The sequence below is a fragment of the Oncorhynchus tshawytscha genome, linkage group LG33, assembly GCF_018296145.1.
Source record: "Oncorhynchus tshawytscha isolate Ot180627B linkage group LG33, Otsh_v2.0, whole genome shotgun sequence".
Lineage (NCBI taxonomy): Eukaryota > Metazoa > Chordata > Actinopteri > Salmoniformes > Salmonidae > Oncorhynchus > Oncorhynchus tshawytscha.
The window spans coordinates 24,428,261-24,716,618 of record NC_056461.1 but is presented as its reverse complement, the minus strand read 5'-3'; the positions used below and the strand labels follow the sequence as shown (position 1 = coordinate 24,716,618).

At 42.0% G+C, this 288,358-nt stretch overlaps 1 protein-coding gene across 1 annotated transcript; it reads left to right on the top strand.

Annotated features, from left to right (window-relative positions):
• Window positions 1-81,526: 81,526 nt before the first annotated feature.
• On the top strand, window positions 81,527-197,055 carry LOC112231012 (BMP/retinoic acid-inducible neural-specific protein 1). Its single transcript, XM_024397503.2, has 8 exons — window positions 81,527-81,940; window positions 115,326-115,593; window positions 142,904-143,094; window positions 146,100-146,269; window positions 156,228-156,333; window positions 185,693-185,929; window positions 188,048-188,270; window positions 195,683-197,055. The coding sequence occupies exons 2-8, from the start codon at window positions 115,376-115,378 to the stop codon at window positions 196,821-196,823; spliced, it is 2,286 nt and encodes a 761-aa protein (XP_024253271.1). The 5' UTR covers window positions 81,527-81,940; window positions 115,326-115,375; the 3' UTR covers window positions 196,824-197,055.
• The last annotated feature ends 91,303 nt before the right edge of the window (window positions 197,056-288,358 follow it).

The following is a 288,358-nucleotide window of genomic DNA, read 5'->3' as shown; positions in this document are numbered from 1 at the left end:
TTAGGTCACTCTCTTTTCAATGGGGTGTCATTGGGAATCCAGATTTCTAAGGGACCTTCTTGCAGTTCCTATCGCTTCCACTGGATGTCAACAGTCTTTAGAAATTGGTTGAGTTTTTCCTTTGTGTAATAAAGAAGTACGGCCATCTTGAACGAGGGTCACTTGAAGTGTACTGTTAGATAGAGGCGCGTGACCAGAAAGCTAGCTACAGTTTGTTTTCCTCCTGTATTGAACACATCCCGTCTTCAATTTATCGATTATTTACGTAAAAAAATACCTAAAGTTGTATTACAAAAGTAGTTTGAAATGTTTTGGCAAAGTTTACAGGTAACTTTTGAGATGTTTTGTAGTCACGTTGCACAAGTTGGAACTGCCAAGTAAATTGAAATTTTGGATATATATCGATGGAATTAATTGAACAAAGGACCATTTGTGATGTTTATGGGACATATTGGAGTGCCAACAAAAGAAGCTCGGCAAGGGTAAGGCATGAATTAAATTTTTATTTCTGCGTTTCGTGTCGCGCCTGCAGGATTGAAACATGCTTTTCTCTCTTTGTTTACTATGGTGCTATCCTCAGATAATAGCATCGTTTGCTTTCGCCGAAAAGCCTTTTTGAAATCTGACATGTTGGCTGGATTCAGTGTAGCTTTAATTTGCTATCTTGCATATGTGATTTAATGAAAGTTGGATTTTTATAGTAATTTATTTGAATTTGGCGCTCTGCATTTTCCCTGGCTTTTGGCCAGGTGGGACGCTAGCCCACATATCCCAGGGAGGTTAATGTACTTTGACATGAAGCGGTCAAATTAGCACTCTATTACCATTTTTGACCTTTAATCCCAGAAAATGGGCCTTAACTCAAAAATCGTTGAGGCCTTGACGCCATCTTCATTCTGGGCTAAAAGCCCATTTGGCCAATCCTGTGCTCACAAGGTTTTGTCTTCAAAGTTTTTTCTGTTTAGGAGAAATGGCCATGTCACTTTGGTGATGTTTTGTCCGTTTGCAATCGCCATCTGGTGGAATTTTCCAGAAGAGCGGAAAAATGACCCAAAATTAAACATGTTATAAAACAGAAACCAAATGTCTGAGAGACTTTATTTGATGACTTCCCGGAAGATCTGGCCCAGGGGCACAACCTGAGGTTGTCGGCCTATTTTAAAAACATTTGCGGACATCTAGTAAGGGACCGTACATTTGCAATATGGAGATCCTCATCAATCAAATGGGAAATTCCATCATGTAGGAGAGGGAAAAGTTGAACTGAGTTAACAGCAGGGCCCATCTCGCCTGCCTGGAGTTAAGGCGCTTGGTGGTGCAGAGATACTCCAGGTTTTTGTGGTTGGTACACAACAATGAAAGGCTGTTCTGCCCCTTCGAGCCAGTGCCTCCACTCCACCTTCACCATAAGACATTCCCGATTCCCCACATCGTAATTCCTTTATGTGGCAGTGAGGCGGTGGGAGAAGAAGGCGCAGAGATGCAGCTTAAGGTCCACGTGGCCCTGGACCACATGAACCCCAGGAAGCATTGCAACTGCACCCTGGACGTAGGCTGAGGCCAATCCACCACCACTTTTACCTTCTCGGGATCCATCTTGACGCTCCCAGCAGAGATGATGTAACCCAGAAAGAGAATGGTGGAGCGATGGAACTTGCACTTTTCCGCCTTAATGAACAACTGGTTGTCCAGAAGGCGCCGGAGAACCTGCCGGACATGGAGCACGTGTTCTTGGGGGGAGCGGGAGAAGACGAGAATGTCATCAATGTAGACCAAGACGAACCGGTTTGGCATGTCGTGGAGAAAGTCATTCACCAGAGCCAGGGGCGTTGGTGAGGCCAAAGGGCATGACCAGATATCCATAGTTGCCGCTGACCATGTTGAAGGCGGTTTTCCACTCGTCCCCCTCTCGTATCTGCACCAGGTTTTAGGCGTTACGTGGATCCAGCTTGGAGAACACAGTGGCCCCATAGAGCAGCTCGAAGTCAGAGGAAATTAGTGGCAGTGGATAACGGTTCTTTACAGTGGTGTCATTGAGTCCCTGGTAGTCAATGCACGGGCGCAGGGTCTTCTACTTCTTCTCCGCGAAGAAGAACCCTGCGCCAGTCATAAATGTAAGACGAACGGATAAATACAGTAGCTAGGGAGTCCCCAATATAGTCCTCCATAGCCTTGGTTTCAGGTCCCGACAGCGAGTACAAACGCCCCCAGGACAGGGTGGTGCTAGGAAGAAGGTCAATCCCTGGGGGTGCAAGTAAGGTAAGCAGAAAAATCTCCATATGGCCCACCAGAGTACTCGCTCCTACCGGTGAGCCTAGTCTTTTACCGGGCATGAGGACACAAAAGGTCCAAAAGTCCCTCAATACAGACAGCTCCTTATGCTGATCTGGTGTTGCCGTTCCGCTGGCAACAGCCAAGCCCTGCCTAGTTTTATGGGCAGTGCCTCTGCCCTCCTCGGTGACTCTCGAGGAAGGTCGGGAAATCTTGGGTGCTCTCTGTCACGGGACCGTCGGGGACTTCCGGGATTACTCAGAGGCAAGGTGGAATCCTTGGACGTGCAAGTGATCAAATTTCCTCTCCATCTGTCTTTACCACAACCACCCATCGATGTGGATGGTCAAAGCGATGAGGGAGTCAAAATCTGTGGGTAACTCCTGAGCCACAAGCTCATCCTTAACCTCGTCTGAGACACCAAGCAGGAACATGTCGAACAGCGCTTCCGGGTTCCACGCACTCTCCGCTGCCAACGTACGGAAATCCACCGCATAATCGGCCACAGTGCAGGCTTTCTGTCGGAGCTGGATTAGCTTCCAGGCAGCTTCTCTCCCGGAGAACGGGGAATCAAAGACCTTCCTCACTTCACCCACGAACCCATCCGGAATCATAAGGGCACCTGCTCTTCCCATATGGCTACTGTTCCCACAGGTGAGAGCCCTTCCAGATCAGCGTGATGAGGTAAGCTATTTTGGAGCAATCCGAGGGGAAGGAGGAGGGCTGAAGCTCGAAAGTAAGGACACGCTGAGCTAGAAACCAGGGCTTCTGGGAAGGTGGAGTGGCCGTTGGGGCTGCGCTGCTAACCGCAGAGTTGCTGAGGGGCGGTGGTACCACCGTGGCAGGCTGCCCCCCAGGCGACCCGTGGAATTTCTCCAGCAGCATGTCCAATGCCCGGTCATGGCGCTCAGCCATCGTTTGGACCCCCTCCATCAGCCCACAAAGCAATTCCTTGTGGCCACCAATGGAGGAACCTGGAGGGTGAGAAAAGAGAGACTAGAAAAAGCAGGAGCTGAGACACAAAACGCTGGTTGACTTGAACAAACAAAACGAACTGGCAACAGACACACAGAGAACACAGGTATAAATACACAGGGGATAATGGAGAAGATGGGCGATGCCTGGAGGGGGGTGGAGACAATCATAAAGACAGGTGAAACAGATCAGGGTATGACAATGACTTGTAAAGTTATATTACTGTGAGTGGGAGTTCTATGTACTATGTTGTATATAATTTGATGATATTAATTCATCTGTGCAGTAAGTAAAAGCCAGTGGAAATTAATGTTAAATCATGTAATACGTTTGCCATTGCTAATTGTCCTAATTAGTGAAGGTTGCATCTGTGCAATAGGCTTATCTTCAGCAACAACTGTACACCACACAGCTGAACTGGTGACCTACAGTATAACTATTCTCTGCCTGGAATACAAACAGAAATCTATCAGCATTGTATTCAAGTACCATGCAAAATGCAGCTATCCTCTACATTCTAGACAGTCCTAAAACTGCATCCGAAAACAGTTCTTGTTCTAACCCGAGGGGGTTTAGGACAATCATCATGCCACATCCTCCGTTTCTCTGAGGTGAAACGCTCCTCTCCTCAAGTGTTGGACTGTGAATGCCACCAGAGACTCATTACGCTAATCTGGTGCGTTGATCTGGGACCAGAGGCAGCCTCAATGGGAGGAGTGTGTTGTCAGGATGAATAGTCTTGAGGCACACGGACAGTCTATCAGTAATCGACAAGTCCTGACCTCTATGCCTCCCTGACACCTCTGATTTTGTTCAACTATGCAGACAGGACTCTAAGCCCTTTTGATCCCCTCAATAAAGGCCCTGGTTAAAATAAAGGGGATGGATTAATGCTTTACTACGTACCCGCTGATCCCTCATCTGATCTGGGCTGATGCAAGGCCCCACACCACGGCTTTACAGAGAAAGCATATTAGGATTATGGTAGCTCATAGAAACTCAGATAATTAACATGTTGACCACTGGGGTAATTACAGAAGGACACTTTTCAGCCTCATCAGTTCATTCAGCAGCATGCCGTGTGTCATTAAGTCCTTGTGATCATGTTAATATTTCTTCATAGTAGATAAACAAGCCCCTTAAAAATTGAAATAGTATTTTTGAGCCGAGGGTCTTCCCCTGAAAGTATTAGACGTTGTGGTGATGTACTATTAATAAGACTAGCATATGGATCACAGAATAGCTACACAATGTGCAGTACCATTCGATTTCTGAAGGATTATTTGGCATTCATCAGTCACAATGCCAATCCGGATGTTGCTATACACATGCCCATAAATTCTCTAGGAGAACATGAGATTGTCCATTTATGTTTTGTTCCTTTAATTAATTTAAAGTCCTTCATAGGGCATGGCACTTAAGTTTGATGTTTCAAGTGAATGCAGTTATTGTGAAAATTGCAAAACACTTCACGGGAAATATACGTTTGAACATATTTACACAGTTTTCATAAATTTGAGTTAGTCCAAATGATTCATAATTTAGACATTTACTTGTGCATAGATGATTAATGGGTTTGTGGCCTGAGATCCACCAGCGTGATGTACATTTGATTGCAACGACACCAAACCGAAACGTGTAAAGAATCTCAAGATACAACGGGCTGCATATTTTACCAGATGGTCCATTATCAAATCCCAGCCAACAAATATTGAAGCATCTGCTATTACTTTTCATTTGGAATGGTGATCACAGAGAGCGATTATGGAAAGAAAAGTGCACTGTCTGATCAAACACTTCAGTCAAGCTCTTGCGAACTCTGATTGACTTCAAGAGGGCTGAACTCTTGGATTTGCTCGGTCATATTATAAGATTACTCTCTTTAATCAATTTACCAAAGGACTGGCTATGATTTTAAGCTGAATCCCAACACATTTTTGACACATATCATAGTTACGTTGATTCAGCGAGCGGTCTTCTCACCTTAAGGGTTTTAAGCACATATGTGCCTATGGGGCCATGGCAGTATTTCTATTGGAGCTGGAACTGGAGAGGGTAATGAGCTGTGCTGGAAGGTTCCTCTGGTCCAGCCTGGGCTAATTCACAGGACTATGACCTGCCCTCACAAATCACAGACTGACAGGTTTGAAATGGCCAGGCCAGATAGGTGGAACACCTCAAATGAGACCGGTTGAGTGCTCTTTCGCTTCCTGTCACAGTGTGATACTCTTGATCTGGTCACTTCCTGTCTGGCAGCTGTGTCTCTGCTCGGTCACTCACAGAGGTCTTTGGGAGACTGTCGGAGGCTGAGGAATCCGTGGTTAGCACTGTGGCAGGTAGTCATAAAAACATAACTACTGTCAGAATCTGTTAATTGATTCAGGGTCTCCCACAGTTCATAGATATGGGGTATTCACACACGATGATTCATCTAGTGACAGTTCTTTTTGGTGTCGTACTAAGGTTCGTTTCCCGTTGTGTTTGACAATGAAAGAACAGAAGAGGAGAACTGGGCTACATTTTCCCTTTCTCGACTAAACACAAGGCCTGCCACAGAAGTGAATTAAACCTGCATTCTGTGTGGAAATAAATCCACCGAATGGCTCCCATGACGTATCAGTGATTCAAAAAAACATGTCCAAATTGTCACTCTTTCAGAGAACAGCCAGATGGTGAGTAGCTAAGCTGACGGCCTGGAAGACATGCCTTCGTTTTTCCTAACCAAAGTGACTCATATTTTAAAACAAGGGCACAGTATGTGCAGCAAGCGTTTCACTGAGGCCTGAGAAGTACAGTTTCGGCTGAATTAAAAAACAACACAAATTTGTCTTGCTAAATAAATATTGGGGAGGTACATGCAAAAACTATGAAATTACAACATTGTCAACTTCAAAGAATCAAGATGAAGGGAACAACATGTGATGTGGTCTGGTTTTGGGTAGTACACCAATACCACCATTTCACAGACACAGACTAGAAGGTCATTACATTGTATCCTGAGGGAAGCAAGGGGTCCTTGAAGGGGGCAATTACAGCATTCACTCCTACTGGGCCTCTGAATTTCCTTTCTTTGAAACCTGAAAGCTGGGTCCCTTTTAGTTGTGTCCACTATACAATCATTCTCTCTTCTCCTACTGTTCTCTCTCCTTGTTAGGACTTCAGAGAGATCCATAGACGAAACATAATTGCTGTACCTCATGATATAATGGCATCAGGAACACAGGCAGCAGTGACAGTTTGACATTATATAAACCTCCCACACATTGTCTTCTTCTACATTGAGTCAGTCAGTCAGCCAGCCAGCCCAGCCCAGCCTCAGACCAGTACTGTTACTGTATAATCACTGCACTCTCATTGCTCGTCTCTGCTACCCGGTGCTCTCAAATGATGGGATACCCGGATTAGCTATGCCTGCGTCTGACATACTCTTCTCGCATGCCTGTTATTTTGGTCAATTGCATTAGGTCAGGGTTTCCCAAACTCGGTCCTGGGGCTTCCCATGGGTGAATATTTTGGTTTTGATGATGAGTTGATTATTTAAATCTGTGTAGTGCTAGGCCAAATGCCAAAACGTGCAGCCCTGGGAGGCCCCAGGACCGAGTTTGTACTAGGTGATGTAAACATGCTATCTTTGGTGAATGCTAGTTTTTCTGGCCTGCAGGCATATAATGAATCTAAATGTAATCAGAGTTACAGGACAATACAAGTCCTTGAAATTAAGATACTATGAACTGAATTGGCACACAGTAAAACATGTAGACTGAATCTTCGATTGAGATTGCCTGGAGCAATTACAATACTTGTTTAAGAAGTAAAGCTACCCACTTAACTATTACAAAACCCTTCCAAAAATGGTGGTAGGTGGAGGTGGCCTGCAATACAGTAGAGACAGGCACAGGTCCTTATACCCTTGATGTGCTCACCCCACCTGTGGGATCTTTCGATGTGGCCTGTTTCTTAATATCTAAGACAATCAATTAAAGCAAGGGCTGTGTATGATCCATGTGAGTGTCCGTGTGTGTGTGAGAACAGTGTGTGAAGAGGTATATGTGTGTGGTATGAGGGGGCGGATAGAGAAGAGACAGAGGCTCAGTTTGGAGGCCTGGGGATGAGTGACTAATGAGGGCCTGCTTATCCGGCCCGGCCCAGACTCCCCAGCATTAAGGATGAATCATATGCAGCCATTGTCTCCCTCCTAACCCATGGCAGCAGGTCCTCACAGTGGAGGGGCAGGCAGGTGGGGAGGTGGGCTGAGGTGGGTGTGGAGGGTGGGTGGGATCTCGAATCTGCTGTCCTCTGAGCACAGTGGTCCGGGGGTATCGATCCGAGGAAAACTGCTCCATCACGCCTCCTACCTCTCTGCCTTCTGCAGAGCCAGCATAAAATCCCCCTGTAGAAACTGCAGTCCTGAAGTGCAGCTCCTCCAGATTCTACACAAACACACACACAGAGGGTATGTGCGTGTGTGTTAGAGAGAGAGAGAGAGGATATGTAGCGTGTGTTTGCCTATACCATACTAGGATATATTTTCATACAGAGCATGATTGTGTGCGTGTGTGAGCACATAAATACAAGAGTGCACACGTGTGTGTGTATGACTGTGTGAGCACATGCATGCATATGTCTACTTAAAGCCAGAACAGAAATATTCAGGTAGTGGAAAGTTACTGGAACAGAGCCTGCAGTGAAAGCTTGACAAATAAATTCCTGACTTATTTCAACAGATAATGTAGGTATGTATATATTTCATGCAACCTATGGTCTCTTTTCTATACCCACAGAGGATTGGCATTTGAAACCACCATGAGAAACCTGTCTCAGTATTTATTTATTGCTAGCTCAGCAGCACATTGGGACTCAAGCCCCAGCATCAAAAGCTGAGAAATATTGTATATGACTGAGTAATGCCTACAAACCCAGCTGTGAAAGAATGCATGCAGAGAGGAAAGAAGGGGGGGGTAGATCCAGGAACAGTGTAAGAAGCCATAATCACACAAGCAAGCATACACACAGAAACACGCATGCATACTAGTGGTGCGTGAGTCAGCTGTTTGTTCACCCGCACCTGCCTGACTATATGTGATAAAGTGAAAATCTGACTCCTGCACCAGAACCTAACCCGCTAATATAAAAAATGTGCTTTAGGGTACAGTCAGAGATGGCGGAACGATTTATTGACAGGGGGTGCAGGATTTTTTTCGACCGGATTTATACATGTTCCTGCTTATAATTTCTGACATTTTGGTAGGCTATTTGTTAGTCAACTTGTCTATTATTAGATGCATCCAGCTTCTCTTCTATCATTATATTCTGCCCTAGAAAACAAACAAATAATGTTATAAATCGCTAGAATGAATGCTTCAATCTACACTGAACAAAAATATAAACGCAACATGTAAAGTGTTGGTCCCATGTTTCATGAGCTGGAATAAAAGATCATAGAAATGTTCCATACTCACAAAATGCTGATTTCTCTTTTGTGTATAATTTTGTTTATATACTTGTTAGTGAATATTTATCCTTTGCCAAGATACTCCGTCCACCTTAAGCTGATTAAACAGCATGATCATTCCACAGGTGCACCTTGTGCCGGGGACAATAAAAGGCCACTCTAAAATGTGCAGTGTTCTCACACAACACAATGCCACAGATGTCTCAAGTTTTTAAGAGTGTGCAATTGGCATGCTGACTGCAGGTATGTCCACCAGAGCTTTGGCCAGAGAATGGAATACATTTGTTTTTACCATAAGCCGCCTCCAACGTCGTTTTAGAGAATTTGGCAGTACGTCCAACAGGCTTCACAACCGCAGACCACGTGCAACCACGCCAGCCCAGGACCTCCACATCCAACTTCTTCACCTGCAGGATGGTCTGAGACCAGCCACCTGGACAGCTGATGAAACTGTGGGTTTGCACAACTGAAGAATTTCTGCACAAACTGTAAGAAAATGTCTCAGGGGAGTTCATCTGAGAGCTCGTCGTCCTCACCGGGGTCTTGACATGACTGCATTTTGGCGTTTTAACCTATTTCAGTGGGCAAATGCTCACCTTTGATGACCACTGGCACACTGGAGAAGTGTGCTCTTCACAGATGAATCCCGGTTTCAACTGTACCGGGCAGATGGCCGACAGCGTGTATGGCGTTGTGTGGGTGAGCAGTTTGCTGATGTCAACCATGTGAACAGAGTGCCCCATGGTGGTGGTGGGGTTATGGTATTGGCAGGCATAAGCTACAGACAACGAACACAATTGCATTTTCTCTCCGGTCCCTAAACATATTTTCTCCACGGAAGAAACAGAGATGACAGAGAGAACCTTAATGATGTCAACTACACAGAACAAAAATATATACACAATATGCAACAGTTTCTAAATCAGTCAATTGAAGTTTAAAAAAATTGGCCCTAAAATATGGATTTCACATTACTGGGAATACAGATGTGAAAAATTACCAAACATGTTTCTGATAAGATTTCAGTTAGGCTTGGATGCATATTTTATGTGGTTGAAATACTATCAGCTATTATGATGCTGATAAAGATAGTACCTCTACAGATGGTATGTAACCTCACATTCTCATTCTCTCAAGATGCTGAAATAAATAATATTTCCCCACTCCTGTTCCTAAGCCTACATTTGGTGTATCATTTTACTGCAAGAAATGCCTAAGTCTTCAGGCGTTATTATTAGGGCTATGTGAGAGGTTATAGACTTACAGTCAGTGTCCAGATTTCAGTTTCCATTTAACCCACCTGAACAGTGGGCTACAGATCCCTTGACGTGCCATAGGCCTATTTGAAGTCCCAACTGTTGAATTTGTATAATGCCTCACAGTCATCACACACAACATAGCCGGCACTGCTATCATCCTCATTTACCACTTCACCAAATATTTTCCAAACATTAATTTTCTGTCCCTTATTGAATTACTGTATGTCCTTTTTGCCTAGTGGAGCGACAACTTTTTCTGTACTTCCCAAAAGCATTTGGGGATTGGCTTGTAGGCTATTTGGCACGTGTACATTTAGGCCCTAAAGCGTAGGCTATTGCACTAATGCCATCCTCAAATATTGAAAGAAATACCTCAATGTAGCCTATAGATATAAATTGCACAAGATTTTTTTATGTATTATTTTCTCTTTATTCAACCCGCCCTTCATCCACATAATATTGAATGACCCTAAACACACACACACACACAGGCTCACACAGTGGAACATGTCTAGCTATGTTTGGATCTAACTGGAGAGAATAGCAACCTAGTGTCTGTCAGTAACCCCTTTTCCTTTTAATGTGTAAGGTTTCATAGCAACGAGGGTGCAAATATGTTGGATGCCAAAGAAAATATACAATAGATTCTCATTCTTGAGATATAGAGTACATCTCTAAGGTGCTACACAGGTGCTACAGAAAAAAAACTACCTCAGTGAATAAAACAGCATGGCACCAGGTGAAACAGAATTATTTTGAGTAATGACCATATAGGCTAAATGCAGGTCAAATGAGAACATTTTTACAATGTTATTAAAGTGTAACAGTATAACGACAGTATACCTGAAATCTCCCAAACCCCCCCTTGTAACGTCCGTCTTTAAATGAAGACCAAGGTGCAGCGTGGTAGGCGTATATTTTCTTTTAATTATAAATGTTCCACCAAAAACAATAAACAACTCAATGAATGTAAAGCTAGGAGTGCAACCCATGCAACAACCAAAGACAAGATCCCACAACAGAAGGTGGGAAAAAGGGCTGCCTAAGTATGATCACCAATCAGCGACAACGATAGACAGCTGCCTCTGATTGGGAACCATACTCGGCCAACAAAGAAATTTAAACATAGATTTCCCACCCTAGTCACACCCTGACCTACCAAATAGAGAATTTAATTGATCTCTAAGGTCAGGGCGTGACACCCCTATGAGTTCCTTAGCGGGGGAACACTGAGGCATGGCAACCAGGTGTCCTTTCCCTGCAAAGCAACTAATTATGACCAATATCATCTTCCCACTCTGTTTCTCAATTATGTGTGTATGTGAAATTGATGCTTGTAAGCTGTAATTATATCTATAAGGATATCCAGAAGCCTCCAATTTTAATTTTGGAACTGAAACCTCCGATAACACTTCTGAAGAGAGAAGCACAAAGAAATAATAGTGCAATGACAGTGTTTCTGAAAAGAGATATTCGAATGGTATAATCATCGCCACATGCACTTCGGCGGAAATGTGTATGTGTATCCTTATCTGTGATGAATCTGGATCAGTGTATGCTTTGAGCCTTTGGGGACGTGTATCTGAGAATAGCTTTCAAATTAGACAGATCTCTTGAGCTATAACATTAAAATGTTTTTTGAAGTACATCTTGCCACTCTTTCCAGTGATATTATTGGACTGAAATATCAAGAAGTTCTATGTAATTGTGGGTGGAATATATATATATATATATATATATATGGAAGAGAGTAAATAGGTATTTAAACGTCATAGGTTTAGCCGGTGGAAACTTGTGGAATAGACACCGGCTGGAATGCAGTTTTAACCAATCAGCATTCAGGATTAGACCCACCGGTTGTATAAATAATAGTTTTTTTACGTTACAGCCTTGTTCTGAAATGTATTAAAATCGTTCTCCCCCTCATCAATCTACACACAATACCCCATAATTTTAGACATTGTAGCAAAGTAATTAAAAATAAAAACCTGAAATATCACATTCACATAAGTATTCAGACCCTTTACTCAGTACTTTGTTGAATCACCTTTGGCATCGATTACAGCCTCGAGTTTGACGATACAAGCTTGGCACACCTGTATTTGCGGATTTGGTCCCATTCTTCTCTGCAGATTGAATTAGTAGGGATGGCGCCGACAGAGAGGGCTGCCTCGCTTCTAGTCCTTGGGAAACTTTGCAGTATTTTATTTTTTTTACGTATTATTTCTTACATTGTTAGCCCAGAAAATCTTAAGTGTTATTACATAAAGCCGGGAAGAACTATTGGATATCAGAGCAACGTCAACTTACCAGCACTACGACAAGGAATACGATTTCCTGTAGCGGATCCTATGACCGAATCACCTAGGGCATTTGAACTGATTCCAGAGGCTGACCCGAAACAACGCCACCGGAGAAGAGGAAGACAAAGCAGTCTCCTGGTCAAACTTCTGAGGCACGCACACCACCCACCGCTACCAAGTATATCACTCGCTAATGTCCAGTCTCGAGATAACAAGTTAGATGAAATCAGAAGAAGGGCGGGGGTGTATGTTTCATGATTAACGACTCATGGTGTAATTGTAACAACATACAGGAACTCAAGTATTTTTGTTCGCCTAGAATTCCTCACAATCGAATGCCGACCATATTACCTCCCAAGAGAATTGTGACTATTAAAACCTACCCTAACCAGAAACAGTGGATAGATGTCGGCATTCTCGCCAAACTGAAAGCGTGAACCACCACATTTAACCATGGAAAGGTGACTGGGAATATGGCCGAATACAAACAGTGTAGTTATTCCCTTCACAAGGTAATCAAAAAAGAACATTTCTGTATAGAGACAAAGTGGAGTCGCTTTTCAACGGCTCACACACATGACGTATGTGGCAGGGTCTACAGACAGTCATGGACTACAAAAGGAAAAACATCCACGTCACGGACACCGACGTCTTGCTTCTAGACAAACGAAATACCTTCTTTGCCCGCTTTGAGGATAATACAGTGGACTGTGGATTCTCCTTCTCTGTGGCTGACATGAGTAAGACATTTAAAAGTCTTAACCCACGCAAGGCTGCCAGCCCAGACTGCATCCCTAGCCACGTACTCAGAGCATGTGCAGACCAGCTGGCTGGTGTATTAACAGACATATTCAATCTCTCCCTATCCCTGTCTGCTGTCCCCACATGCTTCAAGATGGCCACAATTGTTCCTCTACACAAGAATACAAAGGTAACTGAACTAAATGACTATCGCCCCGTAGCACTCACTAATGTCATCATGAAGTGCTTTGAGAGATGAGTCAAGGATCATATCACCTCCACTTTACCTGTCACACTAGACAAACTTTAAATTGCTGGACCCCAATAGGTCCACAGAAAATGCAATCACCATCACACTGCACACTGCCCTATCTCATCTGGACAAGAGGAATAACTATGTATGAATGCTGTTCATTGACTATAGCTCAGCATTCAACATCATAGTACGCTTCAAGCTTGTCATTAAGCTTGATGCGCTGGTTGGAGTTGTTAAAACTCATTTTTCAACCACTCCATACATTTCTTGTTAACAAACTATAGTTTTGGCAAGTTGGTTAGGACATCTACTTTGTGCATGACACAAGTATTTTTCTAACAATTGTTTGTAGACAGATTATTTCACTTATAATTCAATGCATCACAATTCCAGTGGGTCAGATGTTTACATATACCAAGTTGACTGTGCCTTTAAAGAGCTTGGAAAATTCCAGAAAATTATGTCATGGCTTTAGAAGATTCTGGTAAGCTAATTTACATCATTTGAGTCAATTGAAGGTGTACCTTTGGATGTATTTCAAGGCCTACCTTCAAACTCACTGCCTCTTTGCTTGACATCATGGGAAAATCAAAAGAGATCAGCCAAAACCTCAGAAAAAAAAATTGTAGACCTCCACAAGTCTGGTTCATCCTTGGGAGCAATTTCCAACTGCCTGAAGGTACCACGTTCATCTGTACAAACAATAGTACGCAAGTATAAACACCATGGGACCACGTAGCCGTAAAACTGCTCAGGAAGAAGATGAGCTCTGTCTGCTAGAGATGAACCTACTTTGGTGCGAAAAGTGCAAATCATTTCCAGAACAACAGCAAAGGACCTTGTGAAGATGCTGGAGGAAACAGGTACAAAAATATCTATATCCACAATAAAACGAGTCCTATATTAACCTCTCTGCGCACGGAACCCGGTAGCGGGATGAAATTCGACAACAAACGGTGATCGCTACATAAATAGTCATATTAAACATTAATGAAAATACAAGTGTCTCACATGATTCGAAAGCCTAGACTCTTGCTAATCCAACTGCGTCGTCAGATTTAAAAAAGGATTTACTGCGAAAGAATACGATGCCATTATCTGAGGATAGAGCCCCATAAAAAACAACTATTTCAACCAGCACAGGCATAACAAAATCACAAACTGCAATTAAATAAATAGTTTACCTTTGACGATCTTCCTCTGTTTGCAATCCCAATGCTTATTGTTACACAATGAATGCTCTTTTGTTTGATAAAATAAATTTTTATAGACTAACAAGAAACATTTTGTGAACCGCTTGTGTCATGAATTCTGTTTCCTTCCATTTTCGACGACACATTCGAGGTAAATACCCACACAAAACGTGACTTTTCCAGTCATGTTTGGTTTCATTGCAATCAACTGGTTTGTTTGTAACACACTTTGGCCATTGTTGTGGGCCTTTGGTTTGTTTGTAACACAACCAAACGTGATGGGCCATTTCGCGGGACGTATTGACTGAAAGAAACCGATTTGAAGACAACAAGTAATGACATCACTGTGCACCAATGATATGACCACTGTTTCGTTGATTGACTGTATTTTAACCCAATGACCACTGATCGTCTTGAAATCTAGCTGGGTAGATAGCCAATGAGCTGAGGTAAACAGCAATATGTAATGGTTATGTGTTGGAAGACCCACCCATGTAGTAAACTCCTGCGTAAAGACGGTCATTCACCATTGAACATTCATACTGGAAGGAGATATACAAATGTAGACAAAATTATAGAGGAAATTGATCGTGATAGTGAAACAGATCTTCTTTTGGAAGATTCAGATTCAGCTAGCGACCATAGCTATGACTCCAAAATGGAAGCATATTTTTTGAATGAAGAGGACATTGTTTTGGACTGGTAAGTTATGTGTGATTTTTAAAAAAAACATTTTATTTGCAATATATAAAAATGTAATGAAATGTGTAAAGTACACATTGGCTATGCATTGTGGGTGGGGGTATGTTTGTATTGGCTATAGCCTATGTTTGTGGGTGGGGGTATGTTTGTAGAATGAATGTGAATAACCAAAGTGAAATAGCCTATGTTTGTTTATTATACATGTGATACAGGGTGTGGTGTGTCCGAAAGGGGGTGCCAAGGTGTCCATCCCCCACTGAAGTGTATACCTCCCGGGCCATCATGAAGGCATAGAGGGGAAGTGTGCCACCTGCTAACGAAGGGACAGAAGGGCGTTGGCACACTGTCCTAGAAGATGATGTGGAGCCACCTCAACCAACATTTAGGCCGAAAAGGAAGCCAGGACCTCAGGTGAACATGACATCAACTTACTTCCCCCTTCAGCTTTTTCAGCTGTTTTTCACCCAATCCATTGTCGAGTCGCTCGTGTCTAACACAAATAAGTATGGGGAGAAGAAGCAAGCAGGCAAAAAGGTAGCATGGAAGCCCATATTCATGTCAGACCTTTTCTGCTACCTTTCACTGGTCGTCTACATGGGGCTGGTGAAGCTGAAAAGCCTGAGGGACTACTGGAAAACATAATCTCTCTACCAACTGCCTTTCCCCATGACTGTTATGTCTTGCAAAAGGTTTCTGGTTCTCACAGGCACTTCATATCAGTGACCCAAAGGATGATGAAGCGAATGACAAGAATAGAGGCACAGCAACGTTTGATAGACTGTGCAAAATAAAACCTCTCTACTACAGCATTGTTGAGGCCTGCAAAACCTACTTTCAGCCAGCCCAGAACGTGTCAATAGATGAGAGGATGGTAGCCTCAAAGGCCAGAATTGGCCTCAAACAGTACATGAGAAACAAACCAACCAACTGGGGTTGTTTGTGTTGGCTGATTCTGTGTGTGCCTACACATGCAATTTTTTTGTCTATGAGGGGAAGAACAGTTTTGCTACCGGTAAGGGACTTAGCTATGACGCTGTAATGGAGTTATTGGATTTTCAACTGCTAGGGAAGGGCTACAAACTGTTTGTGGATAACTTCTACACAAGCCCTACCCTGTTTGCAGACCTAAGGAAGCTGGATGTGTGGGCTTGTGGCACCATTCGTACCAACAGGCTGGGCTTTCCGAAGACGAAGGTGAACGACATGCCTAAGCGGGCTGAGCGGGGGACCATGCGATGGATCCGTGAAGATGGCCTGCTTTTTGTAAAGTGGATGGATACCAGAGAGGTGGTGATGTGCACAACAATCCACAAGTCCTTCAATGGGGATCATGTCGTCAGACGTGTGAAGGACGGTGCCGGGGCATGGACCACCAAAAATATCCCCATTCCAACTGCAGTAAAGGACTACAACAAGAGCATGGCAGGTGTGGACCTATCAGACGCACTGATCGTCTATTACAATGTCCTCCATAAGATGATGAAATGGTACAAGACATCCTTCTATCATTTCATCGACATTGCTGTGGTGAATGCATTCATCCTACACAAGGAAATGGCTAAGAGCTGTGGAAACCCCTTCCTCTCACAGAAAGCCTTCAGAGAGCTGCTCATCAAGGAGCTTGCTGGCAACAGCACCACTGCACCACGTTCTACCTACTCTACCTCTGTCCCTTCTGTCCCTTCTGCTCCTGCCACAAGTGTTCATCTGCCCAAATGTATTTATGCAGGCATGGATGTGCCTAAGGGCCAAAAGGGCACAGCATGGAGGCGTCGCTGTGTTGTTTGCAAGATGAAGACCCCCATCACCTGTACCATATGCTTGGTGACCCTCTGCTTTACAGCAGAAAGAGACTTCTATGGCACCTGGAATCAGCTTCACAATATTGTGTAGAGCTTTGGCAAAGTGGGTGGGGTTATATCCTTCCTGTTTGGCCCTGTCCGGGGGTCTCATCGGAAGGGCCACAGTGTCTCCTGACCCCTTCTGTCTCAGCCTCCAGTATTTATGCTGCAGTAGTTTATGTGTCGGGGGGCTAGGATCAGTTTGTTTTATCTGGAGTACTTCTTCTGTTTTATCTGGTGTCCTGTGTGAATTTAAGTATGCTCTCTCTAATTCTCTCTTTCTCTCTCTCGGAGGACCTGAGCCCTAGGACCATGCGTCAGGACTACCTGGCATGATGACTCCTTGCTGTCCCCAGTCCACCTGGCCTTGCTGCTGTTCCAGTTTCAACTGCTATGGAACCCTAAACTGTTCATATAAGTACATACTTATTTTCCACCATAATTTGCAAATAAATTCATTAAAAATCCTACAATGTGATTTTCTGGATGTTTTTTTCTCATTTTGTCTGTCAAAGTTGAAATTTTTTTCAGCTATTTTCAGGTCTTTTTTAGAGATGTTATGACGTGTGCAAGTCCGGGCTCTGTCCTTGAGTGGCCCAGCCATTCAGAGACTTGTTCTGAAGCCACTCCTGCGTTGTCTTGGCTGTGTGCTAACGGTCGGCGTCCTGTTGGAAGGTGAACCTTCGCCCAGTTTGAGGTCCTGAGCACTCTGGAGCAGGTTTTGATGAAGGATCACTCTGTATTTTCTCCATTCATCTTTGCCTTCATCCTGACTAGTCTCAAGTCCCAGTTGTTGAAAATAATCTGCACAGCATGAGTCTCTTGGGGTATGTGTTATGGACAAACAAATACAAGTTTGAGGTGTTCAGATCACAAAGAAGAACGTTCGTGAGACGCAGAAAAAATGTAAAGATGCTAGAGGAGTGCTCGTCGCCATCTGTCAAGCATGGTGGAGGCAATGTGATGGTCTGGTGTTGCTTTGGTGGTGGTAAAGTGGGAGATTTGTACAGGGTAAAAGGGACCTTGAAAAAAAGGATCACTCCATTTTGCAATGCCATGCCATACCCTATGAACGGCGCTTAATTGGAGCCAATTTTCTCCTACAACAGGACAATGACCCAAAGCACAGCTCTACACTATGCAATAACTATTTAGGGAAGAAGCAGTCAGCTGGTATTCTGTCTATAATGGAGTGGCCAGCACAGTTATTGGATCTCAACCCTACTGAGCTGTTGTGGGAGCAGCTTGACCGCATGGTACGTAAGAAATGCCCATCAAGCCAATCCAACTTGTGGGAGGTGCTTCAGGAAGCATAGGGTGAAATCTCTTCAGATTACCTCAACAAATTGACAACTTGAATGCCAAAGGTCTGCAAGGCTGTAATTGCTGTAAATTGAGGATTCCTTGACAAAAGCCAAGTTTGAACGACACAGTTATTATTTCAATTAAAAATCATTATTTTTAACCTTATCAACATCTTGACTATATTTCTGATTAATTTTGAAACTCATTTCATGTATGTTGTCATTGATAACAAGGACATTTCTAAGTGACCCCAAACTTTTGAATGGTAGAGTACACTGCACACACTGTAAAAAAAATACTGTACACACTAAGCAACATTTGCACCATTGTTGTCACTAGAACAAACATTTGGAAGTTCTTCTGCCTCATGAGAATTTTGAATCAACTCCTTTTAAAGTGAAGGCATCAATTAAATTCTCTATGGGTGTAAAATGTACACCAAGCATCATGATATTGTCACACTTATTTATCATTTTTGTCTCTATCCTATGGATAGCAAATGATATATCTGCTGAAGCTGACATTTTGAGCAAACTTCATTTATGTCCCAGGAGATAATACCATCGAAAAATAGATATTTTCAGAGAAGTGGGAGAAAATTCACCTAATTCCCTGTCTCTCTTATCAGGGAAGCCTCAGGTAATGGCATGGATTCATTCAAATGCAGAAAACAGTCTCTCAGCCTCACATATATTGAGAATACAATTTCCATGGGCATTTCAATAGAGCTGGTGAACAGAATTTGTGATTGTGGCAAAAAGGCATTGCAAAGTAAAGACAAAGCAAAGTAAACATTTAATTCAGTTGTCCTTGTGTCTTTGTAAAGAATAAACAAGCTTGAAAGCATATGAGGTAGAATTAGTGGTAGAAAATAAATGCAGGAATCAATTTACCAACCACACATCTAAAAACAATTAGATTGTATTGTATTGGGTTTGGCTCACTGCCGACATGATGCTATTTAGGTACAATGAGTGTCACGTTCTGACCTTAGTTCCTTTGTTATGTCTTTGTTTTAGTATGGTCAGGGCGTGAGTTGGGTGGGTTGTCTATGTTCGTTTTTCTATAATTTGGGATTTCTGTGTTCGGCCTAGTATGGTTCTCAATCAGAGGCAGCTGTCAATCGTTGTCCCTGATTGAGAATCATACTTAGGTAGCCTGGTTTCACTTTTGAGTTGTGTGTGGTTGTCTTCCGTGTCAGTGCTTGTTGCCACACGGGACTGTTTCGGTTATTCATGTTTATTGTTTTGTTCCAGTGTTGTGTTTTCAAATCAAATCAAATCAAATTTATTTATATAGCCCTTCGTACATCAGCTGATATCTCAAAGTGCTGTACAGAAACCCAGCCTAAAACCTCAAACAGCAAGCAATGCAGGTGTAGAAGCACGGTGGCTAGGAAAAACTCCCTAGAAAGGCCAAAACCTAGGAAGAAACCTAGAGAGGAACCAGGCTATGTGGGGTGGCCAGTCCTCTTCTGGCTGTGCCGGGTGGAGATTATAACAGAACATGGCCAAGATGTTCAAATGTTCATAAATGACCAGCATGGTCGAATAATAATAAGGCAGAACAGTTGAAACTGGAGCAGCAGCACGGTCAGGTGGACTGGGGACAGCAAGGAGTCATCATGTCAGGTAGTCCTGGGGCATGGTCCTAGGGCTCAGGTCCTCCGAGAGAGAGAAAGAAAGAGAGAAGGAGAGAATTAGAGAACGCACACTTAGATTCACACAGGACACCGAATAGGACAGGAGAAGTACTCCAGATATAACTGACCCGAGCCCCCCGACACATAAACTACTGCAGCATAAATACTGGAGGCTGATACAGGAGGGGTCAGGAGACACTGTGGCCCCATCCGATGACACCCCCGGACAGGGCCAAACAGGAAGGATATAACCCCACCCACTTTGCCAAAGCACAGCCCCCACACCACTAGAGGGATATCTTCAACCACCAACTTACCATCCTGAGACAAGGCTGAGTATAGCCCACAAAGATCTCTGCCATGGCACAACCATGATTAAAAATTTTGATTAAACATTATGGACACTTACCACGCTGCACATTGGTCCTCCGATCCTTCTCGCTACTCCTCCTCGGAAGAGGAGGACGAGATCCGTTACAATGAGAGATAATCAAAGAATGATTTACTTCAAGTTGGTGTTAAAGGCCATGCCTCACTTGAGGAGGACAAGTGTGAGTGATATGTGTGTTGAACAATTGTTTTGTTATTTGTTACATATTATTTGAGAAGTAAAACAAATTTGTTCACACTTATAGTGTACGTCTGAGGGCTTTCTAGTGAAGTGTGATTGAGTACAATTGGCAGCCACATTAAACAGTTAGCTATTTCAATAGTTGTTTTTCTAAAGTTAGACATACTGTACATGTTAGCATTGTATAATTAAACGCTTGACAGTACTGTGGGCTGATATTTTGAAGTATGATATGTTTATGGGGTAAACCTTTTTAATTATTGGAGATATTGAACAGCAAAACTCTCTTATGCTTCCTGAGCATCTCGTGATTAAAGTGGATCATTTATCATTGGTGATGGCGTTAGCAATATTAGCATTTCTAATATCGGCATCCTATATACCTGATACTTGTTTGAATCATTTTTAACAACCATTTTTATCTTGCAATTATTCATAGTTGTTAGTCCATCCAACTGTGACTGCCATCGAGAGCAAAGTTGCTCTCATACCACTTCACTCCAGTAAAGTAGACAGAGCACTGAGATGTAATGCAGAGCTGCACATTTTCCTAACCGTGTCACCACTAGAACATAGGCCGTTGCCTGACCCCAAGGACAAAAGTGCACTCAATAACTGTCCACTGTCCAGACGAGGTAAGCCTTCATCGCAATCCCTTAAGCCCCTAAAGTCTGACATGGTGCAATAGAGTACATGAAGGATTCTTCTTTTAGAGATTAAATTGAAAGTCTCTCCCACTCAACTCTTGATTAATTGGAAGGGTTTTTATCTTGCGTTAATCTGTGCCTGTTGTGTATTGTCCTCCAGCAGTGCCAAGCGATAAAATCGGGGCACAGCGACGAGACGTGATGCTGTGCTACATCAGGTATTCTATATGATAATGAATAACAGGAGGGAAAGAAAAAGATTGAATCACTGAGCGTTATGTTGAGATAACGACCATTCGTCCTGATGAGCTTTTCTTCAGATGTGTATCTCGTATGAGCTTCGGTGTATTAGTTATCACAATCACTTCCTTAGATTGTTGAGTCATAATGTATTTTTATGGTTGTTATAAATATGACTTGGAGCATTACATTATGATGGAATGTTTTTTTTGCCATTTATCTATCGAGACATTGTTTTCTTCCTAATGATATTATTTTTACTAGCCTACGTTTTGAAAGTTGTAAGCTGTTCGAAAAAGCTAGCGTTGCCTAGCATTCAGACACAGAGTTGCTGAACCCTTGACAAATGTGTCAACCTACTCTCCTAACCCACCTGAATATCCATTTACTTGTTAGATTCCACTTATCAAATACATGGTATAACCAATTCCAAAGTACACATTTTATGTGCCTTTATTTCCTTTGAACATTTTTCTGAGATGTGCCTTAAATCTTTTGTTTGGGTATAGTTTTGCCTGATCCTCTGTTTTCTCTGATCGCCTGTCTAACTTCTGTCAAGTGTTTTAGTAGTTTGCCATGGCAAGAATACAAATGATGCTGTGCTCACTTCTCAAACAGACAGACTGACTTGTTCTAGGTTAGATGGCCCTAGCCTTGGCTGTTAGGTTCATATGTCGACTTGTGCCAGAGCTATCAAATAGTCCTGAATGAAATACATTTATTAAACTTGCTGTGATAGAAGTTCCTTAAACTGTGAGTGTTAAGGCTTTGAGTGCCTTGTAATGAGTCCTTTGTCCACTGTTCTTCTCCTCTTTCCCTACTGCATTTGAAACAAACTCCTGTCATTAGCTGAATTCTCCAGACATTCTTTCTCTGGTCTGGTGGCCATTTTAATTGTTGTTTCTCTTTGTTCAGCTAGCAAAAGGGTAGAAGTACCACACATAGCCCTGTCTGTGTCAACTGTGAAGGGGAGAGGCAATTAAAATGCACCCACTGGAATCCATTCACACCTTGCTGACACTTGATTGGCCTGAGATTTTTGAGAAGTAAAACTCTATTACAGACAAGGTCACTAGCAAAAACACCTACACACACACACCACGCTCATCACTCAAATCACCTTAACCCCCTGGTTTTATGCTGGAAGAAAAGGGTTTTGACAAAAGTCTTACGACAGCTCAAGGTACTGATGTTTTCTTTGATACTTTGATACGATTCGTGAGGACTTTCTTTGGTTTAAAGCACTTTAAAAAGTAATAAGTTACACTCATTACATTTTTGTTGGAAACCCATTGCCTAGAACCATTTGAATAACCCAACTCAAAGTATTTTAGTGTCCAATACTTTATGTAATAACATGACATTACCTATTAGGTTCTTGTCAGTTGTAAGTTTTGTGTTTTATGAATATTGACACTAAATTGCATTATGTATTCTGAACGATCATTATTGAAACTTAGTACAGGAATATTTGTTGTAGTGAACATAACAATTGATTCTCCCTTCAATTTAAATATTAATGTGTTAAGTAGTTCTGATTAGTAATTTTCAGTCGTAGTGTCTTAATATTTTACATTGTTTAATATACTTGGCGATTTGTCATTTTAACCCACCTTATGTGCTCCTTCCTTTAGCAGTAACTGGGGGTAGAGATGTAAGCATTATAGGATGCTGCATTAGTCTCTGTCATTAAGAGTGGTGCACATAACCTTGCTGATGGTGGGAATTGATTGCCTCATTATTGAACGTCAATTTGCCAGACGGTTTTGATACCCGTTCATCGTGATCTATAACACCTCATAGCACAACAAACTGCTTAAACACAAAGGTCATTATTTACACAGGGCAAACATTTACATACTTGTGTACTGGACTGTATTTGACACTGATCCCTTCGGACAACCGAAAGGTTAAAAACACAATTTACTCTGAAGTCTGAGCTGGAGCTAAAAAGAAACTTAGAGCATGGGAGGGAAAAGGTGCTCTTTTATAATGTTCTCTAGAGCTAGTTCTTGCCCTTCTCAATTCTGATCACACCAATGTATTTGCACAGAGCTGTCACATGTAGCAGTTCAACTTCACAGGCTCTCTAGGAGTAATTGAATCCATGGCATAACTGAACTTTAACACATGTATTGACTTTATATCTTGCCCAAAATTGCCTCTTCACTTTTTGAAATATCTGTAATTGAACTTTCAATAATGTTCCAACCTTGTGTGTTTATGGGCACAAAAAACAAATGTCAAAATGCCATGGTTAGGTTTATTAATATTCTAAAATACGATACAAGCTTTGATACAGTTGCAATCACACACACACAGGCAGAGCAAGTATAAAATGTCACCTTACAGCTTCTGCCTGAGAGAACAGATGTGGCCAGGTACTGTACACACTGATTGTGTCATAGAGGGAAAATTACTTTTTCCACCTTCACACAAATCTAGAATGACACTGCAACAGGACAGCAGTGGGGGTGTACTCTATAAGATTTGGCCAAACATTCAAAGTTTGTTTATTTTCTTGAATATGGCTTGATTGATGCAGTTGGTGTTTGGAATGAGCATGCAAAAAGGAGAATTAATGTCTTGTTCTAAGGCATTCACTTAATAAAAATGTCTGTGTGCTTACCCCATAATAACAATTTACATTGCATAGACTCTCAAATATCGATGACCAAACATCTACTATTTAGAAATAACATCAATAAAAGCTACAGTATACCTGATGAAGTCAGCTAGAAAATGTTAAAACCTCCTTTGTCTCCTTACAGGAAGTCCATACACCTCTGGTGCCATGCCAGCCTCCCCAATACTCATCTTCAAGTATCATTTGCCGTGACTGTAAATGGAGAGCAGATCTGAGACAGATTCCCCGTAAGGCTTGGCTGGATACAGTATTAGGCCCTGGTATCTGAACTCATATCACTCAATACCTTTTGTGTGTCTCTCTGTATAAAGTAATCTCTGCTATCCCTCCTTTGCATGAAAACCCCATTAATTTCTCTAGCCCTGTTATCGCTGGATAATTCCTACAGGCATAGTTGTGAATTGGGGCGGGTTCATCATATAATAAGTGGCCTATTTGCATGATAAACCAGTTATTGGCCTATTGTGGCTGTGGCACTGCAATATGGTTGTGTATCTAGGAGAGGCGATGGCAATTCAGATGGTAGTTTAATGTGAACAAAAAAAAGGCATTGTTCCCTCTAATATTCCCTTAGATATGAATGAATTACATTGCAAACTATTTACTTTTGACAAGGTTTACTGTCGAGGAATAAACGTGCACTGTTGAATGCTATTAAATATCTTCATACCAAAACTCAAATGAAGCCGTCGTAGACAGATGCAGCACATATACTATATGTTCCTGAAGAGTATACATTGTTTACCCTATAATTTAATGGCTACTGTTCTTCCCAAAATTAATAATAACCTAACGTTTGGCGATAATTGGCTTCTTCACATTTTCAATTGATTCAAGTTGTTAATTAGAATATGATATGGGGCAATTGTAAAATGGATTTACATAACTCACATAGACATTGAACTCTAGAAACACTAAATAACATTTTAATTGTACCCTAACAAATATCAAACAAATATACCCAAACAGAAAAGTTTTAAGTGATTGACAGATCATTAATTATATGGAAGATGATTTTGTTGTAAAAAAGACAACTTTTGTTATAATAAAACAACTTTTTTTCTCAAATTACAGAACATTTTTTTCAAACTAATAGAAAGTTCACTCAGTATAATGATAGTAATATAAAAATAAATAATGCATGGACACAGTAGTTTAGAACAGCTGTTCCCTTGACATTAAGTCAGAATATGGTAGCTATAAAGAATAGTAATTGTGCTAATTGCATAGGGTTTTGTTTTATTAGAGTGGAGAGCTGTAATAAACTAAATACTGGCTTCAACTTACCAGTCTCTTCAGTGGACATTTGTACAAATAACTTTTTTAATCTAAACAGTTACCTGATGTTCTGATGGCAAAATAGCTGCTTTGAAATGTCTGCCACCTTGAATATGTAATAAAGATCATTTACATTTAATTTGTTTATGTTTTATTCATATGCCAGTCAGAGAAGAGTTACATAGTATGCTCATGGAGATGAGAAAGTCAACATATCATGATATATGAAGCTAAAAATGTTCTCATCCGAAGCCAAACTGACTGAGAAGCGCACTGTCACTTTAGCAGAGCTGAAAGATGTTTTTCCCCCCCAAGGTGTCAAAAAGCATCAAAGCCGAGAAGCCCCAAAGCAAAAAGGAAGAAATGAATATCTCAAGTACTGACTTTGTCGAATCCTTACAAATTTAGAGTATCATTTCATTTTTTTAAATGAGATTAAACATACCAACTCCACCGCCGCTGACCACAAGGCACTATAGAGGGTGATATGCTCAGTGGAATGCACCATTGGGTGCACACTGCCTGCCCTCCAAGACACCTTCAACACCAGATGTCGTAGCAAGGCCAAGAAGATCATCAGGGACAGGCACCAGAGCCACGGCCTGTTCACCCCACTAACATCACTCAGACGTGGGCAGTACAGGAGCATCATGACTAAATCTAACAGACTGGCCAATAGCTTCTACCCCCAGACCATCAGGCTGCTGAATAGCCACCCAATGGACATTTATCATGCTGAATAGCCACCACTATTCCTTAGACTTGAACCCCACCACCAGCATGTAGCTGTTTTCATACTGTATGTTATTTTTCAGGAAGTGAGCCATTTGTAGATGATTGATCATGCCATGGGCCTTGCCCTTGCTCAGTGGCTGTGAAAGGGGTGAGGGGAGGGACGGGGATCTGACACGAACATCAAGGACCCACAGTAAGGACTACATGACCGCAACCCCATTGATTCCCTCAGGAAGTCCTTGACTTGGAACTAAAGTAAAAACAATATACTTAAATGGAGGAATCAAGGTATAGCATTAGGGGGTATATATCGTTATGTAATGTAAAGATCCATCTCTCTCTCTCTACATCACACTACTGCTATTAGGCCAATAGCAAGTACTGACGTCTGTTGCGCTGCAATCTGGTACATATATATGTACAGTGTGCTGGGTGTGAATTCAACCTCATCAAGTCATCAAGTGTATCCGTCATAATGCTAATAAATTAAACTTATTTCCTCACTACTTGAAACACATCTAAAATTACCTTAATCACATACGATGTGATTAACTAACTAGAGAGTAAGAGAAAAGCTAATGAAAAAATTGAGAATTAATGTAGACAAATCTTTTCCAAATGTCAGGTACACATAAAGAGCTAAAGGTTGCTGTAGAGTCCTTACAAAATGTTTGTCTTTCTGTCCATGCGAGTTGCAACAACGGTGTGATTGGTATGCAGAAACTGTCGCTTATGAATATTTGAGAAAGCAACAATAATTGCATACTCCACTTATTCATCCTTGAATATTTCATCCCTTTGAGTTATTTTATAATTAACTAAATACTGTACTGTTAGATTGCCTGAATGCCAGTGCCTCTCTCCTTCTCTTTGCTGCCTCTCATTCTCTTTCTTCCTCAGATGCTTTTACAACAGTGCACAAAATGAGGAATGTGTATTCATTTATTTCAGAGAGACAGTGGTATCCTAAATTGCATCACAATTCGAAAACTAACACCTTTTGTCAGGCTCAGATGTGCACTGGACCCTGAAATCTACCACAGCGATGTGGGTGTAGCCGGCCTCAGTAATAAGTTATTTAAGTAGAAGAGTATGTGATTTCCCACAGATCTACAGATTCGGCTGCAAACTAGCTTATTTCTCTCAGTCAAAGGTGATTGTTATGTCTGCAGGCTGCGGGCTGTCTGCAGTTCAAAAGTACGTGTTTGCTGGGCTGGAGTTTGTGATGCTTGTAAAAAGAAGAAGCAAGGCAGGCAGACTGTACAGTACGTTGTTGCTGCCAAATGTGTACACAGTGCATTGCTCCCCTAGGGCTGCTGACCAAAGGTTTACTCTTTGAGTCTGCTAGAAAAGGTTTTCATTGTATTATTCATCCACTTGATAAATTCATAGACTAAAGCAAATCCAGTTATTAGGTTATGGTTAATTCAGCTCGTTATTTTACAATGAGCCTTTTCCTAACCTTGTGTTTCTATATGTGTTCATAAAAAAGGTGTGCTCTGTATGGCACTGTTGTTCACCCATAGAGAACGTGCTTTGGACATGTTGTTCACCCATAGAGAACGTGCTTTGGACATGTTGTTCACCCATAGAGAACGTGCTTTGGACATGTTGTTCACCCATAGAGTAGAAGACATGTTTGGACATGTTGTCCACACATAGAGAAAGTGTTCTGCATGTAATCAACCCATAGGAGACATGTTTAAGACACGTTGTCCACCCATAGAGAACAGGTTTTGGACATGTTATCCAGCCACAGAAGACATGTTTGGACCAATACTGTATCGTATATAAACACTGGATTGATGATGCTATGCATTGGTCATTGAGAGGCTTTGAAGCCACCGGTCGGCCATATTGGCACTCCCCAGTAGGAGCATTCCTCCATAGAAACTAATGGAATTCTACACTATTTTAACCCTTGTGTGTGTGGTGTTTGGGTCTGTGGGACCCATTTTCAATGTTTACTAAAGTAAAATAAAAATAATTTTTTCAACCTGAGACTCATTGGCCTTTTTCTGTGTAGACCATATAAAATAACGCATTCCATTGAGTGCACACTGTGCACCCTCTACACATTTATATTACATGTGTGGTGTTCGGGTCCACTGAACCTGAGGGTAATAAAAGTGTGGAAAAGTGTGTGTAGGTAAAAACTTAAACAAAAAGGTTTGCTTTGTGCCTTCACTCTGCCTTTCTCCTCCCTGGGCCTGCTGTTTCAACATAGCACCAAGAACCTGTCTGTCTCCCGCTTTTCTCGCACTCTTTACCATTGTTGTCACACCCTGACCATAGAGAGCCCTTGGTTCGCTATGGAGTAGTAGGTCAGGGTGTGACTAGGGGGTGTTCTAGCTCAATATTTCTATGCTGGTGTTTTGTATGGTTCCCAATTAGAGGCAGCTGGTATTCGTTGCCTCTAATTGGGGATCATATTTAGGTAGCCATTTTCCCATCTGTGTTTGTGGGACATTGTTTTGTGTTTGTGCATTTGCACCACTACTTTCACGTTTCGTTATTGGTTTATTGTTTTTGTTTTAAAGTTTCACCGTAATGAAGATGTGGAACTTCAATCACGCTGCGCCTTGGTCCGCTCATTACGACGATCGTGACATTGTAGTGTGTGAAACTACACAATGTCTTGCGGGAACCTGCACAATGTTATTACAATACACTATTTTTTGTAAATAAAAAAATAAGTATTTTCCCACGCTCTACCCCATCCAGGTGCAATTGGGTGAGTGACACAACAAATAAATAGCTTTGAATGTGTGGCTCCTTACTACAATCTATCACTATGGCAAAAATAATCACTGCTCAAAGGGCCTTAGAAAAACATTTTGCAGAGTGAAGCTAGTGTGTAAGGAGTGTCTTCCACTTTGGAAGATGAAGACATTTCTTAATATGAAGATCATGTCTCTGTCAATTCGGAGTCTGACAGTGAGTTGGAAGAAGAGGATGAGATTGACCCTCAGCCAACCCCAGGACCAGCCCGTCAGCAGCCAGCCCCAGGACCAGCCCGTCAGCAACCAGCTCATCAGCAGTCTGCAGGAGGAGAAATATGGATGTCAAAAAATTGTGAAATTGAATGGTCTTCCTGCCCAAGGAATGAGCCACCCGCATGGCTGCCAATGTGATACGGATGCAATCAGGGCCGACGCGGACAGCGGTTACTCATGTTCAGGACATAGTGTCTTCTTTTGAACTGTTCCTCCCAGACACCATACAGAAAATCATTCTGGACTGCACTAATTTGGAGGGAAGGTGTGTTTTTGGAGTGAGATGAACCAAACTCATTTACATGCATACTTTGGGGTTCTTATCCTTGCTGGTCTTTTCAGATCCAATGGGAATCCACAGAATCCCTGTGGGATGCAGAGCACTTTCCAGTGCAACAATGTCTCTGGAAAACTTCCACATTATTTCCTGTATTATCTGCTTCAAGAACCGAGGCACCAGACCAGCTCGGTGGCAGAGAGACAAGCTAGCTGCAATCAGGTCAGTGTCGGACAAGTGGGTGGACCGCCTTCCTCTGTTTATACAACCCTGGGCCCAACGTTACAGTTGATGAGCAGCTTATGCCATTTAGGGACCGCTGCCCCTTCAGGCAGTACATACCGTCTAAACCCACAAAATATGGAATCAAGATCTGGGCTGCCTGCTTCATCATATGTGTGGAACTTGCAAGTGTATACGGGAAAGACAGATGGAGGAGCCCTTGAGAAGAACCAAGGGATGCGGGTTGTCCTGGACATGACACAGGGACTCTGTGGCCACAACGTCACATGCACTAAGTTTTTTACTTTGCATAATCAGAGACAGGAACTCCTCAAGAGGAAGCTGACAATGGTAGAAACAGTACGAAGAAACAAGGCAGATCTCCCAACTCAGCTGTTGAATACACGGAACAGGCCTATCAATTCCTCTAAGTTTGTGTTCACGGCCGACACGTCCCTTGTGCCCTACATGCCAAAGAAAGGCAAAAATGTGGTACTCATGAGTACGCTGCATAGGGATGGGAGAATCTGTGGCCAGGTACATCAAAAACCATAAATAATAATGGATTACAATGCCAGAAAAGGAGGGGTGAGAATTTAGACTAGCTGGTGACTGGCTACAGCTGCAAAAGAAGAACTCTACGCTGGCAACTTGTGCTATCCTTCAACATCTTGGGCATCTTGGCGTACAACACGTTTGTAATCTGGATGGTGTTGAACCCAGATTGGAACAGAGTGAAGCTCCAGAGGAGCTGGGCAAGGCATTGGCAAGACCTCAAATCCAGAGGAGGCAACAAATCCTAAGGACCCCAGCTTCTGCAGCCATCATGAGGAGGAATCAAATCAAATCTAATTTAATTGGTCACATAGACATGGTTAGCAAATGTTATTGCGAGTGTAGCAAAATGATTGTGCTTCTAGTTCTGACAGTGCAACAATATCTAACATGTAATCTAACACTTCCACAACAAGGATGCTGGTGCCCCATCTGCCCGAATCACAGAACCAACCATTCCAATACCGGAATGAGTGTGAGTGATATTGTTGCATGTGTGTGTCTGACTCTCAGCCTGCTGTAACTATATATGTGAGTGAGATGTTAGTCAAATTCCTGAACTAAGTGTTTTCATCATTCTAGATTGCAGCCGATGGCAAAAAGAAGAAGCACTGCGATGTGTTTGGACCCAAGAAGGACAGGAAGACACAGTACACATGCAACAAGTGCAAGAAATACATTTGCAACACACACATAGTAAAACTCTGTCCCTCATGTGGTGTGTAGACCGGAAGTCATTTGTGTTCAATGGGGCTCATTTAACATTTCCATAAAATACTGTATGTGAAATTACTCCTTACAATTTGTTCAGTTTAAAGAAATACACATCAATAATGATGAAAACCTTGTTTCATTTATAATTCTTCAAGATAAACATTATTTATTCCACCATGTCTTGTTTACAAAAATCACATTTAAAAAAACAACAAATAGAGCTTTTATAGCTAAATATGATCTAGCAGAGGTAAATGGTAAATATCAACCATGTATGCTGTTTATATTGATATGTCAACATTTAAGTATTAAGTATTTTTACGTAAATTGTTATGGCTGTATTGTTTTAAAAACCCAATAATGTTGTGGGTCCATCAGACCTGCGGACATTGGGTGAATAATAAAAACATGAACACTACAAAAGAGTTAATTAAATGTTTTAAGGAAAAATTGTAATTTATTTCAGTAATTTGTTTTTGTGGTGGGGACAGTAACATTATTAATCTCCATATATTTAAAAAAAAATGTATTTGTATGTTTAGCTCACATAATATAATTTAACTTAAGTGGTCGGTAATAGAGAAAATGTGGCAAAAGTGAATATAGAACTTTATAAATACATTTCTATAGCTTCCAAAATATTTTTTGTACAATGGTTGGGGATTGCCAAAATGGAGGCAGGATGCAGTGCCCCCTATCAGTCATCTACTGTATACAGTTGAAGTCGGAAGATTACATACACCTCAGCCAAATACATTTAAACTCAGTTTTTCACAATTCCTGACAATTAATCCAAGTAAAAGTTCCGTGTCTTAGGTCAGTTAGGATCACCACTTTATTTTAAGAATGTGAAATGTCAGAAAAATAGTAGAGAGAATGATTTATTTCAGCTTTTATTTCTTTCATCACATTCCCAGTGGGTCAGAAGTTCACATACACTCAATTAGTATTTGGTAGCATTGACTTTAAATTGTTTAACTTGGGTCAAACGTTTCGGGTAGCCTTCCACAAGCTTCCCACAATAAGTTGGGTGAATTTTGGCCCATTCCATCTGACAGAGCTGGTATTACTGAGTCAGATTTGTAGGCCTGATTGCTCGCACACACTTTTTCAGTTCTGTCCACAAATGTTCTATAGGGTTGAGGTCAGGGCTTTGTGATAGCCACTCCAACACCTTGGCTTTGTTGTCCTTTAGCCATTTTGCCACAACTTTGGAAGTATGCTTGGGGTCATTGTCCATTTGGAAGACCCATTTGCGACCAAGCTTTAACTGATGTCTTGAGATGTTGCTTCAATATATCCACCTAATTTTAAATTCCTCATGATGCCATCTATTTTGTGAAGTGCACCAGTCCCTCCTGCAGCAAAGCACCCCCACAACATGACCCTGCCACCTCCATGCTTCACAGTTGGGATGGTGTTCTTCGGCTTGCAAGCTTCCCCCTTTTTCCTCCAAACATAATGATGGTCATTATGGCATAACAGTTCTATTTTTGTTTCATCATACCAGAGGATATTTCTCCAAAAAGTAAGATCTTTGTCCCCATGTGCAGTTGCAAACCGTAGTCTGGCTTTTTTATAGCGGTTTGGAGTAGTGGCTTCTTCCTTGCTGAGCGGCCATTCAGTTTATGTCGATATAGGACTCGTTTTACTGTGGATATAGATACTTTTGTACCTGTTTCCTCCAGAATCTTCACACGGTCCTTTGCTCTTGTTCTGGGATTGATTTGCACTTTTCACACCAAAGTACGTTCATCTCTAGGAAACAGAAAGCTTCTCCTTCCTGAGCAGTATGACGGCTGTGTGGTCCCATGGTGTTTATACTTGCATACTATTGTTTGTACAGATGAACGTGGTGCCTTCAGGCATTTGGAAATTGCTCCCAAGGATGATCCAGACTTGTGGAGGTCTACAATTTTTTTTTAGGTCTTGGCTGATTTCTTTTGATTTTCCCATGATGTCAAGCAAAGAGGTACTGAGTTTGAAGGTAGGGCTTGAAATACATACAAAGGTACACCTCCAATTGACTCAAATGATGTCAATTAGCCTATCAGAAGCTTCTATATCCCTGAGATAATTTTCTGTATTTTTCCAAGCTGTTTAAAGGCACAGTCAACTTAGTGTATGTAAACTTCTGACCCTCTTGAATTGCGATACTGTGAATTGTAAGTGAAATAATCTGTCTGTAAACAATTGTTTGAAAAATTACTTGTGTCATGCACAATGTAGATGTCATAACCGACTTGCCAAAACTATAATTTGTTAACAAGAAATTTGTGAAGTGGTTGAAAAACGAGTTTTAATGACTCCAACCTAAGTGTATGTAAACTTCCGACTTCAGCTGTGTATAAATCATTGGTTTGGACAGTGACACAAGCATGGACATGTTGTCCACCCAAAGAGGACATGTCCACGCATAGAGGAAAATATATTCATAGATCGTTATTATTGTCGACATGGGTCAATCATTTTGATTGTTTGACAGGCCCCTCTCCATCCCATTTTACCGTGAGACAGATGGTGATTTGTGGTCATCAATCAAACTTTGCAACCAAGTCAAAGTTTGTCCCATAACAGTATTCCCCTGCCACTCCAGTCAGATGTGTCTCAATAAAGGATATGGAATCTAAGGAGATTTAGTCAGCACTGTACAGTGCGCTATCTATCATGTAATACAGGGTATTTAAAAATGTACTACATAGCACTCATGTACTTAGTTGGATCTTAGAGAAAATATCAAATTATATGATTATATGATTTAGTAAGCTGATAACTACTCAAAAGTTTGTGTCACGGTCCTCTGATTGTCATTATACTAATAAATGCAAACAAGAACTTGAAATACAAACACAGAGAGATGATAGAGGAAAATGGTGATAGAGGAAAATGGTGATAGAGGAAAATGGTGATTGAGGAAAATGGTGATAGAGGAAAACGTCATTAAAAAGGATATCTATGTAAGACTCTAATGTCAAATACTTATGTCAAATGCTCATGTCAAATCCTTTACAACCTCTTCCATTTCAATCCAGGGACCAGGATGATTTCCTCATGGTCCACTCCATCAGCATAGGCATGGGGCATCAATACTACAGATATTCCATTTGTCAACAGTCAGTACATGGTAATCACAGGAACAGATAAGACACAGAGGGGCCAGCATCAAACTGAAGTCAATAACTGTCAGCAGTAACCATCAGTAACCTGCTGCCCTGGCCTCATCCCCTACAGCAGTGTTGCCAAAACGCCCCGGGCACCGCGTCATCTCAAAAAAGTCCATGTTACGAGTCAGTCAAGTTGATACAATACTTCAAGGCTCTTTACATGTGGCACACATAAACAGAGTTTTATAGGGAAAACATTCTCAGTGAGAAGTCACATGTTGGGGATATGTTTAGATAGTAGATGAATAATGACAATACCTTTGAGTGTTGACACAGAATAAGTATAGTATTGTGGCATATGTAGATTACAGCTGTAGTATACAGTGGTATCATTTGCTATGTACGTAAATTAACTACGTATACGTACACAGGTCTATGCGGTTTAGTTTAATTTAACTGGTGCTAATCAATGATAAAGTTGTATAGTCCCTGAGGGAAAGTTTGTTTATCCATACATTAATATGGATGGGACCGTGACAGTACAGACAGCATATGTTAATCAGAATAGTCCTGCATTACCAAACCCATCTGTCAAAATTATACAGTGTGTAATATAATGAGTTGGTTTCAACATAAATGTTTTTGTAGTTAGATTTTCATTATACTGTCCATTCAAGTACATCATCAGCCCAGTGAAGTATATAGGCTACAGTAAAATTTGCAGAATAATTGTAATTGCACAGAATGACAGCAGCAGTGCACAAAATGTCTGACATAGAAGAGTATGCTGGTTTTAATGCCTCACATTCTCTGACTGTACACACTACACTCTGAAAAATAAAGCTTTAGATTTGTTCTTAAAAGCGTACAAACTTTGTCACTGGGGTGGTGACCCTGTAAGGTCATTCTTTGTACCCTTAGTTAACAACTCAGCAAAAAAAAAAAAAAGTTCAATGAACCATTAACACTTAATGAACATGCACCTGTGGAAGGGTCGTTAAGACAATAAAAGCTTACAGACGGTAGGCAATTAAGGTCACAGTTATGAAAACTTAGAACACTTTCTACTGACCCGGATCTCAATCCATTGAGCACGTCTGGGACTTGTTGGATCGGAGGGTGAGGGTTAGGGCCATTCCTTCCAAGAAATGTCAGGGAACTTGAAGGTGCCTTGGTGGAAGAGTGGGGTAACATCTCACAGCAAGAACTGGCAAATCTGGTGCAATCCATTAGGAGGAGATGCACTGCAGTTCTTAATGCAGCTTGTGGCCACACCAGATATTGACTGTTACTTTTGATTTTGACCTCCCCCTTTGTTCAGGGACACAATATTCAATTTCTGTTAGTCACATGTCTGTGGAACTTGTTCAGTTTATGTTTGTTGTTGAAACTTGTTATGTTCATACAAATATTTACACGTGTTATGTTTGCTGAAAATAAACGCAGTTGACAGTGAGAGGACAGTGAGTTTAGGTACATAATTGCACCCCAGTTCATACCTCAGATAGTACCTTTCATAAATATAGTCCACTGGTACAAATGTGTTTTTTTTTAGAAAATGTAGATGTCTTTATAGGGTACCACCACAGTGAAAAAGATAGTTTTGCCATACATTAGTATGGATGGGACCGTGGCTGTGCAGATGGCATATGTTAATCAGAAAAGTTCTACATTACCAAACCCATCTGTCAAAATGATATGCTGTATAATATATAGAGTTGGTTTTAACAGAAATAGGTGTTTGATGTTAGATTTTCATTATACTCTCCATTCAAGTACATCCTCAGTCCATTGAAGTACAGTTCCAGTCAAAGGTTTGGACACACCTACTCATTCTAGGGTATTTCTTTATTTTTACTATTTTTTGCATTGTTTAATATTATTGAAGACATCAAACCTATAAAATAAAACATATGGAATCATGTAGTAACCAAAAATGGTTAAACAATTCAAAATATATATTTGAGCTTTGCACACTCTTGGCATTATCTCAACCAGCTTCGTGAGGTAGTCACCTGAAATGCACTTCAATTAAAAGGTGTGCCTTTTTAAAAGTTAAATAGTGGACTTTATTTCCTTCTTAATGCGTTTGAGCCAATCAGTTGCGTTATGACAAGGTAGGGATGGTATACAGAAGATAGCACTATTTGGTAAAATACCAAGTCCATATTATGGCAAGAACAGCTCAAATAAGCAAAATGAAATGACAGTCCATCATACATTTTTGAAGTGCAGTCACAAAAACCATCAAGCACTATGATGAAACTGTCTCTCGTGAGGACCGCCACAGGAAATGAAGACCCAGAGTTATCTCTGCAGCAGAAGATAAGTTCATTAGCGTTACCAGCCTCAGAAATTGCAGCCCAAATAAATGCTTCACAGAGTTCAAGTACCAGACACATCTCAACATCAACTGTTCAGAGGAGACTGCGTGAATCAGGCCTTCATGGTCGAATTGCTGCAAAGAAACCATTAATAAAGAACACTGATAAGACGAAGAGACTTGCTTGGGCCAAGAAACACGAGCAATGGACATTACACTGGTGGAAATCTGTCCTTTGGTCTGATGAGTCTAAATTTGAGATTTTTGGTTCCAACCGCCGTGTCTTGTGAGATGCAGAGTAGGTGAATGGATGATCTTCACATCTGTGGATGCCACCGTGAAGCATGGAGGACCAGGTGTGATGGTGTGGGGGTGCGTTGAAGTATATAATTAATTTAGCTCGTCTGGTAGGCTTGTGTCACTGGGAAGCTAGCGGCTGGGATTCCCTTTGTGGTCTGTAAAAATGTGCACGCCTTGCCACATCTGACGAGCGTCAGAGCCGGTGTAGTAGGATTCAATCTTAGTCCTGTTTCATGCGTTGCCTGTTTGATGATTTGACTGAGGGCATAGCATGATTTCTTATAAGAGTCCGGGTTATAGTCCCGCTCCTTGAAATTGGCAACTCTACCCCTTAGCTCAGTGCGGATGTTGCCTGTAATGTATGGCTTCTGGTTGGGTTATGTACACACAGTCAATGTGGGGACGACGTCATTGATGCACTTAGTGAAGAAGCCGGTGACTGATGTGGTATACTACTCAATGGAATCGGATAAGTCCCAGAACATATTCCAATCTGTGCTAGGAAAACAGTCATGTAGCTTAGCATCTGCGTCATCTAACCACTTTCATATTGAGTGAGTCACTGGTACTTTGTGCTTAAGTTCTGCTTTTAAGAAGGAATCAGGTGGATAGAATTATGCTCAGATTATCCAAATGGAGGGGTGTCACGCCTGCTCCCGCTCCCCCTCCCTGGCGCTCGATGGCGCCAGGCTACCCGTCATCATACACACCTGTTGCAAACATTACGTGCAGCTGCGCTCATTGGACTCACCTGGACTCCTTCACTTTGTTGATTACCCCGTGTATATCTGTCTGTTCCTTCGTTGTGTTCCCGGTGTCCGCATTGTTCGGTATTGTGTTTGCTATGTGTTCCTGACCAGACGCTGTTCCTGTTCCGTTTCATGTCCGTCAGCTAATAAACCTTCACTCCCTGTACCTGCTTCTTATCTCCTGTGTCGCTCCCTTTACAGAATGCGGACACCACTACAAGAAGCATCGCATAGTTATTTTTGTTTTGTGGGTGATGTCGGACCCGGGGGCCACCCCGGGGGCCCTGCCTAAGCCAGGGCTACCAGCCCACGTCATGTTTCAGCCGGTTTGTGGGGCTCCTATGCCTCAGCCAGCCCATGAGTTTTCTTGTTTTCTTGGTGACGTCGGGCTTGGATTCCACCGCCGATGGAACCGGTCGTGCCTAGACCAGCTCATCGGGCTTCCACGCCTTAGCTGGCTCGAGAGGTTTCCTTGCCTCGGTTTGCTCGGCAGGTTCCCATCCCAAGTCATGTTTCAGCCGGCCCATGGAGTTTCTACGCCGCAGCAGGATCTTCAGGCTTTCACGTCTCAACCGGATCTTCAGGCTCCCACGCCTCTGCTGGTCGCCAGGCTCCCACGCCTCTGCTGGTTTGTCGGCATTCTACGCCCCTACCGGCTTGTCCAGCGCCCATGCCTGTCAGGCTCGCCCAGTCGGGAAGCCGGGCGGCACCCCTAGAGGGGGGGGGTAATGTCATGCCTGCTCCCGCACCCCCTCCCTGGCGCTCGAGGGCGCCAGGCTACCCGTCATCATACACACCTGTTACCAACATTACACTCAGCTGCCCTCATTGGACTCCTTCACTTTCTTGCATTCCCCGTGTATATCTGTCTGTTCCTTGTTCCCGGTGTCCGCATTATTCCGTATTGTGTTTGTTATGTGTTCCTGTCCAGACGCTGTTCCTGTTCCGTTTCATGTCCGTTAGCTAAATAACCTTCACTCCCTGTACCTGCTTCTCATCTCCTGTGTCGCTCCCTTTACAGGGCGAGGGAGAGCTTTGTACTGTGTGTGGAGTAAAGGTGGTCTAGAGATTGTTTTCCTCTTGTTGCACATGTAACATGCTGGAAGAAATAAGGTAAAACACATTTAAGTTTCGCTGCATCAAAGCCCATGGCCTCTAGGAGCATCGCCTCTAGATGATCATTTTCTTGTTTGCTTATGGCTTTATACAGCTCGCTGAGTGCGGTCTTAGTGCCAGCATCAGTTTGTGGTGGTAAATAGACAGCTACGAAAATATAGATGAAAATTCTCTTGGAAAATAGTTGGGTCTACAGCTTATCATGAGATACTCCAGTTCAGGCGCGCAAAACCTCAAGGCTTCCTTAATGTTTGATTTTGCGCATCAGCTGTTATAGACAAATACACACAGACACCCTTGTCTTACCGGAGGCAGCTGTTCTGTCTTACCTAAGCACAGAAAAAACAGCCAACTGTATATTATCCATTTCGTCGTTCAGCCACGACTTGGTGAAACATAATATATTATATGTTTTACTGTCCCGTGGTAGGATAGTCTTGAACAGAGCTCATCCATTTTATTCTCCAATAATTGAACGTTGGCCACTTGGACGGGTGGTAGAGGTGGGTTACCCACTTGCCAATGAATAGCAGGACTCTAACCGGAAGCTTATAAGAAATCCCGCTATGCCCTCCGATGAACCATAAACAGGCAAAGCGTAAATTCAGGACTAAGATCGAATCGTACTACACCGACTCCGAAGCTCATCGGATGTGGCAGGGCATGCAAACTATTACAGACTGCAAATTGAAGCACAGCCGAGAGCTGCCCAGTGACATAAGTCTATCAGATGAGCTAAATAACTTCTATGCTTGCTTCGAGGCAAGTAACACTGAAACATGCATGAGCGCATCAACTGTTCCGGACGACCATGTGATCACGCTCTCCACAGCCGATGTCAGTAAGACCTTTAAACAGGTCAACATTCACAAGGCCGCAGGGCCAGATGGATTACCAGGACATGCACTCCGAGCATGCGCTGACCAGATGGCAAGTGTCTTCACTGACAATATCAACCTCTCCCTGTCTGAGTCTGTAATACCAACATGTTTCAAGAAGACCACCATAGTCCCTGAGCCCAAAAACACTAAGGTAACCGACCTAAATGACTACGACCCGTAGCGCTCACGTCTGTAGCCATGAAATGCTTTGAAAGGCTGGTCATCGCTCACATCAACACCATTGTCCCAGAAACCCTAGACCCACTTCAATTTTCATCAAACAGATCCACAGATGATGCAATCTCTATTGCACTCCACGCTGCCCTTTCACACCTGAACAAAAGGAACACCTATTTGAGAATGACTACAGCTCAGCGTTCAACACCGTAGTACCCTCAAAGCTCATCTCTAAGCTAAGGACCCTGGGACTAAACACCTCCCTCTGCAACTGGATCCTGGGCTTCCTGACAGGCCGCCCCAGGGGGAAAGGTTAGGTAAAAACACATCCGACACGCTGATTCTGAACACGGGGGCCCCTCAGGGGTGCATGCTCAGTCCCCCCTTGTACTCCCTGTTCACTCATGACTGCACGGCCAGGCACGACTCCAACGCCATCATTAAGTTTGCTGATGACACAACAGTGGAAGGCCTGATCACTGACAATGATGAGACAGCCTATAGGGAGGAGGTCAGAGACCTGACCGTATGGTGCAAGGACATAAACCTCTCCCTCAACGTGATCAAAACAAAGGAGATGATTGTGGACTACAGGAAAAGGAGGACGGAGCACGTCCCCATTGTCATCGACTGGGCTGTAGTGGAGCAGGTTGAGAGCTTCAAGTTCCTTGGCGTCCACATCACCAACAAACAAACATGGTCCAAGCACACCAAGATAGTCGTGAACAGGTCATGACAAAACCTATTCCCCCTCAGGAGACTGAAAAGATTTGGCATAGGTCCTCAGATCCTCAAAGTTTTACAGCTGCACCATCGAGAGTATCCTGACGGGTTGCATCACTGCCTGGTATGGCAACTGCTCGGCCTCCAACCACAAGGCACTACAGAGGGTAGTGCGAACGGCCCAGTACATCACCGGGGTCAAGCTTCCTGCCAACCAGGACCTCTATACAAGGCGGTGTCAGAGGAAGGCCCTAAACATTGTCAAAGACTCCAGCCACCCTAGTCATAGACTGTTCTCTCTGATACCGCACGGCAAGTGGTACTGGAGCACTAGTCTTGGTCCAAGAGGCTCGTAATGTATATTGTTATTTACCACTGCTCTTTAATAATTTGTTCGTTTTTTCTCTTAATTTTTTAAAGGTATTTTCTTAAAACTGCATTGTTGGTTATTAAGGGCTTGTCAGTAAGCATTTCACTGTAAGGTCTAGACCTTTTGTATTCGGCGCATGTGACAAATAAAATATGATTTGATTTGATTCTCACAAGGCACCCAGACCTGCGTCCCCTAAATCTGCGTCTTCTCTCATGCGAATGATGAAGATTTGGGCCTGGTCGAGTATCTGGAGTAAATCCTTCGCTTCCGACTCGTTAAAGAAAAAAAATCTTCATCCAGTTCGAGTTGAGTAATCGCTGTTCTGACAACCACAAGCTATTTTTGGTCATAAGAGACGGTGGCAGAAACATTAGATACAAATAACGTGAAAAAACACACAAAATAGCACAATTGGTTAGGAGCCCATTAAAGGTTAGCCATCTCCTCTGGTACCATTTTCTCATCTGCACATGTACCCTAAAAAGTATTGAACATGACAATGTGAGGTCATTATGTGTACCACTAAAGGTACATTATGTGTATTTTGAACTTTTAGCACCCGAAAGAACTATACGGTACCATATCGTACCCTTATTTATAAGTGTAGAGGTTAAAAGAGCAACTGATGATTTAGTGCCACACACTGAAGGATACACCCCTTTTTTTCAATTTTCACCTAAAATTACATACCCAAATCTAACTGCCTGTAGCTCAGGACCTGAAGCAAGGATATGCATATTCTTAATACCATTTGAAAGGAAACACTTTGACGTTTGTGGAAATGTCAAATTAATGTAGGAGAAGATAACACTATAGATCTGGTAAAAGATAATACAAAATAAAAAAACAACTGTTCTTTTGTATTTTTTTGTATCGTCATCTTAGAAATGCAAGAGAAAGGCCATAGTGTGGAGCTCACAGGTGTCTCACATACTGAAATAGATTGTCTTCATTCATTGTCTGAAGAATCTCTTTCCTCTCTCAGTACTTTAATCTGAACATTTCTCATTGCAGCATACGTGGAACTCAGAGGCTACAGCTTATTATCATACATCAATTTTAATTTTAATTGCCAAGTAGAGAGGAAAGAAACCCATCTCTTACTGATATGTAACATCTAATTTTAAAGAGCCATGAAACATGGTCAATATTCATGAAACTATAAACACACTGCATACGGTTGAGAGAAATATGGAGACTAACCTGCATAGCATTCCGTTTTGCTCATATTAGAAAAATAGGGAAAGTATAACCCAAGGCCATGGGCTTAAGCAAATTGAATATTTTTCATTTCAAGTTTGTCAGTCATTAAACCCTTCCCTTCTCTCTTTGTGGCTCTGACTATATATGTCTTCGCCTTACCTTGGCAGCCATCTTTAATTACATTGGCTCAGTAATGGATGCATTTCTCCCAAACGTTAACGTACAATGGGAACGCATGGGACAGAGGGGAAGAGAGAGAGAGAGAGAGAGATGGATAATGAAGACAGTGATTCCAACAAACAGTGATTAAAGACCTTTCAGAGATTGACAGACCCCTGCTTCAAAGGGCATAATAGAATGACTCCAGCAAGTCGTTCTCTGTCAAAGCCTGGCTCCACTTTGTTCTCAAGGCAGAGCTTCCCAAACATCTCTTCAGGGCCAGCACCAAGCATTAGCAACATAAGCGGTCTCAACTTACTGTTGATAGTTAGAATAGTAGAATACACAAGGTGTACGTTTGAAATCTGGTTGTGCCTCAGCAGTTTTTCTCTTGTTTTGTCAGTCACTGACAGTCACTCAATTAGCCAAGTCAGCTACCAATTTTTAGATTGGTAAGTTAGTCTAACCAGTTATCTAAACTTTTAGTAAACATGGCCGAATAACGACCGGGCACGAAGGGCACATGCCCAGGGGCCCTGATCTCCAGGGGATCCCCATTGAGTTTGTTAGTCACTCTCACTCAGATGTCATTAACATGGCATAAGTCATGGCAACAAAACTTGTTTTGCAGGAAATTAGCTTTAAAACTGCCATATTTATCTCCACCCCATGGCAAAATGGGTAAAATTGCAGGAAATTAGCTTTACAATTGCTAAAATGTATCTTTGCCACATCGAAAAATGAGAAGAATTGCATGAAATTTCTTAGAAAATTGCTAAATGTTCTCTCCTCCCCTGCAGAAAACTTGCTTTAAAACTGCAATATTTTCTCTACACCACATGCATCCAAATCTCACGTAGGGCCCCCAAAAGTCTGCATCCATTCATTATAGTAGGTGACAAACTTCATTATACAAGCCCAGGAGAACTTTGTCTGTGTGTGCATTTATGTGTGTGTGTGTCGTTGTATGTGTATCTGTGTGCTCGCTAAGTCCATGTACAGTACATGAAACTCACAGAGCAGCGAGCTCATCTTTAATGAGGGTGAGGGAAGCACAACAGAAACCTGTGTCCAGTCAATTTCAACGTATTCTCTTCCGCTCAACACTGGAGATGTGCCCCTCATGGTCCTTCATGGCATGTAAACAAGAAACGATTGCCTCAGATCCCCACTCTGACATACTGTAGAGTAGAGCCCTCAACCTCCACTCTGGACCTCGAAGCCAGTTCCACTTTGTTTTTTTCATTGTTCCCCTCTAATCAGGGACTTGTTCAGACCTGGGACACCAGGTGTGTGCAATTCATTATCAGGTGTAACAGAAAACCAGCAGGCTCCGGACCTCATAGGGTAAAAGTTGAATACCACTGCTGTAGAGGAACAAAAGGGAAAATCTAAACTGACTAGACAACTGGTTCTCCACACTTTATTATTTGATCATTTTTATGTTTCTGATGCTTTCAGAATGTTCTGTTGGTGCCATTTCAATTTCACAGGTGAGGGAGTTAGTGATAGTTATAGTTATGATAGTGATAGTTATTAGTGATAGTTATTGAACAATCCTAACTGTGCAGTGCGTAGTATACAGTATCTCACACCTTAGGGCCTCGTTTCCCAGTTACGTTGTAACTTAAGCATTACGATGATCGTACCAGATGCATCGTTATTTACCAGCCAACTTTTGAAGTGTTTCCCAAACAAGCACGTAGAGAGAATGTTCGCTAAGTGCGTCGTTAGACCATGTGTCTATACTGATAGGATTAAAAGAAAATCAGCGCATTATTCCACAATACTGAAGATGGATCAGCTCCTAGAGAGAAATGACCACCTATGGCTGCAAATAGGCTATTGAGGTGGCTTAATATGCTCACCAATAATAATGCACTAAATCACAACACATCATGAAACACATTGAGGCAAAGATGACAGATAGTTCTGTTTTGTACCAAGCCCCTCATATCCAATTGAGTCCACCTGAATCATAGAACCTGTAACACAGACCCAAGGCATGACCGTCAACATGGATTGAAGCTAATTCTAAAATATTGATCATCCCCTTCATTCCTGCCTTTGGACCTGGTGCTGTGTGCATTATTTAACCTGCATGCATTGTGATTCATCAATGGCAGAATGTGTTATTGATGTATTGCATTCATCCTGTACTACCAGAGTGTACTACCTGTACTACCAGAATCTCCCTATAGGAATGTTTTCAAAACGTGCTACAGAAAGTTCAGGAAATTAAAGTTCAGTTTATAAAATGCACAGTATACTGTACACTACGGCATCTCTTCTGCTTACCACATTACTCTATAGTAGCTAGCTGTTTATGATTTATTTGTTTTATTCATTTCTTAGAATTGGAGTGGTGTCTTTCATCAGTGCAGATACAGGTACGCCTACTGTATATCTGTTAATCAGATCACCCACCCAGATTATTATACTTGCACTCACCGAATTCTCATTTTTGTTCATGAATTTATTGACATTTGAGTGTCTTTGAAAACATCACAGTTTAATGCAACAACTGTGCAACTTGAAAAAATCCTTAGTAAACGGCTAATACATTTAATTAATCTAACTCGTGTTCTGTTTCACAAGTCAGGATCTATTTAATGGGTCACATTTGAATTACATCCCAAGATGTACACGTTAAGGGTTATAACACAACCCTGACTCTCAAATACAAACATTTCATGACTGGTCCATATCAAGATAGACGTAGTGCAAAATCATTAGGAACTCATCCAGGGATGAACTAATCAGGGCCTATACTGACCACCTACCTATCCTAATCACACTGAGCCCAGCGTAAACAGCCTCTGTGATGTACTCATGCCTTAAATTCTAAAGGGCACACAGACAGCTATTGATCGTCTTTGGGACGTGCTGTATCCAACAGATGGGGACTTAACATGGTTAGCTAACAGTTGTCACCCATTCTGTTACGAAAGGATGTGCTTGGTAATGTTGATGTTGTTCTTCCATTGCGGAACTGCTGTAGTGGGGTAAGATTTGATAAATGCATATTATATATACCTCACATGCAACTCGTAATAAGACTATGTAATTAGCCTGTAAAATATTTATCTGACTCTATGAAGATTAATTGCAATATGCAAGAGACTAAACTTGAGTTACAGTAATAGGCAATCAAGAAATGTCTGAGAATGGAATTCTAAATACAAGTGTGTTTAATATCTTTGTAAAAATGAATGTATTCACATACAAGGCATAAAGCTTAAATTACAAGGCAATACTGACATTAACAAAGCATAATTGTAGGCATATACACTACTTTTCAAAAGTTTGGGGCTACTTAGAAATGTCCTTCTTTTTGAAAGAAAAGCACATTTTGTGTCCATTAAAATAGCATCAAATTGATCAGAAATACAGTGTAGACATTGTTAATATTGTAAATGACTTTTGTAGCTGGAAATGGCTTGTTTTGTTATGGAATATCTACATAGGCGTACAGAATCCCATTATCAGCAACCATCACTCCTGTGTTCCAATGGCACGCTGTATTAGGTCATCCAAGTTTATAATTTTAAAAGGCTAATTGATCATCAGAAAACCGTTTTGCAATTATGTTAACACAGCTGAAAACTGTTGTCCTGATTTAAAGAAGCAATAAAACTGGACTTCTTTAGACTCGTTGAGTATCTGGAGATTACAGGCTCAAAATGGCCAGAAACAAAGCACTTTCTTCTGAAACTCGTCAGTCTATTCTTGTTCTGAGAAATGAAGGCTATTCTATGAGAGAAATTGCCAAGAATCTGAAGATCTCGTACAACGCTGTGTACTACTCCCTTCACAGAACAGCGCAAACTGGCCCTAACCAGAATAGAACGAGGCAAGTGGACATGTACATTAGAGTGTCTAGTTTGAGAAACCGATGCCTCACAGTCCTCAACTGGTAGCTTCATTAAATATTACCCACAAAACACCAGTCTCGACCTCAACAGTGAAGAGGCGACTCCGGGCTTCTGGCCTTCTAGGCAGAGTTCCTCTCTCCAGTATTTGTGTTATTTTGCCCATCTTAATATTTTCTTTTTATTGTCAGTCTGAGATAGGGCTTTCTCTTTGCAACTCTGCCTAGAAGGACTTTTGATGCGTCTGATGGATTTTAAACATCTAGGTACATACGAGTGTCTTATATCTAACTGCATTGTCCGATTTACAATAGGCTTTACAGCGAAAGCATGCCATGCTATTGTTTGAGGACGGCGCCCCCACATCAACATATTTTTTTAACCAGGACAGGCTTCATAAAATCACAAATAGCGATTAAATAATCACTTACCTTTTGAAAATCTTCATCTGATTTGCAATCCCAAGCGTCCCAGCTACAACATGCATGGTCGTTTTGTTAGATAAAATCCTTCTTTATATTAGCAATTCTTAATAATACTCTTTATATTATCCTTCTTTAAATTAGCAAGTGCGCGTCCTCTTCGTCCACAGACTGATTTCCAACTGTGACTCCCAGTACCAAAACTCAAAATTCTTCCTAGTTTTGGAAGAAACAAGCCTGAAACCTTGAACAAAGACTGTTGACATCTAGTGTAAGCCATAGGAATTGCAATCTAGGAGTTGGAATTGCATAGGACCCATAGCTTTCCATTGTAAGAGCATGGGATCTCAAAAACTATATAATTCCGGTTGGTTTTTCTTTGGATTTTTCCTACTTTATCAATTGTGTTATAGTCTCATACATTATTTCTACAAACTTAAATGTGTTTTCTATCCAATGGTAACAATTATATGCATATAGAGAGCTTCAGAGTTATCTTCAGGGGAAAAGTTTCAGATAGATACCAAACATGGATAATATAGTATTATTCTATCATTCATTCAGTAGTCAGTCCTCCACATACTGTTACAGAGATATATATTTTGGCCCCTCAGAGGGGGAAGGGCTGACTAATCCTTGGGTATTGTCCTTTGTGCTTTCTGTGTGTTCCTGGACCATTTGCTATACAGCTCCAGGTGACAGAAAGCACATACATTATAGCTCAGCCTACACTACAACCACAAACGATGGTTTAGGTGCTTGACCATTATAGTGTTTTTAATTCCTGGCCCATCCAGGTCATGTAGGCTGTTTTTCCCCAATGTGGTACCAGAATCCCTGATTCAACAAAACAACTAATGACCTATGCCCTTAGGCTTTGATTAGCTGAATCAGGTGAGTACCGGGTACCATCCAGGAGAAGGAGTCTGATCTACTTGGAATAGGTTACTCTAGTCTTCTGGATCTTAAAGATGTCCAAATCTGCAGTTTTACATTTTTGCCAATATAATTGATTTACTCTAAGGGTGAATCTGGGGAAAGTCAGGTAAAATAGCTCTCCAATAATTAGGGTCTAGAATGTGTCATGCCTCTATATTTTCCATTTCCATTTTGCGTTTATATTATTTATTATTAAATACAAAGTAATTTTTTTAATTCATTTACGATGGAGTGATATGGAGGCCAGATCATTTTATCCAGGCACAGGAAAATAGAGGCCTAACACACTGGAGACACTATTATTATTTTTGGTCATTTTACCTGACTTTGCCCAGATTCACCCTTGGAGTAAACACATGACGTTGACTTACATCTAATTTCTAGCACTATAACCAAATTGCCATGGCAATGGCTGATTCTTGGTGCAGATTGATAACGTAATCAATTGCTGGACAACAAATAAAAAAAAGAAAAGAGTGAAGAAAGCAGGAGGCAGAGCCAAGCTGCTGGCGCTGCATACTGCATCGCAAATTAATCCAAACATTTTATTGATTGGGTAAATGATTAGGATTTGGCTTGGCCGAGGCCGAGGCCGAGGCTTTTAATTAAGCTTGGCACACAGTAGGGCGATGTCTCTTTAAGACACGTTAAGTGATGTAATTACCATTGAACAAGCAATTATCTTGCTGAAGTGGAAAACACAGTAGTGCACACTCAAGATTACACCGTCTACCTAGCAAGGACAAAGGAAAGATATTATTTTGTGCTGTTATTGGCTCTATTCAATGAGTTGCTGCTTTGAGAGAAGATAGTCATCACTCTAATTGTATTTGCTCTCTGTTCATTCTGTCATAATACAACCATATTGCAGATAGAAATCAATATGTTCAAGGTCATTTGACTAATTATATTTTAGTGGACAATATCACATTGTTCAATTTCAATGAATGGCACTGTGTTTTGTGGACACAAACAAGCCACAAAATCGATCAAGTGGTTGGTCATTAGGAACATTAGGTGACCAGATGTTAATAAACTTGAGTAATGGTACTGCTCACTTTCCCCAAGATTTCTGTTCACTCTTCATCTCTTTTTTATGGCTACACCCTGAGAAATGTGAGTGACACGTGCAGAATGCAGTATGGAGTGGATTCCATTTAATAATGCAGCCAATCTCTGTCCGCACACAGCCTCTGTGACCTTGTTTGTTGACGACTGAATACATAGGGCCACTCTCTGGGTACTTTTCCATGGATACAGCATGTGACATGGGGTAGTTGGAAAAAATACCTCAGTAAACGTGAAGGACAGTTCAACAGAGACTGACACTCCAGACTCAATGCCACAGTTTCCTGTACTGTCTTACCACAGAGGAAGCATAGCTTCGCATTGAGGAAGTACACACACACACACACAAAGAAAACTGAAGCGAAAATTAACGATTGGATTTGGACTGGGTTCTAATTCTGTTTTCCCCCTTGAAACGGCTTGATAATTGTGCTGCAAAATGGCACGGAAATAGCTGAGCGATAATGCCAGCGAACCACTGACTGATACTTCATCCTGCATCATCTCAGAAGAAAAATGGGCTGAATTCCCACAAGAGAGAGGGGGAAGGGATTTGAGCCCTCCATCAAAAAGCCTGGGATGGGTGTCATGATGAGAGTTAATGAGTTTGCCCTCTTTGGCCCTGATAAGACATTAAGAGGTAAGTCCCACCAACACAGAACACCTCAGGAGAGTTACTGACCTGTTTTCTAGCCTTGGCACGGAGAGAACAGCACTTTTTTGGGACTGTATATATTTTCAAAGGAGACTAGTTGTGAGTGCTGAAAGGTAGGCCTATTTGTAGTAGATTAGCATTATGTTGTTTGAGTGCCTTGAAAGTTTTAGCTCCTAGCATGCAGTACGTCACAGTCTTCTAACTGCAAAGCTCTCTCCCTACTGTACTGTAGCAACACATCTAATGTGTGGTAACACCTACATGGGTAATGCACAGCAGCCAATTTGTTGAAGCCATCTTGAACTCACCATGCATTGTCCATTGTGGTGCAGAGGTGAGGAGTAATTGAGGAACCAATTAGAAGCTAGAAAAGATAAGAAGCCCATTATAGTAAGAGGATCCATGTTGGTAATGTAGAGTGGAAAAAAAAGGATTAACACCTTTACTCATGCTATATGTGCCACATGCTTTTTAGTGACTAAAAAGAGCCAGGACCTTGGTTTGACCTCTCTTCCAAAGGATGGCACCCTTTGCAGGACAGTGTCCCAGTCACTTCCATGGAAGAATTGTATGGAGTACAGCTTTACGAGCCACTTCCACACCACTATCTCACATCCAGGCACTAGCCAAGCCCATCCGTGCATGATAGAAGCCAGTAGAAGGATGCAAGGTGGTACTGCTGGGCAATTCAGTTTTATTAGCATAGCAGTGGTCACAGAAAATCGATCAATTCTGATTCACAAACAATAAAATCCCTACAGAAGGAGTGGAGTCATGTGATAGGGTGACAGCATACAGATGCATGCTCAGGCACATTATCCATGGGAGCTGTGAAATAAAACCATGATGAATGGCTACCCTTCACACACATACCAACACACAGATGCACACACACACACAGAGATGCACACACACCTTTTTCAACCTTATTTCTATGAATCTAAGCCTAAGCAGAGCGTGAAAAGCTCTTTCTATCTATTTAGCAGTCACTGGGAGCGTAGCTAGCTGCTGCCCAGCATTCATCCCCCAGTAAAAGACTGCTATTCTGGCTTAGCATTGATAGGAAACTGTTTCACTCTTTTCTTTTCTCCCCTGGGCTTTCACTTCATCTCCACGTCCTGTATGGTCAATGAAACAAATCGTTAATGCCATGAAATGCTGGCCATGGCTATAAATCATTGAGGGGGCTGGATGGGAGAAGGGAGTGCAGCCAGGGCACCTAACTCTGGGGCTCGCCCGGGCAACCCACTGAACTCCCCCAGTCCGTTGTCCTAACCACTGCTCCCGTGTGTACCCAACTAAAGCCACTCTGTGGCAATGATCAAAGAGGGGTGCTGGGAGAAGGAGAGGGGGAGTAGAGAGAGGTAGAGGGCAGGTTTGAGGGCAGGGAGGGTGAGGTAATTTTGGCTCTAATGAGTAGACGTGGTGGGGTGGGAGAGCACTCCTGCCCAATTGCCATGAGCTATGCAGTGTATGTGGAGAGAGAGAGAGAATCCTCCATGTATAACGTAAAACACCAAATAATGAATGCAGAGCAGAATTAGGCTGATACCCACTAATTATCAAAATCCAGAAAAGAGACGTTAAATTCTACAACCACCTAAAAGAAAGCGATTCCCAAACCTTCCATAACAAAGCCATCACCTTTACAGAGAAGAGTCCCCTAAGCAAGTTGTTCCTGGGGCTCTGTTCACTAACACAAACAGACTCCACAGAGCTCCAGGATAGCAACACAATTAGACCCAACCAAATCATGAGAAAACACATTGGAAAGAATTAACAAACAAAAAAACAGAGCAAACTAGAATGCTATTTGGCCCTAAACAGAGAGCACACAGTGGCAGAATACCTGACCACTGTGACTAACCCAAGCTTATGGAAAGCCTTGACTATGTACAGACTCAGTGAGCATAGCCTTGCTATTGAGAAAGGCTGTTGTGTGCACACTGCCCACAAAACGAGGTGGAAACTGAGCTGCACTTCCTAACCTCCTGCCAAATGTATGACCATATTAAAGACACAGATTACACAGACCCACAAAGAATTTGAAAACATACACAATTTTGATAAACTCCCATATCTGTGAAATAACAGTGTGCCATCGCAACAGCAGCATTTGTGACCTGTTGCCACAAGAAAAGGGCAACCAGTGAAGAACAAACACCATTGTAAATGCAACCCATATTTATGTTAATTTTTTTTCCCTTTTGCACTTTAACTATTTGTACGTCGTTACAACACTGTATATAGACATTTTATGACATTTGAAATGTCTTTATTCTTTTGGAACTTATGTGAGTGTAATGCTTACTGTTAATTTGTATTGTTTATTTCACTTTGTTTATTATCTACTTCACTTGCTTTGGCAATGTCAACATACGTTTCCCATGCCAATAAAGCCCTTAAATTGAAATTGAATTGAGAGAGACAGAGAGAGACAGACAGACATAGAGACAGAGATTGAGAAAAATACACTGCTCAAAAAAATAAAGGGAACACTTAAACAACACAATGTAACTCCAAGTCAATCACACTTCTGTGAAATCAAACTGTCCACTTAGGAAGCAACACTGATTGACAATACATTTCACATGCTGTTGTGCAAATGGAATAGACAACAGGTGGAAATTATAGGCAATTAGCAAGACACCCCCAATAAAGGAGTGGTTCTGCAGGTGGTGACCACAGACCACTTCTCAGTTCCTATGCTTCCTGGCTGATGTTTTGGACACTTTTGAATGCTGACGGTGCTTTCACTCTAGTGGTAGCATGAGACAGAGTCTACAACCCACATAAGTGGCTCAAGTAGTGTAGCTCATCCAGGATGGAACATCAATGCGAGCTGTGGCAAGAAGGTTTGCTGTGTCTGTCAGCGTAGTGTCCAGAGCATGGAGGCGCTACCAGGAGACAGGCCAGTACATCAGGAGATGTGGAGGAGGCTGTAGGAGGGCAACAACACAGCAGCAGGACCGCTACCTCCGCCTTTGTGCAAGGAGGAGCAGGAGGAGCACTGCCATAGCCCTGCAAAATGACCTCCAGCAGGCCACAAATGTGCATGTGTCTGCTCAAACGGTCAGAAACAGACTCCATGAGGGTGGTATGAGGGCCCGACGTCCACAGGTGGGGGTTGTGCTTACAGCCCAACACTGTGCAGGACGTTTGGCATTTGCCAGAGAACACCAAGATTGGCAAATTCGCCACTGGCGCACTGTGCTCTTCACAGATGAAAGCAGGTTCACGCTGAGCACATGTGACAGACGTGACAGAGTCTGGAGACGCCGTGGAGAACGTTCAGCTGCCTGCAACATCCTCCAGCATGACCGGTTTGGCGGTGGGTCAGTCATGGTATGGGGTGGCATTTCTTTGGGGGGCCAGAGGTAGCCTGACTGCCATTAGGTACCGAGATGAGATCCTCAGACCCCTTGTGAGACCATATGCTGGTGCGGATGGCCCTGGGTTCCTCCTAATGCAAGACAATGCTAGACCTCATGTGGCTGGAGTGTGTCAGCAGTTCCTGCAAGAGGAAGGCATTGATGCTATGGACTGGCCCGCCTGTTCCCCAGACCTGAATCCAATTGAGCACATCTGGGACATCATGTCTCGCTCCATCCACCAAAGCCACGTTGCACCACAGACTGTCCAGGAGTTGGCAGATGCTCTAGTCCAGGTCTGGGAGGAGATCCCTCAGGAGACCATCCACCACCTCATCAGGAGCATGCCCAGGCGTTGTAGGGAGGTCATACAGGCACGTGGAGGCCACACACACTACTGAGCCTCATTTTGACTTGTTTTAAGGACATTACATCAAAGTTGGATCAGCCTGTAGTGTGGTTTTCCACTTTAATTTTGAGTGTGACTCCAAATCCAGACCTCCGTGGGTTGATAAATTTGATTTCCATTGATAATTTTTGTGTGATTTTGTTGTCAGCACATTCAACTATGTAAAGAAAAAAGTATTTAATAAGAATATTTCATTCATTCAGATCTGTGTTATTTTAGTGTTCCCTTTATTTTTTGAGCAGTGTATAAAAAGAGAGAAAGAAATTGCTTTCCTGCTCAGTAATGAGGATGTTCCAACCTGTTCATTTAGAAGCTCTAGTAGTGTGTTTGCTTGTGTCTATTGTACATCTGTGTGCATGTGAACAGCACATGCATGCACATTTACACGGTGAGTATTTCTGTGTATGTGTTTGTGTATTGTGGCTGTTGCATGTTTCCCAGCTCCCATGGTGGCAGAGATCCAATACTTGACCCTTGCTCCTCCACCCACACCTGTTTGCGTGGTGGAGATTTTTGATAAACCTCGCCCACCAACCTGTCTCTAATATATTTAGGGAGAAAGTGTATGCACTGCAATGCAGACCATGGGCATCTTTTTTTAAATCCTGTAACGTGCTCGATTCATAGCGAACAAAGCCATAAAAGCTGGTAGCCATTTCTGTTGCTGGCCTTTACCAGTTTGAGAGCTGTTGCATCCCAACTGAAATTATAGGCTACATTTGGATGCAACATAGTCTGGGTACCAGTCTTTTTAGCTAAAATTCTCCTGTTACTCTCCTGTTATGGCCTTTCAGAAATCACAATGTTCTATATGCAGCCGGATTGACAGCGCAGTTGCTGATTGATAGTTGGGAAAAAAAATCTGATTTTCCTTGGCAACATTATGGAACATGGGGTGCATGCAAATTTGGAGCAATATATACATTTCCTTTGAAAAACAACAATACACAGTACAGTTACGACCTGCTGCAGTCATTCCCTTGTGAGAAGGTAATGTCAATGCAAGATCATGTTGTTCAAAGGGCCTAGAGAGGACTCTGTAATGAGAGAGAAATAATGATAAGCTACTGAAAATATTGCCTAGAAGATTCAACCCTTACAAAACAACACATGAAAAAAATCACGTGGAATAAACACATGAAAAAAAAACATGTTAAAAAAATCATGTATATATACATTTATACACCTGTCAGCAACGCGTTTGGCTGGAAGAGCCGAACCCAGTAATGTGAAGGGGTGTCCACATACTTGTGTATATATAGTGTATATATACACTACCGTTCAAAAGTTTGGGGTAACTTAGAAATGTCCTTGTTTTTGAAAGAAAAGCACATTTTTTGTCCATTAAATAACATCAAATTGATCAGAAATACAGCGTAGACATTGTTAATGTTGGAAATGACTATTGTAGCTAGAAACGGCAGATTTTTTTATGGAATATCTGCATAGGCGTACAGAGGCCAATTATCAGAAACCATCATTCCTGTGTTCCAATGGCACATTGTGTTAGCTAGTCCAAGTTTATCATTTTAAAAGGTTAATTGATTATTTGAAAACCCTTTTGCAATTATGTTAGGACAGCTGAAAACAAAAAAAAACGTGTATATACAGTGCATTTGGAAATTATTCAGACCCCTTTTTCCACATTTTGTTACGTTACCGCCTTGTTCAAAAATTATCAATCTAGACACAATACCCCATAATGATAAAGTAAAAACAGGTTTTTAGAAATATACATTTTAAAAATATACATATATAAACAACTGAAATATTACATTTGCATAAGTATTCAGACCCTTTACTCAGTAAAGGGTTTTGGCAGCGATTACAACCTAGAGGCTTCAAGGGTATGACGCTACAAGCTTGGCACACCTGTATTTCCCCCATTCTTCTATGCAGATCCTCTCAAGCTCTGTCAGGTTGGCTGGGGAGCGTCACTGCACAGCTATTTTCAGGTTTCTCCAGAGATGTTCGATCGGATTCAAGTCCGGGCTCGGGCTGGGCCACTCAAGGACATTCAGAGACTTGTCACTTGTGTGTTGTCTTGGCTGTGTGTTTAGGGTTGTTGTCCTGTTGGAAGGTGAACCTTCGCCACAGTCTGAGGCCCTGAGCATTCTAGATCTCTCTGTACTGAGGCTGTCAAAATTTTAAAAAAGGTAATCGAGTTTATGACAAGATTAGCCATTATTAATACCGATTAATCTCAAAACTCATAATTTGCTCAGATTGAGCTGTAATTTACATTTTTTTTAATACTAAAACAATATTGCTGGTTTGATGTTGCCCGAAGTAACGTGTAGGAAAATCAGGTAAATTGATAAACTCACTTTCTTTATCTTCAAATTCAACTTGTTTTAACATTGCATCGTTGTTATTGGCTGTATTGATTATGTATTTTGGATGTTTTCAGTATATTTTTAACACAATGCCATTCAAATAAATTGTGCACTATAAAAAATATTTAAAAAATACTTGAGTTAACTGATTAACTCTGACAGCATGAATTTGAACATGTTAAAAAGGATAAACTAAGCAGACAAAGAGCTCAAGTTTCTCTATTATTTTCACTGGGCTTCTCCCAACCTATAAAGAATAGAGGCGTGTACCAGCAGCAGTACTCTGAATGGATGGTACAGAAATAAGAAATCATTATTTTTAACATGCGTGAATTATTAAACTCAGGTGGACTGAGTTACCTTTTTACAGAATGGCATTACACAATTTGCAATTGCATATGTGGAAACATATGCTACATATTAACACCACCTTTTCATATGTGAGGAGAATAACACTATTTCATCATCACATGTGCACTTGCAATTCCACATGTGAAAGTAAAATTTTCACGTGGAGTTTTCTTATTTACAATGACGGCCTACACCAGACGACGCTGGGCCAATTGTGCGCCGCCCTATGAGATTCCTAATCACAGCCGGTTGTGATCACAGCCTGGATTCAAACCAGGGTGTCTGTAGTGACGCCTCAAGCACCGAGATGCAGTACCTTAGACCGGTGCGCCACTCAGGAGCAAAATTAGATATGTAGATATATCTCATTTATTAGATAACTAATAAAACTATCTAACTTATTAGATAAGTCTTTCTGGGGAAGTCTCTAAGAGCTTCACACACCTGGATTGTACAATATTTACACATTATTATTCTTAAAATTCTTCAAGCTGTGTCAAGTTGGTTGTTGATCATTGCTAGACATCCATTTTTAAGTCTTGCTATAGATTTTTAAGCTGATATAAATCAAAACTTTAATTAGGCCACTCAGGAACATTCAATGTCATCTTGGTAAGCAACTCCAGTGTATATTTGGCCTTGTTTTTTAGGTTATTGTCCTGCTGAAAGGTGAATTAATCTTTCAGTATATGGTGAAAATCTGACTGAAGAAGGATTTCCTCTAGGATTTGTCTGTGCTTAGCTCCATTCCGTTTCTTTTTTACCCTGAACACCTCCCCAGTCCTTAACGATTTCAAGCATACCCATAAATTGATGCAGCCAACACTATGCATGAAAATATGGAGAGTGGTACTCGGTAATGTGTAACTTCCCCATGCTCAAAGGGGTATTCAATGTCTACTTTTTTAAATGTATATACCTATTCTAGTAGGTGCCCTTCTTTGCGAGGCATTGGAAAACCACTGTGGTCTTTGTGGTTGAATCTATGTTTGAAATATTGCTGCTCGACTGAGGGACCTTAAAGACAATTTTATGTGTGGGGTACAGAGATGAGGTAGTCATTCAAAAGTCATGGTAAACACTATTATTGCAGACAGAGTGAGGCCACGCAACTTATTATGTGACTTATTGGGCACATTTTTACTCCTCATTTCAGCTTTAATAATTTCAAGAAAACATAATTACACTTTGACATTATGGAGTATCGTGTGTATGCCGGTGACAAAATCTAAATTTAATCCATTTTAAATTCAAGCTGTAACACAACTAAATGAGGAAAAAGGGGTATGAATACTTTCTGAAGAAAGTATATGCTGATATGCTGATCATATGCTGATCATTATCATGTTTGTCCCTTTTCTCATATTGGGAGATGGAGTTACTTGATGTGAAATAGAGAGGGACTCTATTTCACATCAAGTAACTCATGCAAGCAGTACAATCTCATTTTAAAAACATAAAAATACAACTTATGGAACAGCTGGGACTGTGAAGAGATACACACGCATACACACACATGTACACATGGATTTTGTGTTGTAGATACACTACATAACAAAAGGTACGTGGACACCTGCTCATTGAACATCTCATTCCAATATCATGGACATTAACGTGGAGTTTGTCCCCCCTTTGCTGATATAACAGCCTCCACTCTTCTGGAAAGGCTTTCCACTAGATGTTGGAACATTGCTGCCAGGACTTGCTTCCATTCTGCCACAAGAGCATTAGTGAGGTCAGGTACTGATGTTGGGCGATTAGGCCTGGCTCGCAGTTGGCATTCCAATTCACCCAGACATGCTTCTTCAGGAAATTTTCTGAATGGACATAGAGAATCGGGAATCCTCTGCTTTCCATGTGCCCAATATCAGGTTTCAGGTAAGACTCAAGTGCAGACTGTGTAGAAGTAACCATGTTTATTGTAACAACAGGGACAGGCAAATGACAAGTCAAGGCAGGCAGATGTTGATAATCCAGAGTAGGGGCAAAGGTTCAGGATGGCAGGCAGGCTCAGAGGCAGGCGGAGTGGTCAGGCAGACGGGCTGGGAGTCAGGACAGGCAGGCGTCAAAACCAGGAGGGCGAGAAAAGCAGGAGCTGAGACTCAAAACGCTGGTAGGCTTGAACAAACAAGACAAACTGGCACAGACAGACAGAAAACACAGGTGTAAATACCCAGGGGATAAGTGGGGAAGATTTTTATTTATTTATTTATTTCACCTTTATTTAACCATGTAGGCCAGTTGAGAACAAGTTCTCATTTACAACTGTGACCTGGCCAAGATAAAGCAAAGCAGTGTGACAAAAACAACAACCCAGAGTTACACATAAACAAACGTACAGTCAATAACACAATATAATTTCAAAAAAATCTATATACAGTGTGTGCAAATGTAGAAGAGTAGGGAGGTAGGCAGTAAATAGGCCGTAGAGGCAAAGTAATTACAATTTAGCATTAATACTGGAGTGATAGTGCAGATGAAGATGTGCAAGTAGAGATACTGGGGTGCAAAAGAGCAAGAGGGTGAGTAATAATATGGGGATGAGATAGTTTATTTGCTATTTACAGATTGGCTGTGTACAGGTACAGTAAGTTGCTCTGACAGCTGATGCTTAAATTTAGAGAGGGAGATATAAGACTGCAATTCGTTCCAGTCATTGGCAGCAGAGAATTGGAAGGAAAGGCGGCCAAAGGAAGTGTTGGCTTTGGGGATGACCAGATGGGCGACACCGGGAGGGGGGTGGAGACAAGCACAAGGACAGGTGAAATAGATCAGGGCGTGACAATGTCAGAATGCCCAATGTTAGAATGTTTCCAATCAAATTAATGAATTAAGTTAGAACGTTTTCCTATCAGTCTAATTTGCGTAAACGTTGTGATTGAATGATAGCTGTGAGGGTTATCAAAGCAGGATGAAATTCTCTGATCGCCTCAAGGTCATTAATGATAGATTGTTCATATTTGAAGATTGCCGAAAGGCCAGTCTCTTTGCCATTTGACAGGAGTGGCAAGGAGTTGAATGCAGTAGCTGAATAGAGATGATAACCAGGCTAGATGCAACATATTTTGTCCTGATTTACCTCTCTGTCCACCTTTCACCAACACTATTTCTATCCTCCGCAGCATCTACCATATACTGCCATTTCCTTTAGGGCTATAAAGTCGCACAAATATTGATTAACGAGTTACAGTTTAATGTACAAAAATGCCACCCAGTGCAACTGGCAATGTACAGTACAAAATAATAATACCTTTAAGATAATTACACCCATTATCCAGCCTTGTGGGATGGATCCATTTGAGCCCCTGTGTAACTACTGACTGTGTTTCCTGTTTACCTTGCTCTCTCAAAAGCTATTCATAACCACACACTTGGAAACATACAGACCGTTATGCTTCCTATTCCTTCTCTCAGAAGAAGCAGATTGACGTTTATTGTCGTGATTCTTGTCCTGGAGACAGAACTAAGTGATTTAGCCGTAGACAGGCTAGATGCAAAATCAAAATAGGCTATATTGTAATTCATGAAAACAAAAATGTGCTTTTTGGTCTTGATTTAAGGTAAGGATTAGGAATTAGGGTTAGCAGTGTGGTTAAGGTTAAGGCTAGGTTTGAAATCAGATTTGATTAATTTGTGGTTGTGCAGCTAGTGACCACTTTGCAGAGCTGCCTCCAGAACAAGATTTATGACAAAAAATGTGACCTGCTCAGTGGAAGACGTAGCTCATAGAAATGGATAGAGGACTCAACCTCTATGTCACACATTTTAGCATGGACATTGCCACATTACCATTGAGGGATTCCACCATTGTAAAGTAGTCAACTGGGGATTCCTATGGGTTGGGAGCAATCAGACAATGATCAGAACATTGTCCTCTTCTTCAAATTCCGTGCTATGTTTTGTAGATGGCCTTAACACCTCTGTTAAGTCGCCACAAATAATGTATTGGTTCATGACTCCAGCATTGCAGGTGGCAGTAAATGAACAAAATAAGATGTATGCGCTTATCAAACACAAAACAATAATAAAATGGACTACTTCAAAATGGAGGTGGCGCTCACAGACGCCATAATGGGAGCGATGTACTGATGATATTGTGGTGTAGCTACATATGCAGAGAGGGACGTTCACACTGGTAAACAAATCAATAAAACTAATTCCTTTTAGTCAATTGTTAATAATTAAACTGTAGTTTAGGCTTCCAATTAAAAGTGACTGAAGGGCACAATATGACACATAATCATATTTCCCTGCCTGTCCTCTGGGGCAGTTAAAAGAGGTAGGGATGATTAACGTTGGTGAATCATTCTGTAATTTTTATCTGCAAATTGCCATTGACCTTGACTTGAGCTATCATAAAAGCTAGGTAAGCTTTGGTGAACCCCTTACCTGTTTAATGATACCCTTGTTTATGGGTAAGACTGCAAGGCAAAAAGAGTGAGGCTGTTCAGTATGCTACAAGGTTGTCTTAGCAATTATGCAAATACAATCCGGATTTAGTGTAGTGTACATCTTTGGGTACTTTCTTAGCTACCTTATGAAAGAGCCCAAGACCAGGATAACAGCAGGGACTATGTCACTGCACACTGAGACTTCAACCCATTTTAACTCTAGTTGTTCTTCTTCAGGCAGTACACTAAGTAATGATGGATCCATACTGACTTGTACTACCTTTGGGTCTCCAATCCACAGATTATGGTGCACAGTACGACATAGAGCAATGACTACATGGAATTTTACTCCACGTCAAGTAACTCATGCAAGCAGTAAAATCTAATTTTAAAAACAGATAAAAATACAACTTATGGAACAGCGGGGATTGTGAAGAGACACACACAGGCACAGACACACGCATACACACACATGATTACATATGCACTATACACACATGCACACAGATTTTGTGTTGTAGATACATAACCAAAAGTATGTGGACACCTGCTCGTCGAACATCTCATTCCAAAATCATGGACATTAATATGGAGTTGGTCCCCCCCTTTGCTGCAATAACAGCCTCCACTCTTTTGGAAAGGCTTTCCACTAGATGTTGGAACATTGCTGCAGGGGACATGCTTCCATTCAGCCACAAGAACATTAGTGAGGTTGGGAACTGACTTTGGGCGATTAGGTCTGGCTCGCAGTTGGCATTCCAATTCATCCCAAAGGTGTTCGATGGGGTTGAGGTCAGGGCTCTGTGAAGGCCAGTCAAGTTCTTCCACACCGATCTCGACAAACCATTTATGTATGGACCTCGCTTTGTGCACAGGGGCATTGTCATACTGAAACAGGAAAGGGCCTTCTCCAAACTGTTGCCACAAAATTGGAAGCTCAGAATTGTCTAGAATGTCATTGTACACTGTAGTGTTAAGATTACCCTTCACTGGAATTACATGTGTGATCGATTTTATGCACCTGTCAGCAACGGGTGTGGCTGAAATAGCCGAATACACTCATTTGAAGGGGTGCCCATATACTTTTGTGTATATAGTCCATGTGGTAGTAGAGTAGTGGCTTGAGGGCACACACTTAATGTGTTGTGAAATGTAATGTAATGTTTTTAATTCTATTAACGGCTTTAATTTTGCTGGACCCCAGGAAGAGAAGCCGCTGCCTAGGCAGCAGCTAATGGAGATCCATAATAAATACAAATACAAATTCTTTGATGCAGAGACGCAGCAACCAAACATGGTGCCTGCTGTTCACTTTAGCAGCACAGCCCCACCAAGGTGACTCATCTTATTATTGGCTGTGGGTTCTGTACTGTAGTTCTGCCTCACAGAGTCAATATGTTACTTAAAACAGACGTCTGACCCGGAAAATCCCCTTGCCTCCGGCTCTGAGAGTGATGCCTCCCATATTGGCCATTATGAAGTCTCTACTGGCCGTTGGCTTGACTGTGATTGGGTGGGGAATGAGCGACGGAGGGAGGGGAGGTGGGGTGCAGGGGTTGCGCTGTTGTTCACCGGTTGGGGTCACAGTGAGATGTATCACTATAACAGATGTTCTTCTGGAAATGCATCACTGTGCATTGACTGGCTACTGAGCTCTGAGCCTTGGCTGGAAGGCTTCCTGCTTGGAATACCAAAACTCCCTCCTCCATCAACATACATTTTTCCGACCCTCTGCAGAGCGTGTAAGAAAGAACACAAGATAAAGAAGCAGGGATTTCTGTCTCTGTGTCTACTCGCTTTTCGACAAACTCAGCACTCTTGCAGACACACGTATGTCCGTTGCTAACTAACACATCTGTTCCTAGCTAACAAACACATCTGTTCCTAGCTAACTAACACATCTGTTCCTAGCTAACTAACACATCTGTTCCTAGCTAACTAACACATCTGTTCCTAGCTAACTAACACATCTGTTCCTAGCTAACTAACACATCTGTTCCTAGCTAACTAACACATCTGTTCCTAGCTAACTAACACATCTGTTCCTAGCTAACTAACACATCTGTTCCTAACTAACATGTCTGCTAGCTAACTAACAAGTCTGTTCCTAGCTAACTAACACATCTGTTCCTAGCTAACTAACACATCTGTTCCTAGCTAACTAACACATCTGTTCCTAGCTAACTAACACATCTGTTCCTAGCTAACTAACACATCTGTTCCTAACTAACATGTCTGTTCCTAGCTAACTAACAAGTCTGTTCCTAGCTAACTAACACATCTGTTCCTAGCTAACTAACACATCTGTTCCTAACTAACATGTCTGTTCCTAGCTAACTAACATGTCTGTTCCTAGCTAACTAACACATCTGTTCCTAGCTAACTAACAAGTCTGTTCCTAGCTAACTAACACATCTGTTCCTAGCTAACTAACACATCTGTTCCTAGCTAACTAACACATCTGTTCCTAGCTAACTAACACATCTGTTCCTAACTAACATGTCTGTTCCTAGCTAACTAACAAGTCTGTTCCTAGCTAACTAACACATCTGTTTCTACCTAACACATCTGTTCCTGGCTAACACGTCTATTCCTAATTAACACATTGGTTCCTAACTAACATGTCTATTCATAGCTGACTAACACATATGTTCCTAATTAACACGCCTGTTCCTAATTAACACGTCGGTTCCTAACTAACACGTCTGTTCCTAACTAACACATCTGTTCCTAATTAACACGTCGGTTCCTAACTAACACATCAGTTCCTAGCTAACACGTCTATTCCTTAACACGTCTATTCATAGCTAACTAACACATCTGTTCCTAATTAATACATCGGTCCCTAGCTAAATAACACGTTTGTTCCTAGCTAACTAATTCAGAGTTCCACTAGAGCTGTATTTGCCCGATGAGTTTATTGTGGATTCCCAATTCTCTGAGTTGAAGACTATTTGCCCGTTCTGCCTTTTTATTTATTCAACTCTCCAAACAGAGGCGTCTGTTTGGGCTGGATCCTAATATAACACAGAGGACAGAGGGTTCAGCTGTTTTAATTGAGCAGTTACACAAATTAATACAGCAGGCAAAACATTGTGGGTAGAACAATGCAGAGAGCTCTGCTCTATTTGTATGCCTTAGTCATTGAATTAGAAAAAAAAAAAACTATAAACAAATCATTTGATTACATAATGCCTTATGCAACACCTCACAAATAGTATCTCAATACCAGAGCAGAACCATCTCAGCATCTGTTCTTTAATATTCAAATGGACTGCAGAGGGATCTTATTTTCCTTCGCAAAGTTTATTGACAAACCAACTGCCCATTATATTATACTGTTCTGAGAATTGTTTTGAAAAAAGTTAGAATAATTGACTGCCCATAAATACCTTAGGTTGTTAATATACAGTGATATACAGTGAGCTCCAAATGTATTGGGACAGTGACACAATTTTTGTTGTTTTGGCTCTGCACTCCAGCACTTTGGATTTGAGAAATCACAATGTCTATGAGTTTAAAGTGCAGACTGTCAGCTTTAATCTGAGGGTGTACAGAGGCATAAATATCATACCCCCCAAGACATGCTAACCTCTCACCATTACAATAACAGTGGAGGTTAGTATTTTTTTTTTTTTTGGGGGGGGTATGATATCTGTTTATGCCTCTGTAACTTTCTCACTCATCATTATTCATGATTCATTCGGGATTATGGAAAATCATGGTAGCATTCACATTAATGTAGAAGTCAATGTTCTATTCTTATTTACAATACAAGTGACTCCAAAATGACACAATACATTATTTACCATTCATTTCTATTGGGCACATAATAATCAGAAACACAACTAAAACAAACAGCAAATGCATCCAACAACTTTGTAGTCACAAAACTTTCTCTACTGTAATACACATATACGTGTATTACATTTGTTTTTTTCAATTCTTGCCATAGCAAAGGGGTTGAATACTTATTGTCTCAAGACATTTCAGCTTTTCATTTTTGTATTAATTTGTAAAGAATTCTAAAAACATAATTCCACTTTGACATTGTGGGGTATTGCATGTAGGCCAGTGACAGAACATCTCAATCTAAATTCAGGCTGTAACACAACAAAATGTGGAAAAAAGTAAAGGTGTGTTGTCACGACTTCCGCCGAAGTAAGCCCTTCTCCTTGTTCGGGTGGTGTTCGGCGGTCGACGTCACCGGCTTTCTAGTCACCACCGATCCATGTTTCAGTTTCGTTTTGTTTTGTCTGTATTACACACACCTGGTTTCAATTCCCATATCATGTTCCTTATTTAACCCTCTGGCATACATTTCTGTTCTCTCCGTGATTGTTGGTGTCTTTAGTGGTTGTTGATTGTGCTAGTTTGTATGTATGTTCCTATTTGGAATTTCTGCTTGACTTTTTGAGTAAACGCCGTTGTGTTGCTCCACACCTGTGTCCTGCGCCTGACTCCGCTACATCTCTGCACCCAATCGATGACAGAATCACGGACCGTTCAAATGGAGTCAGCAGGTGAAGCCAGCCTTTCTCTCCCAGTAGAGGAGTGCTTCCAGCAGCACACAACCATGTTTCACAGTCTAGGGACAGCCATGGATCGCGTGCTGCAAACAATGGACAGATGGGAGAGAGAAGGCTTTCCTGTCAATACTACATCATCACCTCCGCCCGCACCTCAACCTGCACCGATGTCCACCCCTCCGTCGTCAGAACCCAATGGGATTCGGCTCTCGCTCCCGGGAGCGTATGACGGAACAGATGCCGGGTGCCAGAGGTTCCTACTCCAGCTGGAGTTCTACCTGGCAGCTGTTCAGCCGGCCCCTTCGGGACGCGAGAGAGAGAGAGCGCCCTCATCTCCTGCCTGATTAGAAAAGCCCTGGAGTGGGCCAACGCCATCTGGGGAAGGGAAGGCCCGACTCTGGGTGACTACGAGGACTTCTCCCGCCACTTCCGGGCAGTTTTTGATAATCTACCTGAAGGGAGAGTGGCGGGAGGGCGATTGTTCCATCTGAGACAGGGGATGAGGAGCGCTCAAGAGTTCGTACTGGACTTCAGAACTCTGGCAGCTTGTGCGGGATGGAACGAGCGGGCCCTGATCGACCACTACAGGTGTAGTTTACGAGAGGACGTTCGTAGGGAGCTAGCCTGCAGGGACACCACTCTCAACCTGGACCAGCTGGTGGACTTGTCTATCCGGCTGGATAACCTGTTGGTCTCCCGCAGACGTCTGGATAGGGGTCCGCCCATTCCATTTCCCAGCACCTTAGATCCAACATCGATGGAGTTGGGAAGGGCTGCTATGAGGGGGACCGGAGAGGGGACCATTCCCTGCACCAGCTGTGGCCGCAGAGGGCACACTGCTGGTCGGTGCAGGGGTGGTTCTCCAGGAGGTCGAGGTAGCAGGCGGAGCACTGGTGGGTCATCCCAGGTGAGTAGGCACACAACTCACCCAGAGCCCCCTGTTGCACACATGTGGTTACCTATAGAATTTCCTGAGTTTTCCCCGCATTCCCAGCATAAGGCGCTAGTAGATTCAGGTGCAGCTGGGAACTTTATTGACCGCTCCTTAGCACATAGATTAGGGATCCCTATTGTTCCTGTTGATGTTCCCTTCCCTGTACATGCCTTAGATAGACGTCCTTTGGGGTCGGGGCTCCTTTGGGGAGGTCACAGCGCCCATTGCTATGAGAACACAGAGGGGGTCACGAGGAGAGAATTAGTCTCTTCCTGATCGACTCTCCTGCGTTTCCTGTTGTGTTAGGTCTTCCTTGGTTGGCCTCTCATCATCCTATTATTTTGTGGCAACAGAGGGATCTCAAGGGATGGTCCTGTCAGTGTTCAGGGAGGTGTGTAGGTGTTTCCTTAGGTGCCACTACGGTGGAAAGTCCAAACCAGGTTTCTACCATGCACATTCCCCCCGAATATGCCGATTTGGCACTTGCCTTTTGTAAAAAGAAGGCGACTGAATTACCACCCCATCGACAGGGGGATTGTGCGATAGATCTCTTGGTAGAAGCTGCACTTCCCAGGAGTCACGTGTATCCTCTGTCACAGGAGGACCGACTCTGGAACAGGGATACATTCAGCCTTCCATCTCACCTGTCTCCTCGAGTTTCTTTTTTGTGAAGAAGAAGGATGGAGGTTTGCACCCGTGTATTGATTATTGAGGTTTAAATAAGATCACGGTAAAATACAGTTACCCGCTACCGCTCATAGCCAGTATGACCGAGTCATTACACGGGGCGCGCTTCTTCACAAAATTGGACCTCAGGAGCGCTTACAACCTGGTGCGTATCCGGGCAGGAGATGAGTGGAAGACAGCATTTAGCACCACTTCTGGGCATTATGAGTACCTCGTCATGCCTTACGGGTTAATGAATGCTCCATCAGTCTTCCAACCCTTTGTAGATGAGATTTTCAGGGACCTGCACGGGCAGGGTGTAGTGGTGTATATAGATGACATTCTAATATACTCCGCTACACGCGCCGAGCATGTATCCCTGGTACGCAGGGTGCTTGTTAGACTGTTGGAACATGACCTGTATGTCAAGGCTGAGACATGTCTGTTCTTCCAACAGTCCGTCTCCTTCCTAGGGTACCGCTTTTCAGCGTCAGGGGTAGAGATGGAGAATGACCGCATTTCAGCCGTGCGTAATTGGCCGACTCCAACCACGGTAAAGGAGGTGCAGGGGTTTTTAGGGTTTGCCAACTACTACCGGAGATTTATCCGGGGTTTTGGTCAGGTAGCCCCCATTACCTCACTGCTGAAAGTGTGACCGGTGCGACTGCAGTGGACAGCTGGGGCGGACAGGGCTTTTGGTCACCTGAAGGCTCTGTTTACCTCGGCTCCCGTGCTGGCTCATCCTGATCCCTCCTTAGCATTCATAGTTGAGTTTGACGCGTCCGAGGCAGGGATAGGTGCTGTGCTGTCTCAGCGCTCGGGTACGCCACTAAAACTCCGCCCCTGTGCTTTCTTTTCGAAGAAGCTCAGCCCGGCGGAGCGAAACTATGATGTGGGGGACCGGGAGTTGTTGGCTGTTGTCAAGGCTCTGAAAGCGTGGAGACATTGGCATGAGGGGGCTAGACACCCTTTTCTCATTTGGACTGACCACCGCAATCTGGAATACATTCGAGCAGCGAAGAGATTGAACCCTCGCCAGGCAAGGTGGGCCATGTTTTTCACCCGTTTTGTTTTCACCCTTTCCTACAAACCAGGTTCCCAGAACGTTAAGGCAGATGCACTGTCCCGGCTGTATGATACAGAGCAGCGGTCCACGGATCCCAATCCCATAATTCCAGCTTCTCGCCTGGTAGCACCGGTGGTATGGGAGGTGGACGCGGACATCGAGCAGGCGTCACATGCAGAGCCCACTCCCCCTCAGTGTCCAGCTGGGCATCTGTATGTTCCGTTTGATGTCCGTGATCGTTTGATCTGTTGGGCTCACACGTCACCCTCCTCTGGTCATCCTGGCATCGGTCGGACGGTGCGCTGCCTTGCTGGGAAGTACTGGTGGCCCACTTTAGCTAAGGACGAGAGGGTTTATGTTTCCTCCTGTTCGGTATGCGCACAGTGCAAGGCACCTAGACACCTGCCCAGAGGGAAATTACAACCCCTTCCCGTTCCACAATGACCGTGGTCACACCTATCGGTGGATTTCGTGACGGATCTTCCCCCGTCGCGGGGTAACACCACGATCCTGGTCGTTGTGGATCGGTTTTCTAAGTCCTGCCGTCTCCTTCCTTTGCCCAGTCTCCCTACGGCTCTACAAACTGCGGAGGCCCTGCTCACCCACGTATTCCGGCTCTACTGCGTGCCTGAGGATATAGTTTCTGATCAGGGTCCACAATTCACATCTAGAGTCTGGAGGGCGTTTATGGAACGCCTGGGGGTCTCGGGCAGGTGGAAAGAGTCAACCAGGATGTGGGTAGGTTTCTGCGGTCCTATTGCCAGGACCGACCGGGGGAGTGGGCGGTTTACATCCCCTGGGTGGAGATGGCCCAAAACTCCCTCCGCCACTCCTCTACCAACCTATCACCATTTCAGTGTGTGCTGGGTTATCAGCCGGTCCTGGCACCATGGCATCAGAGCCAGATCGAGGCTCCTGTGGTGGATGAATGGTTTCGGAACTCAGAGGAGACATGGAACACTGCCCATGTGCGGCTACAACGGGCCGTCAGGAGGCAAAAGGTGAGTGCCGACCGCCACCGCAGTGAGGCCCCGGTGTATGGGGGATCGGGTCTGGCTCTCGACCCGAAACCTGCCCTGCCGGAAGCTGGGTCCGCGGTTTGTGGGGCCATTTAAAGTCCTGAGGAGACTGAACGAGGTTTGTTATAGGTTACAACTCCCCCTGATTATCACATTAACCCCTCATTCCATGTGTCTCTCCTCAGGTTGGTGGTGGCTGGTCCGCTCCAGCAGTCTGAGTTGCGGGAGGTTCCTCCGCCCCCTCTGGACATCGAGGGAGTCCCGGCGTATACCGTACGAGCCATCATGGACTCAAGGCGTTGGGCGAGGGGCCTTCAGTACCTCGTGGATTGGGATGGGTACGGCCCGGAGGAGAGATGCTGGGTACCGGTGGAGGACATCCTAGATCCTTCATTGCTACAGGAGTTTCACCGTCTCCACCCAGATCGCCCTGCGTCCTGTCCTCTGGGTCGTCACCGAGGCTGGTGTCGGCGAACTGCTGGAGCCGCGCGTCAAAGTGGGGGAGTACTGTCAAGACTTGTTCAGGTGGTGTTCGGCAGTCGACGTCACCGGCTTTCTAGTCACCACCGATCCATGTTTCAGTTTCGTTTTGTTTTGTCTGTATTACACACACCTGGTTTCAATTCCCATATCATGTTCCTTATTTAACCCTCTGGCATACATTTCTGTTCTTTCCGTGATTGTTGGTGTCTTTAGTGGTTGTTGATTGTGCTAGTATGTATGTATGTTCCTATTTGGAATTTCTGCTTGACTTTTTTGAGTAAACGCCGTTGTGTTGCTCCACACCTGTGTCCTGCGCCTGACTCTGCTACATCTCTGCACCGAATCGATGACATGTGTGAATACTTTCTGAAGGCACTGTACAATATATACTCCCTGCTTGCACTGCAATATTGGGCAGCACATCCAAACTCACTAGATCATGACAGTGGGAACCCAGGGAACTGTTCTTGCAGGGAGTTAAGTATCTTGCTCAAGCAGGCAATGGAGTCTAGGATTTGATTCCAGCAACCATGTGGTTGCCAGCTCACTTCCCCCCAGATGTTGTCTGTCAGACCCAGGATTCAAACTGGCAACCCTCTGGTAACTGGCTTGCTTCTCTAGCCGCTAGGCTATCTGTCTAGCATTGGGTCCGGGACACAGGATTGCATTAGTACCCTTGGTACAGGACTAGTCAGTATACAGTATGCCAGATAGCCACAGTGTCATTGGTTGTTACCTTGCATCATGCAAAAAAGTTGAGCAATTCCATTGATTCAATCTTGCAAAGCAGTTCCTAGTCGCCAGTGTAATTTTGGGCTTGTTAGTGTTGTAAATGGTGTGCAATACCCCTTGAGGATTTCACTGGAAACGGGTGTTTACTTAAAAGTGGAAATTGGAAAATCCTGAATTGGATTTGGAAAGAAAAAGCCTATTCGTGTGGATATTGAAGAATTGAACCTATTCCAATTTCTGTCTTTGGGCGGGGAAAAATGGAGATGAAGAGGAAGCCTATCTGTTTTGACAGGTTGGTTGCTTAACCAAGTGTCCTCATCAAATTCCAAAGTGCAGCCAATGTTCTTAGCAGCTTAGTGGTCCTCTGCTTTCCCCAGCATGAAAATAGATTTAAGTCAGGTTATCCACACCCTCTAGTTCTCATCCTGTGTCTCCTTAACCTGCTGCTACTCCCTCAGTGCTCTCTCCCTTTCTTTCTGTGTGTGGGTATCTGATTGTGTGAGGGGAGACAGGTGTGCTGGAGTCAGAGCAGATCCCCACCAGCTGCAACCTGTTCCATAATCATGGCCTCTACAAATACTCAGCCCTGCCACTTCCACGCTGTCAGTTCGTAGCCACTGCTCAATCAGTCTGCATTTCAAGCCGTTTGTTCCTGCATAGATCTTGTTATCCTGTGATGTCTGTTTTTCCCTAGCCTGACACTGCTTTTCTCTCCACTACAGTTCCGTCCACTCTGACTCTGGTCCCTGTCTCCAGTCCCTTGTCTCGTCAGTCCTGCTTCCCTGCCCTGGACCCCTGCTCTACTGCTTCCTTGAATTCTGCTCCAGACCTGCTTACCCTACTCCCCTTGCCCCGGCCACAGCCTCAGTTCCTGGTTCCTTGCTACCCACCCGAGCTCCCCCTGGCCTGCACCCCCCCCCACACACACACACTTTTCAATAGATACCTTGGTTGCCTTATCCCTGTCTCCTCGTCTGAGTCTGAGTCTGCACTTGGGTTCACCTGCTCCACCCCACATAACACAAGAACAGCTCAAGGACAGAACTACATACATTTAGTCTCCATATCAACATGTACACACAAACTCTAGGTCAAATAGGGGAGAGGCGTTGTGCCGTGAGGTGTTACTTTATCTATTTTTTAAAAGCAGGTTTGTTCATTTGAGCAATATTGGATGGAAAGGAGTTCCATGCAATAATGGCTCTATATAATACAGTACGCTTTCTTGAATTTGTTCTGTATTTGGGGACTGTGAAAAGACCCTTGGTGGCTTGTCTGGTGGGGTACATGTGTGTGTCCGAGCTGTGAGTAACTTGACTACGCAAACAATCTGGAATTTTCAACACATGAATGTTTCTTATGAAAATAAATGATGCAGTCAGTCTCTCCTCAACTCTTAGCCAAGAGAGACTGGCATGCATAGTATCTATATTAGCCCTCTGATTACAACGAAGAGAAAGACGTGCGGCTCTATTCTGGGCCAGCTGCAACTTAACTAGGTCTTTCTTTGCAGCACTTAACTTTTGTCCATTCATGGGGTCAAAATGAGACAAAACTAGAGCCTGCAGGACTTGCTTTTTGGAGTGGCGTGTCAAAAAAGCACAGCATCTCTTTATTACGGACAGAAATCTCCCCATTTTTACAACCATTGAATCTATATGTTTTGACCATGACAGTTTACAATCTAAGGTAACACCAAATAATTTAGTCTTCTCAACAGCCACACCATTCATTACCAGATTCAGCTGAGGTCTAAAGCTTAGGGAATTATTTGTACCAAATACAGTTCTCTTAGTTTTAGAGATGTTCAGGACCAGTTTATTACTGGCCACCCATTCCAAAACCGACTGCAACTCCTTGTTAAGATTTTCAGTGACTTCATTAGCTGTGTTTGCTGACACAAATATGGTTGTATCATCAGCATACATGGACACACAGGCTTTGTTTAATGCCAGTGGCAGGTCATTAAGTTCAGCTTGTGTTTCCGGTTTACCCCGAAACATCGCTGGAGGCTATTTTGGAGTGAGTGAGAAGACACATTTTACCATGCAGCTGGCAAGCTGTGTGTTGCTGGAGAGTTTTAACAATCAAAGGACCACTTGATTTAACAGCTGGTCCAATGTCATCCACTGATAAATGAATCTGGATTTAGTCATGTTTGATCCCAAGAGACATTCCCATGAGTAGTTTGATTCTCTATGCCCAAATGTGAATCATAGAAGATAATGTAGGCTATACTTTTGGAAGTTGGGTTTAGTGTTAAAGATAGACCCAGCAATATTATCATCATACACAGCGGGACAGCTTCCTGCTTATCAAAAACAAGAACATTTACATCTGCCACTGTTGGCTGTTCCCAGTGTGGGCATGTCTCAAGGGAGGATGTCAATTGTGGAAGAACAAATGCTGGGAGTCAAGGCATATTTTGGGTTATGTTGGTATTGATGTCTGTAAATTACAATTGAAGTTGGAAGTTTACATATACAGTTGAAGTCAGAGGTTTACATACACCTTAGCCAAATACATCAGTTTTTCACAATTCCTGACATTTAATCCTTTAAAAATTCCCTGTCTTAGGTCAACCTAAAACTTCTTACTTGGGAATATTGAAAACTCATGTTAAAAGGAACCACCAGCTTTCATATGTTCTCATGTTCTGAGCAAGGAACTGAAATGTTAGCTTTCTTACATAGCACAAATTGCACTTTTACTTTCTTCTCCAACACTTTGTTTTTGCATTATTTAAACCAAATTGAACATGTTTCATTATTTACTCGAGGCTAAATTTATTTTATTGATGTATTATATTAAGTTGAAATAAGTGTTCATTCAGTATTGTTGTAATTGTCATTGTTACAGATAAATAAATAAAAAATTGTCTGATTAATCGGTATCGGCTTTTTTGGTCCTCCAATAAATCGGTTATCCAATAATTGGCGTTGAAAAATCATAATCGGTCGACCTCTAATGTCAATATAGGACTTGTTTTACTGTGGATATAGATACTTTTGTACCTGTTTCCTCAAGCATCTTCACAAAGTCCTTTGCTGTTGTTCTGGGATTGATTTGCATTTTTCGCACCAAAGTACCTCCACAAGTCTGGTCCATCCTTGGGAGCAATTTCCAAATGCATGAAGGTACCACGTTCATCTGTACAAACAATAGTACGCAAGTATAAACACCACAGGACCACGCAGCCGTCATACCGCTCAGGAAGGAAACGCGTTTTGACTCGTAGAGATGAACGTACTTTGTTGCGAAAAGTGCAAATCCATCCCAGAACAACAGCAAAAGACCTTGTGAAGATGCTGGAGGATACAGATACAAAAGTGTCTATATCCACACTAAAACGAGTCCTATATCAACATAACCTGAAAGGCCACTCAGCAAGGAATAAGCCAATTCTCCAAAACCGCCATAAAAAAGCCAGACTACGGTTTGCAACTGCACATGGGGACAAATATTGTACTTTTTGGAGAAATTTCCTCTGGTCTGATTTAACAAAAATAGAACTGTTTGGCCATAATGACCATTGTTATGTTTGGAGGAAAAAGGGGGATGCTTGCAAGCTGAATGAACACCATCCCAACTGTGAAGCACGGGGGTGGCAGCATCATGTTGTGGGGGTGCTTTGATGCAGGAGGGACTGGTGCACTTCACAAAATAGATGGCGTAATGAGGGAGGAAATTACGTGGATATATTGAGGCAACATCTAAACACATCAGTCAGGAAGTTAAAGCTTGGTCGCAAATTGGTCCTCTAAATGGACAAGGTATTGGAGTGGCTACACCTGCATTGCTTGCTGTTTGGGGTTTTAGGCTGGGTTTCTGTACAGCACTTTGAGATATCAGCTGATGTAAGAAGGGCTATTTGATTTGATCTCAAAGCCCTGACTTCAATCCCATAGAAAATATGTGGGCAGAACTGAAAAAGTGTGTGCGAGCAAGGAGGCCTACAAACCTGACTCAGTTACACCAGCTCTTTCAGTAGGAATGGGCCAGAATTCATTCACCCAACTTATTGTGGGAAGCTTGGGGAAGGCTACCCAAAATGTTTGACCCAAGTTAAACAATTTAAAGGCAATTCTACCAAATACTAATTGAGTGTATGTAAACTTCTGACCCACTGGGAATGTGATGAAAGAAATCAAAGCTGACGTAAATCATTCTCTCTATTATTATTCTGACATTTCACTTTCTTAAAATAACGTGGTGATCCTAACTGACTTAAAACAGGGATTTTTTTTACTAGGATTAAATGTCAGGAATTGTGAAAAACTGAGTTTAAATGTATTTGGCTAAGTTGAATGTAAACTTCCGACTTCAACTGTAGCTCTCGTTCTCTCTTGCTTCTCCTTCATTTTGGAAGAAATTAGTTCAAAGCAGTTCATATATTGTCTTTCTCTCTCTTTTAGTCAAATTTTTATGAAATTCACTGAGGATGATGGTCCTCCATCTCTCTCTGACAAAATGGATTCCAGAGTCCAATGAGTGTGTTCTCCCATAGTCAATGTCACTGTTTGCTGATGTGCTTTTACACACTTAAAACACTTCCTCTGAAAAGTTAAATGTTTCTAATGTACACTGTACCTACCAATAACTCCTCAGCTTTTACAATGTGTTTGACAATCAAAGACATTGATTGATGTGGTTTTTCCGACTTTGGGGGAAGAGAGAAACTGCAGTTTACTTTGTTGGGCAAAAATATTTATTCAAATTCACACATTCAGTGTACTGCCAACTTGAAGAAGTCCATTCTGGTTTATTGTTTACTTTGCATTAAAGCGTACGCCTATGACATTTTTTTATGCATGTTAAATCTGCCTTCAGGTTTATCATCACAGTATTGCATTACATTTTCCAAAAGGACAGATCTGCTGACAACAACAAACTGAGTGTTTATTCTCTGTTGTTATGATGTGTAACCCACACCCCAAAAAGTGTTCCCCGTCACAGTTTCAATATGGATATCAAAACAGACAGTGACCTTATGAATCACACTGTGCATATTTTACAGTTGTCCATGGAATGAGACACACTGTTGTATTAGTTGGGAGGAAATAGGGTGGGGTCAAACAGCTATGCCATTTCCTGTGTTGCTATACATCTTCAGATGCTAAGAAAATCTTTACACCAACATTAAGTGTCCCAGGTGTATGCTCTTTCTTGTGGAAAGTGATGGGTTCCTTTTTTCTCTGATACATGTATTACGGATTCCTAAAAGTATACTGTGTTACATATCTGGAATAAACCACTGTGACAGTGTGATCGCACTCATGCAGTCTCTCGTAAGTGTGGCTTAATCAAGATTTACTAGAGCAATTACACATGAAATGCACCTTCATTCATTCTCTCTGTGAGTGTGAGATAGAGCTTAGAGCACTTTCATCTGTGAAAGCATTGTGTGTGCATGCGTCTGTGAATGTGTTTATACAGTGTGTGTGTGTGTGTGTGTGTGTTCTAGCTTCACACAGCTCAAGGGGACTGACTGATCCCATTTGCAGCCACTCTCTCAATGACAGAGACTTCCACACCAGAGATCCCCGACCAGTGCGCAACTGATGCACATTTCATCTAATTACACTTAGCAACAACAAAAGGCTGGAGCAGGCAGAGGAGATCCACACTAATCACATTAGAGCAGGGGGAAGATTGGTCCGTGTGATCGAGTGATTTGGCTGCACACGTCTGGACAGCCCTTCACCAATAACATTCAGGCCTGCTGCTGGTTGTTTATGAGATTAAGCTGTCATACGGCCATCACTCACATTTAAGACCCTCTGGTCCCTATCTCCCCCATCTCCATTACAGACCCTCACTGTCAAGGGGAGAGGGGTGAGTGAGGGGGGTCAGTTGGTGTGACGTTGGGTAGGAATGCTGAGTCCACGAGATGGGCCCCGGCCGAGCTGAGAGAGAGAAAAAGCACCAATCGGAGTTGACGAAATGTTGCAGTTGGCACTTTGGTCTGTAACCGTACCTCATAGCCAGCAATTTATCCCCCAGAATGGGCCATTCCCAACCTGGCCCCCCATACTATAACGACCAACTAATCATCTAATGCAATGAAGGAACATTTCAGACCATAACACTGCTGTAAAATAAATAATACCCAGATGCATTGTGGTGTGTTTTATTGGGGTGGCAGGTAGCCTAGTGGTTAGAGCGTTGGACTTGTAACCGAAAAGTTGCAAGATTGAATCCCCGAGCTGACAAGGTAAAAATGTGTTGTTTTGCCGCCTGAACAAGGCAGTTAACCCACTGTTCCTAGGCCATCATTGAAAATAAGAATTTGTTCTTAACTGACTTACCTAGTTAAATAAAAAATTCCTTCTCCAAATATCCAGAGATATATCATAGGTCTTATTCACTCCTATGACCTCATCACCTGTGAAGACAGACCTAATGTTATTTAGAACATAAGAAAGGTACATCTCTTAGAAAAGCAATACGTCAAGGACTTCAGTGTATATATACACATACAGTACATTTTACATTACTGGCATCACAAGCTCATACATGACAAAGCTCTTGTAGTCTGTGCTCTAACTTGGTCTGTGGGAACATTCTGTACTGTAGCAGGACTATTCTTCCTCATGGGAATGGGAATGACATTCCACTTGCATTCGACACCAGCTGCGCATGCATCTCTAACAAGTCCCGTATAGTATATGTAATCTTTTTGTGCCTGTTGCATCCTTAGCGTTTCCAGAGAAAAGAGATGTTCACGTTCGCATTTACACTACCGCTTGTTGACACAAATACATTTTTGTGGTTGTTGTGTGTAGAGGAAATACAGAGGGAACTGTCACAATGAGATTTCACTTTTCAGATATGCAGCAAGCTAGCATGTGAAGCCACAGTTTCCCAGACTTCACCATACTACTTCAGATTATGATCACACACTCTTACCCTGGTAATGAGGGTCCAATATGCAGCCAGGGAAAACTATTAGTTAGTGAATATTATGAAAATGTTCCAGTACATTTCTGGGGATTAATTTAGCATTGCTAAGTAATTTATTAGTGTCTCAGATTGGACTGCAAACACATGACAAAGATGTGGACGACACACAAGGTCTTCAAAACTGGTGCTGTTTTCTTTGGATTTTGATTCAGAGGTGCAATTTCACATCTCCATATTTGTATTATGTGTACAGTACAATGCATGATTTTGGGAAACATGCTTTTAGCGTCAATAATCACAAGTTGAAACTCGAACATCGGTTTGATACACAGTGCCAAAAATAGCCAAACAGTAATGTTATCCATAACTAAAATGTATTCACACCTAAAGCATATAAACACCCATTGTTCAACAGCCTGTATACAGTGCATCCTTATCAAAACCAAAAATTAGATACCTCTCCCTTCTGCAAAATGTTGTAAGATCAACTGTTCTCGTTACTGTACCGTCACAGTTAGTTGCTAGGCTTAACTGTCGTTCAATATTGGAGGAGGCCTATGTCTATCATAGTGTGGGTCAGCTTTCGCACCATGGACAGCTCTAACATGGGAAGCTAGTTTCAGCACCATGGACAGCTCCAATGTGGCAATACAGTTTCAGCACCATGGACAGCGCTTATATGGGAAACCCTTTTCAGTCCCATGGAAAGCTCTTACAGGGGGAACAGTTTCAAAACCATGGACAGCTCTTATAGAGGGAACAGTTTCAGAACCATGGACAGCTCTTATAGGGGGAACGGTTTCAGAACCAAGGACAGCACCTACAGGGAAACCGGTTTCAGAACCATGGACAGCTCTTATAGAGGGAACAGTTTCAGAACCATGGACATCTCTTATAGGGGAAACCGGTTTCAGAAACATGGACAGCTCTTACAGTGGAAACAGTTTCAGAACCATGCACAGATCTTATAGGGGGAACCGTTTCAGAACCATGGACAGCGCTTATAGGGGAAACCAGTTTCAGAACCATGGACAGCTCTTATAGGGGGAAGCCAGTTTCAGCACAATGGACAGCTCTTATGGGGAGGCTCTAGTAATGTACACAGCCACAATGCCCAGGGAGGTGATTACAATATCATGTCCGTGCAAATAGTTCATTAGAGAAACCTGAGGATTTCACCAGGGACGGCCCAGGAAGCACATGAACAAAGACGCTCTGCGGTGCCACAGCCAACGAATGGGGTGCAGGGCACAGAAATGAAATATCAAGCAAAATGCCAACAAATCAGGTCCCTTTGTAGAGCCAGCCACTGTGCCACACAAGAATGAGCAAGGACAACCTGGAGCGTTTAGATGAAAGAAAGTGAGAGAGAGAGAGAGAGAGAGAGAGAGAGAGAGAGAGAGAGAGAGAAAGAAAGAAAGACATTGGGGAGGTGAGAGAGAAGTGATTGAGAGATACATAGCACAAGGAGAGAGGTAAAGAGACTGTCAATGACTGCAGTGGGAGTAACTGTCAAGTTACTGCACTAGCGGCTACATTACCGAGGGATGCTTCATGCAACATCCCAGCATCCCAAAGAGAGGCTCGTCAAAAATCCCTCAGCCACATCTTAATCACTGCTTAATGATTTACACAGAACAACAGCCTATCAAGGCTTGTCTTTGTTTCCCTTTCCCATTGTACTTGCATATGCTCTTCTGTTCCACTCGACAAGAGAGAAACAAACAAACCCTGCATTCTCTTTCAAATGACATAGTTTGCCGACAGCAGTGAAGGAGGAGAAAGAGAGAGTGAGTGCTGCTGTTAGATTGCCTTCTGCTTGCTGATGTTATTGAAATGTCTAGTAGGTACCTGTTCAGCTCCAGCAATGTTCCTGTTGGAGACAAGACGTGATGATGCACATTGAGGCTCATTAGTTACCTGATTGGGTACATGCAGGGGAAGGACCTGATCTTAGATCAGCACGCTCTGAGAAGCCTTATGAATACGGACCCTGTAAGGTGGTAATACCCAAGACCTTTTGTCAGCTCAGCAAACCAATGACACCCCAATGACAATATGAGAGGCCTTGCACCTCGTTAAACACATTCAGGTCACCCCATTGGAATCCTGTTAACCTCGGAGAGTGTGAACTAATTGATTTATTTTCCGCTCCCGTTTTATGGTTTCTCCTATAAACCCTGCCATTAGCGCTGATAGAATTATTGCAGTTTGTTGACTTGTATATAATATCAGGTCCTGAGTGAAACAGCTCACTCCAGTCAAGCCAAGATCAGAGTATATTACTCTAAATTCCCTGTGAAGAGCTTGTCCATTAGGGACTGTGAAGAGCTTGTCCATTAGGGGACTGTGAAGAGCTTGTCCATTAGGATACTGTGAAGAGCTTGTCCATTAGGATACTGTGAAGAGCTTGTCCATTAGGGGACTGTGAAGAGCTTGTCCATTAGGATACTGTGAAGAGCTTGTCCATTGGGGGACTGTGAAGAGCTTGTCCATTAGGATACTGTGAAGAGCTTGTCCATTAGGATACTGTGAAGAGCTTGTCCATTAGGGGACTGTGAAGAGCTTGTCCATTAGGATACTGTGAAGAGCTTGTCCATTGGGGGACTGTGAAGAGCTTGTCCATTAGGAGACTGAACTGGGGAGGCATTAGGAAAATATGTCACTTAAAAATCATCCAGGTCACATCAGGCCTGGACAAGCATATAATAGTATCATTCGCATAATCTTTTTTCTCATTCACCTTTAATCTGCCTTTTTTAGTCATCTACCTTTAAACCTAATTATAGTAAATTATTTTGTCAGCACCAACACATTTACTCAGGTACCAGTGGATTGCACCATCCTGTGCCTAAGTGTGGAACAATTAAACAGGCATTTGCTGTCAGAGGAATGGCCATGTGAGATTTGAATTGAGGCTTGATGAGGTGGACTATAGGAGGAGGAGGATGGTGTAGTATGTGGTGATGGGCTGACTACTGACTGCCCAGGTAACCTTCAGCAGATTATATTGTTTCTCATTAGAGTCAGGAGAAGGCCAGGATGGTAACACCTCATTCTCTCTCTCTCTCTCTCTCTCTCTCTCTCTCTCTCTCTCTCTCTCTCTCTCTCTCACACTCACACTCACACTCACTCAGACTGATCTGGCTCCATCCTTACGCCTTCTACATGGAGAAATTGAGAAAATCCTCATGCAAATATAATGACGGATGGAGCTGCTGGGTATTTGGACATCTGTCTTCTCTCTCACAGCTCAGCCAGAGAGCTGAGGCTGTATGACAGGCCCATGGCCAGTGTGGAATAACACGGGAGATGGAGAATTATCTCCCTGCTACCCCCAGAGAACTTCCATTAGTAGGTTGTCAGTCTAGCAAACACCCCAGCAGCCTTCTAGGCAGGACAAGTCAGCTCCTCACTTCTAATAGCATGAGATCATATAAGCCTGGCTACAGTTAGAACTATTTAGGTGATATGGGCCTGGAGTTTGGTGAATTGAAATTATGTAGATGATACACTCAAAAGTGCATAAAAAATGGTACTACAATATGTCATAGGCAATGATAGATCAAATGTTGTTTTGAGTCAAGTGAAGTGTGTCTACATGTATGTGTGTGTAAGTGTGTGTGTGTTACATCTGCTCCTGCCACGCCCTCTACTTCTCATCCTGTGTCTCCTTAACCTGCCGCTACTCCCCTAGTGCTCTCTCTCTCTGTATGTGTGCATCTGATTGTATGAGGGGAGACAGTACTCAGCCCTGCCACTTCCACGCTGCCAGTTCGTAGCCACTGCTCAGTCAGTCTGCAGTTCAAGTCGTTTGTTCCTGCATAGATCTTTTTATCCAGTTGTGCCTGTTTTTCCCTAGCATGATGCTGCTCTTCTCTCCACTACAGTTCCGTCCGCTCTGACCCTGGTCCCTGTCTCCAGTCCCTCGTCTCGTCAGTCCTGCTTCCCTGCACTGGACCCCTGCTCTACTGCTTCCTTGGTTTCCTTGGATTCCGCTCCAGACCTCCAGACCTGCTTACTCTGCCCCTACTCCCCTTGCCCCAGCCTCAGTTCCTGGTTCCCTGCTACCTGCCCGAGCTCCCCCCTGCCTGCACCCCATCTCTTTTCAATAAATACCTTAATTACCTTATCCCTGTCTCCTCGTCTGAGTCTGCACTTGGTTTCACCTGCTCCGCCCCGCTTAACAGTTTTTATGAGAGCGATAGAGTCTGTGTGTGCGTGCGTGCGTGTGTGCATGTTCCATGTACGACACCATAAGTACACTTCAGTAGATACTCATGTATGGAGCTCGTGTACCAAATCAAAGACACAGTAGAGGGGCGGTCTATATGCCATGTTAGAGGCACATGTAACACTGATCAAGGGATGCTCAGGTTGATAAAACCTAATATCAAAAGGAAAATGTGAGCTTCTAGTCCAATGGCAATATTTCCAAGACAAGTGATTTTAAACCCGAAAAAGTCACTAAGTGGAGTCATTCACCTGTGAATGATATGAAACATGCACTTGTCAAAGCTAAACTCCTGTGTGGCGCAGTGGCATAAGGCACTGCATCTCAGTGCTAGAGGCGTCATTACAGACCCTGGTTTGATCCTGGGCTGTGTCACAACCAGCTGTGATCGGCCAGCGCACAATCGTTCGGGTTAGGGGAGGGTTTGGCCGGAGTATTCCATTATTGTAAAATAAGAATTTGCCTAGTTCTAAAAAATAAACAAACTAAATGCTATTGTAAATGCATAGGTGTGGACAGCGAAATGTAAAAGTGTTTGGAAAGCCAACTGCAATGCATAGGCCTCTATAACATGGACAGTGGCCAGCAGAACGCATCGGTCTTTTTAGGGTTTTCAGGGCCATGGACAGCCAACATGCATAGCCCTCTGTTCTGGAGCACTTTCAGGACACTGGACAGCGCCTCCACATATTTTTTCTTGTTGGTGCAAACAAATCCCACACACAAACTCACTAGTTATAAATTCACTCTGGGTACGGTGTACAACCATTATTCGTCATCTGGCAAGTGTGTGCTCCCTAATCCATTAGTGTGTGTGTATGTGTCTGTGTTTTTGCGTGCGTGCGAGAGAGAGAGAGAGATACATGCGTCGTTGGTTTTATTCCTGTTTCATATTGCTAGGTTTCCATTGAAACAGTCACACAAGAAACAGTCACACAATGAAAGGAGCGGTGGTAATCCATAGACTCTAGACTCTACACTTTCCCCAGTAGTCCGATTTGGGGTTGCTTTAACGTTTGTCATGCTGTCTTCTTTTGGGGGTTTTCAAAGTTGAACCTTTATAATCGTTGTTTTATCAACACATAAAGTCACGACGCGGTATATCCTTCCTCCCCAACCCTACTTTCCCCCCTCCTCTCCCGTTCGGCTTGTGTGGTTCAGTCCCACCCCCTGCCGTCTGGTATTGCCGTCCTCTACAATACAAAGCTGTATTCTCAGTACCTCCCCCTAGTTTCGCTTCCTTTTGCCCTGGACTCGATCAGTCTCTGCCTACCTTCCTTGGCATCCTCACTACCACCTCTTCACCTGCGAACGACTTTCACGGATCCGAGCTCGCCCGAACCTCCCTAGAACACATCGGGATATTTCTTCTTAACTATCGAACTCCCGTTTCCCCACGGGTCGACTTGGTCACTCTGTTTATCTGTGTACTCATGCTTACCAACTTGCCGAACCGAAGGATTTCTCTCTCTTGAGCATGAGAAGGACCGCCAACTCATCCACAATTCAACATCTAAGATTGAGCTACCAGCATGCACACTGGATACATATGCTCCAGCAAAAGTTTTCGGACAGAAAACTAAAGCACCTTGGACCACATATTCCGAGCACAGGGGAGAATCAGTTTTAGGTAAGCCTGAATAAGTGTAGCTTAATTTGCGTTCAATTGTATTGTTTTATATACACACTATACCAGTTATTAGAGTAGCTAGAGGTTATGCTGTAGCTTATTGACAGTTATGGCGATTTTACATGGTCAACATGATAGGATATAGTGTTTTTTTCTGGACGGATGCGTTTTTCTGCTTTATCATTGTCAAATCATGCAGCGTGTTGTCTTATATGTAGCCTATGTGAGTTTTGTGTTTCCATGTGTCCAACCTATGTTGTTGTTATTTATCTCAAGTAACATTCACTAAATGTCCATTACTGTGGATATGAACAACGCTAGATCCTAATACCTTACATTTACATGCAAAGTGAGTTGGTGGTTCAGTGCAGTAGGCGATAGGCTGAATTCTCCTCGCATATGACTGGAGACGGCATGTATGTAATGCGAGGCTGCAGAGGAGGACGAAATAATGAAAGAGCGTAATAGTGAGGGGGAGAAAGCATTAAGAATCAGTTTTCAGTCCACGCATAGTTTCTTTCACACTGACCCTCGCCTCAATGAATGGACCGTCGGAATCAGACCAGGGCACATTGAAGTTCCAGGCACAGCATCATAATATGCTTGTGTATTTTGTTCTAGAAATAACGGGGTTCAGCTCAAACGTCGATTCCCATGTGGGATTATATCAACATTACTACAGTTGATTGTGCAATGTGAGTCCCTATCAGTTCATTTTACAACATACGACTTAAATACCGAAGCTTCTGAAATTCAAGATTTATGCCGCATTTCAATTGCTCACATTTCAAGGATCGTTAGTTTGTTTCTAGCTAATTGTGGAATGAAGGCTACCCGTTTCACCTGCTGTATGGAGTGTAATACAATGGTGAAATGCATTAATGTTTGATGTTAGTCTCTCAGTTGTAAATATGCAGTAATTGGTGTGTCACTTATTTGATCTTATCCGTGAATACCTTCAAACACAGTTTAGACAGAATCCATCGTGCAAGTGTATGCGTGTGTGTATGTGTGTAAAAAATATAGCAAATGCGACAATATCCGGACTGTTGCCTCATGAGTCTACCTTTTCAACACAGACCTGTATGTTGGAGAGCAGCTTGATCAATAATACAAATATGCTGATGTTAATGGATTATTCAAATTAATTCAACAGAGCAGAAATATTATGTTCAGAAAATATATGTATGTTTATGAGGTTGCACCAACGAGCCAAAGTTGCCTCTCCCTCCCTTCAAGTGAAGTTGTGTGAGTGCGCTACTGTCGACTAACTGCTGGGGGAGCTCGCGCTCTTTTGGCCCATGTGTCATATTATCATCTACAGGCAGGATAATTGACTGGTGCTGATGAATACACGATTAGAAATGCAACTCCACTTTTAGTGGGCAATTCGTTTTTTAGAACTAACGACTGGATTTTATAACTAACGACGGGGACTTCTTCTTTACTTTGTGCCTTTAGATATGTGCCAATAGGTGTTCGTCATCCTTCACGTTACAGATCAATCATGTACTCTCAGTTTTACTCTCCTGAACCCATTTTAATTCCACATCAGACAAATGTAATTTCAAACAGACATGGTACAGCAATGATTGAACTAAGATACATTTTCTCTTGACATCTTCGCATGAATCAAATCGTAATAAAGACATATACTGTAGAGTGGTCATTTCAACATGTTCATTTACCAAGATAAAAGTAGGGCACAGCAGCAGCAAGAACAGATTTACTGTCATTGTTAATATCAGTATTGACATCATATCCATACTGCCATGTGGTCTGTTTTGTGAACTAAGTTGAAAGTTGTCAATCGATATAGCTCTCTTCAAGTCCACTCTGAATGACATTCCATTTCTACTCTGCATTTTAAGTGCTCTTTACAATGGACACTTTCCAAGAACTGTTTTGTCGGGCAAGGCATTAACACATACATATTGACAGTATGCCAATATGTTATATCACATTATTCTGCGATTAACATGCATGAAAAAATGTCTACAGTCACAAAACAAAGTCTTTTTTAAAAATATTTCAAATGCCTAATTCAATCAGATGGCCTTTATATTTCATATATGATGGCAACATATAATCATTTTCAAAGAGAAATGGCTCACAATCACATATGCCAAAAAGAAAATGCCTGCAGTAGCTTGAGGCTACAGCTGTGTCCCATGCTTGGTGACACTGTGTTGACAAAGCCTGGGAGTACACACTGCAGCATGATGTTTTGTGACTCCTGCTGTGCACTTCAATGATGGATTGATTGCAACCTCATGTTGCCATGATTCACAAAGGCAAATAAAGGACTACACACTAGAGACTACACACACTTTTACACACACACACACACACACTTTTACACACACACTTTTACACACACACACATACACACACACACACACACACACACACACACACACACACACACACACACACACACACACACACACACACACACACACACACACACACACACACACACACACACACAGAGAGAGATTAGGGTGCATAGTAGCACATTCTCCTTAAATAGATAAACTGGGAGGTAGGCAGTGGCCCATTCTCCTTATGTATGGACAAGAATATCAAATACAAGCCCTCTCAGTGCTGGAGCTAGAAGAGCTAACTGTCTCACATTGCCAAGAGGCATCAGGCGTCTCCACTATTGGCCGGACTAGCAGTGTGCGCTGGTTGCAGCTGGAGTGGCCGGAAAGGATTCCTTCCAGAGGGAATAAAAAACCTGTTTTGATGGGAGGAAAAACTACAGTGGTCAAATCAAGCCATGCGTCAGAACAACACACAACGGATGGTGAACTTCATTCCAAATTGCAGTGGTAATCATTTGACCTGCAGTTGTCCTCTGGCCTGTACTTCTCCTCTGGGGCTACCACAAGACCTAAGCAGAAATGAAGTTGCTGGATGTGTTAGTTGACGTGAGGCTACTGTGGGATTGCTTGACTAGTAACTAAATACAAAAACATCTACGACCTATACGTTATGTACTCCTAGATAAAATGTTATATACACTTGCCCAGAGTGCAACTGTGAGATGTACATACTGTATCTCACCATAGACTCATATACATATATGCATTTCCTACTTACTCTATGTACTTTCCAGTACAGTAGTGAGCTAATGGGATGAGCATGCATGGCTTACCGTGCACAGCAGGGATAGTGCCCTACAGCTGAAGGAAGCCTCAAAAACCTCTCAGCGAGTCAATCAAGGCAGACATTTTTTTTATGCCTGCAAAATTAATATAGACACTTCAATCAATTATTTATCAGTCAAATACGTACCTTCAGGAGGTATTCACATCCCTTGACTTTTTCCACATTTTGTTGTTACAGCCTGAATTTAAAATAGATTACATTGAGATTGTTGGTCACTGGCCGACACACAATAAACCCATAATGTTAAAGTGGAATTATGTTTTTCGAAATGTTTACAAATGGTTCAAATGTAAAGCTGAAATGTGTTGAGTCAATAAGTATTCAACCCCTTTGTTAAGGCAAAAGCCTAAATAAGTTCAGGGGTAAAAATAGTCTTAATTAACAAGTCCCATAATAAGTTGGACGGACTTGATTTTGTTTTATGACTACCTCATATCTGTACCCCACACACAAAATTATCTGTAAGGTCCTCAGTCGAGCAGTGAATTTCAAACACAGATTCAACCACAAAGACCAGGGAGGTTTTTCCAATGTCTCTCAAAGAATAGCACATATAGGCAGATGGGTAAGAATAAAGAAAAGCACACATTGAAAGAAGAAAACTATAGAAGAAAACTGAGGATGTATCAACAACAATACTAACATAATTGACAGAGTGAAAAGAAGGAAGCCTGTATGGAATTTTAAAAAAGAAATGCAACCTGTTTGCACAAGGCACTAAAGTAATACTGGAAAATCAATCAACTTTTTGTCCTGAATACAAAATGTTATATTTGGGGCAAATCCAATACAACACATTACTGAGTACCACGTTCCATATTTTGAAGCATAGTTGCGGCTGCATCATGTTATGGGTATGCTTGTAATCGTTAAGGACTGGGGAGTTTTTCAGGATAACAAAGGAACGTAATGGAGCAGAGCACAGGCAAAATCCTAGAGGAAAACCTGGTTCAGTCTGCTTTCCACCAGACACTGGGAGATGCATTATCCTTTCAGCAGGAAAACCCGATGCCAAATCTACACTGGAGTTGCTTACCAAGAAGACTGAATGTCCCTGAGTGGCCGAGTTACAGTTTTGACTTAAATCTGCTTAAAAATCTATGGCAAGACATAAATGGTTGTCTAGCAATGATCAATCAACAATTTGACCGAGCTTGAAGAGTTGAAAAGAACAATGGGCAACTATTATACAATCCAGGTATGCAAAGCTCTTAGACACCTATCCAGAAAGTCTTACAGATGTAATTCCTGCCAACGGTGATTGTAATGGGTTTGATGTGAATACTTACGTAAATTAGATATTTCTGTATTCTATACATTTGCAAACATTTCTAAAAACATGTTTTCACTTTGTCATTATGGGGTATTGTGTGTAGATGGATGAAAATATATTTAATCCATTTTGAATTCAGGCTGTAACACAACAAAAAGTGTATTAAGTCAAGACAGATGAATACTTTCTGAAGGCAGTGTATACTGTACAGTATATGCACCTTCATCAGGGGGTGAAACCTAATTCTATGTTATACACTGGTGGTGAAGCTGAAGATTAACAGACATTATCTATCCCCACCGTAGAAGACACATCTGTGTGGTTGTGAAATACCACTATTATTTCTAACCTGTGAGTGAATGTCGGTGTATAGAAATGTGTAAAATGTTGATCTGTTGGACTATTTCTTATATCATACACAAAAAAGAGCATGTAATGATTCACCGGAAATCAAGAGCCACAACACAAACATGTTTACTTCAAGAAAGTCTCGTGTTTGGTCAGTGTAAAATAAGTGAGGATGTCCACCTAGCTACATTCTGATCATTTTATGGATAATCCATATATAGATCAATTCACAAATGTAATCCCAACCTTTACTCAAAGGCAGGACCAAGGAAAATGTGCTTTCATTTAAGGAGAGCAAAGAACATAGCCTGATGAACATTGATTGACCAGATACGTTTCTGTTGAAAGACATAGTAGTCTGTACAAACTTGTGAACATCACCTTGGCTTGAATCATCTTGATTTTAGTGCACAGCAAATTATCCAGTGTCTATATGGGTTCACATTTTCAGTGTTACATTAACACAATGCTTAAACCACGAAAGGAGACCACTGTTGAGGTCTGGGAAAAATCTAAGAATATTTTTTTGTTGATACAGTTCATTCAGTGTACACCAGCAAAATAACTTGTTTGGTTAGCGGTGTTTCTGTAGCACACGTGATTTTAGAATTTGCTAAACGAATCACCACTGGATTGATGCAAATAATCATTATCATTCTGCCAGGTAGGCATAGGCTACGTTGTTGTGAACATTTAATTGAAAAGGTTTTTGGGAAAGCCTTTCCATCTACCAGAAAACAGTTATCATTATTAGCATCATCGCTAACGGCTACACAAAGTGGTAGACAAACGCGCACACAGGCAGGGGCATTCCTGCACTGCATCTTCAGAAAGTACGAATCACTGAAGCATTTTGTTCATGTCTGATGATAATCTTGTGCAAATGAATTAATATTCTAAAAGGTTCAATACCTTTAGTTGATTTCCTACAAAGTTCAATACATTATTGCATTTTGTTGAATTCTGTTTTAATGTCTGGATTCCATGATTCCACCTACATTCTCTGCATCGCATATTTTTTTGGGCTCTACATTCAGAATGACTGCCTGCCAGGTTGGGAAGACTATGTTATGAGACTGCCTAAACCATCTAAACTGGAACAGACATTTCATTAACAGATGCAATAAGTCCAGATAGGATTAACAGGTAGGATTACTTTAGAAAATTTGAGTAGCATAAGATTAATTAATTAATCAATCAATGTACGTGCAAACACAAATATTTTAAAAAACAATTACATTTTTTAAACCTGTAATAGAGCATGCTAGGAAATATGATAATGATGGGTGTGGTAATAATGATAATGCTGGTTATTAACACCAATGACTGTTCATTTAACACTTGAATCAACACTCGAAATGTTGCACTGAAAAATTTGCACTATCCACTGGGAACAGACGTCAATTCAATGTCTATTCCATGATGGTTCAACGTAATTTCATTGAAAAACATGGAAACAACCAGAGTGTGCCGAGTGGGTAGGTAACACTGGCCAATTTGCTGTGTGCAAGATTTTGTTTGGGATCTTTTTTTTTTTACTCTTGTCTTGTATAATTTGATAGTTATCTTTTAGCTTCTAATGGATTAGATTAAATTTGAATAGGGGAGAGGCTGGTTCTTTTTGAAAGGCATTTTCATCATGCCATAATAACGCAGCCATTATTGAATCTAAACGGTATTAGCCTCAGGAGAGAGAATGCAATTAAAAGATAATAATGAAAAGTAAATCTTATTGCCTCTGGGTCTACATTGTTTATTGTTTCTGTTCTTCTCACGTTTGTATTTGTTTTGTAGGACATTCTTTTAAATCTTACAGCCTACATTTTCTGTATTTAGACAACAAATTAGACAGTAGCATACATGTTTGAAAGAATGTATGTATTACTATTTTATTGCTAAATGTTTCACTGTCAAGATTCAAATGTTACTTTGGTCAAATCTAGGACTACAGTGCAATGAGTGTTATTCTTGATATGCATTTGAATGAATCACTGATGGACAGAGACCATTTGGATAATTATAGCATATGTCATATTGTGCTGATGACCTGATTCTACAGTTGTAGTATCTTAATTCGATCACCCTGTCGACGGAGAACATTCCTGCAATGCAGGACATTTTTCAATTATGTCTATTTGCAGTTTAAAAAGACGTTTGAAGTTTAATTTCCACTTTGAACTTTCAGACTTGATTTTTCCTTGTATCAACCCCTATAAAAATGTAAATTCATTATAATCCACACAATAATTCAAATTTCCTGTTGCCGCAGGATACACGCTCAAATTAAGATGTAATGCATATGAAGCAACCTGTTTTTTTTTTTGCCACCACTCTCAAAGCTATCAGTCATGAATGAAGGCTTTATGGCTCCACAATCACAAACACATTGCCATGCCTGAGACCATGTATAGTTGACAGTGTGTCTTGGTGTGTTGATGGGTGGCCCTATTCATGCAGGTATATATTTTCTCATTAATATAAAACATTATTATCATCATAAATCTTGCCATATTCATCATGATTGGCTTCGATAATAGTGATATGGAATCCTTACAGTCAAAGCCATTAACAGTACTGTGTTTAACTATGGCTTTTCCTGGATGTTGGGTGGCCAATCAAAAATGCATGTTATGACCAATGGTCAAATAAAAAACTGGTTAATTGTGTAGATAATCCTCTAAGAAAGCCAAAGTTCCAAACCTCATGTCTCTATCATAATATGTTCAAAACATATTAGAGTTCTTACCCTTGTAGGATGGTCAAAATTAGGGTGACTAAATCAATGGAGGCCAGAGAAAAGAAGTGGTCAAAAATCAGGAAAATAAAAACACGCCAGCACACTATCTGATAGGCTTACCATTGAACTCATCATCTATTTTGTCAACTACTAATGCGAAGTTCCTGTTCTTTTTCGAAGAATTCTCACAAAAACAAGCATATCTCCGTGAAATGTCAACGGAGCACTGAGCTATTTATTTTCAAAGCCTTTTACATTTAATTCAGCTCATGTCATGGCAATTTTGCTATGTGCGGCACGCGGGAAACAACTTGGAAGACAACGACCACAAAATGTAAAATCCTATAAAGTTTCAGCGAGAAAGCTGCACTGCTCTGTCAACAAGAGTTTGGTGCTTACTATTGGATGTATTAAGTTACGAAATACCAGTTTTTGGATAGAATGATATGTTTGAGAAAGACTCTGAATCTGAAATATTCAGAACATGAAGAATCATATTTGTCTTGGTAAAATGTATTTTATAACATAAGGAAGTGCAATGTCATTGCCAAAGTGTGTTTTCACCCACTCTGGGCAGAGTGGGTGGACACCCTACTGGATGTCCTTTGAGCCACACTACACCCCCATAAATAACAAAGCCTCCACCATTTGGACAAAATTAGGACCCCCTGAATCTTGAGAAAAAGCCCAGAGGCCTCTGCAGACAGCAGAAGCCCAGTACCTTGGTTGCTTATGTGTTGGGTTGGATTCTATTCTCCAGATCACCTGATGACAGGTTAGAAGGAAGAGATGGAAGAGAAGAAACTCCCCTACGGATGATATTGGGCATCCTTACTGTAGCCTGCTGAGGCTGCTGGGATTATTAATAAACAATGGCAACCTGGTGGGGTGGAAGGGATCCTGCCAGTTGGCAACTCCTCCTCACCGTTGGTACCAGTCAGTCCCCAGTCAGTGCAGTACAGTGAGGGGGCTGGCTGCCAAGGCTGACTGGGAAATTAAAAGCTCACTAAGAAATTCCACATGTGCATCTCTCTCTCTCTCTCTCGTGCTCTCTTTCTCGCCATGCCTCGGTCGGTTGTCTTCTATCTCTGGTGAATTAGAGAATTAGCGTTGTCTTGATGCTAATCCCCCGTTTGATATGCTGCTGTCTAAACCCACGTTCTCCTCCATGTTTTTTGATAGAAAATCCCCCTCCAAAAAAGGCAAGGCCATTTGTTTTTTTCCTTGAGATCAAATAAAGATAGGGTTCAAAGATAAATGTTCTCTCTTTAATGAGATTTACTCATCCTGCACTGTTTGGTGCTCTATCAGTGGTCTCCTTGAAACTATCCTCAGGACCATCTTCTCATACGTGTATATTCTCACTACGAATTTAGTTGTGAATTGAGGATGGTGGTCTGCTTAGATGTAATTGGTGCACTATGTAGAAATAGAGGTACTTAGGCTACTCTGACTCAAGATGTTGATTCATATTTGCCATGTAGGAGCATCTCTGACATGGCTTTCCCAACAATTCTGAATGTCCTGACTTTGCCTGCTCACCCAGCAGACCAGCTGGCTGGTGTGTTTACGGTCATATTCAATCACTCCCTATCCCAGTCTGCTGTCCCCACATGCTTCAAGATGGCCACCATTGTTCCTCTACCAAAGAAGGCAAAGATAACTGAACTAAATGACTATCGCCCCTTGGCACTCACTTCGGTCATCATGAAGTGCTTTGAGAGAATAGTCAAGGATCATATCACCTCCACCTTACCTGCCACCCACTTCAGTTTGCATACCGCCCCAACAGGTCCACAGATGATACGATCGCCATCACATAGCACACTGCCCTATCCCATCTGGACAAGAGGATTACTCATGTAAGAATGCTGTTCATTGACTACAGCTCAGCATTCAACACCATAGTACCCTCAAAGCTCATAATTAAGCTTAAGGCCCTGGGTCTCAACCCCGCCCTGTGCAGTTGGGTTCCTGGACTTTCTGACGGGCTGACCCAGGTGGTGAAGGTAGGAAACAACATCTCGACTTCGCTGATCCTCAACACTGGGGCCCCACAAGGATGTGTGCTCAGCCCCCTCCTGTACTCCCTGTTCACCCATGACTGCATGGCCATGCATGCCTCCAACTTAATCATCAAATTTGGAGATGACACAACAGTAGTGGGCTTGATCACCAACTACAATGAGGCAGCTTACCTCTCACTCAACCTCAACAAAAGCAAGGAGATGATCATGGACTTCGGGAAACAGCAGAGGGAGCACCCCCCATCGATGGGACAGTAGTGGAGAAGGTGGAAAGTTTTAAGATCCTCGGTGTACACATCACAGACAAACTGAAATGGTCCACCCACACAGACAGCGTGGTGAAGAAGAAGCAACAGTGCCTCTTCAACCTCAGGAGGCTGAAAAAATGGGGCTTGTCACCTAAAACCCTCACAAACTTTTACAGATGCACAATCGAGAGCATCCTGTCGGGCTGTATCACCGCCTGGTACGGCAACTACACCCCCTCAACTGCAAGGCTCTCTAGAGGGTAGTGCGGTCTGCACAACGCATCACCGGGGGCAAACTCCCTGCACTCCAGGACACTTACATCACCCGATGTCACAGGAAGGCCAAAAAGATCAAGGACAACAAGGACAACAAACACCTGAGCCACTGCCTGTTCACACCGCTATCATCCAGAAGGCGAGGTAAGTACAGGTGCATCGAGACTGAAAAACAGCTTCTATCTCAAGGCCATCAGACTGTTAAACAGCCAGCACTAACATAGAGAGGTTGCTGCCAACATACAGACCCAAATCACTGGCCGCTTTAATACTTTTGGTTAGGGCTTGTAAGTAAGCATTTCACTGTAAGGTTGTACACCTGTTGTATTTGGCACACGTGACAAATAAACTTTGATTTGACTTGTAATGGATTTAATAAAGGTGTCACTTTCAATAATGCCACTTTAATAATGTTTACATATCCTACATTACTCATCTCAAATGTACATACTGTATTTCATACCATCTATTGCATCTTGTCTATGCCACACGGCCATTGCTCATCCATATATTCACATGCACATATTCTTATTACATCTCTTTACATTTGTGTGTACAAGGTACTTGTTGTGAATTTGTTTGATTACTTATTAGATATTACTGCACTGTCGGAACTAGAAGCACAAGCATTTCGCTACACTCGCATTAACATCTGCTAACCATGTGTATGTGACCAATAACATTTGATTTCTAATGTGTGAAAATAGTTTGTAAGGATGTCTTTGGCTCAAAGACGGATGGCTATGAGATAGATGAAAGTTACTAAGAAACAACCTCACACACTGGGCACACACAGTGGGCACATACATTGTTTCCACTTAATTTCAATGAAATTACATTGAACCAATATGGAATAGATGTTGAATTGACCACTGTGCCCAGTGGGTAGGAATCTCTGCAATGGTTTGAGACTAGATACAGTCATTTGCGTCACATCATCATCAGCGTCACATCATCATTGTCGTTGTCATCATTATCATCTTCTACTTATTTTTCATCCTCTTCCTCATCACCCCACCGTCGTCATCATCATCATCACTGACTGCATGCATAAGCTCTTGATCTGGTGCCATTGTTCAGCTCAGAGTTAAGCTGCCTTTTTTGCGCCTTGTACCGAGAGAAAGACTTTTTAAAAAGCCACCAAATCATTCAGGCAGTCCTGAATCTACCCAACTAAACTGCAATATCAGCTATGGGGGGAAAATTGCTTGGTGCAGCGGGTTTTCGACATCGCCTGCCCGGTCCCTCACAATAACATGCGGCCAGGTGTAGAGGGAGGAGGAGGAAAAACAAGAGGAGTCTGCTTGATTTAGCGGTAATTATAGAGAGTATTTCCTCCGTCTCTCCTCTCTCTGTGAGTGGAAGCGAGTTTCCAATTCTAAGTCCTGTCACCTCGTGATCACTAACGGGTAGAAAGTACCTATTAGAGATAGGGCAAATTGCAGGGGGCTTCTCCCATGGTCCTCGTTGGGGCGCTTGGGGTGATGGTGAGGGGGAGGATGGGGAGTGAGGGGAGATGGAGGTTGAGGTGTTGAGGAGACTGTGGAAACTGTTTTTTAAACTCTGGAGACTTTTCAGAGGCAATGACTTCGACATTTGAACTCAGGGAATACATCCGTACTATTTTCCCTCCCCACATATAAAATCTAGGGAAGGCCTGCTCTAGGAGTGTGATGTAATTTCCCTTTCCTAGAATAAGACCGTTTCTAGAGTTCAGAAAATAGACCCTCTTTTTAAGGGTGAGTGCTTCTGGTGATTTGGCTACCTGGGTTACCTTAGTAATGACAGTATCAGCAATGGCTGACGCCCATGATATTGCATTTGATTGATCGTTTTTAGGATAATATTAGACGATTGATAGATATGCACACTTGGTCATTTTCAAGGTCTTGTTTGATCCTAAGCCAGGGTTTCCCAAACTCGGTCCTTGGAACCCCAAGGGGAGCACCTTCTGTTTTTTGCCCTATACACAACTGATTCAAATAATCAACTTATCATCAAGCTTTAATCATTTGAATCAACTGTGTAGTGCTAGGGCAAAAAACAAAACGTGCACCCCTTGGGGTCCCAAGGACCGAGTTTGGGAAACGCTGTCTTAAGCCAATGCTACTCAGTCATCTTTCTTTATAAGCTGGGAAAGTGCTGCTTCCAACAGCCAACTGAGTATATAGACTTAAGTGAAACAACCTCATTGTCAGTGATATCTTTTGTGTCATTATAGCAGTCTGTTACTGTGGAAAGTCATGTAGTCCTTTGTTGCTGCTCGCCAAAGAGATTCATTTTCCATACTCTCCAAATCCTCAATCCCACTATCTTTGTTTGCTTGGTATTGACTCAAGCCCGAATTCTAACTTCAGTGCTTTTAACTGCACTGCATTGATGGACTTTCAGATTTGTGTGAACATGTCCATATCTGAAGTTAGAATTAAGCCCATTTCGGTCGATGCCTTTTCACTTCAATAGATGAATCAGTTTGCACCCATTTTGAGCCATAGGAGAAATTGGGAAAATGTTGATTGAGCAGACCAACTGTGATTCGTAATATGTTGTGTGCCCACCCAACTGGAGGATGATTGAATGACATAGGCTTGGGCAACCTAACTCCATCAACAGTTTTCTCCATTTGCGTGTTCCCTAATTTAAAATCACATGAAATCTCCAGCCACCAAAACTATGCCAATGCATTATACAAATCATTGTTATCGGTTGTTTCCCAGATTTGGCTTCTATTTAGGCTTACTTTGCACAACAGACAAATCCCTTCAATCATTAATTCGAGACGTTCGTCAAAACCTCAGTGCGTTTGAAATATAAATGCGATGCAGTCATTTGCGCATGGCGTGATGACTAATTCCTTCAATCATTAATTTGAGACATTCGTCAAAACCTCCGTGCAACTTGATGCATTTCCTCATGAAACCCCCCCCCAGAACCAACAAGGGTCCCAGGCACTGAGATGGAAATGAGTCGTGTTTGATGTTGTCGGGCGCTGACTGAAGACACAGAGTGTTGCAGACACACAATATCTCATGTGATTCAGTCAGTCAGCTTGGTGCTGATTTACTTCATATAGTGTAGTGCCTCATAATACGGCCCGTGCTAACTGGTGGTGTAGTAGTGGCTTAAACAGTGCAGCACCACATTTTGCTGGACACTGACTGCACACAGAGTGCTGTGTATTGAACCCTTGGTGTTAATGCTCAGTCACCCATACCACTTACATGTACAGTATGAGCTGCTGCTGTGTTTGACAGGCAGAGAGAGACGCTAAGTTGATCCTCAGAGACAAGGGGCACGTAGGGACACACACAGGCTCAAATAGGCAGGCATCCATCTACTCTTGTCAAATACCCTGTCAGACATGTACACACACACACCTGGCCCTGCTCTCCATCCATATATCCCCACAGAGTGCTGTGTTGTCCTGCTGATGGAGGTAATGCTGTTCGTTGTAATGATGAAGAGGCCTGTGTACATGAAGCTAGCTGAAGCAGGTACAGTATCCTCTCCAGGCTTTACGCAAAGTCAGCACAACAACAATGGAGGGCAGAGCAGAGGCCATGGCGTGTAGAAGTTGCTATAGTGAGCAGAAAAATGTGCAATGGAAGTTATGTTTTGATAGCTTTAGAACAGAACACATATAAAATGTGTCTGTTGTGATATTCTATTTCATTGACCACCAACATTGACTTGTTATTTAGATTTTTGGAGTAGTCGTCTTTTTTGTTTGATTCGATGCATCATTTTCATAACCACTGCTCCCTAGAGATATGAGGGGTGATCTGCATGAATACAGACTGCAACCCATTTCAATAGACAGAAACTAACACTGGCTCTGGTTATGGAAGAACCTATATTCACAGAAGGCTTGTGACATCACCCAGTTCTGTTATGGCACCTAGCAAGTTTGGAAAATCTGGTCCTTTAATTATTTAGAATAGACAACTTCTCCTTTCGGATGACATGGAACATAGATTCACCCAGCACTTGTGATGATAGATGAAGTCTCACTGTGTAGGGATTTATTACACACAGGCAGCATTACGATATGCTTACTTACAAAAATATAAACGCAACCCGTATATTGTTAGTCCCATGTTTCATGAGCTGATGTAAAAAGATTCCAAGAAATGTTCCATGCACACCAAAAGCGTATTTCTCTCAAATTTGTTTATATCTCTGTTAGTTAGCATTTCTCCTTTGCCAAGATAATCAATCCACCTGACAGGCGTTGTGTATCAAGAAGCTGATTAAATAGCATGATCATTACACAGGAGCACCTTGTGCTGGGGACAATAAAAGGCCACTCTAAAATGTGCAGTTTTGTCACACAACACAATGCCACAGATATCTCAAGTTTTGAGGAAGCGTATAATTGGCATGCTGACTGCAGAAATTTCCACCGGAGCTTTTGACAGAGAATTTAATGTTAATTTCTCAACCATAAGTCGCTTCTGGCGTCAATTTAGAGTATTTGTCAGTATGTCCAACCACTCTCACAATCAGCAGTTTGCTGATGTTGTGAATATAGTGCCTCATGGCGGAGGTGGGGTTATGGTACGGGCAGGCATAAGCTACGGACAATGAACACAATTGCATTTTATTGATGGCAATTTGAATGCACAGAGATACTTTGACGAGATCCTGAGGCCCATTGTCGTGCCATTCATTCATCCGCTGCCATCACCATGTTTCAGCATGATAATGCACAGACCAATGTTGCAAAAATCTGTACACAATTTCTGGAAGCTGAAAATGTCCCAGTTCTTCCATTGGTTGCCTAATCACCAGCTCTTGATCGAAGTGTACGACCGCGTGTTACAGTTCCCGCCAATATCCAGCAACTTTGCACAGCCATTGAAGAGGAGTGGGACAACATTCTACAGGCCACAATCAACAGCCTGATCAACCCTATGCGAAGGAGATGTGTCACGGTGCATGAGGTTAATGGTGGTCACACCAGATACTGACTGGTTTTCTGATCCACGCCAGTACCTTATTTTAAGGTCTCTGTGACCAACAGATGCATACAGTGTCTGTATTCCCAGTCATGTCAAATCCATAGATTAGGGCCTAATGAATTTATTTAAATTGACTGATTTCCTCATATGAACAGTAACTCAGTAAAATCTTTGAAATTGTTGTATGTTGCGTGTCTATTTTTGTTCAGTGTACATATTGGAGTAAGCAATATTGTTGTTGCATGGTAAATGAACACATTAGCCCTGTGGGTATGGCTTGGGAGCTATATAAAGAGGACAACTCAGGGGAAAGATGAGCAGCAGAGCAAATATTTCAAAGGCAAGAAGTCAAGAGCACTCCATTTAAAATAGGGGATGGTAGAATTTGGGTGGCAGAAACCAATATCAAGGGCATGTTTTCACCAATGATAACCTCCAGGAACTAGGGAGGTAAGGAAGAGAAAAGAAAGCTTTCCCTTCCCAAAAATGCACAATCCTTTCAGTCATATCAGCCCTTAAACGTCTGCCTTGGACACCTCTACATATGCAGTGTGTTTGAGTGTGTGTTTAAGGTGTATTGGTATGAGCACGCATAGTACCCTTTCACTACCTCTCCTCACTAAGCTATTGCCTTTGATTAAGCAAAGTGCTACCTATTTGCTCTGCTTCTGTGGCTGAACACATTCAAACCACTTTCCAACTACTTTCTATCGCTTAACGCCCTCTAAAAGCCTTAGGTGGCAGTGGCACAACCAATGAATTAAATCAAACACACAAAGTCGATCCTCTCCCCACACCCCACCTCAGTGCAAAAACACAGCGTTTAATAATCATCGGAAAACAGCGAGGCAAAGCCGTGACCTCCATTTGTTTGCCGAGGCTATTTACAGCCTCCATGGCGCTTGTGTTTACGACTGTATCATTGAAGGCCTAGACATCATCAGAACAGAGAGATCTCATAACAATCATTTTTTCAGTTTTAATTCATTGGCAGCTCCTGTTTGCATCTGCTGTGAGACAGTGCCAAGCTGTCTCGATAGTTTCCGTCCCAAATCATAATTATTTTAATCCCCATTCGAGTCAGGGATGATTATCATTACCAAGGGAGCCCTTGACACTAGGGTAATAACTGCACTGAAATGCATCCAGGTCTATCAGACAGAGGCGTCCAATTCTACTGGAGGCAGGAAGAAAGTAAACAGCTGAGACTGTGAGGGCCCTCATTAAAACAGCACACTGGCTAGTGAACAGAGCAGTGCTGCTACACTTTGAGAGACCACCCCACCTCATTTCAACTGCAGAAAGAGAAACAGAGATGTGCTGTAGTTTCAAACTGGTATTTGTGTGTGTTTTTAAGTATCTCTTTCTGCTTATGTGTTTGGTCTCTGACATGATATACATTTTCAAACATGCTCAATTTCCTATGACATACACATTCATTCAAATACAAGAATTGAAACTAGAAATGATGTAGGACCTCACTCAAAATGGATCATTCAGCGGAGGGGGGTTATAAGTGAAACAAGGACTCAGCCTTTGGAACTGAACAAAACAACTTTGCAATATTGATATTCCTACATCTGCTAGCCCTGATGCATAGCAGGCTCTGGGTGCTGCTGAGCTTTTTAGCTTCGCAAGGCTTCATGAAGGAGGAATTGAGATGGGAGCGTAAGGCTTTTTCTCTACCATCTGCTAGGTGTCTCTGCAGATTCCTTCTGATTTATGGGTAGCGTCCTCTTTGCTACGCTCCCTCTGCTTTCCCTCCGTTTCACCAATTTATGACGTTGAATTAAGAACAATGGAACCGTTGACCGTCCCCTTTAAAACCCCTATACCTCCTCTCCTCAGAGCGAGACGGCGGTCGGATAGCGTCCCGGAGTAGAGAGAGTCTCCTTCCAGGGAGCTCGCGAGGCACTGTATGTGTCAAGAAGTGAAATGGGGGATAAACATTGTACTGGGGCTGGAAATTAGGTCAGTAAATTCAGGCATGGCATTGCGTCGAGGGCAGAGAGTGGGTGGGTGGCGGAGGGGGAGAGCGGATCGTGGGCCCAGACAAAAATAACGCACTGCAGCGAGGACTGAACCTCGCTCGCATAGTGCCAGGGGTCTGGTCCCCTGAGAGGGAAGCAGCTGTTCCATATTCCTGTCAGGGAGACATGAAAACAAGAGCTGACTGCAAACATGCCCTCCTTTGAAAACGTCTCAGTGAAAGGTTAGCGTTAGCCGTGGCGTGAATGAGGAAGTGCTGGTAACAACATTTTTTGGGGGGGTTAGATTGTGATGCCATTAGGATTTGCTGAGGTAGGACGGTCGATGGCTGTCTCGCGACTCTTTGAGCATCACCTTGTAAACGGTTTCAGTGTGCAACAGAGATGAGGAGGAAAACAACTATGGTTTTTTTAGGGGGGGGGGGGCGCACTCCTGCCTCCTGATTTTGAAATAGAGCGAGGCGAGTCATCCATCTTTCCACATCTTTCCACACATATTTCTCTGAGACAAAAAGCTGTCCCCGTGGTTCAATTTGAGCCTCGCGATACGTAGCACAGCTGCCTGACAACAACATTGCGTCACCCCCTACAGCCCAACCCAGCACCGATGGGAAGATTTAAGTGTTGTTGTACAGATACACACAATTATGATGGATCTGTCACAGCAGGGGTAGCAGGAGGCGTACTCCGCCGTTTAATTCCACAGATAATTAGAGAATTAACAACAGCGCTGCGTCTCAGTCTTGCTTTTTGAGCTTGTTTTGTTGATGTACAAGCACTTTTATTTCCTTTTTTTAAACCAAGCAATGGTTTACATGAACACCCTAAAATACTTCACACACTTTGAAAGACATATACACACTCAGACACACACATACACACACTTCGAGACAAGCACACACACACACACACACACTTCCAACACACTTCCTCAGAGACACATACTCATGTTCTTTCCCATATCGGGCGCTCCCATTGTTACACTCTTTTTCAGTTGAACTGGTAGAAAGGGCCAGTCAGGATAACATCACTTGACATTTACATGTGTGAGCACAGAACAACTGCAGTGGGTAGCAATGTCATTTACCTCCTCTCCTGCTCAGGGTCTGATTCATGTCGGGGGTCCTATAGAGGTACTTGGAGTGTGACCTGCTCAGAGAAGGACAGCAGGGCTTCCGTGCTTCCGCATTTCATCTTACATCATTTCATTGGAGCATTACGACAGGCTAGCTGCATGATCAACCTATTAAGGATTTTTTTGCTCCCTTGCTTCTCAATGGAAGTTGTGAGGAAAACAAGTTGGGATGTACGGGGAAAGCTGCGAAAGGGGATTATCATCAGTGGACCACCGAGCAAATTAGCTAGAGCGTTTGGAAGCCAATTTACAGTTTGACAAATGATTCATCTTCATCTATAACACACACACCCGCGGTGGAAGGTGTATTGACAGATACGAAATCCCATAGACTGCAGTGCTAGCTTTTCAGGGATGTGGTAAAAGTGTCTAGCGCTGACCGAGAAGACAGAATGGTTTTGCTATGCATGTACTACTTGGGTTTTTTGCGACAGCTCACATCATGGGCTTCTCGCAGAATGAGAATTTGTTCTCCAAAAATCAGTCAGGTGTTCACTGCAGTCAGGGACAAACAGCAGCTAATGTGAAATTGGAAATACTGTAGCTTGCTGCAGTGGTGTGTTTTGCTGACAATTCGAGGCAGGACATGACTGTTTGTTATATGGCACCCTTGCTTGATTTGGCTTATTTTTGTTTCTTTGTTTTCTTTTTCCATCTTTTCCTCACATGCTTCCTTTGACGAGAGAAAAAGACACAGAAAACATTGAAATCCACACAGGTGTGACAGCTCATCAAACTGTGGAATAATTAATTAAACTAGTTCTCCCATTGCATGGAGAAATGGAATCGTTAAGTTGGATAGTTTGAAGTGTTTTCCAGAATTGTATTTCCAAAATAGCTTCCCGCAGAGACAGACGACGATTAACAGTGAATTATATTTTGTACATTTTTATTCCAAGTTAGGGTTTCCGCTGCGCCTAATTGATCTGCATCATATACTGCGACACCTTGACCAGCCAAGCTGTTGGTCTTCCTTCCACACGCTTCAGACCTTGTTAATTACCTGGCTTTACGACAGAGCTGGTCCCTCTTTAGAAGAACTGCATAAAACCTGTCTGACGTCATCACTATTCCACTGGCGGCTCCTAGACGAGCCTCACCACTCCACAGCGGCCTCGCCCGCCCCGGACGATGGGCGAAATGCTACTCACTCACCGCCCATTTCTGCCTCCTGCCCTCTCTTCGGCTCCCATTGATCCGTCCCCTTACAGATCGGAATACAATAATTCAGAGCCAGGTAAATTGGAGCAATAACTCAGGCCATTAGAGAATTAGTTTGTTTTAAAAATCGGCCAATGATCCTGGGCCGAGCTGATTGGTTGGGGAGCGACCCAGGCATTTAATTATTGAGCGGAGGGCCTGCTGAGCTATGTCTTCTGAAGGTCAGAGTGCCACTGCAATCTTAAGTAAAGCAACAAAAGGAGGGAAGCAAGGGAGGGAGAAATCCAGTACAAATGAACTTAGCCCGGCCGCCCGCATTCCTCTGTTACTTCCCAAGTGGCAGTCCATTACCACGCCTGTCCAGACGTCGCTGCAGGCTGGATTATAATAATTCTCATAATTCTGCAGGCTCCCTGTGTGGCAAAACTCTCCCCGTCTTTTTCTCCCTTCTGTCGCTCTCCACCATTACTCCATTCCATCCCACTATCCCTCCCTGAATGCTTTAATACATAAGGTAACAGATTCGCAGATGAGTCAAACCTGCCACGTTGAACTGACATCCATCAATAGCTTATGTTACTGCTGACATCACTGCTTGTATTACCTCGCTACCGCTGGGACCTAATGCATTCTACAACAGGACCCCTGACAGCAGTGCAGAGCCGACCACATCTGTGCCTGTCCAAAATAGGTCTTGCAACAGAGAGCTTAGCATCAAGAACTATGTCTTGATAAAGCACTGGATGGATTGAATATCCTTGGGCCCCCCCTAGAGGCTAGTCCAGTCTGCCCCATGTCTGTTAGATAAGCGGCCACAAAGCAACAGGCTTCATTCTCCACTGTCCTCCCTTCCTCATTGGGACCCAGAATACAAATGCGGGTACAAGCATCCCGTTTTTGTGAACTATGTGGAACAAAGAGGTGGCTCAGGCCCCACACACAGGGGAGGAAGGCATCGATCGATGGGCGGTGGGAGGCTACGAGATCCACATGGAGAATGAGTTCCTCAATGAGCCAGGAGGGGTGGGTGGATGTGGGGAGTTGCTATGTGAATAGGACCGTTTAAAGGGGGCTCGCACAAACAACGCTCCCTTGTTGTTTCTCTGTTATTTGCTGAGGCAGACTTCCTCCTCTCTTTACCCTGGTTATTCAGGGACTCAATTGATCTCTTTCTCTCTCTCATTCCCTCGCTCTGCCTTGGTACACAACACTTTCAAAATACATATTCATGTACATATTCAAGGCTATTGTGTGAAAATTGAGGGAGATTTCAAATAGTGTGGTTCTTCTTACGCAATGGGAGGCAACCAAATCGCGGATGGAGAGAGACGTGTAGTGAGGGATAATGCATCTGATGTTGATTTTCTCTGGGAGGTGTCCACCAGGAAGTTGCCTGTATGTGAGTACAACTGCCTACAGTAGCTAGCATGAAATCAGGCTACTGCACTGTACACTCTTTATTCTCAAAGTACAAGAGGTCTAATCTGTAAAGATATATCATTATGGTGCAAATCCTCCCCTCGGTTTTGTAGATACAGTCTGATGATATCTCACCCCCCCAAAAATTGCATTTGCGGACTGAAGTTTGTCTGGTACTATTTCCTGTCCATTTGGATGTAGATGTTAGTGTACAGCTCAGCGAGACAGTGATTTTATATACAACAGTTGGTATGAGGCTGCTCCGGGCCACAATAATAGGGGAAACAAACTGGTATCAGAAGGAATTATCCACACAACTCCTGCCTGTCAGACAACACAGATCTGAGCAATTTCAGAGGCTGTTGAGTAGACTGTATGTTTGGATACTAGCATGGCAGTTAGAGTGGAGTGCACTCAGAGAGAAAGAGAATGCTGCTGGTCTGAATGCTGTCTTGATACCCCTGGGCCAGCAATCAGACCTGCACCGCTCTCATTCAGTGTAAAATAGTAAAAACATGCATGTCTGTCTGGAATGGACAAGTCTGTCTGAATAAGTCTGCCTGGGTAAGGAGGACGTCTGTCGCTAGGGGTGGCTAGGGTCAGCATCTTGAGAGAGAGAGATTATTTTTGTAGCTGCAGGGGGGGTCTGTGTGTTGGTGGCTGTGCCAGGGTCTCTGGCTGTTCTGCCAGGGCATCTGTGCTGCCATTGATCTCAGTAGGCAGAAACAAACAGGGGTGATCTGGCTGACACATACAGGGCCTGTTCAAATCCTGTTGCCTTCATCTGTCCTGCTGTCTCACAGAGAGTGAAAGAGAGAAATACTCAACTTGGTGGACGCAGTGTTTTCTTAAAGACTTTAATTAAGAGAATTGAAATGATGTGTGCGTAGTTACCCTTTTTTTCCAGGGTCATATGCAGTATAGTATAATATGCAGCACCAGTCAAAAGTTTGGACACACCTACCCATTCAAAGGTTTTTCTTTATTTGTACTATTTTCTACATTGTCAAATAATAGTGAAGACATCAAAGCTATGAAATAACACATATGGAATCATGTAGTAACCAAAAAAGTGTTAAACATATTAAAATATATTTAGGATTCTTCAAAGTTAACACCCTTTGCCTTGATGACAGCTATGCACACTCTTGGTATTCTCTCAAACAGCTTCATGAGGCTGATCGCCTGGAATGCATTTTTTTAAATATTTCTAACTAGGCAAGTCAGTTAAGAACAAATTGTTTTTTACAATGACAGCCTACTGGTGAACAGTGGATTAATTGCCTTGTTCAGGGGCAGAAAGACAGATTTACACATTGTCAGCTCGGGGATTCAATCCAGTAACCTTGCAGTTACTGACCTAATGCTCTAACCACTAGGCTACCTGACACCCACTTAACAGGTGTGCATTGTTTCCTTCTTAATGTGTTTGAGCCAATCAGTTTTGTTGTGACAAAGCAGGGGTTGTATACAGAAGATAGTCTTATAAAATAATTTAGCGATATGATGAAACTGGCTCTCATGAGGACCGCCACAGGAATGGAAGACCCAGAGTTACCTCTGCTGCAGAAGATAAGTCCATTGGAGTTAACTGCAACTCAGATTGCAGCCCAAATAAATGCTTCACAGAGTTCAAGTAACTTGGATTTTGGGCCCCATGAAAATATATCACATTGGGCCCCACCACCACCACAGGCCACACAAACCCTGTGCAACTGCTGTAACCACACACCTCCAGACCCAATTGACTCATTCAAAGCTTTAAATAACTCTACCTTTGCAGGCTTGCAACTCTTGTAGTCCAATATTTACTGACAGGGAGCAGTGAAAATATTACACTGTGCAGACATGCATGCAACATTCTGCATACAGTGGAAGTCCCTATTTGATGCGAGACAGATACCCTCTATAAGAAATGTGCTAAAGGCTATCTTTTACAGCCTAAATGTAATTTTAATGGTAAGATTCTTGAATAGAAAATTCTCTTAACATTAATGAATAACTTAAAATAAATATAACTTAAATATACTGTACATTAACGTCTTCAATTAAAATAAATTAACACTATCATCTATAGAATGATATAACAAACTAAATAATAAAATCAAGTATAAGTATACATACCAACTAAGTATACATACCAACTAGAAAATAAGCAGCTGTAAAAGTGGAAATAGAAACCAAAATGGAAATTAAAAAGGCCTGATGGTGGCGCTATAGGAAAGGTCAAGTGGTCACCAAATCAATAGGTTTCTTCCACTTGGGGTCTTGATTGTGCACAGCACATTTTATGGCAATCCAGTCATTACTTTGAGATATATCTTGTTCTCGGTCTGTTCTCAGTCTTGTTCTCAGCCTGTGGGCATCATGTGTGTCTTGATCCAATATCCATAGACATGCCATTTCACAGTTATCACTGGCCCTTGCACAGCCTTATTCACCAAGAGCCCAGCGCTGAGCCTTCTTGCTAGCAAAGTCACTGATCAAGTCTTTGAAGTAGAGGTCGACCGATTAATCGGAATGGCCGATAAATTAGGGCCAATTTCAAGTTTTCATAACAATCAGTAATCTGCATTTTTGGACTCCAATTATATTGCAATCCACAAGGAGACTGTGTGGCAGGCTGACCACCTGTTACACGAGTGCAGGCAGCAAGGAGCCATGGAGCCAGTTGCTAGCTAGCATTAAACTTATCTTATAAAAAACAATCAATCTTAACATAATCACTAGTTAACTACACATGTTTGATGATATTACTAGTTTAACTAGCTTGTCCTGCTTTGCATATAATCAATGGGGTGTGTGAAATTGTGTCACTTCTCTTGCGTTCAGTATAAGCAGAGTCAGGGTAAATGCAGCAGTTTGGGTCGCCTGGCTCATTGCGAACTGTGTGAAGACCATTTCTTCCTAACAAAGACCGTAATTAATTTGCCAGAATTTTACATAATTTTGACATAACATTGAAGGTTGTGCAATGTAACAGCAATATTTAGATTTAGGGCTGTCACCCATTCGATAAAATACGGAACGGTTCTGTATTTCACTGAAAGAATAAACATTTGGTTTTCTAAAGGTTTCCGGATTTGACCATATTAATAATCATATTTCTGTGTGTTTATTATATTATAATTAAGTTTATGATTTGATAGAGCAGTCTGTCTGAGCGGTGGTAGGCAGCAGAAGGCTCGTAAGCATTCATTCAAACTGCACTTTTCTCCGTTTGCTGTGTGGGGGTTGGGCAAAATCAGAGGCTCTCTGGATGTTTACTTTTTGCCAAATAACAAGACAATAAACCATTAGTTTTATCAGTACATTGTAAATAAAATATTGTATTAATGATGATAGGTTAATAATTGAATTTTGAAATGTTTTTTTTTAGGGCCCCTGTTAGTCACAGGCCCTTAGAATCATCCTACCCCGGCGCCCCTGGTTACGACATGATTCCATATGTGTTATTTCATAGTTTTGATGTCTTCACTATTATTCTACAATGTAGAAAATAGTACAAATAAAGAAAATACCTTGAATGAGTAGGTGTGTCCAAACGTTGGACTGGTACTGTATATTTTTTTTGTTCTATCAAATTTAGAAGTTAAAGATACCAATGTTAATGGCATAATTACAAAACCCAATATCTGATACAAAGCCACATAACCCAGTTTCCCAACCACATTTTCATCCATTTAGGAGACAACCCTTTAGAATAACCTTTAGTTTGTTTTCCACTAACCTTCATTTGGTAAGTGGCCATATGTTAGTATTACGGTGACACATATGCATGCAAGCAGGCTCTCACATACTTTGCCAGCCTCACACATGTGAATACTCAACACACACACACACACACACACACATACACACATACACACATACACACACACACACACAAACACACCAGTGGCTTTTGGTGCCATTTAAGATTAGGGAGGCAAATTAGATATTTTTGTGTGCATGGCCTTTTTTCTATTACTGAAAAGAGCGTCACCATGTGGTCGTCTCCAATAGAGGCGCCGGTTTCCATTGTAGGTGCAAGTGTCCCAGTGCCGCAGTTAGAGGATGTACATTTTACCATGGCATTTTTGTCATTTAGCAGATGCTCTCATCCAGAGCGACTTAAAGTTAGCGCATTGATCTGAAGCTAGCTTGGTGGAACAGCCATATATCACAGTCATAGTAAGTACATGTTTTTAAGTTATCCAGAGGTAAGCAAGTCATCGGACAGAGCGTCAAGTGTGCGCTCCGAGAGCGAAACGAGATGGGTGGGCTAAAGCTTAAGAGGGTGTGAATGATGCTGAATGGGTATAGACAATGAAGAGCTCTTCACTAGATACAAAAATATTCAAATGTGATTTTTTTCTAAAGTGAGTTTACAAGTTGATCACCTTTCAAAGCAAAATTAGCTAGCTAACGTTAGCTAGTTAAACAGCAATGAACAAAGTGGCAACAATGCCAACTAGAAAAGCAAACAGCTTTGGGAAACAAATAACGTCAGCTAGGGAGCCAGCTAGCTAACAGTACACTTTAGCTTACACTTTAGCTTGAAATTAAACCACTTTCTGTCAAAATAATATCTGAAAATGTTGCTAGTTAACATTAGACTATCTTACCTTCTTACCTGTATACATCAACATGCATCATGGACGCGTCTCTCTGTCAGGAATGAAATACCACGGTTGCCCTTAGTTTGAAGATGTAATCCGGTGACAGGTGTTTTCTCAATCTCTTTAGCTATCATACTCTAATTCCACTGATTTCAGAACTTGATCCTCCAGACAATGGAGAGCAACACTTTTACAGCTCCACTACACAATACATTTTTTTTAAAGCCGCATTCGACAGGATTACCAAAAACAGACTGACGAGCTCAAATAGACAGACGCCTTCAAAATGGCAGACATATCCGAACTCCTCTCTCGGCATGTCCTGCCCACTCATTATCTCAGCTAGTGGGAAGATTGCCAACTTTTTATGTGTCTTAACCAACAAAGCTCGTAATTGTAATTGAACAATTTTATCCGTATTTACAGATGGCATACAAGTTTGTTATTATGGCACATTAAAGTTCACATGTTCGAGAAGGCGTTTCTGGCAAAAAAAAAACACATTTTGATAAAAATTAAAAACAATTACCTTCAAATGGCTCTCCTGTGAAGTAGTGACTTCAGACATACGCCTAGTTTCCTGAATCGGGTCACATATACTTAAGGAAGCATATCTTAAGAAAACATATACACTGAGTGTATAAAACATTAGGAACACCTTCATCTGGGCATAGACTCTACAAGGTGTCAATTGTTCCACAGGGATGCTGGCCCATGTTGACTCCAATGCTTTCCACAGTTGTGTCAAGTTGGCTGTATGACCTTTGGGTGGTGGATCATTCTTGATACACACGGGAAACGGTTGAGCAACGTTGCAATTCATGACACACTCACTAGTGTGCCTGGCACCTACTACCATACCCCATTCAAAGGCACCTAAATACTTTGTCTTGCCCATTCACCCTCTGAATGGCACACATACACAATCCATGTCTCAATTGTCTCAAGGCCTAAAAATCCTCCTTTATCCTCTACAGGATCGGTGGGTCTCCCGGTTGAGCTAACGTAGGTTAATGCGATTAGCATGAGGTTGTAAGTAACAAGAAAATTTCCCCTGACATAGACATATCTGATATTGTCAGAAAGCTTAAATTATTTTTAAACTAACTGCACTGTCCAATTTACAGTAGCTATTACAGTGAACTAATGCCATGCTATTGTTTAAGGAGAGTGCATAGTTATGAACTTGAACATGTATTAATAAACCAATTAAGCACATTTGGGCAGCCTTGATACAAACGTTTTAACATAAATGCAATGGTTCATTGGATCAGTCTAAAACTTGCACATACACATACATTGTGCCTGGGCTGGAATAATACATTATGACCTTTCTCTTGCAATGATAATGGTACAAAAAAATAAATAATTCTTTGTAATATCTTTTACCAGATCTAATATGTTATATTCTCCTACATTCATTTCACATTTCCACAAATGTCAGTGTTTCCTTTCAAATGGTATCAAGAATATGCATATCCTTGCTTCAGGTCCTGAGCTACAGGCAGTTAGATTTAGAAAATAACCTGTCTCCTCCCCTTCATCTACACTGATTGAAGTGGATTTAACAAGTGAGATCAATAAGGCATCATAGCTTTCACCTTGATTCACCCGGTCAGTCTATGTCAAGGAAAGAGCAGGTGTTCCTAATGTTTTGTACACTCATTGTGTAAGTATATACTAACAAAGCAATAGCAGCCTATAACACGTATACAGATCAAATACACACATTAACCCTAACAAAGTTCACTTACATGTTCAGTGACACACTAATACATGGTTGGGTAAGTCCAGGGAAGGCCTGTCTGTTCAGGAAAGTTCCAGCTATGAGTTGTAGTGGAGGACAGGAGTTTACAGAGACCTTCTCAACCTGCCCTCCGGGAAACAGTTAAAGCGTTAGAAGAAATGGGGGCCTGTTACAGCCAGCAGGTAGAGCCTGTGATTGGCTGGCCCTGGTTAGTTCCCTGGTGAACTGGACCCGGATTCACAAAACCTTCTTAAGAATGAATAAAAAATGATTTAATAAGTGCAATGTTTACTTCAGTTTCTTCAAATCAATGCAAACCTTAATTTGAAAAGCTTTTGATTACATATTTGACTAAATAATGAATATTTTAACAATAATGATTGTTGAAATGGTCATATCAAAAGAAGATAAAGCTAAATGTATTGATTCGAAAACTTCATTAAGAGAACAATAGTCAAACATATTCAAAAACACTAATAATCATATTTGTGACCAACTGACTCGATCTAACATTTGAAATTGTTTTTTGTTGTTGTATTGGATAAAAGTAGAGACTCAGAACTAGAAAATGGTATATCATACACTATGGTTGGAACAATGGGAAAGTTATTTTGCTTTAAAAGTTGATAAACTTGTAACCCCACTTTTGAGAAAATGGCCCTTGAATGTTTTGCTACACCTACTGGAGAGCACTTCATTATCTACACCCATTCAGCATTGTTCACACGCTCTTAAGCCTTAGCCCCACCCATTTCTTTAAGGATTCACATGTGCAAAACAAAGTGAGTAAGGTAGTGAACTAAACAACCAAGGATTTCAAGCCTAAAGGCTGGTTTATACTACGTCAATCAACATGTCTGTAGACAGTTGTCGCAGTGACATCATACACATTCTATTGTCGTCCGACATCAAGCTTGTTGTTGTCGTATAAACACAGAAACGACAACCTGGTGGTCCAAAATAGCATAACTGGTGTATTTTAACATCAATAAACCCATCCGTTTAAAAATGAATTTAGTATATGTCAATCTAGCAAACCAAGCAACTAAAAGCAACTTTTTAAACAATGTTTTGGCTGTTTCTAGCTCATTAGCTAGTTCAAATAATGACCATATCATATAGCTGACAACATCTTAACTAAGCTAAATTGTATTCATTATTAGAGGAAAATAAACTCACAAGTTAATGGTGAGCTAATTACAGAACATAGCTTACAGTTATGAGTGTTATGAAATAAAAGCAGGGTATTCTACCAGAACATTTTTGAATTTAGACACTGCCTCGTTGGCCCAACGTTATATCCTAATTTGACTTTGATGCAGATCATGTTGTTCTACACATGGAAAATCTAAGTTTATTTGATACTGTAAGCCTAGTTTCCTGAAACAAATCACATTTAGTGATTCAAAGATTACCATGATACTTTGAATGATGGAATTGCTTTGGTTAGCTGCTAGAGAGAGGAAGAGAGAGAGGGAGAACCCACAGAGGCCCCTCAGAAATTGGATGGATCCTCTAAATGTCCCTGACCATGTTCTACTCAGGCAATATCGAATACCACGACACTCTATAATGTACTTGGCTGACCTTCTAAATTAAAACTTAAAAAGACCATGGGAGCATGCCATCTTCTAATCATCCTACAAATCATGATAGCCCTGAGATTCCTAGCATTGGGATCCTTTCAAGCCTTGCTTGCAGGTACAGAGTTAGTCAGTCCTCTGTGAGTTGGGTGGTTAGTGCAGTGTGTGATGCACTGAGTCGTCAGGTACGAAGATTTATCAAGTTCCCATCAACTGAAGCTGAACAAGTAAGCACCAAACAAAAGTTTATTGAGGTGGCTAACTTCCCCAATGTCGTTTGTGCAGTGGATGGGACCAGTGTGGCAATAAAGGTCAGTGACGATGACAGGCACAGTATTGCCACATTGGTCCCATCCACTGCACCAACGTCAAAACATGTCTACATAAGTTTAAGAAATGTTTTGCAACAGAATCTGTGGAATGAATACACTCACAGTTCACACACACAGTTCACTTTCATACCAGCCACATACAGCATCATCATTTTGCTCTTTATATAATTCCTTATTGTGTCTACGCACTCTCCCCCTCTCACCTTTTCCCTTCCCTTGTGGACTTCATTGCACAACACAACGTTGTCTGTGACCAGGTGCAAAAACCTATCCAAGCCAAACCTTCATACCATAACTGCTAATCGCTAGATAGCCTACATCGTTTTCACCATATTGACGTTATAGCCAATAAACTAGAACTAACATGTTAGAAAACCCACAATCCAATCCAATACAGCTCTACACAGCACAGTGTAAAGCAAGCTGTTCAGCAGTTACACTGGCAGGTCCCGGTGACAATACATTAATAGGATAGTCTTAGCCAGCTAGCTAACATAAATAGCATGCCTCTTTGTTAGAGTCAGCTTGTTAAATTAGCTACATTAGCTATCTAAGTAAGTGAAACATAATAAGACAACAAAATATCTCTCTCTCTCTCTCTCTCTCTCTCTCTCTCTCTCTCTCTCTCTCTCTCTCTCTCTCTCTCTCTCTCTCTCTCTCTCTCTCTCTCTCTCTCTCTCTCTCTCTCTCTCTCTGCTGCTTCTCCTTAATTGTTTTATGAATTAATTTGTTCAAAACTCTTCAACTATTGTCTTTCTCTCTCTTTACGTCAACTACTCACCTAACTTCATGCACTGGAGTGCTAGCTAGCTTACACTTTCAGTACTATCTTCATTCTCTGACCCTTTGATTGGATGGACAACATGTCAGTTCATACTGCAAAAGCTCTAAAAAAGGGGGCCTGTTACAGCCAGCAGGTAGAGCCTGTGATTGGCTGGCCCTGGTCAGCTGAATGAGTTCCCTGGTGAACTGGACTTTTGTAATGTTTCACTATATTTATTTTTATGTAATTCACTCAGTAGGAGTGTACTCCCCTTCCTCCTCTAAGGAGCCTCCACTGACACACACACGCACACAAACACGCACAGACACACAACACATCGCACACACACTCAAACACACAAAGGTAGACATGATGCATTCAGTTTCGCAAACTCGGAGCAATATCATTTATGAATCCCCTTCTCTCCATCTCCCCTCTCAATTAGATGATGCATTGTTATGTTCTGACAGCCAACTTGAAATTAGTTTAAACTAATTAAATTAAAGCAGGCTTCATTAAATTACCCTGCCATGGATTTGTCATTGCCACAGCATTTCTGGTTAGTGGCAAAGCAACCTAAGTCAATGCCACCCGTTTCTTTCCTGTCTCAGTTCTGCAACCATAGCAGAAAACCTGCATTGTCTGCAGTCATTGTTGTTAAGGTTCTCTTTTCATGAACCGCAGGCTATTGTATGCAACATCACAATGGGTCACATATTATACAGTAAACTATATGACCGTGGGTACTCTGGTAGTCATGGGTTAGGGTATATAAACTACAGTAGGATACTGTATATGGATGCAGATAGACTAAAGTGAGATGTGGATGTGTCGGAGACTGAACTGATCCACAAATCCTACTGAATCATCACAGATTAATGCATTGGCAGATATATTAATCTATTTGATGGTATACCTTAAAGAACCCTGCCAGTACATATATATGGCTACCATTACTGTACAATAGCTTTTGGAATCAAACTATTCTTCCCCCCTTTTACAGTAAAAGATTAGACCCATTAAATTGTGGCTGCTCTTTTATGACTTGTTATTGTCTAATAAAGCATGAAAAGGGAAGAATTTCTGCATATAGTGGCACTAATTTGATAGCTTGATGTTCTACAGCCAGGGGCCAAAGTTCTTAAACATAATTACAGATGGAAATGGTTTTCTTATCAGTAACTAAAGACATGACTCCACTGGCAAGTTGGATAATAATGTATGGTGACATCTTACAATGACTAAATGTATCATTTTAATACTCTGTCAGAAATGGTTTCAATTCTGTCTGGAATTATTCACAGTATGGTCATTATGCAGTAATTGATGAGTGTAATATCTTGTAATATCCTGTGGTCCATGCAATGTGACAGTAGGGTACCATTGACTTCTGGGATGTTAAGGTCCCGGCAACTGGGTTCAGGTGCAAAAGTAGATTTTATTTATTTTACAGTGCAGGCAGTGATGCAGACGATTCAGAGTTGAAATAGTTTACAAAAATAAACAATAAACTTTGCCAAAATAGCTAAATTCCCTCTACTCAAGAACCTGCAAAACGTCCATCGATTTATACATCTTGGTAGATGGCAGAGCATGTTACCTGTACAAGCATCTCTTCAGGAATGAGGAGCACAGGAATCCTAATTTAAACCGTTCACACCTTTAAACAAATGCATTCCAAATAATAGTGATTATAGACTTAAATGGCAATACTATTGCACAATTAACATTACATTGGCCAACCCTTAAGTTAATGAAACCAATGGCATGATGAGCATAAACATTAGCATTCACAATCAACTTTCAAAACACCCCCGGAACGGAAGAAAACTATTTGCAATCGGTGGCTAAAATGAAGAACATGACCAGGCGCGCGCATACCGAGGAAGCCAGTTCAAGGGAGTGGTGAGTAGAGCGGTTGTGAATAGAGCGGTGGTGAGTAGCCAAAATTGCTACATCAACCAAAATAAATACAATCCAAAACATTTATCAATTTTATCATAACCAAACTCAGGCATTTGTGTTCTTATATAATATTGTAGCGATCCTTGCTATATGAGCCACGTTACAATTTCCACCAAGTGGTTTAACCCGATTGGCGCGAAGGGGTTATTGCCTTTCACGCCTGAGTCCCAGGTTTGCTTCCCACTTCCTCTGTTCTCTGTATCAGTGTCAGAAGTGGGATACCAGCTGTGAGGCCATCTGAACTCATTGCCCCGGACGTGTGAGTGGGCTGAGGCTAGTAGAAGCACGGGACGTGCCTCTTTCAGAGGGTGCAATGTACCGAGCAATGTACAATTCCCACCAAGTGGATTAACCGTATTGGCGCGATGCGTAGGTTATTTGCCTTCCACACTGGAGACTTTGCCGATCAACATGTCACTTGTCACTTCCCGCTCCCTCCGTTCACTACAATATAAAGCATGATGTTTAATGGGATTAGGAGTTTGGTAAGACATGTTTGTACCAAACAATCAGTCTGTTTGTGTCGGGAGAAATAGAGGGAAATGTCCCAACCTGGCGAAAGCTCACAGACACATTGTCACATGAGAATTAGACACACATGTATTATCTTCTGGGTGGTTGTACATTGTGCAAAATTATGGATATCCCTTTTGGATGCATGTACACTTATTTGTGCCCTGTCTCGTCATTTGTATGTCAAGTGTATAAGACTGGGTAGATATAATTAGTGCTGTATGGTCATCATAGTATGTGATCTGAAAACAAGACTTGTCCACTCTGACCTTAGATCTGTCTAACAGACTCTCGAGGTCACTTGCCAATCAACATCATTATAAATCATTGTTAACTTCGCTGAGGTTTGCTTTTGGAGAACCTTGCATGCTGTACTCATCCATGTATTGCCAATGTGTCCAATTCCTCTGATACATTGGCTTTACATTATTGATTGGACAGAGGTTCGCCGTCAAATCTGCATTGCCATGTCAATACACTTTGGACTATCATTTCCCCTGTTCACTTAACCAATATATCTTCAGATAACCAATGTATCTCAATTGAATGCTCATTTAAGGATATCACACCAATCACGCCACATTGAATACAGCACCACTGAAGTGTTCAAACGATCCATCATATCGCCCGTCGATTGGCAACATTTTGCCTAGCAATTTATTTCCTGAGGGAACATCAGACAATTCTCCCCCACGTAAACGAGCTCCATGTCACAACTTATCATAAAGCAGCCTCTTAACCTTGTCTGAACTTATCATGGCACCAATTAGTCTGGAGAAAGAGAAGGCCACACATCCAGGGATGTAATTCATTTTCATCTGCTGAAAGGGCAACATTCCTCGTTAGTATGGAAAGCTGCAATCTGGGCCCTTACTGGGAGGAGGATACGAGGGGCTTGAGATTGGGGAAAAAAATAACAACATAAATAAATCCACAAATCATATCACATCGAAAACAGTCTTTAGGTGACACTGTCTTGTTCGTTTTCCGTCAATGCCGATTAGCCTAATTCTATTAAGTCTGTTTCACTTTCGCTGACGCCCCAGTATTTTTTAAATAGACTCGTCATGTAAATATATTTATATATCCCCCTCCCTCTCTTCCCCCTCTTTCTCTCTATCTGTCTTTCCACAGGTCTCCACATAATGGAGCGAGAATGAACAGAGAGCGGCTGAAAGAAAAGCATGAACTGGAGGTTTATTGAGGTCATCTGCTTCCTGTTTATATGGGACCATATAACAGTTCAGTCTTCCCGCCAGGACCTGTCCGCCGCCGATCAACATGTCACTAAGCAGTTTGATTGGCTCATCTCCGACCGCGGACCTTTCCACCACTCTCGGAGTTACCTCTCCTTTGTGGAAAGATTCCGCCAAGGATTTACAACCAGATATAAAATTTATAGGTGAGTTCACTTTAATTTGTGCGTTTGGGTGGAGCTAATCTTGCAGAGGTTTTAAAGACACTCTCTGGCTAAATGTTTTTTTTCTATTTTGAGTCTCTATTTTGAGTCTCTTTGGAAGAGGCCGCGCAAAGGTGTACTGTGTACAAGTTTTGTGTGAAAGTGCACCCTTTTTAGAGAGTTATTGTACTTACCCACCACACACACAAGAAAGTGGCTGTGCTGTGTGTGTTAAGTGATGGAGTGGCTGTGCTGTGTGTTAGGCTGTGTGTCTGCTTAGAGGCAGGGGGTGTTATAAATACGTTATGCAACCACCAGCCATTGTAGTTATTTGCCTCACACATTGTGGCTCAGCTAATCATTCCCCAATTAAATAGTGATGTTAAGAGGATAGACAGCTGCAATGTGACAGAGATGGAGTCAGAGCCATCCTCTCTCTGATTAGCCTCTCAGACTCTACTGAATAGCTGTGTGTATAAAAAGCGGCTATATTAAAACGATAGACAAAAGCTGCATGGCTTGGCAGTCTGAATGAAATAAAACATCTAAGCCCTGCATTGATACTGGCACTGTATATTTTAGTTAAGTTCTGGCATTATTATTATGATTATGCAAATGTGTAGACATGTGGTTGCGATCTATTCAGGGCTACTGTGTGTGTTTGACAATGAAGACCCAAACGACACAAGTTAAATGTTACGCCTGGCTTGAGGAAGGGAGGTCAATGTAGTATGCAACATTGTCGTTTTTAATTCTTGTTTTCCATGTCTGGTTGGTTTTTTGTCTTGAGAGAATAATCTGTAACATGATATTGACAAATATGTCATACACACAAGCACACACAACTTTACTTCGTTTTCTAGAAGTATGGCATAGTTGTCAAGGATTCTAGCTAGCATTTTGTAATGGGATATGGTTGGCGTTCATGTCGTATTCTTTCCTCCCTGCTACATTACTTGTTGTGAAATACATGATCTGTCGGTGTTTGATTTCAAATATTATCCTTCTATTTCCTGCTGTCTTTGCATTGCAAATCTCCTTACAATTGACTGACAAGGTACAGCAAATACATACTGTACCTGGGAGCTTCCCTTTTAGAGGTGTGTGCTTAGTTTTTCCTGCTCTGCAGTCCAAAATCCTAGAGAGAGAAAGGGGAGAGAGAGCGAGAGTGATAGGGAGACCAAGACAAGAGAGACTCATCAACAACATGTTACATTCATTTAGCGGCACGGTTAAACAGGGTCTCTCTGTTCTTTCCCTCCTTTCCTCCTCGTTTCATAGATTGCCTCAGTAGCCTCTGGTCCCCACTGGGTTTGCTGTCTTTATATTGTCACATGTAAACAGAGCATTTACATAATATGTATCTCGACAGCCTGGATGGTACACAGAGGCAGGAATCTCAGACTAACACGTTTCCCCACAGCCATCCATGGCCTCATGCTGCTGTCGTGTGTGTGGCTTATGATGCTCGTTCGATTAATGAAAGGATCAGAAGAGGAGGCTCAGGCATTATGTATTTGCCTGGGGAACAGAGTCTCTGGCACTGCAACACAAAGGTTGCAGGAGCAGGCTAGCTCGACTACCTCCTCACGTCTTGGTTACCTATCAAACAGTAGGAGGCATCGAATTCAGCTGTCAGTGCAAGGTATTGCCTTGCTTGTGACCAGACAATTAAATATTGCATCAATACAGAATGAAATCCATTATACTTCTCATTAAAAATGAAAAGTAGAAATCTGCAATCACATCTGTTAGACATCTGGGCCACTGTCAGACAAACCGATCTGAGTTATCTGTCAACTGGATGGATTCAAATGAAAACCTACATTCGGTTTAGTTGTTTTGGGAGGAGTCTGTTATACATATCCTTCATTTTGATGAAGAGTGGGCTGTATTTAACAAAGGGCAGCCATGCCCTCCAGATCCACCATCAAACTCAATGTGTTTTCCTATACAACGAATATGTTTACAGTGAATTATTGTGGTAATTACTTGTCTGAGCCTTTTATGTACATGCACAGGATGATATAGTACATAAACATATACTGCCAGTGTACTGCCAATACAAAAACAGAACCCTGATATTATTATTCACCCTGTTTGCACATCTCACCCAAACTAGTGGAGGTAATATGAAATTAGCTTTTGCAAAAATGTACAATGTGTTGTGAAAACTATCCAATTATCTATGAAAGTATCCAGCTGTGAAATTGGCATAAACGCTCCCATGGTCATAGATTATTCCAATCACACTTGGTGAAAAGGTACAAATGATAAAGCTGTCTTCGTTCTCCTATGCTCTCACCCTCAGGTTCCCAAAAACCTTGGCTACAGAGACAGTTACAATGTCACATGACTCCTTTTCCACCTCTTTTTGGCTTCCATCTGAAGTAAGTAAGTTGAGAAATAAATAAAGAACCGGGAGCAGATGCTAACTGGCAATGAGAAGTGAATAGCTTTGTAAATTTCCCCAGGGCTTCCGCTGTCTTTGCGATTTACTGGTTAGAAAGTGGTTGAATCAGACTTAAAGGGTGACAAAGCATCCCTCTCTGCCTTCCTTATCAAGAGAGATTATCCCAAGGCGGACCGTTGGACAATGCCAACCTGATCAGCAACAAACAAATCTCTCTCGTTTTTAATAACCTCTGCAACGTGCCTCATTCTGCACGCCAAACACACATATTTAGAATGCACTTGTGCTCGTTTGGCTCGCCTGAAAGGTCACCATCACTTGGGGCAAAGAAACACTATGTTGCTACACTTACCCCACCCCCAGAAGTGTGTTTCTTCCTTCCCTAAGAGTAATTGGAATGCATTGGTTAAGGAATCGGCTGCGACGAAAGTGCTCTTTTCCTGCATTTTTTCTATGCATATTATATAGTGGCTTGCGAAAGTATTCACCCCCATGGCTTTTTTCCTATTTTGTTGCCTTACAACCTGAAATTAAAATAGATTTTTGGGGTGTGAGTATCATTTGATTTACACAACATACCTACCACTTTGAAGATGCAAAATATGTTGTGTTGTGAAATAAACAAGAAATAAGACAAAAAAACTGAAAACTTGAGCGTGCATAACTATTCACCACCCAAAGTCAATACTTTGTAGAGCCACCTTTTGCAGCAATTACAGCTGCAAGTATCTTGGGGTATGTCTTTATAAACTTGGCACATCTAGCCACTGGGATTTTTGCCCATTCTTCAAGGCAAAACTGCTTCAGCTCCTTCAAGTTGGATGGGTTCCGCTAGTGTACAGCAATCTTTAAGTCATACCACAGATTCTCAATTGGATTGAGGTCTGGGCTTTGACTAGGCCATTCCAAGACATTTAAATGTTTCCCCTTAAACCACTCGAATGTTGCTTTAGCAGTATGCTTAGGGTCATTGTCCTGCAGGAAGGTGAACCTCCGTCAGTCCCAGGTTTCCAAGAATTTCCCTGTATTTTGCGCCATCCATCATTCGTTCAATTCTGAATAGTTTCCCAGTCCCTGCCAATGAAAAACATCCCCACAGCATGGTGGTGGCAGCATCATCAGGTAGCATGGTGTTCTCGGGGTGATAAGAGGTGTTGGGTTTGCGCCAGACATAGGGTTTTCCTTGATACCAAAAATCTACATTTGTGTCTTATCTGACCAGAGTACCTTCTTCCATATGTTTGGGGAGTCTCCCACATGCCTTTGGCGAACACCAAACATGTTTGCTTATTTTTAATTTTTTAATTTTAGCAATGGCTTTTTTCTGCCCACTCTTCTGTAAAGCAATGCTCTGTGGAGTGTACGGCTTAAAGTGGTCCTATGGACAGATACTAAAATCTCCACTGTGGAGCTTTGCAGCTCCTTCAGGGTTGTCTTTGGTCTCTTTGTTGCCTCTCAGATTAATGCCCTCCATGCTTGGTCCGTGAGTTTTGGTGGGTGGCCCTCTCTTGGCAGGTTTGCTGTGGTGCCATATTCTTTCCATTTTTTTAATAATGGATTTAATGGTGCTCCTTGGGATGTTCAAAGTTTCAGATATTTTTTATAACCCAACCCTGATCTGTACTTCTCCAGAACTTTGTCCCTGACCTGTTTGAAGAGCTTCTTGGTCTCCATGGTGCAGCTTGCTTGGTGGTGCCACTTGCTTAGTGGTTTTGCAGACTCTGGGGCCTTTCAGAACAGGTGTATATATATATATATATATATATATATATATATATATATATATATATATATATATATATATATATATATATACACATACAGTGGGGCAAAAACGTATTTAGTCACCCACCAATTGTGCAAGTTCTCCCACTTAAAAAGATGAGAGAGGCCTGTCATTTTCATCATAGGTACACTTCAACTATGACAGACAAAATGAGAAAAAAAAAATCCAGAAAATCACATTGTAGGATTTTTAACGAATTTATTTGCAAATTATGATGGAAAATAAGTCTTTGGTCACCTACAAACAAGCAAAATTTCTGGCTCTCACAGACCTGTAACTTTAAGAGGGTCCTCTGTCCTCCACTCGTTACCTGTATTAATGGCACCTATTTGAACTTGTTATCAGTATAAAAGACACCTGTCCACAACCTCAAACAGTCACACTCCAAACTCCACTATGGCCAAGACCAAAGAGCTGTCAAAGGACACCAGAAACAAAATTGTAGACCTGCACCAGGCTGGGAAGAATGAATCTGCAATAGGTAAGCAGCTTGGTTTGAAGAAATCAACTGTGGGAGCAATTATTAGGAAATGGAAGACATACAAGACCACTGATAATCTCCCTCGATCTAGGGCTCCACGCAAGATCTCACCCCGTGGGGTCAAAATGATCACAAGAACGGTGAGCAAAAATCCCAGAACCACACGGGGGGGGGGACCTAGTGAATGACCTGCAGAGAGCTGGGACCAAAGTAACAAAGCCTACCATCAGTAACACACTATGCCGCCAGGTACTCAAATCCTGCAGTGCCAGACGTGTCCCCCTGATTAAGCCAGTACATGTCCAGGCCCATCTGAAGTTTGCTAGAGAGCTTTTGGATGATCCAAAAGAAGATTGGGAGAATGTCATATGGTCAGATGAAACCAAAATATAACTTTTTGGTAAAAACTCAACTCGTCGTGTTTGGAGGACAAAGAATGCTGAGTTGCATCCAAAGAACACCATACCTACTGTGAAGCATGGGGGTGGGAACATCATGCTTTGGGGCTGTTTTTCTGCAAAGGGACCAGGACGACTGATCCGTGTAAAGGAAAGAATGAATGGGGCTATGTATCGTGAGATTTTGAGTGAAAACCTCCTTCCATCAGCAAGGGCATTGAAGATGAAACTTGGCTGAGTCTTTCAGCATGACAATGATCCCAAACACACTGCCCGGGCAACGAAGGAGTGGCTTCGTAAGAAGCATTTCAAGGTCCTGGAGTGGCCTTACCAGTCTCCAGATCTCAACCCCAGCAACAGTCCCAAAACATCACTGCTCTAGAGGAGATCTGCATGGAGGAATGGGCCAAAATACCAGCAACAGTGTGTGAAAACCTTGACTTACAGAAAACGTTTGACCTCTGTCATTGCCAACAAAGGGTATATAACAAAGTATTGAGATAAACTTTTGTTGTCACGTGCGCCGAATACAACAGGTGTAAACCTTGCATACAGGCTCCAACCAATGGTGTGGAAAAAAGGTATGTGTGTAGGTAAAGTGTGTGTGTGTGTGTAAGAAAATAAATAAAAAAAACAGTAAAAAGACATTTGAAAAAAGAGTAGCAAGGCTATATACAGACATCTGTTAGTCAGGCTTATTGAAGTAGTATGTACATGTAGGAATCGTTAAAGTGACTATGCATATATGATGAACAGAGAGTAGCAGAAGCGTGAAAAGAGGGGTTGGCGGGTGTTGGGACACAATGCTGACGGTTAGCCAATGTGCGGGAGCACTGGTTGGTCGGGCCAATTTAGGTAGTATGTACATGAATGTATAGTTAAAGTGACTATGCATATAAGATGAACAGAGAGTAGCAGCAGCATAAAAGAGGGGTTGGGGGGGGGGCACACAATGCAAATAGTCCGGGTAACCATTTGGCTACCTGTTCAGGAGTCTTATTGCTTGGGGGTAAAAACTGTTGAGAAGCCTTTTTGACAAAGACTTGGCACATACATGAGTGTGTACGCCTCCACCTGTACCAAACACATAATATGCCATAAAGCCACTTTCGCTGTAACGGATGTTGTCTGGAGATAGAGAGGAGGACCAAGGTGGAGCGTGGTAACTGTTCATGATGATTTTAATTAAAGAAAGCACTGAACACTGAATCAAAACAATGACTTGAATTTACAAAACCGAAACAGTACCGTGTGGCCCAAACACTCATATTGAAACAAACACCCACAAAACAAATGTGAAACCCAGGCTACCTAAGTATGATTCTCAATCAGAGACAACTAACGACACCTGCCTCTGATTGAGAACCATACTAGGCCGAACACAAAAACCAACATAGAAAAACCAACATAGACTGCCCACCCCAACTCTCGCCCTGACCATACTAAAACAAAGAATAAAATAACAGAACAATGGTCAGAACGTGACAGTTGCAGCATGTTGCAGTTTTGCAGATTGAATTGTTATTGACTGGGGATACATCTGTGCTTGAGTGAGTGGTAGAATGGTCTGCTTTTGCCTGGCCTTGACTTCCTCTCTCTGTGGCGTATGTACTCTATTATGGGGTTGACTGTGTTTTTAGATGATGTTGCTGTGGTCATTGTTCGCAGGCTCTATCTCAAGTCCTTGTGTGGCAGAGAAATCCAATATAAATGCAAATCTCTGTCCGTTAATGCATTTTAAAGGCTGGGAATCAGCATTACTGTAATCAAAGGAGGGAGATGGAGGTTGTTATTAAAAATGAAAATGTTTATGAAAATGTCATGATGGTGCTTATTGATCTTGGATGTGGGGTTTGTGGTGTGCGAAGGTGAGGCTTGCCTCACACAGTCATTGGAGCAAGATTCATTACCATCTGAAAATCTATCCAGGGTTTGAATCGATTAGCCTCCACAACGATCTACAGAAAAATTACCCTGAGGCATCACTCAGATGTCCACTCCAGCAGTTCTATCAGAAGTGGCCCTATTTTGTCTAATTTAGTTTCGCAATTTTCCCATTGCTGAAACTCTAACTTGTGATTTGTGGTAGTCATCAATGTGATTACAGAAAAAAGCACCTTGCACAGATTGTTTTCTGGCACAGATTGATTCCTTGCTTATACAGCGCTGACGGCGTCACCTAAACTGCCGTCAAGTTCAAGAGATGTGGGGCTGTATTTATAAAATGACAGACTTGGAACTATTTCTCAACAAATGCCATTTTCTCAGGCCTCCAGAGCACCTAACTCAACAACTTTGGCAATTGGTGTTCAGCACTTTTCAGCACAAGCTTCATCTTCGCATGGATATTTCATCTGGAGAAAGAGAGATCCTCAATCTCTCTCTTTCTCTCGCTCACACACACTGTATAATAGTCAGCGTAAGTTGCGAATGAACATAGTGAAATAGAGGGGGAAACCAAATCAGGAGTTAACTAACTCCTCTTAATCCACTTTATTCCATTTGATGGCATCGTTAAATGTGTTTAGACTAGGTGAATTTTTGTCTGGATCGTCATATTTGTGTGTCGCCAACCACATTTGGATCTGTATCCTCTTACAGTATTTAGATGAACACATTTTATGATTGGTTCTGATGGCATCAGTAAACTTTTAGATCTCAATCCATCATATAAATTTGGCCATGTCCTATTTGCTCAGTTGCACTTCACATTTAGGGCACAAGTCTATCTCAAAGTTGCACATGATGCAGCAGGTGTAAACAGTAGTGAAATGCTTCTTGCGAGCTCAAATCAAATCCAATTCAATTTTATTTGTCACATACACATGGTTAGCAGATGTTAATGCGAGTGTAGCGAAATGCTTGTGCTTCTAGTTCCGACAATGCAGTAATAACCAACAAGTAATCTAGCTAACAATTCCAAAACTACTACCTTATAGACACAAGTGTAAGCGGATAAAGAATATGTACATAAAGATATATGAATGAGTGATGGTACAGAGCGGCATAGGCAAGATACAGTAGATGGTATTGAGTGCAGTATATACATATGAGATGAGTATGTAAACAAAGTGGCATAGTTAAAGTGGCTAGTGATACATGTATTACATAAAGATGCAGTAGATGATATAGAGTACAGTATATACGTATGAGATGAATAATGTAGGGTATGTAAACATTATATTAGGTAGCATTGTTTAAAGTGGCTAGTGATATATTTTACATCATTTCCCATCAATTCCCATTATTAAAGTGGCTGGAGTTGAGTCAGTGTGTTGGCAGCAGCCACTCAATGTTAGTGGTGGCTGTTTAACAGTCTGATGGCCTGTTTTTCAGTCTCTCGGTCCCAGCTTTGATGCACCTGTACTGACCTCGCCTTCTGGATGATAGCGGGGTGAACAGGCAGTGGCTCGGGTGGTTGTTGTCCTTGATGATCTTTATGGCCTTCCTGTAACATTGGGTGGTGTAGGTGTCCTGGAGGGCAGGTAGTTTGCCCCCGGTGATGCGTTGTGCAGACCACACTACCCTCTGGAGAGCCTTACGGTTGTGGGCGGAGCAGTTGCCGTACCAGGCGGTGACATAGCCCGCCAGGATGCTCTCGATTGTGCATCTGTAGAAATTTGTGAGTGCTTTTGGTGACAAGCCGAATTTCTTCAGCCTCCTGAGGTTGAAGAGGCGCTGCTGCGCCTTCTTCACGATGCTGTCTGTGTGGGTGGACCAATTCAGTTTGTCTGTGATGTGTATGCCGAGGAACTTAAAACTTGCTACCCTCTCCACTACTGTTCCATCGATGTGGATAGGGGGGTGTTCCCTCTGCTGTTTCCTGAAGTCCACAATCATCTCCTTAGTTTTGTTGACGTTGAGTGTGAGGTTATTTTCCTGACACCACACTCCGAGGGCCCTCACCTCCTCCCTGAAGGCCATCTCGTCGTTGTTGGTAATCAAGCCTACCACTGTTGTGTCGTCCGCAAACTTGATGATTGAGTTGGAGGCGTGCGTGGCCACGCAGTCGTGGGTCAACAGTGCAGTGCAAGTATCCACGTCACACACTTGCCGTTCACTTAGTTTGTATAATGCTGCTATACATAAACACAACGGTACCATACTTGCAAACATTAGAAACATTTTAACTTGGACCTCCGTCTCAAGATGTGCATCAGCCAATTCCCCCAGCAACATTATTATTTGAGGAAAATACACTCCACTGTTGATCCTCGAGTCAAATAATCCTTATGTGACGAAGTAGATGTAACATAGACGCAGGGAGTCAGGAAGCAGGTGCAGTTGGTGAGTTTAATAACAACCAACATGGAACTCTACAAACCAAGCGAAGTGTCTGACATGGAAACACAAACAAAACTACCTGATGACTAGTAACAAAGGAGTGCTATATGATGGGTAAGTAATTAGGGAGTAATAAATTCCAGGTGTGGCTGATGATGAGATGCAGGTGTGTGAAATGGTGGTTGCCAGGTGTGCGTGAAGAGGGTTTGCCAGGACCGCTAGTTAGTAGACCGGCGACGTTGGAGGGGAGGAGTGGGAGTAGACGTGACAGTAGATGATTATAAAAAATGCATATAAAACGTTGTAGGCCTACAATCAGGTGTACACGTCCATGTAATACAGTCTATGCAATATCACTATTACGCCATAGAAGTGTGTATGTCTGCATGGCTGTAGAAAGAAAGTAGCTCTTGATGGACCTGAATGTAGTCCCACAACGTTTTATATGCATTTTTATAATCATCTACTGTCACATCTACTCCCACTTCTCTCCTCCGACGTTTGACGTCGACCAGTCTACTAACTAGCGGCCCTGGCAAACCATTATCTTAATTTTCAAGCTGTTGGCTGCACTTTACTTCTTAACACTAACACAATAAATGTAATTCTACATTTCAAAGGGGGGGGAAAACTCATGTGAGATTAAAACCCTTGCCATAATCTGCAACAACCACAAAGAGCTAGACATTCTACACTGTGTGCTATATGACCAGTCAGTCTAATGCATGTGCATGTGATCTAGTTGCTTTGATAGTCAGAACGTGCCATTGGACTTCTGTTAAGTGCGCTTTCATGAACAAGTGTTGGATCATGTCCAAGTTCGTTGACAATATTAATTGGCTGAATTGAACCGGATATAATCACGGACAGTTTACGTTGGTAGTATTGAAGCACACATCTACCAATATTCTCACACTCACACCAAGCACAGCACATCGACCATGTTTGGTGGGTAGGTTTGACATACAAGACATGCTCATTTATTTGCCAACCAGTTATACTGTGATGTGATTTGTCTAATGCATGGAGATTATGCACTTCTATAAATGAACATTTCTTCATCAGTTTAATTAGACCGACTTGTCAGAGATCACCTGATTAGCCTTAAATTATTGTTATACATTCACCACTGATCTTCGGCTTCCCATGTGCAAACAGTATGTCCTTGTTAACCTAGGTTTAAACTGTTCATCAAGCAGATATCACTCTAGTCTTTACTTAATCTACACCTTTTCTTCAACTCCCATTTTTTGTTGTTCACCTTCACTGTCTCTATCATCCCTCCATCCCTTTGATGCTTTATTTTGTCCTTTCATTGGTAATGCATACAGTGTTGTGCACCACCCTAATGCAATGTGCTATTAGCCCAAATAACAAAGTATGCCTATTGATCTGATAAGGACAAAAAGAGAGGCACTGAAAGGAGTCAAACTCATTCACAGGTTTAATTGTGAATAGTCTGTCTGGAGAGTGTTGCTGGGCCCTTTGTTTTAAGTGCCGGTAGAAGACAAATCTTTTGTCCCACTCAGGCTAAGTTGAATGAGTCTGGATCATCCATCAGTAATTAGATAGAACAGGGGTGGATCATTTAGAAGCAGTCGGCAGATCTGAGGCAAGGCGAGGGGAATGTTTAATTCAGGGGGCAGCCGCAGTTGTCCACATTCTGCAGAGAGACTGGGTGAGAGAGAGAAAGAAATTAAAAGGGAGGGAGAGGGAAATAGAGAAGGCATTAGGGAGCAAGAACAAGGAAAATGGCATGAGTGTGTCTATGTGAAGATCATTTTTATTTTATTTATTTAACCTATATCTAACTAGGCAATTCAGAGACTGGGGCAGAGGAAACCAGTAAATCTGCATCAATCTGCGGCAGACAGAAACAAGCTGACAGAGAGGTCAGAGTCAAGGTGATAAATAATCAGGGACTCCTTTACGACACGATACTCCCTCCAATGCCCCCTCCTCTCCAGCCCTCCTTTCAGCACTTGCATGAACTTCCCAACCCTGCACCCATCTGTGGTCACTTACCCTCTACGACTGATTTTATATCCATGACGCCAAATATTTATCCTCCGGGAGCAAGGTTTACCATCTCTCTACTGTATAATTGCCATCACTGCAATGTTTGTGAGACATATTTATTGTGCCACAAAAAAAAAAAAAAAAAAAAAAACATTTCCCCTCGGAACAGCAACAGCCTCCCCAAATATAATCACACCCCGAAACTGAGTCAGCCAGTCAGTCAAATCAGAGAGGCTCAGCTGTAAGTTAGGGAATCAAGAGGGCTGATCTGGGGAGGGAGTTTTCTTGTCTCTTCCCTCCTCAAACCTTGGATAATCAGCCCCACTGTGGGATTAGTTAATTACTGGCAGGGAGAGATGGTAATTATAAGGAGGAACGGAGCTAGAGGAAGTGTCGGGGTTAAGTACTGACTAATTCACTGTGTGGGACGCTGCTTGCCTGAGAGTCCCCCGAGACTTGCCCACATCGCCTCACCCCGGGGGAGGAAGACGATAGGAAAGGATGAGTGCCGTAGATCCTGCACCATGGAATTTGAATGTGTACCATTAGATGCTATAGATTCCAAATGTGTTAGCTAGTTATTGAATACAGAGCTAATTGTAATATCAGAGATTTAGATGGTTCTAAAGATATACTGGACCATGGATTTTAAATGAGTACCATTAGATGCTATGGATTTTAATTGTGTTGTGGTGATAGCATAGCTGTTTAATGCATACTGTAGCTATCATATACATATTTCTGCTTCTAAAGATGTGAAATGCATACATTATGTAAGAATATAGCCCTGGTAGATGCCTAGAGTCCCAGTGGATGTCTACTATAGATTACATAGCATATTTGTAAATATACAGTATGTCTAAATATATGCTTTGCAGATCTGATAGATTCCATGTAGATTTCAATGGATGCATTTACACAGGCAGCCCAATTCTGATATTTTTCCCAATTATTGACAAAATATTTTATCTGATTGGTCAAAAGAACAATTGTTGGTAAAAGATCAGAATTTGTCTGACTGTGTAAACAGAGGCAAATTCAAATTCCTATTCTATTTAGGGCATCAGTGGAAGTTATTGCTTAGAGAATTCAGAACAGCAGCATATGGATGAGATACAATAAGCGGCAGCTGGAGCATTGGCAGTAACATTTGTTTCATTTTACTGAATGTTTGGCTTGACCTTGACACCTCTCATTCTTATGAGTAGTCTGAAAATGTTATTGTTATGGATTAGATTTGCAACACAGAGCTAGTGTTTTAACAATCAGCAGAAAAGTGAGCTATAAAGCTACATGTTTCTGTTGGCAGGTGATGAAATTGCAGGCCTAATGCAGTTGCTTTAGACGGCTCCAACATCCTATTCATAGCATATTTTTCAGTCATTAATCCCATACCTGTCTGAGTATATTTAAATGCAAGATCCGTTGCTGCTGATGCCTTTTCAGCTTGTATCAGTTTCCACTCTTCTTGACCAATGATGTCACTTGAAACACTTGAGTACAGTTGAGTGTAATACAACTCAAAATGTTATCCTCATTATTTTCTCTATCTCCTCTAATTTGCAGTATATTATATGAGCCTAAATGAGTTTAGATGCAAGATCTCTCTCTCAGATGTGTTAATCAGCAGTAGTTATTCTATTACATTGTTGATTAGATCCAGACAAGTGGTCAGGCCAGTCACCTGCAGGTCTGATTCCAGCATCATGTCCTGTAAACCGCTAGATTAAAGTGAATTAAGAGATTGTCGTGATTAGATCCATTTCAGGGTTCATAGCAGAACAACCTCAATGTGTTCAATTAGCCTAGCCATCAAATTCAATCTATTGAAATATAGTCATAGCAGCGTATTTAAGTAATAAGGCATGAGAACCCGGAGATTATCCTGTGATAACTCTCAACTAAGAGCTGTTCTTAGGCCCGATGCGAAACCAAGGGCCAGGAAATAGCCCTTAGGAGGTAGCTATCACACAATAATTACCGGGTTCTCATTCCTTATTGCTTTTATAAAACTGTTGCCAGCACGTTTTCACTGAAATCATTATTTTAATGAGTAAAACCTTTGTATTTCATCCCGTCACCAGACAATATAGTCTGCGCAAAATCTACTTGTTAGTTCTGAGGTTCTGAAGTTGCAAACCAAACAGGCTGGTCGTTTATTGTAGTCAAATGTTTTGACCCTGTCGTTCATTCTGTTAACGCCACGTTGCTACTGTGTAAACAAATAACAAATAACTTCCATGTCAAATAATTGGCATGTAGCTGGCTAGGAAAAGGGTCAATAGTGACAAAAGTCAACAACGTCAATAAATAATGATTTACTAAATCATGTATAAATAGGCAACAACCAGCTGATTGTCGAGTCAATAAGATAGGGAGGATCGCTAGGTTAAGGATAACGTTAACGTTCCTTCTCCTTTGCTAGCTAGCCAACTAAAGCTAACACATGATCACATCAAGCAACTGAAATGACTGCAAACTATGTTTGTTTTACATTTGTTTCTATTGCCTTTTCATTGGATATATCCATTATAATGTTCCTGGTATTTGCCAGGTACAGATAAGCTGTCAGTCTAGTCACGTTCATATGCATGGCAGTGTTGGGATCGCAAAAAAATTACTGAAACTTGTTGCACAGGTCGGATAGGCACACAGCAAGGTTTATATTAACCCCCACTGTACCAAACCAAATGCTAGCCTAGTAGCATCGGGAAAAAATGGCTAGATGTTCTTTTTTCTGGGGGAGATTAAGTTTATGAATGACTGGCTGGGCTGTGGGACAGTGGATTAATCTTGTTAAATCTAATTGAACTGTTAACAGGTATTACCTGTGGAATGCGGGGATTGTGATGCTATAACTCCCTGCTATCAACCAATCCAAATGTACAGTTTTAAAAACTGTATTTGTCAGGCCATCCGGAATAGTGATTATTTGTTATTGTAGCGATACATACTTTTAGATTCTGTTTTTAGCAACTTTGCATCTTTGTCCTTCGTCTTGTCGTGTCCCATGTATATATCTTTTCATATCTTTTTTCTATTTTATCTAAATCTCAACTTCAAAATACTCTCCTGCAACCCGCCTCGCCCAATGTGGTATGGATCTGCTTTTTTTCTAAATTATTTTTCTTTACCTCTGAATTGGAATCCCCCAACAGAAGCTAGCCAGCTAACTAGTTACTAGCTAGTAGTCAGCTAACCACTACTAGCGGTCATCAGCTACCTTTAGCACGGAGAGCTCTAGTTTGTGCAACACAATTCAAACCAGAGCATACCGGACCTATTTTCTCTCCATATCCCTGGATTCCTACCGCAAGCTCTTAACCTTCTCACCTGGATCATCTCAACCTTCTCAACCTTCTCGAAACCGACTACTCCTGGCTAACGTCTCTGTCCTGAAGAGGTCCATCATCCACTCCTGGGCTACAATACCTATTTTGCCAACTGACCTGGACCCCTTTTACTGCCGGTACGGGGTACGGAACCCCGCCGATTCTTCACGACTGGACTACCGACGTAATCTGCTTGAGGGGGTTACTAAACTGGCTCCTACATTGCAACGTCCCCTGAATACCGATCTGCTAACCTGCTAGCCGCGGCCCGGACTGTTAACTAATAAGTCCATCGGCCAATTTCTTGTGCCACTATTCCTATTTTGCCAATCAGCCTGGACCCCTTTTACTACAAAGCCCTGCTTATCCATCACATCTGGACTACCGACGTAATCTGCCCAAGGTTTTTTTCCCAACAGGCCCCTCCGTCGCGACGTCCCCTGAATGCCCATCTGCTAGCCTGATAGCCGTGGCCCGCTAGCTGTCTAGAGCACATTGGACTGTTAGCTGTATAGATCCATTTGCCAATTGGACTGGACCCCTCTGCTACACGGAACCCTGCTAATCCGTCATGACTGGTCTATCGACGGAACCGCACAAGGAGGCTAAAACAGACTTTCCTCCGTTGTGATGTCCCTCTTAAGGCCCTTCTGCTAGCTTGCTATCCCCAGCCTGCTAGCTGTCTGAATCGATGTGTCCCCAGCCAGCCCAACCATTCACTGGACCCTTATGATCACTCGGCTACGCATGCCTCTCCCTAATGTCGATATGCCTTGTCCATCACTGTTCTGGTTAGTGATTATTGTTTTATTTCAATCTAGAGCCTCTAGCCCTGCTCAATATGCCTTAACCAACCTCTTAGTTCCACTTCCCACATACGAGATCACATCACCTGGTCTAACCCAGGTGGTCTCATTTGTTGACCTATGTAACTGTAAAAGCCGTGGTTTCATGCATGTGAACATTAGAAGCCTCCTCCCTAAGTTTGTTTTATTCACTGCTTTAGCACACTCTGCCAACCTGGATGTCTTAGCCGTGTCTGAATCCTGCCTTAGGAAGTCCACCAAAAACCCTGAAATGTCCATCCCTAAATATAACATTTTCCGGCAAGATAGAACTGCCAAATTGGGCGGAGTTGAAATCTATGCAGAGATAGCCTGCAGAGTGCTGTCTTACTATTCAGGTCTGTACCCAAAAATCCACCATTGCCGCTCATAGACCAACCTCTGCCCTCAGCTGTGCCCTGGACACCATATGTGAATGATGTTCATGCTGCTAGGTGACCTAAACTGGGACATGCGTAACACCACGGCCATCCTACAATCTAAGCTTGATGCCCTCAATCTCAAACAAATTATCAATTAACCTACCAGGTACAACCCCAAATCCGTAACGGGCACCCTCATAGATATTATCCTAACCAACCTGCCCGCCAAATACACCTCTGTTGTTTTCAACCAAGATCTCAGCAATCACTGCCTCACTGCCTGCATCCGTAATGGGTCTGTGGTCAAACGACCACCCCTCATCACTGTCAAATGCTCCCTAAAACACTTCAGCGAGCAGGCCTTTCTAATCGACCTGGCCGGGGTATCCTGGAATGATATTGACCTCATCCCGTCAGTAGAGGATGCCTGGTTATTCTTTAAAAGTGGCTTCCTCACCATCTCAAATAAGCATGCAAAAAATGCTTATAATAATCCATTCAAAAAATGTAGAACCAGGAACAGATATTGCCCTTGGTTCACTCCAGACCTGACTGCCCTTGACCAGCAATAAAACATTCCTGTGGCGTATTGCATTAGCATCAAATAGCCCCTGTGATATGCAACTTTTCAGGGAAGTTAGGAACCAATATACACAGGCAGTTAGGAAAGCTAAGGCTAGCTTTTTCAAACAGAAATTTGCTTCCTGTAGCACAAACTCAAAAAGTTCTGGGACACTGTAAAGTCCATGGAGAATAAGAGCACCTCCCCCCAGCTGCCCACTGCGCTGAGACTAGGAAACACTGTCATCACCGATAAATCTATTATAATTGAGAATTTCAATAAGCATTTTTCTACGGCTGGCCATGCTTTCCACCTGGCTACCCCTACCCCGGTCAACTGCCCGGCACCCCCCACAGCAACTCACCCAAGCCTCCCCATTTCTCCTTCACCCAAATCCAGATAGCTAGACAATCTGGAACCGCACTTTCTAAAAGTATCTGCCGAAATTTTTGCAACCCCTATTACTAGCCTGTTCAACCTCTCTTTCGTATTGTCTGAGATTCCCAAAGATTGGAAAGCTGCCGTGATTATCCCCCTCTTCAAAGGGGGAGACACTCTAGACTCAAACTGCTACAGACCTATATCTATCCTACCCTGCCTTTCTAAGGTCTTCGAAAGCCAAGTTAACAAACAGATTACCGACCATTTCGAATTCCACCGTACCTTCTCCGCTATGCAATCTGGTTTCGTGGGTGCACCTCAGCGACGCTCAAGGTTCTAAAAGATGTCATAACCGCCATCGATAGGAGACATTACTGTTGGTCGTATTCATCGACCTGGCCAAGGTTTTCGACTCTGTCAATCAACACATTCTTATCGGCAGAATAAACAGCCTTGGTTTCTCAAATGTCTGCCTCGCCTGGGTCACCAACTACTTCTCTGATAGAGTTCAGTGTGTCAAATCGGAGGGCCTGTTGTCTGGACCTCTGGCAGTCTCTATGGGGGTGCCACAGGGTTCAATTCTCGGGCCGACTCTCTTCTCTGTATACATCAATGATGTCGCTCTTGCTGCTGGTGATACTCTGATCCAACTTAGATCACTGCACCTGTACATAGCCCATCTGTAATATAGCTCATCCAACTACCTCATCCCCATACTGTATTTATTTATTTATCTTGCTCCTTTGCACCCCAGTATCTCTACTTGCATATTCATCTTCTGCACATCAATCACTCCAGTGTTTAATTGGTATATTGTAATTAATTTGCCACCATGGCCTATTTATTGCCTTACCTCCCTTATCTTAACTCATTTGCACACGCTGTTTATAGACTTTGTCTACTGTATTATTGACTGTATGTTTGTTTATTCCATGTGTAACTCTGTGTTGTTGTATGTGTCGAACTGCTTTGCTTTATTCTTGGCCAGGTCGAAGTTGTAAATGAGAACTTGTTCTCAACTAGCCTGGTTAAATAAAGGTGAAATAAAGATGAATTAAAAAATAAATAAATAAAATATCACACTCACCAAAAGGCTTTTCAACCTTTTAAACACTTTTAAAAGTTGTACGATCATAGCAATTACACAGTAGATACGGCTCAAAACACACTGCAACTATACTTAATGTGAATATATAGTGTGAATATCAGTGCTTTACCATCTGAAATACTTTTATGGGAAGCTTCAAATGAATTTGGCAATTTTTGAGTTCTGAATTACAATGAGGCTGGTTGAGGCTTTTCTGGGCTTTCTCTCTCTCTCATTATTTTGGAAGTTACCTGTATTTTAAATGGACAAAGTAATATAACGGGCATAGGGATAGAAAGGTCAGATATGTACAGTATGTTTGATGCATATAAATGTTACATCTTTATTTACGTATAGTATCTGAGCACAGAGATCCACTCAGCTGGATAGAAGTAAAAAGCATTGAGAGCTCTTGGTGTCCCAGGTAAGAAAGGCCTGGTGGTCTCCATAGCAACCAACATGTGATGTCCTCTCAGGTCTAAAATACAGAAATTACATTTAAAAAGTGTCCTTGTGTATGTAAATGAAACACATTTGATCAATTTCACCATGCAGCATTTACTCTCCAAAGTTGTTGGGACATTATTTTATGAAAACCCTGCATTTTATGTTTTCAGTTAAAACAGTACGTAAGGGTTTGAAGTTGCTTTCCTGTAGAGATTGTCCACGATTTGTGCACGGTATTGTTGATTGGTGAGACTTTTCACTTTGCACAGGTATAAAAGACCAGCACATCATTACTTGGAGGTAAATATTCACAACTGTCAATCCTCTCTAGTTCATGTCAAGATATGTCTTACAGACACCTGGGAAAATTAGCACTGAGTCAGTCTGATTAGTCAGCGCTTGTCTATTTGTCATAACAACAAAATTAGTATATATAGAATATATCTCTCCAGCACAGCCTCTCTCATCATTCCCTGTGAAGGACGTATGGGAACATCAACAGGGAAACTATCAGATTCATCACCACCACGCACATCTATTTTTATCATCTCCGGCTCGGAACAATCCCACCGATGTTTATAAATGCCCCCACTGTGCTGTCTGAACTCCATTATTGCCTGTGGCAGGGCTGATTCACACAGTACATTAAAATAGGCACGGATTTCACTTCATAATTTCTGGCCTTGATGTCACCTGCTGTGTTTACAGATCCAGCCCACACCGGTACTGAATAGAAAGCAGCAAAGCAGCACCGTTGAAAACCAAAATAAAAACCTCATCGATTTCCACATGGCCCTCTGTAGTAAAAAAGGCAATTGGATTAAGATTTATTCCATAATATGTTTAAAGGCCTCGGCGGTTCAACATTATCCAGGAATTCAATTGTATATCTGTGGCTGTTTGATTTATGGCTACTGCTTTAGTTGTCTGATGACAATGAAAACCCTGATTGTAGTGCTTTTTCCCCCTCAGGCCATCGGTATAATGCACACCACCGCCGCACAGGAGAAGCTTTAAGGTTTGAGATATAAAAATATAAAACACTTGGGGTCCCCACTATGGAACAGTGGGATAATAGCTTAGAGATGAACTACCCACCAAGGGACTTCAACACTTGGGTAATCCCTAACAACCTAGATCTCAACATGTGGGGATAATTGGGTTCAGTTAGGTATTACTTCTCTTGTGTTAGAATGTATGGCTCGCTGTGTCATATAGACCCGATAATACCTGAGTCGTGATTGGTCCACTATGGTAGGAATAGGATTTTGTATGAATATTAATCTAATTTAAATATAATTTCCTTCAACAGATGTGGGTTGGTTGTACAGACATAGAATAATGAGAGTGTTCTAATATGAACCACCCTATCCCTTGGAGGGGGAAGTGATATATGGAATGGACACTTGTGGAAAAGGCTGCCACGTACACTCAAGAAAAATAAGATATGGTAGATGTTCAAGTCACTTAGCATTGTCTGTTTGATCTAAGAGAGATGTTTGATCTAAGAGAGAGCCCAGCTTGTGAGGAATGGAAGGAATATGTCAATATAGTGTGGAGATGCATTTTACCACATCATTCTTCTGGGAATTATAATTACTGGATCACAATCTATCCCAAGCAGGATGCCAGCAATGCCTACAGAGACATCCGTGTAAGCAAGCCTCGTCGAAACATGAAGGCTTCTGTAACACCACCAGAGCCAAAAAGATAGCCTACAGTAGTGTAGGATCCTGTATCTCTACTGGAAAGCTGAACAAGGACACATATTGGTTTTTACAGCATTATGAAAATGGTATTTGTAGCTGTCTTTCTCGGACACATAGAGCTGTCAGAGAACAGTGTGGTTCAGAGCCCATTCAGCCGCAATGGATTATCTGAACACCCTCTTTTCATGTCACCCATTTCTAATGGGGAATTGAATCTGGGTGTGGGATTACTTTATCGGGTGTGCACTTTACCGCTCTATAGAATGCGATTAGATGCATCTAGGACAGCGACTAAAGGTTCCTTAGATGGTGAGTTTCCCCTGATCCCATGGAAAAAGGTTAAAGCTGTCTGTCAAATCTGTGGTAGCCTTTAAGACTGGTGTATATCAAAGTAAAAGTAATGTCTTTCATGTCATCAAGAGCTATATGTGCTTACTTGATTAGAAAATATATAATATTAATATATTTCATTGAGCGTTATGTGGGTTAGTGTAGGATGTAATGTTCTCATTCAAATGAATGTTAGACGGCAGCTAAATCTAGCTTTTCAAAGCCTGATTGTCTCTCAATCCTCGGGGTGTCGACTTTGACAGAGAAGATAGTGCCTTGATTGGCCACATTTGTCTCTGAGCGTTCTTCTCCCTCCCTCCCAATTACACATTTTCATATTCATCTCCTGCTCGCTGCATAATAAGAGGCAGATTGAGAGTGGTAGCTCAATGTGCGACAGATTATGCTTAATTATGGACCGTGCACTGTGGATGTTCTTTTTCTTCAGGCCTGCAAGATGTTCACATCTGAAATAGAAGCAGACATGACCAAAGCCACCAGTACAGTCATTAGTTGTTGCATTCCCTGGTGAGATATGTCCCCATTCACCACTCATAGAAATCAGTGGGAGCCAGACACTTTTGATTGCTCAAATGTCTTGTCTCAGCTCTGGGAAGACGAGTAAACAGAACAAAAATGCAGAGAGAGGGCTCGATAAATAATTGGGCGGGAATGAAATGTTCCCTCCAAACGAGGTTGCAGGGGAATTAGTGGAAGATGGATAGCTCTTCCTCAATGTTCTTGAAGTTGAAATGCCTTTCGAAAGTTTTCCTGGCGGAAAACATATGAATAATCTTTCATTTGCATTGTGGAGAAAGGAAAATAAAATACTGTTATTTAATTTTCGTTGTGGTTTCATATCTGATAACAGAAAGCAGCATTCTGTAATGTTTTTTGAAATGTAGTGCCATTTCTCATGAGCACAGGCCAGGGGGATGTGAAATGGGTAAATGCTTGAAAAGATCAGTTGGCAGCAGAAAAAATGATGTTTGGAAGGTCTTGGAATTTTTCTCCCTGCTAGCCATAAAACATTTTAGTTGAAGCATAAAAACAACAACAAGATATTAAGATTAGATGAGGCATTTACAGAGGTGCATCAATATATCTGCAACTTGTGTCATGATGCATTAGTAAGCCATTAAAGTGTTATCTGAATTGATTTAGACTATTACGAGGACATCATCTTCACACACACACACACACACACACACACACACACACACACACACACACACACACTCTAATGCCTGATGGAAATGATAATCACACCATCTCCCAATTCCTCAGATTGCAGTGGCACTGCTATTTATCTCGTCATAAGTTTCTTTGAGGGATCATTAAACTGGGCTTTGAGTTGAGGGATTAAGCAGTGAATCATGTAGCCAGTTCCATCTGTTGGCCTGCTTAATCTGGGCATATGGACCCAAATACATATGGCCAACACACATTTTTCTTTGCTAATCGTCCCGAGCCACGAAGAGAGGGATGTACTTAAAACAAATTGATACATAGCAGAGAGAGGGGAGAGGAGAGGGGGAGAGACAGAGATGAGATTTTGGTAAATCTGATCATCTCTCTCAGTTCTCTTGGCATGGTTATTATCGCATTTGGTGCAGGTCTGATTTATCATTCCATTTGGATGCTTGTGTGTCCAAAACAAACACACACACGCAGTAAGTGCTCGCTCTCTGAAGAGGAGCCCGACTGAATCAGCATGCACCAGCACACACCACCGAGCATTGTGCTCTAGAAAATTGCTTATCTTTTTGACATTGAAGAATTGTGATATTTTTGTTTTCTTCTGAAGAAAAGCCAGTGGAAGGCAGTCACATATCATCTATTGGATATCTGATATGAACAAAATGGCGGATGAATTATGGGAATACAAAGAAGAATATTATTTTATACTCATGTTGGGTATAAATTGGTGAATGAAGGACCTGTTACTGATAGATAGCAGTCTACCATTCCTCTATAATCGAGCACTGGTGTAATAACATAACCGACTAATCAGAGGCAAATCTACTTTTAGTAACAGATGCATTGCAAATCTGTTATTTTGAGAGTCTGTTTAGAGTCACGATAAGAAAAACATTATTCTTTGTACTCACACCACCTGCTGTTTTTGTCTGCATATGAATACCATTTTATTAACCCTTTAAGACCATTTTATTACCTGTTATCTTACCAGAAACATTGACAGAGACCACTCATTTACATGTCCCCTTTGATACATTACATTATAGTCAATTAGCAGATGCTCTTATCCAGAGCGACTTACAGGCGCAATTAGGGTTAAGTGCCTTGCTCAAGGGCACATCAACAGGTCAAATCATCACACTATCATGACTGCTAGCCAATCTCTCAATCGCCTGTAAAAGTAGGCATATGTACTATGCATGCATGTGACTTTGGACACAATCCAAATACTGAAGTGGAGAGAAAGAAAAAAAGTCTGATGGTAATAGCATGCTGAACACGGCCAATGAAAGGTGTTACCCCGAGCTATGCACAGGGAGATTGAACCCAGCTGATAGGCTCTCTGACAATTGGAAGTAAGTAATAGGTCATCAAAAGAAAGGAGGACCAAGGAGCTCTTTATGAAGAGTGCCTTGGTCCTCCTTTCTTTTTGATGACCAATTTAGCCCTTTTACCAAAGAGCACCTTCTATCTACAAAGACCTACTATTGTGTACCCTAGCAGCGCCTTCCTTCCTTCAATTTGGGCCCAAGGACCTATTCAAAGATCAATCATGATGAGGGTAGGGGAGTCTAGGAGAGTAAAATACGTCTTGGTGGTGTAAAGCATGCTTTAGAGGTCATTATAGGACAGCAGAACTACTGTTTGCATATACAGTATGCAATCAGCATTCTGTTTGTTGATGACATGGTATTGACATGGTATTTATGACATGGTATTGACACATTATGTCTAGAACAATATTCCTGCCTGTACACAAGCAGCCCAATTCTGATCTTTTCACACAAATGCTTTTCTTATGACTAATTGGGCAAAATATAACAATTGAGCTGTCTGTGTAAACACAACTATTGCCCGGATAAGAGAATGAGTCGTTTCATATCCTGCTTTACATTTACAGCATATACTTATACTGTGGGTTTCTTTGCACACATGCCAACGATTTCAGCAAATCAGTTAAATGAATGATAGACTAGGTAATTGAGTCAGACTTGATTTGTTTTACTAATGTGTAGTGCTATTTACCCTGGGCCCTGTGTTAACCTGCATTTAGCCTTCACCTGTTTTATTTCTACCCCAGTGTCGAGAGACAATAGAGGATAAAGTCCAACGCTAAACCACGGGGTTGTTTCACTGCGGTCGTTTCAACACTTTGACTTCCTCATTGACATTGATCCAAAGGACGGGGTTGCAGCAAATGAGAAAACTGAGTAGGGCTGCTGCTGGATCGTGAGCCAAACACAGTGGAGAGATAAGCACAAATTGGACCAGAATGTAGCTTTCTTCATTCTGCCCTTCCTATTTGTCTTTCTCTCTCTCTCTTTATCTCCATCTCTCCCTCACTCGTGCTTAGACAATTGCCCAATGACACACACACACACACACACACACACACACACACACACACACACACACACACACACACACACACACACACACACACACACACACACACAACAAAAGCACACACACAGGGACACACTTTCATATACAGAAGCTTGCATATACACACACAGTATACAATTACACACCCACGCACATAATGGACTCACACACACAGACACACAACCATGCAAGTACGCTACCTATCTCATGAGTGATTTCATGTGGAGACTTAATATGCCTCATTATCTGCCCTACTTTACCTTCAGATTTGTTGATGCAAAACCAGACACAATGCAATTTGTATACATGTGTTCCCATCCTCTTGAAGAGCGGTAATTAGAAAGCGCTTAGATGCTTTTCAAAAAGGCTGAGAGAGTGAGATTCACCTGTCATGGAGCCACAACACCTCCATCAATGGCTGTGAGTGTGTGTGTGTGTGTGTGTGTGTGTGTGCTATCGTGCAGGTGTGGGTGCTTTCGTGCAGGTGTGTGTGGGTGTGCATGAGTATGATAGGGTAGATGGGGGGAAAAAAACCTGCTTCAAAATTGAATTCACGGCCAGTGGTGTCTCTCCCAAACAAATGTGGTCTCTCATAGAATCCTCTTACGTTGCAGGAGGACCCTGTTGAATGAGATTTACAAATCTGTCTGACTTCCAAGGTGTCAGAATCCAAATTGTTCTGGTACCCAGCACGCAGTATGTGAGCCGGCCTCATGCAGGTAGACTTAATTGTACGTGGATACCTAGCCTTCCGCTTCCAGCTGCCAAGTGACATTTTTATTACAGCACCGTCCCCCTCCCCCCATTCAACGTGTAACAATTGTTTTGCGGGCCTGTGTTGCTAAACATGCAAAGTGTAAGCTGTCTCAGGGGAAATTAAAAGGACAACTGCTCCACCAGCGGGATTATTTCAGACAAAGAATAAAAAATCTAAGATTTATAGCTGGGGGGATATTTATATATCAGACACCCCTGACCTAGGCAGGGCCAGTCACGGCACATCATACTGCGTCAAACACATATGAAAAAGGCTGATTATGTAATAGCTACGCCATTGTTAAAATGAATAGCGGGGAGATAATACTGAGTAACGCCTGGACTACTGTGCAATGTAATAGATGTAGAAGGGTTTTCTTATTTGTTGGATCACATAGCTAACTCTTTAGTAGTTGCCCTAGCCATAACCCAGGGTAATGATATTAGTATACCAGCAGTCCTATTACAGATACTAGACCATACCATTTACACAATAGGTCAGAATTGATTCCAAATCAAATCAAGATCATACACAGATTTGCAAATGTAATGGCAGGTGTAGCGAAATGCTTGTGTTCCTAGCTTCAACAGTGCAGTAATACATAGCAATAATAAGCAATACACACGTAATCCCCAACAAGTTTTACTAAAGAAATGAAGAAACATCAGAATGTTTAATGGTGTGTGAAAACACTATGGACAGTACAATAGAAAAGGTGTGTACAGTACATCAGTAGTTATATGGGATGTGCCAGGACTGGAATACAGTATCAATCAATCAAAATTATTTATAAAGTCCTTCTTACATCAGCTGATGTCACAAAGTGCTATACAGAAACCCAGCCTAAAACCCAAACAGCAAGCAATGCAGATGTAGAAGCACGGTGGCTAGGAAAAACTCCCTAGAAAGTCAGGAACCTAGGAAGAAAGCTAGAGAGGAACCAGGCTCTGAGGGGTGGTCAGTCCACTTCTGGCTGTGCCGGGTGGAGATTTTAACAGTACATGGCCAAGATGTTCAAATGTTCATAGATGACCAGCAGGGTCAAGTAATAATAATCACAGTGGTTGTAGAGGGTGCAACAGGTCAGCACCTGTTCATAGCCGATCAGTCAGAGTTAGAGACAGCAGGTGCTGTAGAGAGAGAGAGAGTCGAAAACAGCAGGTCAAGGACAAGGTAGAACATCCGGTGAACAGGTCAGGGTTCCATAGTCACAGGCAGAGCAGTTGAAACTGGAGCTGCAGCACGACCAGGTGGACTAGAGAGAGAGAGAGAGAATATACTGAAATTAAGACAGGAGAAATACTCTAGATATAACAGACTGACCCTAGCCCCTGACACAATCTATTGCAGCATAATTGCTGGAACCTGAGGCAGGAGGGATCGGGAGACACTGTGGCCCCATCCGACTATACCCCCGGACAGGGCCAACCAGGCAGGATATAACCCCACCCACTTTGCCAAAGCGCAGCCCCCACACCACTAGAAGGATATCTTCAATCACCAACTTATTACCCTGAGACAAGGCCGAGTATAGCCCACAAAGATCTCCCCCACGCCACAAACCCGAGGGGGGCGCCAACCACATATGCAGTGGGTAAAAAAGTATGTAAACATTATTAAAGTGAACAGTGTTCCATGACTCCATGGCTATGTACATAGGGCAGCAGTCTCTAAGGTACAGGGTAGAATACCTAGTGGTAGCTAGCTAGTAACAGTGACTAAGGTTCTGGGCAGGGTACTGGGTGGAGGCCGACTAGTGGGGACTGTTTAACAGTCTGATGTCCTGGAGATAGAAGCTGTCTCTCGGTCCCAGCTTTGCTGCACCTGTACTGTCTCCACAGATGGTAGCGGGGTGAACAGGTCGGGGCTTGGGTGGCTGAGGTCCTTGGTTTGTTTTGTATGGGATATCTATAATAGACATTTGAGTGCAATTCATATGTCTTTGAGAATCTAGGTCTATGATTGGGATTCGATTACAGATCCAGGCTTTTTGCCTGATTGCAGGACCCAGATCTAGGTTGGGTTTGATGATGATCATTTATTACTTAGCAAACACAATCAGGACCTACAGAGAAAAGGCGATAGCCCACAGCCATGCTTGGCATTTGCCTTGATTAGATAACATGTTGTCTCGATGGCGGGAGATCATGTTCACTGGCAGTTTTCTGCTTGAGGCAGAGCTAAATCAGCTAATTCAATGTCATCACCGAGTACCAAGTGCTTCTATGTTTTTTCTCTTACTTAGTGATGGCAATACAGCAGTTTTCTTTCAATAAGGATGTGATCACAATTTACTTACGCTCTTGTGATAACGTTGCCACTAGCTATTGTGAACATTAACTAAATAATCCAATGCCGTTTTGGACGTTAGACGAGTATGGCATTTGTGACATCACGTCAACTGCGAAGGTGCTTGCTATAGCAGGTGCCAATTGTAAAATGACCTTACATTTTGATGTTGCATAAATGGTTGTCATAATGACATCAATGAATATATTAAGACGTAAGCATTTACCTATTCTGTTTTTCTTGTAGGGAGTTTGCGCGTTGGAAGGTGAGGAACACAGCCATTGAGAGGAGGGACCTGATCCGGAACCCTGTGCCGCTCATGCCAGACTTCCAGCGCAGTGTCCGGTTGCTAGGGCGACGACCCTCCACTCAACAGTTCATCGACACCATCATCAAGAAGTATGGAACCCACATCCTCATATCCGCCACCTTGGGAGGTGAGAAAGCATATATTTACTTCTACTTTACTAAGACAACAGTGGTGGGCCATTAAATGCCCTCCCGGGCTACTCCTTATTGTGGTGGTTCGACAATTTTTTCCCCCCATTACTTTATTTGGGCAAAGCCCTGTTATATACCTGTACGTACAAGGTAATGTCCATTGTCCATGCCACCTTCTTGATGGGGAAATAGATGGGATATCAATTGGTAAATTTGTAGTTTGACAGTCAAATGAGCTTAATCATAGCTGGTAATTATAGAATGGTAACCCCCTCTAAAACCTGCACTGGTTCTTCTCATGGTTCTGTCCTGTTAAAACCACCTCAAATGTTATCTTATCTGATTCAACATTTTGTATCAACCTGTCGCTGACGATTTTGGAGCTCATGCATTTTACAGGCAAGGCCCTGCTTTAGAAACATATCTTTTCTGTTTAAATCTAGGATTTCACTTGAATGTCAAACAGTCATCTTCAATAATTCAGTTAAAGTGAAAGTGGGGGATTTCATAGGTAGACATTTAGAGTTGCAATATCATATATACAAGCCTTCAAGGTGATTTTCCCTAACACACTCATTATGGAATTCAGAAATCTAATATTGTGGTGAAATATGAAGCTTAGGTAAAATATAAATAAGTTCAAAATAAAACTCCAAGGAGGATGATTCACTACTACCACAAATGCAGACGTTATTAAAGGTAATGAAATAAGGAATCTTGACACAAAGAACTGATTGCAATGTTGCAGGTTGTCTTTATTTCTCTTCTCTCTCTTTTCACTGTTTTCATTCTCTCTTCCTCTTTCTTCTCTCTCTCTCTCTCTCTCTATCTCTCTCTTCCTCTTTCCCTCTCTCTCTCGCGCTCTCTCTCTCACTCTTCTCTCTCTTACTCTTTCTTGTTTGTGTCTCTTTCTTCAATTCTCGGTCTTTCTTCCCCCTCTCTCTCCCAACTAACTAAGTTTCACCATATCATGTGTAACCTTGAAGGCATTTCAGAGAGTTATGGCCTAGAAGTCACTCATCTTAATCTCTGGGTTGCACATTAAAGAAACACCATTATGTGAGCCGATAAACCCAGAAACCAGGAGTGTACTGAAAGCTGGCCTGCAGGCCCACAGCTATTACATCTAAGGTGATAAAGGAGTACAGAAAAGATGATGTTCTCTTCGTCAGACTCACTTTATGAGCTAAAAGGAGTCTCTGTTTAATTGGAAAAAATAGGTCTGTCTGATGGCCGGCCCCATTGAGAATGTGTGATGGCGTGTGTGTGAGAGTGTGTGTGTGTGTGTGTGTGTGTGTGTGTGTGTGTGTGTGTGGGGGGGCATGCATGTATGTGTGTGTAGTATGTGCATGTGTGTTTGCAGGTCTGCAGACACTGTTGAACACTGCACATGTTGCCATTGTGCAGTATAATAGTATAATGTAAAACATCCTGTAACCCACACAGGTACCATTAACTCCACAATAGAGTACCTATGTCTAACAATTCCATTGCTTTTAAGCACCAGTAGCACTCCTAGCACCAGACAGCAGACGGTGTTAATGATATACAGGCAAATCAATACCTTCCCCTCATATATTGCTTTTATATATCCATCATCTTGTATTATTTCATTACAGTAGCCAATAAAATCGGGGCCCTGTATGGCAATAATGTATATCCATAAAAATGGGAATGACATCATTGACCATAGGCTGAGACAGAGCTTAGGACGCTGAAGGCTCAGCTATAGGTATGAATCAATTTAGTCATTATCGAGGCACAGCGCCAAAGAGCTGCCCAGTAAAATGTAAGACAATGTATTTTTTATGAAAAGATCACCCACAAAGATAAAATATAGCTAGGGCCTGACTTCACTGGGGCAAAAGCAGTAAAGTCACATATTTATGTACAGTAGACCTACTTCCACATAAGCCAGAGAGGGGCAAAGCTATAGCGATAGAGGGTTAATGTTGTATCATTATCTTTGTGCAGTAGGTCAAGGGTGTGTGCGTAACCTTCCTTCCCCCGGGGAAGAGCAGGGAGAGTAGAGAGAGAGTGGGGCTATCCTCCTTCCATGCCATGGTACTGCTGTTTCAACCAGACATGAGACATTGGGGCTGACTGTTGCCCCCCCGGTCACAGCCACCACAAGCTAAGTGACCAATCCCAATGCATCGCCAAGGGCCAAATAACCAATCACGATGCGGGGGTCGTGAACATATGTGACATGTTCTTGAATGAGTTCCAGACAACTTGGCTTGTATACTCTTTGAACGGCAAGGAGAGGGCGGCGGAGGGAAAATGAGCTGTTCAACCTTTACGAAGTGTCAACAAACAGGCGTTGGCATGCGTACACTTACAGTAGATCACAGAGTCATTGTTTGCTGCTGTGTAAAGGTTCAGGCCTTTCTGCTGGAGTGTTCACTTCTTCCCCTGCGGTATCAGGATGTTTACTTCTAAAGGTCATTCCCTCGGTGTGAAAGCAATCCACTCACTTACGCCCTTAACATATTCAACCTTTATAAACACATAATATGGAGTTATTAGGGGGATAATAAACAGTTTCTGGTGACATTTTGATGTATAAATGGCAGTTATAGTCACTCCAGACATTATAATTACAGTGACGTTATAGAGATGGCTTGGAAACTTCAGTAATATTTGTTGCTTAACAATATGATGTACTTTATTGTCCATTTACATGGAAAATCATTCTGTGACTTCAGCATACAAATACACAAACACAACACGATATATCACATGCAGCAGTACGGGAAACTGAAAAGTTTACATGTTCATTTATTCAAAGTCTCTGCGGCCTACTGTCATACGTGTATTGGTCCTGCATCTGTCCTTTGTCCCACTGTTCAGCAGCCCCATGGCTACTAGCCACCGATGGACAACAAAGTGTGCATACTGTACATGAATGAATTCTGCTACCAGGAAAAATAGTAAGTCAACAATGGTATTTTATTGTACTGTATCATAAAATAAGTTCCACTTCCTGTCTTCCCTGTAGGTGAGGAGGCATTGACCATGTACATGGCCAAGAACAAGCTGGACAGAAAGTTGGTCAACGCCACTCAGAACGTGGAGGCCCTGCACCAGCTGGCCTCCTCCTACTTCATTGACCGAGATGGCACCATGAGGAAACTCCATGAGATCCAGATCTCTACCAATGCCATCAAGGTATGCATCTTTACACACACAAAAATACAGTATATAAATATGTTCAAATGTGTCACAGTAGTTGGACATCAAAGGAATGAGTTTGAGAAGTAGTGTAATGTCTGAGCACTGTTTGGTGATCCCACAAGTGATCTTTAACTAAGCTTTTGTGATATAAACCACATTTCGACAAACATGATGTTGTTCTGGTACACAAACACATGACTATCACACACACCTCCAGCCCCATCCTAGCCACCCTGGAGAGTGTCTTGCCGTATTTTTGAAGTCCTAAGTGACAGGTGGATGAAGAGGTTCTGGCAGACAGGGTGCTGGGAAGCAGGAAGTCAAGCATGACACAATTAAACAGAATTGACAATGGCTGCTGAGTCAGGGCTGGGCGAAGAGTTGAGGAGGGAAGAAGCACACACAGCGCATTCTCAACAGTATAGCCACTGTAACCAGCCACACTGTGTGGAGCCAGAGAAGACCTGTCCTGACTATCTTCTTGACTGACAAACCTGTACTATCTCTGAGTCATACCAGTGTTGAATAGTTGGACTGTGTATGTGGGAGATCTCTGAGTATTTTGAAGTGTGTGTGTGTGTGTGTGTGTGTGTGTGTGTGTGTGTGTGTGTGTGTGTGTGTGTGTGTGTGTGTGTGTGTGTGTGTGTGTGTGTGTGTGTGTGTGTGTGTGTGTGTGTGTGCGTGCGTGCGTACGTGCGTTTATCCTCAATCTTGCGGCATCAAAGAATGTGACTACTCAATGTCAAGAATAGTTTTACACTGAGTACATGACTAATAATTCAATCTGTCTTACACTACAATTACATTAATCATATACAATATCTCATCACATGTCTCAACTGAGGAGAGAGTTTATTTAGTGAGTCAGAAGGGTTATCAAATCAACAAAAACACTTATCACATTCAATTCATTCAATAAAATATGTTGATCCTATCTTCAATTTAAGTGGAATGAACAATTGATCCTTCAGGCATTAGATAAGGAAGAAACACTCCATGTATATTTCAAATAAGCAAAACAAAGACACTTGAAGGGAACAAAATACCATATAACAAGAAAGACAAAATTAGACCGAATTTAGGAGGAGGAAAACAGTATAACAGAAAATCCATTTTCATTGATTCCCAATATGAAATAGGATCGGTTTTGTTCTGTTTTGACTGGAAAAGAGGGAAAAATTGAAAGCAAAAATAATATTATTTGAGGCCACTGCCCACATTAATGAAAGCTGATACACATACTATTGAAAGGTTTATGCTTTGTCAGAACTACTATCATCCAAAATCTGTTGTGGCTGGGCCAATCTCTCCCACTATATATAGAAGGTGATGGCAGAAGTAAAGTCAGCCGCTGGTCCTACAGTCACGTAGCAGACAGACAACGATCTGTACGTGGAGAGGAAGCTGAGTCTGACGCACAGCCTGGATCTATAGACACAGAACAAGGCCCTGCACTTCCAATATTGATTTAATATGGCTGGGAGTCAAACTTCACAGTGAGACGCTGCGGTCTATGGAGAAAACACAGGCACAAAGACATCAATAGAGATGAAAACTAAGACTGTTTCCTGTCTGGCGAGTAAGCACATTTACTGTGTAGGGTTTGAGTTAAGTACAGGGTTTACTTAGTGAAATGTGCGTTTTAAGCTCTGGAGATGGCTAGTTTTGGTATTTAATTTCCCTTTCACAATTTTCCATATCCTCATGTTATCATGTTATCACACTCTCAAACACACATGCATGCACACACACACATCCACGCATGCATGCACCAGACATACACATTGTTAGTCATATGTCTAGAGTAAGCCCTAATCTTTTTTAGTCTGTACACTCTCTCCCCCCAGATACCTCTTGCTGGAGGACACTTCAATAGTTGAGGCTGTAGCAGAAAAATGAACAGTAGTGTACAGGCATTAGTGTGTGTGCATTAGTGGGGATGGCCTGAGAGCATCCACTGATCTGCCAAGCTGGGCTATATTTATCAACTCCTCATCCCTGGCCCGTCCCCCCCATCTCCCCAAGCCTTAGCACTGCTTAAGAGGTTCCAGAAACTTGCAAACGTTAATCAAAACTAAGACATCTCCCCAATGCCCCGGTGACACCCAGGGCAAGCCAGGGATTTGTTATTTTTCTAAGACCCCACACAGGAATTTATCTGCCCAAACCAATGAATGTTTGTGGCCTGGAAGCCTCAACCATCACCTCCATTCTTTTTGGCTGCAAAACATTCACAGCCCCATGGGTGGCTTAATAGCAGAACTCCAAACAAACAAGGTTTTTGGGCCAAAGTGTCTCTGTAACTGGCAGATTGTTTGTTGGGGCTGTGAAGTCTTGGAGTGCCATGTGTGTGCGTTGAAATGTGCATGTGTACATTATATGCTGAGATTGCAGAATTAGATGTTCATCCACGTTCTCCAAACATGACGTTTTTAAGTTAAGTGTTAAGTTTAGGCACTCATTCTGAATGGTTAAGGTAAGGGTTAAGGGATAGGGTTAAAACAAAACATTTTAAACCAGTATCCACAACTGGGATCTCACACGCAACCTTCTGATCCAGAGTCATGGGATTATACCCATTCGCCAACCCCGTCCACAATGCCTTAGCAAAACCCAAGTTTACTTGATGGCCCTAGTGGCTGGTTTTGAAGGCCTTTCCCGACATCCTCAGTGCATGGATAGACTTCCAATGTCGACGTCAATCTTTAATGATCTAACTGGCATATCAGCTTTTATGGAATTCAACTAAAGGCAACACACATACACACGGCAGGGCTGACCTGTGGTTACTGAGATCCTATAGGAGGATTCCCACAGTACTTAATTTGTCTCCTAGAATATAGAACTGTTCTTCACTTTCTACACATTGAAGAGATGACAACTAAAGTTGCCAAGAGCATACATTTTTTTCTACTGCTCTTGCAATTATATACACTGAGTGTACAAAACATTAGGAATACCTTCCTAATATTGAGTTGCACCCCCTTTTGCCCTCAGAACAGCACAATTTGCCGGAGCATGGACTATATAAGGTGTTGAAAGCGTTCCACAGGGATGCTGTCCCATGTTGAATCCAATGCTTCCCACAGTTGTGTCAAGTTGGCTGGATGTCCTTTGGGTGGTGCTCCATTCTTTATACACACGGAAAAACGGTTGAGCGTGAAAAACCCAGCAGCGTTGCAGTTCTTGACACAAACCGGTGCGCTTGGCATCTACTACCATACTCCGTTCAGAGGCACTTAAATATTTTGTCTTGCCCATTCAACCTCTGAATGGCACACATACACAATCCATGTCTCAATTGTCTCTCTTTAACCTGTCTCCTCCCCTTCATCTACACTGATTGAAGTGGATGTAACAAGTGACATCATTAATGGATCATAGCTTTCACCTGGATTCACCTGGTCAGTCTGTCATAGAAAGAGCATGTTTTGTACATTCAGTGTATACACAGCAATATCCATCCATCCATATTTCTATTGATCAACCCGTGACACATCTGCTCCCGCTCTTCCCTCCCCTGGGCACTTGAGGGTGCCCTGCATCACGTACTCCTGCCATCCTTCACGCACACCTGCCTTCCCTCACCACGCGCATCAGCGTTATTGGACCCACCTGGACTCACTTATCACCTGTTTATTTCCTTCCCTATATTTGTCAGTTCCTCAGCTCTGTTCCACGTGCCTGCATTGTATTGTTTTTGTCTTTAGTATTAGTTTTCTGACACTGTTCCTGTCTCGTTCCATGTCCATCTTTATTAAATGTGATACTCCCCATACCTGCTTCGTCTCTCCAGCGTCAACTCATGTGACAGAATGCAGCAGCCAACATACGAAGCATCGGGGAGTACTGGCGTTCCGGTTGGTATGGAGACATCGGCTCTGGGTCGCCACCGATGGAACCGGGGGTGCCTAGCCAGCTCGTCGGGCTTCCACGCCCTAACTGGCTCGAGACGTTTCTTTGCCCCAGTTGGCTCGGATGGCACCCATCCTACGTCGGGCCTCAGCCGGATTGTCAGTTCTTGTTCGCCCAGCCGGTCCAGGAGTTTTTTTTGTTTGTCGTTTGTTTTGTTGGTGACGTCGGGGTGGATTCTGCCGCCGATGGAACCGGGGGTGCCTAAGCCAGCCCATCGGGCTTCCACGCCCTGGCTGGCTCGAGAGGTTTCCTTACCTCGGTTGGTTCGGTGGCTTCCCATCCCACGTCACTCTCCTCCGGATCATCGGTCTCCACCTCTGCAGCCGTATCGACAGGCTCCCATGTCTCAGCCGGCTTGCCCAGCGCCCATGTCTCGGCCAGTTCGCCCAGGTGGGACGCCGTATGGCGCCCCAACAGGGGGGTGGGGGTACTGTCACGACTGCTCCCTGCTCCCGCCCAGGGTGCCAGGTTGCCCTGCGCATCACACACTCCTGCCATCCATCACGCACACCTGCCTTCCCTCGTCACGCGCATCAGCACTTATCACCTGTTTATTTCCTCCCCTATATTTGTCAGTTCCCCAGCTCTGTTCCCCGTGCCTGCATTGTATTGTTTTTGCCTTTAGTATTAGTTTGTTGACGCTGTTCCTGTCTCGTTCCATGTCCGTTATTTATTAAATGTTTTACTCCCCGTACCTGCTTCGTCTCTCCAGCGTCAACTCATGTGACAACCCGTCCATTACCCCGTCATTCATTCAGAGCCAACTATCTTTCATTGTGCTTACTAGTCTGGCTACCTATTCGTTTGTCTTTCCATCCACCCATGCCTCAGCAGGGCAAACAAACAAGTAATTGGGACACAACATACTGTCTAAAACTGTAGCATAGCCTAAATCAGAAATGTACAGTAGCCCACTAAGCGAAATAAAGAACAGCACAACAGAATGAAGAACATGCGTCAAACTGTGCACGGCACAATCCCCCTCCCGTTAGAAATAAAAAGTAAGACGTGTGCTTCTGTGTAGCAGGATCCAATAGCTGGCTGCAAGATAGCAGTCTTGGAGGGGGGGGATCATTTAAGAAGGAAAATAAGATGCCCTGTAGGGTGTTTTATTGAAAGATGGAGGAAAAAATTCAATGTTATGAGCAGACTGTTTATATGTGACAAAGACCATGGATGATTATGCAGGGGTGGTCGGAATATGGTTTCTGCTGTGGGACGCTGGCCAATGTTCCCACAAGGTCACCTCCCTGAAGAGTCACTCTGCTGGCCTGATTTACACTAGGATTCAATATGCAGATTTACTGATGATGCAGCAGTTGTTTTTCCAGGCGTCCATGCCGGATCTATGGGACAGGCCAGAATCCTGTTTCTCCTTTCTGATTGCCACCTATGTGGTCCACAGTCCTCTTGAGTAGTGTGGGGCCAAATGTGTCTGAAATATTGAAATTGTTTTTTGGGGTGACCCAGATTTTTGGGGGGTGTGAATTTAACTCAGCTATGATTACTTGTTTGGGGAGGGTTGTGGCCTAATGAATGCATTTGTATTTTATATGTTGGTACTCAGTTTTAGCACTACCAATTTTACCAACTGACATATCATGAGTTTTGCGGGTAGGCCATGTGATACAGTGTAATTATTACATTCCATGGAATCACATTACATTCCAAAAGCAAACTTACTCTGAGATGTGTCCAGCCATGAAGAGTTACTGGGGAGCTTCTCCCTTCATTTCCCTGTTTCCAGAAATAGAAAGTCATTAGGTGAGTGGCAGGTGATAGGCACATTAAGAAAGCTCTGCTGTGACAGCATTCCCTTGATGAAGACACTCCATCATACTGGATGTATCCCTCCCTCAAGTCCCAATCTATTCCTTCGTTCCCTCTCTCCCTCCTTCTCTCAGGCTAACATGATTTTTAATCCTACCTGCTGTCACCAGAGTTGTGTGACAGCAAATATTTCTGAAATGGCTAGAGGACAGGGCTAGGCGATGTCTTGAAGCCTTTGATAAGCAGTAATGCTAATAACTGTGCCTTGATTCACTAACTGTAGCTATACCACAAACGTTGTCAGTAGTAATACTCCTCACCTCTACACTGCCGTAATAAAGTGTAGATGTGCAGCACAAAATGACTGCCATGTGGGCTCATTGTTGGTGAATGAGGTAAGTTTATTCGTCTTGAAATTACAAGCACCTTGTGATCTGGTGGGATACATGGATGTAAGTTAGTAGTTAATTACATATTTCTCTGAAACAAAGAGCGAGGGCCGAAGAAGGATTGATTGGTTGATTGTGCTTCATCTGAGCTGCAAGGGCAAGCAATTTCCTGAACTTCAGCAAGCTTGCAATAACGCCTCCTGAAGCCAGTCTTATTGCAGCCATAGTTTTTCTGTCAGTCGGTGCTGGAGGGAAAAGTCTACAATTATACATTTTGAATAATGACTGCAACAGTGCATGAAGTTCACTTGAGTCCTTATGAATCACAGACACCATGAAAATGGCATATAATGTGAATAATTGAATAGGTGTTAATTAAAAATACATGGTGATATTGTTAAACAAAATGGGTATTAGACATAACGTTGCCACTCATCCCCGTTACATAACATATTGAAATGCCATTGCTCCTGAGGCTTCCAGCGTGACATGCTCTTAGCAATCCATTGTGCACATAATTGACAGGAAATATGCTATAACCGTTAGTGGGATCCATCTAAATGAGAAGAGATGGATAGGATGCAATGTACTATAGTATGTTTTCACTCTAACACAAACCAATTATCCTGCTCTGGACATAGATTGAGTATGCAATTCAAACAAATCCTAAAATTGACAAACACAGGATAACATTGTTCCTCTCATTATAATCCAAATATGCTTATGATTCTACACTCTTAGAAAAAAGGGTTCCAAAAGGGTTCTTCGGCTGTCCACATAAGAGAACCCTTTTTGGTTCCAAGTAGAACCCCTTTGGGTTTCACGTAGAACCCTCTGTAGAAAGGTTCTACTTTTACATGGAACACAAAAGGGTTCTACCTTGAAACAAAAAGGATTCTTCAAAGGGTTCTCCTATAGGGAAAGCCGAAGAACCCTTTAAGGTTCTAGATAGCACCTTTTTTGTCTAAGAGTGTAGGTATACTGAATTTTGGAGATCAAAGAGAGCGTGTTCTAGAGCCATGGTTTAAAGATAGGACTATGAAACAGTATGGCCCCACTGGGATTCTGAGTTGTGTTCCGCTTAATAATCCAAATCCTCTAAATCCCCCTTGGCCTGTTTCAGCTCTTTGATTGCTCCTTGTATTTTTATTACGTCGTATGCCGTTTTTATAATCTGGCAAACCAATAAATGGAGTGTGAGAGTGAGTGAGTGAGTGAGTGAGTGAGTGAGTGAGTGAGTGAGTGAGTGAGTGAGTGAGTGAGAATCAGTGGTGGTTTACCTAGGACAGTAATCTAATATTTTCCCTCCTTTTGACAATATGATTCTTGCACTATAGCACACATTGATCGAGGGAAAATGTCTGATGTATTTTCTGCATTCACAGTGCACACAGTTGTGTGTACAGTATGTGTGACATTGTGAGTGAGTGTGTGTATGCATGCGCGTGCATGCATGTGCATGTTTTGCCAACAATGGGGTTGCCCAGAGGTTATAGAAAGACCAGTTATTCACTCTGCTAGGTTACCATGCATCATGCAATACGACCTTTATAGGAAGTCATTTATTATGTGATAAGCAACGGGAGAAAGCACCCTGTCAGCACCCATCAAGATGCCAGGGTTTGATAGGCCAGGCAAGCACAGTAATCAATCTACTTTGAAATTCGAAAAGTTCTTGTTTTGGATTCTCAGTCAGTAACTTTACTGTAGCTTTCTGACATTTTGGAGTTTGCAGTGGTGGACAGTTGCAGTGGTATGGCTGCTGCAAGCATACCTAACTTTAGATACTCTTAAATAATAAACAGATCCAAATTATGTTGTCTATTGTGCTCAAAACATAACATATTTACCATTTGGTAGGAAGGGACATACACTTTAATGTTAAGCAATGTTATTGCGAAGCTTATTGGGAGCCTATCACTCTCAGTTTTACCCCACAACAGAGTGACGTCAAGGGTAAGATATACATCTGTCTAATTTCCTGCTTGTCAGCCTGCCATCTGGCCCCGAATCACAATGAAAGATGGGAAAATGTCCACTGGGAACAGACATCAATTCAACATCTATTCCACGTTGATTCAATGTCATTTTATTGAAATGATGTGGAAACAATGTTGATTTAACCAGCATGTTCCAAGCAGGAAGGGAGAAATAGGGCCTTTAAGGACACAAACACATTTTACTGGGTGAATTGAGGATCTGATTTACCCATCACTGTATCTCTGCTCTGTATCAATGTAGCTGTATATCATGTTTGTTCACCATTAAGTATTTGACTATGGACCCTCCCCGCATCTTCGATAACCCCTATTCACGAGATTGGACTTCATGCAAGCTGCCAACGCAAACCCCCCTCATTCAAGCTAAGAGTTTTCTAACTGAGCCAGAGACTGAGTGATTTTCCATTGAGGTTAATGCCAAGAGTTTTTTTCTCTTAATCTCCATTGCTGAGTAGCATCGCATCTGGCTTCTTGGAATCATGTGAAAGTACTATTGAGCACTGCCGGCCAGCTCGTTACGAGAAGAAAAGGGGATAAAAAGGAAGAAAGTCACCCTTCTTTTCAAGAGCAATGTCTTTAAATAAGTCTAAAGTTAGACGTGTAGTAAGACCTAAAAGCACCCTCACATTTGACTACCCTAATTATCCCATAGATTGAAGCTTGGGCAGGAAGAGAGGCGATGTCTGTGACTTTTATAAGGGAAGTGATATTCTCTAGCAGAGAGTGGGGCGCAGGCACCGATTGAAGAAAAAAGTCCATTAGCGTCTTGCCTCTTTTAAAAGGAAATAACATCTTTAAAGGTCCTTAAAAGAAAATAGGTCTTAGGAGCCGGTGGTGGTACACGTCGCAGACGGAAATAAGGAGGTACCTATAGACGTGCTGTTTAGAAAGACCTCATACGCCGCCTTCTGCGCTTTGGCCCAAATACGGTTCACTTAGCTGAGCAACGCAGAACATGTATGTGCTAGCGTGGCACGCACATGGAGTTCAGATATTTATGAACTACTCACATAGTCCCATTTGAAATATGAATGGCTTATCCATAGCTAAATTAATCACAGCCAGCAGTATTTATCACAGCCTTAATTTTGCTGGGACCCAGAAAGAGTATCTGCTGCCTTGGCAGAAACTAATGGGGATCCATATTAAATAGAAATACAGTACGTGCTATGTTTTTAACCATGTATAACAGATATTGTTAGTTGATGAGTGTCCCCTTCTGAGTAAAGGAAATGCCGCACACCACTTATTTATGTGGAAATATAACCATGCCTGACACAAGGTCAAGAATAAAACATTCAATCCGACCCTCTAATGATACCAATGACTGCTTGATGAGTTACATGTTGCGTCAGGTAGCCTAGCGGTTAGAGCGTTTGGCCAGTAACTGAAAGGTCGCTGGTTCGAAGGTGAAAGATGACCAGGTGAAAACTCTGTTGATGTACCCTTGAGCAAGGCACTTAGCCCTAATATGCACCATGGTACTATGGCTGACCCTGTAAAACAACATTTTTCACTGCACCTATGTAGTGTATGTGACATGTGTAAGGGTTCGATTAAATCTGTAATGCTGAAGACCTGCAATACAGTGTGTTATAAATGATATGACAATGTTCCCGTGTTCGCAAAATACTGCATGTCGGCTCCATTGGAAATTAACTTTACATTTCAATTGTGCTACAGCAAAGATCTCCAGCGCTATGGATTGAATCGAGTCCTAAATCTCAACTCAGGATTTTAGCTTGTGAGTCTAGTCAAATTCTCATGAAAATAACTCTCTCATAATCACCCCCTATCCTCCCTCACTCCAACACACACACACTGCAGGTGTCTTTGTCCCCTACTGTTCCTCTCATCTTTGTCCTGATTCTCTTGCAGGTGACAGAGACTCGTACTGGCCCACTGGGATGCAGCAGCTATGATAATCTGGACTCGGTGAGCTCTGTCCTCCTGCAGAGCCCGGAGAGCAAGCTCCATCTTCAAGGTAAACATCCCTGCTCATGTCCCTGACCCTACTTCCACCATGGGAGTAGAGTCCTGCAGGGGTCAGCTTTTTTCTGCCGCACCCGCCCCCCACTGGCCACATCAATTAATTGCCCCATCCGATATCCAACATCAGGACAGATTTTCCTCCACAACCTGAACCTCCTGTATAGAATTCTTCTGAGAGCCGATCCATGACCCGCTAAATAAAATCTATTCATTTAATTGTTTTTATGACTCCAAAGTAGTAGGATATTAGGCTATCACTGGACTAATTCATTTGTCTGCATGTCTATTCAACATTTGGTTAAAAGGAAACCATGCCATGAATTAAGAATGATAGGCCTATCTTATTATTTTCACAATACTATGCAGCACATTGACTCAAATCGCTTTGAAGAAGAACCTTCTAATTAGCCTTCTTCTTACCTAATGAAAGCTTATAGACGACATAACAAAACAATACCTTTACATTTGTCACGTGCCTCTAGGTCCCCAGGCTGCTCGTTATGGCGCACACCTGTCACCATTGTTACGTGCACCACGTCATTAGACTCACCTGGACTCCGTCACTTCCCTGATTACCTTCCCTGTATATGTCACTCCCTTTGGTTCCTTCCCCAGGCGTCATTGTTTCTGTTCCTGTGTCATGTCTGTGCGTTGTTTGTGTTTCTTATTTATGTATTATGCTGTGTTTAAGTATTAAAACACTCACTCCCCGAACTTGCTTCCCGACTCTCAGCGCACATCGTTGCAACATTCAATATTGTTTAGATAATACAATTGTTTAATTGAAAGTTAAATAAACAATTCCCGGAATCGAATAGGCTATAGGCTGCAAAAATAGCATACATTTATTTAGTTAGCTATTGACGACTCAAACTTTTACCAGACGCACAGGTTTAAACTTTATATGACTTGTGTATGATCTAATTGAACGAAAGCTTGAATTAATGTAATAATTAACTGAATTATCGTAACAAATACCTACTTGCACTTTTGCAAGCTGTGTATCCATCTACAAGCTTGTTGTCCTCCTTGTCCACAATGACTCCAAAATAGTTCCAAACCGGTGATTTCACAAAACATTTATTTTTATTTTTCCTGTTACATTTTGCTTGTTACCATTTTTGTATCACATGGACAAATTAGGAATGTTTCAGCACCAGACAAATAATGGACAGTTCCCTGCGCTCTCTCACTGCATGGCTGATAGCCTTGGCCTAGGCTATGTCTGCCTCACCGTTAACATAATGGAATACGCATCGCAATTCAACACAAAAAGTTCCTAGGTTTGTAGAAAATATTTGTATCTTTATTTAAAACATTTTCAACCCCCAATATAATTGTTCTGAACCACGAGCCTGCCTGTGGGTTGAAATAATATTTTCATTCCACTCATCAGCCAATTTTTCTTTTGCGGATCCACTGCGGGGAATCATGAGTATCCAACCCAATGCTACAATGGCTGGAGGGTTAAGGGTCAATATTCCACTTTAGCCCCTAGTCCATTCACATAATGAAATTCTGTTCATACATAGAGAAAAAGCCTCATAGGGACTTCCACCTGATTTGCGCTGTCTTGCGGATTGAATATGAATGTATTTTGTGGAATGAACCAGAGATTTGCTCCATAATTCCACTCCATTTTTTCATGAATCTTCTGTCCTTATGCTAATAAAATTGTCATAGATTTTACCTGACACTTTTATCCATGGTGTGTTTGGCCCATGAAGGAATCAAACCCAACAGCCTGAGCAATCAGAATATTTGAATTTACTTCATCTTAGACCTCCCAATCAATAGGGAAGATTTTGTTATGTTTATTTTATTAACTTATTTACAGACGTTTATTTATAGTCTGAGTATACTTAGATCACATACTGTATTCAATATTACATTTGTAACATTCATTGACACGCAAATATCATCTTTGAGTGGCAACTATAAGCTTGCAAAGATAGAAAAGTAGACAAACGTTGTAATTAGTGAGTTGCTTTTGAAGGAATCCTTCATTGTCATCTCCAACACTTCTTCTATGAAGAATCACCTGCAACTGTATCTTAGATGTACCACAGCTCCCATTGGGACAGTGATGAAAGTCACCGTTAAAAGTGGTCAAGTTTCTGAGACATGCTATCACTTTTTAATTTATGCAGTTTACCTTCATTGTCAAAAAAACAACACCACTAAATCTCTCACCAAAGGAATCATTAAGTGCTCTTTGGATTCAGTCAATTTATTTAGTATTTTTTTTCATTGGATGAGTTAAAGATACAATATTTAAGTTCATATAATTTCGTATTCTGTTAATATCATATGGTCCATTCATTATTTCACACATCTTATTGTTGTCCCTGTGAGCTGACATTCAGAAAAAGAAAATTAAACATTTAAAAAAAGGTACATAACTACAAAGTATTGATCATTTTGATCATATTACAGTTAAAGTAATAATACATTCATCATGTACAGGAAAAGAGAACAAAAAAGAAGTGGGCCTCCACCCCCAACCTCCTATCTCATTCCCCCAACCCTTAAAGGGTTGCTTGTCAGTCACCCCCCACCCCCTAGTCGCCATTAAGTAACATAGTAGATGCAAAGCAAAATTAATAATACATTATGTCCTAAAAGCATTTAACTGCAGGACACTCCCACATCATATGAATGAACGTGCCTACCTGATTTAGGGGATACAGTGAACAGTTGTGAGTTGGGACCAATTTCATAGCAAAATATTTCCTTGGTGTTAAATACAGTCTGTGAAGAAAATGTAAATGTATACATTTATGGGATTCTAAGAATATTTGTGTTCCATATTCTGTTCCAGTTGAAGGGTTGTTCAGCTCACTTAAATATGTAGACCATACTTTTTTAATGGATAGCTCAGAATATGAGCTTTCCAAAAGTTGTTCATATATTCTAGAGATTAGTCCTTTCAGGAGCCCATATAATTGATTTATAAATCCCATGATTGGAGGTTCGGTAGTTGGGTTTGCCAAGGGACACCATAGGCCAGCATAGCCAACCTGAATTGTAAATATAGAAAAAATGTGTTACCTGGTAATGTGTATGTGTCTTTTTCAAATCATCACTGTTCAGGGGCAGCAGGTAGCCTAGTGGTTAGTGTTGGATTAGTAACCGAAAGGTTGCAAATCAAATCCCTGTGCTGTCAAGGTAAAAATCTGTCATTCTGCCCCTGAACAAGGCAGTTAACCCACTGCTCCTAGGCTGTCATTGAAAATAAGAATTTGTTCTTAACTGACTTACCTAGTTAAAGTTTAAAAAAGTTATATTTCCAAGGGTATGCATTCCACATTGGACCCCTGGGGGGGATTAAAAGAAAGAGCATTCTCCAAAATGTAATGCATTGGAGTCTAGGCATGGCATTTTGTTTTGCAGTTACACTGTTTTTCAATTTTGTCCCAAAAAGAAATTGTATGAGCAATAATAGGACCAGAGTTACTCTGTCTGTCATAAATGCTTTCAAACTGAATCTATAGGGTATAAAAGGGCTTCATTCCCATGCAACTGCTGTATGGCCTCTAGTTGCTTTGGAGACTAACGTTTTGTCATCCAACTGATATGTGACAGCCAGATGAACAGCCTTTATCTTGCAGGTTGATACGATTCGGTGAGAACGAGATGAGTTTTTCAAATGCTGCTATTTCATAAAGGGGTGTTTTGAAAGCAATTTTTTTCACATTAGCCTAAAGTAGGTGGTTTTAAAGTGCACTACAACTGAAATATATCCTCTAAAAGCAATTATAATCTCAGATTTAGAGTTAATTAGAAAGCTTTTGTCATCAGAGTGGTATTAATATATGCCAACTATCACAAAGTCTTCAAAATTGATGACACTTCAATGTCATTCCTGAGCTGGTGACACCTCTTTACACTTTAGTGTCTCTTCAGAGAGTATTATGATTTCATAATCATTTAATCCAGCTAGTGGTATAAACGGCTGTGACAGATCAGTATTTCCATGTGAAAATGTTGCTCTCATATTCCTGTTAGTATGACACTTATGTGTGAACATTGAAGCTACTGTATGCCAAAAGCAGAAGCTTTGGATATCTATGCTACAGTAGATGGCTTGACATCACCTCCAACCTTTAAACCAATGCTGGTTATTTGTGCCAATTGAACCTCAGGTCCTATAAACTGCACTATAGAGTCATTTGTCTTCTCTCTTTGCTGGTGTAGTGCCTCTCCACACATCCTCGATTGATCATAAAATATTGAACTGAAGCCGTGAGGTGTTATGCCCTCTGTGTATGTCAAGGCCCACATGTTGATAACAAAAGAATACACTGACAGCCTGCTCTTAGAAGTGCTTACTACTCTCAGCATATAAGGAGTGATCAGATGACATTTGCACTTTGCAGCAATCATTTCGTGATGTGTGTTGGTATGGTGGTGTGTATTTGTGTGGGAACTGACAGCGTTTTAGATACTTTGCAGATATGAAACAAAGAGACAATCATAATATCAGTTTTTTTTAAATCCCAGTTTATGCTACAAAACCAACTTCATAAGAGGGTTTAAAATTAGGTTATATTTGATTCAACATTCCATGACATACACTGAGGCATTGCTGGCAGAATAGATGGATGCAGTTCAATGCATGATTAATATAATTCACCAATACATTTCTTGGCAGACCAATAAATATTACTATCAGGTTGTAAATCACAGCTGGCCTGGTACATTGTTTGCTGCCTCCATTTGGGATGCACTGTTTCAGTTTCAGTGATTCAATGTTTTGGACAGAAACGGACAAATGTAACTAAGGCTGGGAATCTCAATAATGTCAATAAAACTAGCAAGGGCAATGATCACAAGTAAGTCAAAATGTGGTTAATATGCTTGCATATCTATTTATGTGGCATGCTAAAAACACAGAGCCTAACTTTAGCTAGCTAGCTGCTAGGAGGATGTGATGTCATTATAGGAGTGGGTGAGTGACTGACTTTTTCCCCTCGTATAATTTTTCAGTGACTACACAGCTATAGATGCACTTGTCATTTGGTTAGCTAGCAAGACATGTGAATCGCTTTGCTAGATAGCTAACTATGCTGAACGAATGTGCAAGACCGCTGACCGGTGTCAGTAAACCGGTGTCAGTAAACATAGGCAAAGAAAGTACCAGTTAGTCACAAACACTCTATTTAACATGTAAACAGCCTAACGAGCTCTGCTAGGGTGAGAAAAATGGTCAGTGAGGTGATTTCTCATTTGTGTCTGAAAGTAACGAGCTAGCAAGCTAGTCAAATTTAGCCGGTTAGCTTGGGTGCTTGGTTGGGACAACGCATGCATTGGCAGGCAAGCTGCAGAAGGATGAGCAGGCTATTCCCCATCATTTATCAGTACAATTTTGACAGCCAACTTGCTGAAAAAGTTTGAAAGGGTTTGCTAAGGACTGGCAGCAGGCAGGTGTGAGTGCATCTGCTAGCTCAGTGAGGCGAAGACTTTTGGAGGATGGCCTGGTGTCAAGAAGGGCAGCAAAGAAGCCACTTCTCTCCAGGAAAAACATGGCCAGCAAACTCCTCAGACCTTAATCCCATTTAGAATGTGTGGTCAATCCTCAAGAGGCAGGTGGACAAACAAAAACCCACAAATTCGGACAAACTCCAAGCATTGATTATGCAAGAATGGGCTGCCATCAGTCAGGATGCGGTCCAGAAGTTAATTGACAACCTGCCAGGGCAGATGGCAGAGGTCTTGAAAAAGAAGGGTCAACATTGCAAATATTGACTCTTTGCATCAACTTCATGTAATTGTCAATAAAAGCCTTTGCCACTTATGAAATGCTTGTAATTATACTTCAGTATTCCATAGTAACATCTGACAAAAATGTCTAAAGACACTGAAGCAGCAAACTTTGTGGAATTTAATATTTGTGTCATTCTCAAAACTTTTGGCCACGACTGTATATAGCCTCGCTTCTGTTATTTTACTGCTGCTCTATAATTATTTGTTACTTTTATTTGTATTTTTTCTTATACATTTTTTACTTAATTAACACTTATTTTTCTTGAAACTGCATTGTTGGTTAAGGGCTTGTAAGTAAACATTTCACTGTAAGGTTGTATTTGGCACAATTTTATTTTATTAGATTCATTAAGTTTTAGCTCATCTTGCTCTGGCTAGCATTATTTGTTGATCTTGTTGTTGTTTATGTGACCAACCGGCTCGATTGGGTCTCATGTAGCAAAATTTGAAATGGTGTTTTTTACACAGGATAAAAGCAGAGACTCAAAGCTAGCAAATAATATACTGTATCATACACCATAGTAGAGGAACAATGGGAAAGTAATTCAGCTTTGATTCACCTGGTCAGCTGGCTATTCACTTTGTAACCTCACTTTTGAGAAAAGGGCCCTTGAATGTTTTGGTATACTAGTGGAGAGCTCTTCTTTGTCTATACCCATTCAGCATTTTTCACACCCTCTTAAGCTTTAGCCTCACCCATCTCTTAAGGATTCACATGTGAGACCATGTACTAAGCAACCAAATATCTCAAGACTAAAGTCTGGTTTATACTACAAGCGTGTTTGTACATTCAATCTGTAGTGCCAGAGTGTGCTCAGCGTGGTCAGATTGTTCGTTTGTAAATTCAGAGCGCTTCGCTCTCGAAGCGTTCAGAACGCATACTCGACACTGTGGCCGAGGTGCAGGGTTGATCCGAGCTTTCTAACCTAACAACAGCAGTCAAGCACTTAAGCACACTGGCTAATGTTGGCTAGCTTGCTAGCTGCTTCCAGACACAAATGAGAGAACAGCTCATTGCCCATTTTACTCGCCCTAGCAGAGCTGGTTAGGCTGTTTTTATGTTATCCAGAGCATTGGTGACTGCAACTGTGCTGCTGGCAACAATTTCATTACATTTTCTGCCAACGTTGATGGACACTGGCCATATTCAACGGGTGTTGAGCATTGATAAATTCCTAAGTTATTCTGCACTCAGACGAGTGCTCTGAAATCGGAGTAGATAACCTGAGCGAATTTACCATTTATGTCTATCGACAGTTGTTGCAGTGACATCATGAAAATTCTTTTGAGATGGTTACTTGGATAGTGAAATATTTTGTTTAGACATGTAGCTAGCTAGCTAAACAATTAACCATAATTCCAACTCATAACGTTACTACCCTGCATGAATCTGCAGGTAGCTAACCAACCAGGTTCAATGTTAGCTAGCTAACATTAGGCTATAACTAGCAATGCAAATGGCTCTGAGATACAAATAATATTACAACACAGATAATACACCTATCGTTAGCAAGCAAGCTAGCTCGCTAACAGTACACTTTAACTTGAAATGAAAATGACTTTCTGACAAAATTAGAAACATCTGAACATTTTGATAGCTAGACTATGGATGGACGCTTCTCCCTCTGCCACGGATGCCATGGTTGCCCTTAGTTTGAAGATGTAATGTAATCCGGAGACAGGTGTTTTATACAACAGCCTTCTGTGTGTACTCTTTTCGACTCTGTCTGCATATTTGCAATCAAATGGCAGAATTGTCTCCATCTACTTAGCTATCAAACTCTAATTCCACTGATTACAGAACTCGGTCCTCCAGAAAGTGGAGAGCAACGCTTATGCAGTTCTACTACATGATATCTTCCAAAATATCCGCTTTAGAAAGGATTACCTTCACATACTGACCAGCTCATGTTATAGACAGAAGCGTGCTACATGGCAGACCAATCCGAACTCATCTTTCGGCATATCCAGCCCACTCATTATCTCAGCCAATTATGGCTAGTGGGAAGGTTGCCTACTTTTTCCGTGGCCAATTAGTCTCACAATTGATCAATTTTATTCATATTTACAGATGGCATACAAGTTTGTTATTACACATGTTCCAGAAGGCATTTCTGCCACAACACGTCCTGGCAGGATACCCACTCTAGCTCGCTGAGTGTGGAGAGCTGGCACCGAACACACTGGGCTATGACGGCGCACTGGAGGAATAGTGCGTAGAGCCAGCGCAGGACACACTGGACCGTGGAGGCGCACCGGAGGTCTGGAGCGCAGAGCTGGCACAACTCATCCTGACTGGATACCCCCCGTAGCCCGGCAAGTGCGGGGAGCTGGAACAGGCCGCACTGGGTTGTGTTGGCGAACTGGGGATACCATGCATAGAGCTGGCGCAGGATAACCTGGGCCGAAGAGACGCACTGGAGGCCAGGAATGCTGAGCCGGAACAATCCCTCCTGGCTGAATGCCCACTCTAGCATGGCAACTGCTGGGAGATTGCAGAGAGCGCACCGGAGGCATGGTGCACAGAACCGGATAACACGGTGCTTGACCAGTCACTCGCTCCCCACGGTAAACACGGGGAGTTGTCTCAGGTCTGAACCCTGACTTCGCCAATCTCCCCAGGGCTGCCTCTCGTGCTTGCTTCGTTGAGCCAACACCTCGTAATATTGCCGTTCCGCTTTAGCTGCCTCCATCTCCTCCTTCGGACGGCGATACTCTCCAGCCTGTGCCCAGACCCCTTGACTTTCCACATTTTGTTACGTTACAGTCTTATTCTAAAATGTGTTAAATATTTTTTTTCCCTCATCAATTTTCACAGAATACCCCAAAATGTGAAAAATGTGTTAAAAAACAAACAATTTTAGCAAAGTATTCAGACTTTTTGTTATGAGACTCGAAATTGACCTCAGGTGCATCCTGTTTCACTTGAACATCCTTCGCAATGTTTCGACAACTTGATTGGAGTCTACCTGTGGTAAATTCAATTGATTGGTCTTGATTTGGAAAGGCACACACCTCTCTATATGAGGTCCCACATTTGACAGTGCATGTCAGAGCAAAAAACAAGCCATGAGGTCGAAGGAATTATCCGTAGAGCTCTGAGACAGGATTGTGCCGAGGCACAGATCTGGGGAAGGGTACCAAAAATGTCTGCAGCATTGAAGGAACCCCAAGACCACAGTGGACTCCATCATTCTTAAATGGAAGACGTTTGGAACCACCACTCTTAACAGAGCTCCAGAGTTTCTCTGTGGAGATGGGAGAACCTTCTAGGACAACCATCTCTGCAGCACTCCGCCAATCAGGGCTTTATGGTAGAGTGGCCAGACGGAAGCCACTCCTCAGTAAAGCCCACATGATAGCCCACTTGGAGTTTGCCAAATGGCACCTAAAGGACTCAGACCATGGGAAACAAGATTATCTGGTCTGATGAAACCAAGATTGAACTCTGTGGTCTGAATGCCAAGCGTCACGTCTGGAGGAAATCTGGCACCATCCCTACATTGAACCATGGAAGGGGCAGCATGATGCTGTGGGGTTGTTTTTCAGAGGCAGGGACTGAGAGACTAGTTGGGATTGAGGGAACGATGAACGAAGCAAAGTACAGAGAGATCCTTGATGAAAACCTGCTTTAGAGCGCTCAGGACCTCAGGCAAAGGTTCACCTTCCAACAGGACAACGACCCTAAGCACACAGCCGAAACAACACAGGAGTGGCTTCAGGACAAATCTCTAATTGTCTTTGACTGGCTCATCCAGATCCTGGATTTGAACCCGATCAAACATCTCTGGAGAGACCTGAAAATAGCTGTGCAGTGACGCTCCCCATCCAACATGACAGATCTTGAAAGGATCTGCAGAGAAGAATGGAAGAAACTCCGCAAATACAGGTGTGCCAAGCTTGCAGAGTCATACCCAACAAGACTTGAGGCTGTAATCGCTGTGACAGGTGCTTCAATAAAGCACTGAGTAAAGGGTCTAAATACTTATGTAAAAAAAAAATATATATATATTTTTTTAATACATTTGCAAACATTTAAAAAAAAAAATGTTTTCTTTGTCATTGTGTGGAGATTGATGAGGGGAAAAAACAAACCATTAAACAAACCATGAAACCATTTCTGAATAAAGGTGTAAAGGTGAAAAAAGGTGAAAAATAAAAGGTGAAAAATGCAATACTTTCCGAATGCACTGTATATCAGACAGTCTTTGTTCTGGGTACGTTTAATTAACACTTTCCATGTGTCTCATTCTCAAATTCCCTTTGACCTTTTAGACAATTATAGAAAGAACAAAAGTGGTGACATTTAAAATGTGAAAAGATCACATCTGGCATCAGTATGATATCACTATAGTGCTAACTAAAGGAGCTTTTAAAGGTTCAAACAGTATGTAAGATATCCTGCTTTTCTATGGTCATGTCAGTTAATGATATCTTGATATTGGAATATATAGCTCCATATTTTGAATAGAATGTGTAATAAACAGTTTATCCTGCCCAGGTCAATTCACCAGGATATATGGCCTATAGTGCATGGAGTTTTTCCTAATCAGGCCCAATGCTCAGACAAAACAGCTGGCCAAAGTCCCATACTCAGTACTGTACACTAGTTGGCTGTTTACACTGTTCGTATGAAGAGATTTCAGATGAAGACCCACCAACTGTCAGTCAGGCCTTGCTGGGTGAGACATAAGCACTGTTGCTATCCCAGGGCCCTTGCTCTGACTTGGGCTCTGCCAGCTGGGGCTCAGCATCCTCTCCAAGGTCAGGACCAGAGGGCATCCTGGGGTAGAAGAGATCATTACCTCCACAGTGGAGATGTGGGGAGAGGCCTGCTGCTGAATCTCAATATTGTGTCTTTGGGAAGGCCCTGCAAGAGCCAAGTCCCTGCACACGGTGGGGGGTTAACTGAGAGTTAGGGCCAGAGAATGGATCATTGTCCAGGCACAGCGTGTCCCAGAGATGGAGGTCAGGAGGGAGGAGATGAGCCGTGCTGAGTGGGCCTGTGTTTTTCGTTCTTACTTTTTTTCCTATCTATATCTCTTTCAATTTCAATTTTTATTTTTCCTCTATTTACTTTTTTCTCTTACACTTTTGTTCTCTATAACTCACTTCCTTTCACTCTCTTACTCAGTTTTTGTCTCTTTCACCATCTATATCTTTCATTCTCTTTCTTTCTCTATCACTCTGCTCTCAGTGGCAGTTGTGTCTGTTGCTAGGGGATGCCAGCTCTTGGAACATAGTTAATGGTACTGGGGATTTGCCACTACTGTGAATCATAAGTGGATGGATTCCATTACTTTTGAGAGCTTTCAAGTGCTTCTTTGACATTTGCAGATTATGAATCATAATTAATGATACAATACTTAGTTTTTAGTGAGTTTATTTTTATAAACCTTGAATAAGCTTCAATAACATTTTTTGTTAGGTAAACAACCAGAGACTTGAGTCATGTTGACCTAAGATGCACAGCCTTAAGAAATTAAATGAGTGAACTGTAATCCCAGTGTATCAAACTAACTTCATGTCTAGCTGTATCTTCAGTTTACCGAGTGCGTAGTCGTGACAACAATTGTTCGATACCATTCAGTTACACATGAGTCTTTGGCCTTTTTTCAAACCTCAACATTCAATGCATTTGAAGAAATTGGGACTAGGCATGCAGCCTCTCTTTATTAGTATTCATAGTCACATTGGTGAGGACAAGCTGCAGTAATGGCAAACCCACTACATTTCCTTCCTTTTAATTACACTTTTGGATCACTTTCGTTTTTCTACTTCGCGCACTCTAGTCTCGGCACTATATCTACCTGAATGTATACAAAATCAACACAGAAAGATCTAACCATTCTCCATTACCTCTGTTTAGATTGAATCACATTGGGAACTTATACCAAGTGCACCCTGGATAACTAGCAGTCTTTTTACTTCCCCTTTGGACCAGAACAACAGAGATACATTATGGAAAGAGCTTCAGAGGAATAAGCCTGAAATTGTTTAAACCAACCATGATACTCAACGCAGCAAGTTTTGCAACCAATTTGAGAAGAACAGTGAGCTTAGTCATGGGCACATTTTCTCCTTTGACATTTGACTAGAACGCCTAAATAACAACATGTTCAAAGGAAGATGCTTTTCTGGCCCTGCTTTTTGTGAGCCGGTGGCTGGCAACCACAGATAACATAGACAGGTGCTATAACAATCAGCTCCCAATGCTTGGATATTTCCTCTGTTTCCACTTAGATTTAGATTAAAATGCTGCGACGGAATCTGACATCAAGGGAGCTACCTATCAAAGCAACCAGACTCTTTTCTCTCCCCACAAGCGGAATTGCTCAAAGTAATGGGGCAAACTGAGTGATGCCTTCTGATTCCCCCGCCTTTCTGACAACCCTCAGAATTTGAGAGGACACAGGAACACATTTTTGCATTAGACCTCTTGCGTGACTTACTTCAAGCTTTGCTGGACCATGCAAAGGCCTAGTTCATTGAGTAGTATGGCCTATAATGTTTATAGCGCATATTCATGCCTACTTGAATACATGAATACATGGTTTAAGGACAACTCAATGGTATCATGCCTCATCATCATCCTTACCTCAATCCAACCTCAAAGCTATTTTCATCTTTGGAATTAACACTTCCTCTGCTTTCCCTTTGGATTTTGCCAAATCTAACTGATTAAATACAGTCTACCTTTTATCCACTCTGGTCTGCCACTTCCGTAGCACTCTGCTTTATTCTTGTAAAGATGTTCTATAATTAGTGAGTAAACACACTATCCTTTCAATCCTCATTAATTTATTTTTATCTTCTCTTTCACACACCAACCTGACTAACCCTGGGATATTGGTTTGTTCTCAGACACAGTACTTTGTATCTGAATAAAGCAACTATAAATAATGCCGCCCCATCAAGGACAGTGAGAATTAAGTGATGGTGGGAATTAACAAGTTGTAGTTAAACGGTCAAGTCTTTTGTCACTTAATCATGGATTCGGCCAGCATCTCCCATGAAGAATGGCGCAGGCAGGGCGGTCGAGGACTTCAGAGGGTTCCTACCTCCCACCTACTCCCTGAACCATCTCCCAGGCCACAATCACCCCCGATATGGCCGTCATAAATTAGCTGCAAAACAAAAGCAAAGTAATTATCTTTTTTTCCCTCTCACTTTCTCCTTCTCTCCTCCTTCCAGGAGCCATGGAGCCCATCTTGGAAGATTTATGAATATGTTAGAATAGCCTGAGCCAACAGATTTCAAAGTGGTGAAGTGAAAATAAATGAAGCAGGCCTGTAGGTAATTCATCTGTAGTGATGGAATAGATGGTCATTGCTGTGCTGCTTGATTCCTGTCTTTTTTAAAGCAGTTGTAAAGACAAACATACCAAAAGTGTAAACGTGTTTGATGACAGACTTGTCAGATTGATTAGGACGCTTAAGTACATTAGCAAGGAGATTGACGTTGCCATGGAAACATTTTATTATGCAGATAGAAGAATACACACATTCTCTCCTGTAGCCTTTCTCTTTTATCTCTCTGCCCCTCTCTCTTTTTTCTTCTCCCGTATCTCTTTTATCTATCTCTTTTCACACACACACACACACACACACACACACACGCGCGCGCGCACACGCACACACACCCACACCCACAAGATCATTAGACAAATCATGCAATTGATAAAATCCTAATGCAATTTGGAGAGCATGGCGTATAGTCTACTGATGTTAGCTAATACTGTGGCATATTGAGCTGCCTCTTGGTATTGCAACTGCATCTTGAACTGAGGAATTATTATCTTTATAAAAGTATACTTGCTCGGCCCTAGATAACCAATAATACCGGATCATTTTGAAGATGGATAGCTGCACTCTTTATTTCACCTCTCTACACCGCCGTGCCCGGCTACCTGATGAAATCTCTCCACACTGACCTCAGGGTCAACTCTCAATTGGAGGTGGTCAATCCAGAGTGAGTTTCCACTTGGGCTGGCAGGACCATAAATCAGTTATTTCTTTCCTCTCCAGCAGCTTTAGGCCCCTCTGTGTCAGCATGCAGCAGCACCCATGGATCAGTTGGGCTGCCATTCTAGCTGCCTCCTTTCACCTCCCAGCCATGGACTCACACTTTCTTGTCTCCCATCGATTGGGATTTTGTTTTTCTGATTTAAGGGTGCTCATTTTTGACAGGTCAATATTACCTAGCTTCAACTTTTTACGGCCACTGTCGTCAATGGAGTTTTAAGTGCCTCTAAAAAGGTTTGATATTTATGTCTCTCTGCAGAACTAGCAACAACCTCAAAATAGCTATAGATTATGTATTGATTTGAGCTTTGAAACCCTGCTATGTATTAATGTTCGGATTTTAATAGATATATTGGTTTCGGCAACATAATTACAATAAGTGCATCAATTACCCGAATGAAAGAAGCAGGGCGTTAAAATAAATATTATGATCAAAGTCTAGCTCATTCAGCCTCACTTTTTCCATGTGATGTTGAGATTTGAATTAGTGACAGAGTAGTTCAGAGTTCAGAGTAGTTGTATCTGTCTACAGCCGAGATGGAAATGTTGGAGCTTGCACGCACCAGTGTCACACCTCTCTGGCTTGGCGCCTCCAGGATGCTTGTCGAATATGTGATTTGTGGCTTTTAATCCGGAAAGTGTGTGTGATATTAGCTGAAGATCCCACCAGCCGAGCTCCTGCTTGCACTGCTGTGCACAGGAACACATGGCTGCATGCGTTCAATTCTACTGGTGCATGTGACTGAGCAGCTTGTCCACTCTCACACTGCAGCACACACACTGCAGCACACCAACAAACAAACACATTTCCAATTCCACTGTTTGAAAACATATCTTTGCACAGTTGATGACTAGTCCTTGGAGACATTTCTATCACATAGTTGCAGATTGTGTAGGGACAGTCCTTTGATACCACCAGAACAACAAGCACTATGTTTTTGACACCGGACACCGTCTGCAGGCGCTACTATTACAAAAACTCATAAAGGTACTACTGTTAATAAATCAATAACATTATTGTCCCCACTGTAGTCATGGTGTTGTGTTGGTAGAGAAGAAGAATCCAAGTAATCATGGGTTTAGTATTGCCCTGACTCACCATGTGTCTCTGTGTCCAGTGTTCAGCACCATTGGCAAAATTTCAGCACCATGGGCAGCTAAAATTGTGCTCCCCCGCCTGATTGAATCCTACAATTGTTGCAAAGTGCAATTTCTGCCTTGCCCTTTCTGAGCAGGTGGTAGTCGGCCTGAATGCCAGGCTTTTACAGTAATTATGACAGCCTCTCTCATTATTCTTTGAGAAAACAGATAAATTATTAGATTCCTCTGTATCAACCAATGATGTATGTAAACCGTGGATTGCTCCTGCTATGCATTGGCCATTGAAAGGCTTTGGAGCCACCAGTCATCCATTTTGGCACTCTTCAGTAGCAGCAGTCCTCCATAAGAATGATTGGATTTCTACAGTATTTCAATAAAATTCTGAAGGACAAAATTATAATTTTGTATTTAAGTATGTTTTTGGTTGTAGCGGGGGCAGTAACATTAGTCATCTAAAAACCCCTGATCTAGTGTATATATAAATCATTGGTATCTACCTGTTGTTGCTTCTGTAAATATGGGACTGGGCCACCAAAATCCTACTATATGAAACCCAAGCATTATTGTGGAGTGCATTCTAGGTAAACTACATTAGTATGAATGCTTTTCTCCAGATAAGCTCTGGCAGTGCTCTATTGTTCTACTAGTCTAGGTGTTTGCCTAATGTATTCCGGTATTCATAAAAATGAAATGAAATCCAATAGTCTACTTGAGAGATTAGGTAGGTTGTACATCATGCATTTGGATGATTTTCTCAAAATGAAACCAGTGATTTAATTTAAGTGTTTGGAAGATATCAAGGGCAAGATGCAAAACATTATTCCTATTTATTCATTCTTAAATGAGGTTGTCACTCTCCAGCGAAATAATCTGCTGCACCAGCAGTCCTGTTTTACAACACAGGAGAGCTCCTAGCTTGTACCGCACAGACAACACTGTGGATAATCTGCCCAGAACAGACATAGAAATGCTAAGTAAGGCATAGCCAGAACCGTAACCGTATGAACTGTTTTCTAAAAGATGAGGATGTCTACAGACAGAACGTGAAAAGCTGTATTAAAACATGTAAATGACTAGTTACATTAGCTACACTGTAGAATCCTAGGTTGATCTGAACTAAGCAGGCACACAAAGCAGAGGAGTAACAGTTACGGTCTTTGCACCACCTTGCGGCCCCTTTGATTACGAAGGACATGGGGCAAGCCTGCGATGAGGAAAAAGAGGTGGATTTTCAGTTTAGAGGTCTTCATGTTTTATGCGGTACGAACAAGAGGCAGTGTTATTTAATGCCCCATTCAAAGTAATGCACTTTATTGCACCAATGGATTAGGCAATGATTATTTTGCGAATTTGCGGCCACACAATGGTCAATTAATCTTCGATGAAACTTTAGCTTATGAGGCGGGGTATGGCATCACTAGGAGTGGTGTGCGTTGCCAAGGAGTCGTGAACGCTCGGCCGTCGCCCGCACTAGCTCATCCATCAGCATACCAAAATAGAACTCTGGGAGAAAGAGCTGGAACGAGACAGCAAAGTCATGGGCACAGGACACTTTTCTGCCTTCATGGGCCGCTTTTTAGCATTCATGAAAGCTGAGTCCTGCCACAGTGTATGCATGTTATACGTGAAGGAAATACTTTAGCCTATGATGTATGCAATCAGATTAACTGGTGTTCAAGGTTCTATTTATTAGAGGCAGAGTGAGGCAGAGGGGTTGCTGTGAATTATGTGCACTGACAGAGCATGAAGTTGGAGGTTATCAAATGGTGGCAAAGGAATTCTGATATTTGCCTCCATTTTATTGGCGACTCTTTAGGGATCCACCGTTAAACTCCCTGATGTGCTGCCTCTCCGGCATCTGATGATTTGTAGTGCTGTGGAAAAAATATACGGCACTCATTTACTGCCCGGTTGTGATACAGCCTGGAATCGAACCAGAGCTTGTGGTGACGCCTCTAGCACTGAGATGCAGTGTCTTAGACCGCTGTGCCACTCGGGATCCCTAAACACTTTTTTCCCGAAGACATAGACATCTGGGTTTGGTATGAACTAAACATGTCTCCACTGCAAGATATTTTGATATTCCCCAATGGGCACAAACGTCAATTCAACATCTATTCCACATTGGTTCAATGTCATTTAATTGAAATGACGTGGAAACAACATTGATTCAACTAAAGTCATTACACTGATTTTGCTCAATTTTCATTTGAAAGTAGAAGAAACCATCAGATGGGGTGGTTATGACTGAATACGAGGAGGAGAGAGAGATTAATTACATAACTACAGAACAATAATTGGTGGAAAAACTATAAAGTCTACAAGCCAAAACATCCTGTGGTGCTGATGGTGTTTTAAATGAAATGATCAAATACAGACCACAAATTCAAATTGGCCATACTCAAACTCTTCAACGTTATCTTCACTGAAGGTATTTTCCCCTGATATTTGGAACCAAGGATTGATCTAACCAATCTATTTAAACTGAGACAAATTTGATCCAAATAATTACAGAGAAAATTCTCTGCAGTATCATAAATATCAGACCACTACATTTCCTTGATGAGCAGAATTTGGCCAATACCCTTTCCCTATTCGAATTGAAACAAGAGCCATCAAATTTTACAACCATCTAAAAACAAGCGACCCCGAAACATTTCGTCACATAGCCCTACAATGTTAAGAGATTAAAAAGAGTAGAGTCCCTTCAACCAGCTGGTTCTGAGGCTCAGTTCATTAACCCAAACCAACCCCCCAGGACAGCACTCAGAGAATCTGGCCCAGCCAAATCATGACAAAGAAACAAAAATATATATCACCTATCGGAAAGACACCACAAAAAATCTATGTCAACTTGAATGCTATTTGCTAAACAGACAGTACACGGTGGCAGACTATCTGACCACTGTGACAGGTAGAAAACCGATAAACACTGACAAGGTACAGACTCAGTGAGCACAGCCTGGCCATAGAGACCGGTTGTCACAGGCAAACCTGGCTGCCCAGAGAGGACAGGTTCTGCTCACTCTGCCCCCGGGAAGAGGTAGAGACAGAGCTGCATTTCCTATTATATTGTGAAAAATACCTAAGCGAATCTTTCTTTCCCAAAATGATCATTCAGTACAAATAATTTGAAACTATAAAATATTAAGATAAAAACTAATATTTATTAGGTGAAAAGCCTAAATTTGCACAACCTGAGGGACGGGCAGTGTACATTGCAATGTAATGTCAATAATATTTGCCTTTTTGTTTTGGCTTTCTTACCATACCCATGTGGCTTTTCAGTCATGTTGAGACTGGCCTACTACTATTGCTTTAATGTTTTATTATTATCATTAATATTGTTGTAGTTGCTGTTAATGGTAATACCATTTCCACTACTACTATAACTATCATTATTGATGCCTTATTGCTTTTGGTTAAACCATTGTTGCTATATGTGTACTTTGACAATGTAATTGAATTGAGAGAGAGAGAGAAATGGGTACGGGACTGAGAGAGAGCAGTGTGCTAGAGAGTAGTCTGAGTGACAGAGGAAAAAGTACACACTGAGCACAGATGTCAGTTCAACGTCTTGTTTTGATTTACAGAGAAGGCGTCATCCATACTGAGAAGGCATCATAGAATGTGCAATCAAGCTCGTTCCCCACTATTCGTAAATTTTTGTAGAGCGTGTTCTACATACTACATTTTCAAAACGTCACATATTATACAACTTTTGATTTTTTCATAAATACCAGTAGAGTATGGGGAGGACCATACGAGTAGTGAAACATTAAAAAAGTTATCCTTTTTTGATGGAACTATACTAAATATATTGACTTCACCAAATAATTAATTAAAACATACTGTTTTGCAATGAAGGTCTACAGTAGCCTCAACAGTACTCTGTAAGGTAGCAGCACCATGGCGTAGCCAGAGGACAGCTAGTTTCCGTCCTCCTCTGGGTACATTGACTTCAATACAAAACCTAGGAGGCTCATGGTTTTCACCCCCTTCCATAGACTTACTGTCACAGATTCCCCAGTATTGCTGCCCTTCCGTGCACCAGTTCCAGAGGTCTACGTCACCGGCCTCTAGGCATCACTGAACTGTCTCATTACGCACACCTGATTCCAATTCCCCTCATTAGTAATTGTATATATATGTGACCGCTGTTAACAATTGTCTTGTCAGTTATTTTTATTTAACTAGGCAAGTCAGTTAAGAACAAATTCTTATTTACAATGACGGCCTACCAGGGAAAAGAATGACATATTTGTACCTTTTTACTGGCCCAACGCTCTAACCAATAGGCTACATGGCACCCCATTGTTCCCATGTCCGTTGGTCTTGTGAGTACTTGTGTTTTGTTATTTCGGCTTTCGTGCTGCGTGTATTGTGCACTTGTTATTACGGGTCTCGCCCCGAGTAGTGTGTTGCGGGTCTCGTCCCGTGTATTTATTAGGTTTTACCTCTCTCTTTTGCTTAGGTTACATCCCTGTGTTGAAAGCATAAGCTATAGCTAGCTAGCACCGCAGTGTAGAAAATGTGCTGAGTGGTTGACTCAAAGAGAGAGAAAGACAATAGTTGAATAGTTTTGAACAAGTTGATTTATTCAAAAATGAAGGTGAAGCAGCAAAGCGAGAGAGAAGGAGATATTTCATTGTATGTTTTTTTCAGTTTCACTTATGCTTGCTAATGCAGCTTATTTAGCCTACTCAACAACCTGACAAACAGAGATGAATTATATTTATGTTAGCTAGCAGGCTATGGCTATCGAACACTTCCAATTCAAGGTAAGCTTTCGTTTTTATAAGTGTGTTGCCACCAGGGCCTGCCAGGTTACTGCTAAACTGCTCGCTGTGTACTACTGTGATTGTACACATGGATTGGTTTGTGAGTTTACTAATGCGTTAGTTCTAGTAGCTATGTTGACTATGACGTTAGCTAATAGGGTGACAACAATGTAGGCTGTGTGTAGTGGTTATGTTATGAATGTTTTGCTTGGAGAGTTTCTTTGGCCTGTTCAATGAAGTCCACAAGCGAAGGCAAAATGTGAGAGGAGGAGAGCGTGAAGATTTGATGATATTGTCTGCATGGCTACTAGGAAAGTGAACTCTGTGTGCAGGTGATCAGAGGTGTGTGTAATCATTTCGCCAGTTCTGTTGCAAAATATTTCTTAAATGGAAGCAAAGGGAACTAAACGGGATGGACCTATCTGAATTTGTCCAATAAAAACTCTTGCTTTAGTTACACAATGTAACATTTTGCAACTGTTTTGTACTAATATATACACCCTAGATCAGCTAGATGCTGGCAAGAGTGTGCGAGGCGGTACTGAATGTGTCACTGTCTGTCACCTTGATTACTTCAATTTGTCTCTCGACCTGTGCACCTACATTATAAACTTTCATTTGTAGGCTAGGTTGTAGCAACCTCATGATGGGTATAGAGCAAATTTGAGTATCATGTAGTAGCCTAGACCGATCAATGTTACACTGACCTGGGTGAATGGGAATATGGATAACAGACAGTCATCCAATATTCTGTAATAAAAAAATGGCCATGCTCATCAAAAATTGTCCTCCCTAATCTTAAACGGCACCGATCGCCACTGATATATACAGTATATACCATATATACCGTATATACACTGAGTATACAAAACATTAAGGAAACCAGCTCTTTCCGTGACATAAACTAACCGGGTGAATCCAGGTGAAAGCTATGATCGCTTATTGATTTTAAATCCACTTCAATCAGTGTAGATGAAGGGGAGGAGAAAATGGTGGTGTTCCTAATGTTTGGTGTACTCAGTGTATACCCAGACAGCCTACTATTTGGAAAGCAAGTATCGGTATTGTCACGCCCTGGTCAAAGTATTTTGTGTTTATCTTTATGTATTTGGTCAGGCCAGGGTGTGGCATGGGGTTTTTGTAATTGTGGTGTGTTTGTCTTGGGGTTTTGGTGGTGGTATTGGGATTGTAGCTTAGTGGGTTGTCTAGCAAGGTCTATGGCTGTCTGGAGTGGTTCTCAATCAGAGGCAGGTGCTTATCGTTGTCTCTGATTGGGAACCATATTTAGGCAGCCATATTCTTTGAGTTTGTCGTGGGTGATTGTCCTTAGTGTCCTATGTGTACTCTCTGTTAGTTTGCACCAGATAGGCTGTTTCGGTTTCTGTTATTGGTTTTTTGTAAGTTCGTGTTTCTTTGTTGTATTAAACATGGATCGCAATCGACACGCTGCAGTTTGGTCCGACTCTCCTTTTCGCCTCTCCTCTTCGGAAGAAGAGGAGGAACACCGTTACAGAATCACCCACCACCAACGGACCAAGCGGCGTGTCAACAGGCAGGAGCAGCCGAAAAAGGAGATGCTCACCAAGGATTTCTGGTCATGGGAGGAGATCTTCGACGGGAGAGGACCCTGGGCTAAACCAGGGGAGTGTAGCCGCCCAAAGGAGCAACAGGAGAAGAGGCAACAGAGGCAGCAGCAGCAGGAGCAGCAGCAGCTACAGTGGGAGAGGTTGCACCACCTGGAGTTATGGACATGGGAGGAGGAATTGGACGGTAAAGGACCCTGGAATGAGCCTGGAGATTATTGTCGCCCCAAAGCCGAGCTGGAGGCAGCAAAAGCAGAGAGGCGGCATTATGAGGAGCTAGCACGGCAGAGCGGATGGAAGCCCGAGAGTCAGCCCCAAAAATTTCTTGGGGGGCTTACAGGGAGTATGGCTATGCCAGGTAGGAGACCTGCGCAAACTCCCTGTGCTTACCGGGGGCTGGAGAGACCGGGCAGGCACCGTGTTATGCTGTGGAGCGCACGGTGTCTCCAGTGCGGGTGCACAGCCCGGTTCGGTATATTCCAGCTCCTCGTATCGGCCGGGCTAGAGTGGGCATCGAGCCAGGTAAGGTTGGGCAGGCTCGGTGCTCAAGAGCTCCAGTGCGCCTGCACGGTCCGGTCTATCCAGTACCACCTCCACACCCCAGCCCTCCGGTAGCAGCTCCCCGCACCAGGCTTCCTGTGCGTGTCCTCGATCCAGTACCACCAGTTCCAGCACCACGCACCAGGCCTTCAGTGTGCCTCGCCTGTTCAGCGCAGCCAGCGCTTTTCTCCTCTCCTGCGCTGCTGGAGTCTCCCGCCTGTTTAACGCAGCCAGAGCCTTCCTCCTCTACAGCGCTGCCGGAGCCTCCCGCCTGTTCAGCGCAGCCAGAGCCTTTCTCCTCTACAGCGCTGCCGGAGCCTCCCGCCTGTTCAGCGCAGCCAGAGCCTTCCTCCTCTACAGCGCTGCCGGAGTCTCACGCCTATCTAGCGCTGTTAGAGCTTTCCTCATCTCCAGCGCTGCCGGAGTCTTCCGCCTGTTTAGCGCAGCCAGAGCCTTCCTCCGACACAGCGCTGCAGGAGTCTCCCGCCTGTTCAGCGCAGCCAGAGCTGCCAGTCTGCATGAAGCAGCCAGAGCTGTCAGTCTGCATGGAGCAGTCAGAGCTGTCAGTCTGCATGGAGCAGTCAGAGCTGTCAGTCTGCATGGAGCAGTCAGAGCTGTCAGTCTGCATGGAGCAGCCAGAGCTGTCAGTCTACATGAAGCAGCCCGAGCTGCCAGTCTGCATGAAGCAGCCAGTCTACATGGAGCAGCCAGAGCTGTCAGTCTACATGAAGCAGCCCGAGCTGCCAGTCTGCAGGAAGCAGCCAGTCTACATGGAGCAGCCAGAGCTGTCAGTCCGCATGGAGCAGCCAGAGCTGTCAGTCCGCATGGAGCAGCCAGAGCTGTCAGTCTGCATGGAGCAGCCAGAGCTGTCAGTCCGCATGGAGCAGCCAGAGCTGTCAGTCTACATGAAGCAGCCCGAGCTGCCAGTCTGCATGAAGCAGCCAGTCTACATAGAGCAGCCAGAGCTGCCAGTCTGCATGAAGCAGCCAGAGCTGTCAGTCTGCATGGAGCAGTCAGAGCTGTCAGTCTGCATGGAGGAGCCAGAGCTGTCAGTCTACATGAAGCAGCCCGAGCTGCCAGTCTGCATGAAGCAGTCAGTCTACATGGAGCAGCCAGAGCTGTCAGTCTGCATGAAGCAGCCAGAGCTGTCAGTCTGCATGGAGCAGCCAGTCTGCATGGAGCAGCCAGTCTGCACGGAGCTGTCAGTCTGCACGGAGCTGTCAGTCTGCACGGAGCTGTCAGTCTGTAAGGAGCTGCCAGTCTGCAAGGAGCTGCCAGTCTGCAAGGAGCTGCCAGTCAGCACGGAGCCGCCAGAGCGGTCAGTCTGTAAGAAGCCGCCAGAGCTGTCAGCCTATATGGAGCAGCTAGTGCCGCCAGTCTGCCCAGCGCCGCCAGTGCCCCCAGTCTGCCCAGCATCGCCAGTCTGCCCAGCGCCATCAGTCTGCCCAGCATCGCCAGTCTGCCCAGCATCGCCAGTCTGCCCAGCATCGCCAGTCTGCCCAGCATCGCCAGTCTGCCCAGCACCGCCAGTCTGCCCAGCGTCGTCAGTCTGCCCAGCGTCGTCAGTCTGCCCAGCACCGCCAGTCTGCCCAGCGTCGCCAGTCTGCCCAGCGTCGCCAGTCTGCCCGGCGCCGCCAGTCTGCCCGGCGCCGCCAGTCTGCCCGGCGCCGCCGGTCTGCCCAGCATCGCCAGTCTGCCAGACTCTTCCAGATCTGCCAGTCAGCCAGACTCTTCCAGATCTGCCAGTCAACCAGACTCTTCCAGATCTGCCAGTCAACCAGACTCTTCCAGATCTGCCAGTCAACCAGACTCTTCCAGATCTGCCAGTCAACCAGACTCTTCCAGATCTGCCAGTCAACCAGACTCTTCCAGATCTGCCAGTCAACCAGACTCTTCCAGATCTGCCAGTCAGCCAGGATCTGCCAGTCAGCCAGGATCTGCTGAAACCACCAGCCAGCCAGGAGCTGGTAGATCTATCTACCTGCCTGAGCTTCCTCTCACTCCTGAGCTTCCTCTCACTCCTGAGCTTCCTCTCACTCCTGAGCTTCCTCTCACTCCTGAGCTTCCTCTCACTCCTGAGCTTTCTCTCACTCCTGAGCTTTCTCTCACTCCTGAGCTTTCTCTCACTCCTGAGTTTTCTCTCACTCCCGAGCTTCCCTCAGTCCCGAGCTGCCTCGGTCCCGAGCTGTCCTTCAGTCCCGATCTGTTCCTCAGTCCAGTGGGGTTCTGGGTGAGGACTACTAGGCCATGGTCGGCGGCGAGGGTGGACTATCCAGGGACGAAGGGAGAGGGGACTAAGACATTAAAGGAGTGGGGTCCACGTCCCGCGCCGGAGCCGCCACCATGGACAGACGCCCACCCGGACCCTCCCTATTGTTTTGAGGTGCGTTCGGGAGTCCGCACCTTAGGGGGGTTCTGTCACGCCCTGGTCAAAGTATTTTGTGTTTATCTTTATGTATTTGGTCAGGCCAGGGTGTGGCATGGGGTTTTTGTAATTGTGGTGTGTTTGTCTTGGGGTTTTGGTGGTGGTATTGGGATTGTAGCTTAGTGGGTTGTCTAGCAAGGTCTATGGCTGTCTGGAGTGGTTCTCAATCAGAGGCAGGTGCTTATCGTTGTCTCTGATTGGGAACCATATTTAGGCAGCCATATTCTTTGAGTTTGTCGTGGGTGATTGTCCTTAGTGTCCTATGTGTACTCTCTGTTAGTTTGCACCAGATAGGCTGTTTCGGTTTCTGTTATTGGTTTTTTGTAAGTTCGTGTTTCTTTGTTGTATTAAACATGGATCGCAATCGACACGCTGCAGTTTGGTCCGACTCTCCTTCATCACCACTAGAAAACCGTTACAGGTATGCTGACAAATACATATACTAGCGCACTACATACTTAAACTGCATACTCATTTTGGAGTTTGAGCTAGTATAATTTACTCAACTTTTCAGACTCTTCAGAAGTGTTTGACAAAAGCTGATAAACAGATACATTGACACACTGTACCAAAATGAATGAATGCCGGGAGTTAGATGACACATTCAAAGTACTATTTTCTAAATGTCACATACTATAAAACAGTCTTTCTTCACAAACTATTTAGTACGCTAGTATGGGTATTCGGACACAGCCAGTGTCTGTGTGAGTCCTGCAGTCTGGCCAGTAAGGCTGTAATATCTACAGGAGAATAAGAGGCCCTGGTGCTTGCAGGATGTATAAGGGGGCTGAGGCACCCACTGTTATTGTGCACTCGGCCGCTGGCACTGCCTCTGTCAGCGAGTGGCGTCGATCCGTGAACTTGCCATCTGGATTCCCCCACAAATCACATTAAAGTTTCAGGCCCAGGAATACATCAAGCTAAATGAATATTGGCTCCGGGGGCCGCAGACAGGTCTGATGGAGAAAAAGCCCTTCGCAATCCAACTCTTTGTGGTTAGATATGATCCATTCATCCCTCCCTCCCTCCCTCCCTCTCTCCCTTTCTCATCTACCCCTGATGGGCACTGGGACTGATGAGGTGGACAGACAGAATAGTGAATAGAGTATTCTGTCACAGAGGGAATACAAAGCAAGGTTACACAGTGGAAGTAAATGTGGTGAGCATACTGAGACATAGAGCAGAGGGGAAAGGGAAAGGTGGATACCTACTGTTGTCAGTTGCACAACTGAATGCATTCAGCTAAAATGTGTCTTCCATATTTAACCCAACCCCTCTGAATCAGAGAGGTGCGGGGGGCTGCCTTAAATGACGTTCTTGTCATCGGCGCCTGGGGAGCAGTTGTTGTTGAGGGTTAACTGTCTTGCTCAATGGCAGAACGGCACATTTTTCTACCTTGCCGGCTTGGGGATTCAAACCAAGGACCTTTGGGTTACTGGCCCAATGATCTTAACAGCTAGAAATCTGTGTATGCCTACAGTATGTACTACTACTGACAGACTTCGGGTTGAAACATTGCGCTCAGTAAAACTATGGGAGTGTTCAACAGTGTGCATGTACACTATCTATCTTTCTTTCATGCCTCTGCACTACTCTCATAGAGCTAGGTTGCACAGAGGTAGTAATTGAACTGTAGTAACCTAACTTAGAGATGCACATGGTTTCAGTTATTAGTCAGGTAACATGAAAGGAAAAGGATTAGTTAGTATTATAAGGAAACCCACCCACAGCTAGGTTTAATTCTTCACAATCTTTGGTTGCAAAAGATGAACTTTGATAAGTACACTTTGGGGTTTAGCTTCATGTATTAGGCTCATATCACTTTGGATCTTAAGACCTTCATTTACTTTGAAGCCACCCACCAGTTTTCAGTTTAGCTTTTCTTGTGGATTTAATGAACGGCATAATCATATTGATTCTCCTGCTGTTTATTTGCTGGCAAGATATCGTTAGATACAAAAATGTGTAAAAGTAGATGGCTGCACTGCACAAAATCTATTTGCATTTAATTTTGTGATTTTGAAGCCGGGTTTTCACGTTTGGGTAAAAAGCAAGTATGGGAACATAATTAGTACAATCACTCAACAGCACAATAACACATTACGTTATGGTCTCAGTTGCATATTTGCAGAGGCACTGTTTGCACTAACATCAAAGCTATTAAGATTAAATTGCCTTGCCAAGATGCGGTTTCATATGAGGAAGCAAAATCTATTTCATTTTTTCCAATCCAATGGCTTGTATTGCCAAGGATTTATTTCCAGCAATGAAGAGAAAGGGTTTTGACTTAGCTGTCAGAGCTTCTCTTCTATTAGATCCCTTGGGTGAGATATGGACGTGCTGGAAACTGAAAAGTATAAATACCTTGTCAGTTTTAAGTGTGAAGAAGGGCTTTCAGGCCAACCAACTTCCAGGTTACTAACGCTACGTCACTGCTAACATAAGAGGCAATTATCTATTAGCAGCATGTTGCCGAACCATATGCACGCACATACACACACACACACACACACACACACACACACACACACACACACACACACACACACACACATGGAATAAATTACTGCTGTGTTAAATAAAACAAGACACAACAAGACAGCAGCCATCAATCACTGTTCCATTTTGTCACATCATGAGTTGACCTCCGGAGAAAGACAACTCAAAGTCAAACATGGGCAAACTTTTAAACCAACTCTATAAACCCTGTTCAAAACTCATCAATAGACAGAATCTGTCATGACAAAAGTGCAACCTGCAAACCCCATCAGGGGCTTTCCTTATTGTTATAATTTGAGGTATACTGTATTGGTTTGAAGGTATAGACATGCAAAAGAGTATTATAATCTACGTCTTCCATCTCCTATGAGGTGATGTAGTGCCGCTCTTGTCTGCTTACTGTTATAATTACAGGCAGGTTCTTTTTTGTGTGATGTCATTATTCATGCCACTGAAACAATCCTTATTTTCCAAATGTACAGTACCAGTCAAAAGTTTTTCAAAATGTTTTACTATTTTCTACATTGTAGAATAATAGTGAATACATCAAAACTATAAAACAACACATTGAATCTAAATATATTTTATATTTGAGATTCTTCAAAGTAGCCACACTTTGCCTTGATGTCAGCTTTGCACACTCTTGACATTCTCTGAACCAGCTCATGAGGAATGCTTTTCCAACAGTCTTGATGGAGTTCTCACATTATGTTGAGCACTTGTTGGCTGCTTTTCCTTCACTCTGCAGTCCAACTCATCCCAAACCATCTCAATTGGGTTGAGGTCAGGTGATTGTGGAGGCCAGGTCATCTGATGCAGCACTCCATCACTCTCCTTGGTCAAATAGCCCTTACACAGTCTGGGGGTGTGTTTTGGGACATTGTCCTGTTGAAAAACAAATGATAGTCCCACTAAGTGCAAACCAGTGTCACCAGCAAAGCACCATCACACCTCCTCATCCATGCTTCACGGTGGGAACCACACATGCGGAGATCATCCGTTCACCTACTTTGATTCTCACAAGGACACGGCGGTTGGAACCAAAAATGTCTAATTTGGACTCATCAGACCAAAAGACAGATTTCCACCGGTCTAATGTCCATTGCTCGTGTTTCTTGGCCCAGGCAAGTCTCTTCTTATTATTGGTGTCCTTTAGTAGTGGTTTCTTTGCAGCAATTCAACCATGAAGGCCTGATTCATGCATTCTCCTCTAAACAGTTGATGTTGAGAAGTGTCTGTTACTTGAACTCTGTGAAGCATTTATTTGGGCTGCAATTTCTGAAGCTGGTAACTCTAATGAACTTATCCTCTGAAGCAGAGATAACTCTGGGCCTTCCTTTCCCGTGGCTGTACTCATGAGAGCCAGTTGTATTATGCGACTGCACTTGAAGAAACTTGAAAAGTTTAACTGACCTTCATGTTTTAAAGTATTTATCTTTGCTTATTTGAGCTGTTCTTGCCATAATATGGACTTGGTATTTTACCAAATAGGGCTGTCTTCTGTATACCACCTCTACCTTGTCATAACATAATGGATTGTCCTATGGCTAGAAAGAAGCTTGTTCAGGCCACTTTTCTCCCTGTAATTGATTATGGTGACTTGTTGTATATGCATGCAGCCTCTTCCATCTTACAGAGACTGGACTCTGTTTATCATGCATCCTTGCGCTTTATTACAAATGCCAAGCCACTCACCCACCATTGCACATTGTACCAAATGGTAGGTTGGGCGTCACTTTATATGCGCAGAAAGATACATTTGTATGTGTTCATCTACAAAGCCCTTTTGGGTACACACCCTCTTTACCTCTGTAGTCTGTTCTCCTTCACCACCAGCAGTTACCATACCCGGTCTGCTAGGCGGTTGCTACTTAAAGTCCCCAGGACATTCACAGTATTAGGCAAGACTGCCTTCTCTTCTTGTGCACCAGACGCATGGAATAATCTACAATCCATCTACTGAATGAATTTAAAATATTGATGGGAGACTCTGTTACAGAGGAGTGTAAATGCTTTTTTAAGGCTGGATCATGTAGTTGTATTGTTGTATGTTTTAAGTCTGTAATGTATTGATTGTTGCTGCCTTCTTGGCCAGGTCTGCCTTGAAAAAGAGACTCTGGGTCTCAATGGGCTTTTCCTGGTTAAATAAAGGTTCAATACACTTTAAGAAATGCATTAAGAAGGAAAGAAATTCCACAAATGAACTTTTATTAAGGCACACCTGTTAATTTAAATGCATTCCAGGTGACTACCTCATGAAGCTGGTTGAGAGAATGCCAAGAGTGTGTGCAAAGCTGTCATCAAGACAAAGGGTGGCTACTTTGAAGAATCTCAAATATAACATATTTTGGTTAACACTTTTTTGGCTTCTACATGATTCCATATGTGTTATTTCATAGTTTTGATGTCTTCACTATTATTCTACAATGTAGGAAATTGTAAAAATAAATAAATAAACAAATAAAAACAATTGAATGAGTAGGTGTGTCCAAACTTTTGACTGGTACTGTATAAAATTGTATTTGAACTGAATGTTTGACCAGCAGACACGTGTCAGTGAAGATGTGTTTTGAAGATACCAACCTCCCCTTTCAAAACAATGTCATAGAAATTATTTCCCTTTGTGTTCCAGGTCTCCAGGTCATCTTTCCAGAGTACCTCCAGGAGAAGTTTGTTCAGTCGGCTCTGAGCTACATCATGTGTAATGGGGAGGGGGAGTACATCTGCCGGAACAGCCAGTGTATCTGCATGTGTGCTGACGAGTACCCACAATGCAACTGTCCTATCACCGACATCCAGATCATGGAGAACACCCTGCTTGGGCAGGCGGAGTCCTGGGCCACCTCTTACAAGGACTTTGAGAACTCAGGTAAGCAGGGAAGGATACGATTGCAAATTCTAGTTTACTGTAAGTCTTGTTAGATTACTGTACAGTCTACTATAGTTTTGTTCAGCCATGTGTCTTCGTCCCCAAACACTATGGTTGTGGTAAGTGATGTTACTGTTGAGTATTGTATTCAGTAATTTGTTATTTAACAGCAATTTATTGTTATTTTAGCCCCTTCCATCAACTATATTTCTAAAGTAAGGAATAAATAAGATATTTGCCTTAGATTCAGGTTAAAATAACGAATATAGCAAGAAAAAGGATACGGAATTATAAGGATATCCCATGACTTAGCTCCTCTCTTGTCTTCCCTCTTTGGTTTGCGTAGAGGCCAATTATGACTACAGGACCATTTGCATATGGACCTCAGCTAGGCACTAATGACCGTTCTGAAGCCAGGGCTACTTCCACTGATCTGTCCTCAAACAGAACACCAGATGCAGGTCTTTACAGCATCCAATATCCACAGCAAACAGTGATATAATGGTATATCCACTGACAGTCAGCTCTAAATTCAGCTGTTTTTTATTCAGGTGTCGTCATTTTACGTTAGTCACCTTCCATAGAATACACCACATAAAGCGTGCATGGTCTTGGAGCCAATCTGCAATAAAGTGTGGTATGAATAATTCAGCAGCCATTTTAACGCCTTCTGTTTTAGAAGAAGACACTAGCAGTTAATTGTAACAGTCAATTCTCTCTACCCCCCTCAGCCAGGTTTCACTAAGCATGCCACAGGCTAAATGTGTGTGAGGAGCCATTGTCACTCAGTCACATAGGGAAGCCACCCACCATGCAATCAGTACAGGGCCATGCATGAACCCAAGGGTGAAACAATAACTTCTGTAGATTTTCGATGCAGCATTAATGTGAGATGAACCCACTGTATTAAACAGTTTGCAAAATAGAACATGCAACCTTGTAAGATGTGTTTGTGTGTGTGTGTGTTAGTGTGTGTTAAGGGTAATGGTATTGATTTGTGACTATTTGGTGTGTGTGTGTGTTAGTGTGTGTACACGTGTGTGTTCATTTGTGTGTGTGTACATGCGCGAGCCTTTGTGTGTTGAACATGTGTCTCGAGCAGCAACCAATTCGTCAAAATGGATGGCGTCATTATAAAACCGTTACAATTAAAACGCAATCTGCATCGTTTCAGTTGGTGAAACCCCATCAACAAGCCACCATATTCCACATGCCTAGCGAATGACCCATATAGCGGGCGGTTATGTCTGGCCACACAAATATTCACACACATACTCAGTCACATCCCCTGCCTCATCCCCTACTGATCAAGTCAGAATAGTAATGTACAGAGGATGGTTCGGGATACTCCCAAAGGGAGTCGCTCAGTATCCACCTAACGGGGCTCATACTTATATATTATTAACAAGTAATAAAAGGAGACAAATAAACCCTGACAGCCATACATATATATTTATATATTATAGAGGACACAAACTGAGTTTGAGTCGCTCAAGGTCATTGGCTGCTGAAGAGATTTCGAAGATGAAGTGCATACAGTATCGGATAGCCATTTTTTAAATAATAAAACGGTGTATTCCTATTTAAAGGTAGACTCCGCGATTTGACTCAAATGCAGAAAGTACATTTATGCAACAACTAAGAGTGTTGAAGCGCGACCCACTGGGCACAGACATCAGTTCAGTGTTTAGTTTTGACTTGGTTGAGTTGTCAATTAACGTCAATTCAACGTGAAATCAACAAAAAATGTCACCATGTCATTGGATTTAGGATAAAAGTTGGGTGAAAAAGAGACGAAATTCAACGTTGATTCAACGTCATCACATATACTTGTTGGCTTGGAATGATGTGAAACAATGTTGATTCAACCAGTCTACCTTTAACGGGAGTATTTTGTTTGATCAGATGTGCTATTATCATAAATGCCAATGGTGTTTTGTTTTCTCGATTCAAGGCAGGTAATGCATCATGATGCACTCAAGCTTTGTTCAGGAAAACAACACCTGAGAACAGAAAGCACAGGAAGGAGGCTGATCCAAGGTTGCTCTGACAACAGACAGTCCTTGTCTGTGTCCTGCAAGATCTCTTAATCACCCTCCTTTCCTCTCCCTCCTCCAGATGAGTTTAAGTCATTCCTGAAGAGGCTGCCCTCCACCCACTTCCTGCCGGTCAGCAGTGTCCACCTTCTGTGGGGCAGTGACTGGGACCTGCAGGCCCGCTACCGCCTGCTCCAGAGCTCCCTGGAGACCCAGAGGCTCAAGATCCAGCGCACCGCCCGCAAGCTCTTTGGCCTCAGCATCCGCTGCCACCACAACCCCAACCACCAGATGCCTAGGGAGAGGTGGGTCTAAGAAGCAGTAAAATGCATTATGTAACCCTGCTGCATTGTGTTGTAATGTGTTGTTTTGATGATGCAGAATGTTGGTGCCAACGCTGTGGACCATGGTATCATGGAAGGTAACTTAGAAAGGTGGATAAACTGCAACCAAGGTGACAAAATTAATCTGTGAGAGAACTCTGTTAGGTAGGGGATTTTCTGTATTTCGTCTCAGTAATGCCTGTTGAAGTACTGTATTTCGAAAACATTATGATATAGTACATAATGCATTTTTACTTTGAATTTTCTGGCTCTTATAGTTCTGTCCATGAAATCATGGAAACGCCCAATGAACCCTAGTCTTACCTAGTATTTCACAATGCAGGATGAAAAAGAATCTAACCGCTGGAGCTCTCTGGCCGGGTCAGTGCACAATGTGCCATCACCTACTGTGACTGCAGATAGCACGCTTTGCTGCACAAATAGCACGGTGTTAATGCTAATCCAGTCTGAAATGCATTCTAAAATGGAGTCATTCCACCCCATAATATACCAGACAACATGGAGAAAAATAACACACTAAATACCAGATGAAAAAAATGATGTTACATCTGCGTGGAATGTCAATATACAAATATAAACAGGGAAAATCCTCAAAATATTCAGTTATGTGGTTAAGGAACGCACAGCTGTCAACTGTCACTAAGGTAGAAGGAACACACCCACGCTAGGATGCAAGCTTTGGCAAAGGGTTTGTTCAGAAGTGTTATCAAAGCGGTGCAGTGCACAATCCGTGCTCGGCAGAGCACACATCAAGGACGCCTGACGGCACTGTGAAGAGAAACTGTGTTTGTTTCTATATATGTGTGTGTGTTTATGTGTGAGTGATTGATTGTGTGTGCGTGTGCGTGTGTGTGTGTGTGCTCATGCATCCATGTCAGTGAGAGATGCACTGTGCCAATAGGCATCCTCCTTTCAGACCAGTACCCACATCAGTGTTACTCTTTGATACCACCAATGCAGCGTAAACTAAACATACTGACATACTAGTGTTTGTAATGTTTCCTCTGGAGACATACAGTAAACAGGGCTGATATGACGAATGTGGAGTCCCTTGCTGTGGGGCTCAGTTCAAGGCACAGGTTTAACAATTAGTGTTTATATGTAAGGATACATTATCAGGTGGGTTTGCTATGTAATCCCACAGCTGTTAGGATGGGTTAAAGTGATATCTCCTTCCGAATTTCATGTATATCTACGTGCAATATAGTGAAATGTTACTCTATTTAAAAAGCACACATATCCACACGACCACCATTACATATAGTACAGTAGTACTAGTAGCAGTAGACCTTGTTGTCCTGCTGCTCAGAGTTGAGCTGAGGCCCTAGCCTCTCTGGTGGCATGGCCTTTGCCCTGAAGGGCCGAGTTGGAGAGAGAGAAGACTGTCTGTGACAGCCCAGAAATCCTTACTACTGATATACTTCCCACCGACGGGACACACGCCTATAATTATAGAAAGCAAGCCTCCTTCGGTCCCAATTGGATTCTGGCAGTGGAGAGCCTTGACAACTGCAGGAACAATACGAACCAAGTCTCTCCAGGGCTGGAGGGGGTTCCTCCACATTTTGACCCTACTGTGGAAGGCTACTTAGCTTAAGACCTGCAGGGGGAAACCCAGGGTGGACTTTGATGGTGGTGGCTTGATCTCAGGCTGCTCCCCGTAGTCTAATTACACATTTGCTTTTATAGCGATAATCACTGTTACACAATCCACAGGCAATCTACAGGCATGGCTGGACTGTACCCTTTTAAACATTTATGGTGTTTTCACAGGTGTAATGAGTGGAATATTCCAAGTAGTTAGAGTAGAGTAGAGCCTCAGCGTTGGTTTCTTTTAAGCATGCTGTGCTACTGGATGTACTGCATAACTAGGACCAGCAGATTTTTATGGCTGTGTTTTTACTGGGAAAAACTCTGGGTTCTATGTTTTTCCTGGTCATGTGGACAAGAAAGAGTCATGCCTTAATGCATAACCAGATGACTATACAACCAGTGGGGTAAAGTACTTAAGTCGTACTTTAAAGTGTTTTTACTTAAGTCGTTTTTTGGCGTATCTGTACTTTACCTTACTATTTACATTTTTTTACATCTTTTACTTCACTACATTCCTAAAGTCAAATCAAATCAAGTGTATTTATATAGCCCTTTGTACATCAGCTGATATCTCAAAGTGCTGTACAGAAACCCAGCCTAAAACCCCAAACAGCAAGCAATGCAGGTGTAGAAGCACGGAAAGAAAAGAAAATAATGCACTTTTTACTCCGTACATTTATCCTGACACCCAAAGGTACTCATTACATTTTGAATGCTTAGCAGGACAGGAAAAATGGTCCAATTCATATACTTATCAAGAGAATATCCCTGGTCACCCCTACTGCCTCTGATCTGGAGGACTCACTAAACACAAATGCTTTGTTTGTAAATTATGTCTGCGTGTTGGAGTGTGCCCCTGGCTATCTGTCAATTTAAACTTTTACTTTTGATACTTACATAAATTTAAAACCAAATACTTTTAGACTTTTGCTCAAGTGCTATTTTACCAGGTGAATTTCACTTTTACTTGAGTCATTTTTTATTAATCTATCTCTACTTTTACTCAAGTATGACAATTGAGTACTTTTCCCACCACTGTATACAACCATGAGCTGTGTGCATAAGTCATATTTTCATTGGATTTAGCTTGAGGTAAATAAAGGAAAGGAAAGTATGGTGCGTATTATTATTATTATTATTATTATTATTATTCAAGCCTGGTTGCCATTTCATGAATGCATGCGTGCGGCATACCTCTAAGATACATGTGGTATTCAGACAAAAAAAACAACTGTAATTAAATGAGTAATCAATGTGTGGTGGCCGTCTCTACATATGAAAGGCCTCTGTCCCTCACTGTTGGCTAGCTCTAATTGCCCTCATCTGTCATCAGCCTGTAGCTGATAAACTGGGAGTTGAACAAACTTGCATTAGAAAATCATCCGATGTGTTGCAAGGTAGGCTTAGCTCCACCTGCCTCACCTTGTCTTACACCCACTCACCTATCACAGATGTGAGCTCTCTATGCAGGGAAACATATGGAATGTGCCTGTGCAGAGCTATAGCAGACGTGCCAGGGGATTATAGCTAGAAGCTCTTCTCAAACAGAGAGTGATTAATGGTGACGGATATAAAATAGCATAACTCCCAGCCAAGTAATCGGCATCCATGTTTATGTATCAAAGTAATTATTCATGGGCAGACTTTAGCATGTTAACAGATTTGACTGTACTCTATATATTATTTAGCAGTAATTGCTATAGACGTTGACAGGGTTATGGTTGTCAAGATATGTCTGGTACATAACTCCCTTTCATAAGAACGTCTGTCAATAATGAAATCACAGGCTATTTTTGTCATCTAACATAGTGTTTCTATTAGTGCATTATCACATTCAGTCATCGGTATCAACAAATATCTCTGTATTTCTCTCATTCTATCTCTCTCTGTTTCTTTTCCCCTCGTTCCCCCAAACAGAAGGGGTCTTGTGATAATGTATGTCATCTGCGCTGAGCACCAGAACTGTCTGATGCCCTATTACAAACACAGAGATTGTGCTGTGATTCGTGAAAACAAACAGCATTCATTCCCACTCGTTTCGATCTCATTCCCTGTGGCAAACTCAACCCAGACACTTGTTTTGGAGGGGAAAAAATAAGGAAAAATAAAACTACCAGCATGATGCTCTCAAACTGCATATTGAGGGAAGCAGTTATATGATAGAACATATTTTATTCCGGTGTTTCAGATCACATAAAACTGTAGTTATTGCAGATAAATTCAAGGGGGAATATATATGGAATAATATGATTATGCCTGCCTCTCGTACGTAAATGAAAAGATAATAAAACGAATAGGAATGGTTTAATCTTTGTGGCGTAAACCTCTGCAAAACTTTTCAAATGTATTTTGTGTTGTCATTTGCAGCAAACATTTCTCACAAGTCCAATAAGTACCTGAGTGCACAAAAAAACGGAGGACTATTTTAAAGATCTCATACCTTGTGTGTTGTGTCAATGACAGAGGACTCTTTTGTGTTCTTTGAACTTTTGGAGACAAACCGACTGCATTAAAAACCTGTTTATACATTTTTTTCATTCAACTTTCGTTGTTTAGTCATGGTGCTTTACACGTGTTGTGACATATATTGCATTATTTTATTGCTGGTTATTACACCTACATAAGTGTTCGAAAACCCACATTTATTGAAATAATATTTTGCCCTGCCAAGAAGTTTCCTTTCGTTTGAAAGTTTGTTTTCTAAATCCTTTGTTGATGTTATAATGAATGATTTTACAGTCATGGTTTTTTTTTTTTCATCATATTTTAAATAACTTGTAGAAAATACACTGCTTCATGACGACACTGTCATGAAGCAATATGACCATCATCATCATACAAGCCAGATAGGCCTGTCACGTACATGCCCTTATATCAGTCACCAGTCAAAAAGAGGGTTTCTTGTCCTGCTCCTGAAATCTGCTCCTGCATTCATCCCAGTCCTCAGCAACAGAACATTAGGGTAGGTGCATGTCTGACATCAATGTGTGCGCAATTAATCGTTTAACATGGTCAATTTCCAAAAACATTATATAACATAAACATACTGTTGACACATAGGCTATGGTGTAATGGAATGTTATGCCTTGTGTGGTAGGTTTTATGGGTTTTGACACTCTTATGTAGGTGTCATAACCAGCCATAAAATAACACAATATATGTCAGAACAGGTCTAAATATATGTCATGACAGTGTTATGACCATATTGTAACAGGTTACGACAAGTTATGTCAGCTGTTATGACGCTGGGTGTCAAGTAAATTGTTCCCCTTTCATCAATCTCCTCCATTTTTCTTGTCCTGTGAAATATTATATTCAAGGTTCTTCTCACATGAGCACTGGAACCTATTTTTCATTCCAACAGAATTGTCATTGGCTTTGTCTTTATGTCCTGCAGAGATAATAGTGGGGTGAATATGTGGTCGTGAACAAAAGCTTTACTTTCTCAAAGTGCATCTTGGAGTCAGTGTTCTGGGACATGCATTCAGCCGTGGCTTTGTTATTTCACAATGTTACTCTTATCTTTTGATACTCCTCTCTTCAGTTCAGGAGATAAAGGAACTTTTATCAGGGTAGGACTGATCCAAGGACATATCCAAGATTGCCTTGACAGTACATCGCTTTGTGTCAGTTTAACCCGTCTTCAAAAAATTATGGAGTCAGGTTTATGTAAGAATTGCTAAGTAAAGACGAAATGTTAAATGGATTAAAATATATTTCTCACAACTCAATTTGTTCAAAATCAGTATTAACTCAAAAGTAAAACTTGATCAAATCACTTTTGGGAAGCTGTCTAATTATATATATTTTTTAATAATCCTCAAAGTACCAGTTACATATCCTTCAACCTAAACTCAGCAAAAAAAGGAAACGTCCCTTTTTCAGGACCCTGTCTTTCAAAGATAATTAGTAAAAATCCAAATAACTTCACAAATCTTCAGTGTAAAGGGTTTAAACATTGTTTCCCATGATTGTTCAATGAACCATAAACAATCAGTGAACATGCACCTGTGGAACGGTCCTTAAGACACTAACAGCTTACAGACTGTACGCAATTAAGGGTCACAGTTAAAACTTAGGACACTAAAGGGGCTTTTCTACTGACTCTGAAAAACACCTAAAGAAAGATGCCCAGGGTCCCTGCTCATCTGCGTGAACGTGCCTTAGGCATGCTGCAAGGAGGCATGAGGACTGTAGATTTGGCCAGGGCAATAAATTGCAATGTCTGTACTGTGAGACGCTTAAGACAGCGCTACAGGGAGACAGGATGGACAGCTGATCGTCCTCGCAGTGGTAGACCACGTGTAACAACATCTGCACAGGATCGGTACATCCAAACATCACACCCGGAACGCACAATTCTTCCATCAGTAAGCAGACTGTCCGCAATAGGCTTAGAGAGGCTGGACTGAGGGCTTGTAGGCCTTTCGATAGGCAGGTACTCACCAGACATCACCGACAACCGTCGCTGGACCGCGGTTTTGTCTCACCAGGGTGATGGTCGGATTCGCGTTTATCGTCGAAGGAATGAGTGTTACACCGAGGCCTGTACTCTGAATCGATTTGGAGGTGGAGGGTCCGTCATGGTCTGGGGCGGCGTGTCACAGCATCATCGGACTGAGCTTGTTGTCATTGCAGGCAATCTCAACGCTGTGCGTTACAGGGAAGACATCCTTCTCCCTCATGTGGTACCCTTCCTGCAGGCTCATCCTGACATGGCCCTCCAGCATGACAATGCCACCAGCCATACTGCTTGTTCTGTGCATGATTTCCTGCAAGACAGGAATGTTAGTGTTCTGCCATGGCCAGCAAAGAGCCAGGATCTCAATCCCATTGAGTACGCCTGGGACCTCTTGGATTGGAGGGTGAGGGCTAGGTGCATTCCCCCCCAGAAATGTCCAGGAACTTGCAGGTGCCTTGGAGGAAGGGGTGGGGTAACATCTCACAGCAATAACTGGCAAATCTGGTCCAGTCCATGAGGAGGAGATGCACTGCAGTACTTAATGCAGCTGGTGGCCACACCAGATACTGACTGTTACTTTTGATTTTGACTGCCCCTTTGTTCAGGGACACATTATTCAATTTCTGTTAATCACGTCTGTGGAACTTGTTCGGTTTATGTCTCAGTTGTTGAATCTTGTTATGTTCATACAAATATTTACACATGTTAAGTTTGACAGTGAGAGGATGTTTTTTTGCTGTTTATTTCATATCCCACAGGAGCAAAAGTAATTTGGGTTTGTAGAGTGTCTCCTCAGTCCCCTTCCCTGGCCCTACCCATGGCTCATTTTGGGATGGCTTGGGGCTCTCTGGCCTGTCAAGCACTAGGTCACCCATCACTGTTACCATGCTAGTTCATTAGCATGTCAGGCTAACCTTGAGCTCATCCTCTCCAGTCTCTCCTAGAAAAACACCCCCATCTCACAGTAGAAAGTTTCAGTACTACCAAGATGACAGAAAGGGATGCCTGAGGGGGAATAAGAGACACAATTTGCATAGGAAATGATGCTGCCATCCCACGAGGGAAATAAAAGAATTATGCCTTTGAGGAATACATTATCCCCTCCACAGACTAGACCGTAACAAACAGTAGCAGGCTGTGGCAGTGGCAGTGGAGGTTAATCCTCAGTTTAACACTGAATTTGTGCTTGCTAAACGGTCCTTATTAATGGTGCATTTTATCCCTGTGTCTCCGCTCCCCAATTTGTTCTATTCCCCCCTCGATCACTCTGGCTCTGACACTTTCTTTCTTTATTTCTTTCTTTCTTTCCATTCTCCAGGTCTGTGATGCAGTGGCTGAACAGGGTCCAGTCCTTCCTCTACTGCAATGAGAACAGTTTCTGGGGGACCTTCCTGGAGAGCCAGAGGATGTGCGTGTGCCACACGGGTATCACCCTATGCCAGCGACCCATCCCATGTATCATTGGGGGCAACAACAGCTGTGCCATGTGCAGCCTGGCCAACATCTCTCAGTGCGGCTCCTGCAACAAGGGGTACAAGCTGTACCGAGGCCGCTGTGAGCCCCAGAACGTGGACTCAGAACGCAGCGAGCAGTTCATCAGCTTCGAGACCGACCTGGATTTCCAAGACCTGGAGCTCAAGTACTTGCTCCAGAAGATGGACGCGCGCCTCTACATCCACACCACCTTCATAAGCAACGAGATCCGCTTGGAGACCTTCTTTGACCCACGGTGGCGCAAGCGCATGTCCCTGACACTAAAGAGCAACAAGAACCGGATGGACTACCTCCACATGATCATTGGGCTCTCCATGAAGATCTGCCAGATGCGCAACAGCAGCATCGACCCCATGTTCTTTGTTTACGTGAACCCGTTCAGCGGCAGCCACTCAGAGGGTTGGAGCATGCCCTTCGGCGAGCACGGCTACCCGCGCTGGGAGAAGACGAGGCTGGGGAACTCCCAGTGCTTCAATTGGACTCTGCTGCTGGGCAACCGGTGGAAGACCTTCTTTGAGACGGTGCACATCTACCTACGAAGCCGCGCCAAGGTGCCCACTGGGTTACGAAATGACACGGGCCAGGGTCCCGTGGACCTGTCAGACCCCAACAAGCGCCAGATCTACATCAAGATCTCCGACATCCAGGTGTTTGGTTACAGCCTGCGCTTCAACGCTGACCTGCTCCGCAGCGCCGTGCAGCAGGTGAACCAGTCGTACACCCAGGGGACCCAGTTTTACTCCTCCTCCTCCGTCATGCTCTTGTTGCTGGACATTAGGGAGCGGATTAATCGCCTGGCCCCTCCAGTGGCACCCGGGAAACCCCAGCTGGACCTGTTTTCCTGTATGCTGAAACACAGGCTCAAGCTGAACAACAGCGAGATGATCCGGGTCAACCACGCCTTGGACATGTACAACACAGAGATACTGAAACAATCAGATCACCTAACTACCAAACTCTGCTGAGATACAGTAAACAATCAAACAAAAAAGAGCAAACAGACACTACAAATATAACTGTTTGGGGATATTCCTTTTTATTTTTTTCCTTTTTGGACCTTTTTGTTCTGCCTTTTGATGTATTATTAAAACTTTGTAATTGTAATTGTTAAAATGAAACTCAAAAAGGCAGTGATGAAGCCTTTTAGTTGGATAAAGAAGAAGATTAATGAAAAACACTTTAAAAGACTGTACCATATTTTGTCCCAGCATGTCTGTCATTTCCTGAAAGAGCATAAAGAGAAAAAATAAGAAAAACAATTAAATCCATCTCCTGGTGACAAAGAGGCCTTTATTTTAGTCTGAGGGAACAAAGGTCATATCTGAAACTGCCATTATTTACTGAGTAAAACATTTTTAAAGATATAATGAAGTTGCATAAGGGCAGACCAGATATCATCCTTTTATTTCAGTTAATATGCTTTATCAACAAGCAAAATATTGCAAACATGTAAAATGACAGTTTAATACAGTATGAAGGCATTCATACATTTTATGGGTAAATAGCCCAGCAAGCAAATACTCTAAGCATTAGCTATATAGTCTCTTTATAACATTAAATACTCATGATAAGTCTGCATCCCTCTCTTTGTGAAGTAAGGTTTAAGGCACTTTGTTGCTGTACTTAAAGCATAGGCACACGACCGGGGCAGCGGATAGTCATTTCATGTCAAATAACAGAAACCAGCTGTTTATATATGTGTATACCTTTATTTAGCTTGATGCTTATTGCTGTTCGTTAATTGAATGTGTCATTTGAGAGTGAGTGAATCCAGTCTAAGCTGAAACTTATCTTTGGGCGCTACCTCCCGTGCTTGAAATTCTACAGGCATTTCTCATGAGGAGGTTTCTTCTGGTGCCTGAGTGCAATATCGTGGTCTGAAGATGAACAATCAATGCTATTTCGTACAGCTTTGCAAAACGTACACCTTGTGACTGCTGATGTGTCAAGCTTTTCGGCACCAAGAGCAAATTTGAGCATCGATCATTCGCGTACATCTGCAACAGACACCATGAAAGCCATACATTTCCCTGAGGTACACATAAGACATGGATAGCCCCGTGATCCATTTTTCTAAAACATGAAAAATGTCCCATTCATGTATTTTATGTTGTCGTTGTTGTTTCCCCCAAATTCATTTCAATTGGAGGATAACACAGTGGACAGAGAGAGTGTATTCTCTGGGATTATGGGATGACATTGTAAAGCCATTGGCTTTCTATTTCTACTAACTAGAGTGAACCCACATGGGAAACAGTTATATAAAAGCTTCAAATACTTCTGTTCATTTTAATCTGTAAATCTACTTTCTATTTTATGTACTTTTTTTTATGCCACGTTGGATCTTAACTTTGAATGACCATGCAAATCAGATTGAACCCTCTGACACAAGGTTGTTTAATCTTTCTAGTCATACTTTATTGAAAGCACTGACATGACGTTCGTTTATAGCTATATATAGCTACATAAATAAAACATAGTATCAAACATCATAATATCTCAGAACTGTCAAGGAACACTACCTACGTTATTATTGTTATTATTATTAGTAGTAGTAGTATTATTAAGTGCCTGTTACCTATCCCTTTAACATATTTAGAGGAGGGAAATTGCTCTTAGTTTAGTTACTGTATACAGTAAAAACACATTACCACACAAGATAAAGACATTCAAAAGAATTCAGCAAATCAGACCACATCAATGCAGATATGTCCCTCATTTCTCAGCCTGAGATACATGTTTTCTAGCTAAAGCCCTGCTGGTTTGTGCATGTGGTTAAATGACCCATCATCAAGAGATTTAAGTCTCAATTTCCTGGCACTATCTCTCCTATGTACATTATACCTGTAAATAGCAACTTAGTGTTGGTATAGTTATAACATCAAAGACTACTTAAATCATAGTAATTCTAAGAGAACAAAAGAGGCCATTATTAACGAGAATACCCACAATACCGTTGGTGTGCTATTGCACAAATTTCAAATACACTCCATTCTTAAGTGAATTACTTCATTATGAATATCCGAGAGGGGTGGCAATTTCTGACGCTTTTAATCAAAGTACACTACCGTTCAAAAGTTTGGGGTCACTTAGAAATGTCCTTGTTTTTGAAAGAAAACCTTTTTTTTGTCCATTAAAATAACATCAAATGGATCAGAAATACAGTGTAGACATTGTTAATGTTGTAAATGACAATTGTTGTTGGAAACGACTGATTTTCAATGGAATATCTTCTAGGCAGAGTTGCAAAGAAAAAGCCATATCTCAGACTGGCCAATGAAAAGAAAAGATTAAGATGGAGGAACTCTGCCTAGAAGGCCAGCATCTCGGAGTCGCCTTTTCACTGTTGCAGGTACTAGTTAATGAAGCTGCCAGTTGAGGACTTATGAGGCATCTGTTTCTCAAACTAGACACTCTAAAGTACTTGTCCTCTTTCTACACTGGTTACAGCATGGTTTGCGCTGTTCTGTAAAGGGAGTAGTACACAGCGTTGTACGAGAACTTCAGTTTCTTGGCAGTTTCTCGCATGGAATAGCCTTAATTTCTCAGAACAAGAATAGACTGATGAGTTTCAGAAGAAACTTATTTGTTTCTGGCCATTTTGAGCCAGTAATCAAACCGGCAAATCCTGATGCTCCAGATACTCAACTAATCTGAAGAAGGACAGTTTTATTGCTTCTTTAATCAGAACAACAGTTTTCAGCTGTGCTAACATAATTGCAAAAGGGTTTTATAATGATCAATTAGTCTTTTAAAATTATAAACTTGTATTAGCTAACACAACGTGCCATTGGAACACAGGAGTGATGGTTGCTGATAATAGGCCTCTGTACGCCTATGTAGATATTCCATTAAAAATCAGCTCTTTCCAGCTACAATAGTCATTTACAACATTAACAATGTATATACTGTATTTCTTATCAATTTTACGTTATTTTAATGGACACAAATGTGTTTATCTTTTTTTTTAAAGGGCTTTTTCTTAAAGTGACCCAAAACTTTTGAACAGTAGCGTGTACAATATGAAATATGAGTTCGTTTTGACCACGGCATTAATGAAACAAGCACACATTTGCTTTATCAGCATAACATCCCTGCAATGTCGCAAATACCCATGGATACATTTGATTGAATATACAACTCCTAATACCTTGCCTATGTAATTTTTGCTGTTATGTTGAAATCATTATATCAGCTTATTTCAAATGAATGTTTCATATAATAATCAATTTCTCATTAAAAGGCTATATTTATGTGGAATAGCATTTATTTATTTATGTATATATATATATATATATATATATATATATATATATAAAACTCTCTATTAAGATTCTCACAGACAACACCTACACAGAACCTCATTCAACCCTTGTGGGCAGTGCTGATAACAAGGACTAGTTGTTGTGATGTAACTGTAAATTAGCATTTGAATGAAGGTTTTTATTTTTGGTGGGATTGGTGAATAATTGCTCAAATATGTTCTAGTAAGATATGCTCTACAGTACGGTTGAGTGGTATACCGTATATGTATCCCGGGGTGTTTCAATATACCCTCGGTATGATTTCCCAATAACGTCAACACTATTGTTTTTTTAAATAACCACCTGCAGTCAACTTGTGCTCTAGGCAAAAGATAAAGCAGATTGCGTTCATCATTTCACCTGTTAGATTATTTATCATTCTGAAGCTTACCGGAACTAGTTTCCCAAAACAGCTGTTTGAGCCAGTCACGTGTGTTTGTTTACAAAGAAGCACAATGAGCAAAGCGGGAGCTTCGCGAGGAGAATTACTCCTGCAACTTAAGTTTGGTGATCAAGTTACAATTGTATGAAACTACTCATGTTTGCCAGCTATATTCCATATAACTATTAAGTTTACCTATGAAATTCTCTCCAGCTGGGTTTTTAAAAACTTGTTAACGTTAGCAAAGTTAGCTTACAAGGTTTTTTTTCTGTTTAACCTTTATTTAACTGGGCAAGTCAGTTAAGAACACATTCTTATTTACAATGCTTCTTGGTAACGCCAGAGACAATCCACTCCTGGATTAAGATCACCGTTGTCTAATATCTGTTTTGTATGTGCTGCAAACTGTGTTTTTAAATACTTAACTTTATGAGCTGGGTTGTCTGTCCACATGTTCACACGTGCTCATTAGCATTTACCTAGCATCCACTATGGGAATTCCATAGTACTTGTGAGCATTTTGTTAGCATTCTAGTAACTGAAGTTTTGCCGCTTAAAAAATTTGGTCCCCTTGTGTGCACTGCAGGTAATGTCAATCCTGGAATGGCACAGGTATGGTATGAACGTATGGAAATATAGATACTGCCCAACCAGAGTGCGAAGTACGGGGGCCCGGCACGTCTCAGATCCCCTGAATGAGGCATGAGTCCCCCTAAATGCAACAAAGTCAAACTTTGGGGGGGGTCTCTAAATAATTCTAATTGAACTATTCTCCTATTTGTTTAAAATGCTGCTACAGTGGTAAATATTAAAATAAAAACATATTCCAAATTAAACAAACACCACCATGTGGCTGCACTTGTCATCCCCAGACAGTCCTGTGTCTCAGCCCCTTTTCATGTGTCCCAACCTTTCTACAAAAAAAAGTCATTTTGTCAGCAAGACGCATTAATTAATTCAGGCTACAAGACCCAATCACGGGCGGATGTGATACAGACTGGTTGACAGCTATTAGGTCTGTGAAAAAAGTAGAGACCCCAAATGTCATGGTATATTTCGCACTCTGTGCCCAATCTTACTGTACAGTGAAATAATGCTTACCACCATGCTGTGGAGTGCCTCACCTAATGGTTGGTTTAACTTCAGCTCTTCAGTCACTCACCTCACTGTAGGTAGCAGTCAGTATGTGTAACTTGGGTTGCACATACAGTACAGTAGATCATTTATTAAAATCAGCTTATGAGTACAGACCACACATACCTCACTCTTGTATCAATTGCAGGGGACTGTGGGCAACTAAAAAACTGGCCTTGCAGTTCATATATCTTTGCAGCCCCCCCATGGCCAAAATGGGTGCTTACACCAGCTCCAGAGCAGAACAGAATGGTCACATCCTCCGACTTTTATATGTCTGTCAATATGCTTTCCCTGATGACTAACATGGCACGCTCACGCCACAGGCTGACAGCTGTAGCAGAACACTGGTTCATTGGATGAATGTGATGCCCTGGTGACAACTTGTCCCACTTTCGCAAAGTACCAGAGGAGTTGACGCTGTATGGGCACTCACTGTGAACAATGTGTCTGTCACAAGCTTTATTTCTGTCATGCCAAGATTATCATCATTTCCTCCAAATCTGCACTAAAAATGGCCCTGGCATATAAGAGTAAGACTTAAGAATGCATAAGAGCTCAAATGAGAAAAAGAACATCATCTTTTCAATGCTTAATGTTGTATTTGAATGGCCATAAGTCATTTTGTGAAGTTCTTAAGGGCCCATTTCCTTACAAAACGGAGATTGTTTTGCCTGTGAGGCTTCCGCGTTAGAGTTTCACTGAGACCAGCTCTAATGCGTCTTCACAGTTTAAGATAATAATCGAGGGAAATCATTTTGGAAGAACGGTGAAGCATTTACACAATTAAACTCAATTGCAATAAAAGCTTGGTGAACAAAAGATTCAAATATAAATTCACAATGGTGGAATTGTACCTGAAGTGACATCCCCTGATTGCAGTCGATCCAAACTGTCTCTAGTCAATCAGTTTCATGTGTCTGTAGATGTGAGTGATTCTAGATAAAAAAAACCTTGTATTGTTTGTCAGTGGGCACTTTTCATACCAATCCTGCTTACCTCTGCTCCCCGTTTACGTAAGGCGAGAAACCCTACCGGGTTTCATTAACCATTTTACGAACACATTGTGTTTATTGTTACTGTTCAAAGAAAACATTTATTCATCATTAATTCTCTCTCAACCAATTTGACAAGCTTGCAAGGCCAGGACAAGGCGAGAGAGGCATACAGGTATGAGTTGTACAGCTATGGACATTGGCAGGTACAGTCTGCTTAAATGAGAAACAGCTGACAGAACAGCTTTTGCATTGCATTCTCATTACTACACAAATGGCCAACTTCATGGTCACATCTCCACTTCACCATACCCCTCCTACACAATTGCTGTATCTTCTCTGCATGGTTAATAAGCAGTGCGCAGCCTCATAACGGACGTAATCGCAGGACTGTGCTACACACCAAGTGCTGATTAATGCAGTAGCTCATATTCGTTAATGAGGCAAGCGGGTCTTTGTGTATCAGCGCTCTCACCACACTGCCCACGCCAAACCCACCCTGCCAAGGTACAGGGGAGGGGGTGCAGTAATTATCAAAATTACAGCATTCTAATAAATCACACTGGTTTGGGTTTAATGTATCGTGAGTGAATGGCTAAGATGGCGGAAGCGATGGATAGGGAGGATTCCATTCTCAGTAATAAGTCATGCTCGGTTAAAATAATGAAGTGCTGGCTTCACTCTTATTCTGTCTGGCTTATTATAGAAATGAAACCCTTACCGAATACTCTAGGATATTATTATCCTTACAAATATATATTCTAAATACCTGTCAACAGAATCTGAATATAGATGTAGATATTTTGTCAATTTCCATGCCAACATATGGCGATAAGTGCATAAGTTCATCATAACATGATGTGGAAGTATTTTAGGGCTTTATAATATAACCATTCTATCACCCTTATTCTTACCTCAGCATGAATTCATACCCCCCTACCTGTAACGGACCTCATTCCCAGAACTGAGTTAATGTGAAAACACATTCCCATTCCCATGGCTTACACCCTCCATTTCACACCAGTCCCTCTGTTTTGCACCCGGCTCACAATTGCTTTCTCCAACCCAGCGCTACAAATGTTTTCCTTTTTAGAGGCAGAGAATGAAGCAAACTCTATAACTTCTCCAATCCCAGAGCTGATGAGACAAAGCTAATGCAAACACAGGCAGAAACAAAGAAACAAGAGGAACGAGACAAAGACGGTAAAAAGCCATAGTTAAAGGGATCAGGTGGAATGCAATACGTTCCAGTGCGTATGAATGGAAATTACCATTTGTGGCGAACAGGTGAAGCTACTGTTAGCTTTGTGTTTCATCCAGGCAGACAAACAGCTGAGAGGAATAAACACACTTGTTAGTGTACACTCTCACCTTGCAAGGATTTAAAACCAAGCTGGCAGGTAGCTCTCCAGACAGTTAAGACGCAGCCGTGAACGCCTTGAGGCTGTTGCTATTCCAGAATCTCACAGACATCTGCGAAGTACAAAAAACACAGAGGTTTGAGCTTATATATGCTCTGAGCTTTCAGCAGAAATCGGCTTGCAAGTATATGCAGATACAATAAAGTGACAATAAACTAAGTGCATTTTCTTTGCAGCATGTTTTTCTTTCAGCAAAAAAATACAGAATAATAGAAACATGTGGGCTAACTGTTTCCATGGATGTATAAACATCAAGAGGAAAGCATGCCTTTGGATTTCAAAAAAACTTTTCATATCCTTTAATTGTCACAACACATCCATTGTGTTCTGTTGAATGGTTCTATGTTGCCCCTCGCTGAGTGCAGATAGATACTCTTCTTTGAATCACATCATCAAGGGCTCTCCTGACAAACATGTCTTCTTTCCATGCTCAGATGAACCTGTTATAAATTCATATTTATCTACATATCAAATATGAGAAGTGTACTCAATTTTCCACAACAAACATGGTTTTATTTCAAAAAAGGCAGACTGGAAGTAACTAAAGCAATTGCACACGTCTGGTCTTTGTCGATATTTACGCTTATATCGTCTATACATACAACAAACAAACCAACCAACAAAAACTGTTCATGAAATGTGTTGTAGCTGTAATTTCCTTCCATTGTCCCTTTATTGCATCTCAAGCGTTTAAATGCCTAGTTAGTTCAGCAGACTTGTTAGCTGGGAAAGTTCATCAAAGATGAACTTCTGATTGCTAGCTATCTGACTCTGAGGCTGTCCTAATATGGATACCAAACACTCCTGTTTGCAATTTAGAATGTGTTCATTTTCTCTCATTCAACCACATACCTACTCAAACACGTGGGCAAGTAGTGAACCTTTTAATCATATGTTTAGGATATTAATCACCCTATCCTCTCCCCTTCATAGCTCCTGAAGAAAAAACGAATCATATGCAACGTGCCTCTGGGTTGTCTGTTCTTGATTAAAACAACTTATCATGAGCTGAGGCAAGTTAATAAAAATAAGACACAAGACACAGCAATCATTAAGGGACATACCTCTTCATAAATAACCGTGTCTTTGCTCGGAAATTGTGCGAGAATATCCAAGAGGCTACGGAAAACAATAGAGACTGGAATTTATGCCACCATTAGGCATCCTCAATCATGACAAATAGAGTTGTCACTGTAACCGGAGAGAACGATTAGGTTTTCTCTACAGCAATTAACATAAGGAAAACAAAGACATATTGTACGTCTATGTCAACATAAAATGTTCTCCAGCTAGACCAATTTCTTAAAAACAGTATTGTGGTGTTGCTTTTGAGGAATCAACCAGCACCGACTAGAACATGCTCAGGATCACAGCACCAACACTGCTGGCCACTGATAGGTCTGTGGAGACTACCTCCCATTATGTGTCTTCATTAATAAACCCTATTATCCAATTCTCTTTTGCAACATGCATTTCATGTAGAATATATATTGCAAATTATATAATTTTTTATTATGCCAATACAGGGGTATTAAGTGACGTTTCGGTGCTTGATATGCAGTGATGACATTATGTAGGAAATGAAAGGTATGTATCTTTATTTCATTGTTATTTATTTTAGCAGGCTAGATTCATTGAGATTAAAAATCTATTTTACAAGAGAAACCTGGCCAAAAGTTTCAGACACATTTACAACATAAAACAGGTGTTCCTTGGCAGAGGATCACAAAGGGTTCTTAAAAGGGTTCTGCTATGGGGACAGCCGGATAAACCTTTTAGGTTATTTTTGTGTAGGGTACATGACACATAATGAGCTTTATGTGTTAGACTCCATCTGAGATAAACATGCTTTTTCTCCATCTCATTGTTTCGCCTTCTCTAGCTAACAAACTCAATCACACCACAAAAATGTCTTGCACTTATACTCTTACTCTGACGCAAATCTGCCAAGTTTTTTGTTGTTGCTGAAATGTGGTTCTCAAAATGATTGAGGAAACTAAAAAGTAAAGTGGAGTAAGTGCGCTCTGTTGAGACAAATTGTCCCGCTAATGGGACAATTTATCATTTTTTTATATTTTTTTGTTAATGTCAGATGTGGTTGGGTCATTTTTCCCAAAATCTAATGCCATGATGAGCAAAATGGACCAGATTCCTATAAAGCCCTATATTTGCTCACCTAAACTGCTTCCATTAAGCAAGGTTCATGCACTAGTTAGTTTTTGTTCATTCGGAAAGAAGAGGGAAATATAACTTTCTGGTTGTCTTAGTAAAGCAAGAAGAAACTACGAACCATTCTTTGCAAGTAAACCATGTTAATATAATGCACCCTGTGGAAGAATTACTCAAATCAAATCAAATGTTATTGGTCACATACACGTGATTAGCAGATGTTATTGCAGGTGTAGCGAAATGCTTGTGCTTCTAGCTCCGACAGTGTAGTAATATATAACAAGTAATATCTAACAAATTACACAACATATACCCAATAGACACAAATATAAGTCGGAATGAATTAAGACTATATACATATTGGCGAGCGATGTCAGAGTGGAACGGGCTAAGACACAGTATATACATATGAGATGAGTAATGCAAGATATGTAAGCATTTTTGGTGAATGAGATACCGTAGAATAGTATAGATTACAGTATATACATATGACATGAGTAATGCCAGATATGTAAACATTATTAATATAGTGACTAGTGTTCCATTCCTTAAAGTTGCCAGTGATTCCTAGTCTATGCCTATGTCTGATGGCCTTGAGATAAAAGCTGTTTTTCAGTCTCTCGGTCCCAGCTTTGATTACACCTGAACTGACGGCACCTTCTGGATGTAAGCGGAATGAACAAGCAGTGGCTCGGGTGGTTGATGTCCTTGATGATATTGTTGGCCTTCCTGTGACATTGGGTGCTGTAGGTGTCCTGGAGGGCGGGTAGTTTGCCTCCAGTAATGCGTTGGGCAGACCACACTACCCTCTGGAGAGCCTTGCGGTTGCGGGATGTTGCAGTTTCCGTACCAGGTGGTGATACAGCCAACAGGATGCTATCAATTGTGCATCTGTAAAATTTTGTGAGGGTTTTAGGTGACAAGCCAAATATCTTTAGCCTCCTGAGGTTGAAGAGGCTCTATTGCGCCTTCTTCACCACACTGTCTGTGTGGTGGGTCCATTTCAGTTTGTCAGTGATTTGTACGCCAAGGAACTTGAAGATTTCCACCTTGTCCACTGCAGTCCCATTGATGTAGATGGGATGGACCCTCTGCTGTTTCCTTAAGTCCACAATCATCTCCTTTGTTTTGTTGCCATTGAGTGAGCGGTTGTTTTCCAGGCACCACACTCCCAGAGCCCTCATCTCCTCTCTGTAGGCTGTCTCGTCACCATTGGTAATCAAGCCTACTACTGTTGTGTCATCTGCAAACCTGATGATTGAGTTGGAGGCATGCTTGGCCAAGGAGTACAGGAGGGGGCTGAGCACGCACCCTTGTGGGGCCCCAGTGTTGAGGATCAGAAGAGTGGAGGTGATGTTTCCTACTTTCACAACCTGAGAGCGGCCTGTCAGGAAGTCCAGGACCCAGTTGCACAGCGCAGGGTTCAGACCCAGGGCCTCGAGCTTACTGATGAGCTTGGAGGGTACTATGGTGTTGAATGCTGAAAAGCATTCTTACACACAGTGCCTTGCAAAAGTATTCACCCCCCTTGCATTTTTTCCTATTTTGTTGCATTACAACCTGTAATTTAAATACATTTTTATTTGGATTTCATGTAATGGACATACACAAAATAGTCAAAATTGGTGAAGTGAAATGAAAGAAATAACTTGTTTCAAAAAAACAAATCAGATAATTTGTGCACACATATGTATTCACCCCCTTTGCTATGAAGCCCATAATTAAGATCTGGTGAAACCAATTACCTTCAGAAGTCACATAATTAGTTAGATTGCCTCCAGGTGGACTTTATTTAAGTTTCACATGATCTGTCACATGATCTCAGTATATTTTCACCTGTTCTGAAAGGCCCCAGAGTTGGCAACACCACTAAGCAAGGCGCACCACCAAGAAAGCGACACCATGAAGATCAAGGAGCTCTCCAAACAGGTCAGGGACAAAGTTGTGGAGAAGTACAGATCAGGGTTGGGTTATAAAGAAATATCAGAAACTTTGAACATCCCAAGTAGCACCATTACGTCCATTATTAAAAAATGGAAAGAATATGGCACCACAACAAACCTGCCAAGAGAGGGCCGCCCACCAAAACTCACGGACCAGGCAAGGAGAGCATTAATCAGAGGCAACAAAGAGACCAAAGATAACCCTGAAGGAGCTTCAAAACTCCACAGTGGAGATTGGAGTATTTGTCCATAGGACCACTTTAAGCCGTACACTCCACAGAGCTGAGCTTTATGGAAGAGTAGCCAGAAAAAAATCCATTGCTTAAAGAAAAGAAGCAAACACGTATGGTGTTCACCAAAAGGCATGTGTGAGACTCCCCAGACATATGGAAGAATGTACTCCGGTCAGATGAGACTGAAATTGAGCTTTTTGGCCATCAAGGAAAGCACTATGTCTGGCGCAAACCCAACACCTCTCATCACCCCGAAAACACCATCATGTTTTTCATTGGCAGGGACTGGGAAACTGGTCAGAATTGAAGGAATGATAGAAGGTGCTAAATACAGGAAAATTCTTGAGGGAAACCTGTTTCAGTCTTCAGAGATTTGAGACTTAGACGGAGGTTCACCTTCCAGCAGGACAATGACCCTGAGCATACTGCTAAAGCAACATTCAAATGGTTTTAGGGGAACATTTAAATGTATTGGAATGGCTTAGTCAAAGCTGCAAAAGGTGCTGCAAAAGGTGGCTCTACAAAGTATTGACTTTGGGAGGGTGAATAGTTATGCGTGCTCAAGTTTTCAGTTTTTTTGTTTCACAGTAAAAAATATGTTGCATCTTCAAAGTGCTAGGCATGTTGTGTAAATGAAATGATACAACCCCCCCAAAAAATACATTTTAATTCCAGGTTGTAAAGGCATCAAAATAGGAAAAATGCCAAGGGGGGTGAATACTTTCGCAAGCTACTGTTGGTATTCCTCTTGTCCAGATGGGATAGGGCAGTGTGCAAAGTGATGGCTATTGAATCGTCTGTGGATCTATTGGGGCGGTAAGCAAATTGAAGTGGGTCTAGGGTGGCTGGTAAGGTAGAGGTGATATGATCCTTGACTAGTCTCTCAAAGCACTTCATGATGACAGAGGTGAGTGCTACAGGGTGATAGTCATTAGGTTCAGTTAACTACCTAAACCAGACAGCTGGTTTGCGCATGCTATGAGGGTGCAGATAGGGATGCCGTCTGGACCGGCAGCCTTGTGAGGGTTAACATATTTAAATGTTTTACTCTCGGCCATGGAGAAGGAGAGCCCGCAGTCCTTGGTAGTGGGCTGCGTCGGTGGCACTGTGTTATCCTCAAAACGTGCAAAGAATGTGTTTAGCCTGTCCGGAAGCAAGTTGTCGGTCTCGGCAAGGTGGCTGGTTTTCCTTTTGTAGTCCGTGATTGTCTGTAGTCCCTGCCACATGCGTCAGTTGAATTGCGACTCCACTTTCTCTTTATTGACGATTAGCTTATTTGATTGCCTTGCGGTGTGAATAACTACACTGTTTATATTCTACCATATTACCAGTCGCCTTGCCAACTCAAACAAGTGATCCACATAGAGATGTTTGGGAAATGAGGTTTTGTCAAATAATAGGGTCACTGTGACACCATAAAAATGTCATGTTCATCTTGTCTCAAATGCAGCGGTGGAAAAAGCACTCAATTGTCATAGTTAAAAGTCAAGACACCTTAATAGAAAATGACTCAAGTAAAAGTGAAAGTCGCCAGTAAAATACTACTTGAGTAAAAGTCTAAAAGTATTTGGTTTTAAATATACAGTACTTAAGTATCAAAAGTAAATGGGATTGCTAAAATGTACTTAATAAACCATTTCATACACCTTAGCAAACCAGACGACACCATTTTAAAATATTTTTTTGTTGACAGATTGCCAGCGGCACACTCCAACAAACGATGCATTTGTGTTTAGTGAGTCCGCCAGATCAGAGGCAGTAGGGATGATCAGGGGTGTGTAAATTGGACCATTTTCCTTTCAAAATGTACTTTTGCATGTCAGGAAAATGTCACATTTTCTTTAGGAATGTAGTGAAGTAAAAGTAAAAGTTGTCAAAAATATAAATAGTAAAGTAAAGTATAGATTCCCCAAAAAACATCTTAAGTAGTACTTTAAAGTATTTTTTACTTAAGTACTTTACACCACTGCTCAAATGTATAGACAGAATTATGTTTTTTACCTGAAAAAGGACAATAATTCCTGCCCTACGCATTGTTTTGTTCTTGTTTAGCCTATATATAAACCAGACATCATACTTACTAGCATGGAACACTCAATGGGAGGCATTTGTGGTTCATTGGTCACTGTAGCGATAATGTTTTGATGCAAATTTCACAGGATCAAGGAACGGCTGATTAAATGCCATTTTAACTCCTGACTGCTTTGGGGAAATATCTTCAATTAGCTTAATGCCACTAATTCTGTTCCATAGCATCAGAGGTTACACGTGCAAGCGTTGTCATGTAAATTCTGTGTCCTGAATACATGCAGAGCCAATTTGGCAAAGGGTCTGTTCCATGAGTTGAATGTTGGCTCAGAGATTGTTTATCTGACCGTAATTACTGTAGTTCTAATCTATGCATTTGTGATATGCTTTAGAAATGTTAAGTATACAGTGACATGAATTGAAGATAGGTTTGTGCACATTTCATTATAATATTATAACAAAGGGCGTCATCTGGGGATAGTTTTGAACTGTCCCCTTTTAACTCAAGGTGCCATAGCTAAACTTGGATGAGCGAGAAACATCCTTGCGATATCCTTCTTTGTGTACTTCATGTACTCTCTTTGTCCTATCCCAAATCACCAATGACATCTAAAAAGCTGGAAGGCGCTGCTTTGACAGCAGGTAATTGGAGCGCATCGCACTGAGCTAGTCTAATAGGATTATTCTGAAACCACTAAAGAGATCACTCTGGAAAGGTACCTACCACCCTCCCAAATCACTCTTTCTCATAGTGGCTCTTCCCACTGCATCATGGGCCTATTCCTGAGAGACTATAGAGCTTGCCAGCTTGTAGTCCTAAAACCCGGAAATAAACACTGAACACAAGGTCTGAGGTTAACAAAGGCTTAGGAGATGTTATACGTTTTGTTCTATGAGATAATAGCAGTCAGTTAACATGACCTTTGTGATTTATAAAGCCTTTATGTGATTTGTGTTTTTTATTATATAAATTCGTCAAAATGTAAAAGGTGACGTTAGCTGATGAAGACTCTTATAGAACAAGACGTATAAAATCTCCTAAGCCTGTGTTTACCACAGGCCTTATTTTCAGCGTTTATCCAAAAAGGCTTTGTCCATTTTCATCATAGGCTTTGTCCAACGAACCATGGTGGAGTTAGTGCCTACAAAAAGACACCATTACTATTTCTCTCTTTTGGCTCAGTTGAATCTAACCTACATTGTGGTATCCACAATAGCTCTTTTAAGACATAGTATGAGGGAAATTAAGTGTGATAATCAAGTGGCAATAGAGGTGTTTTGGTGGGAGAAGACACACTTGTATGATAGGGACTAAACAGAAAGAACACATTTGAGAAATTACTTACTGAACAAAATCATAACTGTGACTGTGACTGCATTGACAATCAATGCATGTTTATGTGTGAGTCTGACTGAGAAATTGAAGGTGCTTGCAGTCACCAGGTAACACTGTCACAGGTTTAGATGAGATATTTTCACAGGAGTCAGAACACAGCTAAATGTAATCACAAATAGAGGGAAGGAGCAGCTGCAAGGAATTCTCAATTTTATTCTGTGTCAGAGGTTCATGGTTACTGATTATGTATTGACCCATACAGCTGTCTACCGTCCAGTCTGCTCTCATCAGCTGACTGAGCAACTGACTAGGCAGCATTGATGCAACAGATGAGGATGAGTGTTTCATTATTAAGTAACATTCATTTACATAAGGGCTATTTACAGGTGACATTACATTGTCCAGAGGCTTTATAGAACACGAGAACAAGTGGCGTGACACCAATTCCTCTACTTTGACCAAATAGTTTTCTAACAGGAGCCTGAGACACCCAAGTTGTTGAAAGCCATGCAAGAAGTCACCATGTGAACTAGATGTACAGAACACCTCATTCAAAGAACGCGAGGGGAACTTTATCCTCGCTCTCCAACTATAACCGACTCCCCCATTTCCCAAATGTAGCTTTAACACATCCCATGGGGTGAATTAACAGGCTTTCCATCGGCCAAATGTATTCATCAACACCTGTGAATTCACCATCAGTAAGTCCCCTTTAAAAATGTCTCTTCACCTCGGCAAGGAAGCTACATAAATCACAGCAGCCAGGAATAATTATGCTGCTGCTCGTTCGACTTCACTATGTGCAGCTGTCTTCATTCATGTATTTATATATTTATTTGGAGGAGGAGGGTTACCAAATGTCCACTGTGAAATGCAATTCTTCTGCTGTAGAGATGAGGCCAATGTGATCAAGTAATACTGGAGAGAGTACAGAGAAAGAGCGAGAGAGGGAGGGAGAGTAAGATAGAGAGAGGAGGAGAGGCAGGTTAGAGAACCTAGCCTTCCTTGTCAGTTTTATAACCGTTCAAAAAGCCTAGCTGAAGAAAAATATTCTGATGAATGGAAGTGATGCGCCAAATATACACAACTCTCAACATTGAGAGCTCTAAACCAAACCTTGTGTCAAAGACATGGCTGGATAGAAAGCCTTATTGATAGAGAGGAACAAAACTGTCAGTTCTTACCAGATCTGTGTATTGTTCTAAGCTGTAGATTGAAGGAATCATTCCATTGAGGATGATGGTTTGCGACAAGACAAACAAATCTTGAGAATATAAAGGGGATTACATGGAACAAATCCTGTTTTCCAGAGGGCTACACACTCTCTGTAAAAACCCATTCCAAGACGGGGGAATCCTCAGTTGACATTGTTATTCTGATGGGATGAAACACATGCTATAAAAATATCATATATTTTTCTCATGAAAATAAGAATGGACACAATTTTTTTTTAAACTATTCTGTTAATGTTTTCAAATAAAAAATCTAATAAAAGTTTACACAGTTTAGCAGATGTTATAGTCTGTGCAGCGAAATGCTTATGATTTTGTTTAGTTTGTTTATTGACTTATAAATATACAGGGCTTGACTGAACAAGTCCCAACTTCATTACTTAGCATAGAATAAGTATGTGAATCACTTGCATATCAAGAAAGATGTCAAATTAGATCATTAAATGTTAGCTCTATTAATTAAAATAACCTCCCTATTCTTAGTTGATGATGGTTATGCCTTTTCAGAGTTGTGTGCATAACTTTCTTCACAGCTAATGTCATGATTTTCACGGAGTTCAATTTGAAAGGGATACTTCGGGATTTTGGCAAAGAGGCCATCTACTTCCCCAGAGTCGGATGAACTCGTGGATACCATTTTCATGTCTCTGCATGCAGTTTAAAGGAAGTTGCTAACTGGCATTGTAGTAGATACCTATAGACGTCCAGTCCTTGCGCTAAAGATAGGTAGCATTGGCTCACACAACTACCTCTAACATCCTTCATACTGGACACTGAACATAAAAATGGTATCCACAAGTTCATCTGACTCTGGGGAATTAGATAAAGGACATCATTGGAAAAATCCCGAAGCATCCCTTTATAAATGACAAATTTACAATTTAAAATGTGTTCTCCAAAAAGTAGAGTATGTATGCACAGCTGCTCAACTGACAAAGTCTTTTTATTGTCAGTACAGCTAGAAAACAAGATTAAAGTGTACGACCATGTATTATGAACCACAGACTGCTATTCCTCACCATAAGCCAACAGTTTCTAGCGACTGCCCATTAATAAAGACTTGCTGACACAATCCCTGTGCTAGGATTGACCGAACGGAACAAAGTGTTTACATATTGATGACCACAAACTAACCTTTCGTGCTTGCAGAGATACATGGATTAAAGTGAGCAAACAGCTTGCCATTCTAAGAGACCCCAAAAATAGTCTGCCATTGAGGCGTAACATTCATATCTGATGTTCTGTGAACACTAACAAACTATCTCTCCCTGTTGTCTGATCCAGGCTGGCACTGCAGAGATTGATGGCTGTGACTTGAGGCCTGTATTTCAGTAACTCTGCCTATTCCCCTTTGACAGAATTCTATAAACTGCTTCCTCTGGTAAATATGGTGGCTCCCACTCCATCTGTCTCTGTCAGGGAGACGCAGAAACACACACACACACACTACATAGAACCTACCACTACCAGCACAGCTACCAAAATACAGTGAGTGTTCCACACCTTCTCCATCTTAGAGCATTATTCATACCCCCCCCACACACACATTCTCCAGGGGAGCCAGCCAGTCAAGGGTCATCTGTGGGTTAGGGCTCTGAGTGGACACAGGGGGAGCTGCCCCCAACCCAACAAGACCCTCTCCATCTGTCTGCACAATGCAGCGTGGGTAAGGTCTGTCAGGAGAACAGGGACAGCAGGATACCAGGTGCTCTCCAAGGGAGGGTCAATGTGATATTTTCACTGAGACAGACCCAGGACTGTTTTTAGGGACATGCTTCTCCTGGGTGTTCATGGGTATTTCTCGAGAGTCAAACGTCCAATTAACCCCCATGGCTCAGGAACATTTTCAGAAATTATTAAACGGTTCCCAAAAGGCTCATGCAATTAATTAAATGATGGGACACCAGGCCCACCTTATTGTTGCAGTGCAGAGTTCACGTGACACTAATCAATGGGTTTACCTTTGGCCTTGTTTAATATGTGACTGAAGGCGATATGCCGGCAAAACTAATTCTTTAATTGTAGGGCAGCTAATTAGACCATGATACCAAAACAGCTGGTTTTCTGTTATATTTTTCACATTGGATGGACCAGTGTTTTCATTTCCATTTCTGGCAGCTGCCATTCTTTCTTTCTGCTGGGAGGTTTGGATATTGGACCAGTCAGCACTGCAGCGAGAAAAATATATAATTTTCTTGTCAGAAACCGGCTGCCAGTTGAATAAACACTGCATTTAGACTTTTTGGTCCCAATGAAATCAATACAAATTATATGATTAATAATTTTCATTATATAGTCTCTGTAATGACAGTTTTTCATGAACAATGTTATATGACCTTACCGTGTACTGACCTAGCAAAGTAAAGCGCAACCAACATGAATTATTGTGCGTCACTGGCGAGTTGCAATTTGCCATTGAAGAATAATACATGTTTAGACTAAGTTGTCATGGCGACTGTAGTTTATGAGTGCAGAAGACTAGCGTCATGCTGTCTTCCTGAATCATAATGGACTTGGGTCTTTATTCAGAAACGGTATAAGATGACCATCGCTGGCCTTTGTTGAGACTTCTATGATAAAAAACAGATGCGTTTGACTTCAGATTAGATAAATATTTAGCATAAACAAGAAAGAAATTGTTCAATTAATTGTCTGTCCATGCGCCTGGAGCATAACCATGAATCCTGCTAAGAAATGGTTGCTAGCCACAGATCTTTTGAAATCCCAGACCATTTAATTTTAGTCACACCTCTAACTGTGGATCAGGCAATCAATGTGTAGCATTTCTCACAATGACTTGTAATCACAAGAGCTCAATTCCTAGCTAGTAAGTAATGTGGGGATTCAAAATAGCAATGGGTGATTTTCCTACTTCTCCTGAAGGTGAGAATATCATAATTCCCTATACCCCCTTCAATTATCTCTCTCTCTCTCGATCAATCTTAACAGCTGTGTTCACTTTCATAAGTAAGAGTCAATCACCCAAGAGGCTTTCATCAAAGCCTGCCAGGAAGACAAAGAGGCCGGCAGCCCTAGCTGCACTAACTGCCAATGTGTTTAAAGGGCCCTGATAGTAACGCCACGTTTGATCACCTCGCAGTGTGTAGGCCTCGCCGTGTGTAGGCCTCATATCCTCACATCTCTAAGACACCAACCTCACTGAGCTCGAACTGTTTTGCAAGGAGGAATGGGAAAAAGTTTCAGTCTCTCGATGTGCAAAACTGATAGAGACATACCCCAAGCGACTTACAGCTGTAATCGCAACAAAAGGTGGCGCTACAAAGTATTAACTTAAGGGGGCTGAATAATTTTGCACGCCCAATTTTTCAGTTTTTGATTTGTTAAAAAAGTTTGAAATATCCAATAAATGTCGTTCCACTTCATGATTGTGTCCCACTTGTTGCTGATTCTTCACAAAAAAATACATTTTTATATCTTTATGTTTGAAGCCTGAAATGTGGCAAAAGGTTGCAAAGTTCAAGGGGGCCGAATACTTTCGCAAGGCACTGTAAATACTTAGGCATTTGGATTGATATGGATTTTACATTTAAAAAACATATAGATGAGCTAGTTAAGAAGGTAACATTTGAAGATTTTTAACAGAAACAGATTGTGCCCTTCTCATAACAGTAGGAAGCAGATTATTCTGTCTGTTATCTGTTCTGCTCTTAAACCTTTGGATGCTGTCTACCTTAATGCCCTTCGTTTTGTTACAGGTGACCGTTGTGATACTTAACACTGCATCCTGTATCACAAAGTTGGCTGGAATTCGCCTAAGACCTGTAGATGTCTTACATTACTCCCCTTTTGTTTACAAAGACCTATCTCATAAACTTCCATCTTATCTAAACTTGCTGTTGAAGTATAGACACCTGAGTTGCCTAACACGTTCAAATGGTTGGTTAACTCGAGGTTCCAACGGTGTCCACTGAGATGGGTAAATCTGCTTTTAGTTGTAATGCATCGTACTGCCAGAACAAAGTTCTAAATACATTTCATCTTTATGTTCTCGTGCTGTTTGGGCAATTTCAAGTATTGATTGGGGACTTATTTGGTGTGACTACTTCAGCCACCTTCATAGCTGACAGGTGTATAAAATCAAGCACACAGTCATGCAATCTCATAGGCAAACATTGGCAGCAGAATGGCCTTACTGAAAAGCTCAGGGATTTTCAATGTGGCACCATCATAGGATGTCACCTTTCCAACAAGTCAGTTCGTCCTATTTCTGCCCTGCTAGAACTTCCCCAGTCAACTGTACAGTGCCTTTGGAAAGTATTCAGACCCCTTGACTTTCCCCACATTCTTCTAGGTTACAGGCGTATTCTAAAATGGATTAAAAAAAATACAAATCCTCAACAATCTGCACACAATACCCCATAATGACGAAGAGAAAACAGTTTTTTATATTTTTTTGAAAAAGTATATTCAAAAAAATATCACATTTACATAAGTATTCAGATCCTTTATTATGAGACTTCAAATTCTGCTCAGGTGCTTCTTGTTTCCATTGATTATCCTTGCGATCTTTGCACAACTGGATTGGAGTCCACCTGTGGTAGATTCAATTGATTGGACATGATTTGGAAAGGCACATACCTGTCTATATAAGGTCCCAAAGTTGACAGTTCATGTCATAGCAAAATCCAAGCCACTAAGAGAGGATTGTGTTGCGTCACAGACTCTCAGACTATGAGAAACACGATTCTCTGGTCTGATGAAACCAAGATTGAACTCTTTGGCCTGAATGCCAAGCGTCTCGTCTGGAGGAAACTTGGCACCATCCCTACTGTGTAGCATGGTGGTAGCAGCATCATGCTGCCGGGGGGGTTTACAAAGGCAGGGACTGGCAGACTAGTCAGGATCGAGGCAAAGATGAACGGGGCAAAGTACAGAGAGATCCTTGATAAAAACCTGCTCCAGAGGGCTCAGGACCTCAGACTGGGGTGAATGTTCACCATCTAACAGGTAAACAACCATAAGCACACAGCCAAGACAACACAGGAGTGGCATCGGGACAAGTCTTAGATTGTCCTTTAGTGGCCCAGCCAGAGCCCAGACTTGAACCCGATCAAATCTATGGAGAAACCTGAAAATAGCTGTGTAGCAATGCTCCCCATCCAACCTGACAGAGCTTGAGAGGATCTGCAGAGAAGAATGGGAGAAACTCCCCAAATACAGGTGTGCCAAGCTTGTAGCGTTATACCCAACAAGACTCGAGGCTGCAATTCAAATCAAACTTTATTTGTCAAATGCTCCGAATACAACAAGTGTAGACCCTACCGTGAAATGCTTACTTACAAGCCCTTAACCAACAGTGCAGTTCAAGAAGAGTTAAGAAAATATTTACCAAGTAGACTAAAATAAAAATGAACACAATAAGAATAACATTAACGAGGCTATATACAGGGGGCACAGGTACCGAGTCAGTGTGTGGGGGTGCAGGTTAGTTGAGGTAATTTGTACATGTAGGTGGGGTGATGTGACTATGCATAGATAAAAAACAGCGAGTAGCAGCAGTGTACAAAAGGGGGGGTGCCAATGGAAATTGTCCAGCAGTCTTATGGCTTCGGGGTAGAAGCTGTTGAGTAGCCTTTTGGTCCTAGAGTTGGCGCTCCGGTACCGCTTGTCATGCGGTAGCAGAGGAAACAGTCTATAACTTTGGGTGACTGGAGTCTCTGACAACTTTATGGGCTATCCACTGACACCGCCTATTGTATAGGGCCTGGATGGTAGGAAGCTTGGCCCCAGTTATGTACTGGGCTGTTCGGACTACCCTCTGTAGCGCCTTACGGTCAGATGCCGAGCTGTTGCCGTACCAGGCGGTGATGCAACCAACCATGCTCTCGATGGTGGAGCTGTAGAACCTTTTGAGGATCTGAGGACCCATGCCAAATCTTTTCAGTCTCCTGAGGGGGAAAAGGTTTTGTCGTGCCCTCTTCATGACTGTCTTGGTATATTTGGACCATGACAGTTCTTTGGTGATGTGGACACCAAGGAACTTGAAACTCTCGACCCGCTCCACTACAGCCCCATCGATGTTAATGGGGGCCTGTTCGGCCTGCCTTTTCCTATAGTCCATGATCAGCTCCTTTGTTTTGCTCACATTGAGGGAGAGGTTGTTGTCCTGGCACCACTGCCAGTTCTCTGACCTCCTCCCTATAGGCCGTCTCATCGTTGTTGGTGATCAGGCCTACCACTGTTGTGTTATCAGCAAACTTAATGATGGTGTTTAGCCACGCAGTCGTGGGTGAACAGGGAATAAAGGAGGGGACTAAGTACACACCCCTGAGGGACCCCAGTTTTAAGGATCAGCGTGGCAGACCTGTTGTTGCCTACTCTTACCACCTGGGGGCGTCAGGAAGTCCAGGCTCCAGATGCAGAGGGAGGTGTTTAGTACCAGGGTCCTTAGCTTAGTAATGAGCTTCGTGGGCACTGTGGTGTTGAATGTTGAGCTGAAGTCAATGAACAGCATTCTCACATAGGTGTTCCTTTTGTCCAGGTGAGAAAGGGCAGTGTGGAGTGCGATTGAGCTTGCGTCATATGTGGATCTGTTGGGGTGGTATGTGAATTGGAGTGGGTCTAGGGTGTCCAGGAGGATGCTGTTGATGTGAGTCATGACCAGCCTTTCAAAACAGTTCATAGCTACCGACGTGAGTCCCACGGGCGATAATCATTTAGGCAGGTTACCTTCGCATCCTTGGGCACAGGGACTATAGTGGTCTGCTTGAAACATGTAGGTATTACAGACTCGATCAGGGAGAGGTTGAAAATGTCAGTGAAGAGACTTGACAGTTGGTCAGCGCATGCTTTGAGTACACGTCTTGGTTATCCGTCTGGCCCAGCAGCTTTGTGAATGTTGACCTGTTTAAAGGTTTTGTTCACATCGGCTACCAAGAGCATTATCACACAGTCATCGACAACAGCTGGTGCTCTTGTGCGTGCTCCAGTGTTGCTTGCCTCGAAGAGAGCATAAAAGTAATTTAGCTTGTCTGGTGGGCTCGCATCACTGGGCAGCTCGCGTCTGGGTTTCCCTGGGTTTGTAATCCATAATAGTTTTCCGGCACTGCCACATCCGACGAGCATCAGAGCCGGTGTTGTAGGATTCAATCTTAATCCTGTATTGATTATTTGCTTGTTTGATGGTTCATGTTGCCTGTAATCCATGGCTTCTGGTTGGGATATGTACGTACAGTCACTGTGGGGACTACGTTGTTGATGCACTTACTGAGTAAGCCGATGACTGAGGTGGTGTACTCCTCAATGCCATTGAATGAATCCTGGAAAATATTAAAGTCTGTGCTAGCAAAACAGTCCTGTAGTGTAGCGTTATCTAACCACTTCACTATTGAGTGAGTCACTGGTACTTCCTGCTTTAGTTTTTGCGTGTAAGCAGGAATCAGGAGGATAGAATTATGGTCAGATTTGCCAAATGGAGAGCGGGAGAGAGCTTTGTATGCATGTCTGTGTGTGGAGTAAAAGGGGTCTTGGATTTTATTTTTCTCTGCTTGCACATGTGACATGCTGGTAAAACTTTGGTAATACTGATTTAAATTTGCCTGCATTAAAGTCCCTGGTCACTAGGAGCGCCGCTTCTGGGTGAGCATTTTCTTCTTTGCTTATGGCCTTATAGAGTTGGTTGAGAGCGGTCATAGTGCCAGCTTCGTTCTGTGGTGGTAAATAGACGGCTAAGAATAATATAGATGAGCACTCTCTTGGTAGATAGTATGGTTGACATCTTATCATAAGGTACTCTACCTCAGATGAGCAATACCTCAAGACTTCTTTAATATTAGACATCGCGCTCCAGCTGTTATTGACAAATAGACACACACCCCCACCCCTCGTCTTACCAGAGGTAGCGTCTCTGTTCTGCCGGGGGCATTGAAAATCCCGCCAGCTCTATATTGTCCATATCGTCGTTCAACCACATCTCGGTGAAACATGAAATGTTACTGTTTTTGATGTCACGTTGGTAGGATAATCTTAATCGTCGTCCATTTTATTTTCCAATGATTGCAAGTTAGCAAGAAGAACGGATGGAAATGGGAGTTTACTCGCTCGCCTACGGATTCTCAGAAGGCTGCCTGATCTGCGGCCCTTTTCCTGCGTCTTTTCTTCACGCAAAAGGCGTGGATCTGGGCCTGTTCCAGTGAAAGCAGGATATCCTTCTCGTCGGACTCATTAAAGGAAAAAGTTTATTCCAGGCCGCGTTGAGTAATCGCTGTTCTCATGTCCAGAAGTTATTGAGAGACGGTTGCAGAAACATTATGTACACAATAACAACAAAAAATAAGTTACACAAAATGCTAAAAAACTAACAAAATAGCACAATTGGTTGGGAGAATGTAAAACATCAGCCATGTTCTTTGGCACCATCTTTTCTGCAAAGGTGCATCTATAAAGTATTGAGTAAAGGGTTTGAATAAAAAAAAACTGTTTTTGCTTTGTCATTATCTGGTATTGTGTGCAGGTTGATGAGGGGAAAAACGATTTAATACATTTTAGAATAAGGCTGTAACCTAACAAAATGAAGGAAAAGTCAAGGGGTCTGAATACTTTCCAAATGTGCCGTAAGTGCTGTTATTGTGAAGTAGAAAAGTCTAGGAGCAACAACAGCTCAGCCGTGAAGTGATAGGCCACACAAGCTCAAAGAACGGGACCACGTAGCACAGTGAAACCGCCTGTCCTCGAAGCAACATCAGCACAGTAACTGTTCGTCGGGAGATTCGTGAAATGGGTTTCCATGGCCGAGCAGCCGCACACAAGCCTAGCATCACAATGTACAATGCCAAGCGTCGGCTGGAGTGGTGTAAAAGCATCATTGTTTGTACCCTGTTTGTGCTGCTACCATGTTGTGTTGCTACCATGTTGTTGCCATGTGTTCCTACCATGCTATGTTGTCGTCTTAGGTCTTTCTTTATGTAGTGTTACGTTGTCTCTCTTGTCGTGATGTGTTGTTTGTTCTATATTTTTATTTAATTTATTTGTATTTTTAATCCCAGCCCCCAACCCCGCAGGAGGCTTTTTGGTAGGCCATCATTGTAAATAAGAGTTTGTTCTTAACTGACTTGCCTAGTAAAATATAGGTTAAATAATATATATATATTTTTAAATAATAATGGACAAATATGGTTGTGGCGGCTGCCAGGAGAACGCTTCCTGCCAACTGTAATGTTTGGTAGGGGAGGAATAATGGTCTGGGGCTGTTTTTCATGGTTCGGGCTAGGCCACTTAGAAAAGTGAAGGGAAATCTTAATGCTACAGCATACAATGACAATCTAGACGATTCTGTGCTTCCAACTGTGGCAACAGTTTGGGGAAGGACTTTTTCTGTTTCCCATGCACAAAGCGAGGTCCATACAGAAAAGGTTTGTCGAGATTGGTGTGGAAGAACTTGACTGGCCTGAACAGAGCCCTCACCTCAACCCCATCGAACACCTTTGGGATGAACTGTAACGCCGACTGCGAGCCAGGCCTAATCGCCCAACATCAGTGCCCGACCTCACTAATGCTCGTGGCTGAATGTCCCCAAAGCAATGTTCCAACATAGTAGAAAGCCTTCCCAGAAGAGTAGATGCTGTTATAGAGGCAAATGGGGGACCAACTCCATATTAATTACCACATATATATATACAGTACAAGTAAAACGTTTGGACACACCTACTCATTCCATTCTACGTTGTAGAATAATATTGAAGACATCAAAACTATGAAATAACACATATGGAATCATATAGTAGCCAAAAAAATGTTAAACAAATAAAAATATATTTTATATTTGAGATTCTTCAAGGTAGCCACCATTGCTTTGATGACAGCTTTGTGGTTGTCCTAGCTATCTTAAGATGAATGCACTAACTGTAAGTTAATCTGGATAACAGCATCTGCTAAATGAATAAAATGTAATAATAATAATAATAAATTACCATGTGTTCTGTGAGTAATATATCTATTCAAGGTATGAGAACTGAGATTGCTCAGCTTGAAGGAAAAATACACAGTGTACAAAACATTAAGAACACCTTCCTAATATTGAGTTGCGCACCCCTCCCCCCACAAGGTGTCGAAAGCGTTCCACAGGGATGCTGGCCCATGTTGACTCCAATGCTTCCCACAGTTGTGTCAAGTTGGCTGGATGTCCTTTGGGTGGTGGACCATTCTTGATACACACGGGAAACTGTTGAGCATAAACAACCCAGCAGCACTGCAGTTCTAGAGGACTATAGCCCATTCAAAGGTACAACATATTTTGTCTCAATTGTGTCAAGGCTTAAAGTTTCTTCTTTAACCTGTCTCTCCTTCATCTACACTGATTGAAGTGGATTTAACAAGTGACTTCAATAAGGGATCATAGCTTTCACCTGAATTCACCTGGTCAGTCTATGTCATTGCATGAGCAGGTGTTCTTAATGTTTTGTACACTCAGTGAATATACGGAAGTCAGAATCCCATTTGTGTTGAACTCCAGATAACACCTGAAATCAGGTAGGGTTGAGTACTGAGTCCCCACACATCACCTGGCCTATCTCTTCCAGGTCAGGGAACCTTTCCACTCTGCTCTGGCATTCTCACTCGATGATGATGGCTGCTGGTGTTCTTATCCTGGGGGGGTTACAGAGGCATGGCAGGGGCCGGGCTGAAGGCCCATTACCTCATGCCGTAAAGCGCAGGTTGGTGGCATTGCATGGTCTGTGCAGGGCCGAGGACACCTGCTGTCAAAGCACCTTCAACAAGGACAGCTCTGCAGAGCCGCTGAGATATACTCCAGGTCCAAACTGCCCCACTCCTCCCCCTTTCTCTTCCTATTTCTCCCCCATACAGCCCCCCCAGCCCAATTTTACTGGCCGCTCTAAAGGACAAAGGTGGGAGTGTGATGGGAGGTGTGCCGTGTCCCTCCCCTCCATCTGGTGCAGAGTGCCTCTGTCAGGACATCAGACTGTACAAAGTAATGAAGGATGTCATCAAGGTTACTGCATGTTGGAGTGCAGCCTGCTCTATTCCCGCTCTGTGTCGGAGTTGAACGCCAGACATGTACAAATGGAGAATCATGGGCAGTGACGAAGTAGGGTTCAGTTGTGTATTGTGAACGTATCCATTGCTTCTGGTCTACTGCGTTCCGCCACTGTATTTCCTCATTTGCACTCCTCCCTACCCTAAATTACATTCATTCATCTGATGATGCACTTGTTGTTATGTATCTCCCTGATCAGTGGAGTTGCTCTACTCTCAAGGTTGGAGATAAGACAGTAAATTTCCAAGGGTTGTTTTCATGAAGGATGTGTACAACATCCTAAATTAATTTAGGGACCCTGGAGTACTTATTATTGATTCAGCACACAATATAGAATTACACATAATGCCTGTTGTATGGTGCAGCTCTGTTTGGTAAACATAGTCTCACCTGTGAACTTATTCACTATTCTTCAGTGAGCCCCTTATGTAACCTTTGCATACAGAATGGTGCTTCCCAATAGGCCTATGGGAAGCAGAGGAGTGTCCCAAAAAATGTGAGGTCAAACTGCTTTAGCACTCAATTAAATCAGAATGTTTGGTGTAATATATTGTTTGAAAATCTGTATACAGTAGGTATTGCCATATTTCAAAAACTAAAGATGTGAATTTGATGGCATGCTTAAATCCAATGATCCCTCTCATTCAAGCAAGGAATTAGAAGCTGGTGGGTCCTCACTCGCAGTAGGAGGTCACAGTCAAGGGCAAACATCATAATTAGCTACTATATGATGGATAATAATGTAACAGCAAAATTGTTTCTTCAAAGCAGTGTCAAAGCACCCCTCACTCTACTCACTGCCCTTTTGGAAAAGTTAAATTAACTTATTAGTAATTGAAGGAGACCGGAGTCAGATTTGAGGGATATAATAACTGTCATGATTGCTATTAGAGATAAGAAATTCATCACCATCTTCTATAGAAAATCTTGCCTTAAAAAATATGTAAATAAAAAAAAACGATTTCCTGCAGAAGACGTGGGGAAACTCAAAAAAATAAATATATTTTGAGTTGACTTACTGTTTCACATGACAGACCCTGCCACAGTTGAGGCCTTACTCTTAACTGCACATTTGTGAAGAGTCTGGCCAGGGAGCGAGACGTGATCACGACATTGGTGTGCTTTTGGATCTCGGTCGCATTAATTTCCAGTCTGTCGCTGGTGATGTATGGGTCTTTTGGGTGAACATGACGGGGAGGGCAGCCCGACCTTGCGGGAAGCCATTCAGGGTCGAGCTCTCCACGTTTGACTAAGCCTGGACCCAGAAGGCCCAGCACCAATTAAGGCCACTATATCAGCCTGACAATCTGCAAGGTGGCAAATTTGTTGCCTTGTTGTGCCTCCAAAAAGCCCTGTGCTCAGTACTATGGTGTTTAAATATTAAGGCAAGTTCAGTATGTTCATAAAACAGAAACCGTGAATGTGTTGAAAGATGTGTACAGTAGAGTGCCCTCTACAAAGCATTGAAATCTCTAATATGTAACATTTGACTTCATGATTTATGCACTGTGAGAAAGTCACAACTTGGTGCATTGTCCATAGAGGATTGTTTACTGTTCATCTAAGCAATTTTGAATCATTTGTATGCAATGTATGACTGTTATACTGTACAAAAAATGGTTCGAATGAAGTACGCAAAAAATGTGTCTTTCAAACAACCTTTTTAGTCTGCACCTAGGGCAAAACAATAAAGCATATATAACAAGCCTTACTACAGTCCTTTAAAGAGCCAAACGATGGGGTGAAATAATTCCACTGATTTAAACCAGCCACCTGGTGGTGAATGGGGGTTTTGTGGCCTGTCGTTTTTTATGCTCCTTGGCAAGTTCTCTCCTTCAAAAGAATTGGCAAGCAGAGAGGTCTCAAAAGAGCAAAGAAGAAAACAAAACCGGCCTAACCTCCCACTATGTATCCTGAGGGGGAATCTTACTGCAACCAGGCAGTCCAAGTCCTCTGAATTTGGGGAGCAAATCAACTGCAGGGGTCTGAATACACTCCCAAGCCAAACAGTGCTGGCGTGGTGTTGGTGGATCCAGAAAGAGGGAGGGATAGTGAGGCTTCAGGAGGGGGGTGGGGGTGCCTGTGCTGCCTTCCTTTGCTGTTCTACATTGTCAGACAGCGAAGGGAATTCTCCTCTGCCTGCCTTTTAAAGGACCATTACTGTCATGGAGAGTGCTCGGACAGCAGCTATGAATGGGGCTTTGGAGGGAAATAACTGGGTAGTCCTGACACTAGCATATATTATAGAAGGCTATGCTGTATTGCTGCAGTGGTGTCATGTCAGTCATGTCAAGTAGTAAAACACCATTTACTTTATTATTTCCAAATATAGTCTGAAGAACCAACTTATTTTGGTTATAAAAGCACTTCACAGTTGTAGTGGTCTTCAATGTTTTAACCTAAGCAACTTACATTACACAATCATGCTTAGTTTGCCTAGTGTTATGTACAGCTGACAGTTCATATCATTAACAGTGTTAAGTCAGTTGCCATAAGCTGACACTAGCTGTCATGTCATCAGTGATAACATTGCAACAGTGTTATGTAGCATTATAACAGAGGGTACAAGTAAAGTGTTAGCAACATCACATTAGTATTCATTCTAGAAAGCCTTGCAAGGTAAGCTTATTGGGTGTTGCTATAATTTGCTTATTCTTGTGTCCAGAGCGACAGGGATAAACATTCTTAAAGAAAACAAATTCCAAATCATGAGGAACCCAAGGACACTAGGAAAATAATAGCAATAAAAGATATCTGGCAGATAGTTCCTATCTGCAGGCATCACACAGCCAAGCATGCATCATGCCTTTGTCCTTTGAGGCACTTTTCCCCCTGCTTTCCAATAGTCGCCACATCATATGAAAAATGTGATTAAACAGTTCCTCTGCTAAAAAACTAAACCTGGTTTTCCAAAGTGATCATATCTGCTGCCAAATATTCCTCCACTGCCACGCTATCTGCACATAGAATACAACCTGTCCTGCACAATATAAATTGTTGAGAAGAACATATTCTGTCTGACTTCACAAAATGGATCAGAAGCACAGTTCACCGTCCTGACCACATTAGGAATTACGTTTATTTACCGTTTTGGTTTTAGATTGGAAAGATGGACATCGGCAACTGAAAATGAAAGAATTAGCTCTCCAGTGGTACTTTTCTATTAAAACATTTGTTTTGTTTTTCAAGAAAATTAAAGACAGGTCGGGATTCTTTCCGATCTCCATTTAGATCCGCCTTATAGCGGGATTGGTATTTTAATATAAGGTATTCTCCGATTAAGCTGACATATGCAGCATTTACTGTGAATTGCACCTAGTAGCAAATGTGTCTTTTAAAGTTCATATCCTATTGAGTCCGACATATGCAGCATTGAGCGTTAATGCCGTCGCAGCGAACGCGAGAACATATTTGGAAATGCATGTCTTAAAATGACCACTGTAGCTGGAGAACTATGAAAGGTTTTGATAAATAATAAATGTATAAAATATTATATCTTACTCTGCACCAGATAACTTTTAACTGAAAGTAACAACCATCTACCAGTTGAATCACATACCCTATCAGACTGCTGCCCAATGCACAGCGAGGTACATACAGTATATCAAGCCCAACCTCTACGGTGAGCGAAATAGCTGATCTGTGCACTGTGGGGTATACATTTGTTCAACACCCGTGGTAAGTAACCTTACTGGCCAGTGCAGTCCAACTAGACCATCTGTTTGAACAAAGCTCATGGGATACCCTTAGAAAAAAAGGTGCTATCTAGAACCAAAAAGGGTTATTTGTGTGTCCTCATAGGATAACCCTTTGAAGAACCCCTTTTGGGTTCCATGTAGAACCCTTTCCAGAGAGGGTGGAATCTACATGGAACCTAATAGAGTTCTACCTGGAACCAAAAAGGGTTCTCCTATGGGGACAGCTGCAGAACCCTTTTGGAACCCTTTTTTCTTGGAGTGTAAATATCCCAGTTTAATGAGACACTGCTCTAAGCATTCTCCTGCTACCCGTGAAGAAGAGTTCAGTCATATGCAGCATGGGGCAAATGCGGCAGAAGTGCCAGAGATGATAATGAAGTTCCCATTGCTTAATGCATTGTGGCAAATATTTATACAGAACGAAAATATAAATGCAACATACAACAATTTCAAAGATTTTACTGAGTTACAGTTCATATAAGGAAATCAGTCAATTTAAATAAATTCACTAGGCCCTAATCTATGGATTTAACATGACAGGGCAGGGGTGCAGCCATGGGTCGGCCTGGGAGGGCATAGGCCCATCCACCTGGTAGACTGGCCCACCTACTGGGGAGCAAGGCCCAGTCAATCACAATGAGCTTTTCCCAACACATGTTTTATTACAGACAGAAGTACTCTTCTGTTTCATCAGCTGTCCAGGTGGCTGGTCTCAGACGATCCCGCAGGTGAAGAAGCCGGATGTGGAAGTCCTGGGCTGGCGTGTTTAAACGGGGTCTGCGGCTGTGAGGCCAGTTGGACATAGTGCCAAATTCTCTAAAACGATGTTGGAGGCGACTTATGGTAGAGAAATTAACATAAAATGATCCTGCAACAGCTCTTGTGGACATTTCTCCAGTCAGCATGCCAATTGCACACTACCTCAAAACTTGAGACATCTGTGGCATTGTGTTGTGTGACAAAACTGCACATTTTAGAGTGTCCATTTCGTGTCCCCAGCACAAGGTGCACCTGTGTAATGACCATGCTGTTTAATCAACTCCTTGATATGCCACACCTTTTAGGTGGATGGTTCATCAGCTTAGGAAGACCACCAAAAATTCTGAAATTTTTATCCCAAACTACAACATTTTCAGACAAGATAGAACTGCCAAATGGGGGCGGTGTTGCAATCTACTGCAAAGATAGTCTGCAGAGTTCTGTCCTACTATCCAGGTCTGTACCCAAACAATTTGAACTTCTACTTTTAAAAATCCACCTCTCTAAAAACAAGTCTCTCACCGTTGCCGCCTGCTATAGACCACCCTCTGCCCCCAGCTGTGCTCTGGACACCATATGTGAACTGATTGCCCCCCATCTATCTTCAGAGCTCGTGCTGCTAGGCGACCTAAACTGGAACATGCTTAACACCCCAGCCATCCTACAATCTAAGCTTGAATCCCTCAATCTCACACAAATTATCAATGAACCTACCAGGTACCTCGCCAAAGCCTCAAACACGGGCACCCTCATAGATATCATCCTAACAAACTTGCCCTCTAAATACACCTCTGCTGTCTTCAACCAAGATCTCAGCGATCACTGCCTCATTGCCTGCATCCGTAATGGGTCAGCGGTCAAACGACCTCCACTCATCACTGTCAAACGCTCCCTGAAACACTTCAGCGAGCAGGCCTTTCTAATCGACCTGGCCGGGGTATCCTGGAAGGATATTGATCTCATCCCATCAGTAGAGGATGCCTGGGTATTTTTTTTAAATGCCTTCCTAACCATCTTAAATAAGCAAGCCCCATTCAAGAAATTTAGAACCTGGAACAGATATAGCCCTTGGTTCTCCCCAGACCTGACTGCCCTTAACCAACACAAAATCATCCTATGGCGTTCTGCATTAGCATCGAACAGCCCCTGTGATATGCAGCTGTTCAGGGAAGCTAGAAACCATTATACACAGGCAGTTAGAAAAGCCAAAGCTAGCTTTTTCAAGCAGAAATTTGCTTCCTGCAACACTAACTCAAAAAAGTTCTGGGACACTGTAAAGTCCATGGAGAATAAGAACACCTCCTCCCAGTTGCCCACTGCACTGAAGATAGGAAACACTGTCACCACTGATAAATCCACCATAATTGAGAATTTCAATAAGCATTTTTCTACGGCTGGCCATGCTTTCCACCTGGCTACTCCTACCCCGGTCAACAGCACTGCACCCCCCACAGCAACTCGCCCAAGCCTTCCCCATTTCTCCTTCTCCCAAATTCAGTCATCTGATGTTCTGAAAGAGCTGCAAAATCTGGACCCCTACAAATCAGCCGGGCTAGACAACCTGGACCCTTTCTTTCTAAAATTATCTGCCTAAATTATTGCCACCCCTATTACTAGCCTGTTCAACCTCTCTTTCGTGTTGTCTGAGATTCCCAAAGATTGGAAAGTAGCTGCGGTCATCCCCCTCTTCAAAGGGGGGGGGACAATCTTGAACCAAACTGCTACAGAACTATATCTATCCTACCTTGCCTTTCTAAGGTCTTTGAAAGCCAAGTCAACAAACAGATTACCGACCATTTCGAATCTCACCATACCTTCTCTGCTATGCAATCTGGTTTCAGAGCTGGTCATGGGTGCACCTCAGCCACGCTCAAGGTCCTAAACGATATCTTAAATGATTTTTGTGCACATGGAAAATGTCTGGTATCTTTTATTGACACTTTTGACACTTTACATGTTGTGTTTATATTTTTGTTCTGTATATCTTATATGGACAACCTCATTTCTAAACGCACAACAGTGCAAACAAATATCAGCACTATTGTTTGTTAGTATACATGATAATTATTCATTCAGACAAAGGTTCCTCCATTTTAAAACATTGTGCTCAGTGGAGTAAGCTTCAGTCAATGGATTGCCATGCCCAAAAGCTACAAATGGCAAATCAAGGCATGGAAAAAACTACAAGGTATGAGCAAATCAGTATTATCAGGTATAAAATGATTTATTCAAACACTATTTATGTAAATAGCTGCTGGGGTTAAGAAATGCAGGCACTCAGGCATCAAATGCCCCCCCCCCATCAGCTTTTCTTCCAAACATGTTGCTTCAAAACTTTTAGAAAGGAATACTCAATAAACTATAATTTTATCAACATTGCAAGTCCCACCACCTTCCTCAAAGCATAACTAAGTTTGAACTCCCGTTAAAAACCTCTACAGGATCAGTGGGGCCCCCTCGGGATGGTTGGCTAATACGATTAGCATGAGGTTGTAAGTAACAAGAACATTTTCCCAGGACATATCTGATATTGGCAGAAAGCTTAGATTTTTGTTAATCTAACTGCACTGTCCAATTTACAACAGCTATTACAGTGAAATAATACCATGATATTGTTTGAGGAGAGTGCACAATTATGAACTTGAAAAGTTATTAATAAACTAATTAAGTCTTGATACAACATTTTGAACAGAAATGCAATGGTTCATTGGATCAGTCTAACATTTTGCACATACACTGCTGAAATCTAGTGGCCGAAATTGCACCTGGCTGGAATAATATATTATGGCTTTCACTTGCATTTAAAAGATGATGGTACAAAACAAATACAAAAAATGCATGTTTTATATTTGTATTTTCTTTTACCATATCTAATGTGTTATATTCTCCAACATTCATTTAACATTTCCACAAACTTCAAAGTGTTTCCTTTCAAAGCTACAGGCAGTTAGATGCGTGTATGTCATTTTTGGCAAAAATGTAAAAGAAATGGTCCGATCCTTCTTAACAGAATTGGATCCAAAACAAATACATTTCAATATGTGTGTGAAATCAGAGAACATCAATAACATTGATAATGGATATTCTACATAAAGCAAGTTAATTGTTTTGAGGCACACAATACTGGCCCTCCGTGCGGGCAGAGCTTGTAAGTACATGAGTATTAAATGATCATTATAGATGCAACTCATGACCCACAGGCCTGAGGCTTTGGCTGGATCCTGTGTTTCTGTAAAATAAACAAATTAATGTCCTGGTGACGATCGGGACAAATTACAGGACAAAGTCCTCAGTAAATGTTCCACCCAAATAAACAATTTGTATCATGGAGGGCATACAAAACACACGTGTGCAAAATGATAGTGTACTGGAGATGAAAAAATGCTCTGTTGCCAAACCAGGTAACTACTGTAATAAGCATTACATGTGCAGTACCAGTCAAAAGTTTGTACACACCTACTAATTCCAGGGTATTTCTTAATTTTTTACTATGTTCTACATTGTAGAATAATAGTAAAGACATCAAAACTATTAAAAAACACATATGGAATCATGTAGTAACCAAAAAAGTGTTAAACAAAACAAAATATATTTTATATTTGAGATTCTTCAAAGTAGCCACCCTTTGCCTTGATGACAGCTTTGTTCGCTCTTGGAATTCTCTCAACCAGCTTCATGAGGTAGTCACCTCGAATGCATTTAAATTAACAGGTGTGCATTTCTAAATGTACATTTATGGAATTTCTTCCCTTCTTAATATGTTTGAGCCAATCAGTTGTGTTGGGACAAGGTAGGGGTGGTATACAGAAGATAGCCCTATTTGGTAAAAGACCAAGTCCATATTATGGCAAGAACAGCTCAAATAAGCAAAGAGAAACGACAGCCCATCACTACTTTAAAACATGAAGGTCAGTTAATCTGGAACATTTCAAGAACTTTTAAAGTTTCTTCAAGTGCAGTCGCAAAAAACATCACGCGCTACGATACAACTGGCTCTCATGATACAGCCATGGGAAAAGAAGACCCAGAGTTTAGTTTTTTGTTCCAACCGCCATGTCTTTGTGAGACACAGTTGGTGAACGAATGATCTCCGCATGTGTGGTTTCCATCGTGAAGCATGGAGTAAGAGGTGTGATGGTATGGGGGTGCTTTGCTTGTGACACCGTCAGTGATTTATTTTTAATTCAAGGCATATTTAACCAGCATGGCTGCCACAGCATTCTGCAGTGATACACCATCCCATTTGGTTTGCGCTTAGTGGGACTATAATTTGTTTTCAACAGGACAATGACCAAACACACCTCCAGGCTGTGTAAGGGCTATTTGACCCAAAAGGAGAGTGAAGGAGTGCTGCATAAGATGACCTGGCCTCCACAAACACCCGACCTCAGCCAATTGAGATGGTTTGGGATGAGTTGGACCGCAGAGTGAAGGAAAAGCAGCCAACAAGTGCTCAGCATATGTGGGAACTCCTTCAATGTGAAGCTGGTTAAAAGAGAATGCCAACAGTGTGATAAACTGTCATCAAGGCAAAGGGTGGCTACTTATACAAATCTATAATCTTTAATATATTTGGATTTGTTTTGCACTTTTTGAGTTATTTCATAGTTTTGATTAGGGGTGAAACGGTACATGTATTCGTATTGAACAGGGTCCACGTGCACGGTTTGGTCCGCTTTGTGAAGCGAACAATAAGTTCATCTTATATTATAGCTGGGATAAATAGAAATATCCAAATAGTTATAAAGTTGTATTAAAAAAAAGTTGTTTAGTCTCGTAGTTGTATGCAGCTCCGCTCATTAGTTATTTCACTCCAGCGAGAACAGAGCTGAAAGTCCGTTGTAGCAGCAATTAGCTAAATGCAAAGAAGCAACTTGGCAAGCATTGGCGAGCCAGAACTAGAAGACGCCCCAGTATCATTCAGGTCTGCCGTCTGGGAACATTTAGATTTCCCTACTAACTATAACGGGGGTTATCAACAAGTGGTGGATAAAACTTCAACATCATGTAGGCTCTGTTCATTGCCGATAGACTATTCGAGTGGCAATAGGAATAACATGACTACTCATTTGCACCGACATCAGTGCCAATCGGTGGGACTAAGCAAAAAAATATAATGGCAACCAATCGACAACCACTTCTCCCCACAGCCATCAGGCAACAATATGTGGCTGACTCCGGTAGGGCTAAAGATATCAACGCAGCGATAGCAAAATTCATAGTGGCAGATATGAAACCCTTCTATGTGGTAGAAAATGCGGGGTTCAGAAACATATTTAAAGTGGTCGAGCCGAGCTTCACTATTCCTTCCCGTACACATTTTGACCAGACATTAATACCTGCCTTATAACAAAATAACAGAACAACTTGAGAGCGAGTTGTCAGAAATGCGGTCTGTTGCTCTAACAACAGACAGTTGGACGTCTAGAGCTACAGAGTGCTACCTTACTGTAACGTCTCATTTCATTACGACAGAGTGGGAGATAAAAAGCCATGATCTTCAAACATGTCCCCTTAAGATTAGTCACACAGTGTAAACTTGGGGGGAGAGCTAAAGGAAGTAGTTGCAGTGTGGAAGTTGGAGAGGGATAATGCTAGAAATACTGTAGCTGGATTTGAGCCACAGATGGGATGCTTTTCTCACATTATTAATCTAGCACCTCAAAAAGCAACGTCAGTGAATCTAATCTCTCGCCTCCTAGCAATGATCAGGAAGATGTTATCCTTCTTTCATAAAAGCACAAATGCTGCACATGTTTTCAAGACAAAACAGGAGATGCTGGAGCTGCCAAATCACAAACTAATCCAAGATGTCCCTACTAGATGGAATTCAAGCCATGACATGGTTGAGAGATACCTTGAGCAGAAAGTTGCGGAGTGTCCTACACTGACTGATCAGGCTGTGAGGAAGAACGTCAAAGATATTGTGACTTTGTCTGAAAATGACTTGAGACTAGCAGAGGAAGTTATCATGTGCAAACCTCTCAAAACAGTCACAACAATGATATGCACAGAGCTTTCCATCAGTTTTCATGGTCCTGCCTATGAAAACAATGATCCTGAAACCAATGGTGGCATCTGATGAAGATGAACCTGTAGTAAGGGATGTCAAGACTGCTATCAGAGTTAACCTGGAGCCTAGATATGCTGACCTTGGTGTCCAAGACTTCTTACACAAGAGCATTGCTTTGGACCCCTGGTTCAAGTCCCTGCTGCACCTGGATGCTGCTCGTCTGAAAGTCTACAATGAACTCACAGCAGAAATTGTGACCAATATACAAAAGGTATTGTATTTATTTTGTTAATGTGAAACTTATTATTTTATTAATGATTGATTTAACAATTAATTATAAAGTAATACTTGTAATTGTCATAGGAGTGTCTGATATATATTTCTAAAACAAATCATATTTTTAAAGCCACTTCAGAGATAGTAATTTGAATCTAATTTAATTCTGCAGAGTCAAGCCACAGATATCACAGGAGCCAACCCTTCTCCAGAGATGGCAGATGGCAGGGGTTCTCCTCCAGAAAAGAAGTCTGCCATGGCTGAGCTTTTGGGGAGTTGTTCACAACTCAGGAGCAGGGAACCAAGTCAAAGGTCAAGGTCATAGATGAGGAGGTGACCTCATACAGGGAAGTGGACTGTATTCCACTTGATGCTGATCCACTTACATAGTGTAAGACCAAAGAGTTAATATACCCTCATGTTGCCATGCTAGCAAGGCGCTATCTGGCTGTGCCTGGGACCTCTGACCCTATTGAGAGGGTATTCTCCACAGCGGCTGACATTGTCACAGCAAGACGATCTGTGCTCACTGCATATAATGTGGATAGACTAATCTTCTTAAATAATAATAATAATATATATATATATTTTTTCAAGCAACCAGTCTCAAGTGGTCCTATTTTGTTTAAAGCACTGCTACAGTATGTGACTTAATTTGATATATGCTGCTGAACTATACACTCTTGTTGAAGTTCTGTTTTAAATTACTATTTTATTTAATGTTATAAGGCAGGCACTGCTGTTTTTTGTTGTCCCTTTGTTTCCATATGCTTATGGGAATTCAAGCTACCCATGTTAACTATTATAATAAATGGAAAATCTAAATACAAATTACATGTTTGTCAAGCATTTATTTTGTCGATGTTTCGAAACCCTATCAAACCGTGACACCAATGTATCGTACCGAACTGTAGGTTTTGTGCACCGTTTCACCCTTAGTTTTAATGTCTTCACTATTATACACAATAGAAAAAAAGAAAGAAAAACCCTTGAATGTGTAGGTGTGTCCAAATTTTTGACTGGTACTGTATATGTACAAACTATGTCTTCATCCACTTCAACAAGACTACTTTTTGGTACTTAAAAACTTCTTATGGTATAGGGGACGGTTGCGTCCCACTTGGGCAAAAAAACAGCGTAATGCAGCGTGGCAAATTTTAAAAAATGATATAAAAATCAAACGTTCATTAAATCACACATGTAAGATACTAAATTAAAGCTACACTCGTTGTGAATCCAGCCAACATGTTCGATTTTTAAAAGGCTTTTCAGCGAAAGCATAAGAAGCTATTATCTGATGATAGCCCAATAGTAAACAAAGAGGGTAGCATATTTCAACCCTGCAGGCGCTACACAAAACGCAGAAATAAAATATAAAACATGCATTTTCTTTGACGAGCTTCTTTTGTTGGCACTCCAATATGTTCCATTAACATCACAATTGGTCCTTTTGTTCGATTAATTCCGTCCATATATATCTAAATGTCCATTTATTGACCCGTTTGATCCAGAAAAAAACAGCTTCCAAAAAACGCAACGTCACTACAAAATATTTCAAAAGTTGCCTATAAACTTTGCCAAAATATTTCAAAAGACTTTTGTAATACAACTTTAGGTATTTTTAAATGTTAATATTCGATCAAATTGAAGACGGGTCTATCTGTGTTCAATACAGGAAGATAACAAACCATGCTACTTTTCACATCTTGCGCAACTCTCAACAGTGTTACCCAGTTCCTAGATGGCCTACTTCTTCATTGCACAAATGAATAACCTCAACCAAATTCCAACGACTGGTGACATCCAGTGGAAGCGGTAGGAACTGAAAACAGGTTAAATATATAATTTGCCAAGGAGAACTCACTGAACAAACAGAGACCAAAAAAATTATAATTCTGAACGGTTAGTCCTCGGGGTTTTGCCTGCTACATAAGTTCTGTTATACTCACAGACATGATACAAACAGTTTTAGAAACGTCAGTGTTTTCTATCCACATCTACTAATAATATGCACATCTTATATTCCTGGCATGAGTAGCAGGAAGTTGAAATGGGCACACTACTTATCCAAAAGTGAAAATGCTGCCCCCTATACCTTAAGACGTTTTTAAGCATTATACATTATAGAATATCCGTAAGTGTATTGCAAAGTTCGATCCTAATGGTCAAATGATATGTCCTTCAGGACAATTACAAAGCAGTTATATATGTGGTAAATAGTTTGACATTTTAATGTACTAATACTTTTGAAGGGGCGCTGTACGTCAGCAACATGTGTCATCACCATGGACAGAGACAGTGAACCATTGAGCCTTTCAATGGACCAAATCAGATCTGCTCTTCTTTGTGGTAGAAGCCATTTCCATCTTCTTTTTCTTAATCATGAACTGAACAGACATGCAAAGACAGATACCATTCCTCTGTGGGTTAGTGTGTCTCACCTCTGGTCAATCCCTGGACCACAGCCAATTCAGCATCACAACCCATTGTTTAATCCTCTACTCCGAGTTTACATATTGTATCATGACTCTAATTTAACACAGTAAACGAGCAGCAGGTAGAGTGGATTATTTCATTTGCTATTTAAAACACCACACCATGCATGGGGCAGTGAAGTGACAATGGTGAGGAGGAAGCAACTGACAGGACACTTCCTTTTGGCATCTCCGGGCCAAGGTTCATCCATTTGACCATATGGTTCAATGCGGGGGAGTAAAAACTGATGACTTGGCATCTTTATTGCTCTTATGAAGGCATATCCACCTATCTGTGCATGAAGATCAGACTCAGGGGCTTACAGGGCCACTTTACCATGTCAATGTGAATTTATGGTGTTTTGAAATGGAGATGGGTATTATTGAGGGAGAAACGCAAGAATTTATGACTTGAAAAGGATCACGAGTAGGAGGATCTCAATGCCATTTAGCATGAATTAACTTAATTAATTATCTGTTTTAATTGTTGATTTTTGGTCTTAAACTATATAGCTATTAACCATGAACCATTCATTAACCATCCTGCTTTTCCATGTTTACCTTGTAAAAATATATTTTGGCTACAGGTTGTTAGGTCAACACTTTATATGACAGTGGCATTGTAAGTACTTAAAAGTAATGTTACAGAGTAATTACCTAGGCTATTCTACTGTGCTTACACTGCTAATGTAGTGTGTTCTATTGTAGTTACTCTTATAGTTGCCATTGATCTCAGCAAGAAACTGGGCAGCAAATTAGCTTCTAAACCCTGCTACCTCAACAGTGTTCCAGTATACCAGATAAAGATAATAGGGTCATTTCATCAATTCGGTGCCTTTTGAGAAGTTTAACTTGTTAAAAAAAAAGGTTTGATTTCACCTCATTATATAACTCTGTCATAAAGAGAACATGTTCAACTTCTTAAAAAAACACATTTTCCCATCTCAATATATACTATTGTAAGTGCCTATTAAGTGCCAATTAAAGTAACAGGATTTCTTCTTCTTAAATCAGCCGTTAATCCCCGTGTGACAGGGGGGATGGAAACTTGTTGTGTGTAACAGGGAAGGCAATTGAATGCAAGATTCACAAAACAAATTAAATTGTAAAGCATGTTTTAACATCTCTATAGATGGGTAACAGGGTTGAGGTTTTGTGCTCAGCCCGCTCAGTTATCCACCACAAAAAGGCCAACAAGAGTAGAACCAGCTCACCTGTATTTACACTATGATTTGACTATAAAATGTTTATTTGTGTTTTTTTGTTGTTGAATAGATTCACCATAGTAAAACGAGAGTTCAGTTCACGTAGACTAACAAGGTTGATCTTAAATTGAGGGGCCAGATGTAAATTAATAACTAATCACATTAAATAAATAATATTTGTCTGAAATTACTTTGTCAAGCAACAAAACAACCAGGGTTTTACAATGATGGTGGAACTTGAAGAAATTCAGTGATAAACAATGAAAATGGTCATAAAGAACAGCAATAATATCAACAGAAAAAGCACTATACAGTCCATTTGGAAAGTATTCAGACTCCTTGACTTTTCCACATTTTGCTTCATTACAGCCTTATTGTAAAATGTATTAAATACAAATCTACACACAATAACCCATAATGACAAAGTGAAAGCAGGTTTTTAGAATTGCTGCAAATGTATAAAACAAACTAAAAGAGAAATACCTTATTTACATAAGTATTCAGACCCTTCGCTATGAGAATCAAAAGTAAACTCAGGTGCATCCTGTTTCCATTGATTATCCTTGAGATGTTTCTGCCACTTGATTGGAGTCCACGTGTGGTAAATTCAATTGATTGGACATAGTTTGGAAAGGCATACACCTGCCAACATTTGACAGTACATGGGCAGAAAACCAAGCCATAAGGTCGAAGGAATAGTCCGTAGAGCTCAGAGACAGAATTGTGTCGAGGCCATCATTCTTATATGGAAGAAGTTTGAAACCACCAACACTCTTCCTAGAGCTGGCCGCCCGGCCAAACTGAGCAATCAGGGGAGAAGGGCCTTGGTCAGGGAGGTGACCAAGAACCCAATGGTCACTCTGACAGAGCTCCAGTGTTCCTCTGTGGAGATGGGAGAACCTTCCAGAATGATAACCATCTCTGCAGCACCCCACCAATCAGACCTTTATGGTAGAGTTGCCAGACGGATGCCACTCCTCAGTAAAAGACACAAACTTGGAGTTTTCCAAAAGGTACCTAAATGACACTCAGATTCTCTGGTCTGATGAAACCAACATTGAAATCTTTGGCCTGATTTCTAAGCATCACGTCTGAAGGAAATCTGGCACCATCCATACGGGGAAGCATGGGGGTGACAGCATCATGCTGTTAGGATGTTTTTCAGCGGCAGGGACTGTGAGACTACTCAGGATCGAGGGAAAGATGAATGGAGCAAAGTACAGAGAGATCCTTGATTGAAAACCTGCTCCAGAGACTGGAGTGAAGGTTAACCATCCAACAGGATAACGACCCTAAGTACACTGCCAATACAATGCAGGAGTGGCTTCGGGACAAGTCTCTGAATGTCCTTGAGTGGCCCATCCAGAGCCCGGAATTGAACCCGATTGAACATCTCTGAAGAAACCTGAAAATAGCTGTGCAGCGACGCTCCCCATCCAACCTGACAGAGCTCGAGAGGATCTGCAGAGAAGAATGGGAGAAACTCCCCAAATACAGGTGTGCCAAGCTTGTAGCGTCATACCCAGAAGACTTGGTGCTGTAATCACTGCCAAAGGTGCTTCAACAAAGTACTGAGTAAAGGGTCTGAATACTTATGTAAATGTGGTATTTCAGTTTTTTATAATGAATAAATGTGCAAAATTTTCTAAAACCTGTTTTGCTTTGTCATTATGGGGTATTTTAGTGTAGATTTATGAGGGGGGTAAACAATTTTATCATGAGGGGGGTGTGGGGACCAAGTGAAATAAAAACAATACATATTAACAACAGTGATGAAAGTGATGAAAGTCCTTGGGATGGGGACAGAGTAAAACTCATCTGGGGATGGGGGTAAAATGTCCATAGGGGGAGTAACAGGCAAGGTAAGTGATCATTCGCGGCAAGGAAAGTGATCATTCACGGGTGTGGAGGGAAAATATCCATAGAGGGGGGGGGTAGCTGACTAATGGTGGCTATTCAGCAGCCTGATGGTCTGAGGGTAGAAACTATTGGCCTCCAGTATATGCCATGATGCTCCTGTACTGCCCGCGTCTGAGTGATTGAAGTGGGGAGAACAGGGCATGGCTTGGGGGGAAAGGCTGAATTTCTTCAGCATCCTGAGGTTGAAGAGTCGCTGTCGTGCCTTCTTCACCACGGTGTACGTGTGTTTAGATCATTTCAGCTTCTCTGAGATGTATATGCCAAAGTTTTTGACCATCTCCACGGCAGCCCCATTGATGAGGATGGGGGAGTGTCCAGGTTGGTTCCTCCTGAAGTCCACAATCAGCACCTTTGTTTTGCTAACGTTCAGTTAGAGGTTGTTTACCTCGCACCACACAGTTAGAGTGCCTACCTCCTCCCTGTAGGCTGTCTTGTTGTTGTTGGTAATCGGGCCTACTACTGTTGTGTCATCAGCAAACTTGATGATGGAGTTGGAACTGTGTGAGGCCACGCAATCATGGGTAAACAGGGAATACAGGAGGGGACTGAGTCCCTTGTGGGGTCACAATGTTGAGAATCAGTGCCTAGGAGGTAATGTTGCCTACCTTCAACCTGGAAGTCCATGAGCCAGTTGTATAGGAAGGAGTTCAGACCCAGGGACATGAGCTTTATTATGAGCTTATAGTGCACTATGGTATTAAAGGCTGAGCTGTAGTTGATGAACAGAATCCTCACTTATGCATTCCTTTTGTCCAGGTGGGTAAGAGCAGTGTGCAGTGCAATGGCGATTGCGTCGTCCATGGATCTGTCAGGGCAGTAGGTGTGTAGCCCACATTGTCATCAGGGACTCTCCTCAGCAGGTCATTGTGCTCAAATCGTGAGAAAAACATGTTTAACTCCTCCGGTAGGGTGGCGTTAGTGAACGCGATGTGGCTGGCTATCTTTTTGGGATCCTTGATCATTAGGATCCCCTGCCACATATGCCTTCTGTCCAACCCTCTGCATTGCTCCGCCTCTGTCCCTATACTTGTGTTTCACCATCTTGATCACTTTGTTTTCTCCCATACTGTAATTTCACTTCCATTTATTTATTCATGTATCCATTCACATGTATATATGTATCCACTTGCTGTTCACATGTTCACACTGCAAAACTAGTAGAGGCACAACCAGAGGGTTATACTACAAAGAAGCATCAATGAGTTAATATTAATATTCTAAAATAACATTGTATTTTTTAGAAGGTGCTTGAAATGAGCATGGTCTAATTGACGCAACAACTAAAAACACATATCTAAGTTTAACTTTCTTAATTAATCAGAAAATGAACATTTATTTCTGGTTGTTTATCGAAGTTAGCTGGCTAACTCACTGATGCTGCTTTGTAGTATAGCCCTCTGATCAGCAGGTTTTGCATTTATTTATGTCCTGTTGGAGCAGCTGAATTCTGTTGATGCCATTGATTCTGTTGACGTCATGTTCGTGGGTAACAAATTCCGTATCCAGCGAGACCTAACTCGCAGGGTAGTTGTTTGTCTGGGACTCACCGAGCACAGCAACCCTATTTGTCATCCTAATTGTATTCCACTCTCTTGAGCATCGATTTATTGCACCTGGCAGAGAGCATTTGGATGTAAGACAGAGAGTGTATTTTGGCGTGTTTAGTATTTTATTATGATCCCCATTAGATGTTTCTAACACAGCATCTACTCTTCCTGGGGTCAACGTAGGGAAATCATATGAATATGGAGTGCACAGAGTTGGCTATTCCCTCCCAAGCTGAGCAATAATATTATGTGGCATGGCATAGCATGTACATGTGAAAGTAAGCAACCTCTTATTCGTGATCATCAAATAAGGAATGTGATGTAATTAGAACTTGCCGATGTCATCAAATGATTATCCCATTCAAGTCGTTAAGTGAGTCAGGTATGGTGAAAATGGGGGTTGTAAAGAATATGTATTTGGAAGAAGTAAAGCATATTCCTACAGAGCTGATTTAAACCTATTCCATATTTTGACCTCATCACTTTACAAGTGAACATTTTGACCAGAGAGAAAACGAGAGAAAGAAGAAACGAGAGGTCATTTCTTGTGGTGACTAACCCTTGTTGATGGTCAATTTGTATTACACGTCGAATGCACTTCTGCTGAGTAATATTGAGTGACTCTCTGATTGATTTCAGCCAGCAACAGTAAAGTACAAGGACTGAGCTATGTCAGTAGGTGGTAATCATACTGAAGAAACAGCATCAGAATAGTGACTGGGTTGTGAAAAGCATAGGCCGCAGTCAGATACATGACTACTGTGAACTCAGTTAGAGGACCTTGCTTTTGTTCCCCTCGACCTTACTTTTGACAAATTGTCAGTTTGGCACCCTTGACAATTGTTCACTTAAAGGCTCAGTGTAGTGTCAACTTGATTTTGTGTGTTTCATATATACACATTGTACAAAACATTAGGAATACCTGCTCTTTCTATGACATAAGAGTGACCAGGTGAATCCTGGTGAAAGCTATGATCCCTTATTGATGTTACCTGTTAAATCCACTTCAATCAGTGTAGATGAAGGGGAGGAGACATGTTAAAGAATTTGATTTGAAATTGAGCCGACTTGACACAACTGTGGGAAACATTGTAATCAACATGGGCCAGCACACCTGTGGAACGCTTTCGACAGTGTATCAAATCAAATCAAATTTTAATTGGTCACATACACATGGTTAACAGATGTTAATGCTAGTGTGGCGGAACGAGGCTTTTCTGAGGGCAAAAGAGGGTGCAACTCAATGTTAGGAAGGTTTTGCTAATGTGTTGTACACTCAGTGTATTTCCACACTATGAGGTTGAAATAAAACAATGAAATTGAGAAAATTATGATGGCCTTTTAGTGTAAGAGCTGCTGGAAAAGACTGCCTGAAATTTCAGCTTGTTTTGGTGGGATTGAGATTTGGCCTGCCTAGTGACATCACCAGGTGGTAAATGAGTAAACTTGTTAAACTCTGTCGCCCTCTGTTGGCCTTTTCTGGGTGAAACAAATGTGCCTCTTTTCAGGAAAGTAGGCGTATGTAGCGTCACTACTTCACAGGAGAGCCATTTGAACCTAAACTTTTTTGGCAGAAATGCCTTCTGGAACTTTCATGTGCCTTAATAACAAACTTGAAGGCCATCTGTAAATACAAATAAAATAGTTAAATGACAAGCCTAGTTGTTTTAGCCACAGAAAAGAAAGTAACATGCCCGCTACCCAGCTAGCACTGTGGATCTGGGCCAATTCTGGCTGAGAGTCGGGGCACTCGGCTGAGAGTCAGACTCCGGCGATGTCATGTGGGCCGCCTTCGGCAGTATTACTCATGGCTAGGATATGGGGATTGTGCTTGGGCCGATTCCGGTGAGAGTTATGGGGCTACTCTCTGGCAGATGATTACATGGGCTGCTTTATGTAATTTAACATTTCATTATTTATTTTTCCATATTTTCCCAATGTTTCTGTGATCATATCAATGAAATTCTTTGAGTCCTGTGCAGTATTTTAGTATTTTGATACTTTGTGCAAGGCAATTGATGGGGATTAAAAACTCTAAAAACTAAAAACTCCCGAGCCTCCCGAGCAGTGCAAACTGCATTGCTACAGACGCTGGTTTGTGACCTGTGCCGGCTACAACTAGGAGACCCATGAGCCGACGCACAATTGGCCCAGTTTCCCCCGAGTTAGGGGAGGGTTTGGCCGGCCGGGATGTCCTTGTCCCATCGCGCTGTAGTGATTCCTGTGGTGGGCCAGGCGCATGCCCTCTCACATGGTCACCAGGTGTATGGTGTTTCCTCCGGATGGGTATAATTTGTATGTGTAAAATGTATAATAGTAAAATTTAAAATAACTAAAATCGGGTCATTTTTATACATGTATTTAAATTGGCATTGGTCCGCTTCTGGAGGGAATTACGGTAGACGGAAACGGCCCGATGAATTTGGGCCGATTCTGGGCAGAAATTCATTTTGATTCCGGGCCAATTCAATCTGTTCCGGCCTTCTGGAAGAGGGCTGCTTCTGGGCTGTTTCCTCATTGCTAGCTGGGTAGCCATGTTTGGCTGAGATAATGAGTGGGCTGGACATGCCGAGAGATCGAGTTTTGAAATCAGTGGAATTAGATTTCTTGATTACGTCTTCAATCTAAGGGCAACCATGGCATCCGTGACAGAGAGGGAGAAGCATCCTTCCATGTATAAGGGTAAGATATTCTAGCTTGCTACATTTTCAGATATTACACGTTTCTAATTTTGTCAGAAAGTTGTTTTCATTTCAATTTAAAGTGTACTGTTAGCTAGCTAGCTTAGGTTAGCTGGATGACTCGCTAGCTAACATTGTGTGTATGATCTGTGTAGCAATATTATTCATATATCGGCACCATTTGCTTGGCTAGCAATAGCCTAATGTTAGCTAGCTAACATTTAACCTGGTTGGTTAGCTACCTGCAGATTCATGCAGATTAGTAACGTCATGAGTTGGGATTATGGTTAATTGTTTAGCTAGCTAGCTCGCTACATGTCTTAACAAAATACTCTTAATTTACGAATGCTCAACACACGTTGAATATGGCCGTTGGCAAAAAACATAATTAAATTGTTGCTAGCAGCACAGTTGCAGTCACCAACGCTCTGGATAACATAAAAACAGCCAAACCAGCTCTGCTAGGGCGAGTAAAATGGTCAGAGTGTTCTCTCATTTGTGTCTGGAAGTAGCTAGCAAGCTAGCCAACGTTAGCCAGTTAGCTTGGGTGCTTGACTGCTGTTGTTAGAATAGATCGCTCGGGACTAACCCTACTCATCTGTCAGTGTCCAGTGTGCGCTCTGACTGACAAAACTGAGTTTACGGGTGGGGCTATAGACAAATGGGTATAGACAAAGAAGAGCTCTCCGGTGCGTTTACCAAAATATTCAAAGGTCATTTTCATGAAAGTTAGGTTACAATTTTCTCAACTTTCAAAGCAGAATTACTTTCCCATTGTCAACTTTGTGTATGACATACAATTGTCTAGCTCTGAGTCTCTACATTTATCCAATGTAAAAAACACCATTTCAAATTTTGCTACAAAAGACAGAATCGAGCCGGTCACATATTGTAAACTACCTTATTTAGATACATTTCGATTTGAAAACTATAACTCCAACAAATATGCTTAGTAGAATTCCAAACCTCTCTGCCAATAACAGTACATTTTCTGTTTTCGCACACTCAGAGTCCTAGCTAAATAAGATATTGAGACATTTTCCTTTTGACCATTTTAATTGAAATAATCACATAAGGTACTTAATTGTTACCCATAAATGATTTAATATTGAGATAAAAATGGCTACACTACTTAGATTTGATTTGAATAGGGCCCATGAGCAGCAAATCCCTTTATAAGGGAAAAGTAAGCCTGTGTAAACGTACTTGTTTCTAGTCCTCCTAGTATGACTATTTGGCATCAAACTTATCATCATTCGCTTTTTAAATTGACCTTACTCAGTTTGACTTTGATGTCAATGTTAATCTCCCCCTATCTCCTCAACTGCCGTGATCTTTAAGCAGATATGGGAGTAAATGTGATTTTCTCCTCTAGTGCAGGGACAATAATCCACTTTCTCACATTACTTAACAAGGCAGGAAGATTCTTCCATTTTCCTTAAGTGCTGGGAAGTCAAACACCTTGGTTAGGTTTGCAGCTCTAACACAAACCTGTACAGGTAATTTCCTCAATAATTCCTACTAGTTGCTTTGTACAGTGCAAACTATTCTCAAAAATGTAATTTTAGCTACCCTAACATCTTGCTAGTTGTTTTATTTAATAAGGTTCCTGTGAAAGTAATGGGCTATAATTCAGCAATTTGTAGCTTTGTTCCTGTTAATTCACCTGTCCTTATTGTGCATAATTGGTACTGTAGGTAATTATCATTACAGAATAATGTACATGGAGTCACTACTGATGCATTTTTCTCCTCATCACATCTTACAGCCAAATGCAACTTGATGCAATATCACTGAAATGTAATATACATTGATTTCAGCACAACTACAGCGTAATAAAATAAGTATGCCTATAACTATTTCAAATTTCCCAACAAAAGTGTAATGTTTATTAAATGTTGTACATTTAGGATTATTTTAATCAGTATTTACCGGTCCAATTCCAGATTTAATAGCTGACCCTTTAATGGATTCTGTCTATAATCCCATTTCTGCCCCATTAGGGCATATAATTACTCACCTAGCCCAGACATGGTATTGTTGTCTATCTAAAGGTGCCCAAAACTATACTGACACACATCACTCAGACACTTACTGTAGGATACAGCTTGGCCTTTATCAGATAGAAACTAGGGCTTTGAGTGCATTTCTCTCAGTCTGGGAGTTTACCACAAGGGAAAGTGATTAATTCAGGGCTGGGTGGTTTTGTGTGTTGTCTGCTAGGGAAGTATCTAAAGTGTAATTGCAATGCTCTGTATATCAGAACTGTGTGTGTGTTTCTTTTAAAACGACTTAATGCTTGATTAGAAAAGATGACACAAACACCACCACAGTGGTAATTGTATAACTGGCAGTAGAAACAGAGACAAAGCGAGATACACAAGTGGTACTCTTGAAAAATGTTGAAAAATGAAAGCAGACCTGCAGAAAATGGATTGCTGAAATAATACATTTTGAACAAAGCACCCAGACAGAAACATTTGTTGGGTAGATCAGCTTCGGTTTGAAACACTTTGTTCCGGAACGTACGGAAGAGGCAATAGGAAGCCAGAAGTCCAACGATGGTGTGAAGTCGGGGGCTCTCGTCCAATTGGACAGAGCCAAGAACAACCCAATCTGTTACCTTGGCAGCAGTAGAAACAACCTACCTCAGCAGAGAGAGCTCTCTGGATGGACCTGTCTCAAACAGGAAGTAGGAGAGCCAATATGGAGGGGTCATGGGGTCATGGATAGAGAATGTAATCCACTCAAAGTTGTACAAGGCTTTGTGAGCTCATCCATCCACCCGTTTGTTCCGACACAGAACAGGGGCAGCTTGAAAGAACTCTTTGAGGAAAGGGGCATTTGAAATGAAGAGCTAAATCTGAAACAGCGAAAGGACACCAAATGGTTATGATGTATATTCATCTTATGACTACAACAATTACCAATCTAGTCTGACAACATTAATCTAATAATGTTTTAGATTGAGATATCATTATTCATTAAGTTATATCTATCTCCATGACAGCCACAACAGTCTACATTAAACCAACATAAGTGTGCTTAAAGTCCCAGTGCAGTCAAAAGTCCTGTGTTTTATATCATATTGTACAACAGCTGATGCAACTAACACTGTAAAAGTTCATTTTTTTATTTTTAGCAGTGTTATTTCCTGATTATTGCTGGTTGAAAATATTCTCTACACAGGACTTTCTAATCAGCAGGTTTGCATGGGTGGGAGTTTAAGTTTTCCATGGGGACATCAACATGCGGTAAATTGGTTGATAGACCAATAACAAAGAGAGTTGCAAACCTTTCTGCCAATTATTGCTAGGTTTTAGTTTTCCCCTCCCAACTCAGAACACTCATTCAGCAACCTTGATCCAGTAATTCTCAATGTCCAATCTCAACATAACCCCAGAAAACAGTTTTTTTTTCTGTCATAATTACGGGTTTTGTGGAGGCTGACATGAATCCCCCACTTGGTAATCACACTGACTGACATCCAGCAGACAAATCCTCTGACTTCCACACACAGAAATGAGCACAGAGGACACTGTGGAGTCTCACAGAATAAATCAGCCTAACAGTGCCAGAAAATAAAACCTTCAGTCTAGGATGCATTGTGTCATATCTGGTTTCTACTTCCAGGGACGGACAGAGACCAGAAATCGGCCCTGGAATTTTTCTAACACACTGGCCCATTTTTTTCTCGAGGCCACCATTATTAGGCAAAAATATATAATTTTGCCAAAACCACAAAGCTAGACAGGCTCACTGGGCTAAACATGGACCAGCCCAGCTGGCATTTGACCGAAATGCCAGATGGCCTGTCTACCGCTGACTATTTCTACTGGGTAGAAGGCATCTCCCCATGTCTACCTATACCACCGGGGATGGGGGGGATGAGTGTCTGCATGACCACACATCCATCGCACCTTGCTCCACTGCCTAGTACATCCGAAATCTATCTGAAACAAATGGTGTCCCAGCAGAGGCAGGGCCTCAGAATCAATCTAATTGAGGAAAAGGAGCTTTGCGGCTAAGCCCCAGAGCAGGTTTAAACATGGCCCCCAAGCCAACAGTAAGGTGAGAGTTCCTTGCACTCAAGATAATCCATCCCTAAATACCAAAGCTATTTCAATGGACTGGATTCAGGAGGCTTTGAAATGAAAGGTAAGCAAGGGGTGTCAGGCCTGGAGAAAGGTGAATCTCAGAAATGTCAAATTATAAATACTTGGACCCTGGTGGACCAAAACAAAATTGCCGGTGCAGGTTGGAATGTTAAAGTTTCTTCTACTGTGATTCCCTTTTCAGAATTCTGATAGATGACTCAGACATGGATTTCAAATGTTCATGCAAGGACTTCAGAAAATAGGCAACTTCAATAGTTTATTTTCAAATATGTTTTCTGTGTACTATTACTGCATCCTTTAAAGTGATACGCACTAGTGATTTAGTATGGCTACAGTACTTATTTACTAGAGACAAGTATTCACAGTGCAGATTTGAAATGCCAAAACATCTTCTATCAGAAATGTTATTACTACATTTCAATGTAACAACTGCACGTACTGCAATCCTCAACCCACACATTTTCTAGCTACCTGTGCAGATGTTCCAAAAAAATAATCGCTCACACTTATCTGTTAATCTCATTCTCTTTGAAGGAGAGCAACGCACATCTGCAGCTAATGCATCTTATGAAATGTCCATACTGATTCAGTCATGGAATGCAAAGCCAAAATATAATCTTCAAAGCCAACCTTCAAAGCAAAGACAGCCACAGTAATTTACCATCTCTTTTCAAACCAAGAGAGATTGAGGAAGACCATTCGCATGATCGTTTTATCTGGTTTTAGTCTTTAATTGCATATGTTACCAGCCCTTCCGACTGGTTCTTGGCATTTTATGCTACTCTTTTTAGCATACATAATACATTACATGTGACGAATGTGCCGTACTGCTGACTTTTCTCATTTTCTGCTAATTCAACACATATTATTGGTGAAGGGAAAGTAGATGTCTTTATTCAAAAGGCTTGTAATGATGCAAGAGAGGGGATCTCAACAGGGAAAAGGGATCATGCATTAGATGGATGACTTTTAAATCAGCCCTGGTGCTTTATTAATTTCCAATGAAATATATTCAATATATTAACTGCATGTTAATACAGTTCTTTCTCATACTGTACTTTCACCACGTCAGCAAAAACGCCACAGCACATTCCTGGTACAATTATCAATTGCAGAAAGATGTAAATTCATTTGAAAGAGTAATTAAAAACATAAATAATTTACATTTCTCTAGATGTGCTCAGAACATCAGAATAATAATAACTTTCAATACATTTTTTTATGAGCCTTGTTGGTTAAGCCACAGAAACAGACAGCAACCTTACCACTTGCCATGATTGGCTGAGATAATGAGTGGGCTGCACATACCAAGAGAGGAGTTCAAATTGATCTTCCATATAGAAGGCTTCTGTCTATTTGAGCTGGTCAGTCTGTGTTGGTAATCCTGTCGAATGCGATATTTTTAGAATGTATTGTGTAGTGGAGCTGCATATGTGTTTCTCTCCACTTTCTAGAGGATCAAGTTTTGAAATATGTGGAATTAGAGTATGATAGCTAACTAAGGGCAAACGTGGAATGGCATTCGTGACAGGGAGACGCATCCATCATGCATGATAATATATACAGGTAAGATAGTCTAGCGCTAGCTAGCTACATTTTCAGTTATTACACGTTTAAAATTTTGACAGAAAGTGGTTTCATTTCAAGTTATTAAAGTGTACTGTTAGCAGCTAGCTAACGTTAGCTAGCTGGCTCCCAAGCTGACGTTATTATTCGTATCCCAGAGCCGTTTTCTTTTCTAGTTAGAACCTAATGTTAGCAAGGTAACATTAAACCTGTCAGTTAGGATCACCATTTTATTTTAAGAATTTAAAATGTCAGAATAATAGTAGAGAGAATAATGTATTTCAGCTTTTATTTCTTTCAGCACATTCCCAGTCGATCAGAAGTTAATATACACTCAATTAGTATTTGGTAGCATTGCCTTTCAAATGTTTAGCTTGAGTCAAATGTGTAAGGTAACCTTCCACAAACTTCCCACAATTAGTTGGGTGAATTTTGGCCCATTCCTCCTGACAGTGCTGGTGTAACTGAGTCAGGTTTGTAGGCCTCCTTGCTCGCACAGGCTTTTTCAGTTCTGCCCACACATTTTCTATAGGATTGAGGTCAGGGCTTTGTGATGGCCACTCCAATACCTTGACTTACTTTGTTGTCCTTCAGCCATTTTGCCTCAACTTTGGAAGTATGCTTGGGGTCATTGTCCATTTGGATGACCCATTTGCGACCAAGCTTTAACTTCCTGACTGATGTCTTGAGATGTTGCTTCAATATATCCACATAATTTTCCCCCCTCATGATTCCATCTATTTTGTGAAGTGCACCAGTCCCTCCTCCAGCAACGCATCCCCACAACATGATGCTGCCACCCCGTTCTTCTAATTAATTACTTAAAAATCATACAATGTGATTTTCTGGATTTTTGTTTTAGATTCCATCTCTCACAGTTGAAGTGCACATATGATGAAAATGACAGACCTCTACATGCTTTGTAAGTAGGACAACCTGCAAAATCGGCAATGTATGAAATACTTGTTCTCCACACTGTAGGTACTTTTGTACCCGTTTCCTCAAGCATCTTCACAAGGTCCTTTGCTGTTGTTCTAGGAATGATTTGCACTTTTCGCACCAAGGTACCAAGGTCTTGGCTGATATATTTTGATTTTCCAATGATGTCAAGCAAAGAGGCACTGAGTTTGAAGGTGGGCCTTGAAATATATCCACAGGTACACCTCCAATTGATTGACATGATGTCAATTAGTGTAACGGCTTTCTTCCTGGGAAGGAGAGGCGGACCAAAACGCACCGTGGTTATAGTTCATGGTAATTTAATAAGGTAACTCAAACATGAACAGGAATACAAAACAATAAAAGTGAAAAACCGAAACAGCCCTATCTGGTGCAGAAAACACAAAGACAGGAAACAATCACCCACAAAATACCCAAAGAATATGGCTGCCTGAATATGGTTCCCAATCAGAGACAACAATAAACACCTGCCTCTGATTGAGAACCAATCTAGGCAACCATAGACTTACCTAGACACCTAAACTGAACACAACCCCATAAATCTACAAAAAACACTAGACAAGACAAACCCATAAATCACCCATATCACACCCTGGCCTATCCAAAGTAATAAAGAAAACAAAGATAACTAAGGCCAGGGCGTGACAATTATCCTTATCAGAAGCTTCTAAAGCCATGACATTTTCTGTAATTTTCCAAGCTATTTAAACGCACAGTCACCTTAGTCAATGTAAACTTCTGACCCACTGGAATTGTGATATAGTGTTTAATAAGTGAAATCATCTGTCTGTAAACAATTGTTGGAAAAATGACTTGTCATGCACAAAGTAGATGTCCTAACCGACTTGCCAAAACTATAGTTTGTTAAGAAATTTGTGGAGTGGTTGAAAAACGAGTTTTAATGACTCCAACCTCAGTGTATGTAAACTTCTGACTTCAACTGCAGCTGGCTAGCTACATGTCTTAAGTTAAAGTGTACAAGACCTGTTGAATATGGCCGGTGTCAGTAAACATCTGCAAAAAAGCGTGGTGAAATTGTTGCCAGCTGAGCTGGTTAGGCTGTTCTCAGGTAAACAAATCATCGGCAGAGCCGTCAAGTGTGCGCTCTGAATGCTCCGTAAGTGAAGACTAGATGGGTGGGGCTAAAGCTTAAGAGGGTGTGAACAAAACTGAATGGGTGTAGATAAAGAAGAGCTCTTCACTAGATACCAAAACATTCAAAAGCCATTTTCTCAAAAGTGAGAACGTTTATCAACTTTCAAAGCAGAATTATTTTCCCACTGTTCCTCAAAAATGCAGTGTATGATAAACCATGTTGTAGCTATGAGTCTCTCCTTTTATCCAATGTAAAAATCACAATTTCAAATTTTGCTTCATAAGACCGAATCCAGGTGGTGAGTCACACATTATTTATGCATCATCTCAGCTCTGACAGAGTCAAGATGAGAGAACATTTCCCAGACCGACTGACTGATTTTCTCACCCTCCATTGATTGTGGCGTCTCCAGTCACATTTTAAAATGCCAGGACTCTTTTATCCGCTCACTCTTTCATCTACTTGCACCAGAGCTTTGCATTCCCCCTCTCGTCTCTGGAGGAATGATACTATATTTGTTTTGCTTTTCAGTGAAATGACTTTACTCTTATTTGCCCTTGAGAGCTATGAATAATATGATTTCCACTGTCACTGTCCTGCAATATCATTTATTGTGTTTTACAATTTCAGCAAATTTAATGAAAAGCAAACAATTGTTTCAAGATTCCTTATTCCTTATTCATTTCACTTCATTAAGTCAGTTGACATGGTTGCTATGGAATTGTTACATTAAATTGTTATGAAATTGTTTTGAAAATCATCATTAAAAGGTACAGTAATTCAAATTCCATTACGGGAAAAAAACACAATTTTGTGTCAAAGAAAAACAAAGGCTTTCAACACAATTACACAGAGAGTGTGTAAGGGAACAAAGGTGAAGAAGTCTTGTAGAGGTGTAATAGTGAGGTGGAGATGCCAAGTGAGGGGGTGTTTACAGCCAGTGTGCGCTGGCTGGGTAAGTCTCTAAGAGCTTTGCACACCTGGATTGTACAATATTTGCACATTATTATTTGTTTAAATCTTCAAACTCTGTCAGGTTGGTTGTTAATCATTGACACACGGGCATTTTCAAATCTTGCCATTGATTTTAAAGCCAATAAGTCAAAACTTTAACTAGGGCACTCAGGAACATTCAATGTCATCTTGGTAAGCAACGCCAGCGTATATTTGGCAGTGTGTTTTAGGTTATCAAATCAAATCAAATCAAATTTTATTTGTCACATACACATGGTTAGCAGATGTTAATGCGAGTGTAGCGAAATGCTTGTGCTTCTAGTTCCGACAATGCAGTAATAACGAACAAGTAATCTAACTAACAATTCCACAAAAAAAACTACTGTCTTATACACAGTGTAAGGGGATAAAGAATATGTACATAAGGATATATGAATGAGTGATGGTACAGAGCAGCATAGGCAAGATACAGTAGATGATATCGAGTACAGTATATACATATGAGATGAGTATGTAAACCAAGTGGCATAGTTAAAGTGGCTAGTGATACATGTATTACATAAGGATGCAGTCGATGATATAGAGTACAGTATCTACGTATGCATATGAGATGAATAATGTAGGGTAAGTAACATTATATAAGGTAGCATTGTTTAAAGTGGCTAGTGATATATTTACATCATTTCCCATCAATTCCCATGATTAAAGTGGCTGGAGTAGAGTCAGTGTCATTGACAGTGTGTTGGCAGTAGCCACTCAATGTTAGTGGTGGCTGTTTAACAGTCTGATGGCCTTGAGATAGAAGCTGTTTTTCAGTCTCTCGGTCCCAGCTTTGATGCACCTGTACTGACCTCGCCTTCTGGATGACAGCGGGGTGAACAGGCAGTGGCTCGGGTGGTTGATGTCCTTGATGATCTCGATGCTCTCGATTGTGCATCTGTAGAAGTTTGTGAGTGCTTTTGGTGACAAGCCGAATTTCTTCAGCCTCCTGAGGTTGAAGAGGCGCTGCTGCGCCTTCCTCACGATGCTGTCTGTGTGAGTGGACCAATTCAGTTTGTCTGTGATGTGTATGCCGAGGAACTTAAAACTTGCTACCCTCTCCACTACTGTTCCATCGATGTGGATGGGGGGGTGTTCCCTCTGCTGTTTCCTGAAGTCCACAATCATCTCCTTAGTTTTGTTGACGTTGAGTGTGAGGTTATTTTCCTGACACCACACTCCGAGGGCCCTCACCTCCTCCCTGTAGGCCGTCTCGTCGTTGTTGGTAATCAAGCCTACCACTGTTGTGTCGTCCGCAAACTTGATGATTGAGTTAGAGGCGTGCATGGCCACGCAGTCGTGGGTGAACAGGGAGTACAGGAGAGGGCTCAGAACGCACCCTTGTGGGGCCCCAGTGTTGAGGATCAGCGGGGAGGAGATGTTGTTGCCTACCCTCACCACCTGGGGGCGGCCCGTCAGGAAGTCCAGAACCCAGTTGCACAGGGCGGGGTCGAGACCCAGGGTCTCGAGCTTGATGACGAGCTTGGAGGGTACTATGGTGTTGAATGCCGAGCTGTAGTCGATGAACAGCATTCTCACATAGGTATTCCTCTTGTCCAGATGGGTTAGGGCAGTGTGCAGTGTGGTTGAGATTGCATCGTCTGTGGACCTATCTGGGCGGTAAGCAAATTGGAGTGGGTCTAGGGTGTCAGGTAGGGTGGAGGTGATATGGTCCTTGACTAGTCTCTCAAAGCACTTCATGATGACGGATGTGAGTGCTACGGGCGGTAGTCGTTTAGCTCAGTTACCTTAGCTTTCTTGGGAACAGGAACAATGGTGGCCCTCTTGAAGCATGTGGGAACAGCAGACTGGTATAGGGATTGATTGAATATGTCCGTAAACACACCGGCCAGCTGGTCTGCGCATGCTCTGAGGGCGCGGCTGGGGATGCCGTCTGGGCCTGCAGCCTTGCGAGGGTTAACACGTTTAAATGTCTTACTCACTTCGGCTGCAGTGAAGGAGAGACCGCATGTTTTCGTTGCAGGCCGTGTCAGTGGCACTGTATTGTCCTCAAAGCGGGCAAAAGTTATTTAGTCTGCCTGGGAGCAAGACATCCTGGTCCATGACTGGGCTGGGTTTCTTCCTGTAGTCCGTGATTGACTGTAGACCCTGCCACATGCCTCTTGTGTCTGAGCCGTTGAATTGAGATTCTACTTTGTCTCTGTACTGGCGCTTAGCTTGTTTGATAGCCTTGCGGAGGGAATAGCTGCACTGTTTGTATTCAGCCATGTTACCAGACACCTTGCCCTGATTAAAAGCAGTGGTTCGTGCCTTCAGTTTCACACGAATGCTGCCATCAATCCAAGGTTTCTGGTTAGGGAATGTTTTAATCGTTGCTATGGGAACGACATCTTCAACGCACGTTCTAATGAACTCGCACACCGAATCAGCGTATTTGTCAACGTTGTTGTCTGACGCAATACGAAACATCTCCCAGTCCACGTGATGGAAGCAGTCTTGGAGTGTGGAGTCAGCTTGGTCGGACCAGCGTTGGACAGACCTCAGCGTGGGAGCCTCTTGTTTTAGTTTCTGTCTGTAGGCAGGGATCAACAAAATGGAGTCGTGGTCAGCTTTTCCGAAAGGGGGCGGGGCAGGGCCTTATATGCATCGCGGAAGTTAGAGTAACAATGATCCAGGGTATTTCCACCCCTGGTTGCGCAATCGATATGCTGATAAAATTTGGGGAGTCTTGTTTTCAGATTAGCCTTGTTAAAATCCCCAGCTACAATGAATGCAGCCTCCGGATAAATCGTTTCCAGTTTGCAGAGAGTTAAATAAAGTTCGTTCAGAGCCATCGATGTGTCTGCTTGGGGGATATATACGGCTGTGATTATAATCGAAGAGAATTCTCTTGGTAGATAATGCGGTCTACATTTGATTGTGAGGAATTCTAAATCAGGTGAACAGAAGGATTTGAGTTCCTGTATGTTTCTGTCATCACACCATGTCACGTTAGTCATAAGGCATACGCCCCCGCCCCTCTTCTTACCAGAAAGATGTTCGTTTCTGTCCGCGCGATGCGTGGAGAAACCCGCTGGCTGCACCGCTTCGGATTGCGTCTCTCCAGTTAGCCATGTTTCCGTGAAGCAGAGAACGTTACAGTCTCTGATGTCCCTCTGGAATGCTACCCTTGCTCGGATTTCATCAACCTTGTTGTCAAGAGACTGGACATTGGCGAGAAGAATGCTAGGGAGTGGTGCACGATGTGCCCGTCTCCGTAGTCTGACCAGAAGACCGCTTCGTTTCCCTCTTTTTCTGAGTCGTTTTTTCGGGTCGCTGCATGTAATCCACTCCGTTACACTGGTTGTAAGGCAGAACACAGGATCCGCATCGCGAAAAACATATTCTTGGTCGTACTGATGGTGAGTTGACACTGATCTTATATTCAGTAGTTCTTCTCGGCTGTATGTAATGAAACCTAAGATGACCTGGGGTACTAGTGTAAGAAATAACACGTAAAAAAACAAAAAACTGCATAGTTTCCTAGGAACGCGAAGCGAGGCGGCCATCTCTGTCGGCGCCGGAAGTTGTCCTGCTGAAAGGTGAATTTTTCTCCCAGTGTCCATTGGAAAGCAGACTGAACCACATTTTCCTCTTGGACTTTGCCTGTGCTTAGCTCTATTCTGTTTCTTTTTATCCTAAAAAACTCCCTAGTCTTTGCCAATGATAAGCATACCCATAACATTATGCAGCCACCACCATGCATGAAAATATGAAGAGTGATACTCGGTGATGTGCTGTATTTGCCCCAAATAACGCTTTGCATTCAGGATGAAAAGTTAATTTCTTTGCCACATTTTTTTGCAGTTTTAATTTAGTGCCTTATTTACAAACAGGATGCATGTTTTGGAATAGTTGTTTTTTGTACAAGCTTCCTTCTTTTCACGCTGTCATTTAGGTTAGTATTGTGGAGTAACTACAATGTTTTACAATAGGTGTCATTCTTTGCGAAGCATTAGAAAACCTTCCTGGTGGTTGAATCTGTGTTTGAAATGCATGGCTCGACTGAGGGACCTTACAGATAATTGTATGTGTGGGGTACAGAGATGAGGTAGTCATTCAAAAATCTTTTAAACACTATTATTGCATACAGAGTGAGCCCGTGCACATTTTTACTCGTGAACTTATTTAGGCTTGCCATAACAAAGGGGTTGAATACTTATTGACTGAAGATAGTTCAGCTTTTCATTTTTAATTCATTTGTAAGCATTTCTAAAAACATAATTCCACTTTGACATTATGAGGTCGTGTGTACATCATTGCACTGTACATCATTGTGTTTGGGATATAGTTATTTTAAGGGCAATTAAATCTTCAATTGCTTATGACTGACCTGCACAATGGCAGTGGTGGAGAAAGTACCCAGCTGTCATACTTGAGTAAAAGTAAAGATACCTTAATAGAAAATTACTCAAGTTAAAAAGTCACCCAGTAAAATTCTACTTCAGTAAAAGTCTAAAAGTATTTGGTTTAAAATATACTTGAGTATAAATCATTTCAAATTCCTTATAATAAGCAACCAGATGGCACCATTTTCTTGTTTTTCTAGTTTACAGAAAGCCAGGGGTGTTCTCCAACACTCAGACATAATTTACAAACAAAGCATGTCGGTTTAGTGAGTCTGCCAGATCAGAGGCAGTAGGGATGACCAGGGATGTTCGGTTGATAAGTGTGTGAATTGAACTATTTTCCTTTCCTGCTAAGCATTCAGAATGTAACGAGTACCTTTGGGTGTCAGGGAAAAAAATGTAAAAAGTACAACATATTTTTAAGGAATGTACTGAAGTAAAAGTTGTCAAAAATATAACTAGTAAAGTAAAGTACAGAGCATCCGACCGCAAGTCACTACAGAGTGTAGTGTGTTCAGCCCAGTACATCACTGGGGCCAAACTTTCTGCCATCCAGGACCTCTATACCAGGCAGTGTCAGAGGAAGGCCCTAAACTCCAGCCACCCTAGTCATAGATTGTTCTCTCTGCTACCGCATGGTAAGCGGTACCAGAGCGCCATATCAATGTCCAAGAGGTTTCTAAACAGCTTCTACCCCCAAGCCATAAGACTCCTGAACATCTAATCAAATGGCTACCCAGACTATTTGCATTGCCCCCCCTCTCTCTTCTACACTGCTGCTTCTGTTATTATTCATGCATAGTCCTTTAATAACTCTACCTACATGTACATGTTACCTCAATTACCTCAACACCGGTACCCCCGCACATTAACTCTGTACCGGTACCCCCTCTATATAGCCCCGCTATTGTTATTTACTGCTGCTCTCTAATTATTTATTTTCTTAAAACTGCATTGTTGGTTAAGGGCTTGTAAGTAAGCATTTCACTGTAAGGTCTACACCTGTTGCATTCGGCGCATGTGACAAATACAATTTGATTTGATTTTAATTTGATACCCCCAAAAACTACTTAAGTAAAAGTGCTTTAAAGTACCACTTAAGTACTTTACACCACTGCACAGTGGCTATGTAAACCAACTGACAATACTACTGCAGCAAAGCAATTTGTTCTTACGTACAGTATGGGGTTAGGTTAATCAAACTACCCTCTGAATTAAAGCTATTTTAAATTGTAATTGTATTTCATCAGTTTTTTGTGTGTAGTTAATTTAGGCTCTTATCCTGTCCAACATAATTGTAATGTACAACATGTACATGTCTTAGTCATAGGGCTGAATAGCATTTGACATGGGCTTCTCTTTTCCTGACAGGTAAGCAGGATGCTGATGGCCTTAGATATAATGCTGTCTCCATTATTCTTTTTAATTAGGGAGTGATGTTTATAGGCCCCGAACGCCACCTCTAGACAATAATGAATTCAGCTCCAGTTAAACAAAATCCTGCTGGAGGCTCTGCCGGGTTTACAAAATTTAATTAGCAAACCCATAAATCTTTAGTCTGTGATGCTCGATCAAGGGTGAAAAGGCATGGAATGCAACACTCAGAAAGAACCCGTCATCGATTGGTTTGTGCAGTAAAGGTGTGCTATCTTGTACCTTGTCTTTGACTTAAGAGACCAGAATACGCCGAGCCAATCAAAGTGCATATGGCATGCTAATGACTACTAACATGCTGTTTGGTCGACACAATGTCAAAGCCAGTCGGTGGTGCGGTGTGTAGCGACAACGCCACCGCAAGGTGTATGCTCTTGTTTGTATTTGTCTCCCTTGGATCTTTGCCTCAAAAACATCAAAGGCTACTAAGGAGAGTACCTGTGAATGCCTCCAAAACCGGTGTCAACGCGCTGAAGGTGCAGCAAGAAAAAAGACATACTGATAAACATAGAATGTGCTGCAAAGGCCAAATATTTAATTGGAGTAAGCTAATCAAAATGACAGAGCATTTAAGGATGTTTTAAAAAAAAAATGTGTTTCAATTGTTTTTCAAGTTTTTTTCATTTAAGTGGCTTCATTGGTAATGACATTATTTTAGATATTTTCTGGTGAATCTTGTGTCAACACGGTTTTCAATTATAAGGTGCTATTTTATTTTCACCATAACCTCATCTCTGGACTTTCTATACCGTGATAACACGGTACCTTTTCTAAAAGAAATTACATTTCTCCAGGAATTCTAGTCAATGTTGGGTGGTTTGTTCCATTAATCCATTGCATTCAAAAACACTTTCAAAAACACTTACACAAAAATCAGCACACAATCAACTTGGTGATGAAATTGGGGGACAAATAATAATTCTCTGTTCCTAAAGATACATGAATGGCATACTGATGCAACCTGCATCATCTTGGAATTGCGTCTCAAGATTGAAGTGGTTTTCATGAAGAGGGATGTCTCCTTCTCAGAAATGATAAGTCACATCTGTATTTATGAGTGGATTGACATTGACGCAGTAGCAAAAAACACAAGACATGATAATGAGAGATAGCTAGTGCCATAGAAACCGAAGCACAGCTTAAGCTGTTACAGAGGAGCTTCCAATCACAGTTTATATTCACAAGCGCATGGATGTTGCCCTACATGATGAGGAATAACCAGCTTCACGTTTTGCTGTTGCTTTTTACACATCCATTCAATACCTTCAAAATGTTGTATGTGACAGATATGAGAACAGATGTGAACAGATTTGGATTGTGTTCAACTCTTTAAAATGTTGTTTATCTTCAACTGTCCAGGCCTATTGGTTACACTGATGAAGAATAGTTGTGTGGATTGCAATGAAAAAACTCGGGATCAGATCCCATCAGTGAAACCTTCACACAAGTCTTTGTCATCCAGATGCTTCTCTTTGTGAAATGTACAAACGCTCTTCATGACAGTTTTCCCCTCAATCCTCAGCAACTCACTGACAGAGTTCACACAGTAGATATTCAATGCTCAAGCATAGGATATTTCCAGAAATCAAGTGTTATTGGTCACATACACATACAGTTGAAGTCGGAGGTTTACATGCACCTGAGCCAAATACTATTAAACTCAGTTTGTCACAGTTCCTGACATTTAATCCAAGTAAAAATTCCCTGTCTTAAAACAGTTAGGATCACCACTTTATTTTAAGAATGTGAAATGTCAGAATAATAGTAGAGAGAATGATCTTTTTCAGATTTAATTTCGTTCATCACATTCCCAGTGGGTCAGAAGTTTACATACACTCAATTAGTATTTGGTAGCATTGCCTTTAAAATGTTTAACTTTGGTAAAATGTGTCGGGTAGCCTTCTACAAACTTCCCACAATAAGTTGGGTGAATTTTGGCCCATTCCTCCCGACAGAACTGGTGTAACAGAGTCAGGTTTGTAGGTCTCCTTGCCAATTTGCCTCAACTTTTGAAGTATGTTTGGGGTCATTGTCCATTTGGAAGACCCATTTGCGACCAAGCTTTAACTTCCTGACTGATGTCTTGAGATGTTGCTTCAATATATCCACGTCATTTTCCTGCCTCATGACACCATCTATTTTGCAAAGTGCACCAGTCCCCCCTGCAGCAAAGCACCCCCCAACATGATGCTGCCAACCGCTTCACGGTTGGGATGGTGTTCTTCGGCTTGCAAGCCTCCCCCTTTTTCCTCCAAACATAATGATGGTCATTATAGCCAAACAGTTCTATTTTTGTTTCATCAGACCAGATGACATTTCTCCAAAAAGTACGAGCTTTATCCCCATGTGCAGCAGCAAAATGTAGTCTGGCTTTTTTATGGTGGTTTTGGAGCAATGGCTTCTTCCATGCTGAGCGGTCTTTCAGGCTATGTTGATATAGGACTTACTGTGGATATAGATATTTTTGTACCTGTTTCCTCCAGCATCTACACAAGGTCCTTTGCTGTTGTTCTGTGATTGATTTGCACTTTCGCACCAAAGTATGTTCATCTCTAGGAGACAGAATGCGTCTCCTTCCTGAGCGGTATGACGGCTGTGTGGTCCCATGGTGTTTATACTTGCATACTATTGTTTGTACGGATGAATGTGGTAACTTCAGGCATTTGGAAATTGCTCCCAAGGATGATCCAGACATGTGGAGGTCTACAAAAATGTTTCTGAGGTCTTCGCTGATTTCTTTTGATTTTCCAATGATGGTAAGCAAAGAGGCACTGAGTTTGAAGGTAGGCCTTGAAATACATCCACAGGTACACCTCCAATTGACTGAAATGATGTCAATTAGCCTATCAGAAGCTTCTAAAGCCATGACATCATTTTCTGGAATTTGCCAAGCTGTTTAAAGGCACAGTCAACTTAGTGTATGTAAACTTCTGACCCACTGGAATTGTGAAACAGTGAATTATAAGTTAAATCATCTGTCTGTAAACAATCATTGGAAAAATGAATTGTGTCATGTACAAAGTAGATGTCCTAACTGACTTGCCAAATCTATAGTTGGTTAACAAGAAATTTGTGGAGTGGTTGAAAAATTTGTTTTAATGACTCCAACCTAAGTGCATGTAAACTTTCAACTTCAACTGTCAAAAAAGTTAGTGAAAAAAGGGTCAATGCAGTTTGTCCGCGTCGCTATTTGGTTAACTATTTAAATAACTATTTAGCAGTGTTATGGCTTAGGAGTAGAAGCTGTTCAGGATCCTGTTGGTTCCAGACTTCCGGTCAGATGCCAAGCAGTTTCCATACCAATCGGGGATGCAGCCAGTCAAAATTCTCTCAATGGTGCAGCTGTAGACCTTTTTGAGGTTCTAGGGACCCATGCCAAATCATTTCAGCCTCCTGTTGATGAAGAGGGTTGGACTTGGCCGACTTGACTTTGTGCCGACTTCACGACTTGGTGGTGTGTGTGGAGCATGATAGATCCTTAGAGATTTGGACACCGAGGAACTTGAAGCTCTCGACCTGCTCCACTGCAGCCCCGTCGGTGTCAATGGGGGCATGCTCGGCCCTCTGAACAGCATTGTCACATAGGTGTTCCTCTTGTCCAGGTGGGAGAGGGCAGTGTGGAGTGCAATATAAATTGTGTCATCTGTGGATCTGTTGGGGTGGTATGTGAATTGGAGTGGGTCCAGTGTATCTGTGATGATGGTGTTGATGTGCGCCATGAGCAGCCTTTCAAACAATTTAATGGCTACAGATGTGAGTTCATGGCTAACGACGTGAATCATTTAATAAGGGTACCTTGGTCATCTTGAAACATGTAGGTATTACAGACTCGGTCAGTGAGAGGTTGAAAATGTCAGTGAACACAGTTGCCAATTGGTCCGCGCATTCTTTGAGTACACATCCTGGTAATCCATCTGGACCCTCGGCTTTGTGAATTTTGACCTGTTAAAAGGTCTTGCTCACATCGGCTACCGAGAGCGTTGTCACACAGTCGTCCAGAACAGCTGGTGCTCTCGTGCATGCTTCAGTGTTGCTTGCCTCGCAGTGAGCATAAAAGGCATTTAACTCATCTGGTAGGGTTGCTTCACTGGGCAGCTCGCATCTGGGTTTTGCCTTTGTAATAGTTTTCAAGGCCTGCCACATCTCACGAGCGTCAGAACCGGTGTAGTAGGATTCAATCTGAATCTTGTATTGACGGTTTGCTTGTTTGATGGTTCATCTGAGGGCATATCAGGATTTCTGATAAGCGTCCGGGTTAGTGTCCCGCTCTAGCCTTTAGCTCGATGCGGATTTTGCCTGTAATCCATGGCTTCTGGTTGGGATATGTACGTACGGTCACTATGTGGATGACGTCGTCAATGCACTTATTGATGAGGTGGTATACTCCTCAATGCCATTGGATGAATCCCGGAACATATGCAGAAGACACATTTCAGTTGTTTTATAACTGACTAGGTATCCCCGTTTCCCTTTCACCCTTTCCCTATTCCAGTCTGTGCTATCAAAACAGTCATGTAGCGTAGCATCCACGTCTTCTGACCACTTCCACATTGAGCTAGTCATTCCTGCTTTAATGGTTACCCTGTAATAATGCACTAAATCAAAATTTGATAACATTACACATCATGAAATATATTGAGCCAAAAATTACAGAGAGTATCGTACAAATAGATGAGTAAAACTCAAATGAATTAACATGAAATTTATTTTAATATCATTCAAATATATATTTTTATGTAGTCTTTACTGTATTTATCTTTTAATACAGTCATTTCGGTTTTGATTTCAGGTGTCTTTATATCCTTCGCTTGTTATGCAATGAAATGGGCAACTTTGTAGTTGTAGTCACTTGTGACATTCATTCGGAAGTTATCGGTGGTCACAGAAAGACAGATAAATATCTTGATTTTGTGTTTAGCAGACATCTTTTCTGGATAAAGTGACGTGGAAGGGCAAAAAAGCATTTAACAACATACTTCACTGTTCTAGGAGTGGTATGAGGCAGTTGTTAAATAACGAATGGTTTCAAGAGCAACTTCAGTAACGATGGTTTTGGGAAACCGCTTGGAGAGATAACAATGCTCCTACGATGATTCTAACAATGAACGTAGCCTTAAGATGTTTTTGGGAAACCGGGCCCAGGTCATTTGGTTGCAATATTAGATGAAGCACAGTGATAACATACTGTATTACGTTGTTGCATAAATATAAAATATCTGACATTGTATTCCCATTTGAACTTTTTGTGCTTTTAAATGGTTGAAAGCATAGTGATAACAGATTGGGAATTCAACAAACTTATGGCTGTCTTTTTGAGTGGGTGAATAAAGGTTGATATCTCATTGATCAATGCCTCAACTGAATATGTCCACATTTCCAAGTTGAAATGACATGGTGTGCCCAGTGGGTTCGGCCTGTGAGGCCTAATGCACTGCAAAGAGGGACATTAGAAACACATATCCTGTTTTATTAATGTGGTCAATACAGTCCATTAGGCTGAGGGATTTAAAAAGCAGTAAAGCGCTGCCTGCTCCCAAGTCCATTAATATTCTCTCTCTCTTTGTCCCATGATGCCCTGCTTTGTTGAGGAAGGCAATGTTTGCCTTCCGGTTCCCTGAAATGCTCCTTTCAATGATCAATTGATGTAATATTTAAATGTTTTTCAGCTTTAGTTTAGATTGTGCTGTTATAGGTTACCTATTAAGTGGTTGTTGGAGAGTCAAATTTAAAGTTCAATGTGAAGGCATTCATTGGGTTAGTCTCCTATTCCAACTCCACTGGATTATTCAACTGCATACTAAATAAAGCAAAGGTCATTTGGGTTCACAGTTCAAAAATGTAAATAGTATAGTATAAAATCTACAAAACATTTTACAGATGTATGTATAATAGTATGTATGTATAATAGGATTTATTTAAGCTTTTATAAGCAAACATTATAACATTCAAATCCATTACCACCTGGAGCAAAAACACACACACTTTTTTCATTCTTTCTTACTAGCGCAGGCTTTGCTGATAACTACTTTATTGAGGGAAAATGAACTTACTCTCACATACCACTCTGACTGTGATATGTGGTTGTTCCACCTAGCTATCTTAAGATGAATGCACAAACTGTAAGTCACTCTGGATAAGAGGATCTGCTAAATGACTCAAATGTAAATGTAATTGAATGCTAAACACAGTTTCGCGTCATGTATTTTAAAGCATTCCACATCACAACAGTAAAACAAGTTGTATTTCTGAGAACTACAATGACAGAAAGCTGGTCTTTCTTCCTCTCTCCTCATAATGAATTCAGGAACGTGAGATGTACCCTGGATTCAGTATCAGAGATGCATGCTTCCAGTAAGGTTTGTGAATCCAGTGATTCAGCAAAGCGTGACCGGTTTTTGAGAATACCCATGGCTGACATCCACTCTAATCCAAACAGTATTGAACTGACTATTGAACCATTTCTCCAAACAAGGAGGAAAGAGGTTGCAGTCTCCCCGTGCACAGTCTGCACACTGTCCTGGGTATGAGGTTTCTATCTTCACACATTTTCGTGTTGAGAGGTATGTTTTTAGAAATTGAGTAACGCTAAAGTAACGATCTCTGAAAAAGGTGGACTAAAAGAAACTAAAAGAAATGTGACAAGGAGATTTCCATCATTATTGTATATATATAATATTTGATATACAGCATTCATTTTGTGTTCCTCATGCTCCTTATTTGACCTTATGGTTCCAGAGTCCAATGAAAACATACTGTATCTGTATTTTGATTGTCATCGTTGTGTACAAAACAAGATGATGATGACTTCAGGGGCTGGTTGATAAACATTCTGCGGTGCCAAACCTGTCTTAAATCTTAACTTTGCTTTGAGAATAGTCTAATATCATCTAGCCTGCTGCATAAAGACTACACCACACAACCTTATCATGGTTGATTTTCTAAAGTGTTACTGAACTGGGTGTCCCAGTGTTGTTTGATCCTTTCTGATTGTGGAGCTTCATCTTTGTCCTGTTTGTGAGCAGTTCTATCACCACAGATTCTGCTCAATATTGCCAGTACACCACAAAACACCAAAAAGGGCAGAATTGACAGTAAGGCCAAAGTAAACAGTTCTGTACCATTCCATCCTTTCTGACTTACTATGGCAGTACTGACAATATGTTTTTGTTTTTCCCTCCCAGTGTAGTTATTTATAACGGAGGGAGCTGCTCTATAATATTAAAGGTGAACAATTCCTCAGTTTATTAAGTTGTGTCAGTCAATTCAGTCTCCGTTTCTTGGCAGGCTCTGCCATGGGTACAGCATGGTGAAGGGAAGTCAACAGCGCTACCTTTCCAATTAACTTTGCCATTGTGTAATAGACTCTTCCTAATGAATATTCACTGGGACTGGCAATCCATTCCCTGGCCTGTTGACAATGTGGCAGAAAGAGAGACAGATGGGTTTACAACAAAGGTCAACGTCTGTTTGTGTCTAGTCACATTTTTCATTGTAGGGTGTTTTCTTTTCACGGAAGATTCACTTGTGCCACATTAATTTGTCCCTACGAGCACAAAAATATAATCTTTGACAGTACAGTCTTTCAGTGGTTATGGAGAAATAACTGATTAATTATGAACAAATGGGCATGTTATACCCTAATTCAAAAGGTTTATCGATGCATCGATGGAATTAGAATATAAAAATGTGAAATTAGGAAATGTACGTGTTTTTCAGCGTTTCAACCAGTTACCAGGCAACCATCTTGCTTCAAGGCCTAGCTCTGAGTTTTAAATGTAACATTAACAATATGTGCTTGTTCTCTCTAGCAGACAATCTATAAACATGTTTCAATTAAAAAACACAAAAATGTAATAACCCAGTTTGTGCAATTTAAGGGGAAACATCATCGAACCAGTATAAATCTCCATAGCCAACATAGGCTTCTTCTAACCCATCGCTTTTCTACTACATATAATATTATGATTAAATTATATCTTAACATTAAAAACCAAAGTCTATCAGAATTCCAGTCATTCCAATAAATGTTATACCTCTTGATCTTCAAGAATAGGACTTGGAAATATGGAAGTAATAGATTAGCCAAATAGTTTTGGGGTCATGCACAGGTAAAGCAAAGGACTTATTAACCAGCCCCACTCTGTTGTTTATGATTTTGTTGTCATGGAGGACTGATTGGGCTCATTGATTCGAGTTGAAAAATAAATGTTGCACTCATGGAATGGCATGCTTTGTCAAGAGTGTGCAAAGCTGTCATCAAGGCAAATGGGGGCTACTTTGAAGAATCTAACATTTGTTTAACACTTCTTTGGTTACTACATTATTCTTTATGCATTAGGTCATAGTTTTGATGTCTTCACTATTATTCTACAATGTAGAAAAAAGTCTAAATAAAGAAATACCCTTGAATAAGTAAGTTTGTCCAAACTTTTAACTGGTACAGTATGTATAATCTATACATCCAAAAATGGCTGTAGCAACTAAAGATTGCACCTTTAAGTCTATCAAAAGTTTGAAAGTTTGAGCATGTGTCCATTAGGCCTATGGATCTTTTTTGTTATCAGCATGAATTAGATTGAGCAATAAAAGCCCCACTTTTATTCCATAGGCTGGGATCCACACTATGCAGCTGTCCACTGGTTTCAAAAACAATGATTGATAGGCAGTTTAAACTTCTTCAATGCGACCGTTATTGGGTTCAAATACACATTTAGATTTGTGAACAACCATCCACAACAACCACAATCCGTAAGGCGCAAATAGCTAAAGGAGAGAGCAGCAGTGTGATTCACATCAATGCGCTCTGTATATATCAACAATAAGTGATATGCGTATCGCCGTAGACTACACCACTACTGTCATCCTTACCTCCAAGCATTTATTCAAGTTGGATAATCTTTGAATGCCGACAGCAGTCGCACCATTCGAATACATGGTTTGGACTGTAGCCTACAAAAGCCTATTCCTGCTCTTTTCCTGCGATCCATCAAACACATTTGGTGTGTCGTCATAGTAGTCTCTGACTTGTGGTCAGACTTGCTTAGGTGGAACAAACTTAAATGTGTGCCTTTTTTCAATGCTGATTTGAGTGTCATTGAGAAAACAGAGAAGAAGTGTCAGATTTTTTTCCACAAACATCTTTTCTGAATTTAAAAGTAATCCTTGAAGTACTCAAGTTTTTCAAAAGTATTGGTAATCTGATGACAATATTTTTGCTAGTAACGGATTACAGTTACCGCTTTGTTGTAATCCCTTACATGTAACGGATTACCCACTCTTCACCAACTCTTCACCAAGTTTGAAAATGTTTCAGAGTGTCTTTTCAGAAGGTGAGGAGAAGCAGACATCATTACTTGACCTTTCCAATAGTTGTGCTAGACTCCTAAAGTATTCCCATAAGGTCATTGTTAAGATAGGTTTCTCTTCTCTGTGGACTGAACTGAACTTTATTGGACTTCCTCTGTCAAAATTTAACTTGCAAGGATACTTTATAGATAGAAGTTGTCAGAGGAAATGCTGTGAAGTCAGTCTGCCAAACTTATGATTTAGTTAGACATTTTTAAGTCAATAAATTAATAAATATTTATGTTCTGAGTTTCAGCCTTCAGCCATAACCTGCAGCTATGCCTTTTGGGTAACGATCAGGCAATTAGGGCAAACTCTGCAATTTTCCATCTATCATTCATGGTCACTGATATTGAGAGGTGTATAATGTGGTATCATGTTATGTTATGTGCATGTTGAATGCTATTCATAACCATCTGATTAGCTCTAAAATGCAATCCTCTCCCTAACCCTATCCCCATAACAGTCCACAACTGAATTCATTGTGACATAGGTCCAATTTCACTGTGCATAACCTGCACTCATTTAAGAATGATACATCAATTAACTATGCCATACATTGTGCAATAATGACAAACATGCCATTTCTGAATGGAGCTATTGACACATCTCAGAAATTGTACATTTTAATGGTTACCATTTCAAATCAACATTTCATAACTGCGATGAAGTATGTTAACCCCCTAGAGTCAATTGTCGCACCGGTGCATCAATCTAAGTTACATTACAAAAAAATCCCCATCAAAATCTGCCAGTTTAAGCTAGAGATATCTGGGTTTTTTTTTGCATTGGATGCGTCTCAATCCACCACATCAGCTAGTGTCACGGGACTAGTCTGAAGGTCTCCGAGCTTGCTAAATAATTAGCTACAAAGCCTGCATCTGATGATTCCTCTTTCCAAGAAGAGTTGTTGGACATGGGAACATACAGACCCTATTTATTGGAGATGGAATACACTGAAAATGTGTAGACCAGGTGAACCATGACTCAGGAGGGCAAATGACAAACGAGTAAGTTGTTTTACTGTAGGTAGCTACCACGTACAGTACAATTAGGTTATTGATTCGGCCATAACTGGGCTTGCTAGTACCACTACAAGCCAAGTTTATCTGTGTTTGCTAAACCTAAGTGTAGTGTAGTCTAATGTCATTGCTAGCTAACTAGCCTAGCAAAATACGAGGTCAAATCATGGCGTCAGTGATATTCAGTGATCTTGGAAAGAGGCCCGTGTTCCCGAATTGGAATTCCGAGTTGGATGACCGTTCAAATAGATTTTTCCCAGTCTGAGCTCATCTTTTCTCATGTTCCCAGTTGTTTTGAATGCACTGACGTCAGAAGTCTGATATATCTGAGTTTCCAGTTCACAATGATTGTCCATGAATGCCAAATAGCATTTTAGTTTCTTTCACAGACAGTATTGCTTGGATACAAAAAGTTGATGACTCTCAAGAGGAAATGTAAAAGGTCCCATAACAACAATCTCCCTTTAATGGTTCCGTAATGACAGACGCTGGGAGACGGGAAGCAAGTACAGGGTGAGGATTTAATAATAAAAAGACATGAAACTAAACAAGAACAGTGTCTGGACAAGAGAAACAAAACAACATCAATGCAGACACGGGAATAAAACAGAGGAAGTGACAGATATAGGGGAGGCAATCAATGACGTGATGGAGTCCAGGTGAATCCAATGAAGCGTTGGTGTGTGTAACGATGGTAACAGGTGTGCGTAATGATGAGCAGCCTTGTGACCAAGAGCGCCAGAGAGGGGGAGCTGGAGCAGACGTGACAGTACCCCACTCTAGGGGCGCCACCTGGTGTCCTACCTAGGTGAGCCCGTATGGCTTGCCGAGGCGAGGGAGCCCGGTGAGCTGGCTGGGGCATGGAATGAGAGCCTGCCGAGCCAACCGAGGCTTGTGAGTCTATCGAAGCAGCTGAGGCATGGGAGCCTGACGAGCCGACTGAGGCATGGCTTTTGAGCCTCTTGAGCCAGCTGAGGCATGGGAGCCTAACAAGCCAGCTGAGGCGTCACTGGTTGCTTCGGCAGTGGCACCTGTACCGGAGGTCACCCCAAAAATGTATGAAATAAAAATAACTCCCTTATGCTTCCATCGTGGTGTCTGCATTCTGTAACGGTTCTGTAACGACAGACGCTGGGAGACAGGAAACAAGTACAGGGTGAGGATTTAATAATAAATAGACATGAAACTTAACAAGAACAGCGTCTGGACAAGAGAAACAAAACAACATCAATGCAGACATGGGAATAAAACAGAGGAAGTGACAGATATAGGGGAGGCAATCAATGACGTGATGGAGTCTAGGTGAGTCCAATGAAGAGCTGGTGCGCTTAACGATCGCGACAGGTGTGCGTAATGATGAGCAGCCTGGTGACCTTGAGCGTCAGAGAGGGAGAGTGGGAGCAGACGTGACACACCCCTTGTATTGAACACCTCATTGCTCACCCAAACACACCATATGCAAGTTTTCCCTTTGTAGCTCTGCGTTATTAGTACATTTCCTTCTACTGTATATATGCCATTCATTGCCATAACTGTTCCTGCATACCGCTGTGTAAACTCACCTCAGTCTCCAGAGCAAATAAACTTTGTCTTGAATACAAGCCAGGTCTACTTATTTGCTACATTGTCAGACTAATCTACTGAAGCATGTTTAAACGATTTAGCTGTAAGATTGAAGCTAGTTTATCCAAACACATTTCATGAATATCACAAAGAATTGCTCCAGAAGTTGAAGTCAACAGTTTATTGATTTCTGATGCAGCTGGAATAATTGAGTCACTAGTCAATACACTTGTAAAATAATATTATATAAAACACCAATATATACATATAGTATGTATGCTAGCAATAAAGTATGCTAGCAATATCTATACCACAATGAATTTGTGAGCATACTAGGCATTCTATATTCTACAAAATCAGTCTAAATGGATATGGATATTGTTGGTTGAATGTTCCAAGCAGGTTCCAGAATGTTATTTTTTACAACGGGTTGGTCAAAACAAGCATTGTGATTGGTTGAGAAGTTTCTAAGCCATACTAAAAAAAAACGCCTCTGATGCAAAAATGGGAATCTTGTTCTCTGTTCTGTCATGTTCTGCAGAGGGAGCCACTAGCTCCATTGGTTGCTTCACGCACTCTCACTCTACACTCTCTCATCCTAGCCAGCAAGTCAGTTGAACCAGAGAGCCAAGCCAACTGAAAACGGAAAAGAGAAGCACCAGATAAAGAAAATATTTTAAACGTTATCATCACGGTGAGCAAGTTTTAAAGCATAGGATATGAAACACCAAGTTAAGCAGAGTGTAATGATATAATTGTTTATTTTTTTTAGAATGTTTTGATAGTTTAATTAATTTATTAAAGTCTGTTGGCATAGAAGCAAATGCTGGCTAAAGTTAGCTCCAGTCAAGCTAGCCTTTTGTCGTGGCGACAGGACCAATGAACTTTCACACAGAGTGTAAACAAAAGGAAACATTGTAACTTGCTGTTTTTGGGATATGTTGAGAATTACATGATGAAAATGTATCCATGCAATAAGATGATAATTAATACTTTAACTATTTTTTTTTAGTATGTTGGCTATTTTGAATTGTATAAGAGTAGCCAAGTCAGTTGAAAGTGTGAGAACCAACTAAAAACTGTATTGAAGAGAGAAGCACCAGATAAACTATTTTAATCTTCAAGGTTTCAGACTCCCTTCATTCTTCTCACCATATCCTATCCAGGTCCCAAGGTTTAAGATGGTACACCACTTTATATGTTTACATACCCTACATTACTCATCTCATATGTATATACTGTACTCGATACCATCTACTGCATGTTGCCTATGCCGTTCTGTACCATCACTCATTCACATATCTTTATGTACATATTCTTCATCCCTTTACACTTGTGTGTATAAGGTAGTTGTTGTGAAATTGTTAGGTTAGATTACTCATTGGGTATTACTGCATTGTCGGAACTAGAAGCACAAGCATTTCGCTACACTCGCATTAACACCTGCTAACCATGTGTATGTGACAAATAACATTTGATTTGATTTGATTACTAGACCATGTGTGTTGTGATTTTGCACTATGAGATAAAGAGGCCTACGCTTTGCCATTGCAGAGCAAGTAGTCAATGTTGCATTATGTGAGTACCATAAATCACAACGTTTTTGATAACTTTTTCAGAAAATGGTGGGACGCATAGAGGGCAGTTAAGGTGATCATATTACCGCCACACCGGTGGTCACGAGTCATGAAGGCAGACAAATTCCATGTGACCATTTAGTCATGGTAATTAGTCTTCTCCAAGCTCTGATGCTGCTGATGTTCATTAGTGGCCTACCAGACTTGCTAACTGCCTGGTACTCAGTCCTCCATTATTCCTCTAATCACTCTGACATCAATGCAAATGTAATTGAAAATCAAATCAAACATGAGCGTCCATGTGCATTTCTATAGGCTATGCAACTGCATAAGAATACAGAGTTTTGATGGCCTCTACTAAAAAGAGGAGGAACCCATCATATTTCTATAGGCTAGGGCTACTATATTTATTTCTCAACTTTCGTTATATTAAGCACATTGCTTTTCTTTACAACAGGAGTATAGCCTACCTGGCTGGCATGAAACTGAACCATGGCAAAAGCATTCACTATATAAGAGCATAGATGGCATGTATTTTCCCCCTGCCCCTGTTTGAGACAGATGCATGACAATGATCCATTTTGAATCAAACAAATTTCATACATATATTATGTCCTTGAGTGGCCCAGCCAGAGCCCTGACTTGAACCCTCTCTGGAGAGACCTGAAAATAGCTATGCAGCAACGCTCCCCATCCAACCTGACAACGCTTGAGCGGATCTGCAGAGAGGAATGGGAGAAACTCCAAAATACAGGTGCACACCACACCACACCAAGCTTGTAGCGCCATACCCTAGAGGACTCGATGCTGTAATTGTGGATGAAGGTGCTTCAACAAAGTACTGAGTAAAGAGTCTAAATACTTTTGTAAATAAGTATTTCAGTTTTTTATTTTTAATACGTTTGCAAAAATGTCTGAAAACCTGTTTTCACTTTGTCATTATGGGGTACTGCGCTTGGATTGCTGAGGAATTAAAAACATTTTTTTTTTTAGAATAAGGCTGTAATGTAACAACATTTTGAAAAGGTCAAGTGGTCTGAATTCTTTCCAAGGCACTATATGTGTTTAGATAAGGTTTGTATCACAACTAAAGTGACCAAATAACTTAAAATTAAGCATATTAATCCGCTTTACAATGGGTGTAGATCCAAACTGGCATACATACGCAGCACATGGTTTTCAAGTTTGGAGAAGATCATTTTCACCCAAAAAAATGCACCTTTATAAAAAAAAGCATTACATGCATAATCGCATTTGCGGTCACTTTTCAGAATGGTGTTTTCCTGCATTTTGGATAATTCTTGCTTAAACTCTACTGCCATGTGCGCATTGCTGTGCTTATAATATGAAGAAATAGCTCTGTCAATCACCACATTCTTATCGGCAGACTTAACAGCCTTGGTTTCTCAAATGACGGCCTCGCCTGGTTCACCAACTACTTTTCTGATAGAGTTCAGTGTGTCAAATTGGAGGGCATGTTGTTTGGACCTCTGGCAGTCTCTATGGGGGTGCCACATGGTTCAATTCTCAGGCCGACTCTCTTCACTGTATACATCAATGTCGTCGCTCTTGCTGCTGGTGATTCTCTTATCCACCTCTACGCAGACGGCACCATTCTGTATACTTCTGGTCCTTCTTTGGACACTGTGTTAACTAACCTCCAGATGAGCTTCAATGCCATACAACTCTCCTTCCGTTGCCTCTAACTGCTCTTAAATACAAGTAAAACTAAATGCCTGCTCTTCAACCGATCACTGCCGGCACCTACCCGCCCGTCCAGTGTCACTACTCTGGATGGTTCCAACTTAGAATATGTGGAAAACTAAAAATACCTAGGGTGTCTGGTTAGACTGTAAACTCTCCTTCCAGACTCACATTAAGCATCTCCAATCCAAACAATTTCAGAACAAAGCATCCTTCACTCATGCTGCCAAACATACCCTCGTAAAACTGACCATCCTACCTATCCCCGACTTCGGCGATGTCATTTACAAAATATCCTCCAACATTTTACTCAAAAATTGGGTGCAGTCTATCACTGTGCCATCCGTTTTGTCACCAAAGTACCATATACTACCCACCATTACAGCCTGTACGCTCTCGTTGGCTGTCCCTCGCTTCATACTCGTCGCCAAACCCACTGGCTCTAGGTCATCTACAAGTCTCTGCTAGGTAAAGTCCCACCTTATCTCCGCTCACTGGTCACCATAGCAGCACCCACCCATAGCACGCGCTCCAGCAGGTACATCTCACTAATCACCCCAAAGCCAATTCCTCCTTTGGCTACCTTTCCTTCCAGTTCTCTGCTGACAATGACTGGAACAAACTGCAAAAATCTCTGAAGCTGGAGACTCATATCTCCCTCACTAGCTTTAAGCACCAGCTGTCAGAGCAGCTCACAGATCACTGCACCTGTACATAGCCCATCCAACTACCTCATTCCCATGCTGTATTTATTTATTTATCTTGCTCCTTTGCACCCCAGTATATCTACTTGCACATTCATCTTCTGCACATCAATCAATCCAATGTTTAATTGGTATATTGTAATTACTTCGCCAACATGGCCTATTTATTGCCTTACCTCCCTTATCTTACCTCGTTTGCACACACTGTATATATACTTTTTTCCCCTACTGTATTATTGAGTGTATGTTTGTTTATTCCAAGTGTAACTCTGTGTTGTTGTGTGTCGAACTGCTTTGCTTTATTCTTGGCCAGGTCACAGTTGTAAATGAGAACTTGTTCTCAACTAGCCTACCTGGTTAAATTAAGGTTAAATAAAAAAGAAATACAACAATTTGAGTGAGAAGTGCTTCAGCCATGCAGCCAGGAGAAGGGAATAATAATTATTATATTCAGCCCAAGTGCACAATGATTACTGGCCGCAAAAGGCATGGATTTTTTTAGGGGGCATTACGTTCACACAAAAGGGATGTCACCAGTAAATTCGAGGCATTATCAAGTGCTTGTGAAATTGTGAATGAGAGGCTGATGAAGTGTTTGCAGCCTGTGCAAAAAACAAAATCAGAGCTCATGCCTTTCATGCAACTTTTTTCAAATCATCATTAGAGTTGCATCACACAGCCTTAGAATGTATTAAAGTTCAAAACATTCCGTATAGCCCAAAATTTGTATCACAATTGAATTTGCATAAATAACTCTAAATGAATATTTCTTTGAAAAATGCTCAACACAGAAATGTTGCATGTGGGCACTTGTAACGGTTTTCTAGGTGTGAAGGAGAGTCGGACCAAAATGCAGCGTGTAGATTGCGATCCATGTTTAATGAACAAACGTAACATGAATCTAAATACAAACACTACAAACAATAAACGTAACGAACGAAACGAAAACCGAAACAGCCTATACTTGTGTAAACTAACAAAAACAGGAACAAGGACACTAAGGACAATCACCCACGACAAACTCAAAGAATATGGCTGCCTAAATATGGTTCCCAATCAGGGACAACGATAAACACCTGCCTCTGATTGAGAACCACTTCAGACAGCCATAGACTTAACTAGAACACCCCACTAGCTACAATCCCAATACATACACACCACATACAAAAACCCATGCCACACCCTGGCCTGACCAAATAAATAAAGATAAACACAAAATACTTCGACCAGGGCGTGACAGAACCCCCCCCTAAGGTGCGGACTCCTGAACGCACCTCAAAACAATAGGGAGGGTCCGGGTGGGCGTCTGTCCATGGTGGGGGCTCCGGCGCGGGACATGGACCCCACTCAATCAATGTCTTAGTCCCCTCTCCTCGCGTCCTTGGATAGTCCACCCTCGCTGCCGACCATGGCCTAGTAGTCCTCACCCTGAACCCCACTGGACTGAGGAGCAGATCGGGACTGAGGGGCAGCTCGGGACTAAGGCAGCTCGGGACTGAGGGGAAGCTCGGGTGTGAGAGGAAGCTCGGGAGTATGAGGAAGCTCAGGAAGGTTGATGGATCTACCAGATCCTGGCTGGCTGGCGGTTTCGGCAGATCCTGGCTGACTGGCAGATCCTGGCCGACTGTCGGATCTGGAAGAGTCTGGCCGACTGGCGGATCTGGAAGAGTCTGGCCGACTGGCGGATCTGGAAGAGTCTGGCCGACTGGCGGATCTGGAAGAGTCTGGCCGACTGGCGGATCTGGAAGAGTCTGGCCGACTGGCGGATCTGGAAGGGTCTGGCCGACTGGCGGATCTGGAAGGGTCTGGCGACTGGCGGATCTGGAAGGGTCTGGCCGACTGGCGGATCTGGAAGGTCTGGCCTGGCGGACTGGGCGGATCTGGAAGAGTCTGGCCGACTGGCGGATCTGGAAGGGTCTGCCGACTGGCGGATCTGGAAGTCTGGCCGACTGGCGGATCTGGAAGGGTCTGGCCGACTGGCGGATCTGGAAGAGTCTGGACTGGCGGATCTGGAAGAGTCTGGCCGACTGGCGGATCTGGAAGAGTCTGGCCGAATGGCGGATCTGGAAGAGTCTGGCCGACCGGCGGATCTGGAAGAGTCTGACTGGCGGATCTGGAAGAGTCTGGCCGACTGGCGGATCTGGAAGAGTCTGGCGGATCGGCAGATCTGGAAGAGTCTGGCGGATCTGGAAGAGTCTGGCCGACTGGCGGATCTGGAAGAGTCTGGCCGACTGGCGGATCTGGAAGAGTCTGGCCGACTGGCGGATCTGGAAGGGTCTGGCCGACTGGCGGATCTGGAAGAGTCTGGCCGACTGGCGGATCTGGAAGAGTCTGGCCGACTGGCGGATCTGGAAGAGTCTGGCTGACTGGCGGAACCTGGCAGACTGAAAGATCTGGCTGCTCCATGCTGACTGGCGGCTCTGGCTGCTCCACGCTGACTGGCGGCTCTGGCTGCTCCATGTAGGCTGACAGCTCTGGCGGCTTCTTACAGACTGACAGCGCTGGCGGCTCCGTGCAGACTGGCAGCTCCTTGCAGACTGACAGCTCCTTGCAGACTGGCAGCTCCTTGCAGACTGGCAGCTCCTTGCAGACTGGCAGCTCTGGCTGCTCCATGCAGACTGACAGCTCTGGCTGCTTCATGCAGACTGACAGCTCTGGCTGCTTCATGCAGACTGACAGCTCTGGCTAATTCATGCAGACTGACAGCTCTGGCTGCTTCATGCAGACTGACAGCTCTGGCTGCTCCATGTAGACTGACAGCTCTGGCTGCTCCATGTAGACTGACAGCTCTGGCTGCTCCATGCAGACCGACAGCTCTGGCTGCTCCATGCAGACCGACATCTCTGGCTGCTCCATGCAGGCTGGCAGCTCTGGCTGCGCTGAACAGGCAGGAGACTCCAGCAGCGCTGTAGAGGAAGAAGGCTCTAGCTGCGCTGAACAGGCGGGAGACTCCGGCAGCGCAGGAGAGGAGAAAGGCTCCGCCAGCGCTAGAGAGGCGGGAGACTCCGACAGCGCAGGAGAGGCGAGGCGCACTGTAGGCCTGATGCGTGGTGCTGGTACTGGTGGTACTGGACCGAGGACACGCACAGGAAGCCTGGTGCAGGAAGCTGCTACCGGAGGGCTGGGGTGTGGAGGTGGTACTGGATAGACCGGACCGTGCAGGCGCACTGGAGCTCTTGAGCACCGAGCCTGCCCAACCTTACCTGGCTCGATGCCCACTCTAGCCCGGCTGATACGAGAAGCTGGAATATACCGCACCCGGGCTATGCACCTGCACTGGGGACACCGTGCGCACCACTGCATAACACGGTGCCTGCCCGGTCTCTCTAGCCCCCCGGTAAGCACAGGGAGTTTGCACCGATCTCCTACCTGGCATAGCCATACTCCCTGTGAGCCCCCCCAAAAACATTTTTGGGGGCTGACTCTCGGGCTTCCATCCGCTCTGCCGTGCTAGCTCCTCATAATGTCGCCTCTCTGCTTTTGCTGCCTCCAGCTCGGCTTTGGGGCGACAATAATCTCCAGGCTGTTCCCAGGGTCCTTTCCCGTCTAGAATCTCCTCCCAAGTCCATTTCTCCAAGTAGTGCAGCCTCTCCCACTGTAGTTGCTGCTGCTCCTGCTGCTGCTGCCTCTGTTGCCTCTCCTGCGGCTCCTGCCTGTTGACACGCTGCTTGGTCCGGTTGTGGTGGGTGATTCTGTAACGGTTTTCTAGGTGTGAAGGAGAGTCGGACCAAAATGCAGCGTGTAGATTGCGATCCATGTTTAATGAACAAACGTAACATGAATCTAAATACAAACACTACAAACAATAAACGTAACGAACGAAACGAAAACCGAAACAGCCTATACTTGTGTAAACTAACAAAAACAAGGACACTAAGGACAATCACCCACGACAAACTCAAAGAATATGGCTGCCTAAATATGGTTCCCAATCAGAGACAACGATAAACACCTGCCTCTGATTGAGAACCACTTCAGACAGCCATAGACTTAACTAGAACACCCCACTAGCTACAATCCCAATACATCACAATACCACATACAAAAACCCATGCCACACCCTGGCCTGACCAAATAAATAAAGATAAACACAAAATACTTCGACCAGGGCGTGACAGCATTAATATACTTTCTATTTTATTCAGCTGTTCAATTGTATTCTTCATACTATAAAATAATGCCACGGAATTCTAATCTAATCAACAACTCAGAGTATGCAATTCTGATCTTATGAAATAGACTACATTTTCTTCATATCATGTTTCTTTAGACCTGTCTAAAAATCAATCATATATTTATTGTGATGGTGTAGCTTATATTATATGGATTTATTAGACTTTTTAAAATGTAGATGTTCCTAAGGTCTGCATCAGTGGCTTGTAGGCTATGCGTGGAAGCCAGGAGATGATATATGTGTTTATGTTAATTAACTGTCAATTACCGCAAGACCTGCAGTTATTTACTCAACAATCCCCGGCTAACAAAATTTCATGGCCGCCACAGCCCTTCACATAGACCATAATAATACATTGTAAACAGCTACCATGATTTCATGTTTCACGATATGCTGCTAGTACAAAATCATGGTATTTTTACCGTGTTTTATTTGTGTACCATGGTAGCTAGTACAATTAAAACATATATAATGTTTTTTGGGTCACTGCCATGGCAGGATAATACCATAGTACTGGTGCAAATACCAAGGTATTTTTCTGCCATGGTAGTGACCAAAAAAACATGATAGTACAATGAAAAAACGACCATGGTACTATGTTTATTTGGTCACTACAATGGCAGGAAAATACCATGTTATTTGCTCCAGTACCAATGGTATTTTCCTGCCATGGCAGTGAACAAAAAAACATGATAGTACCATGGTATTTTTTCATTACCATGGTACATCTTTGTAAGGGATAGTAGCCTATGAATACATATCAAAATAATGTTTCTAATATAATTGGTAGCCCATTGTAAAAGCGCTTTAAAATCGCATAAAATGAGCTGCTCTAATCGAGTGCTGAAGTTGAAGTGACATTTGAATATAGTGTGGATATTGTCCTTCAGGAATAATTTTGATCCACCAATTTCTGCATCCCTTGGGACAGTGGGATGACCCTGGTAAAACATTACGATAACACGGAAAGCGGTACCTAATCTACTGACCCCAGAATGTAATGTGTAAAATAATTTCATTATCATGACCTCGAACACACACGCACATGGACATATCCTGCAGTGAGGAAAATGGAGAAGACACACATGGTGCAATTAAGATGTTGGACATGAACCACTTTGTTTGGTAAATACATTTTTTAAATTCCACAATATCATGTCTTAATTCATGCAACAATTACCAATATAGGCGTACCATATTTAAATTTTCCCCTACTCTGGCCTATTTTCAAATATTGCTAGTGTCATCAACTTACTACTTGTTGATTCTCATAAGAGAACTGGGTCATGTTCATTAGAACATGTTTTTAAAAGGAAAATTAGCATGAACATTCTTAGTGGTGTTGAGGTAGTACCTCTTCAGTTCCAAAGTGTTTACTCCCATGCAGTGCCTAATCCTGGTTTCTCTGTAAACCTAATGCCTCACAGGGAAACAAATCTGTTTTAAGATTGCACATACAATTTCAGACAACTTTACTAATCAGGGCATGGTCATACCATTTCATTAGATAGGACTCACATTTTGTAATGCATCATTTACTTACTAAAAAAGGAGGAATGTGAATGAAGGTTTCAGTCTATAATGTGCAGAAAAAAATAAAGTGGCTATAGAAAGACAACACAAACATTTCTGCACCTATTGTAAACAAGAGTCACATTTTATCCCCATTAGTAAGTCTATTCGTCATGTGTCCCGGCCAAAGCAAAGAGTCCCTCCCTGTACACCTGAACCGATTTAGCATATTAGACATGACTTACTTAGTATGCATTATTCTCCCTATAGGCATAGGAAGGGAAACCTGCATGCAAAGCATCATTAATCTACATACAAGCATTATTTGCCCCCTCCCTTCTTGTCTCACTGCACTGGCCTGTTCAGGTCATACTGTAACCCTCAACGCAGCCACAGGAGAATTCTCTCCACAGAGAGAAAGCATGAGGTTGCGCTTTTTGTTTTCTCCTTTAGGGCCAGATGTGGCTCGTGAAGTTTCAGAGAAGCTTCATGCTGAGAGGCGCTATAAGGTAAAAACTCTTAGGTCAGTGAGTGGAGCTTGGGTCAATTTATGGCATCTTCTCTCAATTTTTGTAATTCCCATAGTTTGTTTTAACTGTCAAATGTTCTTCAGTTACAATGTAATATAGCATCTCATTGACAACGCATTGTTTTATTTGGTCGTTGTTTCCCTGAGAAAAATAGACCCAATTACGATTCAAGCTCACTGTTCAAACAGTAATCATAAATGTTGTTGAGTTGAAGAGGAATGAAATCAACCAAACAGACTGAGAAATAACACATGGATTACCTGTAGTGGATCACCACACAGTGCACCAAATTGTTGTATATTGTATCAGAACAGAATTTGTGAGACTTAATAACACTGAGTATATAAATAATGTAAATAGATGTATTTTCCAGCTCGGCTGGCTTGTACTGGAAGCAGTGGAATTGTTTATGCGTTTCTCCCTTAATTATGTTGATAAGAACTGTCTATGACAACAGCAGTTGTTGTCCCCCATCCAAGAATCTCAACGACATCCCCTGTCATCAGACACAGCATTCACATTCATAATTCTGCTTCGTGACTGACAGCTCTGCCATTTTGTCTCCATAATTATGGCAAGGTCCCGTATTGAAGAATTAATAATGTCACAACTGTCACTTGATTCTCAGGCGCAACTAGCAGAGCCTATTCATTGCCCAAGCAGACATCTACTTTGTTCTCTTCGAAATAATTTAATGTCTGTGTCTCTCCACAGCCTACAGCTCCTTCCAAGGATGTTGTATTTCATTACTAATGTCTTGGTCCCTGACCACTAGCCTTGGACAAGAAGGTGAATTAGACCTAGTAGGAGGAATGATCACAATAGAGTCTCCGGAGTACACGAGTGTGATTGTGTGTGAAAATAGAACTTGATCAATTGTTGCGTGACCCCCGGAGCCAGAGTCCCACCTCTGACACGGCTGTGACGTAAGTAACATTGAGGCACTGAGTAAATATTGGACATCGATTGCACTATGTTCAGCTCTAAAATCTATAAATTCAATCCCATTTTCTCTAATTTTCTACATCAAACCAGTCACACCGACGCACATAGTTGTCACATTGAGCACACACCTTTAGTCTGACTTTTGAGTTAAATCATATTACAAATTATTCAAACGACGACATACTGTATGCAAAATATGACATACTGTCATTAAACTGCAATGTTTGATTGTCAGCCAGTATTACATGACATTTCTAATTAAGGGAGGGATACAAGTTACAGAATGTAGTGATCTTTAAGTAGGGGATTGTGCTAGGAAAAAGCAATTAGATGAACAGAAGAAAGAAACACTACGGCAGAGTTATATGTGGTATTCATTATGGAATAGAACAGACGGGAGCTGTGTGTCAAGCTGTTAGATTGGCTTTGTAATTTCCTGAGAGAACTAGGCAAACATGGGCTGCCACTCAATATCATGCTGCAAGACATGTGGATGTATCCATCGCACTTGAATACAGTTACTGTTTGTAAGATCATGATTTAAAGTAAATGGAATGGTGTGCATTACAAATGGAGGATAGCATGCAAGAAAAGGAGCAGGAGAGCAATATATAGCCTAACAATTTCTAAGTGAACAGATAGTACAGTTCAAAATGGTAAATGGAAGTTCTAACTTGATGAAGCCAGAGCTGAATCACTTGTTGGCCTTACGGAGAGAACTACAACAGGACAAGCCTAGCTCTGAAACATCCATTAATATGCATTTTTATTGAGTATCTGTCAAAAATAATATATTTTCATGGGCAGCGAAGAGAGAGAGCGAGAGGGGATGCACACTAACGTAGAGACTATTGCCCTAAGGCACATGCATAAGAGAGCAAGGACAGAACTCCACAGAATCCGTCTTTCAGACCTGTCACTGCATTGCATTGCATAGAGAGGAGGGGCCGAGAGGGAAATAATAAGTACTCAGATTTAAAACTGCCAATCTGTCACATTCCAAATGGAACAAGCATTCATTATGGGCTATTTGCCTACAGACAGGAGGTCAGTGCTGAAGAGGCAAGTCAACTGCCTCGGTGTGTTGCAGGGCCACAGCTCCAGTACTAAAGACACAACACACAGGCAGGACTAATAGACAGTATCAGGACCAGCCAATCACTGCTAATCCCAAAGAAACGTATTTGCCTTGTGCTGTCAGTGTGAAGTTCTTGTTGCTGCAGCAGCAATCTCCTTGCCACTGCTTCCTTGGTTCTTTCACTAGGAGTGTAGCTACTGGTTGCCTCTGTTTTTAATTACCTTGTCTAGAGTCAGTGTAAAATGTGTGCTGTGTCTCGCAATTACCACCACCACCTAAGAAACTGGCGCCTCCATAGGTCGCAGATCTGAATAATTGGAGATAACTCACAAATTCTTATTGTACGTCATGTGTTTGAATTAGATCATATTCTACTTGACTGATTGTAATCATTGTTTTCAAATTAGGTCATTTTCTGCCCAGTAATAATTTGTGCTTGCATACAGGGCTTCAGACGTCAGTCGGGAGTTATCAGGGTGGCACTGTATTTCAGGTTTTTAGCCATGCACAGATTTACACAAGCTAAATTAGACATTTTAATGTGCTCTTTTTTCCACATAGAGAGGGGGGCCGAGAGGGAAATAATAAGTACTCAGATTTAAAACTGCCAATCTGTCATATTTCAAACAGAACAAGCATTAATTATGGGCTGTTTGCCTACAGACAGGAGGTCAGTGCTGAACAGGCAAGTCAACTGCCTCGGTGTGTTGCAGGGCCACAGCTCCAGTACTAAAAACACAACACACAGGCAGGACTGATAGACGGTATCAGGACCAGCCAATCACTGCTAATCCCAAAGAAACGTATTTGCCTTGTGCTGTCAGTGTGAAGTTCATGTTGCTGCAGCAGCAATCTCCTTGCCACTGCTTCCTTGGTTCTTTCACTAGGAGTGTAGCTACTGGTTGCCTCTGTTTTTAATGACCTTGTCTAGAGTCAGTGTAAAATGTGTGCTATGTCTCGCAATTACTACCACCACCTAAGAAACTGGCGCCTCCATAGGTCGCAGATCCGAATAATTGGAGATGACTCACAAATTCTCATTGTACGTCATGTATTTGAATTAGATCATATTCTACTTGACTAACTGTTATCATTGTTTTCAAATCATTTCAATCATTGTTTTAGGTTATTTTCTGCCCAGTAATAATTTGTGCTTGCATACAGGGCTTCAGACGTCAGTCGGGAGTTATGAGGGTGGCACTGTATTTCTGGTTTTTAGCCATGCACAGATTTACACAAACTTAGGCATTTCAACGTGCTCTTTTTTCCACATAGAAAGGAATAGTAGTCAATGATTTGTTTGACATCTAGCTTAGCGTTAACCATGGATTTCTTTAGTAGTTTAGAACAGAGCTTTGTGATGCTCTATTTCATTCCTAGAAGGACATGCCATTCTCTGTAATATAATTTCAACAATGACATTTTAAATTAATACAATGTCTAACTGTTAGGGTCAGAAATTCAAATGATTCACCTCATCAAGGTACAAAGTCACACATGAAGACTGAATGTCATTAAACTTGAACTTTGTCTGAACCCACAGTGTCCTATCTTACATAGATGATTGAATATGTTGACCAGATAAGTTATCAATATTATGTGCGAACATTCCTTTTTAATGTTATTTTCCCACCACATTTGGAAATTCATTGTATTTTGTTGGTTATCTTAGCCATTTCCATCATAAAGCACAATCATCAATAGATTTTGAAGTGTTTAAGCCATTAATTAAAACTATGTCTGCATGGCTGTTTGAAGATTAGACTGGAGAGTCCACCCAGCCAATCTCACTAGACAGGAAAGCTGTTTCCAAGCTGTTGTTTTTCAAGATAGGCAAATACTCTCACGGGCCTTTTAAGTAGCCCAGACTTAAAAACATAATAACGCCATTTTCTAACAATCATCATTGGTCAAAAATTGGGAAACAGTGGCTGAACTATACAGTAGATGACCTGATGTGGCAGGGCTTGCAAACTATTACGGACCACAAAGGGAACCCCAGCCTACCAGATGAGCTCAATGTCTTATATGCGCGCTTCGAGAAACGCAACACTGAAGCATGCATGAGAGCACCAGCTCTTCTGGATGACTGTGTGATCACACTCTCCATAGCTGACTTGAGTAAGACCGTTAAATAGGTCAACATTCACAAGGCCACAGGGCCAGACGCATTACCACGACATGTACTCAAGAGCATGCGCAGACTGACATTTTGAACCTGTCCCAGAGTCTGTAATACCTACATGTTTCAAGAAGACAACCATAGTCCTTGTGACCAAGAACGCCAAGGTAAGCAGCCTTAATGACTACTGACCCATAGCATTCACATCTGTAGCCATTAAGTGTTTTGAAAAGCTGGTCATGGCTCACATCGTCAACATCATCCCAGAAACACTAGACCCAATTCACATACCGCCCCAACAGATCTACAGATGACACAATCTCTATTTTACTCCACACTTCCCTTACCCACCTGGACAAAAGGAACACCTGCGTAAGAATGCTGTTCATTGACTACAGCTCAGCGTTCAACACCATAGTGCGCTCAAAGCTCATCACTAAGCTAAAGATCCTGGGACTAAACACCTTCTTCTGTAACTGCATCCTGGACTTCCTGACTGTCCACCCCCAGGTGGTAAGGATAGGTAACAACACATCTGCCATGCTGATCCTCAACATGGGGGCCCCTCAGGGGTAAGTGCTTAGTCCCCTACTGTAATCCCTGTTCACCCACGACTGCGTGGCCAAGCATGACTCCAACACCATCATTAAGTTTGCAGACAAAACAATGGCAGTAGGGCTGATCACCGAAAATGAGGAGACAGCCTATAGGGAGGAGGTCAGAGAGCTGGCAGTGTGGTGCCAGGACAACAACCTCTCCCTCAATGTGACCAAGATAAAGGAGATGATCGTGGACTACAGGAAAAAGAGGGTCGAGCATGCCCCCATCCACATCGAAAATGCTGTAGTGGAGCAGGTCGAGAGCTTCAAAGTTCCTTGGTGTCCACATCACCAACAAACTATCATGGTCCAAACACACCAAGACAGTTGTGAAGATGACACAACAATGACTATTCCCCCTCAGGAGACTGAAATTATTTAGCATGGGTCCTCAGATCCTCAAAAAGTTCTAAATCTGCACCATCAAAGGCATACTGACTGGTTGCATCACTGCCTGGTATGGCAACTGCTCGGCATCCGACCGCAAGGCACTACAGAGTGTAGTGAGTATGGCCCAGTACAATCTTCCTGCCATCCAGGACGTCTATAGCAGGCGGTGTCGGAGGAAGGCCCAAACAATTGTCAAAGTCTCCAGCCAGCCTAGTCATAGACTGTTCTCTCTGCTACCACATGGCAAGCGGTACCAGACTGCCAAGTCTATGTCCGAAAGTATCCTAAGCCATAAAAACTACCCCCAAGCCATAAAACTGCTAAACAGTTCATCAAATGGCTACTCGGAATATTTACATTGAAACCCCCTTTTTGTGCACTTCTGCTACTTGCTGTTTATTTATTTATGCATTGTCACTTCACCCCTACCTACATGCACATATTACCTCAATTACCTTGACTAAGCTGTACCTCAGCACATTGACTCTGTACCGGTACCCCCTGTATATAGCCTCATTATTGTTTGTTTATTTCAAAAATATTTTCTTAACTCTTGTTTTTCTTAAAACTGCATTGTTGGATAAGGGCTTGTAAGCAAGCATTTAACGGTAAGTTGTTGTACGAATGTGAGAAATTCAATTTGATTTGAATGTTATGTTCTCCTGTTTATTTTAATCTTTACAGTATTCTTACCATAAGGGATAAGGTGACATGCAGTGCCTTCAGAAAGTACTAACACCCCTTGACTTTTTCCACATTTTGTTGTGTTACAAAGTGCGTCACGGTTCCCTCCAGTACTGCTGCTCATTTCGTGCACCAGTTCCGGAGTTCTACATCACAGGCTTCTAGGTGTCACTGAACTGGTTCCTTACCACCAACCCCGGACTGTCTTGTCTAATTAAGCACACCTGGTTCCTATTTCCCCCGATTAGTAATTGTATATACATGTATGTGCCATCTGTTCACCATTGTCTTGTCGATTATTGAGTACCTGTGTTGTTATTTCAGCTTGCGTGTTTTGTGCAATTGTTATTACGGGTCTCGTCCTGTGCAATTGTTATCAATGGTCTCATCCCGTGCAATTGTTATCAATGGTCTCGTCCCGTGCAATTGTTATTACGGGTCTCGTCCCGCGCAATTGTTATTATGGGTCTCGTCCCACGCAATTGCTATTACGGGTCTCGTCCCGTGCAATTCTTATCAATTGTCTCATCTAGTGCAATTGTTATTACAGGTCTCATCCCATGCAATTGTTATTACGGGTCTTGTCCCGCGCAATTGTTACTATGGGTCTTGTCCCGCGCAATTGTTATTACGGGTCTCGTCCTGCGCAATTGTTATTACGGGTCTCGTCCCGTGCAATTGTTATTACGGGCTTGTCCCGCGCAATTGTTATTGCGGGTTGTGGGGGAATAATCAGAATTAGTTGGGTAACATAGATAAGATGTTTTATTTTCATTATATGCTTGTGAGTTACTTCTCATCTTTGGATAATACTGTTGGCCGGTTGCAGTTATCTGTTCTCTGTCAAGGTTTCAGTTACTTGGTCCGCAGAGAGGGGAGAGGTCAAGATTGTCTTCATATGTAAACATATCTTTTAAACCAATTATCTCTTGGCTCCACAATGTCTGTGTGCCAGTCACTGTGTCTCTGTGATCTTGTTCAGGAGGGGTGTATTTAATATATGCCTGTTAATATAGGTTTTGTTTTATGGTCCTGAGAGTGAGATAAGAACATAGTTTAGGAGACAAAGCTGAACGATAATTTATAGCCAATGCTGTCTGGCTATGTGTATCTTTGCTATAAAGGATCTCAGTTGCAATGTGTAAGGACTCTCAGAGATGTCATTTATAGACACTGAATTGATCTGAGAGTCACAAGGTTGTGATGGAGCTCAGATAATTAAAGATGGACTTTATGATAACTCTGACTTGTGTGTGGTTTGAGGTTCAACA

Bases quoted from the DNA above. Each gene is read 5' to 3' on its own strand.
- LOC112231012 (XM_024397503.2), top strand. From the start codon at position 115,376: ATGAACTGGAGGTTTATTGAGGTCATCTGCTTCCTGTTTATATGGGAC. The intron at 146,270-156,227 runs GTATGCATCTTT...ATTCTCTTGCAG, and splicing joins TCTCTACCAATGCCATCAAG to GTGACAGAGACTCGTACTGG. The intron at 188,271-195,682 runs GTGGGTCTAAGA...TCCATTCTCCAG, and splicing joins CACCAGATGCCTAGGGAGAG to GTCTGTGATGCAGTGGCTGA.